This window comes from Trichosurus vulpecula, chromosome 2, assembly GCF_011100635.1.
Source record: "Trichosurus vulpecula isolate mTriVul1 chromosome 2, mTriVul1.pri, whole genome shotgun sequence".
NCBI classification, from domain to species: Eukaryota; Metazoa; Chordata; class Mammalia; order Diprotodontia; family Phalangeridae; genus Trichosurus; species Trichosurus vulpecula.
In genome coordinates this window covers 179414512-179633441 of record NC_050574.1, presented here as the reverse complement: position 1 = coordinate 179633441, position 218930 = coordinate 179414512, and the positions used below count along the sequence as shown (strand labels likewise).

The 218930-nt window shown below is 38.4% G+C and overlaps 1 protein-coding gene and 1 pseudogene across 1 annotated transcript; both read left to right on the top strand.

Annotated features, from left to right (window-relative positions):
* Positions 1-10039: 10039 nt before the first annotated feature.
* On the top strand, positions 10040-213973 carry CRYL1 (crystallin lambda 1). The gene is made up of 8 exons (XM_036746812.1): positions 10040-10266; positions 22604-22711; positions 59283-59409; positions 133346-133507; positions 159203-159397; positions 201089-201194; positions 212646-212752; positions 213269-213973. The coding sequence occupies exons 1-8, from the start codon at positions 10226-10228 to the stop codon at positions 213380-213382; spliced, it is 960 nt and encodes a 319-aa protein (XP_036602707.1). The 5' UTR covers positions 10040-10225; the 3' UTR covers positions 213383-213973.
* LOC118839965 lies at positions 155362-156945 on the top strand (annotated as a pseudogene).
* Positions 213974-218930: the final 4957 nt, after the last annotated feature.

The following is a 218930-nucleotide window of genomic DNA, read 5'->3' as shown; positions in this document are numbered from 1 at the left end:
AAACTTTTTTCACCTTTGAATTTTGTGACCTGTTTTGCTGCTTGCAACAGAAATTGGTGACAGCACACTGATGGTGTCAGATAAGATGTTCCCAGATTATCTGGGTTGGGGCAATAAACCAGAGGATTGAGTAATTCCCCAAAGTGTACCTGGGCCCTTATTGCCAGAGGAGAACTTTTAACACAAACAAAGGTGGCATTGTTGTTAAATATTGCATTGTGAAATTAGTAATCCACGCATATAGGATTTATAGGCTACATAAGACATATAGGGCATATTAACTGGAGTTAATTCGGTTGAAATGAAACAAAGATAACATATATGAAGAGAGACCGCATGGCATAGTGGATAAAGTATGGTCCTCAGAGTCAGGAAAGTTGGGTTCATGTCCCACCTCTGACACCTCTGGCTCTATAACCTGGGCAAATGTGGTCAGTCTCTCAGTCAACTCCCAGAGACCAAGTTGCACAAAAAATTCAGATCTTCATTGGTCAAAGAGGTTCCTCACTGGGAGCTTCCTATGCTCATGAAATCACAGGTCTGGCAAAAACAGGAACAGCAACAAAACAGGAACACACCATTTTTTCTGGGCATTTACTATGTATTTTATATTAGTGGTTCTCAAAGTATGGTCTTGGAGGTCATACTTGAAGGTGTCCTCCAGGTGGCCCAAGAGTTCATCTCTTTCAACATAAATGTTTATAATAATAGTCTACACTTTTACTTTTTGCATAAATTAAGACTGATTAACATGTGCTATAAGACTATTAAGTACTATACTATTAGTACTTTAAGTACTGAATAATAAGACTGATTAATAAGTACTATCTTTAGTAAGGATTAGCCTGATATAGAAGAAAATTCACAGAATCACAGAAGTGATCACTTAGAAAGGCCCTTAAGGAATATCTTGTCCAATCCCTGGCTCATTAGACTAAAAAGCAGAAATTCTTGGCTCTAAGATCATTTCCAACTTGTAAATCTATGTTTCTATGATGCTAATCGTCACCACCTACTTCCAAACAGATATGTGTTCTTAGGGAAGTCAGTTAATCTTTGTGAGCTTCACTTACCTCATTAGTAAAACGAGGAAGTTGGAATCTATGGTTTTTAAGGGCCCTTGTAGCTCTAACACACTCTGAATCTGATTGAAGACAGTTCTAGTTTATTGGGAAATTATTTCCTGGTCACCTGCCAACTCTGGAAAGTTAAGTGTTTGGGGTTAGCGTTCTGCCATTTTTCCTTTTTAAAGTGGTTTATTTTTATAAAAAAAATCAGAATCATCACAATTTGATTTTTTAACACCTAGTCTTTAAAAAAAAACAAACCCAGAGGATTGTATTGTTAAAAGATAAAGATAATCTTGTCTTCTTCTTGAAAATCTGTCTCTTTCAAGTTTTCCTTATAGCAAAACCACTACTTTGAAAAGACCCCATCACTGTTTTCTATAAAGCTTCGGCAGGATATAGCCAGGGTCATCCTAGGTCAACCTCTTATTTGAGTGGGTATTTATTCTGTTTGCCTGTTAGCAGGGGCAGGCTGCCTATTTGTTGATTTAGCTTTTCAGTCTCCTACTGATGGCTAAATCCTTGTGATCTTAGTCAAATTCAGGATCTCCAGCATACACACACACACACATCCTTCCCTCTTCCTCTCTCTCCCCTCTCCCACCTTAATCTCAAGCCATGGCCTAGTTTACAAACTCAGATCTATGTGTAGTCATGCCAGACTCTGGCATTCATAGACATTCTATAACTGATTCTGGCTTTCAAACCAAGTGGTGATTGGCAAGCTTTTTTGATTGGCTTCGGTTGCTGAACCATAACAAGAGTGCCTTCAAAGGCCTTAGTAATCATTGCTCCCTCTTTCTTGGCTAGAGCTACCCCTCACCTATTTCTCTCTCTTCAAATAATATTTTTCCCTAATTACATGTAAAAATTTTTTTAACATTCATTTTTTAAGATTTTGAGTTCCAAATTCTCTCTCTTTTTCCCTCCCTCCCTACCACCTTCCCTGAGATGGTAAGCAATTTGATATCGGTTATACATGTGCAATCATGTGAAACATATTTCCATATCAGTCATGTTATGAAAGAAAACACATGCCAAAAAACTCATGAAAAAACAAAGTGAAAAATACTATGATTCAAGTTGCATCCAGAATCCATCAGTTCTGTCTCTGGAGGTAGATGGCATTTTTCATCATGAGTCCTTTGGAATTGTCTTGGATCATTGTATTGCCGAGAATAGCTGAGTCATTTATAGTTGATCATTATACAAAATTGCTGTCACTATGTGCAGTGTTTTCTTGGTTCACTTTGCATTAGTTCATGTAAGTCTTTCCAGGTTTTTCTGAAATCATCCAGTAGAGCTACCTCTCTTGAGCTGAATCCTTCACAGTAAGAGACAATGTTATAAGGGGAGAGGGCCAGAGGCCCAAGCCGTCCTCTGAGGCCAGCATGTGGCTTGTGAATTTAGGCCTTAGTTCCTTGCTAGCTTCAGTGTTTTTCCTTTGTGAAGGAGATTAATATGGAGACTCTAAGCCTGAATTTTGAAAGGTCAGGAGAATAAGCCATCTGGGCATCCAAGAATTGACAGCTAGCCTAGAATCAATGCCTTTGGGATGGCAGTGATGCTATGTTTGGACATTGTGGTGGGATCCGTAATATCCTGACCCCCTTCCTCATATGAGTTAGGCTAGTTTTTCCTTAAGAGGTGTTGAAACTGTCCTTGAGACTTTTGGCTCAGAGGACTAAACACTCAGGTTGTCGTTATTCATGGCTGCCGGTGTACAAAATAGCCCGGGGGAGCAACAGGCACCATTTTTTATGTCTGACTGGGCAACCCAGGTCAGGGAGCTTTGTTTAATTGAATCAGTTTTAGGTGACTTTAATATGTCCATTGTTGAATATCCTTCTCGTACAATGGCTAAGTAAATCTCCATTTGTTAACTGTTGAATAATTTACAAATGTCTCATTTTGTCCAAATATAAATGGGACTGGCTTTAGTTAGTCTTAGTCCAGAACAGACATAAACTTGGTGGGACCAATGCTATGGAGAAACTGTGCTCATTCTTCCCAGAGATGGAGGTGGGATGAGGGAACTGGTACCCTCAAAGTATCAGGGGGAAAATGTTTATACTTTTGTTCTTGCTATTTCTTTGAAGTAAATATTCTTTTGTAAAAGCTAATAGTGTTAAATAGTTAACCAGCAGGGACCCCAATCTCACGACGCAATGATGAGGCAGGAGTCAAGAGTAGATACAACTCCGATTTATTGGGAGACATTATCCAGTTTTATAGGGTTTTGCACTACATGAGCAGAAGCAGGTGTTCAAAGGGTAAGGGGATGACAGCATGGGAAGATCAATATCGGGTGGGAAGAATCTGGATTGTTGCAAACTATGGTTTCTACAAGTGTATGGGAAAAATTAGGGCTGTAGCAAGATAGTTTCTATGGGAGTTTGGGAACAAAGGGGGATGCTGTCCTACAGTATCTATGGAGGCATGGGAAGGCTCGGGCATGTAGCAAGCTGGTATCAGAGCTGTATGAGCTATGTGAGGCACGGGGCAGGATGCCCTTGTAAAGTATCAAAGATGTTCTGGTAAGTAAAGTATCAAAGTATTGTTGTGTTAGGCACTGGTTCAAGAGCATTAAGTAATGGCCAGCTGGGTTCCTCCTTCTGGGCTTGTGAGTCCCTTGTGGATGGACTCTGCCTGCATGTGTAGGAAGACTACAGGGGGCTGTTAAAGGCGGAGGCCCTCCCTCTGGGCACCTGCTCCTACTAAGCCTATCTGGTTTTACCCAGGAAACAGGCCAAGTGCTAGGGTCCTGACAGCTCTGGGGTCGGCACCAACCCCTTACAAAATACAACTGAGGCACTAGTTACTGTCAGGTAACAGTGGAAGGAATACCCCTGGAATGGGGGCTTGAGCTGATGGTATTAAAGAAGTGATACCTCACCCTTCAGGAGTACCCCTAGGACTCTGAGGGAAAGATGTAGCAGCCTGGCTCTGAGATAGTGAGCCAAAGTGCACATGGCTTATTTTTTTGCCATTTAAATTTAACATGGCAGTTCCAATACCGGTCTGATTTTCTTTACCCTCTGAACTTTTTTCTGCTCTTTTCTGTTTTTTTAAAAAAATAATTCATTTACACACACTCCTCCTTCTTCTTTTCTTCCTTCCTTCCTTCTTTCCTATCACTACTTTCCAAAATCTATTTAAGCCTTTTTAAACAGTGGCAACAATTTTAAAATCATATACATTGTAACCAGCAACAAATCTAAGGTTTCTTCGACTGAAATGAATTTTTCACCTTAACCACATAACAGATGTAAACTCTGCCTCTGTACCTATTTCTCTAAGGGCAGCCATTTTAATTTATAAAAGGTTGCTATTCAGAATCACTTTCACTCTTTATGTGTAACCAAACTCTTAGAAACTATTTTAGTGTCACCTACTCTATTTTTTATCTACAATTTGTTTTGTATTACAACTTTCTTTGCTCCTTTCCTGATTTTTAAACCTCCTCCTTCCAAATCTATTTTCTAGGTTTTTGACCCAGCTTTTGTAGAAAACCCAACCTATAGATGGTTTCAGATAAAGTTGTATTCTGCATGATCAACTGAAAAAATTATCAACCCCCCCCAAAGAAAAATTGGGGAAAATATTGAGCTACTTTTCTTTGTATTAGCTTTGAGAACTTTCAGGAAAAAAACCTATGGAAATGAATGAATGAATGAATGAATGAATGAAAGAATATTTATTAAATGCTTACTCTACCCCTAGCACTAAGTGCTAAGTGCTAGTTACATTCTAATAGGGGACTTTGCATAGGAGAGAAGTGTCCAAGGAGGGCTCCAGAATGGGAGTAGAAGTGCCTACCAGGGACTCAAAGACTCCAGTGAAGAGGAATAGGATGAAGATGGACAGAGAGCAGTCAATTAATTATTCAGTAAACACTATGATCCCCATAGAAACACACATAATTAACATATCTGAACTAGAATGTACCCTACTTCCTTTGTGACTCAACTCAAGGCTTCCACATGAAGGCTTTCTTGATCCCCACAACTACTTGGGGCCTTCCCTCCTGCATCTATGTTATATTTATACAAAGGATGTGTATGTATTTGTGTGTATACTTGCTGTATTTTGCTCATGTAGGTTGTGTGTGTCCACCTGGATCTGTCTAGATATGGCTTGCAGGAAGGCAAGAGTAGATATCTCTAGAATCTCTTTCCCCTACCTTTCTTCAAGGGAGACTTTGGTTCCTGACAGGAGAGGAGGTAGGAGTTTGGGGTCAGAGGCTGACCATTCTGCTCTCCTCAGAGAATGAGGGTTCTGGGCTAGAATTATATTTGCACCCCCCCACCCCCCTGCCCCCACCAAAAAAAATTTTGTTAGTCTATAGGCATCCCCCAAGCTACATTTCCATAGCTTGACTCCCTTCTCACTAAATGCCAGTTATAGTGACTACTTATAGTGAATAGCAAATAAATTCATTTATTCAAGCTGATAACATACAGAAATGAGAGAAAGTATTCAGGTAACACTATATACAAGACAGTGCATACAGTGAATGATCCCTCCTGTTAGGAGAAAGATAGCTCAGCTTAAACCAAGAAATAGAAAGAGTCCCAGAACTCAACCAAGAGAAAATTCCCCTAAGTCTCTAGTGTAGTAAGCTGGGGATTGGGATATAATGAAGGTGTCAGTTCCTCTGCATGTTGGCTTCTTCCTACAGTTGTTCCCTTCCAAGGACCTGAAGACAGTCTGGAACCATGTGTCTTCTCTCTCAAAACTGAAAGTCAGAAGACCAGGATCTCTCTTCTCTCAAGCTTTTGCCAACTCTACTCCTCACCCAGGCATAGAATGTTAAGGAATTGATCTCCCCCAATGAGGAGAATTCCATGCAAATGAGCTATGAAGCTCAGGTTACATTTATTATATTTATTTTTTTTAAAAAAGGGAATATTGTCCTCTTTGATAGAAAGTCAGTTCCTTGAGAACAGGGACTTTCTTTTTGGCCTGGTATCTTCAGTGTCTTGTACTTAATAAATGATTGTTCATTGATGGATTTACAATGCCTTTCACATTGTATGCACTTTATACATATTTAATGAATCAAAAAAGAGTTGTGTAGTACTTACCTACTCAGTATGTCTCAGTGGGTAGAGCAGTATGGACTTGGATTCAGGAAGACCTGAGTCTGAATGCCTCCTTAGATGCTTATATAATCCGAGACTCAAAGTTCATTTGCATAAATCTCTCCTCCTCGGTAGAGACTGATTACTTATACTTACTACTATTAAGTGTGACCCTGGACAAGTCATTTGATCTTTTTCAGTATCAACATGCTGATCTCTAAAATGGAGATAATGACCTCAATTGCCTCAGAGTTATTGTGAGCATCAAATGAGATAATATGTGTAAAACACTTTGTAAACCATAAAGCACTATATGAATATTAGCTCTTATTACTGGGAGCTTAGGGAGGTGAGAACTAATAAACTAAGACTCACCCAAGGGGAAATTCCTCAAAGTCTCCAAAGTGGAGGAGTCTTCATAGAGGAGAAAGGACTTGAGCTGGACTTTGCAAGACTGAAAAGGGAAGAGGAAAGTAATCCAGGCTGTAGGTGTGAGAGAGATAGCATGAGTTTTGTAAAACCAAAGAAGTAGCAATGAGCTTGGTGAACCAGGTAGTGAAAAGACCTGTCTTGAAGGAAGTTGGCAGTAGAGAGGGATGGTGAAGTAGTGACTGAGTAGTGGTGAAGTAGGACTAGAGGCCTCTTTCTGGGCTCCATTACTATTGACCCTCCAGCCCAAGCACCAAGACAGAGTGACAGGAGAGTACAGGGTCTGCATCTATTTCAAAATGCCTGGGTTTAGTAGCCTCCTTCACCAAAGGATCTTCCTGATTTTCATTACTGTCAATCACCCCATTCATTCACTATTCTAATTAGTTGATTATCCTAATCAACTGGCATGTCCCCCGCAGTGGCTGGCAAACTCCCTACTTCTGACTTCCCTAATATTTGTAATTTATTTGCCATCTGTCAAGGCAAACATTTGAACTGATTACCTCAATTAAGTTTTTCAAGGTTTAGTGTTAGAGTCTATACTCATACTTCCTGAGCTAGGTCAGCTCCACTTCCCACTCCGGGTTCTAGGGAGTTTACTGAGTAGTTGGGGTGAATCCTTTCTAACCTAGCAGCTCAAGTCCCAAATCTAATGTGGTTCCACCTACTATTAACCAGCAGGGATTAGATTAGTGACTCAGTTTCATCTAACCAAATAAAATGAAATAGCTTTTACAAAGGAACATTTACTTGGAAGTTATAGCAAGAAAAGAAGTATAAATCATCCTTACCCACCCGGTTGTGGGGAGAAGCATCACCTGAGTTCCTGGGGAAAGTGGGCTCAGACTTAATATACTTTCTTCTTAGCATTTGCCCCACTAAATTCACTTCCAAATGCATCGTGAATGCTGGGTGTTAGATGAGTCAGTATCTCTGCTCCAGCTGGGTTAGGTCAAGTAAGGCTCAGGACATTGCTTCTCACTATCTGGCTTATGGCAAATCCCAGCATGAACTGCAGACCAGCTCCTAGACCTCTGGTGGCTTATCATTTTGGCCTTTCAAAGCTCATAAGGTTGTAGCTGTTTTCCAAACTGCTTCACCCCAAACCACTAACCAGTATCCTCTGCTGACCCCCGAGACCACTACCAATCACTGCCCTTCCAATACCTTATCTCCTTCCAGCAGCTCAAATCATGGAAAGGTATAGACTCAGACCTGATCCTTTTTCTGTAAAACCCTTTGGGCACTATGAGCTTCTTTCCCCAACTTCTACCCACTATTACTGCTATGGTTTCACCAGTTACTCTTCCTATGCTAGCCATAATCAACCAGTAGCCATTTGGGATAAAACTGTCCTCTGCCTCTACCTCAAGTTCTTTGTCACAATATCCTTCTGACTCATCCCACCCATATTCCAATCCAAAGTACCCACCCTTTCTACTGGAATTCTCATTTCATAGTGAACAAATTCTCCTTCATCCAGGACCTCATTCTTTCATACCCTTTCCATCTATTAGTCTTCAAAGGGACCTAGCTCACCTATGTTTGCATCCCTGGCTATCCTCATGTGTACTTAATCTCAAGTCGATCGCATCTTCAATCATCTACCTCTCTTTCAAATCTTAAACCTCTCCCTATTGCCTGGCTCTTTTTTTACTGCCTTCAAACTTGCTCAAATTTCCCCACCTTTAAAAACCCTTCACTAGACTGTACCGCCCCTTAAAGCTATCATCTTATATCTCTCCTTCCTTTCTTACCCAAACTCTGAAAATTATCTACATTCACTGTATATTTCTCCTTAAATCATTCCTCAACCTTTTGAGATCCTATTTTTGATCTCATTATTTAATCAAAATTGCCTTTTCCAAAGTTATCAGTGATCTCTTAAATGCCAAATCTTTTCTCAGCCCTAATCCTGTTTGACCTATCTGCTGATGACACTTTTGCCCAAACCTCTCTTCCTGGATTGTCTCTCCCTTCTGGGTTTTCATGACACCATCCTCTTTTGGTTCACCTTCTGCCTGTTTGACTATTTCCCTCCCAAAGGCACCATCCTTCCAGTACCTCAGGCTTATCATTTCAGAATTATACTTGATTCCTCACTCCTTTCTTCTGCCTAACGCCACACATGCCATTAGTTGCCAAATCTTGCTGTTTTTACCTTAACTACATCTCTTGTATCCAATCTCCCTTTTAATTCACAGAGCTACCACCTTAGTTAAAGTCCTTACTGTCTCTTGCCTACATTACTGCAAAATCCTCCTAATTGGTCTCTCTGCCTCATGTCTTTCATCACATCAGTTCATTCTACAGACTGCTACCAAAGTTATACTCCTTAAGTGCAGACACTACCATCTGACTTCACTACTCAAGCAAAGCCAGTGGCTTCCTATTGCCTCTAGAATAAAATACAAACCACTGTGTTTCATTTTAAGGTCTTATAAAACCTGGCTCCAATCTTTTCAGCCACATTGGGTCATACTCTGCAATCTAGTCTAAAATGGCTTTCTCTCAGTTTCTCACTTTGTTGTACAGAATTAATATTGTTATACAGTGGAAAAGGTTTCTACAAACTATCAGATTTAACACTTGGTAGTTGAGTCAATTTGGGCCAGTCACTGCACACTTCTGGGCCTGCAGCTTTTTCATTTCTGGCAAATTGAACTGTGAAAACCTAATGGTGCTGAAATATATGCTATTCTTTTTTCACGGAATGCTTCTTGTTTGCTGTTTGAGGCATGTTTTCAATATGTCACACTACATCATAGCAGTCACACTAGACAATTATTTTTTCCTTTTCTTTTAAATGAGTCAAGTCTTCACTTTGAAGAAATGGGCTTTAAAAATCACATGGCTCTTTCTATTTCTGTTCATACAACATTATGGAATTTCATGGAAACCTTTAGTCTCAAAGACTGATAAAACGGAATTTTCCCCCCTTTAAATTATGAAAAGGAAGCTAATGTGCTGGGGGAAATCCAACAATAAACACTACTTAGTTTAAGGTCTGTAACAGTTGCAATCCAAATGCTGTGAGGGTGTGTCTGAACAGAAAGACAGTGTCACTTTCCTTTTCGGCCGTTGAAATCATTTGTGAACAATCCATATGCAAAAAAAGACCAAGCTTTTTCTTGCAAATTAAAGCAACTTGGTTTTAAATTTTAACGTCGGAAAAAAAATAGTTCAAACAATCGATTGATCCTGTTACTTTCCGTTCTCATACAGTTCTTTAGACATGACTTCATTCAGTGTATTTATGAACTTCACCAGCCCCACCCGGCAATTCAGCCCTTCCTTCACCAAGGGGTTAAGTTATTTAGTTGTGTTGATTGGCGCGCCCGCCCGTAAGCTTTCGAGAGAAGGTCTCCCCAGCTGTAGTCACATTTCCCTAAGTGCTCGCTTCCCGCAGCCTATCGGAGGACTCCTTTTACCTCGCTTCAGGGTAGTCCTCACTAACTCTTGGGCTGGGGAAGGGAAGGAAGGAGCCAATGGGCGTGTGCGTTTCATTCCTTTCCGTGCCCTTTAAGAGCCCCTATCTCAGAGCCCAGCAGGCAGGTCTCCACCGCCTTCTCCTCCTGCAGCTCCCGCAGCTGGGTCTCCTCAGGCATCGGGCTCCCCGCTGTGACCCCGCCAGCGCAGGAGATGACTTCCACTCAGGATGGCAGTGTTGTGATTTTTGGCAGGTAAACCTTTCGGCATGCCCAGCTGGGGTTTGGCCGCAAGAGCCCGGCTAGCTGCCATTTGCGACCTTGGGGAGAAGAGAAGTTGGAAGTTGTAGTTGTTTGTACCTGAGCGTGGAGCCGCCCCCTCCATTCATCCCTCTATTTCCTCCCCCGACCCCCGCGGCGTGGCGTTTCTGGCAGCTGCTGCCGATTTTCCTGTTTTCTAATTATTTTTATTTTATTTTTAAAAAAAGCCCTCCATATGCAACACGATCTCCAGCTATTTCTTTGGAAGAAAGAGCACAGCCCTGTGCTTATTCCTGCTTTGTAATTAAGTTACTCAAAGCCCGTGGACTTCCTGGTGTGTGTGTGTGTGTGTGTGTGTGTGTTAGTATTCAGTTTCATATATGTTTTCTTAAAGCTAGGTGATGCATTTCAGTCATCTTTCTGGGAGGCTGGATGGGAGCCTTGAAACAGGAGCAGCACCTTTAGGTGAACTTAATTCAGTCTACTGGAAGCAGTCAGTCAACGAACACTTATTAAGCGCCCACTGTGTTTCAGGCACTTGGATACTCAGAGAAGCAAAAAGAGAGTCCCTGCTCATAAGGCGCTGCCCATATGATAGGGGATGCATTTGAACCACTATGTACACACAAGATATATGCCGAATTAACTGGGGATAGACTCAGAGGGAAGGCACGAAGATTAAGGAGGACTGGGAAAAGTTTCTTGCAGAAGGAAGCTCACCCTCTCCCAGCCCAATTATTCGTTTTGACTCTTTGACTTTGGGATCAATATGGGGAAACCGTCCTTAAGTGACAAAATTTTGAGTGGCAGAATGACAATTTTCCATTGGTTGACATTTTACCAATTTGAGACACATTACAAGCCTGTAACAATAGATTTTTTTCTGAAAATAAAATTTTTCTGTTTTTATTCAGAACATAACAGCCTTTCTTTTTTCTTTCTTTTTGCTCTTGTAGTAGTATGACATTCTAACTCAGCAATGGCTTTGGGCAGTTGACTTCACACAGTTGAGTCGTTTGACTTCTTGTCTCTGGAAAAACCAAGTTGAGAAAAGAGTTAACATGTATTTCTCTTATCATTTATTACTAATAGAATTGGTGATTTCTGTAAGTTTCCTGTTGACTGTCCAGGAAATGGTGAAGATTAACCTGACTTTGGCCAATTGTGCGTGACTTTGGCCTATTGTTGTGTGGTGAAGGAGTAAAATGTGACCGTGTAGATAGAAATGGTTATCTGGTAGGGATGAGTCCCATGCTTAGGGCCCTTTTGACACATTTGGAGGTCTGCTGTACAGCAAACACATTGATATATCATAGAAAATGGAATTGAAATTTAATTTTAAATCCCAAAGTGCTCCTAACCTAAATATGTCTAAATGAAGATTAAAAAAAAAAAACTTGTCTTGATAATATGTATTGAAATGCCATGTCTCCCACTCTTTAAATGTCTCCTTTAGTTTCTTCCTCAATGAAAACAAGCAAAAAATGGAGAAAGATGGAAATTGGGCTAGGGTACTTTATTAAGGGATTCCTGTGAGTCATACACCTGGATTTCAGGGTACTCAAATAGCCTTAAAAAATTTTTTTTTGAGGCAATCAGATTTGCCCAGGGTCACACAGCCAGTAAGTGTCTGAGGCCGTATTTGAACTTGCTCTATCCATAGCACCACATGGCTGCCCCCATTTTAATTTAATAAAAAGATTTGACTGTTGGCTTTCCCCATTTGCTGTCAGATACCAGACTCCCAGAAATGTTCTCTTTGCATATAAAATCCTTTTCTCTTTTTTTAAAAGGGCACTTCCCATAAGAATTTCTCAGCTATTTTTGTGAATACCACCAGGCCCAGCAACTTTAGAGAAATGCCCTCAATGGCAGTGGTACATGGGATTGGAGAGGAGGGAAAGGACTAGTAGGAATAGGGCTAGTGGGAAGGAAGCTAAAGAGGGGAAAATGACAGTTTCAAGGAATATTTGCTCCTATAGACTGAGCCTCTTGAGAGCCTGGACTTTTTTTTTTTTTTTTTTGCTTTCTGCCTGGCACTACCAGGCTACTTAAATGTTTGTCATCTTGACTAATAAATGTGAATGCATAGGAAGATTGAAGTACAGCTGTATACAACTCTATACAAAGGAACATGATTATGTAAGTTGAAAACAATGAGTAGTGTTTGCAAGTGGTCATTTAAGTCTTGTGAAAAATTTTATAGGATAGCTACATTTGACCCAGTAAATGTGTACCTGATTATACTTTGAACCCTATTCTAAAAAACTACTAAAGCCATAATCCTGGGTTCTTAAAAGTTATAGACTGACTTCACCAGTCTCAACTCATATTCTGCTTTTTGTAAGAGGCCTTTCCCCATCCCTATCCACTCCAGCTGCTGTTGCCTGTCCCTGAGATAACTCTCCTATCTCCTTTTTATATATCATACATATTTGTACATACCTAGTTATTTAGATGTCTCCTTTGAATGTAAGCTTCCTGGGCCAGTGACAACCCCAGCCCCCTTTTCTTTTCTTTGTATCCACAGTCCTTAGCAGTGTCTGGCAGGAAGTACTTAATAAATGCTTGTTGGACTATGAAGGCCATAGTGTCAGCCCAGAAGTAGCCTAGTTAACTCAGATGAGAGGGACCAAATCACTAGCTGATCAGTTTGATAACTTTTTTTTTTTTTTTTTGCCATATCAACTTGGGGTCATCTACTAATTGATGATCTGTGTGGATGGGAGTAGCAGTACTCACAAGATGAGATTGTAGATTACTAAAGTATATTGGATTGACCTACCTTTTTCTGTTATGCATGGGGGAGGAACTTAATGAGTATATTTTGGTTTTTGTTTAAAGTTTTGCTTAGATTTGCAGCCTTCTGAAAGAGAAGCTTGACTATTTATCTTTAAAAAAAAACCAAACCCAAATACAGGAACTTTCTGTTTTGGGCTTGTAATAATATTAGCATTTTCCAAGAAAATCTCAGTAGAATTAATTTTTCTTCTTAAGTGCTTATTTTTATTTTTAATCAGTCTAAAAGCATTTATCTGGCACTTACTGAGCATCATTTTGAAAACATCATTACACACCCAGCAAATTGGTAAAGGCCAAAAAAAGATGGGAACAGCCAGTGTTAGGATTATAGAAAGACAGGCACACTAGTGAAATGTTGGTGGAACTGTGAGTTAATCAAACTGTTTTTGGAAAAGCAGTTTGAAACTATGCTAGGAAAGTGACTAGAATGTCCATATCCTTTCATCTAGAGATCTCACTGCTTTGTAGATATTCTACCCCAAGGAAGCCAATGAAAGAAAAAGTAAGGCCTCATATATACCAAAATTGTTTTGTATCATTTTTTTTTCTAGTAACAAAGAACTAGAAACAAAGATGCTGGGGGAAATGACTAAACTAGTTGTATATGAATTGCCCAGGGTCACATAGCTAATAAGCATCTGAGGCTGGACTTGAGCTTCGGTCTCATTTTCCTTCAGAAAATGGCTAAACTAGTTATATATGAATGTAATGGAATTTGAAGATTTCAGAGACACACTAATTCAGAATGAAGTAAGCAGAGCCAGCAAAACAATATACACAGTGACTACAACAATAACAAATTGAAGCTGAATGTTTTGAAATTATGACCAAACTTGAGCTAAAGAAGAGATATGAGAAGGCACCTGCTTTTTTCCTTTTTTCCTTTTTTTTTTTCTTTTTTGCAGAGATGGGGGTGGCTTGACTGAAGAATATCAACATATAATTTCAGACTTGGTTGATGTGTTGGTCAATTTTACTGATCCTTTTAAAATTTGTTATAAGAGATGACTTTCTAGGTGAGGGAAGAGTGGGATTGTGTTAGGAAATGGAGGTGATATAAAAACAGAAGATATTAATACATTTTTAAAAGAGAATCACTGCATTACTCAGCATGCTAAAGTCTCTTGTTACAGGAATAGTTCTAGTGGTATCTAGGTGGTGCAGAGAGTAGAATGAATGTTGGACTTGGAGTCAGGAAGACCTGTTTTCAGTCCCTGCTTCGGACACTTAAAAGCAATGTGACTCTCAGCAAGTCACATAACCTTTTTCATACTCCATTTCCTAACTATAAAATGGGGATAATGATAGCACCTACAGCATAGGGTTGTCTCGAGGATCCCATGAGTAAAGCCCTTTACGAATCTAAAAGCGCACGTACGAATGCCAATTATTATCATTATTATTATTATTTATATTTTCTCAGCAGATGAAGATCAAGAGTTAGAAGTTGTTTTTAGTTAAATTTAAAAAAGGATATATGAGATACCAGGAACTCCTTGACCTAGAATAGCTTTATTCAAGTCTTAAATGGCCCGGTGGCTACAGACCTCTGCCTGAAGTCAGGAAGGCCTGAGCTTAAATCCAGCCTCAGGTACTTACTAGCTGTATGACCCTGGGCACATTACTTCACCTGTCTGCCTCAGTTTCTTTAACTATAAAATGTAGATAATAATAGCACCCATCTCCCATGGTTGTGTGAAGATCAAATGAGATGATATTTGTAAAGTGCTGACACAGTGCCTGGTACATAGTAGGTGCTATATAAATGCTAGCTATTATTAAGTGAATTTAGAGGCATTGATGATAAGTTGGAAAAACAAAACAAATATTCTTTTCATTTTGGAAAATGGAAATTCTGGATTCAGTCTTTTAGTAGTAGCATATGTTTTCCCTCTAGAAAGTTTTGGCTTTGTAGCAAACCACCATGAAGAATTATAAAGGAGGCAGCATGGCATTATAGAAAGATTACTGGGTAGGAGTTGGGAGATCCAAATTTTAGGCCTCATTCTTTCCCTAATGATAAAATTATCATTAATGATGAGCTGTGTGACCTCGGGCAAGTCACTTTACCTCCTTGGGCCTCAGTTTCCTCATCAGTAAAATGAGCAGCTTAGACAGGATGATCTTGAACATCTGTTTCTGCTTTAATGGTTTCCAGTTTAGATGGTATATCAGGCAGCTTCATCCTTCATCCCTTGGTATTTGATTTAAAATTGCTTATTCTGGTACCCAAAATAAGTTAATTATTTTATAAGGCTAACATATAATTTTGTTTCCTTGCTCATGATGTGTCTATCCAAAGGACACCTCATCTTGTCAATAGTACCAGTTCAATGTTATGCCCCTAATGAATTGTGTTATATTAAACCTCTCTATTCTACTGTGGTCATTGGCCTATTTAGGACCTCAATAAAAAAAAAATTTGAAATGTCCCTTTTACCTTTTATTAATTGCTACATAAATAGGCTCCTAGCAGAAAGGGTACTCCCCACCCCTTCCCTTTTTATGATCATGCTAAAGTGTTGGGACTAACTTGGATGTTATTTATACCCATTTACGGTATAGAATAAATGAAGAAGAAAATATAAGGAAGGAAATAAGCATTTATTAAGTGCCTATAATGTGCCAGACACTGTGCTAAGCACTTTTACAATTGTTATCTCATTTGATTCTCACAGCAACCCTGGAAGGTAGGTGTTACTATGATCCTCATTTTATAGATGTGGAAACTGAAGCAAACAAAATTTAAGTGACTTGCCCAGGGTCACACAGCTAGTAAGTGTCTGAGGCTGGAATTGGACTCAGTTCTGAGATTCCTGGCCCGGTGGTCTATCTACTGCACAGCTCAATATATTCAGTCAGCCAGCCGTTTAGCTATTTTGAAAAGTATTTGCCTCTGAAATTGCTATAGTGGTTTTTTTTTTTTTGCTTTCTATAGGCTACTTGAGGCAGTGCTACCTTCTGCAGCTGTGTTCTTCCCTAATTTTGTCACCTTTCCCTGACACTTTTAGTTCTTTTTTTTTTCTGCCTTGTATCAGATATGTCTTAGTTTTTACTGTAAAACAATTCTACTGTGTAGTAGAGCCTGACAGACTCAGTTCTTCCGTTGAGGTCATTTTCAGAAGCAGAGTGAGTTCTTTCCAAGGAGAGAATGAAGATGAGTTAATTTAACTTTTAGTGCTTGACTAAGTAACCCATTTGGATTGGAGACATGTAACAGTAATAAACTGGCCAATTGGAAGAATCAGACATCTAATTAAAAAAATATTTTTAAGGTCGAGGCCAGGCATACAGTAGGAATGTAGTTAATTGTAGAGTTAAGCCTATAGCAGAAGATAGAATTATGATTAAATAATAAAAATATTTTATTCTTCCTTCCTATTCCATGATGCCTGTGCTGATGCACACATACACAGAGGTATTCCAAAAGTCTTAGTGTAGTTTTAAGTTATTAAAGCTGCACTAAGACCTTGTAGGCAATTATAATTATTATTATGATGTCAGGGCTATCCAGGAATTTTGGTCCCCTCCATCAATAAAATCCTTTGCCTATTATTTTGCAGTTCATAAATAGACGTCCTGGGGGCAAGGCATTTGATATAGATTTTCAGGGATGGGGAGGAAGGAGATTATAGGTATAGGGAACAGCTTGAGAAAAGAAATCTCAGGGCATATTGTGGGGATAGGAAGCAATGTTTTTCTAGATGGTAGATCTGAGATAAGTCTAGCAAGGCAGGGGTGGTGCCAAACTGTGGAGGGCCTTGAATCCTGGGCAAAAGAGTTTTAATGTTACCTGGTAGGTAAGAGGGAGCCACTGAAGATTTTTTGAGCTGAGTGCTACCACTAGATTAATGGATCAGTAAGATTCATGTGGGAGTGGACTGCCTGTACTATTATAACAGCTTCTTAGTCTCTCTGATTCCAGTCTCTCTATTTATCTTCATCATAGCTGCCAAATTAATATTGTTAAAGCACAGGCCTATGTCATTGCCCTGCTCAAAAATCTGTAGTGACAGCTTTCTACCTCTAGTATAAACTATTGCGCAAACTTCCCAGCATATACAGTCTGGTCTACGGCTCCTTTTGCAGACTTCTTTCTGTGGTTCTCCTTCATTCATTCATTCATTCTTCCAGCTGAACTGGACCACTGGCTGTTTCCTGAATTCAGCATTCTGTCTCCACTTTTACATAGGCTGTTCCCTTATTCCTGGAATGCACTCCCTCCTAGAAATCCCTAACTTCATTCAAGGTTCAACACAGGTACCACTTCCCATGTAAAACCTTTCCTCATTTCTTCCCTCCCCTAGGTTGTTGGTTAGTACTCTATCCTTCCTGAAATAACTTTGTCTTTCTTGTTACTTGTACACATTGTGTCTCACTAATAGAATGTAAGAGACTTTAATTTTTGTCTGGTGTAATGTCTTGCACAGGGTAGGGTCTTCATTAGTGTTTGTTGCAAAATTGAATGGTGAAGGAACCCACTACCTTTTTGAGGCAAGCTAGGTTATTTTCAGACTACCCTAATCGAAAGGAAGTTTTTCCTTACATGGACCTAAAATTTGCCTGTCTTTGACTTCTGCAGATTGTTTCTTGTTCTGACCTCTGGGGCCAAGCTCCATTTTTATGCTTACCCAGCATTCTTCTGTTTTCTACTTTGGTCTCTTTGAGTTTCTTGCCCAGAAGAATGATATGCCTTGTGCAAATGATCAGTATTGGTTATTGTGCCAAGTATATCTCCTGTTGTAAATCAGTAAGCTGTTTATAAACCAATCTCTTAAGAAATTACTTATGAAATCAATTTCCCAGGGCCTGATCACATAATTGTGGGCAGATTGTGTTACTGATCCTGCGGATCAGACTCTGGACTTAGGACAACCCTAGCACTACCATTTGCCTCCTAAACAGCTTTGGCTGTTTGGCTAAATGCACCCCATGTCTAATTGCTGCCCAACATCCTGGTTGCTCTTGCATTTTGTTGTTTTTCCCTAGCAGTCAACCAGGTGCAAACTGAGGCTACAGTGTTGTTAGAGCTTTTCTGGTCAATCTACTTGTAACTGCCCCATTTTATTTCACTATTCAGTAACATTTTGGGGGGAAGTAGTGCACTTTTGACATATTGTGTTTTTCAAGGTACTGTCAGCTGACATATCCAGTTTGGTTTTGAGTGTTGGAAAGATTTTACATGTGTGAATAGTTAATACCCAAGGAGTATCTGTAAACCTTGGTATACCAGTGCAAGCCTGAAAAGCCCCATACTTATTTGAAAATTGTGCTAATTCAACAAATTATTTAAGGAATACTCCCAGAAATCCCCAAGTCACCATAAACAGCAAGTGTTGTATACTTTTTCATTAGCAATGCCTACCCTCTTCTTCCTACTTCAATCAGTGGGTAAACACTTATGAGCCACCTACTATGTGTCAGGAACTGTGCTAAGTGCTGAGAATACAAACAACCATCCCTGCCTTCAAGGAGCTGAATGGTTCTCAATAAGGCCTGTCCATCTCTTCATCTGAGCCCTTGATCCAGCCCAGCCTGACTCTTCCAGAACATTGCCCCAGCAGTTATTCCCTCTCAGGTATCTTCATTTCCTCCCTCAGAGCATTCTCTTCTGCTTATGAATATGTTATGTTTAGGTATCTTCAATGTAAAAAGAAAGAACAAACCCTTTTCTTAATGGTTTCATCCCATTCCCTCACCACTTGTCTCTCTATTTCCCCTTACTGACAAACTTTTACCCTCCTTTCACTCTGTCCTCACCCCTTTGCAATCTGGCTTCCACCTCCGCCACTCTACCACAATTACTGTCTCTGAGGTGATGACCAGTGACCTCATGATTGCTAAATTCATTGGCTGTTCTTTTAGTCCACGTTATCTTTGACTTCTAGCATCATGTGGTTCTTTGACTAGTACCATCTCCTTCTAGGTACTTTTCCATTGCCTTTAAAGATGCCTCATTTTTCTAGTTTTCGTGCTTCCTTTCACCCAGCGACAGCTCCTTTATTTATCTCCTTTTTTGGCTTTTCTTCCTCTTTCAATCCTCTTACGTAAGTGTTCACAAGGGTCTATGTTTGACTGTCTTCTCTTCTCTCTCCTTTGGTCTCCCTGCATCCAGACTCTTCCCTCTTGAATCCATCCCCCAGCTGCCAAGTTAATATTCCTAAATGAAGGCAGGTAAGTGGTATGATGGGTAGAGTGCTGGACCTGGATCAGGAAGACGTGAATTCAAATTCTACTTCAGATACTAGCTCTATGACTGTTGGCAAGTTTCTTAACCTGTCTGCCTCAGTTTCCTGAACTGTCAAATGAGTATAATAAAAACACTGATCCTGGGGTTGTTGTGAGGATCAAAGGAGTTAATATTTGTAAAGTATTTTGCAAACCTTAAAGCACTATGTAAAAGCTAGTTGTGGTATACTATTGTTATGATTATTACAGTATAGTGTAATATTAGTATACTGTGGTTGTTGTTGCTTATTATTATTACAGCATCACAGATCTGATCATGTTTCCAGATCAAGAACCCTCAGTGACTCCCTCTTACCTCTGTACTTTTAGCAATCGCTTAGTTATGTCCTATTCGTATGTGAAGGATACTGTTAGATGTTTAAATATACATTTAAAAACATGAAGCTTCAATTGCATCATATGAGTTATACCAATTGTGTCAGTATACTGTCAACTTTTGACTTTATACACAACCTTTCACAGCACCATTTGACCCTCTGTCTCAAAAACGGCCCTGACTGTATTTACAAAGCTCTTTAAGTAAGCATTGAATTGGCACACTAATTGGGAAGAAGATAGACATTTCCAGAATGTAGCTCTGTCCCAATTTTCAGTCTTTACCCTAGCACTCTTGTGTAGTTCACCATAAAGAGAAGTGCTTTTCTTTTGTTTCCCCTTTTTGTGTTCTGTTCTCCTTTTTGTACAATTGTATTAGGACCCAGGGTTTACTCTCCAAAGCAAATTGGTTAGAGTTCCATAATTAGTGTTCCTCTCATTTAGCTTGCGAGATAGCATGGACAGGTGGAAAAGAGGGTGTCTTCAGGGACAGAAAGACTGGAATTGGAGTTTCTGCCTCTAACACATACAAAATCTCTGCCCCCTGGGCAAATTACTTCCCTCTCAGTATTCCAGGGAAACATTGTAAAGCTATAAGTTACTAATAGTTGATATGCTTTGGTTTGGGGAGTTCCCTACAGTGATGAAGTCAAAAGTCTGGACCAAAAGAAGACAACTTTGTTGAAACTATGAATAGATATCCATGTTATGTTAAAGCAAAACAAAAACTCTTAAGCCCCTTGAGGAGAGAGATGGCTCCAGTTTTTGATACGTACAATACCTGGCACTTAAAATCAGACTTGTGGTTTCACCAGTATTCTTCCATAAGAGGAACTTTCTCTAATGTATATCTGCTTAGCAACTTCTAGTCTACTTTATGGGGGCACTGAGAGGGTTTGTCCTGGGTTAAACAGCCTTGGAACTTAGAGTCACAGCCAGGTTATCAGGACATTTTTCTGTCCAGTGCCCCTTGCCCCCTTTTGGGCTGGCACATAGTAGTAGGTAATAAATGCCTGCTGAATGAATAAATGAAGGAGGGAAACAAGTGTTTATTAAGCAGTTACCATTGACAGTCCGTGCCCTCCAGGAGCTTACATTCTAATGGGGGGAGATACCATTCAGCAGGGAGCCAAAAGTGGGGAGGGAGGAGATGAAGGTACCTGGTTCCAGGGCATGGTGTTGAAGTCTAGAAGGTCAGGAACTGGTATGGGAGGGGAAGGAAGACAGGCCATCCTGAGCCCCTCTGCAAAATGAAGGCTCAAGAGCAATTAACCAGTGGTTGACTGAGCAGTTGTGAACAGTGTTCTTTTAGTAATTTGGGAAGGGGTCCATTATGGTGATACACTAGTTTTGATTCCAGTTTAGCTCCAGAAAGGCAAACACTCAGGTAAATGGAGTCCATCTACAGTAGATGTGTTGCTAGAGGAGTCCCTTTTTTAGTGGCCTATGGAAACAGAAAGCTGAGGCAAAGTTTACCTAGTTAGTCACAGCCCCAGATCAACAAAGGAAGTGTGGAAAAGTGGAAGGAATGGGATTGAGAGAATTATTTAGGTGGCAGTGAAGAACAGAGGACAAAGTGCTATTGGAAAATAATGAAAAGACTGTAAATTACTACTTCCTTCCTAGATTGTTAGAGAAAATACTCAGTTTCCCTCTAGTGGCAGCCCTTCCAGCGTCCAGAATTAGAGTGGTGCCAGAGCAGAGAAATTTTGTTTCACCTCTGGTCCTGAAATGAGCCACAGAAAATTGAATCTGAATAAAAGTTTGGATTATATAACCAAAGTAGGCTGGGCATATTCCCTCTGAGATTACCTTCAATTTTCCCTGTATGTATCTTATGTGTACTTAGTTGTTTGAATTTTGCCTCCCTCATTAAAATGTGAGCTCCTTGAGGGCAAGAACTGTTTCTGTCATTCTTTGTATCCCCAGTACTTAACACAGTATCTGACACATAGTATGTTTTTAATAAATGATTATTCACTTATCTTTTGCGATTCTTGCCTGTATTGTCTCATAGATCCTTCTACATATAAGACATATACAGGGAAAATGGAAGGTAATCTCAGAGGGAGTAGGTAGGAGCTCAGAGAAGCAAAAGGTTTTTTTGCAGAAGGTAGAATTTGAGCTGAGTCTTAAATTCCTTTTATCAGGGTAGATCCTGTATCATTGAGATCAGATTGTTGAAGTAACGAATATTAAATCATTGTGGACAGAGAAACAGACAATGGAAATGGGTATTAGAAACCTACTAAGCCTTATTATTTGGCAGTTTTCTTTGTACTTTCAGTTTAAACTGTTTTTTCCTTTTTAAGAAAGGTTTTTTCTATTCTAATATGTAGATAAAAGTTGAGCACAGGCAAAAACAGGTCAACATTTAAATACTGGTAGGAGGGCAGTGGTTGCTTTGTTGCCAAGAGTTTTTTTTTTTTAGCTCAAAATCTGAGTATTGTGATTTTCAAATGATAGTTTTTGTGCTTTTCCGGGCAGAAAAAGGAAACCGATTAATTTTATCATGTTATGAGAATATGCCCAGCCTACTTTGGGCATATAATCCAAACTTTTATTCAAATCCAATTTTCTGTAGTTCATTTCAGGACCAGAAGTGAAACAAAATTTCTTTGCTTTGCACCACTCTAATTTTGGGTTCTGGAAGGGCTGCCACTAGAAGGCAACTCACTCTCTCTCTCTTTCTCTCCCTCCCTCTCTCCCCCCACCCCCCTCTCTCTCTCTGTGCGTGCGTGCGTGCATGCGTGTGTGTGTGTGTATGTGTGTGTGTGTGTGTGTGTGTATGTGTGTGACTTATTAGAAAAGGACAATTATTAAGAAATTTTATTTCAGATTTCAAATGCGAAGACAAAATCTATCTGTATTCTCCTGCTCTAATGTTGCTTTTCAGCATAAAATGGATAGTTCTTTCAGTTATTCAGATGACTCATGTTGGCTCTTAATTTTCCTTTCCTTCTAGTGGACTCATTGGCCGAAGCTGGGCTATGTTATTTGCCAGTGGAGGTTTCAAGGTGAAACTCTATGATATTGACCAGCAGCAAATAACCAATGCACTGGAAAACATCAGGTAAGCCAGCTTATACTTTCTAGTGTGACACTGAAGTTTCTATGATTTCTTTTTAAAGAGAGACATAGAACTAAAGACTACAAACAAACCTGGTTTGTCTCGACTGTGTACAGCCTTGAGACTATTACCCAGCAGGAGGATGACCTTACTCTTTCAGTTCCACAAATAGTTTCAGAATGCTTACTTTGAGAAGCAGCATCACTAATCAAAATAGTGCTGAACCATGGATTGCAGTGGTGGGAGTCGTCCATCTGGGATCCTGAGTCTCAGGATGCCAAGAGTGTTCACTCTGCATGCAGAGCATCCCTCTGGGTATGCTTCTTCCCCCATTATCTTGGGTTGAAGCTTTGGAGTTGGTACCAAGCATGGGATCAGTCGGGCCTAGGGAACTTAAACAGCACTTATTTACTATCCCTGGATTGAACTCCCTAAAAGCTATACATACTATCTATGCCCTCTGCATCCCCAGTGGTAGAAACTGATGCCACTGCCCTGTTCCACATCTGTCCTTGCTCATCTAGGCCAGTGGAGTACAGTGGCCCCAAACTGCTAGTTTTGTCTCCATCCTGTGTCTAGGTTTAAATCTTAGCTCTGCCATTTGCTATCTCTGTGACCTTGGTCAAGCTTCCTAATCTCTTTGGGCCTTTTATTTCCTCATTTGCAAAATTAGGGGTTGGATTGGGGCTAGAGATCTGAGGTCCTTTTCAGCTCTAAATCTATAAGATTATAAATCCAGATCTTCTTCCATATAAATTAATTTTTCTTTCACAATTTTTTCTCATTTTTTAACATTCATTTAAACATTTTTTTTGAGTTCTGAATTCTCTCCCTCCTGCCAGCCCCTCTCTCACCCATTGAGAAGGTGAGAAATGTAATATTAATTATATATGTGAAATCATGCAAAAGATATTTCCAAATCAGCTGTGTTGACAATAGCAAAGAACAATGTAGGGCTGAGACTGCAAAGGGAAATAAACTTAGTGCAGGCAAATCATACAGTTAAATTAAGCAGTATCCTCTGAAAATAAACAAAATAGTTTCAAAGCTCACAGTTAGAGGGGGAGGCCTTGGTATTTATTTTTAAAGACTTCTTTAAGCTCCAGTGTTTGCTGCTATTTTTATCTACAGTCATTCTGAGTAAAGCTATAGCTAAATGGAAAATTAGATTGTATTCACAAGGTGTTAATGTTTACATTTTAATATTTGCAGTCCCTCAGAGAAAGCAAATAGCCTATGCCAGAAACTGATTTCTTGACCAATAATGTTGTAGGTAGGTGGCAGTTGATAGAGGGCGAGCCTCAGACACTTACTAGCTGTGTGACCTTGTGCAAGTCACTTTACCCTGTTTGCCTTAGTTCCTCATATGTAAAATAAGCTAGAGAAGGAAATGGTAAACCATTCTAATATCTTTGTTAAGAATACCTTAAATGGGGTCATGAAGAATCAGACATGACTGAACAACAAGAACAATAAAGGGAAAAAATTATGCTTCATTCTGTACTCAGACTCCATCAGGTCTTTCACTGGAAGTGGATAACATATTTCATCCTAAGTTCTTCAGAATTATCTTGGATCATTGTGTTGATCAAAATAGCTAAGTCATTCACAGTTGATCATCACACAATATTGGTGTTACTATGTACAAAGTTCTCCTGGTCTGATCACTTCACTTTGCATGAGTATAAGTCTTCCCAGGTTTTTCTAAAGCAATCTTACTTGTCATTTCTTAAAGCACAGTAGTATTCCATCACAATCATATACCACAACTTGTTTAGCCATTCCTTAATTGATGGGCATCCTCACTATTTCCATTTCCCTCATCCATAAATCTCACATGTAAAATTTTCCATGCTTCCCAATTTGCTTGTGATATTACCCTTTATGTCTAGATCATGTACTCATTTTGACATTATCTTGGTATTCAGTGTGAGCTGTTGGTCTATACCTAGTTTCTGCCAAACTGCTTTCTAGTTTTCCCAACAATTTTTATCAGGTGGTGATTTCTTGTATCCAAATTTGGATCTTTGGGTTTATCAAACACTAGGTTACCATGTATATCATTAAGGCAGAATTCATGATTTCAAAGATAGCCATGAATATGCCTGAATGGTCCAGAATCACAGGATATAAGGAATTCTCTAAGTAGAAGGCAGAGGAGTTAAAGCATTTATTGAAACTGAAAAGTAGCAGACCCATGGACCAGTGTCCCCAATTCGATATCCTGGCAAGAATCTTCCAAAACTAGTATGCCTATCTCACAATAGTGACCAGGAGGCCACAGAAAAACATTATGGCAGCAAGCCAAGCCATACTGGTGCTTTCCCCCCACCCCCAATGCCAGGTCCCTCCAGCAAGAAGACCACCCACTGGCCTCAAGGCCCTGCTCAGCACTCTCCACGAGGGTCAGTCCTGCCTTTTTGTAGCACCTGCCACCGTCACCTCCGCTTCTGCCACAATCTCCAAGCTGTGTTCCAGCTAGCTGACTGCTTCCTCTCTCCTTCAGCTCTTAACTGCTCTCACCAACTGCCTCTTAGCCCTGCTCCAACTGTTCAGCAAGTTCCTCCCACCACGGGTTTCCATTGGCTCCAGTCCTAGCCACTCCCCCCAGGACCCTGAGAGCCCTGCCCCTGAAGCCCAATGAATGGGCAGGAAAGATCTCTCTATTACTGATTGCCTTTACACCATGTCCTTTAGTACTGTGTATTGTGTACCTAATCTATTGCACTTATCTATTCCTCCCTTCCTCCCCAGTTGGGGTTAACTGGTTTGCCCAAGGTCACACATCTAGTAAATGTCAAGTGTCTGAGGCCAAATTTGAACACAGGTTCTCCTGACTCCAGGACTGGTGCTCTATCCATGGTGTCACCTAGGGAAAAAATTTAGTAGGACTCCTTCTTTGCCTATTTTTTTCAAAAATTTATACAGTTTTAGAATTAATTGTTTTTTTTTAAAACGTTTGATAGAAATCACTTGTGAAACCATCTGGTCTTGGGGATTTTTTCTTAGGGTGTTCATTGATGACTTGTTCAATTTCTTTTTCTAAGATAGGGCAAATTGCTATTTCTAAACACAGGTCACAGCAGGTTACTCTTCTGCTCAAAAATCTTTAGTGGATTCCTTCTGATGTTAGGATCATGAGAGCTAGTATTTAGTTAAGCATTTGCAAAGGACTTTACAAGCATTTCATTTGATCCTCATGATAACCCTCAGAGGGAGGTGCTCTCACTATGACCATTTTATAGATGAGGAAATTGTGGCAGAAAGGTTAAGTAACATGCCCAGAATCAAACAGTAAGGGTTTGAGACAGAATTTGGATTTGGGTCTTCCTAATTCTGGATTTAGCACTTTATGCACTTTGCCACCTTGCTGCGTCTCTAAAATTGTTGTTCAGTCGTTTTTCAATCACGTTCAACTCTTCCTGACCCCATTTGGGGTCCTCTTGGCAAACATACTGGAGTGGTTTTCCACTTCCTTCTCCAGATCATTTTATAGATGAGGAAACTGAGGCAAATAGGGTTGAGAGACTTGCTAAGGGTCACATGGGTAATAAGTGTCGGAGGCTGGGTTTGAACTCAGATGTTCCTGACTCCGGGCCTGGTGTTCTATCTATTGCACCACCTAGCAGCCCTTATAAAATACAGCCACTGAATAAAATATAAACTCAGCCTGTCATTTAAGACCTTTGTATTTTGGCCCTTACCTTTCTTTCTAGACAACTCTTCTTTTTTTTTTTTTAAATTTCTTTATTTATTTTTAGTTTACCACACACGGTTCTACATAGTTTTGAGTTCCAGTTTTTCTCCCCTCCCTCCCCCCTCCCTCCCCAAGACAGCATGAAGTCCCATATAACTGTCATGTATAACTTCGCATTGAATTAATTTATGCTCTAGTCAGGTCGTGGAGAAGAATTTTGACTAATGGAATGAATCATGAGAAAGAAGAAACAGAACCAAAAAAAAAAAAAACCCAAAAACAAAAACAAAAGAGAAGCAGAAAAGGCGAGCATGTAGTGTGCCTCAGTCTGTATTCAAACTTCGCAGTTCTTTCTCTGAATGAAGATAGCATTCTCCATCGTGAGTCCCCTGGAGTTGTCCTTGCCCTTTATGTTGCTGAGAAAAGCGCAGTATGTCAGGGTTGGTCCTCACGGAATCCACATATCTGTGGCTGTGCACAACGTTCTCCTGGCTCTGCTCCGCTCACTCAGCATTATGTCGTGTAGGTTTTTCCAGGTTGTTATGTAGTCTGCATCATCCCCATTTCTTATGGCACAATAGTATTCCATCACCTTCATATACCACAGCTTGTTCAGCCATTCCCCAATTGATGGGCATCCCTTTGCTTTCCAATTCTTGGCTACCACAAAGAGAGCTGCTATAAATATTCTTGTACATATGGGTCCTTTTCCCGCTTGCGTGATTTCTTTGGGATACAACCCTAGAAGTGGTATTACTGGGTCAAAGGGTATGAACATTTCTATAGCCCTTTGGGCATAGTTCCACACCGCCCTCCAAAATGGCTGGATCAGCTCACAACTCCACCAGCAATGCAACAATGTTCCAATTTCCCCACATCCTTTCCAGCATTTATCATTCTCCTGATTTGTTATTTTAGCCAATCTGACAGGAGAGATGTGGTATCTAAGAGTTGTTTTGATTTGCATTTCTCTAATCAGCAGCGATCCAGAGCATTTTTCCATATGCCTGTAGATAGCTTTAATTTCTTCCTCTGAAAACTGCCTGTTCATATCCTTTGACCATTTCTCAATTGGGGAATGGCTTGTATTCCTATATATTTGGCTTAGCTCCCTGTATATTTTAGAGATGAGGCCTTTATCAGAGATACTAGTTGCAAAGATTTTCTCCCAATTTTCTGCTTCCCTCCTAATTCTTGTTGCATTGGCTTTTTTTGTACAAAAACATTTCAATTTGACATAATCAAAATTATACATTTTGCATTTTGTAATGCTCTCTATCTCTTGTTGGGTCATGAATTCTTTACTTTTCCACAAATCTGATAAGTAAACTATTCCTTGCTTTCCCAAATTACTTAGAGTATCAACTTTTACTCCTAAATCATGAACCCATTTTGACTTTATTTTGGTATATGGTGTAAGATATTGGTCTATGCCCAGTTTTTGCCCTACCATTTTCCAATTTTCCCAACAGTTTTTGTGAAATAGTGAATTATTAGCCCAGAAACTGGCTTCTTTGGGTTTATCAAAGAGTAGATTGCTAAACTTGTTGATTTCACCTGCTTGTGTACCTATCCTATTCCACTGATCCACACCCCTGTTTCTTAACCAGTACCAGGCAGTTTTGATGACTGCTGCTGTGTAGTACAGTTTAATATCTGGTGTGGCTAAACCACCATCTCTAGCATGTCTTTTCATTAACATCCTAGATACTCTAGACCTCTTGTTTTTCCAAATGAATTTTGTTATTATTTTGTCCAGCTCAGTAAAAAAATTTTTTGGTAGTTCGATTGGTATGGCACTGAATAGATAGATTAATTTAGGTAGAATTGTCATTTTTATTATATTAGCTCGGCCTAACCATGAGCAACTGATATTTCTCCATTTATTTAGATCTGATTTTATTCGCGTGAAAAGTGTTTCATAGTTATGTTCATATAGGCCCTGGGTTTGTCTTGGCAAATAGATTCCCAAATATTTTATAGTGCCTTCAGTAACTTTGAATGGAATTTCTCTTTCTATCTCTTGCTGTTGGGCTTTGTCAGTAATGTATAGGAATGCTGAGGATTTATGTGGGTTTATTTTATATCCTGCAACTTTGCTAAAGTTGTTTATTATTTCAAGTAGTTTTTTATTTGATTCTCCAGGATTCTCTAGATAAATCATCATATCATCTGCAAAAAGTGATAATTTAGTTTCTTCTTTTCCTATTCTAATTCCTTCAATTTCTTTTTCTTCTCTTATTGCTACAGCTAATGTTTCTAGTACCAAATTGAATAATAGGGGTGATAATGGACATCCTTGTTTCACCCCTGATCTTATTGGGAATGCATCTAGTTTATCCCCATTACATATAATGCTTGTTGATGGTTTTAGGTAGATGCTATTTATAATTTTGAGGAAGGTTCCCCTTATTCCTATGCTTTCTAGTGTTTTTAATAGGAATGGGTGTTGTACTTTGTCAAAGGCTTTTTCTGCGTCTATTGAGATGATCATATGGTTTCTGCTAGTTTTGTTGTTGATATGGTCAATTATGCTAATAGTTTTCCTAATATTGAACCAGCCTTGCATTCCTGGAATAAATCCTACCTGGTCATAGTGTATTATTCTCGTAATGAGTTGCTGCAATCTTTTTGCTAATATTTTATTTAAAATTTTTGCATCAATATTCATTAGAGAAATTGGTCTATAATTTTCTTTCTCTGTTTTAACTCTACCTGGTTTGGGTATTAGTACCATATTTGTGTCATAAAAAGAATTTGGTAGGACTCCTTCTTCACCTATTTTCCCAAATAGTCTACAAAGTATTGGAATTAGTTGTTCTTTAAATGTTTGATAGAATTCACATGTAAAACCATCTGGCCCTGGAGATTTTTTCCTAGGGAGTTCGTTGATGGCCTGCTCAATTTCTTTTTCTGATATGGGGTCATTAAGAAATTTCACTTCCTTCTCTGTTAGTCTGGGCAGTTTATGTTTTTGTAGATATTCCTCCATATCTCTAAGGTTGTCAAATTTATGGGCATACAGTTGGGCAAAATAATTCCTAATTATTGTTTTGATTTCCTCTTCATTAGAGGTGACCTCACCCTTTTCATTTTTTATACTGGTGATTCAACTCTTCTTTTTAAAAATTAAACTAATTTTTTTTCAATTAACAAGCCTTTATTTTTCTTCACCTGTCCCTTCTGCCCCACCTCCTCCATTGGAACAAATATTCACAGTGAAGCAAAAAATATTCCCACATTGACTGTGTCCAGAAGTATATGTCTCCTTCTCCATCTTGACAGACTACTCCTTCCCCATTTTCCCCCAGCTCATTCTGCATTCTAGCCAAACTGACCAAACTTGACATAGATGCTGACCATAGATGATGAATACATATCCTCAGTACAAATAGTGCCAGGATTTGTAGAGGTCAGAATGAGCTGCAACTGGTAAGGAAAAGCTAAGAACAGGAAAGTTTTCATTAAAAAAAAAAAAGCCATACTGAATGTGGAAAAGAAGAGCAGGATAGAACCAGTGCTTAAGGTGTATGAGATGTTAATAACTGATGACATGAGGCAGAGCCGCTCAGTTTTTCCTTTTGTTTCTGTTTTCTCTGCCAAGGAAAAATGGTCTTTGGGCTGTAAAGGAAAAGGGAAAACAAACAACTATGGCAAATCAGAAGTTAATTCCCATGATAAGAAAGGAGAGAATACTTAGTGGCTTTTGAATTAGGGCAGTGGACTCAGATAAAGTACATTTTAGGATATTCAAAGAGCAGTCAGATGCGATTACTGAGCTGTTGTCAGTGATCTTTGAAAAACTGGTGAAAGGGAGATGGAGGGATGGGGTCTGGACCTGTGATTTCATTAATGTGAGGAACTCCCTCCACCAAAACAGGCAAATTATCCGTTTCTTAATAGTCTTGGAGAACTGCCTGGGACTCTTGAGAGTTTAAGTGACTTGAATGTATCAGAAGAAGGATTTGAACTTGGGTTTTCCTGATTCCAGGCCTGGCCTATATAATACACTACCTCTCACCATGGGATTGGAGAAGAGTAAATGTCCTGATTATCAAAAGAAAGGGCAGAGAATGGAGTATAGAAATAGGCCCGTCTGCTTGACTTTAATTACTGGCAGAATTTTATATAAAGAAAGGGATGGTTGATAAATCTTTGGGGGGAAAAAAGCAAAAGCAGTGAGCCAGGATAGCTTTCTCAAGAACAAGTTATGTCAGACTAACCTAAGTGAACAGGATTACTAAACTAGTAGGTCACAGGAATGCTTAGCAAAGCAATTGACAGCTTGTTCTTTAAGAAAAAAGATCAATAGATGTGGAATAGATACTAGTACAGTTAAGTGGATTCAAAACTTGTTAAATGTCTGGATCTAAAGAGAAATCATTACTTAATCAACAGTTTAATGTCACCTTGGAAGGAAGTCTCTAGTGGAAGGCCCCAGGGAGCTATCCCTGTTTCTAGGCTAGTAACATTTTATCAGTGATTTGGTTAAAGGCAGATGACATCAGGCTGGGAGGTATGATCTAAAAATATCTTGAGAGGCTAGAGCATTGGTCTAAATCTAATATGATGAAATTTTAGTAGGGATGAATGTAAAGTCTTAGTACTTAGAATGTAAAGTACAAGATGGAGGTGATAAGATTAGACAGTAGTTAGTGTGAAAAAGGTCTAAGAGTTTTAGTAGAGTCTTAGCTCAGGGGGAGTCACCAGATTGGTCAGAAAGCCAAGAAAACTATTTCCCCCTTAGTCATCTCATTCAGGGCTAAGGTTGTGATTAGCTCACTTAACTTTGCCTTGGTCAAATCGGCATTCCACAAGCAAATACTCATTGTGTGGCCCTGGGTAAGTAAGTCACTCAGCTTTTAGTTCTAGATAGGCCCCAGTGTACTCATTTGTAAAATTACTCCTAATATCCTTTCCAGCTCCTAATCTATGATCCTGTAGTCTTTTGTAACTAAATGAGGTACATTGTATGCTCTATACAGGTGCTCTGTATGTAACTCCAACATATGCTGTTGTGTTTTGTATTTGTTATCTGTTTTTTATTGATGCTCTCTGTATGCATGTACATATATATGTATATTTAGTATTTATAGTAGTTATGCATGTTCTGTTATGCCAGGTTGGAATTTATGGTAAGTTATACATGTTCTCTTGCTGTATGTTTCTTCATGTGACCTATGTATTTGTTCACAGTACATTACACATTGTATGATGCTGTGTGCCATGTTGGTGTCATTTATTGTTAGCTATATGTACTCTTAATGTGCATGCCATGTATTAGTTTCTGTATCCATGTTGTACTTTATAGTTAGGATTTTAATTTATGACTATGTTATATGGTAAATTATGACTCTTATGTTGTGTTCACAGATACTCAAGTATATCCCACGTATTGCAGGGTACTGCAGATGTTTCACTGGGGGGAGGGGAGGATGTAACAGGTGTTCCATGTCTTGGATCACCCTCTGCCTATAGAACTGAGACAGGGAATTGGACATACTTCTGGGCTACTGGAAGCTTAAACTGAAGGGCTGAAAGTGAGAGTTGTCAGGTAGGGTGGCAGGAGTAAGGATTCTCCTTGCTGAGGGCTTGCCTTCCCGTTGCTCCAGTTAGCTAGGAGGGAACAGTTTGAAGTTCTCATCAGTGACAGTATGCTGAAGGGGAAAAGGGAAAACACCAAACTGCAGGAAGTTTTGTCTTGTTTAAACAAATCCATGTCCCACACTACCAATTGGGGCTGAGATCTGGTCCAGAGTTCATGGTCCATCTAATGCCAGGTCCTTTCTGACATGTGAGCTGCACTTAAGTTGATAACTGGAGTATGTTTTGTACCCTCCTTTGCCTTCTTGAAGGACAAATGACCCTGGGGGACAAAAACTAAACTCTGTCTTTCCTAGAATTCCTATTTCCCGTGTCCTATGTCACTGTCTGTAGTTCACCTGCATCTAAAACAAAAATTCTTAACCTTTTTTTGTGTCATGGACACCTTCTTAGAATAATGTTTTCAAAAACATAAAATGTAATATGTAAGATTACGAAGAAAGCCAATTATATTGCAATATAGTTATCAAAATATAAAAAAAAAAACAGGTTTATGGGCCCCAGATTAAGAACCCTTAGTCTAAAAGAAGCTTTGGATGTGATAATGCACAGTAGATGTTTCATTATGTATTATTTTATTGCTTTTGTGCAAAAAATAAAATATATTTTGAAGTTAAGCATTGCTGTCTGTTCCTGTGAGAAAGTGATTCAGTTTTGTAAAGGTCTTGTGACTCAGTGAAATCTAGCAAGTTCTGGAGGAGACAGGGTATTAACAATAGGTGGTGGTTGAGTACTAATTATTTTTTAATCCTCTAAAATTCTTTCATTAATAGGCATTATTTTTCATCACTCTTATTTCTCAATCTATTCCTCTTCCTCTACCTAGAGAGCTATCTTTTGTAACAAAGTAAAAAAGAAGAAAAAAAGAAATTAGCAAAATTAACCCATCAGTCAAGTGGCACAGTGCCGTAAGTGCTGTGTTCGGCTTCCTTAGCTCTCTGCGTTGAGAGCTAATTCTGATCCACTCATGTCTCCCCCTAGGCTGCTGTAATGCATGGCTAACAAGAGAGAGGCAGAGTTTGGGGATAGAAGTTCATTTTCTCTCTGAGAACCAGGAAGAGTTGGAAACTGCCACTTAGTGGGATAAAGTACATGACTAACTGCCAGGTGAGACTGAAAATTATTAGGCCCCTGATGCTTTCTGCTGAAGAGGATCAGGTTGGTAGCTAATAGGGCCACCTTGTGGTTAAGATTGCTTGTCCCAACAATAGTCCTCATTCCTAAAATTAGGGTAACTGAATTCCATTAGCCTCTGCCCCACATCAGGGTTTAGGTTCCCTTGTCTCCAACATGATCAGCCCCACTTTTGAGACTGGGGAAGAACAATTTCACCCATTTCCAGTTGCCTTTCTGGCTCCAGTTCTTCCTCCCTCATCCCTGTGGGTCCTAGCCATGCAAATTACCCTGAAGCTCAGACAAGTCCCAATGAAACACCAGAAGAGGGGAGATAGGTTAGTGGGTAGTGACAGACATATGAAAACAAAGAACATCAATAATGTACTTTTTAAAATGCGCAGAAGAAAACCCAAGAGAAGTGCAGAAGGGGACATGAACAGCGATTTTGTTACCATCTTGTTAAGCTTAACATATAGGTGGATAGGACTGGATAGAGAATGGACCTGTGATTTCACTGGTATAGTCAACTCCTTCTACAAGTTCATGTGGACACCTCTGCAAATGATAGTCTTAGAGTTGTCTAAAGCAGGGATGTCAAACTCAAATAGAAACAAGCCACAAATGAACGTTATTTGTTTTATTGTATTTTCATTTATTTTGATAACTATTTGCTCAATTACATTTTAATCTAGTTGAGGCTTCCCTTGGGGCCTAAAGCCTTGAGTGGTTAAGTGACTAGCCCAGTGATATACTGCCAGAATGTATCGGGGGTGAGGCTTGAACCCTGGTCTCTAAATCCACTATGTCATGCTACCTCTCGCATTAAATATATCTTTCTTTGAAAAAAACCCACAAAACTTCAACAGAAGTTCACAATTCCCTTAAAGTCCTAGCTAAAATCCCATCATTTATGGGAAGGCTTCCTCAGCCCCTCTTATTTTTACTGACTTTTCTTTGTCAATTACTTCCTATTTATCTTGTATATAACTTTCTGTGTATGTATTTGTGTTGCACGTTATCTCCCCCGTTGGACTGTAAGTTCGTTTAGGGCAGGGACTGCCTTTTGCCTCCTTTTGTATTTTTGGACCTTAGCACAGTGCCTCCTGGCACATAATAAAAGTTTATTGATGGATCGATTGATTACACAATCCTCTCCTATTTTTCTTTGTATTTTGAAATATTTATATTTGCTGATGATTATTAATTCCATAATTTTAAGAAGGGTGCTAGAAATGGTGGAGGGGGGAGGGAAAAACTGGCTTCTACAGAACCAGAGACTTCATATCTCCATTAAATCTTTTGAAGAAAAAAGCAAAAAAAAAATGGTTAAGTCCTACTTCTACTAAGCAATATAGGAAGTCAAAGTCAGTAGACATACTGTATAAAGTCTAAGGTTTCTTAGTTCTAGGAGAGTAAGGAAAGTCTAGCAGTATTTCTCTCTTCCTGAACTTTAAGGCTTGTGCTATAATCCAGGATCTGCCTCTTAATGCTTATTTATGATAGGAAACAAGTATCACCTGTGCTTAAAATCCATACTTCCCTTGGGAAGTTTGTACTACATGGTTTGTACTAATGGAACAAAGGGTCATATTTACAGATGAGCTGTTTCTGTTTATTCATTTTTCAGTTGTGTCTGACTCTTCATGACCCCATTTGGGGTTTTCTTGGCAAAAATACTGAAGTGGTTTACCATATTTCCTTCTCCAGTTCATTTGACAGAGGAGGAAACTGAGGCAAATAGGGTCAAGTTACTTGCTCAGTGTCACACGGCTTAGTAACTGTCCGAGGCCAGTTTGAACTCAGGAAGATCAGTCTTCCTGACTCTAAGTCCAGCACTCTATCCACTGTGCCACCTAGCTACCCCTCATGGTGACTTAGAAAACCACAAATTAACATTATCTATGTTGTATTGTATCATTTTGTATCATATAATCATTTTGTTAAACAATTCCCATTATCTTTCAATCTGGTTGGACTTTTGGGGAGAGTTTCCTCAGGACAGACACCTCTGGTGTGTAGCGGCCTAGGAGTGAGGAAGCTTTGAGTTCAAGTTCTTGCTTCTGATTCGCATTGGTTAACCTCTCTAAGACTATAAATTGAAGAGAATATTTATTGGTAAGAGAGTGTTTCTGCACCTGGTGCTACCTATCCCAATGAAATCATAGCTTCTGTACAAAAGAATAGTAAAACCCCCAAAAGCAAATAAATTGTTACAGCCAGATGGAGTTTAATTGTTGTGTAAGCCTCTTGTTCTCTAACAAAGGAGTTCTCTTTCATTATATGGTGGTTAGTTCCAGTATTAAGTATCTACCACTGAGTTTGCCTTCAAAATATGTTGTATGTAGTTTCTCAGATGCTACTATACACACAAAAAGTTCTTGTCAGAGACTCATCTCTTACACAGTGGTATTACAAAACAAGGATGTTTTAAAATCTAAGATGCAGAGCTGTTCTTGCAATGAAAAGATTTCATGTGTATTTTCTTCATTAGTTGTTGCTGCTCTGGTTTAATCATATCAAGATAGTGCTTTAAGGGGGAAAATAAAAGTGAAATCGATACATACGTAATTCTAATTTCAATTGACTAGTGAATTGTGAACAATTTTTTTTTCTAGTGGGAACCCATCTGGTTGCCATATTCCTGGATATTTTAATTTTTCCCTTCTTGGCATAGTTTCTGCTTTCTGGGCTTTGCAGCCTCTCCTGGGGGTATTGAATCACCCTCAGGCTGGTAGGCTGATCTGGGCAGGATTTTCCATGTCGGTCTTGGGTGCCCCTGCCTTACACTTCTGAATTACCCTATGCTGTCTCTACACTATCCTAAGTGGATCTGTACTCCTTGGTCATTCCTGTAATTGACCCCACCTTCTCAGGATAGATTCATCCTTATTCCATTAATATTCATTAGAATTTTTGGTCTATAGTTTTCTTTCTCTGCTTTATGTCTCTCCGCTTCAAACTTTAGGACCATATTTGTTTCATTGAAGGAGTTTGGTAGGTATATTAAATTTAGCAGAATTGCCCTGTTTGTGTCATTTCTAGGCATGTTAATTTGATAGTGGAGATGGGAAGCCTCAGAGCCATACTCTTAACAAAAGCCTAATCAATTTAGGTTCCCCAGCTTCTTTATGAGATTCCCTGCTCTCCCTCTCTCCCCTCTCCCAGGTAAATGAAGACTAGCAGCTGGTCTTCCCTAGGAGGTGGTGCCTTCTCTCCTAGGGTACAAAGGGATCATGTCTTGTTTTAGGGTCCAAAGAATAAAATAATGAGTTTTAAAAATAAATGATTTATCAAGCTTTATAAACTTAAACTTAACTGGTTTAAATTTTTGTTAGGGTTTTAAGTTATTTCACATCTAATTACATTTGATAAAGAAACTTCAATACATAAAATGCTTATAACAGTTACTTAATCGCTGGAAAATTTTATTGTCCATTTATCCCTTTACATTTTTTCTATCTAGTCATAATGAAATATGCAGCTTGTTGTAGAGGAGTGGCCTCTAAACTTTTTTCGTTACACACTTGTCAGTAAAAAAAAAAATGTGGTGTAGGCATCCCTCATATGTGTATATTATTTACATATAAATAATATGCATCTACTATTGTATTAGTGACTATATGCATTATAAAACTTAGGCAAAAATAGAAATTTAAATAAAGTGGAACAGTTGAAATACTTGATGTGAGAGTTTATAGGAAGCTGCTGCAGTTTATTAAATTGAGGAGTGATATGATCAGACCAGCAATTAGGAAAAATCACTTTGGCAGCTGATGTGGCCAGGATGGATTGGAGAAAGAAGAGACTTGAGGTAGAGAGACCAATTCAGAAGCTATTGCTATATAGTCCAGGTCCTGAATTAGGATGGTGGCTGTTAATAGAAGCAAGGAGACAAATGGGAGAGAAACTTTGTTGAGGTAGAAATAAAAAAGATTTGGTGACTGGTTAGATATGCAGTGTAAGAATGAGATATTGAAGATTTAATTACATGGAGGTTAGAACCTGGGTTACTAGAAGGATTTGGATACCCTTGATGACAATAGAGGAGTTGGGAAGAAGCGAGATTTTTTTGAAGGGAAAGATAATATAATAAGGCCTGTAATTCATATTGCACCTCATTCATTTTTGTTCATTTCTGTGGGACTTGCTCTGTCCCTCCCAAAATGAAAAAGGGAGAGGCACTTCCTTGGAGCCAGAGCCCACCCTCTGAGGGGTGCCTACTGCAATATGCTGGGGGTGGTGGAGAGTGATTTTTTTTTCCAGCGGTGCCTGTACAGTATGGTGTAGTGGATAGATGGCTGGCCTTAGAGTCAGGAAGACCTGGGTTCAAGTTCTGTCTCTTATACAAACTGGGCAAACAAACTTAAACCTTAAACAAACTCTGGGCAAGTCACTTAACCTCTCAGTGTTCCAGGCAGCAACCGATGCCTGTAAGTTGCAGAGAAGGTGCTGACCTGCCTTGGTAGAGGAAGTTGTTCACCTGGGAAGTCTCTCTACCAATGACACCTCAGGTTTAATCCTTATCCTTGATTTTACCCATGCAGCAAGCTCACATTCGAATAGGAGAGGTTTCAGCTGGAAGTTAGGTGGGGGGTGTCCCATCCTCCTTAAAGTTCAGCAGCAAAGCAGATGGTAATGCATTTTCTCTAATGTTATTTCCACTGATAAAATCCTGTGTGTTTCTGATGTTGAATTATTTGATGGGGGCAAGGACTTTGGTGGCAAGATGTTTCTTTTCTGGGTCTTCAGGAGCTGTGGCTGCTAAGGAGGCAGAGGCTAGGTCACATCTCCCTGGAAGGGCGCTAGGAAGGCGCTAGGTTGGAAGCAGGGCCAGAAGGCTGGGGATGGGAGGGTTATCTTTGTAGCAAAATAAAAGAAAAAGAAAATTTTATAACTGCATTCCAATGATTTACTACACGTTATCAATTATAAATAAGCATAAGTGCAAAAAGTATCACTGGGGATAGTTTGGGATGTTGGGGGCAGGGAGTGGGCCTGTGGTGGTCAGTCCCTAGTTCGTTAGGGAAAATTGAGAAGATTTTGTCTTTGGTGTTTTCTCCCCACTTTTGTTCAACTCCTAGTGATTCTTCTCCCCAGTACCTGAGAATTGCAATCTCCTGCTGCTGTCTGGCTGTCCAGAATCTCTGCCTGATCCCCACTCCTCTTCTTCAGTCTCTATTTGTCAGATTGTATAAGGGAGATAGATTCTCCACCCAGACCAACCTTGCAAAAACCAGAAGCCAGTACAGGCAATTTGGGACCTTGCTTCTAAAGTATGGAGGAGACAGAGCCGGTGGTAGAGCTCAAGACAGAAATCTGGGACTCTTTCTATTACAGAGGAGGCCTCCTCACTTCTGAAAGGATGCTAACTTATGGGAGTCATATGTTTTGATTTCAGAAAACTGCTGTCTGCTTGGGCAAAGACTTAGCCAGTGTTTATTCTGTGTTGTAGAGACATACTTCCCCCCAAAAAAGAAAAAAGCCTCTTTCCAATCCAGATTTGCATTTAGATGGTCTTGGCAAAGGAAAATATTATTGTATGAGCAGCTGATGATGTTTTTCTTCAAGACTTCAACGCTAAAAATTTTTCCTAAGTCCCCTGTCAATGTTTAGGCAATAAGGGGTGGGAAATGGATCTGTGGCAGAAGAGATGTGTTTAAGGAACAACTGGAGTATCATTTGGTGGTATTTGGCAATGGTTCCCTGGAGAATAGTTATGAATAGCTTGTTCAGGAAAAATCCTGAGGTAAATGAATACCCACTGAGAGGTGGAGCAGCCTCTTTTTACAGAGGGAAAAGGGCATGTTGTGCTTGCTTTTCACATACGCTCATATCTACTCCTCAGCCCACCCATGTGCTCGCTCAATTTTCACTTCTAGATGAACAAATTGGATACAAATTAAATCATACTTTTCAGAGTCTTACTTTTGAGCCAGGTAGGAATCTCCAGATCTGCCTTCCCAGTGCCCTGGACCAAATGTCATTCATCCTGATACCGAGTAATTACCAAAGTTACTAATAATTATCAAGATGATAAAATTCTAATTCTTTGGAATAAATGTCAAGAGAAGCCTAAGGTAATGCCAAATGATGGGTGTAAATGCTGCATTAGTCTGAATATAAGCCATCTGGAAAATGTGCTGCATCTCTAGAATGAGATCTTTTTGAAAGGAAAAAAAGAATATTCTTGGGTGCTTCAGAGAATATGTGGTCTTACAGAAATGAATACTTCCTGTGCCTATGTAGATTTCAGTCAGTTCACATTTTCATTTAAAATGCTGTACAATTTCTCAAATGTGATCCAGCTCTGTTTCTCTCTATTCAATCTGGGCCCAGCTCATTGTCCATATATAGTCCTTATTTAAAAACTTGTGTGTATAAATACATATGGGTCTCTCCTAATGTCCTAGCTTCATGGCCTGTCCTTCTAACTATATGCCACAATCTGGTCGATACATATTTTTCATTTGTTTGATTTTTTCCTGACCGGATTGAGAGACCGTAGCTCTCACTGAAGAGGTCCTATAGTGTTCTGGGGCTTCATGTAATAATTAGCATATTATTTATAATCAATATTTGGAGAACTTTGTTAACTGTAAGAAATCCCTGTTCTGTTTGAACTTTGTGCAAGTCCTCTGAATTTGGAGTCAGAGGATGTAGATTTGAATTTTTGTTATTTACTACCTGTGTGTCCTTGGGAATATTGCCTAATCCTTCTAGGCCTTGGTTTCCTCCTCTTTACGACTTACGAACCATAAACTTTCTTTGTCCACTAAAGTCCTACTTTGATATCTCACCACAGTGTGGAGATGATTGTACTATGATGAGATATCAGAATAGCCACTTCAGCAAGCATTAGAATAGATTATCTCCCTCAGCTCCACTCACTTTGGAATGAACTTTGGAAGAACACATTGTCCTTGATTTGCAATGGCTTGGTTGATGCGTTGTTGGGAAGAAGTGTAGAGGTTGCATTTATGTGTTTGTATTTGTCTCTGTGTCTGTGTGAAGGAGCTGTGTTAAGGCAAGAGGTATATAACTGCAGTCAAATCAGAAAATTTCAGAAATGAATCTAGGACTTCCTGATGAGGCTTATTTGTATGAGTCATGACACAGCAGAACCAGGAGAGTCAGGGTCCGTATGGACAGTCAGCTTTATTTAATGTCCTTCTGTGACTGCTTAACTGATTCTTCAGAGATTTCTCTGGAGTACTTAGAGTCAAAATGACTATTTAATTCCTATTATTTCTCTACAGAGAGGCAACTTGTCATGGTGGATAGAGTGCTGGCCTCAGAATGAGGAGGATCTGAGTTCAAATACCTCCTTTGACACATAACGACTGTGACCTTCAACAGGTCACTTTGTCCACACTTTCTGTGTGTTCTGCACAATTTTTTTTCCTACATTTTAAGTCTAACTTCACCTGCATTGGTAGAGGGAGTTTCCTCATCCATGTAATCACAGGCCCAGTCCTCAACTCCATTTCTATAAAAAGTGATTTTGGAAAGGAAAAATTTAGGAAGTCTTGCCTATATTTTTAAAAAACTAATTAAAGCTTTATTGATTCCTTGGTTTTTATATCACCGGATATTTTTCCTTACCCCTAAATCCACCCTCTTTTCGCCTTCTCTCCCCATGGACCTTTCCCTGTTAACAGTGAAAAACTCTTCAACATAGCCAACTCACACAGCACCGTGTTGGCAGCATCCAGCATTGTGTGGAACATTCTGTACCCATAGCCCTCCATGTCACCAAGGAAATGAGGGAAATTAGGTGCATTTCTTCAGAACTGTGGTTGTCATTCCAATTATTAAGTGATTGCCTTTGTTCTAGTATTCTTTGGATTTATACTATTGCCAATAATTGATTTTTGAAGTTCATTCAAGGAATAGTTATTGAATGTCAATGCTGAATGTGTAAAGTGATGTGAGACACTTGGAGAGGGAGCTTAAAGACATGCCTCAGATGAATTGTATCAGATGCACAGTCTATAAAGATCTTCATCACTGGCACTTCTTCCACTCTTCACTTGGTTCCTCTTCCCCACTCCCTATTCTGATATCTTGAATCCCTAGTTATCTGATGCTCATGAGAGTCTGATGAGACTCCACTCTTCCTCATTTCTGCAGCTTCCTTCCTTAGAGGCAGGATAGAGCATTGGTCTAGAATCAGGAAGACAGATTAGAGTTCAGATCTGGCCTCAGACACGTTTTAACTGTGTAACCCTTGGCAATCTGCCTCAGTTCCCTCAACTGTAAAACAGGGATAATAATAGTACTTGCCTCGCAGGATGTTCTGAGGATCAAATGAGATAAAATTTGTAAAGTGCTTAGTACAGTGCCTGGCACATAGTAGGTGCCTAATAAATGCTTATTCCCTTCCTTTTCTTTCCCTTCACTTTTTTCATTGGTCTGCCTTAAATCAGCAAAGCTGCTGCAAGAAATACACAGCATCTCCTTTCTTGATGGCTTGGAGGAGAAGAGCAGGTTCGTAGAAGCTTTCTTAAGATGAAAAAGGAAAAAAGATACAAGATACCTTTTTTTTTTCATGGTCTTATAGTTTGTATAGACAAGATAGGAGCATGTGAAATAGGTAATGATATAGGCTATATGTTTAAGTGATTTTCACAGTGTGGACAGATTACTGGGCCTGGAATCAGGAAGAAGTGACTTCAGATCTGGCTACAGACACTTTGTGACTCAGGGCAAGTCACTTAGCTTCTGCCTGCCTCAATTTCTGCAACTATAAAATGGGAGCACCTATTTTCCAGAGTTGTGGGGAAGATCAGATGAGATAACTGTAAAACACTTACCACAGTGCCTGACACACAGTAAACGCTGTGTCGATGTCAGCTGTTAGTGATGTTATCATTATTATTATTCATGGAGCAGGGAGATCAGTGTGGGCTGTAGCGGTGGGGGAAGTCTTGTAGAGAGAGGTTGGATTGGGCTTGGGCTTTGAAGGATGGGCAGGATTCCTGTAGACAGGGGAAAGTTATTCCAGGTGAATAGCCCTGCATGAGTTGAGCCTTGGTATCAGAAATGAAGCTGATCCATAGGACCATAAATTAAGTGGTAGAAGGGGCCTTCAAGGTCACCTAACAAAGTGAGGACCTGAAAAGGCCTTAGCCTAAAAGGGCCAGGGTCTCCCATTGCATCCTGGGTCATCTCCAATTGTCCTGATGAATATCTGGTCACTGGACCCACATGGCTCTGGAGGAGAAAGTGAGTTTGGGGACCTTGCACAGTACTCTCCCTCACTCAAATCAAAGTCAACTGCAAGTCATGTCATCATTTCCCTGATGTCATGGCCCTCTTCAAGAACGAAGAACAAACACACATACACAATACAAGTCCAATTGCCTCATTTTAAGAATGGAGAAATTGAGGTGCAAAGACGTTAAATGAGTTGCTCAAGGTCATGCAAGTAGTAAGTGGTAAAACTAGGATTTGAACCTGTGTCTTCTAACTCCAGCGGCATCTAGGTGGTGCAGTAGGATAGAGCACTGGGCCTGGAATCAGGAAAACTTGAGTTCAAATTCAGCCTCAGACACCTACTAGATGTGTTACCCTGGACAAATCACTTAGCCCTGTTTGCCTCAGTTTCCTCATCTGTAAAATGAGCTGGAGAAGGAAATGGCAAACCACTGGAGTATCTGTGCCAAGAAAACCCCAAATGGAGTCACAAAGAGTTGTACACGGCTGAAATGACTGAACAACAACTACTACCTTTCACTCTAAATCCATCACTCTTTTTAAGGTAATGAGCAAAGTAGACATTTATTTATTATTGATAATAAGCTATTGAAGATGTTGGAGGAGGAAGGAATTACTGTAGAGGTAATGTCCCTTCGAGGAGATGGTCTCTAGAGCATAGTATGCCTTCTACTTTTACTAACGGTATTGGTTTTCTGATGACCACAAAATCCTTTATAATTTGCTTTTTAGGGTTATTATGATTTCTTTTGGGCAGTGGGCCAAAGTTAAATGATAAGACTAGACCTAGGAGATATTTCTTTGTCTACTTTTTGAAGAGAAACTGGAAGAACAAAACATAAGAATGTATACTGGAGATAAAGATCATTTCTGTGGCAGTTAGAGGCCTTTATTAAATTACTCAGTGGTCAAAGTAAGAAACTGACTTTCCAACCTAGTCTCTAAAACCTCACAGGGTCCTTGTGAGGATCAAGCGAGATAATGTATGTAAAGTACTTTGCGAACCTAAGAGTGCTATACAAATGTTTATGTATGTACATATACTTTCATATATGTTTGTTTATATACATATATATTTGAGATGTAACCTGGCTTAGTAGATGGAATATAGAACTTGGAATAAGGAAGATGTCGGTTCAAATCCAGCTTCTCATATGGGCTAGCTGTCTGACCTTGGCTACATCACTTAATCTCTGAGTCTTTCATTTTCTATGAAAGGGGGACAATACCTTTAATATATTGCTCACAGGGTTCTTGTGAGGATCAAATGAATTGTCTACATAAAATGCTTTGAAAACCTCAAAGTGCTATGAGTAAGTTGTTATTAATATCCTCATACTTCTTTACTTCATCTACTAATTTTTTAAAAAATTAGGATCATTTGTATTATCAGGTACTTTTGTGTAACATTCGAAAGACATGTGTTTCATTCTATAATAGTGGTTTCAAACTCTTAAGTATGAAGATTCCTTTTAAATGTCAAACTTTGTTGATTCCTGTGTGATAGCCATAATATTTGCTAATTGAGAAAATAGATAACAAAAAAAATCACTGAATTCATTTATGCTTTTAAATGAATTTGTATTTTATTCGTCACATAAAGATCTACATGTATTTAATACTAATAATACATGTATGTGTAGGACATTATTTAGCCTTCAAAAATTATCTTTATCTTATCCTGAGTTGTTCGCGGAGCTAAATAATGATCAGAAGGATAATGCTTTGCATGTGGTGGGTTTGCAGTGGCTCTAGGGCTTCATAGAGATACATAGGCAATGGGTTAGGGAACCACTGATATAAAAAAAAACAAATAAATGAAACTGGGTTTGACCAGTTTATAAATGTCATCAATAAAAAAAAACCCCACCCCCCCAAAACCCACCACAACAGTATAATTACAGTAGTAACCATTTTGTATTTGCATCCTTTTGTTAGGATGACCTCTACTGGGCTATTAAGGTTCTGCAGTTGCATCCTAATTTATAAAAATTTTTCGATATTAAGTAGTTTAAAATTCTGTCTGGTGAGAGACATTTCTATAAGATGATTGATGACTTTTCAGAGGCAGCCTAATAATACAAAGCACATTACATGTATTATGTTACTCTATCCTCACACCAGGCCTTTGAGGCAGGTCCTACAATTATTACTATGTTCATTTTGTCGAAAAGGAAACGGAACCTTAGAGAGGTTGAGTGACTTACTCTTGGGAACAGAGCTATTTAGTATTAGAATCAGGATTCAAACCCATCTCTGTCCTTACTTTAAGGTCAGTGCACACTCCACAACACCATCCTGTCTCCATTAGAGACATAGCATGGTAAATAAACCTAAAGAAAATTGTGATAATTTGCTATCTTGTAGCTGGCAAATCTATATATAACAATGTTTTCACTGGCCATAGAGAGCTGCAAACTGTCTGTGAATTCTGCTATCTATGATATCTGTCATGGGAACTAGATTAAGAAAGTTTAGCACATATTTTGAAAGAGCAGAAGATGGAAGGTAGTATAAGCTTCATGTAGAATTGGAGGCTTGTGGAAGGGTGACTGAGGATTACTTCTGGGAGTAAAATGATTTTGTTATTTGCTGCACATCTCTAATTGGCAAAACAGGCTCACCAAAATAGGAGTTTCTGGAGGTTCCTGGCCTATGTTGGGTCAAAGCAGGGATGACTACAGCATAGCTGTGAAGGATTCCATGCAAAGTGAACGGGGCTACTATAACTGGAGTGGACAACAAAAAAATGATTGTAAATGATGATGCCTAACTTAAACAGGTGGATCGTCTTTGGTGAACAGCAGTCAGAAGTTGGACATAAAGGGTAGGGAGAGAAGGAAGAGTTTCAAAACATTCTAGGCCCTATAGAGAATGACCACAAACCAGAGTGTTTGAGTACTTGAGTGCTGACAGTATTGAAATCTCATTGATAATGTTTTTGTAGTAAAAATTGTACCTACGGAAAGGATCTTATTCTTCAAATTTGAATGAGAGCTATAGTAATAATTTCCATTTCATGGGTCCATAGATTCAGAGTTGGCAGGAGCTAGGGGACATCTAAGTACCTTATTTAGCTCTTTCATGAAGAGTTTAATGTGTTATGGTTACTTGGTGTAAACTAATTAGATGAGAAATTTTGATCTTCCCCATAAGAATTTATACTTGAATTATTTTTAAAACTTTTTTTTTAAATTGGGTTCAGATATTTTTTTAGAGTGAGAAATAAGCATTATAGAATAATTTTTATCATGATGATGGTGACTATTATTTAAAGAATTAGTTTTTATTTATAGGAAGTGTAAAGATTCTCTTTAATTTGACTCTTTCAAAATGACATCTAATGCCTGAAACAGCTTAGTCATTGATTTGTTAATAATTTTCCATTATTGCTAGAAATTAAACATGCTTTATTATTGCCTGTTTCAATACCTTCACCCTTAGGCTGAACAGCATATGGATATAGTATATTTATGGCATTCAACAATTTAAAAGATTATTGGTTATCAAAATTGTCTTTAAAGAAAAAAAAACACGCCAGTGAGAAATAGTCATTCAAAGGATAATTCTTCTGTTTGGAAAGAGGCAATTGAGGGGGTTTGTGCATCGTAGGTGAGTCATAAAGACAACAATTCTCGTTGAGTGGCATCTCTCTTATTTTGGCTTAAGTCAAACTGCTGGGAGAGAGGAGAGAAAGAAAGCAGTTCCCTCCAGTGCCAAGATGACAAAAAGTAGATTCATAGCTAAATGAATAATGTTCAGAAAGCAAATGAATGCCTTCTCATTGAAAAATGACAAACTAGTAATTAAAGCATGGAAGCTTTTCTGAAACTTGAAAAATTGGTGGCAATGTCTGAGAGAGATTTGAGCCCAGATATTTACTCAGATTCAGGAAGGATATTTTACACAAAGAAAAGATTCTAGGTGAATTACTTAACTTGAAATGAAGTTTAAGTTTATTGTTTGTCCTTTGTTCTTGAAGAGGACCATGGCATCAGGAAGGTGATGCCTTATGGAAAGCATAAGTAAGTAGCAATTGACAATTGAAATTATTGAGGAAGGTATACTAAAGTCAGGTAAGTGGTGCAGTGAATAGAGAACCAGGCCTGGAGTCAGGAAGACTTACCTTCCTGAATTCAAATGTGGTTTCAGACATTTACTAGCTGTGTGATCCTGGGCAAGTCAATTAACCCTGTTTGCCTCAGTTCCTCATCTTTAAAATGAGAAGGAAATGGCAAATCACTCCAGTATCTTTGTCAAGAAAACCTCAAATGGGATCATAAAGAGTCGGATATGATTGAACAACAACAAACTAATACTAATAACTTGTAGCTTTGCATTTCTTTAAATCTTGCTTCAAATTATATTTCTTAATTATGCATGTTTATTTTAGAAATTATTGATTGGTTGCTGCTGGATTGTAAACTGTTAGATTGTGAGATCCTTGAGGGTAGGGACCTTGATTCATTCATCTTTCCCACAGTTCCTTGCACAGAATAAATGCTCAATAAATATTTATTGAATTAAGAAATAGTTATCCAGTGCTTTTATTTCTAACACATTTGACTATATTTAGCATTTATTGCTAAAACTGCCACCCTCTTTCTTTTTTGAAAATTTTCTTCAGGACTAGTCATTTAAAAAAAAAAAGCTTCACCTTTGACTTCTCGGTAGTCTCTGACACTACTACCTTCTCCCTGAAAAACATCTCTTTCCTTGGCTTTTGTGAATTGGTGTTCCCTACTTTTGTGATCAACTGGCTTCCTCTATTCTGTCTGACTTCATTTCTTTTGTACTATCCTTCTTCCATAGAAGAAGGTTTTTTTTTTTTAAAGTTTCTTTATAACTTGTGGCCACTGGCTTAGGAGCCAGCATTTGTGAGAGCTCCCAGAAGGCTTCCAGTTGTGCTAATACTTTCCAGGGCTTCCAGTTGTGCTAATAGTTTCCTGGTTATGCAGACCCACAAAGGAGTTGTAGTTCTTTGAGCTGGAAAACTCTTGGAAAGATAGGAACTTCCTCCATTGTTTCTTGCCCTTCAAATCTAGCATTGTCTGCTACGTTGCTTTTCATTTGAAAAAAGAAGAAAGCAATACACGATGGGGGTACTTTTTTGCCATTGTTCCAATTTTCCAGGTAAGGATTCTCAGTCACAGAGAAGGAACTAATGGGCTGAGAGGCATACAGTGAGTCAATGGTGTCTAAGAAGTCTTTTGATATTTGATTCTGATGCATTACCAATAGATGGTATTATGTGTTAAAGAGCTGCTTTCAGATTTTGTTGCCTTATGGGAACTGGTTATGTGTCCAGTTGCACTGGTGACCTTGGCAATCCTCCCCAGGCTGTACTTCTACTTTCTGAGGTAGCGCTCAGACTAGCAGGGAGTTCAGGAGATGCTTAGTCACAATGGTCCTTTGGAAAATGTTCCAAAGGTACAATTGTCATGCTTTCACTGTCAAGGTCCACTACTGCAGTTTAGTCCAAGTTCATTTCCTTAAGCAGACTGTCATGCTTGGCTTGCATGGGCACGAACCTAATCAAGTTCACTTTGTAAGTAGTGAACCAGATAACCCATTATACTTTTTCCTTCTCTCACCCCCCTCCTCCCCTGCCCCGGCTTTTGCAGGAACAAAGTGCAGTGTTCAGCACCCTGAAGGTTACCAAGCTGTTGAACTTTGTTACAAGTTGTTACTGATTTGAGTTGCATTTCATTACTTAGACTATGTCTCCTTAAAAATTATTTATTTTTAACATTCATTTTTTTTAAAATTTGAAATTCCAAATTCTTTTCCTGTCATCCCTCCCCCACCTATTGTGAAGACAATAAATGTGATATCAATTATGCATGTGAATCATGTCAAAGATATTTCCATATTAGCCATGTTGTAAAAAAAAAAAAAGCAGGAAAAATAAAGTGAAAAAATTGTGCTTCAATCAGTATTCAGAGTACATCTATTTTTTATCTAGAGGTGGATAACATTTTTCATCATTAGTCCTTCAGAATTGTCTTGGATTATTTTCTTGGTGAGAGTAGCTAAGTCATTCACAGTACATCATTGTACAATATTGCTGTTACTTTGTAAAATGTTCTCTTGGTTCTGCTCGCTTTACTTTGTATGAATTCACTTTGTACGTCTTCCCAGGTTTTTCTGAAACCATTCTGCTCATTTCTTGTAGCACAATAGTATTACATCATAATCATATACCACAACTTGTTCAGCCATTCCCCAGTTGATAAGCATCCTCTAAATTTCCAGTTGTTGACTATCACCAAAAGACCTGCTCTCTCTCTCTCTCTCTCTCTCTCTCTCTCTCTCTCTCTCTCTCTCTCTCTCTCTCTCTATATATATATATATATATATATATATATATATATATATAGATATATGTCTGTATATCTATCTATCTATCTATATATATACACATACACATATTTACATATAGATCCTTTCCCCTTTTATTTGATCTTTTTGGGATACAGACCTAGTAATAGTATTGCTGAGTCAAAGGGTATGTACAGTTTTATAGGCCTTTGGGCAGGTTCCAAATTGTTGTTCAGAATGGTTGAATCGGTATACAACTCCTCCAACAGTTCATTAGTGTTGTAATTTTTTCCACATCTCCTCCAGTGTATGTGATTTTCTTTTTTTGTTACATTACCCAATCAGATAGGTGTGAGGTGATACAGCTGGAGTTGTTTTAACTTGCATTTCTTTCATCAATAGTGATTTAGAACACTTTTTCATATGACTATAGATAGTTTTGGTTTCTTCTTCTGAAAACTACCTGTTCATATTCTTTGACCATTTATCCATTAGGGAATAACTTGTATTCTTATAAATTTGACTCAGTTCTTTATATATTTGATAAATGAGGGCTTTATAGAGAAACTTGCTATAAAAATTTCCCCTCAGTTTCCTGCTTTCCTTCTAATCTTGGTTACATTGGTTTTATTTGTGCAAAACCTTTTAAATTTCATGTAATCAAAACTATCCACTTAACCTCCCATGATCCTCTGTATTCTCTTGTTTGGTCATAAATAATTCCCTAATCCACAGATCTGGCAGGCAAAATTTTCAATGTTCCGCTAATTTGCTTATATCACCTTTCACTTCTAAATTATATATCCATTTTGACCTTATCTTGCCATATAGTTTGAGATGCTGGTCTATACCTAGTTTCTGCCAAACTGCTTTCCAGTTTTCCCAGCAGTTTTTGTCAAATAGTGAGTTGTTGTCCCAAAGATTTTGGTCTTTGGATTTATCAAACACTAGGTTAGCATGGTCACTTACTACTGGGTATCATGTAAATGGTCTATTCCATCGATCTACCATTTCTATTTCTTAGCCAGTACCAAATCATTCTGATGCTTTGTCATTCTTTCATTGTAGTCATGTCCAGCTCTTTGTGACCCTACTTGGGGTTTTCTTGGAAAAGATAATGAAGTAATTTGCCATTTCCTTCTCTAGCTCATTTTGCAGATGAGGAAACAGGGACAAACAGAGTTGAGTGACTTGCCGAAGGTCACATAACTAGTAAGTGTCTGAGGCCAGATTTTAACTTAGGAAGATGAGTCTTCCCAGGCCCAGAACTCTATCCACTGGATCAATAGCTGTGTTTTGATGATTACCACTTTGTAAAACATTTTGAGATCTGGTATGGCGAGGCCACCTTCCTTCTCAATTTTTTTCCATTGATTCCCTTGATATTCTTGACCATTTGTTCTTCTAGATGAATTTTGTTATTATTTTTTCTAGCTCTGTAAAATAATTCCTTTGATAGTTTAATTGGTGTGGCACTGAATAAATAAATTAATTTAGGTAGAACTGTTATTTTAATTATACTGGCTTGGACTACCCATAAGTAATATTTCTCTAGTTGTTTAGATCTTTATTTGTTTGGAAAGTGTTTTGTAATCATGTTTATATAGTTCTTGGGTTTGTCTTGGCATGTAGATTCTCAAATATTTTCTATTGTCTGCAGTTATTTTAAATAGAATTTCTCTATCTCTTCCTGCTGGACTTTGTTGGTAATATAGAGAAATGATGATGTTTTATGTGGGTTTATTTTATATCCTGCAACTTTGCTAAAGTTGCTAATTTTTTTTTAGAGAATAAATTGTTCTTTAAATGTTTGATAGAATTCACTTATGAATCCATCTGGTCCTGGAGATTTTTTTCTTAGGGAGCTCATTAATGACTTGTTCCATTTCTTTTTCTAAGATAGAGTTATTTAAGTATTCTATTTCCTCTTCTGTTAATCTGGGCAATTGTTTCAACAATCTGGCTAGCAGCTGTTGTGGGGGTAAAAGACCAACACAAGCCCAACAACAAGAATGCTACCAGCACACTGCAAAAGCACAGGTTCTTTTGATCTGCTTTAGTAAGGAAAGCAATGTTAAGGGGTTGACAAGCTTATTTTAATTCAGCATACAAATATCACTCACTTAGTTCAGGGGAAAAAGCCAGCACCCTGAACTTCAGAGCAAAATACAAAGAAAGTACAAACATTGACAGACAGACCTTGTCTGATTCAAATCCCAATATGTAGTTACCAGAGTTTAACAAAGTCCCAACATCTGGGTTTACGAGCTGGAGGGCTCTTAGCTACAGCTGCCCGGAGTCTCCATGCCACCAAGAGTGAGAACCTTGCGCAAATGGCTCTGTCTTTTCTTCTTATAGCATTTCAGACGTCATCAGACGTCATCTGAATGACCAGAACTTAGGCTCCTATGATTGGCTCTTGAGTTAGCACCTCCCCTTAGTACCCTGGGAGCTTCACACCCACATAGGCTTAGCACCTAATAGGGATTTGGGCCTGGGGCTTAGCACCTAGTAAGACTCAATGAAATACACTGAATTACTCAAAGGAAACAAAAGCCAAACTCTTCAAGGGCACTTGGGTGAACTGAGTGCTAAGAGCCCGTTTTGCTTACCAACACAGCAATTTATATGTATTTTTAAAAATTTCACTTAGATTGTCAGATTTGTTGGCATATTTGTTGTTGGGCAAAACTGTTGTGTTTTTTTAGTCTTGTATGAGTCTTTGTGACCCCATGTCGGGCTTTGTTGGCAAAGATACTGGAGTGGTTTGCCATTTTCTTTTGCAGCTCATTTTACAGATGAGAAACTGAGGCAAACAGGATTAAGTAACTTGCCCAGGATCACACAGCTGCTAAGTTTTTGAGGTCAGATTTGAACTCAAGTCTTCCTTACTCCAGGGCTGACATGTTATGCATTGTACCACCTACCTGCTCCAGTTGTGCAAAATAATTCCTAATTATTGCTTTAATTGCATCTTCATTAGCGGTGAATCTACCCTTTTAATTTTTGATACTGGTAACTTGGGTTTCTTCTTTTTAAAACAGATCTATTTTATTTATTTTATTTTTTTCCTATAAAACCAACTCCTAATATTATTTATTAGTTCAATAGTTTTCTTACTTTTGGTTTTATTAATCTCTCCTTTGATTTTCAGGATTTCCAATTTGATGTTTAATTGGAGCTTAAAATTTTTTTTTAGTTTTTTTTTAGTTGCATGCCCAATTCATTGATGTTCTTTATTTTATTGATGTAAGTGTTTAGAGATATAAGTTTTTCCCTAAGTACTGTTTTGGATGCATCTCATAAGTTTTGGTAAGTTGTCTCATTGTTGTCATTCTCTTTAATGAAATTATTGATTTTTCTTTGACCCACTCATTCTTTATTATTTAGTTTATTATTTGTTACTTAGTTTCCAATGAATTTTTTTATTTTTTTTTTATTATTTTTTTATTTTTAGTTTACAACACTTGGCTCTACACAACTTTGAGTTCCAGTTTTTCTTCCCCCCCCCCCCGCCCCCCCCCCCCCCCGCCAAAGACAGCATGGAATCCCATATAACTTCCACGTATAACTTCACATTGAATCAATTTACACACTAGTCAAGTTATGGAGAAGAATTGTGATCAATGAAATGAATCGTGAGAAAGAAGAAACAGGACCAAAAAAAAAAAACCCCAACCCAAAAACAAAAACAAAAGAGAGAAAAAGAAAAAAAAAGGTGGGGGAAAAGGCTAACATGAAGTGTGCCTCAATCTGCATTCATACTTCATAGTTCTTTCTCTGGATGTAGATAGCATTCTCCATCGTGAGTCCTTTGGAGTTGTCTCTGTACCTTGTGTTGCTGAGAAGAGTGAAGTCCCTCAGGGTTGGTCCTCACAGAATCCATATATCTGTGTTTGTGTATAATGTTCTCCTGGCTCTGCTCCGCTCACTGAGCATTATGTCGTGTAGGTTTTTCCAGGTTGTTATGAAGTCCGTATCATCCCCATTTCTTATGGCACAATAGTATTCCATTACCTTCATTTACCACATCTTGTTCAGCCATTCCCCAATTGATGGGCATCCCTTTGATTTCCAATTCTTAGCTACCACAAAAAGAGCCGCTATAAATATTTTTGTACATATGGGTCCTTTTCCCGCTTGTGTGATCTCTTTGGGATACAACCCTAGAAGGATTTTTAATCTGTGTTTCCACGACCCTTTTGTTGAATGTAACTTTCGTTGCATTATGGTCTGAAAAGGATGCATTTAGTATTTCTGCTTTTCTGCATTTGTCTCTGAAGTCTTAATACATGTCAGTTTTTGTGAAAGTGGCATGTGCAGCTGAAAAAAAAGTTGTACTATTTCTATTTTCATTCAGTTTTCTCCTATCATATCTAACTTTTCTAAAATTCTCTTCGGCTCTTAAATTATTTCTCATTTATTTTATGGTTAGATTTATCTAGTTCTGAGAAGGGAAAGTTGAGGTGCCAAACTAGTCTAGTTTTACTGTCTATTTCTTCCTTTAACTCATTTAACTTTTCCTTTAAGAATTTGAATGCTATGCTGATTGCACTAGTAATAATGCTGAATGAATTAGTACTCATATTACTTCATTGTCTTATCTTTTAGCAAAATGTAATTTCTCTACTTATCTCTTTTTAGTTCTATTTTTGCTTTTACTCTGAGATTATGATTGCTACCACTGCTTTTTTTAAACTTCTGATAAAGCAGAATAGATTCTGCTCCAGGCCCCTTACCTTTACTCTTCGTATGTCTCTTGGCTTCAAGTGTGTTTCTAGCATTCTGGTTTTTAATCTATTCTGCTATGTGCTTCTATCTTATGGGTGAGTTCATCTTGTTGACAGTCACAGTTGTGATTACTAACTGTATGTTTCCCTTTATCCCATTTCCCCCCATCTGTTCTTCTCTTTCTCTTCTTTTACCCTGAGCCTCCTTAAAAGTGTTTTCTTATCTTCCTCCCCTCTTACTTCTCTTTAGAGTAAGACAGATTTCTATACTCAGCTGAGTGTGTATGTTATCCCCTCTTTGACCTAATTCTTTTGGATAATTATTGCCCTCAAGGGGCTTGTGTTTTATTGAGGAAGAGAACAAAAACAAAGACAAGTATATTCAAAATTCAAGGCAGTGTGGGGAGGGCATTAGTAGTCAGGGCATGTAGAAGGCAGTGCTTAAAAACAGAGGCTTTCAATGAAATTGCATAGTAAACATTTCCCCCATAAACCCAGGACACACTGCCCATGAATAGATACAGCATCAGTGGGAAGAGTGGTGCCTGCTTAAACACATGAGAAAGGGCAACTCACACCTCTGACATTTCACGGATTCCTTATGACTTCTGGTCATGTCATTGTACAGCTCCCGTTGGACTTGCTCCCTACTGCTCTCACATGGCTTGCATTCTCTGCCAGGAGTGCAGTGTCTGTTGGACTTTTGGTCCATGACTGGCATGTGAACATGACATAAAAGCTCTGTTGGGCACTGCTCCCTGCTGGTTTTACATAGTCACTGCCTGATAATGCTCCACTGATTCCTGCATAGCTGTACTAGGCATGATATCATGAAATTTCTCTCTATTTTGAGGATGTGGCTTCAGTTAGAGTCCTCAGCTGAGTTGATGCTTCATCCTTAGAAGACTGGGTTATACAAACTCTCCTCTTCTGTTTCTTCTCTGTACCACCTATGTCCCAACCACCTTTCCATGGGTATAATATGAGGCTCCATCCCAGATGCTTTTCCCTTCTCTTGCTATACTTTCTTTCTTAATGATCTTTTGTGGGTTCAGTTATCATCTCTATACCAATAACTCCCAGATCCCTATTCTGTCTCCTCAGCTCACATCCTACATCAACAACTTTTTGTTTGACATCCCCACCAGGATGTCCCATAGGCATCTCAAACTCAACATACCAATGAAATAACAGGTTCTGACCCCTCCAAAAATGTGTCAGGCACTTCTGACAGAGAGGTGATAGACTCAAGACATATTTTTTCAAACATGGACAATGTAGGAATTTGTTCTGTTCTTCAGGACAATGAATATTTGTGGCAAGTTTTGTTTTTCTTTTTATAGTAGGGAAGGAATATTCAGGAGATGCAACATTGATTCAGTTGAGGGGGCTGGCTTTTTGTACTTAGGCACCAGAAAACTTTATCAGCAATTCAAAGGATGTGTGCTGGACCAAGTAAGTTTCAAGGACAGTTTCAGTATCTTTTCCTCCAAAATAAGCTAGCTTACATGGAGTACAGCCATAGGAAACACTAGGACAGTTAACATGGCAGGGCCTTGGGAAATATTGCTGCTTCTGTTGCAGTCTAGGGGTACTGGGAACCCTGAAATTCAAGGGCAAAAGGTGTGGGTCTGCCTCAAAAGAATTTGTGAACTCAAGCCTTCTTTCAGTCAGAGACAAGGTTTATTAAAACACTGGTTGGGGTGAGCGAGATTTTAAGGATCTGTGCCTCTTTGAGCCAATTCTGATGAGAGTAAGGATCAAGCATTTCCTGCCACCCCCTTCCATTTCCCCCTCCACTGTAAAAGCTCTTCCTTTTATGCTTCATTTTTGTAAGATAATTTACCCTATTCTATCTCTTCCTACCAGTGCATCCCTCTTTCTCACCCCTTAATTTTTTTTTGAAATCATCCCATCATAGTCAACTCATGTCCCCTCTCTATATATATTCCTTCTAACTGCCTTAATAATGAGAAAGTTCTTAGGAGTTACAAGTATCATCTTCCCACATGGCAATATAAGCAGTTTAACCTTATTGAATCCTTTATGATTTCTTTCTTTTTTTATGCCTCTCTCTTGTATTTGAGAGTCAAATTTTCTATTCAGCTTTAGTCTTCTTATCAGGAATGCTTGAAAGTCCTCAATTTCATCATATATAAATATAATATATATATATATTTCCCTGCTGAAGGATTATCCTAGTTCCTTTGCTCTCCAGAATATCACATTCTAAGCCCTCTGGTCTTTTAATGTAGATATTGCTAAATGTTGTGATATTCTGACTGTGGCTCCATGATATTTGAATTGTTTCTTTTTGGCTGTTTGTAATATTTTCACCTTGACTTGGGAGCTCTGGAATTTGGCTATAGTATTCCTGAGAATGGGATGTCTTTCAGGAAGTAATCCGTGGATTCTTTCAAATTCTATTTTGCCTGCTTGTTGTAAGATATCAGGGCAATTTTCTTTGATAATTTCTTTAAATATGATGTCTCAACTCTTTTTTTGATTTTGACTTTCCTCGGTCTGTTTTCCGGGTCAGTTGTTTTCCAATGAGATATTTCACATTTTCTTCCATTTTTCATTCTTTTGATTTAAAAAAAATTGTTTCTTGATGTCTCATGGAGTTGTTTGCTTCCATTTGGCTAATTCTAATTTTTAAGGTATTAGTTTCTTCAGTGAGTACCTCTTTTTCCATTTGGTTGGTTCTACTTTTAAAGGTGGTTTTTCTTCAGTAAATTTTCGTACCTCTTTTACCATTTGACCAGTTCTGGTTTTTAAGGAGTTCTTCTTGTCAGCGGATTTTTGTGCCTCTTTTACCATTTGGCCAATTGTGTTTTTTAAGATGTTATTTTCTTCCTTATTTTGTGCCTCCTTTTCTAGGCTGTTGTTCTTTTTTTCATTCTTTTCTTGCATCACTCTCATTTCTTTTCCAATTTCCCCTCTACCTTTCTTTTTGAGCTTTTCCAGGAATTCTTTTTTTGAGCCTGTGGTCAACTCACATTTTGTTTTTGAGGCTTTGCATGTAGGTGTTTTACTTGTTTTTTTTTTTCCTGAGTTTGTGTCTTGATCTTCCCTGTCACCATAGTAACTTAATATGCTCAGGTTCTTTCTTTTTATTATTTGCTTATTTTCCCAGCTTGTTTCTTGACTTTTATCTTTAGGTTAAAGTTGGGCTGTGCTTCTTAGGTGGAGGGGGTATTGTCCCAAGCTTCAGGGCTTTTGTGTTACTGTTTTCAGAATTAGTTCTGGAGGTCTAAGGTTTTCGGTGTTTCCAAGGTAGTATGATCTGAGGAGAGGTTTGGTTACTGTTCTTTTGGCCTGTGCTCTGGTCTGTGACTGACCACAAGCACTCTTTTTTTTTTATTTTTTGCTCTAGAACTGTGATCAGAGTCCTCACTCCCTGAGGGCCACAATTCCTAGTGTGCTTGTGTTCCTCCTTGCTTGGAACTGCAACTGGGAACTGTGTATAGGCAATGGAACAGAGTCCTGCACCCAGTGCCAACCAAGGGTCCCCTGTAATCTCCTTCTCACCAGTTGTTGTTTCCCTTTACTGTCTGTGGGCTAAGATCTCTGAAAGCTGCTGTCCCTGATGCAGTGGCCCCAAATCCTGCTGCTGCCTTTCTGGGACATGGCTTGTGCTGGACTCTGCTTTACTCTCACAGATCTTTCATGCTGGTTTACTAAGTTGTCCTGGACTGGAAAATCGTTTCACCCCATCCTTTGGTTGATTTTGCTGCTCCAGAATTTGTTTTGAGGTGTTACTTAAAAATTGTTTGGAGAGGAACTTGGGAGAGCTCAGGTGAGTGCTTGCCTTTGTTCCACCATCTTGGCTCTGCCTTCTCCCTCAGGGCTCCATTCACAAACGCTGAAGCTTCTATGCCTTCTCCACAGTTGCTCCAGTGCTGCTGGGTGTCACTGGAGGAAATCTAATGATCTCTTAATTGACAGATCTAATGACCTTAATCTTCCTTCTTCTTGACTTCTCTGCAGCCTTGGATATTATTGGTCACCGTCTTCTTACTATTCTCTTCTTTCTAGGTTTTTTCATAGCACTAATATCTCCTCTTTCTCCTCCTGTCTTTCTGAATGCTCCTCAGTTTTCTTTGCTGGATTTTCATCCAAGTCCTACCCATTAACTGTGAGTGTCTTACAAGGTTCTGTCTTGGACCCTCTTCTCTTTTCTCGCTATACTATTTCACTTGGTTATGTCAGCAGCTGTCATGGATTCAGTTATCTTCTCTACGTGCCTCTCAGCTGGCCTCCAGCTTTTCATTGTTAGCTGCCTGTCGGACATCTTGAATTGAATGTCCCATAGGCATCTTAAACTCAACAAATCTGAACTGAACTCATGATCTTCCCCCCCGCCCCCCACCCCAAACACTGGCCTCCTTGATGTTTCTTGCACAAAATATTCCATTTCCTGACTCTACATTTTTACTGGCCATGCCTGGAATCTTCTCTATTTTCATCCCTGCTTCCTCATCTCTATCGTCTTCTGGCTTCCCTGGCTTTCTTCAAGTCTTAGCTAAAATCTCACCTTCTACAGGAAGCCTTTCCCTGTCCTTCTTAGTTCTAATGCCTCCTCTTTGTTGATCATCTCCAATTTATCCAATTTACTTTATGTTTTGAAGGTAGGTAGTTGTTTTCATGTTGTCTTCCTTATTAGTCTGTGAGCTCCTTGCGTGGAGGTACTGTTTTTTGCCTTTCTTTGCAGCCCCAGTGCTTAGCATAGTGTGTAGCCCATAGTGAACACTTAATTAATGTTTACGGGCTAAATGACTGCAAAATGAGACCATTTTTTGGTTCCTCTCCCCCTCTTTCTCTTCCTCTTTTCACTTCTTTCCCTCCTAGTACATATTTCTAGTTCATAGAAGTTTCTCTTTTTGTAGTATTTTGGACCCCAATGACCTCGTTAATTTTGATCTTAACCAGTTGTAATATAATTCTAGTTTCAATTCATAGGTAAGGCTATAACGGGCCAGGCCCTTTGGAAAATGTTTTCCCAAAGCAGGTATAATAAGCTTCCTGTTTCATTGGTCAGGCCATGTGTATGCTTGTTTTTGGTATTGATAAAACTGACTGAACCCGTTTCAGATTTCAGAAAGCCTGCTAGAGGTGCTACAACTCTGTTCTCAGTGGTAGGCTATATTAAGTTCTGTGCTCTGTGTTTTATTATTTGTATGGGATGAAGTTTGAGGCAGAAGTTATATCTGCTACCCTGTACATACTTAAGCTTGCCAGGCTTTTCCATCTGCCCTGTGACTGATGTGTTGTCTGCCCAATTAGAGGGTGAACTCCTTTAGGTCAGGGGTTATCAAATTTGTATTCTTAGCATTTAGCAAAGTACATGATACAAAGTGTGTGTGTATTTCCATTTTACTTTTTTGTTCAGTGTTTTCAAGGAGATCACAGGAGAATCTCAAAAGCTATGTATTCATGTTGGCCAAAGTACAAAAATGAAATTCACTGGATATTTTAAAATAAATGTATAGTTGTTATATGACAAAAAAAAAGAAGTTATATCCGAATGCTGGCCCTGACAGGCTTCCTGAAGAAGATGCTCATTTCCTGGGACTATTCCAAGGTAGAAAATTGTAAAAACAAACTAACTCTCAAGAATACATGAAAAAATAACCAAGCTTAAGTTTTCCCTCTCCCCATCCTGCATTTTGAAAACAAAAATCCGTTTTTCATAGGGAATTCATTACTTTCCTCCCCTGATTTGTTATTCCTTAAATAGTATAACCCTGTGATCTACATTATTTGTATATGTGCCATATGAATAAATGTTTCTCTGGAGCATCCTAGGCACACAGACTCTCAGTTTTTTGTTTCCATAACCCACTATTTCAAATACATTCTGTGATCTTTCTCTCTTTCTTTCTCCTAGAAAAGAGATGAAGGGCCTGGAGCAGTCTGGTACACTAAAAGGATCTTTAAGTGCCGATCAGCAGCTGGCTCTCATAAGTGGTTGCACCGACCTCAAGGTGGCAGTAGAGGGCGCCATGTACATTCAGGTGAGAGGAGCATCTGTGTGAATCACTTTGCCTAACTCGTGAGCAATAGTGATTCTGAAGTACCATGCATTTTGCCTGTGTTGGTTGGATGGGAGAGGCAAGAAGCAATCATTTGAAGGGTGTACTTGACTCAGATTCTTACAAAACTATGAAAAAGGAAATGCTCTTTTTATAATGCGTCTTAAACACCTTCTAACATCAACAAAATAAACATTGTGGTAATGATAGGGGATTAGGAGCATTTCTTTTTAAATAAATAATTATATATTCTCCAGATAGAAAGTGACAGTGTGATTTTCGTCTGTTTATTTTGTGCATCATCTTCCCACCATGGTAAGATTATATCTCTTTGCTAATTTATGCAGATGATTAAAGGTCTGAAAAGTCTATAATAATACCTTTTCATTTACTTAAGACTTTTAACTAGTCCACTAGAACACCAAGGCCCATTTCATATGTACTACTTTCTAGCCTTATTTTTCCTCTGCTGTACTTGTACGACGTGGAGTTTTTTTTTTAATTGACAGGCTTTATCCCAATTACATTTCATTTTGTTAGCTTCAACCTGATAGGATCAGACCATTGAGATATTTTTAGATACCAATTTTATTATTCATTGTATTTATGATCACTTCTAGTTTTGTGTTAGGCACAGATTTGATAAGTTTGTCATTCCCTAGTTATTGATAAAAGTGTTGAACAGAACAAATCTTTGGAGTACTCTTTGGAGACTTCCTTCCAGAATAACATTGTATCCATCATTCTTTACTTTTCTGGGTCTTTTTAGCTATCTCCAAAACCACTTAACTGTACTAGTGATCCAACCTGCATAATCTCATCTTGTTTATAAGCGATGGGGAGAGATTTTGTTAAATAAATGCCTTGCTGAAATCCTGACTTAACAGTGACTGTGACAGTTCTCTTATCAGGTTATTATCAGGCTTGTTTAAAAAAAAATTCACGCAGCCATTTATGATTCTTTTTAACCCATTTTGACTCATAATTATTGCCTCCCTTTGTTTCTAAGTGCTCATAAACTATCCTTTTAATAATTTCTACTAGAATTTTTTAAAAGTTTGTTGTCAAGTTTATTAGCCTATGTTTGATTTGAGATAGTCACTTTTTTCCTTTACTTAAACGTTGGGACATTTACCCATCTCCAATTCTCATGTTCTTCCTTGATTCTTCATAAATTTTTAGAAAAATCACTAAGAATGTGCCAGCAAACACTTGCATGTTATTTTGCTACCCTGTGATGTAGTTTGTCCAAGCCCTCATTTGGGGGCTGTGCGAGCTGTCACCATCTTCTCCCTTTTTACAGCCTTTATTTATTTATTTATTTATTTTTCTGGCCTGTATAGTCTGAAGATCATTCTCCTTGCAGAAAAGATAGAAGCCAGTTGGGGTTGGACACTCCTCTCCATTGTACGTTGTGATTTTCTTGTCAGTGCCAAATTGGAGTCATTTTTCTTTGATCTTTTAACCCCAATATAGCTCAAAAAGCTGCTTTCAGAAGAATATAAACCTGTGGAATTCCTAGGCACTGACTATAAAAGATAAATTGGCTTAAGAGGGATGGGAGGCTCCGAAGAACAAGATTTTGTGGATACTGGCATTGTTGGTTCCCATGAATAAGAAAAGGGTGAGGTATATAATAAGACTAATGTGGTTTATTAGTGAAATCAGACTTCAGAAAGACAAACTTTAAAAGACAGAGGGATAGAAGTGAAGAGAGCTAACCAAAGGTGAATATAAAGGAACGATAAGGTTCCATGAGAATGGTGTTGAAAAGGTTTGTTTTTGTCTATGTGGCTGGCCCCAGTTTAGCACAGCGTCTTGTACGTAGTAGGGCCTTAATACATATTTTTGAATTAATTGGAATTGAAGCCTAGTATGAGCTGAGATTTGTTATAAATGATTAATAATAACAATAATTTGCATTTCATATAGTGCTTTTAACATTTAAAAGTCTTTTCTTCACAGTAAACCTTTGAAATAGGTAGTATAAGCGTTATCTCCAATTTATAATTTTAAAAGATCAACTTGTAGACAAGTTCTTGCTGCATACTGGGCACTGACAGGCTTTTTTAGTTTCTAGTCTTGGTTTTGTCATATAGTAACCACAACAACAATAGTAATTCTTACAGTACTTTAAGGTTTGCAAAATGCTTTACAAATATTATCTGGTTTGATCCTTATGATCACCCTTGGAGGCAGGCGCTATCATTATTCCCATTTTATAGATGAGGAAACTAAGGCAGACAGAGGTTAAGTGATTTGCTCAGGGTCCCTCAGCTAGAAAGTAACTGGGGCCAAATTTGAAGTCTGGTCTTTCTTCCTCCAGGGTAACTCTCCATCTCCTGTGCCACCCAGCAGTTTGATCACTAGAAACTTCTATCAGCCTCTTTGAACTTCAGTTTTCCTCTTTTGTACTCCTATTGCCTACCTCAAGGCATTGTTTTGAGGAAAGTGCTTTTTAAATCTTACAAGCTCTATCTCAGGGTTCATAGACCTTATTTATAGCCACCCTTCACCTCCCTTTGGCAGTTTGGTGAAGCTTGTGGATCCTCTTCTCAGAATTATGTTTTTAAATGCATAAAATAAAAGATTGCAAAGGAAACCAATTATATTGAAATATATTTACTAAACTGTTTAAAAAAAAAAGATCTTGAACCCCAGGTTAAGAACCTTTGTTAACAGGAATGTGTTACTTATAGGATTATAGACTTCACATGGGAAAGGACCTTAGTAACCATTTAGTAGAAGTAATTACAAGTAACCTCCTCATGGACACTAGAAATCAGGGTGAGGCTTAAGGCACTGATGGTCTCTGGGAAGAATATAGACTAATAAATCATCTAGTGATACAAACTTAAATAAATGACATACCATAAACTCATACTGAGTGTGACCCCAACCTGTACAACCAAGTGCATTTGATAAAGTGACTTTATTTGGGGAGCATCCTGTGGTTGTGTTCACATCATAAGCTCTTTGGTACTTAGAATTGCATGATAACTATATGTGGCGGTAAACCACTGCAAGTAGCAGTCATGTAGTTATCTCTAGGGGCCTTTGAAGTTCATACTGTTCTGGATTCTTCATGATCATGGGTAGCATGGCATGGTAGTTTGGCTGTGTAGTTTTGTTTCTGATTTAATTTTTAATGATACCAGGGCCATCTTAAATTCTTTGACTCCAGCTCTTTGAAATTTCACCCATTGTTCTGGTATTGTATGAATTTACCTGGTCTGCTGAGCAGAATTAATCCACAGCCTCTTAGAGAATAACTTTCAAGAAAAGAATTATTCTTCTCTTGCTGCTGTAGAGAGGTTTGTGAGTTATTCTGATATCTACAGTCTATAAGCAAAATAAAGTGCTCATGACTGAGAAAAGATCACAAAGGCCCTGCTTTGAGCAGTGGCATAAGCTAGTATATATAGTATAGGCATGGTCATGTAAGTCTCTATGATGGGGATACTTGGACTGATTATGGTTACATGTGTTGACATACAGTAGGTACCAAAAAAAATCTGTCAAGTACCTCTATTCAGTCACCAAATAGTATTGGGAGAAAAAAGTCACTGTGCTAAGATGCTCTCTTTGTGCCTTTAACATCTTTGCTGTATTTATACATTTTTTGGTATCCCATAGGGGAAAAAATCCCCCACCAGTAAGCAAACCATAAATCTGAGCAAAAGAAAAGCTCTAGGTGTGCTGGGCTGATTGATTCTAGAGTAGATTTTAAAAGTAATGATAATAAATCTGGTACATTTTGCTGCTGATGCATGCATCCTGTGTGTCACACCTCCAAAAACCACATCTTTTCCTCCTGAGACATTTTTTAAACCAGGTATTTGCTAAATGACAATGCTGTGTTCTCAACGATCTAGGTCATCTTTGACTTTCTCTTTATGTTGAGAAGACATTGAATTAGCTGTTTATTCTAGGTCCCCTTTAATCCTGAGATTCTGTGATTCTATGACATTGGTTATCACTTACTCATCATACGTCAGGTAGTTAGTTAGTAAAAGGAGCGAATCCTGTGGATAAGGCAAAAAAATTTTTTTTGGTTGACAAAACAAAATTCATGATAGGTTTCATAATAACCCCTAGAATCTTTAGGGTCAAAGTCATAGAAATCTGAATTCATTCTCTCTTCTTAAAAATGAATCTTCCACCCAAATCCCAGAGGGCATTTGGGTCAGAAAGTTGCCCAATGCTTTGCTGAAATGTAGGAGCATGCAAGTTTGAAACTTGAAATTCCAGACCTCATTACAATATTTTAAACCAAGTCTTGCCTGTCAAGAAAATCTTTCATGTTAGTAAAAAAAAAAAACAAAGTCAATCCCAGAATGTCTGTCAAAAGAACTGATTTTTTAAAAAGAGCCTTATGGCTTGCTTTTAGCCATAATGCATGAAATAATTATTTGAGAATTAGGATTTTGGAGATGTCCAAAACTGCCAAAGGAGAGTGGGAAATGTCAGTGATATTGTGAAATTAGGTTAATCTTCCTTTCAGCAAATCATATCCTGAACTATTGAAAAGTTAAAAAGTCACCTAGACACATAGTTGTACTACTCGAAACTGAAATTTGCAATCCAAAGTTAAATTTTCATTAAAATTTATAAAATATTGCATTTTACATCTTTTGTCAATTCTATTTTTTCTTGCCAGTAATTAAGGGAATCCTTATGTTTTACAAATTAAGAAGGGATTTTTCCATGAAAGTAGATCCCCTGCTTTTGAAACCAATAAAATTGACTGTACTTTTCCTCTTAATTCATTGAGAATCCAAATATCGTTGTTATTGTTCTGTTACATTGACATGGAAGTATGTATAGTTAAAATTAGATTTTTGCTTTTCTAGTTATTTGATTATTTAAAAAGAAATCAGACTAGAATGAATTTAGTGAAAATAAAAAAAGAAATGAAGTATTTTGTATTCTAACGGTTGGGAAACAACTTTTAACTCTATTATTCTTTTACAATATACATTATATGTTGACTGTAGATTTAATCGTTAATCTTTGTGGGATAAAAATATAGTATTATCAAACTGAAATTATTTGTCTTTAGAGTGTGAAGTTTCCACAAAGTTAGAAACTATCTGAGCCCCTGAATTTAGGTTTAGTTTCTTAGTTTACTCCATTGTTAATGAAAGTTTTTAATTCCCTTCCAAAACTTAAAATTTAAAACCAAAACATGATCTACATTTAAGGCTCCTGAAACACAGTTGCTACCATTACTGTCTCTTGCTTTAGGTATACTCATTTTTATATGATTAAAAACTTTTGGAATTGACAAAGAGTATGTTGTTTTTATCTTATAGAGCCCCCAAACACTAGCCTTAAAGAATTTTGAGGTCTTAAAATGTTATGCTAGACAGAAATACTTATTTGATAAACAAGCTATGAAAGCTCAACTCAGGAGTGTTAAAATAAGGAGGAAAAAGAGAACCAAGATTTGAGACATAAAGCATGGAGTCAAAGAACCTAAAGGCATGGAGAAAAGAATGTATGGTGTAGGGGAGGGTGCATATATGTGTGTGTGTGTGGGTGGCGGGGCACTCGGACCCGTAGTATGGAAGCAGAAGGTGAAAGAACTGGAAAAATACTGAGGAGGTTAACAGAGGCATTCCTAATAACCCGATACCACACACATTTTCATCCTCTGATTATTTTTTCCTGTGGAATCATCTTTGATTTTAGTGTGGAGTCTGGGATCTCCTCTATTGCTATTAAGAAACCCAACATTGGACATGACATGAGACATAACTGCAGACATGTGATCCTTGCAAACTTACAGGAGGGAAAACAGGTTGTGTCTTGCTGCTCCAACTCATAACAGTGACAGGAAAGGTCACAAAAATGATTGGAAAAACAGGGTTTGCTTTGCAGTCACCTCTAAATGAATGCACAGTTTTCATGAAGCTAAGAAAATGCTGGTGTGAGCATCAGAACTACACTTGATGCAATTAGGAAAGAATGAAAAAAAGATAATGAATCTGCAGTGAAACAGAAGCAGTAGACTAAGTGCAGGGTTTTAGAAATTCTCCACTTAAAATCATCTGCTGACTTGCCATAGAATCGAGCAGTTGGAAGGGACCTTGGTGGTGATCTGGTCCAACCAGACGTTAACAGGAATACTTTCTACCACATATTTGGTCATTCAGTCTTTGTTTGAAAACCTCTTGTGAGGGGGAGCCTGTCCATTCCTGAGGCAGCCCATTGCATTTTTGGACAGCTCTAATTGTTCGAAAGGGCCGCTAGGTGGCACGGTGGATAGAGTGCTGGTCCTGGAATTGGGATCTTCCTGTGTTCAAATCTGGTCTCAGATGCGTACTGGCTGTGTGACCCTGGGCAAGTCACTTAACTCTGTTTGCCTCAGTTGCCTCATCTGTAAAATGAGCTAGGGAAGGAAATGGCAGACCACTCTAGTATCTTTGTCAAGAAAACCCCAAAGGGGGTCATGAAGAGTCAGACATGACTGAAACTATTGAAAAACAACAAAAATTGTTAGAAGTTTTTCCTTACATCGAACCCAAATATTCCTCTTTGCATCTTCCACCCCCCCTGGGTCTGAACAGAACGTGGAACAAATGGTAGCTGTGGAATCAGATGAAGCCGGGTTCAGATCCTGCTTCTGACACGTGTATGACCTTGAGAAAGTAGCTCAGCCTTCCTAGGCCTCAGTTCTTTAGCTGTAAAATGAGGGTGTTGGACTAACTGCCCTCAGAGACCCCTTCTGGCTTTACATCTATGTTATCTCTTCTATGTGACAGCCATTCAAATACTTGATGATGGCTTTAATTGAGACGAGACATTCATCATAAAGCGCTTGCTACTTTTAAAATTCACATAGTTCCGTAATGTGTTCTTTGGGCTAATGACATCTTACCAGACTTCCTTGAATTATTTTCTCTTGCCAAAAACCAAGTTCTCTGCAGTTATTTCATTATCAGTAATTTATTGAGCATCTTCTGTTTAATGCTGTGGGGAACATCAATATGAATATGGTATGGCTTCTTCCCTTAAGTGAGTTAGGTATATCTCAGTACCCTGAGATCAGATGAAAGGGCAAAAAAGGGCACAACATGCTTTGGGATTTCAGAAGAGGTAGAGAGTATTTTCAACTACGGCAGGCTTCATGGAGGATGGAGCTTCAAACTAGGCCCTGAGCAATGGGTAGGAATTGTATTGGCAGCTGTGGGGTGGAAGGCGCCTTCCATGTGAAGACAACGGTGTAAGGAAAGGCTTGGAGAGATCGTCAAGGTATGGTGACTAGTCTAGTTTGTTAGAGCATAGAGTGTGTAAGAAGAGTATAGAGAGCACCCCCGTTTCCTACTCCTCCCTCACTTTAGTCCTTTAACCCATATTTGGGGGAGGGGGAAGAGGCTCTTAGAAACTCTGACTTCTACAGTTTGGGAGAGCTTTGCCATATATAAATATATGTATGGATGGATAAATATACTTTTTTAAGCATGGGAAGGAGGACAAAAGGAACTATATTATAAAGTACCCAATATACAAAAGAATATGCACAATTCAATAAGGATGTAGTTAAATTAAATATTTTTTTTTGTCTTTTGCATAACTGTATGCTCTTATTTCATGATGTGCCTTACTCCCTGATTGTGTGGAAATAAAGAGAGATCTATTCAGTTCCACCAGCCATGTTTTCATTATACTGCTGGATTAAGTTGTTTTCCTGAGTCACTTTCTTGCCAATTGTTAGTAAACTATTGTAATGGTTTAGGATGGTGGCCATGAGGGTCAGTGTTAATTTTTTTTTCATTTAACATGTTTCCATTATGTAAGTTTACTGAAACCTTAATAAAATATTGGCTTCATCTAAAAAAAAAGAGTATTAGAGAGCAGTGAGAATGGAAAGGTAGGATCACATCCCTTACTATCACACTAAGAAGTTTGTATTTTTTTTGATAGGTGGATATGAGTACGGTGAGGGAACCCCAGAGTATTTTGGGGCAGCAGGTTAACTCAGTTGTGGAGTTTTGCTTTAATGAGATTAATAGCAGATGGACCAGAGGAGAAAAGATTGGGTAATATTGAGGAAAAGCTATTTTCTCCTCTAAATTATAGAGGGCACTATTTCTTGGCTTTCTAACACTGTAGGGACAGGTTGGATGGCAGCTAAACCTATTCTCTGAGCATGTAGCTGTCAGTAAGACCTTAGGAATCATTTTCCATGTTAATCCATTTTCTTGTGCTTCTAACTTCAAGAATGAGTGTGAAATTAGATGTGTGAGGGTGGTTTTATTGTTGTTCAGTTATTTAGTCATGTCTGACTCTTCATGACCGTGTGGACCATACTATCCATGGAGTTTTCTTGGCAAAGATACTTGGAGTGGTTTGCCATTTTCTTATCCAGTGGATTAAGGCACACAGAGGTTAAGTGTCATGTAGCTAGTAAGGGTCTGAGACCGAATTTGAATTCAAGTCTTCCTGACTCCAGGCCTAGCGCTCTATCCACTGCACCACCTAGTTGCCTCTGTCACAAAAGTTCATAGTTGAATAGGTCATAACAATGTTAATGTTAGAAGTTCTGACCCATAACTTAATGGCCAGATGTGCCTCTGCCTCTGTGGTTCTCCTCTTCTCACTGGAACTTTGACTCCTACTCCTGGGGTTCTAGGCTCCTATAGATGAGCTTTTATCTATCATATTTCTTTATATATGAGATTATTTCCTATATATGAGCCAGGAATCAGTCATAGTCCCCTTCTTAACACTAACTCCCACATATATGTTGTCTTTTATTAGAATGTAAACTCCTAAGGAGCAGAGACTGTCTTATCTCTGATATTTATATCTCTAATGCTCAACATAGTGCCTGGTTCATAGCAAGTATGCAATAAATGCTTTTTCATTCATTCATAGCTGATGCTACTCTATCCTTACCCACACATCTGGAAACTTTTATTCTTTTAGCAGCAGAATTACAAAGGGTATACAGTAAATGTTTATTCTTATTAGAAGTTTATCTTAGATGTCATCTTCCTATATGTTGCTAATTTGTGCTGTCCATTTCTGGTGAAAAGTAGGAATTTTATTTATTCTTTTGATTACTTCATGAGATACCTGGAATTGTACCATGTATGTATAACATTGTTTGATGATAAGGAAGGAAGAAGCAGTAAAAGATGTCTTTTGCTTGGTTGTCTTCTCCCTCCCCCACTTAATAGTATTTTTTTTTCCAATTACATGTAGGGATAGTTTTCAGCATTCATTTTTATAAGATTTTGATTTCAAAGTTTTTCTGCCTCCTCTCCCTACCTTTCTCTTTACCCTCCTCCCCAAGACAGCAAGCAATCTGATATAGGTTATACATGTACAATCATATTAAAGTCTGTTTCCACATTAGTCATGTCACGAAAAAAGAATCAGAACAAAAGGGAAAAATCACAAGAAAGAAAAAAGCAAAAGTGAAAATTGATCTGCATTCAGACTCCATAGTTCTTTCTCTGGAGGTGGACAGCATTTTCCTTGCTCGATTGCTGCTTTTCAAGCAGGGAAGTAGAATTCAAGAAAGAAAAAAATCTTGAGTAACTCTTGCCCCTGATGACTTCTCAGACCAGAAGAGGGCAGGCTCCTGTTGGAAGAAGAAAGAAAAGGAATTATGCGGCATGACATTAAGTAGAACTGTGTTGGAATTAGGTTCCTCATGATTCCTGGAGGGACAAGTGTTAGTTGTCCTGTGTGAGCAGGAGAGTCATTTAGTGTCTGGTCATTTTCTTTTGAAGTCCCTGAGGGGAAATCTAGGATAATTGACCTTAAGTTTCACCGAATAAAAACACTGTCGTCTTGGAAAACAATTTATGTAAAATGATGATACCATAAACAACTGGTTTGATTAAAACAACATACTGAGGGTTAGTTGACTTCCAACCTATCACACTTTCCACTACACCATACTCCAAGACCTGGGTTTGTAGCTCAACTCTGATACTAGCTATTTGATTGTGGGCAACAACTACTTAGCCTTTTTGAGCTGCACTTCTTCATCTGTAAACTGTGTCTAATAATACTTTCACTTTGTTAACTTAAATTGCTATGTAAACAAATTACTGTTACTCAGTGCTATGCAGAAACTTTGTCATGATTTTGGTGTTTCAATAGTTTATATTTGTTTTTGGGAAACTATACCATGCTTTCAAAAACCTGAGGCTTGTCCCTGAAACAAACAACTAAAACCCATATTTTTAATATCATATTCTTCCAGTGACTGAAAATCATGACATATTACCATCTTTCAAGAATCGAAATGTAGGTCACACAAAGGGCAGTGGAGAAGTATATAGGCAATTGCGACATGCACATGAGAAAAGTCTAAAAGAGATTGTAGCAGCTTAGGAAGCCAAGATGGCAGAGTTGTGAGAGCAGTGTGATGAGGATCTCCTTCCCAAAACAGATTTAGAACATTCACCAGATTGATCAGGGTGGGGAAATTCCAAGAAACAGTCATGGTGAGTCAGTCATTTTTCCATCTCAGGTTGGAATAAGGAGACAAATAAGATAGCTCTGCAGACATTAGAATTAGGGCCTAGTGTAGAGCATGCTGAATGAGCATACTAGTACCCAGGAAGAGGCTGTGAGCCAGGGCAGGGAGGACTCTTAAACCCATACTGGGGCAGTCCCAGACCCAGCAGGGTACTGTGATGGGGACATGTGTGAACTAGAAGCTTTATTGCCTACTACTCACTTCTGGGTCACAGATCCAGTGCAGACTGAGAAGGGGACCTGTGCCTCTCTTCTCCCCGTTTCCCCACAAGCTGTCCCAGGTGCAGTGCTAGGCAGTATACAGAGAGAGGAGCAAGTTCAGAAGCAGCAGTGTGGCTCAGACCCAAGGAGCAGGACAGGGCCATAGTTCCTGCCTCTAGAACAGTCTGAAGCCTGCAGAGTAATGAGCAAGGCAGAAATCCCAGACCAAAGGGGAGAATGCAGTTCTGTCACCGTGAACCGTCAGAGCTTCCCAGCTGGCTGACAGTGGCTGAGTTTAGCAAAGTCTACTGTTACTCGGACCCAAACCCAGATCAGGAACTTGCAGTGCTCAGGTGTGTGTGTGTAGCATAACAATCAGACTTTGCCCTGGATTAAATCACTTTGGGAGCACTGAAAGCTTGTAGGTCACAAGCCTGAGCTATACCTGAGCTCCTGGCATAACACAACCCTTGACACCAAGAAAGCAGCAACAGGACCGGCCTAGATCAGCCCTAGCATCAGGTCCAAAGTTGGGAAGTAGGCTGGAAGAATGAGCAAATGATAAAAAAAAAAAAAAAGAATCCCACCTTAATAAGCTACTATGGTGATAGGAACACTCAAGACCAAACCCAGAAAAAAAGAATGACTCTAATATATCTGCAAGGAAAACCTCACAAAGAGGAACATAGATTGAACTTAGATTGAACCAAAATTCTTTTTTTTATAATTTATTTTTTATTTTTAGTTTATAACACTCAGTTCCACAAGTTTTTGAGTTCCAAATTTTCTCCCCCTCCCTTTCCTCCCCTTTCCCCGCAAGACGGCATGTAATCCGATATTGGTTCTACATATACCTTTGTGTTAAATTTGTTTACACAACAGTCAAGTTGTAAAGAAGAATTATAACCAATGGAATGAATCATGAAAAAGAAGAAACAAAACCAAAAAAGAAGGGGAAAAAAAAGAGTAAATAGTTTGCCTCAATCTGCATTCAGACTTAGTAATTTTTCCTCTAGATGTGGATAGCTTTTTCCATCATGAGTCTTTTGGAGCTGTCTTTGAACCTTGTATTGCTAAGAAGAGTCAAGTCTATCAAAGTTAGTCATCATAGATACCATGTGTCTGTAATCATGTATAATGTTCTCCTGGTTCTGCTCCCCTCACTCAGCATCACATCATGTAAATTTTTTCAGGTTATTATGAAGTCTGTCTGCTCCTCATTTCTTATAGCATAATAGTATTCCATTACATTTTTTTTTTGGCATTACATTTATATACCACAACTTGTTTAGCCATTCTCCAATTGATGGGCATTGCCTTGATTTCCAATTCTTTGCCACCACAAAAAGAGCTGCTATAAATATTTTGTACTTGTGGGTCCCTTTCCCACTTGTGTGATCTCTTTGGGATACAGCCCTAGAAGCAGTATTGCTGGGTTAAAGGGTATGCACTTTTTAAATAGCCTTTTGAGCATAGTTCCAAATTGCTCTCCAGAATGGCTGGATCAGTTCACAACTCCATCAACAATTCAACCAGAATTCTTGAAAGAGGTGAAGCAAGAGTTTAAAAATGAATTAAAAAATATTTTTGCCAATGAAATGACACTGCTAGAGGAAAAAGTGGGAAAAGAAATGAGAGTTATGGAAAAAAGAATTGGAAAGGGAATTAATAGCTTGGAATAAGAGATATAAGCCTTACCAAAACAACAAATTCCCTAAAAATTAGAATAGCTCAAACAATAGCCAGTCACTCCATGAGATGTGGAGTTATTATATAAGGATAATTATTAAGAATTATAACAATTATTAAGACAAAGTAAGAAAAAACAAAAAATTTGAAGAAAATTTAAGGTATCTGATAGCAAAAACGACTGAACTGAAAAATAGATTGTGGAGAAAAAACTTAATCACCTGAATGCCATGACCAAAATAAGAGCCTGGACTTCATATTTCAAGCAATCTTAAAAGAAAACTGCCTACATCTCTTAGAACCAGAGGGCAAAGTCACCACCAGTAACCTCCTGAAAGAAACTTCAAAATGAAAACTCCCAGAACTATTATAGCAAAAATCCAGAGCTTCTAGGTCAAAGGAAAAATTCTCCAAGCAACAAGAAAGAAAGAATTCAAGTATTGAGGGGCCACAGTCAAGATCGCATATGATTTATCAATCACTGCTATGAAGGAGCAGAGAACGTGGAGTATTCCAGAAGATGTACGTTCCAAAGGATACGGATATATATGTGTGTGTGTGTGTATATATACATATATATATATACATATATATATACATATATATACATACACATATATAATATACACACATGTGTGTATATATTATATATGTATATAATATATACACACATATATACATATACACATATGTATATGTACATATATGTGTACACGTATATATGTGTGTGTGTGTATATATACGCCAAAAGCCAAGAATAATTTGGGGCAGTTAGGTGGCACAGTGAGTTGGGAAGACTCATCCTCTTGGGTTCAAATCAGGCCTTAGACACTTAGCTTTGTGACCATGGACAAGTCACCTAACCCTGTTTGCCTCCATTTCCTTATCTGTAAAATGATCTGGAGAAGGAATGGCAAACCATTCTAGTACCTTTCCTAAGAAAACCCCAAATGGGGTCATGAATGAAATGGCTGACAACAAAGAATAACTTACCCAGCAAAAGAGGATATAATCCTCCAGGGGAAAAATTGGATTTATAAAGGAATAGAGTAGTTCTCAATATTCCTGATAAAAAGACTAAAGCTATATAGAAACTTTGAAGTTCAAATACACGTGCTAAGAAAATCATAAAAAGGTTCAGTCAATAAACAATGATTAAGAACTAAACAAGGATAAACTACTTACATTCTAGTATGGGAAGATTATATGTCTTTTCTGAATCTTATCACTGTTAAAAGTCATAGAGGGCATCTAATTAGCCAGAAGGCCTGAGAATGATTTTTTTTTTTATTTTTTGATGATCTTAAAAGGACAACGAAAAGGGTGGGGAAGAGGAATACACTAGAAGGGAAGGGAAAAGAAAGTTGGAGAAAATTATCCCACATAATCAGAGTATTCAAGTAGACATCTACAAACAAAGAGGAGGGAATGGCTAACACTTGAACCTTACTCTCATCTGAACTGGTCAAAGGAGGGAAGGATACACACACATAAAAAGATGGGTAAAAAATACATTACATTAGGAAAATAGGAAGGACAAGGGAGAAAGGGAAATTGAAGGAAGGATAAATTGAGGGAGGAATTAGTCCTAAATAAAACAAACTCTAAGGCTACATGAAAATATTAGCTTTTTTTGATGTTAGCAAAGTATGGGAATTAGGGGGTACCCATAAATTGGGAAATGACTAAACAAGTTATGGTATATAAATGTGATAGAATGCTACTGTTCTATAAGGAATGATGGAGGGCAAAGTTTCAGAGAAATCTGGGAAGACATACATGAATTGATGTAGACTGAAGTGAGCAGAAGAACAATTTATACAAAAACAACAGTATCCAGGAGTGAAGAACCTGTGGCCTTGAGGCCAGAAGTTCCCCACCCCTGGTAGACAAAACAACTTTGAAAGAATTTTGAAGTATGATCACTGTAGTGACCAACCACAGTTCTAGAGGACTGATGATGAAATGCACTCTCTACCTCCTGCTAGAGAAGTGAAGCACTCAGAACACAGTAGGAGACATACATATTTTTTGGACATAGCCAATGTGAACATTTGTCTCGTTTGACTAACAAGGGTTCTGTTCTTCCTTCCTTCTCAATGGTGGGAAAGGGTTAGGGGGAGAGGAGAGTGTAGCAACAATGTGACTAGCAGCAGCTGTTGAGTTGTAAGACCTAACAAGACCAGCAACAAGAGCTGCCAGCGCAGGTTCTTTTGATCTGCTTTACTAAGAAAAGTAACTTTAAGGGGTTAGCAATTTCACTTTAATCATGCATACAAATATCATTCACTTAGTTCAGGGGAAAAAGCCAGCACCTTGAACTTCAGAGCAAATACAAACAAATTAAAAATAGAGACAATGTAAACAGACCAGCTCACAGGTCTTAGTTACAGGAGAAGAACCAATGGGTATGGGTTAGCAAAGCCAGGGCGGGGTGGGGTGGGGAGAGCAGTTACAAGGGCTTACCCAGAGTCTCAACACTCTTTCCATGAGTGAGCCCTCAAACAAAACATCTGGGTTTCTTCAAAGCCAGGGGCCTCTTAACAACAGCTACCCAGAGTCTCCACATCAACACTCTTCCAGTGAGTGAGAGCCCCAAAGGAAAAAACGCCAACCTTTGAATTTATATACACACTGTTCAGGGCCAAAAGGTATCACAACATACGACTCAAACCCACGTGACCTAAAAGTGTCACAAGCATGCGACTCAAACCCACATGGCCTAAAAGCTTCTGGCGTCACAAACATGTGACTCAAACCCATGTAAACTAGGCTTTCCCTGGAGGCAAGCAGGTCATCAAAGACTCCCAATTTAATCAAACAAACAAAGGCCAATCTGATCAAGGGCACTTGATTAAATAAGTGCTCCAAAAGAGAAAATAGTAAAAGAAAGTCCCACCTTAATTACTGGTACAGAGAGAAAAGAAGGTAGACTTTTGCTGGTTGAAAAATTGAAATATAATTAAAAAACAGAAACAGCAAAAAAAAGTATAGAGCTGGAAAAGGAGATGGGCCTGTTATTAGCAAGAGCACAAATTACAGTGCTAACCAGGAAATGTGAAGAGGAAGCTCCCCAGAACATCATGTGACTGTTTTTTACCTCTTTGTGAGGATTCATAAGAGAATATGGATAAGATCCACATGGATGAAAGAGACACGTGTTGTGATCTGTCACTGCCTTAGTGAGATTGCCTTCAATATAGCCCGACTGTATCTTGTATGTATGTAGTTGTCTGCATGTTGTCTCAGCCATTAGAATGTGGCAGGGACTGTTTATATCTTTCTTTGCATCCTCAGCACATAGTTTAGTGCCTTGTACATAGTAAGTGATTAATAAAAGTTGGTTGACTTGTTGAAAGAGCCATTGTGGTATGTAACACGTTTAAAGTCTAAGTGAAATTGGTGCCTAAAGCTCAAAAAGTAAGGTATCCCAAATGAACTTTTTTTTTTGTTCTTTTAAATCAGGCTAAATGGAATAGGTCAGCACCAGCTGTGTAAGTTGTTTGATGGTATTTTTCGAAAGACAGAATAAACCTATATCAGTTCTCTAGCAGGAAAATAGCAGTCCATTTCAAGTAGTCCCCATATCATACTAATTTATGCTTTGAAAACAGTGAAGGTTTCGACAATTACGATATTTGCCTCTGGTCATTTTTCCAAGAGGTGTTTCAGTTTGGCATTGGTGGGGGCAGTCAGTGTTTATTGAAGACTGTTTATACAGGAAAACCATACAGAGCAGACCATGAGCTCCTGCCTTCCAAGGGTGGTGTAAGGCCTGTGTGTCTGTGGGTGATTTGTATTAATAAAGGCTATATTATAGTAAAATTAATTTATATTAACATTATTTTATTATTAATAATACATTAATTTATATTAATAAAGGCCAAGGAACACCTGGGGATTATTCGGTGACCATCAAAGAGGGAGATACAGGAGCAGAGGATGTTGGAGAAAAGTACTGATTGTTTTCCTCTAGCTTTTCATGCTTTGTATTGTCTACTGAGTGCTCCAGACATCCCGGTCTTCTTACTTACTTGCTCTGTACAGCTTTGCTTGTGTGTTTATTTTAATTTGAAAACTGATACCAAAAGAATTGTTGCCCAGTATATCTGTGAACCACAGCAGAAAATCATAAAAGGTTTCTTTCAAGCTTCTGACTTTCACCTTTGAGGAGCTGGACTGAAGGAGATCTGGGCAGTATCACACAGGGGGTATCTTCCTGTCATTCAAAAGCCTTGGTCATTAGCAAGCATTGAATTGCACATTTGTGTTAGGGAATACATTTGGGATACTTGAGTAGCTGTTTTTGTTTCTTTGGCTGAGGAATCAGTCAGCTACTGACTGCACTTTCCCTCAGACTTAGAAGTATGTGTTTGTGTGTGGAGGAGGAGTTATGTAGAAAAGAACCTTGTACTTGGATATGTTAGCCTTAAAGAGGCATGGGTTTCTTGGAGCCTAATTGACGTAAGTCATGTAATTTCTGCAGCATGGCTTTGAGATTGTACCATTTGAGAGGGCCTCTTTTGGTGTGTATTTTAGGACTAATAAAGCTTTTTGTAAATCTTCCTTTAGTTAGCCTTTCCCAGTTGGATTCTGTGAGGTTGCTTAGAATTCCTAAGAAACCCTGTTCTTTTTGAGTTTAAATTTCCTCCCATGGACCTCATGTAGGCCATTGTTTTTCACCTTCCTAATGCATTTATCGTGTTCTATGGTTATCTGGATGGAATTCTATAGACTTAAACTCTATTGTATTCCCCAACATTGAGTATAGTGCTTTGTACATTGTAGAAACTTAATAAGATGTTTTTTTGAATCAAACTATTGAATTTGTTCATAGTAGCTGACATTTACATAGCACTTTAAAGGGTCCTACATATGTTATCTCATTTGGTCCTCACAACTGTGTGAACAACTGTATGGGCCATTATTTTCTCAATTTTACAGATGAGGAAACTGAGGCAAACAGAGAGTGAATAATTTACCCAGGTCACGCAGCTAATAAGTGTCTGAGGCGGGATTTGAACTCAGGTTTTCCTGATTCTAAGGCCAGTACTCTATCCATGATATCACTGATGGGCAGTGGGAGGGGGGGTGGAGGTGGGGGTGGGGGAACCTTCAGCCTCAAGGCCACATGTGGTCTTCTAGGTACTTGGGTGGAGTCCAAGTTTTACAGAACAAATCCTTTTATTAAGGGGATTTCTGTGAAGTTTGGATTCAGTCAAAGGGCCACATTTGAGGATCTGGAGGTCCACAAATGGCCTTGAGGCCCCAGGTTCCCCATCCCTGAATCTTGCTATGTTAGCTGGACATATGCAGTTTTTTAAAAAAAAAACAAAAAACCTTCCTAAAACCAGGATTGACTTAGGCCTGGTATATTGGTGGGCAGCTATAGTGACTCCCACCATAATTCTCACTGAGCTATGCATGAAACCAAATGATCACTCAACTATAGGAAGCCTTTCCTCAATTCTATTGCCTCTCCTCCTTAGATTATTTCCTATTCATTCTGTATAGAGCTTGTTTGTACATAAACATATTTGTTGTCTTCCTCTATAGATTGTAAGTTCCTTGAGGGCAGGAACTGTCTTTTGCCTCTTTTTGTATTCCCAGCACTTAGCACAGTGCTTTTGGCACATAGTAGGTGCTTAATAAATGTTTATTGATTGATAACTAGAACATAGTAGGAATGCAATAAATGCTTATTGATTTTTATTTATACATACATGACATATATATATCTATCATCTTCTATACCGGGTGATTCAAAAGTCTTAGTGCAGTTTTAATCTATCAAGGGTTTGAAAAATTCATCATTATATCCATCTTGGTGATGAGACTCTCAGAACTTAGGTGGATTTAGCTAACCTGTTAATGTTTAAAACAGCACTAAGTCATTTGGAACACTGTGTGTGTGTATCTGTGTCTGTCTGTCTGTCTGTGAAGTCTAAGAGTTGCCATTAATGTATATTTCTACTACAGTTTCACTGCCTGCACACCACTAAATTGTCCAGCTGGGCTATTGTCTTCTAACTCAAGTTTCTTCCAGCCCAAATGATCAATTTTGTGGAGAGTGGACACTGAAGATTTTCTGGAAGTATCCCCTAATGACAGCCACTAGACATGGTAGCTATGCCTATAGGTGTCTGCTTCGTGCACATTGTTAAATATAGGTTACCCACTAATCTCCATAAAATAAAGGCATTAAATTACACGGTCTTTGAGGTTTGTCTCACTCTGTATCCTGTAATCTTACTCCAGGGCCTCAGTGTGACATGGGAATGAATAGGAACATGCTAATTTAATTAAACTATAATCTCTGGCAGATACTACCAAAGTAGAAAATCTCTGAGTATGAGCTTGAGAGTGGAGTGTCATTTGCAAACCAGCCTAGTTAAGTTCAGCCAGGCTCAGCCCCAGAGTACTGGCTACCAGATGACATTATTTCTGGCCATAGTGACTCGTGAAGGCAGTCTACTAAGCACTACTAGAAAGGCTGTGTTCTGAGTCAGAGGGTGGAATATGTACATAGACAAAATCACAGTTCTTTTGAATCATAGTACTGAATTATAAATATAGGCCCAATAAATTTTTTGTGAATTGTATTTGTTTACAACACTCACTTATCTTTTTATATGTTCGGTCTTCAGTGTTGCTTAGGTAAAAGAAAAATGAAAGAATCATTACTTCCTATCCCTAATTCCTACCCTGGTAAACCATTGTGACTTGGGAGGGAGAGTCAAACATGCTGTGTTCTCTGAGGTTATCATCTATTAAAATCAGTGCTGATGTCTAGTTGTGCCTGTGATATGCAAATGAGGGAACTATAGGCCAGACTATTTTAAGCAAAACCTTTTTTTTTTTATTGGACCTGTGATTTCATTGGAACTCCCAGTGAGACAACTCCCTCTACCATTGCAGATCAGTGACTGCTCTGAAACTTACAGTTTTATAGAGTCAGCTGGCACAGTGGAAGGAGAGCCTGCCTCAGAGTCAGGAAGACTTTGGGTTTAAATACCACCTGTGATGCATACTGGCTGTGTAATAATCTTAGGCAATTCACTTGACCCCTCAGGGTTTTAGGCAGCTCTAAGCAGAAGCATGGGAATGAAAACTGCATTGTTCTTGCCCTGCAATTGGGCATCATAGCACCCATATGCATTTAAATGTGCTGTTCTCTTTGGGCAGTCATGTAACTGGTTGCCTGTGTAGTACCCAAGTCCATTTATCTGTAATTTTCCATTTGTTACTCAAATTATTTTGTAAATAAAATTCCAAGTAGGTAGAGGACCCACTGATTTATGGGGAAGGAAATAGAAACCAGGATCTTTCACTCAGTAGAGCTACAAGCATGGGGAAGGGAATTATTTTCTGAACATATCTAAAAAAGAAATGACCACATTTCCCTCTAGCTTGGTGGCATAACATCAAACTGTCATTTTGTGTAATTAGTGGGTACTTTCCTACAACCTTGGTCCTGAGAAAATGCCATAATGGGTGAGATTTATTTTTTTAGAAATAAAAGATAGATTTTATACTAAGTACTCAAGCTATGTGGAATGGCTCTCCTTAGGTACCTTAAGTGTTTGCTTCTAGGCATCACTTGTGGCAAGTAAATACATTAGGCCTTGTACAGAACTGATATAGTTTCACCCTCAGGGGGAACAGGTTTCTGGCTGCATAGCGTAGGTGCACAGTACATCTATACTTGAAATATAGTTGAAATTTGTGTTTTAGATCTTTCCTTTGTTAGTCTTTCTATCTAAATTTACTTCTCTCTCTGTCTCTCTCCTTTCCTCTTCCTCCCTCCCTCCCTGTCAGTCAGTCAGTCTGTCCGTCTGTCTGTCTGTCTACCTACATAATTAACTGATTTGGGTTTGGAATGCAAAACAATTCCTTTACAAAACAAACTGGTGTCTGTTGATGCTGAGTTGGAACTTGCTGTCAGGGCTGTGATAAAGATGGGGTGGGTGTGGTGTTCATTGGTCTAGCACCAGAAAAGAGGGTAGTCATATTGCCCCTCCTGCTTTAGCTTTCATCATCGGTTTCCTTTCGACTGTACATTGTGCCAGGCATAAGTTCATACTTAACAAATGGGAGGGAGGGGTATTCTGGAGGTATTTCTATTCTGGGAATATGGAAATAATGAAGAAAAGATCTAGTGTGTATGTCATAGAGAGGAAGCAATTAGGTCTGAGTATACTTTTCATTATGGCCCTGTTGCCTGACTTTCCATCAGCTGTCAGATGTACAAAGAGTTTGAATCTCAGCTTCCGCAAAGTTCTCCTCTGTGCCTCATCATAACCTGGAGGTGACTCTGGTTTTTCAGGAGTTATGTTAGCAGAGAGCACGCTCTGGTAGGTTCTATCATATTGGAGAGGCTGCGGTGGACCAGCTCTCCTTTCTGAGAACCAGCCCAGTTAAGTATGGAAAAACTTATCACAATAGTCTGGCTGGCCATGTAATAATGGATTCTTTGGTGTTGGTAACCCATGAAATAAAGGAAAAGGCAAATCACCCTCAGTCTAATATTGCTGTTTTGTGCTTCCAAAGTGATAGTGGCAGAATGGTGGGAAAGGGGAAAGGAAAAGAAGGTGCAAAGAATCACATAGTTTTTTTTTAAGGCTATTTACAGTCATTAACTAAGTTATTGGTACTCTGAAAGTGAGATTCTTGTCCAATGAATGGACATACCATTGACAGAATTAAATCAGCCTTCTAAAACTTTTGTTTTTATCTTTCATTTTACATTACCATTATTTACAATACTTTCTTCTCTTGTTTCCTCTTCTCTAGCCAGAGAATTATACCTTCTACCAAAGAATAAAAAAGAGGAAAAAAAAAAGTTTAGCAAGGCTAACTAACACATCAATCATGTTTGATAGTGGAGGCAGGATTCTGTACCTATACTTTCTAACCCCTTCAGAGTAGGTAGGGAGGTATGTTTTCTCCTTTCTTCTTTAGGGCCTTGCTTGGTTATTATCCTTACACAATGTTCAGTGTTATTTTGTTGTTGTTTTCTCCATTTACATTATTATAGTCATTGTGTATGTTGTTTTCCTGGTTCTGTTTATTTTGCTTTACATCAGTTCGTATAATTCTTCTCATGCTTCTCTGAATTCTTTATATTCATTGTTTCTTAGGGTAGAATTATATTTCATTACAGTAGTCCCCCCTTATTTGGGAGGAATAAGTTCCAAGGCCTCTGTTGGATTCCTGAAACCATGGATAATAAAGAAACCTATACAGACAGTTCTTGCTTTAACTTTTAACACCTGTGTCAAATTTACTGTATAATACTGTGCTCTCTCTCTGCTCCTGCCCCTCAGCTTGGCATTGCATGGCCTCCCACCCCACCACCAAAGATAAAACCCTAAAAAAAAACCCTCCAAGTGAAAGCTCTGTGATTGAAACAGAGAGACCAATACTGAAGCCCCTGTCAGATTGGGGCTTGGCTTGAGATCTTCAGCACTGAGGGAGGAGACCGTTGCCCCATTCTGCCCAATCACCCATGTGTCCAGGCCTCTCCTCCCCGGTATCTACTTTGTGTCTGTCTTCAGACCCCTCCCTACACCAGCCTGTGGCCCCCTTCTTGAATTCACAGTTGACTGTGGGTAACTGAAACTGTGGACAGTGAAACCGAGGAAAGGGGATGGGGGTACTACAGTATATTAAAGTATCAGTTTGTTTAGCCATCCCTCACCTGATTGGTATCTGCTTTGTTTCCAGTTCTTTGCTAGTGGCACTGGCCTATAGCCAAGAAATGCCATTTAACTCTGGGCATTTTCTGTGATTGTCCCTCCTGCATGGAATGCTTTCTCTTCTCATCTCTCCCAGCTTCCCTGGTTTCCTTCATGTTGTAGCTAAAATTTCACCTTCTAGAGGATACTTTTTCAGTGCTTCTCAATTCTAATGCAGAGGGAACTCTGTCATTTTATCTCCAATTTATTTTATATATATATAATATATATATGTATATGTGTGTGTGTGTGTGCGCGCGTGTGTGTGTGTATACATATGCATACGTACATATATATGTAATATAGATATGTATATACACATATACACACATATAGCTTGTTTGTACATTTGTTGTTGTCCAGTCATGTCTGAGTCTTTGTGATCCCATTTGGTATCTTGGCAAAGATGCTGGAGTGGGTTGCCATTTTCTTCTCCAGCTCATTTTGCAGATGAGGAAACAGGCAAACAGGGTTAAGTGACTTGCCCAGGGTCACACAGTTAGTAAATATCTAAGGCCAGATTCGAACTTAGAAAGATGAGTCTTTCCTGACTCTGGGTGGGCCACTTAGACTGTGAGCATCTGGAAAGCAGCCACTGTCTTTTGCCTTTATATCTCTAGTGCTTAGCATAATGCCTAACACTTAATAGGTGATTAATAAATGTTTATTGACTGATAGCTATTCCAAAAAGTACTGCTTTGAATATTTTGGTGTGTTTAGAACTTTTTTTTTTCTTTCTGACTTTGGCTTCTTTGGGGTCTCTACATAGCAGTGGGATCTTTGGGTTAAAGGTTATGGAAATTTTAGTCACTTTCTTAGTAAGTGAATTAAATCAATCTTCCTTCTCTCCAATATTTGAAACTAGAAGAGAAAAGAAAGTTGCATTTAAATGGAAGAATGACTCAGAGTCCTTCTTGGAAAAGCAAATGAAAACCTGTTTTGTTATATGTTCAAAGCCAAAAAGAAACATAATTTCATGGGACACTTGATCGCCTCAGTTCATAATAAACATTTGTAAAAAGATCATGAAAATGACTTCGTATGAGTAATTTATGTCAAATTGCTTGCCTTTTCAAGGGAGTGGGGAGGGAAAGAATTAGATCTCAAAATTTAAAAAACACATTAATTTTTTTACATGTGATTGAAAAAAATATAAAAAACATGAAAATAATTGTAGCTTCTATAGCAACATCTATTGTAGTAGAGGAAGAAATGTAATGTGAGACTTCTATGAAGAACTTGAAAGGCATGCCAAATTATATTAATGCAGCAATTCTCAAAAGTTTTTGGTCTCAGGACCCCTTTAAACACTTAAAACTTGTTGAAGACCTCTCAAAGAGCTTTTGTTTATGTGGGTTTTAGCTATCAATATTTGCCATAGTATAAATTTAAATGTCTTAGTATTAATATGAAAATAGTTTTAACCTTGTGGACCCCTCTGTCTTCCACAGAGGGGTCCACATTTTGAGATCCACTGTATTAATATATACTTTAGTACTTGGTAACGTCAATGCCAAAAATGTTGTAAAATGTGGAATAAGAAATGAGATAGGCCAAAGGTTTATACACTACAGAAAAACCTTAAGTCTATAAACCATAGTTATTTGTTCTGGAAAAAAGTTGAGAAGTGGTAGAAACATGATGAGTAACCAATGTCATCATGAAAAATGAAATTGATTATATTTCAACAAACAAGAGACAGCTAGTTGTTGACATAAGCATTATTTCTAAATCAGTTGTCTTATACAGTCAGACTACCGATTTCTTAGAGCAAAGATCAGAATTAATACAAAGCTAAAAGAAAAAATGAAATTGAGGAAAAAATATGGCATACTATTTTATTGATCTGTTTGAAAGAGATTTAGATGTTGAAAAAATGGGAACTAGATCAATGAACAGAAATCTTGTTATGTGACTGACCCACCTTTTCTTCTCCCATATCTTTCTGATGATATCCTTTATGCCTTTCTTCCTGTGCAGCTGTTTTTTGGTAATATGTTGCAGTTATTACTCATTGGGTAACCCACAATGTAAATCTTTGGAGCCCATGGTATTACAAAGCTTATAGCCATATAGCATCACCAGATAAATATTGATCTTAATCAGATAGACCTTTGTTTCAAGAAGAAGCTTGGATTCTCACTGTATAGTTTCCCAAAGGCAATTTAGCCTGTTCTCTTCCCTTATTCAGACCTATACCTTGTTCATTGTTCATCTGTGGTGTCTGTCCACCATATATCACCTGATGGGGGTAGCACTATAGGTTGTCAATCTGACAACAGCATGTCATTCTGGACAACAGACATTTTTTTCATTCTAAAACCTGACAATGGAAAACAAAAATCCAGGAAGAAGGTTGATTGATTTTAGCAAGGGAGATTTTGTAAGCCTGAGGTTTCATATTTCTCAGATACACCCTAATGAGACAATCTTATCCAAGGTAGGTTGGCTTTCAGGGGAACTTTGGAATAGTTAGGGAATGGCTTTAAGTAAGAAAGTTTTGTGGAAGGCTGTGAATCAGAAGAGTGAGAGCTTAGTGAACTGTGTTTTGCAACTAATTGAGTAGAATTAGAAAATGCATAGATGGCTATGAAAGTGGATGTGGAGAGGATTGGCATGTTGATGCTGTTAATATTCAATGTGATTCTTCATGGGACACTCACTGAATTCATATATGGGCCTTTAGCAGAAGAGAGGAACTAGGGAAAAAAAGGTTTACTGATGATTTTTCATTATTGACACTGCTCTTAGTGCTTCCTTCCCCTCAGCCCTCTCTTGTAACCAAGAAATGTAGTTAACCAAAACAAACCAGAACACTGGTCATATCTGACCATGGGATGCTTCATTCCACACCTCTTTGCTGCCAGCTTTTTGAAGTCAAGATTGTACATTGCATCGATTGGAGTTCTGTTGTCTTTTTCTTTATGTTATTGTTCATGGGAGTGTTCCCAAGTTAAAATGGAATAGGGAAGTATATTGGTGGAATGGATCCTGTCATATGTGAAGACAAAGAATACCATAGGGTGGTGAGCTTTTCTGTATTCCCAGTTCTCTTTTACCTGTTGTTTACAGTACCTGTGATTCTAGCATTCAATTCCACAAACATTTGTTGATTGCCTTCTGTGTATAGAGTTTAGTGCTTGGTGGAGGTGTGAGGGGATGTGTCAGAGTTTAGCGAAGATAGAGTCCATGACCTATTGGAGCTCCCAGTCAGGTAGGGGGATAAGACACACTCGAACTCTAATAAATTATTGTATATAATCAGTGCATCAGAGAGATGCAAAGTACTATGTGAGGTGGAGGGATAAACAAATAATTTAGTATAATAATTAAAAAACCTCCAGAAAACAGAAAATAACTCCCATTTTCTCTGTAACTTAAACAAATTGCTGCCCCTCCCTCAGACCTTCCTTTTCCTGTTTTTGTCACCCAGGCAGGATATCTTGAAGTAGTCTTTGATTTTTTTTTTTAATTCCCATTCACCTCCCACGCTCAGTCAGTTGCCAAGTCCTGTCAATTTTATCTCCAAAATCTCTCTCACATCCACCCCCTCCTTTCCACTCCCATTGGAACCACTCTAGTTCAAGCCCTCATCACCTTTCACCTAGAATATGGTAACAGCCTCTTCACTGGTCTTTCCTATTTATAGTCACTCAGGTTTGCAATGTGCCCCCTATCACATTGTTCAGCATATAATCTTATTTTTTTCTGATTGAATAGCTCCTTTGCTAAAAATCCTTCAGTGATTTCCACTGTCCACCATATAAGGTAGAACCTTCTTCCTTGATCTTGTTTTAGCTTACCTTTCCAAACTTACCTCATGCTACCCCCATTCACATACACTGTGTTTCAGTCACAATACCTGTGACTCCCTTGACTAAAACCCTCTTCCCTGCCCAACACTCTCCTATATGTGTTGAGTCCTTCCCAATAAAATGCAGACTCCTTAAGGGGAATGGCTCTCATTTTTGCCTTTGTACCTAGAGCAGTGTTTGGCATATAGTAGATGCTTAAGAAATATTTTTTCATTCGTATTCATCATTTACCATTCTTGTTTGGTATTCTGACTTCATTTCTCTGCTTACATCATCAAATGTGTCCGGAATGGATTCTCTTTCCTTCTTTTCCTGCTACATCCTGTCTCTGTTAGAAAATCACATGATTTCAGAATTGAAAGGGACCTCAGAGGCCATCTAGTACAGCCTATACCTAAAAATAATCCCTACTACTAAATATCCAAAAAGTCATCATCCAGTCTCTACTTGAAGACCTCTAGTGAAAAATAATAATAATAACAGCCAACATTTATACGGCACTTACCATGTGCACATTACCAGGCACAGTGCTAAGTGCTTTACAATCATTTGATTGTTACAATAGCCCTGAAATGTAGGTACTTTTATTATCCCTATTTTACAGATTAGGAAACTAAGGCAAGCAGAGGTTAAGTGGCCCAAAGTCACAGAATTAATAAGTGTCTGAGGCCATATTTGAATTTGGGTTTTCCTGGCTCCAGGCCCAGTGTACTATTCACTGTGCCATCTAGAACCCTCTAACTCTCTAGGCATCCCATTTCACTTTTTTGGTGTAGTTTTAATTATTTTCCTGATGTCAAGCCTAACTTTGTATCTTTGCAACTTCCATGTCTTACTCCTGGTTCTTCCCTCCAAGGCCAGATAGAAAAATTTAATCCATTATTCATGTGGACAGTCTTTTTGATACTTAAAACAGCTTTTACATCCTCCCTGAGCCTTTTGTTCTCTAGCCTAAACATCCCCAGTTCCTTTAACCAGTGTTCATATGTCGTGAACTCAAGGCCCTTTGACATTCTGACTGTTCTCCATTGGGACCTATCAATGGCTTTCCTAAACTGGTGCCCAGACTGAGGTGTGAGGGATGGAGTTCAGAGCAGCACAGAGTACAGTGAGACCATCACCTCCTTATCCTTGAAGGCTTTGCCTCTTACTACACCCAAGATCACATTAGCTTTGTTGGCTGCCATCTTTAATTCATACTGAGCTTGCTGTCCACTAAAAATTTCATATATGTTCTGGAAGAATTACTTTCTAACTGTGCCTTCTCCATCTTTTATTTGGGTTAAAAAAGTAGACTTTACAAGTGTAAGAACTTACATTTATCCCTGTTAAATTTTGTGTTATTGGATTCATGAGTATTCTAGCCTGTCATGATCTTTTTGGATGGATCCTGATGCTGTTATTGAGTGTGTTAACTATCCTGCTTAGCTTTGTATAGACCTCTGTTTAAGTCATTAATTAAAATGTTTAACAGTTTGGGCTCCAGTACAGATCTTTGGGCATTCCATTGATGACCTCCTTTCAGTGGTTCCTGATGAGGAGAAATTAACATTTACTATTTGAATCTGACCATTTAACTTGTTCTGAATCTTTCTAATTGTACTGTCAACTAGCTGGCCTCTGTCTTTTACAGGAGAAGAGGATAAAAGTTTATCAAAAACTCCATTAAGATGTTAAGTAAACACAATTGAAAGCATTGCTCTGATCAACCAGTTTAGTAATTAACACTTTCAAAAAGGAAGCAAGGTCGACCTGGTCATTGCTTCTTTTTCTGTATGTTTATTAGCCATTTTTGAAAATACTTCCTAGGACTCTGAGGTACCACCTTATGCCTATCAGATTGGCTTATATGGCAGAAAAGGGAAAATGGCAAATGCTGGAGGGGATGTAGAAAAATAGGTTCATTAATGAACTGTTGGTGGCATTGTGATCTGGTCCAACCATTTCTGGAGAACAATTTGAAACTATGGCCAAAGGGCTATAAAACTGTGCATAGCATTTGACTTAGCAATACCAGTACTAGGTCTGTATCCCAAAGAGATCAAAGAAAAAGGAAAAGGACCTAGATGTATAAAAAATATTTAAAATAGCTCTTTTAAGTGTCAAAGAATTGGAAATTGAAAGGATGCTCATCAATTGGTGAATGGCTGAAGAAGTTGTGATATGTGATTGTGATGGAATACTATTGTGGTCTAAGAAATGATGAGCAGAATGGTTTCAGAAAAAAAAAAACTTATATGAACTTATGTGAGGTGAAATATGCAGAACCAAAAGAACACTGTACACAGTAACAGCAATATTGTAAGGATGACCAGTTGTGAAAGACTTAGCTATTCAGATCAAAACAATGGAAAGGAGGGGGAGAAAATTTAAAACTTATGGCAGTGAATGCTGAAAACTAAAAATAAATAAATAAAAATCATTAAGAAAAACAAGCAAAGAAAAATGCTCTCCACCTCCAGAGAGAAAACTGATGAAGTCTCAGTGTAGATTGAAGCATAATTTTTTCACTTTCTTTTTTTCACCTTTTTTTGCAACATGGCTAATATGGAAATATGTTTTACATCACACGTATAGCTAATATCACATTGCTTGCCTTCTCAAAGGGTGGCAGAGGGGGTGAGAGGAAAAAAGAAAATTCAGAACTAAAACATTTTAAATATTAATGTTAAAAACACATAATAAATTTATTAAAAAATACATCCTAAGAATTCCCAAGGAAATGAAATGAGGCTCATTGGCCTGTAGTTTGAATTCTATTCTCATCTCTTTTTGGAAAATTGTGACATTTACTTCTCTCCAGTCCTACAGTACCTCTCATCTTCTCCATGATCTTTCAAATATCTGTGATTCAGTAATCCTACCTGCCTGTTCTTTCAGTATCCAGAAGAATTTCTGTGCCAGGTGACTTTGAGTTGATTGAGGACAGGTAAATACTATTATCTCTCCTTATTCATCTTTTGTTGGAGGCTTTCCTTTCCTTTAGGACCAAACTTTACTTCATTTTCTACCTTCTCTGATCTACATCTTCTCCCCGACCCTCCAACTTAAAAGTGATCCTTTCTTCAAATTTCTTGTGGCACTTTGAATATCTTTTGTACATCTCACATTTTGCCTTGTGGTGTATTAGTGTCAAGTTACCATTGCAGAGTTGGTAGATTGTTGGATTTGTATTCAGGAAGACTTGGGTTGCATGTGAAACATAATCATCTATGTTCCCTTAGTCAAAGTATCTTCCTTTAACTATTTATTCAGATATCTATGGCGGAGGGAATTCTCACCTCTAGAGTGAACCTACAAGGATTTAAAAATATTGGTATATTAATTTTAATCAGCCCTTTTTATATTGTTAGCTTCTTGAGAGCTGGAACTTAATAAATACTGGATTTATTGAATTTTCTCTTATGGACAAAATCAATCTAAAGGCCACCTGTGAGGAATCCCAAGGTTTTTTTTTGTTTTTTTTTTTACAAATGCCAATCCCTAGAAGAATTTTGTAGCATGTTTGGGTTCTGATTCTAAATCACTTTGATGAACAACTAATTTACTTAGCTTTCAGAAACCCTAACCAAGTTCACAAGGAAAGAGGGTGATAGGGTTGTAAATAGACTGGTTTTCTGAATCCCAGGACAATTCTTTACTAGTCCTAAACTATTTCTTTCTGTATACTTTTTTTTCTGACTCTAGGATAATTTCAAGGTGTTCTTAATGGGAATTTAGAATATATTAAGTCCAATATATCATCTGAATAGGAAATTTTAAAATGTGTTTTTTAAGGACTGCTGAAAAAAATTAACCTATTTGGTTTTTTAAAAACATCCTATTTCCATGTTTTATTTTCTTCTTTCTGAAAATGAAAGCAAATAAGTGAAATAAGTAACATTTTTGAGTTGCATAAAAATATCCTTATTGAAGGTAATCCTTTGGCAAAAAAAAAGACTTCTCAGGCTGTGATTTCGATCTCTTCCCTAACATCATTAGATAGAAGGAATTCTGTTACTTTGGACACGTTGATGACCTTCTTGGAGACAGAGACCTCAGATTTAATTTGTATAGCCTAACCTAGGATGGTCATGGGAAATACACACCCCAGCTCTTCCTGGGATCTTCCATGTCTAGAAGGTGCAGTTCACCTAAGTAACTTAGGTGACATGGGGAAGCTAAGTAACATGGGTACTCTCTATGTCCGTTGTTTTTTCACAAACTTTTTCATTCTTGGAGTTAGCTCCACACCATGCCCCTCTACTCTTAACTGATTCAGAGAGGTTTTTTGTGCAGTTTGTATCATTGCTCTATTTGGGGAGAAAATCTCCTTTGAGTTAGGATAGTGAGATCTTCAGAATCAGAAAAAGGCTAATGGTCTTGGAGTAATTAGTAACACTTGCCTTCCTGTCCCTTCAGGTCAACTGCTTTGCTTCTTTTTTTTTTTTTTTTGGTAACAAATATACTTCCAAAGATCTGTGATTTCTTTGCTATTTGTACTCAGGTCCTCCTGCAATGCATGTCTCAATCTTGATTTAGTAAAAATTATTCTTGAGTTGCTGCTGTCCCCAGAATAAGTTATCTGGTGCTTAACCTGCACATTTAGCTAGGCTGGTCCTTAGACGACAGATGTACAGTTCATTTCTGAACCTGCCTTGAAATCTTTCCAGCTTGGTAGGACTTGTGGGTGCTTGTACTAGTACTTCAGCACAAAGTCTTCAAGAACCAGGAATCACCTTCATCCTACAATGAAGCATTAGACTTCAGTGGAAGACCCAGAAATAAGAAACCAATAATCTTTACCAAATTTTCCTTTTTATTAGAGATAGACAAACTAAGAAGAGTTCATATTTCATTTCATTTTCTTTTCTTTTTATTCTGATTGACCACAGAGATTGATGAACTGCTGAACTTGGGGCTCAGCCTGAATTTCCCTTCCAAAGAAGTAGCATGCTATTCAGGCAGTAGCCACAGGCCCGAACAAAACCTAGTGTGTGAAACTTATGAGCTCTCCCAGAGAGCATGGCCAAGTGTGAAATAACTACCTAATTATTTTAAGTGTAGGCTATTAAACAATATAGATTGGTGTGTAATGGGTATTTTGCATCCCAGCTGATGACGGTCTGCCAAGGAAATTTTCACACAGGCAAGTTAATTAAAATATCACTCCATTCTTTAGTCCTGGCTGAGCTCCAGAATGTTCTTAAGAGCATTGCTTGAGCATGCTATAGTTTATTTTGATACTCTGTGCTTTCAGGTCATTAATTTTAGCCATGTAAAATGCTAAAGAGATATTCTGAGCATCTACAGACTTGAAGGCAGACTTTACATAACAGTTCTGCCAGGAGCTTCCAAGTCATGGCTATCTATCTGGTAAAAGGAGAACTGATATTTGGACCTTTAAAATATTTGCATAAAGATTTCTCTTCCTTGGTGGGCTTCCAGTTTCTAGTCTTCAAATGTGAAATAGATGATTAAAATGATTTTTCTAAATACTTATACTAGATGGCAATATATCACACTATCCCATATTTGCTTTTTTTAGCCCTCATAACTCAGGATTGCAGAGCACATTATCGTTTTGATCTGAAACCATTTAGTCAAGGATTTATGTTTACTTTTCTTAAATGAAGGCTAAAGATGCTATTCTGTTGTTCTACTTCTGGTTAAAGGGGAAAGACTCCACCTCGACCCCATCCTCAAGCTGTTTGCTGTCATATAATGACTGTTGGTAAGCTCTCTGTTTCCAAATAGTCTGTTATTGTTGTTGTTCAGTTGTGTCCAACTCTTTGTGACCCTGTGTGGAGTTCTCTTGGCAAAGATACTGGAGTGGTTTCCTATTTCCTTTTCCAGTGGATTAAGGCAAATATAAGTTAAGTGACTTGCCCAAGGTCACACAGCTAGTAAGTGTCTGAGGCTGGATTTGACCTCGCATCTTCCTGATTCCAAGCTCAGTGCTCTATCCACTGAGCTACCTAACTGCCTGTTATCATTTGTTCTTATTATACATCTATCATCAAATTTCTGGGCATCCATTTGAAAAGTTCTTTATCGAAGTATTTTCTAACCCCCTTGACTTACTCAGTATTAATGAATTTCCTTCTTACTTACTGGTCATAGATTTAGAGTGGGTACCTTTGAGCCCATCTATTCTAATGTGTTCATGTTACAAGTGAGAAAACCAAGGCCAAGAGGTTAAGTGATTTGTCTCATTTAACACAGGTGGTAAGTAGTAGAGGTAGAATGTGAACACTCGGCCTCTGAATCCAAATCCCGCACTTTCTCCTTGGCATCACCTTGCCTCTGATGTTAGACTCCACATAGACTGTGTCTCCAAAATATTGCTCCATATCCCTCAAATCTGGTAAACTCTTTTGCTCACAAGCAAATGAGCTCCTTGAGGATAGGGACTGGTTTTTAGTTTTGTCTTACATTCCCACCATCTCGCTCAGAGCCTCCTACATAGTAGATGTTTAATAAGTGCTTGTTGAATTGACTAAGGAAATTGAAATAAATAAATAAGGAAAGTTGAATTGAATAAGGAAATAAACATAGGACTTTTATTGAAGTAAATGTCAAAGAGGTGGAGATATTTTTTCCTTTAATATTGAATTAATGTTATATTTAATCTGAAGAATTAATAATATTTTCACACATCATCTCTGTGCTCATCGGTTTAGCGGATACATTGTTCAGTGTAAGTAGACAATATGTGATTTTGCTAAATACCATTTTAGGAAACATTGAATTGTACAAGAGATTATTTTGAGCTAATGTGCCTATAATGTACTTTCAAATAGTCACTAGCTCATTATACTTGGCCTCCTGCCTTCGTGTTCTTTTGCTCCACCCAGTCTTTATGAGTGTCTTTTATAGATCCTGCCATAGTTATGACCTGCCCACCACTGAAGGGTAGAATTGAATTTCCTTATGTAAGGTACTATTGCTTTAAGGTAATGATACCTTTCATATAGAACAGTTCTCAAAAGGGCAGAAAAAGTATTTTTGCATAAAGAGAAAAGAATTAAGAATCATATTTGATACCTAAAAAGCAGTAGGAAAAAAAGTTTGTTTTAATTAAAAAATTATACACACATTCACAGAAATCTTATTTTCAGGTGGGATTTGAGTATTTTTGGGGGACAGAAAATGAACTGTGGCATAAGTATAAAAGCTTAAATCATAGAGCATGTAGGATGATGCCTCATTTGTATGTTAGTAGTTTGATGGTTTGAAGGGGCAAAGAAGTAACTTTTATTTATTAAAACTTGCTGTTGTATGAGTATGAAGAAATACAGTTTTAAGAACCCAGATTGAGATGGAGGAACATTTTAAGAACTGAGAGCAACAGGGCATTATTGTTCTTCAGTTCGTTTGTATGTAATTATTTTAAGACCTAAGAAGGTAAAATTCAAAAAAAAAAAAGAAAAAAAATTACATAACTATTTAAAGACTGAGGGATGCTTAAATAAGGACTCTTAATTTTGCAGGAGAAAATTGATGAGTTGTTACATCATAAGTGAAAGGTGAGTCTGAAAATTGGGAGGCTCTGCCTTAAGCCATTAAATGGCATGTAAAGTTGAGGCTGAGATTGGAGTGGTCAAGAATCAGCTGGAGAGCAGGACTCAACAAGAGGCTTAAAAGAGGCTTCGTCCTAGCTAGTTGAAGAGGTGAGCACAGGAGCTCTAAGCTCTTAGCTACTAAGAAGGCTTTTGCTGCTAGTTTCTGACTGTGTGAACAAAGATTTAAGCCCTTTGGAAAGTAGTTTCAATTCTAGATATTGCAAGACCTCTCTAATTAGAGCCTAAGAAAGGTGAAGTGTTTCAAAAGGACCCATTGTTATGGTTCTCTTTGAGAATGTAGGACAAACAACAACAACCACCTCTGTAATTTTATGAGAGAAAAGCAGAGAGTGGAAGGATATGTTTTGCAGCTGCTTTAGTATATAAGAAAAGATACTGAGATACAGAGTCTTGTTGAGTAAATAGTTTGACTGTTCTGGTCTGGAGGGCCCAGAGATAGCAAGCCTCATAAACTTGGTAGTTCTCTGCTAACCAATTGAGTGGTGTAACGCTTTTCCAACACTCTCCTAAGGATGAGTTTAAGTTGAAAGTGTTTATAAATGTTTTGTTGGTTCAGTAATAAAAGAGAAGAGAAATTATCCAGCTAGAGAGCCATGAGAACCAGGAAATAAGCAGTTGTCAGAGAGGCAGTTTCATTATGTGCATATGTTCTGAAAGAACCAATACCTTCAAAACCTTCAGTCCAGAATTGTGGGTTTTCCACCCTTATGTACTTCCCTGCCAGGCTTGTATGTCCATTCTCTGCCAGAGGTCCTGAGTGCATTAGTGGGAGAGTATGATCCAGGTTTATGTGTAGGTTGTAGTGTTTTTATTATTTCCCATATTTGCTTTAATATATGTGTATTTGTGATGCTCTTATTTATTTTGCCTTATGCCAAGTAATGATTATGTTTATCATTGTTAGTAACTGGTTTATGTAAATAAATATTTTATGGGGGCTCAAGACTATAAGTGATGAGTAGGGGTATTATATTCCCTCTCACAATAGTGTTAACCCTTGAGAGAATTTGAGTGTAAGCAAGTGATGTTGGCCTTTCTTTGGTAACCTAGACCTCCAGTATGAGAGCAGGCTGGGTGAATAAGCAGAAGTCTACATCCTCTTAGGAGAGGCATGAAGTGCTATATAATGGGTAGCTACTCCATGCAGTCATTCATTTGGGTAGCAGAGACCTGGCATAGAAAGTAAGAGTGGGATAGGGAAGAAGAGTAGCTAACAGAGAGAGAGACAGAGAGAGAGAGAGAGAGAGAGAGAGAGAGAGAGAGAGAGAGAGAGAGAGAGAGAGAGATGAAATGTTGGTAGAAAGAAAGGTAGGAAGTTCTGGAAGGATTATAGTAGGTGTGGGAAAGTTGAAGTGGGTTGAATGAGTAGGCAGTGGGGTGATGATGAGTGGTGGTGAGTGGGGTGGCAGTAGGAGAGAAAAGGGAAAAGAGAAAGTTGTTAGGTGACTGAAACAAAAGGTAGTAAGATGTGTAGGAAAATGATGATTGAGTTAAAAAAACAACAGTTGCACACTAAACAAAAAGCTGAGTGGTTGAGAAACAAAGAGGAATTAAGGGATGAGACAGTAATTGCTTGATGAATTGCAAAAGAAGCAATGAGGTGAGGATGAGATCAGGTACATAAAATTCCTTTCACCAGAAATAATGCCAGTCAGACACAGCTGATCAACATAGTGATGACAGCACTCATCAGTTGTTGCTGATACCTGGGTGGGTGTTTTTTTTTTTTAAATTTGTTGATAGTATTCATAATTTGTAACTGCAAACATTTGCTTTATAAATCTGTGGTCAGTAATCGAATTGGTCCTTTATTGGCTCTGATTCTATGGCATGGTGGATAGGACATGTGACTTTCTGTAGACATCCCTAACTTAGCATGTTCAGAACAAACCTCATTCATTATCTTTCCCTCTAAATCTTTCTCTCTTCTAAACTTGCCTCTGGCTGTTGACAGTACCATCTAACTCAGTCACCCAGTCTCAAAAATTCAGGGTCATTCTTGACTCATTTCTCATACTCACTCCATTTATCCAAAATATGGCCACCCTGTGTTATTTTTGACTTTCACAACAGTTCTCATATATATATATATATATGTATATACATATATATATATATAAACACACATACATTTGCATGCACATACATATATATGTGTGTATATGTATATATATATCCTTCTCTCCACTTCACAGCCACCACTGGAGTGTGTAGGTTCTCATCGCTTAACACCTGGTCTACTGCAATAGTCCTTTGGTTGGTCTCCCTGCCTCAAGGCTCTCCTCACTCTGGTCCATTCTTCATTTAGCTGCTTTAGTGATTTTCTTAAGGTGAAAGTCTGACCATATGACCTTTTCATACCCAATAAACTTCAGTGACTTGCTATTACCTTCAGGACCAAATATAAAACACTGTCATTTAAAGCCCTGTATGTCCATCTTCCTAACTTTCTAAACTTATATTTTATTCCCTTCCCATTATTTTATTATCCAGAAGCACTTGCCTTCTTGCTCTTCTTCATACATGCCACTCTATCTCTTGACTCTATGCTTTTTCAGTGGCTGTCCTCCATGCCTAGAATGTTCTCCCTCCTCATTCCTTCAGAACTCATCCCAAATCCCATTTTCTGAAGGAGTCCTTTCCCCATCCTGTCCTGTTTTTCCTCTCTCCACCACCCCTTGCTAGTGCCTTCCTTCTGAGGTTACCTCCCCTCTATTCCATATATATCTTATATGTTCTTAATTGTTTGTATGTTGTCCTTCCCACTGGGGTGTGAACCCCTTTACGACAGGAGCCATGCTTTATTTTCCTTTGTATCTTCAACACTTAGTATGGTGCTTGGAACATAGTGAGCGCTTAATAAAAATTGCTTATTAACTGATTGACTTTGAGTCAGGGAGACCTAAGTTTGAATCTTGTCTCAGAAACTAGTTGTGTGGCTCTGGGCAAGTAATTAATAATCTCTATCAGCCTCAGTTTCCTTCTATGTAATTTATTTAATTGGACAATATCATCTGCAAAATGGGGACAATAATAGTATCTACCTCACAGGGTTTTTGTGAGAATCAAATGAGATAATATATGTTGAACACTATATAAATGCTAGCTATTATTATTAATAACAATATCTAGAATTTTTGTTCTCAACTACTAGCTATTATGCATGGGGATCTTTGTGGGCTTTTTTTCTCCTTGAATGTTGTTGTAGTATTTTTTTTAAGCATGTCTTCTTTGCTGTGCATCCAAGAACCAATGACATTTTGTTTTGGCCTGGGGTACTTGAATTCTTGGAGTTTTACATTCTACCCAGTCCAAGTAAAAACATGATTTAAAAGATGATCTTTGGGGGCAGCTAGGTGGCGCAGTGAGTAGAGCACCGGCCCTGGAGTCAGGAGGACCTGATTTCAAATCCGGCCTCGGACACTTGACACATGTACTAGCAGTGTGACCTTGGGCAAGTCACTTAACCCCAATTGCCCTGCCTTCCCCTGTCCAAAATAACCAAAACAAAAAAAAAGATGATCTTTAGTATTATGCCTAAAGACAAAACAAATTTAACTTTTCAGCCTTGAGAAAGAAACCAGGTCCAAAGACTAGTACCCTTTAGGCAAAATGTTTCATCTTCCATCCGCCTTAAGAACAATTGTATTAGTAGGTTGTAGGGAATGGTAAGAATGGCTAGTGAAAAGATAATGATTGATGCTAGGAACAGAAAAATTCATATGCATTAGATCTTCTTCTCTAAGATGGAACTAGTCATGTTATTCAAGGGACATAGAGTCAAAATAGAGAGAATCTTGTTCTAACCCTAAACTATGGAAAAATAAATTTTTAAAATTTAATTGCAAATAATTCTAACCTGAGTCTAGAGTCTCGGATCTATGTTCTAGTGATGTGCTATATCTGTATCTTATCTTTTTTTCCACATTCCTCCTTTTGCTAAGTACAATTTGTAGAGACAAGTAGAAATACAGGGTATATGTGTGTAGGAGGGGAATGAATGCCATTATCAACTTCATAACACGCAGAGGGACGTGCTAAGACATCGAAATATGGCAGAGGTGTAGAATATAGACTTTGTTAGATAGGCTGTGGCATGTGACTGAGTGTAGAGTATTCCTTAAATGTCAGCTTGTCCTCACATCCTGTTCGCGTGCATTCCATGCTGGCCTCCTAAGACTAGAGACTTGGAGTTAGAAGTAGTAAGACAACAGACTCGGGCACCTTATAGAATGAAGAAGAGGCAAAGATTCTATAGACACAGCTGGGTGGTAGTTAGTACTTCCATAAATCTTGTCCTCTTGACTCTCAGTAAATAGACAAGTTTTTATTGAGCTCCTACTGTAAACTCAATATGATTATCCCTTCCACATCCCAACTTTCCCTATTGTAGTTTCAATGTATTGTGGGTTGGAATAAGAAATTAAATGAGAATTTTTTGGGAGTTTTGAGGAAGGCACAGATGATACATGAAGGCCAGCAGATGACACAGAGTCTATGACCAAATACTTAACCCAAATTTTACAATAAGGTACTGTAGAAAAAAAAAATTTAAATTCTTCTCTAATATGAAGAGAGGGCCAAAATATTTTATGCAGATTTTCCAGATTGAGGGGGTACCTTGTCCCTAACCCCCACAATGTGGAAGTACAGTGGATAATTGTACTGTGCTGAGTGCTATGGTATAAAACATGGCTTCTGTAATGGTCCATTTCAATCTAAGCCAGAGAGACAGTACCTATTCCAAGGGAACTTGCCTATATGTAATTTATTCATCTTTAAGTAAAGGATATAGTGAGGATGTGTGTTGGTCTGTGGATATAGTTGCTTATGTTCCTTTCATTGGGATCCAAGGCAGGCCTTTGGAGGCCCTTCTAGGAGCTGGTCAATTATTCCAGGATTACAGAATGAACTGATGGTTTATGAATGCTTGATATTCAGGAGAATTTTTTTTTACAATGCAAATGCATCATTCTTGGGTAAGGGGACCTCAGGCACTTTTGAATATATTGATTCCACTAAAAATCTAGATAAGGGTGCACAAAGGAGTTGGTGGAATTCTTTTGCTGCTAATTGGTCACACTAATGGATGCATCTAAGTGTTTCTGTTCTCCCTCAATTAGGGGGAAAGAGCCTAGTCTAACCAGACATGTACACATATAAATATATACAAAATAAATACGAGGTAATTTTTTTTTTACTGGGGAGGCTTCCACTACTTGGGGAAGGTGGAAATCAGGAAAGGCACGATATAGGAGGTGTTATTTGAGCTGAACTTTGAAGGAGGCTAAGTATTCTGAGAGGTAGAGATGAGGTGGGAGTGCATTCCAGGCTTGAGGGACAACCTTTTCCAAAGCACAGCTGAAAGTGGAATGGACTACTGTGGGGTGCAGTGAGTTTCCTATTAGTGGAAGTCTTGGAGCAGAGTTTGGGGGAGCCTTTGTCAGTGTCATAGAGTCGATGCCTGTTCATTTGGGCTAGATGACCTCTGAAGTCCCTGCTGATAATGAGAATCTGTGATTCTGATCATGGAGGAGAAATGGGGCTTGTGGGATACTTCTGAAAGTAACCTGGCTAATAAAGGGAGTACATTAGGAACAGTGACATCAGGCTGGTTGCTTATAGTAGTGGTTTTGGCCCTCTGGATAGAGAATCGATCAGAGGCAACAGACTAGACTGCTGAGACTTCATTCTAGGCCTTGAGGTAGAAGGATTGAGGGGAAGGCAGGTCTGTCCTTTTTCTGATGGTCTCAGTTCTATACTTTCTCTTCTGAGTGGGCAGAAACTAGTCCAGAGCACTCTTCTCATATTCTCTTTGACTGTCTTCTCTTTTATCCCTACCCAGCTTTCATCTCTTACCTTTCTCTGGAGCCAGCAGATAGGTTAAAGGAAGTAGTCAGGGGTGGACTGTGTGGTTTCTTTCCCCCTCCCCCATCTGAACCTTTACTTTTCCTGAGAAAGAGCAAGGGGCAGGAAGAGAAGTACTTGTGGTCTGAATAATCCACAAAGTAGATTATCTGCCTTTGAATCATTGACAATTGGCTTTAGTTTGTAGAGATCCCTATAGTATTCACTATGGGAAAGTTTTTGGAAATCAGGAGGAAATGGTTTCTATAACTATTTTGTGGGTTTGTGTTTTTTAATTTATTTATTTTGTGATTGTTCTTTTTACACCATTGTCTCCCTTTTTCCTTCCTCCTTTTAATTTCATTATCTGTTAGGCCAGAACAGTTCCCATTAAAACAGCTCCAGATCTAAAGAAATTTCTATTACTTCTCCATGGAAGCCTCTATTAACCACTCCTGCTTTCCTCAAACTTTTCCCATAGTGAATATGAGTACAAAACCCCTTTTTCCTATCACACAACATCAGTTCTTCAAAGGCCAGCCACTCAGGACACACATACTACCAAGCCTGACGTTTCCTCTTTCTCTCCTTGATGCTGACAGGAATGAGGCCAGCACATCTTGCTGATAACCCTGCTTTTGATTATGCATTTGACAAGGTTTCTCTGTCTCAGAGGTTAGCCCTTTTTATTTAATTGTCCTTTTCTAATTGTTTTCTTCTCTCACTTCGTCACACTCATATCCTTCAGCTCACATCTTGACTCATGGCGCATTTGCACTTTTGTGGAGTTACTGAGCACTCTGGTGATCTTAAAAAAAGCATTAAGAATCCCAGCTCCGAAACCAGAAGAACAATTTACAGGATGGCCACAATAGAGGAAAAGAAAACAACTTTGAAAGATTTTAGAACCCTGATCCACACAGTTGCCAAGCATGATTTCAGAAAGCTGATGATAAAAGCATGTCTTATATTTTTTGGCAAGAAAGGTAATGGACTAAAGTTGCAGAAAGAGATATCTATTTTTAGACATACTGTGTTGATTTTTTTTTTGCCTGACTATTTATTTGTTTAAAATATGAGCTTCTATGGGTTGGAAGAAGGTGAATTCATGGGTAGTGATAGATGTGAAAATAAAAATAGAAACAAATTCAGGGCAGCTACATGGTTCAGTGGATAAATGCTGGGCCTGGAGTCAGGAAGACCTGAGTTCAAAATAGGTCTCAGATAGTTACTAGCTGTATGACCCTGGACAAGCCATTGAATCTCTGTTTGTCTAGAAGGAAGCTATGTGGTTCAGTGGATAGAATGTTGGGCCTGGAATCAGGAAAATCTGAATTCAAATTAGGCCTCAGACACTTACTACCTGTGTGATCCTGGGCAAATCACTCAACCTCTCTTTGCCTTAATCCACTGGAAGAGGAAATGGCAAACCACTCCAGTGTCTATCTGCCAAGAGACCTCCACAGACGGTATAGTCCATGGGATCATGAAGAGTCAGATGTAACTGAACAACCAAAAACAAGTTCAGAAAGAGACACAAACAGGGCAAAATTTGTTAACTACTTTTTAACATTTAAAAATCCCCGTTTGATAGCCTAATATGTAACAAATTTATAGTTTCTCATGTATTCCTCTTTTTATGTTGAAATATTTATGTTGGTAATTATTGAATTTATAATAAAAATAATTTTTAAAGCCAAAAACCCCAAAAACTCCTGCAAAAAGAATCCGTGCTTCTCCCGTCAGAGATAAGCACACGAAAACATTTTCAAACTAAAAAACCATTGGCTTTTGCTTTTGTTCTCTGTCCTTAATCTAACTGATGTCCCTGTCTGTACTTAGCTCACCTTAGAGCACATCTGGACCACTCTCTGCGTTATCATTGTGGATTGGCTGGTGTCAATGTGCTGCTTTTTGGCAGTTGGTGGGTGCTGCCTGGCGCCTGGAGGAACACTGGCATTCACCACATTGACATAGATCTGTGTCGGCCAGTTCCCATTATACCCTTTCCAGCAAAGGACAAAAGGCTTTTCTGAACCTCTTCCTCCTCCTTCCATCTATTTGACTCTTCTTTCCAGTCTGAGCTCAAGGTCCCTGGGATCGTCTGGGGCAGCTCCTGAATAAATTTCCCTAACCTCCATTTAACCTCAGTCTCTTGGTAACTTTCCATAGGTTACAAAGGCATTTCCTTGAGTTCAGTCAGAACCTGCAGATTCCATATAGCGTATGGCTTGACTCTTCAGAGGGCATGCTGTCTTGTGCCTCCTGCCCTACCCTTCTACACTGTCCTTTAATTTCTTTTGTCAAAACACCCACTTATTCCTACACCCTGGCTCCATCCTTGAGACACCCTGTTATTAGCCCTCCGGGGAGTCTCTTCCTTTATTTCATATACCCTAACCATTAGAGTGACAAGCTTAGGTGGCATTGAATTTATGCAATTATATCTCCTGAAATGACATCATTTGAATTTTTTCCCCCTTGCTGATTCATCTTTTTTATGGTGATAAAATTTATTTCCATAAACTTTTTGTAACTTATCCCAGAGCATTCTTATTCTCTACATTTTTACCAGATAAAGGCATGTGCCTGGAAGATATAACAGGAAGGCTTCTTCATAGGAAGCACATAAAGTTTTGAATTGGGAGGGATCATCTCTGTGATCTAATTCCCTCATTCGACAGATGAAGAAATTGAGGCCCAGAAAAGTTAAGTGAATTGCCCATGGTCACAAAGGTAGCAGAATCAGGATTTGAACCCAGGTCTTCCTGAACTCTAGGTCTAGTAAGTGCTCTTTCAATATGTACTGTTTGAGGATTTTCTATTGTAATTATAGTATGTCTGACAGTTTTTAAAGTCCAGCAGTATAAGTAAAGAGTACTGTAGTGACTTGTCAATTGAATTTCTTTACTTAGATGTTAACATGTTTGTAAACAGTAAGCCAGATAGCATGTCTTACAAATTCATGTTTCTTTTTGAGTTTTTAAAATAAATTTTTTTAATCTGAACCCACAGACTTGTTAATTCCATTCGTTGAACAATTAGGAAGCACTTAGTAGAAGCACTGCGCATGGTTCTGGGGACATGAAGATGAAGGACAGGCCCCCGCCTCCAAGGAGCTTCTTGTATAAAAAGAGGCATGTAACAAGTACACAAATAAGTATCACATGAGATCAAAAGTGAAAAGGAGAAAGATGGAAACAAAGAAAGTATGATGGCAAAATTGAATGAAGAATTCACTTTTAGCTGAGGGAAAAGGGACTCTTTTACAGTTGCCCCTGGAGGTGGATCTTGTTCAGTTATCTAGATTCAAGAACTAAGATTTCATTGTCAGAGAATCACAGAACCTCGTAGTGGGAGGGGACTTGATAGGTTATCTAGGCCAGTCTGTACCCAAACAACAGTTCTTTCCATGGTATCCTTGGCAAGTGGTTGTCTAGCCTCCTCTTAAAGTCACAGTTAACTCATAGCATCTCAAGGCTGCCCATTCTACTTTGGCGTGGCTCTAATGGTTAGGCGGTTTTCCCTTATATTCACCCAAAACCTATCTCTTTGTGACTTCATCTGTTTTTCCTAGTTTTTGTCTCTTAAAACAAGTTTAATTCCTGTTCTTCACAATAGTTCTTCAAACAGCTAACATATTCCCAATAAGCCTTTGCTTCCATATACTGAATATTCCAAATCTTATTTAATTGAATAGATTTAGTCACTGTCTTAGCTTGTCAAAAATCTTTTGGATCCTGATTCTATTCATCTTATGTATTTGCTATTTTTCCTTAATTTAATCAGTAGATTTGGTAAGCATACTTACTTTGCCCAAATTAAACAGTGAATAGCTAAGAGTTAAGAACAGATTACTGGGACACTTGGCTAACTTGATATTAGTTTTTTTAAAAAAAGTATTTTTATTTCATTAAATATTTCCCAATTACATATACAAATTTTTTAACATTCATTTTTCAAAATTTTGAGTTTTGAATTCTTTCCCTGCCCTCTGTGCCTTCCTTACCCCTTGAGAATGAAGCAATATGTTATTGATTATAGTGAGGTCTTGCAAAACATGTTATTGATTATAGTGAGAAGTCTTGCAAAATGTGTTGCAAAAGAAAACACACACACATACAAATAAGAAAAAGAAAGTTTAAAAGGTATGCTTCAATCTACATTCAGAATTTACCAATTGTGTCTCTGAAGGTGGAAGAGCATTTTTTTCATTGCAAGTCCTTCAGAATTATCTTGGATCATTGTATTGATCAGAGTAGCTAAATCTTTCACAGATGATCATCTTTACAATATTGATATTATTGTGTATGATGTTCTCCTGGTTCTGCTTACTTCACTTTGCATCAGTTCATGTAAGTCTCCCCAGGTTTTTTTGAAAACCATTCTGCTCATCATTTCTTATAGCACAATAGTATTCCATCACAATCATATAACACAACTTGTTCAGCCATTCCCTAGTTGATGAGCATCCCTTTAATTTCTGATTCTTTGCCATCACAAGAAGAACTGCTATAAATATTTTTGCCCATATAGGTCCTTTTCCCTTTTCATTGATCTCTTTGGGATGCAGACCTAGTAGTGGTAGTACTGGATCAAAGGATATGCATGATTTTATAGCCCTTTGAGCATAGTTCCGAATTGTTCTCCAGAATAGTTGGATCAGTTCCCAACCCTGTCCTTCTTTTTTCCCCATTCTCTGCAGCATTTGTCTTCCTTTTCTGTCATGTTAGCCAATATGAAAAGTGTGAGGTGGTACCCCATAGTTCTTTTAATTTGCATTTCTCTGATCAGTGATTTAGAACAAATTTTCATGTGACTGATAACTTTGATTTCTTCTGAAAGTTGCCTGTTCATGTCCTCTGAGCATTGATCAATTGGAGAATGGCAGATATTTTTATAAATTTGGCTCAATTCCTATGTATTTGATAAATGAGGCCTTTATCACAGACACTTGTAAAATTTTTTCTTCTGCTTCCTGCTTTCCTTTTAATTGTTGCTGCATTGGTTTTGTTTGTGTAAAACCTTTTTAATTTCGTGTAATCAAATTATCCATTTTACTTCCCATGATCCTATCTTTTGTTTGGTCATAAATTCTTCTCTTACCCAGAGATCTGACAAGTACATTTCCTCATATTCCCCGAATTTACTTATGTTATCACCCTTTATGTCTAAATCATTTATCCATTTTGACCTTATCTTAGTATACAGTGTGAAATGTTGGTCTATGCCTAGTTTCTGTCAAACTGTTTTCTAGTTTTCCTAGCAATTTATGTCACGTGGTGAATTCTTGTCCCCAAAGCTTGGATCTTTGGGTTTATCAAACACTAGATTACCATGGTCATTTATTACTGTGTATTGTGTACCAAAATATATTCCACTGATCAATCACTGTATTTCTTAGCCAATAACATATTGTTTGCATGATTGCCGCTTTGTAATATAGTTTGAAATCTGGTACTGCTAGACTGCTTTCCTTTCCTTTTTTCATTGATTCCCTTGATATTCTCGATCTTTTTTTTCCAGATGCAATGTGTTATTATTTTTTCTAGCTCTATAAAATAATTCTTTGGTAGGTTAATTGGTATGGCATTGAATAAATTAATTAAACTGAGGTAGAGTTGTTATTTTTATTATATTGGCTCAACCTACCCATGAGCAATTAACATTTCTCCAGTTGTTCAGATCTGACTTGATTTGTATGAAAAGTGTTTTGTACTTGTGTTCACATGGGTTTGTCGTGACAGGTAGACAGCTAACTATTTCATTTGTCTGCAGTTATTTTAGATAAAATTTCTCTTTCTATCTCTTCCCTGCTGGGTATTGTTGGTAGTATCAGAGGTGCTGATGATATGTGTGGGTTTATTTTATATTCTGTTACTTTGCTAACTTGGTTAATTGTTTCAACTAGTTTTTTAGTTCTCTGTGTATACGGTCATATCATCTGCAAAGAGTGGTAGTTTTAGTTTTTTCATTGCCTATTTTTACTTCTTTTTTTTTTTTGTCTTTTTGATATAGCTGACAGTCATTCTTTTCATACTTTTTGCATCTAATCATTCAGTCTGTTCTGAATCTGCATAACTTTACTATATAATTGGGCCCATATCTTTCTGTTGTACCTGCAAGGGTATCATACAGACACAATATGCATTTATTAAGGATTTACATTGTGCAGAGCAAGCACCATTTTAGATATTCACTAATACAAAGTTCAGATGTGACAGTTCTTGTGGTCAAAGATCTTATGTTCTAATAAAAGCATAAGATACTAATAAGGCTTTCATCAATAAAAGAAAGAATAAATTAATGAATTGAGCACGCACCTAAAACAACTAAAAAAGCAACAAAGCAAAACTCCTAATACCACCAAAATAGAAATTCTCAACAAACAAAGAGATGAACAAAATTGAAAGCAAAAAATTCCATTCAATTGAGAAATAAAAGTGGAACCAGATTAAGAAAAGGTGATAGTTAGCTAGTCTGGTTTTAAAAAAGAAAGAATGAAATTGTGAAACATGAAATTATTCATATCCAAAATGTAAAAAGGAGTAGTTACAACAAATGAAGAAATAAGGGAAACTATCAGAAATTATTTTGCCCAGTTGTGTGCCAACAAAATCGATAACTTAGATGACATAAATACTTACAAAAATATAAAATACCCAGATTAACAAAGGAAAAACGAACTATTTAAGTAACCCAATATCAGAAGAAAAAATTGACCAGCCATAAATGAACTCCCAAAGGGGACAAAAAATCCGCATAGGAGCAGATGGATTTACAAATTAATTCTATCAAAGAGTAATTAATTCCTGTATTATATAAATAGTTTGCAAAGACAGGAAAAGACCCCTCTAAAGAAATTCTTTCTATAGTACCAATATGATATTAATACTCAAACATGCGAGAGACAAATCAGAGACAGAATGGTAAACCAGTGTCCCTAATGATCATTGATGCAAAAATATTGAATTAAATATTGACAAACATGCTATAATAGCATATTAAAATATTACAATCATGTTAGATTTATACCAGGAAAGCAGAGTTGGTTCAATGTAAAGAAAAATAACAAATAAAAGCCACAACCAAATCAATAGATGCTGAAAAAGATTTTTATCAAAATCCAAAACCTATTTCTGTTAGAAACATTAGAAAGTACAGTAATATATTGACTTTTCCTTAACATGGTAATTAGTCTTTATTTGAAACCAAGACCAAACATATGTAATGGAGAAAGGATGGAAGGCTAATACAAAGATGCCTTTTATCACTACTATTATTTACTATAGTACTTCAAATGCTAGCTATAGCAGTAAGACAAGAAAAAGAAACTGAGGTAATAAACCTAGTCAGATAAGAAACAAAATGATTGCTTTTTGCAAATAATATGATGTTCTATGTAGAAAACTGTAAGGAGTGAGTAAGATACTAACATCGATAGCTATAAATATAATATTAGATAAATGCATTGGAGTTTTTGTTTTTGTTTTGATTTTTCAAACACTATGTAAGATCTGAGACAGAAGGTTCTTAACAACTCTGAGGATCAGGGAAGATTTTCTGAAAGAGAGAACATTTGAATTGGGCTTTGAGAGATGGATATGATTCAGTAGGCACACAAAGAGAGAATTTCAGTCGTAAGAGACAGCAATAAGATCATAGTGCTTATTCCAGGAGTGGAATTGTTCAATTTGGTTGGAGTGTAGAGGGTTTGGAGGGGAATAATATGGGCTAAGACTGAAATATAGTATAGTGCCAGGTTGAGAGACTTTGTCATTTGGCTTGTTGAAATCTAGATGTAACATTTTCCTGATCTGACAGTCCACTAATCCTTTCTGTAAAGGAAATGAAATTAACCAGTAATGACTTGTTTTTGATGAAGTCAGTGTGGTTCTTAGTGATCACCTTTTCGTCTCCTACATGGTCACAATCCATTCCCTTTGTATGTTATATAATTTCGTTAGGGATCAAAATGATACTCATTGGCTTATGGATGGAAAAATGGCTTTCCTCCTTTTGGAAGTAGCCTTCCTCCTTTTGCCTTTCTTGTTATGTGACACCTCTTCTATTCTCTGTAGTTTTTTTGGAGATCCCTAACAGCAGTCCAGCAGTTATTTCTATCAGTTCTTTCTCTGTCCTAGGATATAGTTAAACTAGGATTGTTTTTCCCCCCTACCTCTAGTTTAACTTATTTTGATCAAATCAAGAGATGTGCAACACATACAGTGTTGGGATCTAAACTAATATACGAATGATTACCAAACTTACTATGATTTGAAATAAATTTTTACATTCAGCAATTCAAAATCTGTTTTGTACATAATTTTTCATTCTTATTTATGTATCGATTACTAGTTGAAAATACCTGCTAAAATATTATTGCTAACTGTAGAATTAAAGACTTTAAAAAAACCCCAAACAACCCCTCTCACAACAAACTAATATGAATCTGGGCACTTCACACATATGCTTAGAAAAGTTATACTTTTCTTGAGATTTTGATAAAGCTCAGACTTGTCATCTTAAAACTTTGGTTTGCCAATTTTTTTTTACAAGCATCAAGAAGTTATATCCATGTGGCTGTTCATGCTAGATCACCATAATTTGTCTTAAGAATTCAGTCTTATAATTTCTTCATGTATCTTGGGTTTTACTTCCTTTTAACCTTATTTATTCCTTCCTTTAGAATTGCGAATAGAATTGAGTCCAAGGGTAATGGCTTTGTGAGGAGAAGGAGTGCCCCTTCCTTAGAGAGATGAGGAAAGGATGAGAGGATGGATAAGAATGGAGAGGGGTTTTGAGGTGTGGAGTAGGGGAAATGAGGGTACTCATGATGGATGGCCTTAACTTTTTCAGTAATATAAAAGTGAGAAATCTACTAAGAAAGAGATAGTAGGAGGAGGTATTAGGATCTTGAGAAAAAAAGGTTTGGAACACCCATAATGGGTAGTGGGATAGAATCAGTCAGGTAATATGTTTTGCTCTTGAGTAATGAGGGCCCAGTTAAGATGAGATAATATGGAATCGCATGGAATATAGTCAGTGTTGTGGTATGACTTACTCCAGGGGCATTCAGTAGCATGGAAATACATGTGGAGAAAGGGGATGGTGATTATACTATTGGGCTGAGCCATCGGCAGGGCAAAATAGTGGTAGGAAAAGGGGAAAAGGAAGTCAAAGATGTATGACAATGTATAGTCGAATTGCTTTCCTCTAAGGGAGAAGCATTGTTAAAGTAAAAAAGTGAGCAGAGGTACAGAGCAGAGCAAGGGGTGATAAACTGAGGGAATTAGGATGAAGAGAATGGAAATGGCAGTGATTAAGAAGAAAATATTTAGGAGCGAGGCTCAGGGAAAGATAGAAGGACAGGAGATTATGACCTCATTATATGGTATTGGCAGAAACATGAACATGATAACACTCTAAAGATCACTGGAAATTCCTTGCCCCCTATAATTGATGGAATACTTTTGGAAATTAAAATTTCATGTGTGAGTATTAATATAGTCTGGAACATTGGAAAATATCAGGCCTTTTTAGAGTGCTTGACCATTTTGTCATTGAGAATTATGAGTATTTGTATCCCTTTTAAACACCTTATCGCCCATTAGAGGTGGCTTTGACCTCATCCACCAGGATTAAGGAGAAAAAAGTCCCATTCTTTCGTGGAATAGTAGAAGAATTTTATTAAAAATACATAAGCTATCCATTAGAAGCAAATAGCTAATTAATTTGAATATTTTAATATAAATTTACATATTAATCATTTGAAATCAGAATATCTAGATATCTATCTTCCCCTCTATTCCCTTTTCTCTTCCTTTTCTTTTTCCTTGTTCCTTCTTGCTCAATGCCTCCAAGTCCCTCCTGAGTCAGGTTAGACTGGCCCATTTCTGAACTCCGCCTGGGTGTGCCCAGCCTCGACTGCAGTGTTTCCATAGTCATTTATTCACTCACTCATTCACTCAACTAAACTTGCCTCCTACTTCATGAAAAGATTAAGGTCATCAAAAGTGAATTTTCTCAACTCCACAGAAACCATTTTTAGCCAGTCTTCCCCTTTTTCTTCAGTCTCAGAGTATGAAATGACCCTCCTGTTTACCAGGGCTCATCCTTCTACCTGGGCCCTTGGATGTCCTTCCCTCCCATCTCATCTAGGACTGGACTCCATAAATGATCCCCTTTTTATCGTCAGTCCCTTCCTCTCCACAGCCTGCAAAAATGCCCATGCATCCTTTATTCTAAAATGCCTTCTGTTGACCTGGTCATCTTCTTAAGCTGTCATTCAGTTTCTCTAGGAGTACTTATCTGGCCATCTTTAAGTATTTCAAAGACTATTGTGTGGAAGAAGGTGTAGACTTATTAATCTTGGTCCTGGAAGACAGAATTAGAAGTACTAGGTGGAAGTTGCAAAGAGGGTAGATTAGATTCATTATAAGGAAAGATGTTCCAAAAATTATAGTTCTCCAAAAATTGAATGGGCTGCCTCCAATTTCTGTCTTACTGCTGGTTCTCAAGTCAAAGCTAGATGTCTAATTCTAGTTTAAATTTAGATTCCATTAGATAATGATAATGATAATCATGATAATTATAGTAATGAGCATCACGGCTTGCAAAGTGCTTTACATGTTATTGTTTGAGCCTCACAACAACTCTGTGAAGTAGTTATTATTATTCCCATTTTATAGAGGGGAAACTGAGGCTGAAAGATTAAGTGACTTATCCTGGGGTCACACAGCTAATAAGTTTCTGAGGCAGGATTTGAACTCTAGTCTTCCTGACTCCAAGTCCAGCACTCTATCTACTGAGTCACCTAGTTGACCTCTGACATTGAGATTTTAACACCAGACAGAAGTAAGCATCCTGTTGAACCTGGAATGAGAAGAACCTAGGTCATAGTCTAGACCCTACAGTAGTTACATATATCAGGACAAACCGTTTTGTTTTTAATGCCTTATTTTATTCCTTAGTTAAATGAGAATTTCTGTCTTATTATCAAGATGTTTTGAGGGTATCCTAGACAACATAAAAATCTACTATGGAAGTAAAAGAGTTCATTTAGGAATGCATTTTTCACTGACTATGGGCTTCATTATGCAATCTGTGGATGCTTTTTCATTTCCCCCTCCTAAAGTCCTCCACCCAAAGTGGCCTCTTCATACGTATTTTGTTGAAGTTTCTGCTGTTTATTCCTCTAGTTTCCTTTCCTTGTGATCAGTGTACCTTCCTCAGAGTGTGGGCAGGGAAAATAAAGGGAGCTGGTTTGTACTAATTAATGTAGTTACCTGTTATTAGTTTTGTGCGAGCTAGGCTTAGAGCTTGATGAACGGATTTGAGACCTGGTGCTATTATTTTCTAGTTATGACTTCTGGCAAATCACTTCAACTCTCTTTGAATCTCTATTTCTTCATCTTTAAAAGAATTGTAATAATGATGATGATGACGATAGCTAGCATTTTATATCACTTGCTATGTGTCAGGCACTGTGCTAAGTGTTTTACAGATATTATCTCCTTTGATCCTCACAACAGCTCTGCAAGGTAGGTGAGTTATTACATTTTACAATTGAGGAAACTGAAGCGAATTGAGGTTTGACTTGCCCAAGGCCACACAGCTAGTAAGTGTCTGGGGCTGGATTTGAATTCAGGTCTTCCTGGCTCCTGGTCCAGCCATCTAGTGGCCCAAATACAAATAATGCTTATGCCGTCTTGCCTATGTTATAAGATTAATAAACACTTTATAAACCTTAAAGTGATATAGAAATTTGAGTTGCCTCCATATAAATCAAGAAAAAGGATGCAAATTTGAAATAATTTGATTTTTTGTGTTACGTATGGACTTTAGGTATGCTATTCTTATATCTGGTTAATAGAAATATTCAAGAATTAGGTCTAATATTTTCTAAATTATTTAAAAGCATGGCACTTACGTTTGCTGTCATAAAGCACTTATGTTACCTTTTTTTGCTAATGTATCTAGAACCATAACTTTGACAGGGCGACTAGAACTTTTTCTCAGGGTTCTGAAATTTAGAGGACTCTGACAGCACTTGATTGCCTTTCTTCAGTATAGAAACAATTGAACTTAGCTCTTAGTTAATGAGATTAATGAAGAAAAATAGTAAGTTACTAGAAGGTGTATATTTCCTTTTTGCTATGACCTCATGCCATCGAGGAGGTAAGCTTCTCTAGGAGTTTATTCATGCTATTTCTTGTATTATCTTGGTATCTTTATCTCTTACAGTTTTGAGTATGTAGCAGCTTTTAAGTCAGTTAAAAAAATGAGCTGGCAAAACTAAAACCCTTTTGCTGCTGAGAATGGTAAGTGGATTAGAAGACATATCTTGCCTGAGTTGCGGAAAGGAGTACTATACTTCCTTTGTCATAACTTTACTTGCTCCAGGAGTAATTTTGTGTGAATGATTCCAGCACTAGAAGCTGTCACAACTTGCAACAATGAAATTTCACCTTGTTGCTAAATATTCCTGGCTCAGATGAGTATGTAAACATATGGATTAAAAAAAACTTCATTGTTTCATAGAGTGGGGTTTTGTTTTTGTTTTTTAGCTAAAGCTTGAATATAAGCTAATTTTGCCACAGTGCTTGAAAACAAATGACTGTTTTTTTAAAATTAGTATATGACAGATCCTGTTAAAATGTCTTATCACACTAGATGATCAGAGAAAGTTCTTAACACTGCCCTTGGACAAAGCAGTGGACAAAACGGGAAGATTCAACCACAAAGTTAGCTGTGCTCTAGAATGACCTCCTAGCACAAATGGTGAAAGTGCTGGCCTCAGGCTGCTAAAGGAAGCATTAGACAACATTGTCTAGAAACAAGTAGGATACAGTCTTTTCCATAACTAGCATTAACAGCTTTGTTTCAGTTCCCAGATACATAGTCTCCAATGAACACGGGAGCCAAGTTGATAAAGAGACACTGGGCCTGATTTCTTTTTTCCTTCCAAACTTATTTTTTGGGGGTGGGGAGGATGGTTCCACCAACCTGCTTTCTTTTGTGCTGTGGGCCTACTAATTTGCAGGCTGGTTGAAAGCATTCCATATTAGCAAGAAATCTCTGTTCTGTTTCCCCATCCTGTACTTGCCAGTACTTGAAGTGGAGATATCTGTCAGACCATTTGTCTCCTCCAAAATGGAGAAGCTACTAGAAATGATTACCCCTTGCTGAGTGAGAGGAGGAAGAAGTACTAGCAACTGGAGTAGTTTTCCCTACTCTTTTTTTTTAAACACTACTTAAAACAAATTATTGATCCTTTTTTTTTAGACAATGAACATTAGCCAACAACTATTCAAACAAATCTTTCACCAAGATTATTCCCTTCTAAACTGGGAAGCCTAATTGTGTGCTAGAGCAGTTGTGACTGATTGATATGCGTTACCTTCTGCTTTTATAATTTATGGATTGTTAACAATTAGGGTATGTTATTTTTTTAGCTTTAATCCTGTAGTACCGATGTTGTCTGTAGTCTTTGAACTAAGACTGACATCGTCATGGTTATTGTGTGTATCATCCTTTTGACTGCTTCCTTTACTCTGCGTCACTTTTTCCCCATGTTTTTCTGAACTGTTCATATTCATCATTCCTTGGAGTATAGTAACATTTACAGGATATTCAATTAGTCTCCAGTTATTGGACAGGTATTTTGCTTTTTTTCTTGATATTACAAATAAAGCTGCTGTGAATGTGTGTGTGTATGCATGCACACGTGTGTGTATGTGTGTGCATGCACACATATATGTTTTCTATTTCTTGGACGTATAAACCCATTTGTGGGATCTTGGAATTAAAGGGTATGAACAATTTGGTAACTTTTTTTGTGTAAGTACAAGTTGTTTTCCAGAATGGGTTTTTACTATGATTTCTTCATCAGTGTATTCTTCTCCTTTCTCTCCTGACTTAACTAGATTCCAGATCCCAGAAGTTTTCTTTTACCATACTGTCTTTACTACTGTAATTCTTGTATTGAGAACTTTACATGAAAATCAATATTTTCAGAGTTCACCATGGAATTCTTCTAGTTAGCCGCCTCCTCTATGACACTTAACACATGAGTATACTTTTAAAAATGTCATTTGTATATGGTTTTTCAAGAATACCTCTTTTGCATAAACAAGGTACACCTTCTTCAAGTGAGGTTTTGATTTATATGCAGTTTACTTTTGCAGTTCTGTAGGTATCTTTGCGCCTTTGTTTGTGCAGAGGTAATGTAGCCAGTCTCTGACCCAAGTTCTTAGAGAGCTGGGATCTTAGCTTGCTTTACATTTGTAAATGTAAATAGATGCCTCCTTATGTTAGTGGTAACAAAGAGTTCTATGGGATGTTATTTTACAATTCTAGGCCATTTTCAATAGTAGAACATCAGTTGCTGGTTTTATCCCTGTTGTAGTTATTGGGAACCCCTTTTGCGATGTGCTTTTTTTAAGGTCTTTGTTAGATGGGTTTTAACATGAAAGAGTTGGGAAGGCAGTCTGATTTAATGAAAAGAGAATTGGATTAGCAGTCAGAGAAGCTTGGATCAAACTTGGCCCTGCCACTTAACTTGTGGTACTATGAGCAAGCCACTTAACGTTTTTGGGCCTCAATCCCTCTTCTGTAAAATGGGAGGTAGGTGATGTCCCTGAAAGGGAGGACTTGGTGACTTCTAGCTTTGTCTATTATTCTATTACCCTCTGGTTAAAGGCAATCACTCTCTTGCTTGGGATTTTGACTTGCTTGATTTGAAAACAGTACTCCTCTATCAGGAATGGTTAACCTTGATGAGTGCAAGGGTGAATACCTGGTGACACAGGATTGTAACAGAATGTTACTGTGAATATGAAAAGTTCAGAGAAACAGGAAGTGATGCAGGGTAAAGGAAGTAGTCAAAAGAATGATATACAATAACCATGACAAAGTCAATCTCAATTTAAAGACCACTTATGGTGTGATATTGGTATAGAAGGACTGAAGTTAAAGAATGTACCCTAATTGTCTTTAATTTCTTTATTTGTTTTTAATTTTCAACATTCATTTCTATAAGATTTTGAGTTCTAAATTTTCTCTTCATCTCCCTGCTCCCCACTCCCCAAGACGGCATGCAATCTGATATGGGCTATATGTGTACAATCATATTAAATATATTTCCACATTAGTCATGTTGTAAAGAAGAGTTAGAACCGAAGGGGAAAACCACAAGAAAGAAGAAACAAAAAAAGAGAGAATAGTATGTTTCTATCTGCATTCAGAGACTCCATAATTCTTTCTCTGGATATGGATAGCATTTTCCATCATGAGTCTTTTGGAATTGTCTTAGACCCTTGCATTACTGAGAAGAGCTAAGTCTGTCAAAGTTGGTCATCACGTGATGTTGCTGTTACTGTGTACAATGTTCTCCTGGTTCTGCTCACTTCACTTTGCATGAGTTCACATAAGTCTTCCCAGGTTCTTCTGAAATCTGCCTGTTCATCATTTTTTATGGAACAATAGTATTCCATTACATTCATATACTACAACTCGTTTAGCCATTTCCTAGTTGATGGGCATCCCCTCAATTTCCAGTTCTTGGCCACCACAGAAAGAGCCCCTATAAATATTTTTGTACATGTTTTGATGATCTCTTTGGGATATAGCCCCAGAAGTGGTATTGCTGGATCAAAGGGTATGCACAGTTTTATAGCCCTTTGGGCATAGTTCCAAATTGTTCTCCAGAATGGTTGGATCAGTTCACAACTCCACCAACAATGTATTTGCTTTCCAATTTTCCCACATCTTCTCCAACATTTATCATTTTTCTGTTTCGTCATGTTATCCAATCTGATAGGTGTGATGTGGTACCTCAGAGTTGTTTTGATTTGTATTTCTCTAATCAATAGCGATTTAGAGCATTTTTTCATATGGCTATAGATAGCTTTAATTTATTCAGCTGAAAACTGCCTGTTCATATCTTTTGACCATTTATCAATTGAGGAATGACTTGTACTCTTGTAAATTTGGTTTAGTTCTTTATATATTGTAGGAATGAGGCCTTTATCAGAGACACTGGCTGTAAAAATTGTTTCCCAGCTTTCTGCTTCCCTTCTAATCTTGGTTGCATTGGCTTTGTTTTGTACCCTAACAGTTAATAATCCTTCACCTCTTTCATTGAATGCACAGATGCAGAATGGGGGCACCCATGGAGTGTTGAGGGGCCATCTAATTAACTGGACTAAAGAGCAGAAATAAGTCCTGGAGAACAGTAGTACAACAGGTATTACAACCAGATTGTCTTAAATATGGATCTTGACTCATAATCACTTCTGAGCACCTCTTTTAGGAAAGGCATAGACAGACTGGAACATGGCCAGAAGAATGCCACCAGGATTTGGGAGCCTGGAGACTGTGCTATGTGAGGCTCAGTTGAATGGACTAGGTATATAGATCCTGAAGAAGAGAAGATTGGGAGAGGGAGGGTGGAGGAAGGACATTATCCTCATCTGCAAGTATTTGAAGGGCTATCATAGGAAAAGAGTTTAGATTTGTTCTGTTTATCCCTAGAGCGGGGAGGTGGGGGGAAGGACTAGATGCAGTAGGTAGAAGTAGATTTAAGGTCAATGTAAAGAAAAATGTCCTAATGATCAGAGCTGTCCAAAAGTAAAATAACTGCTTTGGGAAGTCATGGATTTTTCATTACCAGAAATCTTATAGTAGAGTCTGGATGACCTACTGTCAAGGATATGATGAAATGGTCATGGGTTAGAGTTTTAGAGCTGGAAGGCACTTTAGACATCATTGAATCCAACCTCTTCATTTTACAGATGAGGAAACTGAGACCCAGAGAAGTTGGGTGACTTGCCTAGGGTCATACAGTTAATAAGCATCTGAGGCAGGATTTGAATATGAGTCATTATGACTTCAGGCCCAGCATTCTGTTCATTATATCATATTACTTCTCATATGTTGTTTAGATGAACCTTTAGGTCCTTTAGATTTTGATTTAGAAATGATTCTTAGCCCTGACAGAAATATGAGTGTGTTTCTTTCTTGGAAGCTCCTTCATGACTCATGGCTTCTGTGGACTTGCATCAAGCATGGTATTGCAATTTTGGTAATCTGAACACTGATGAAATATATGATTTAGTTTTGGTAGGGTGTGTGCTTTGTTGCTGGCATTAGCTTATTCTTTAAGACAAGTCTCCTGGTAGAGAAAAAAGCCTTTAATTTAGAGTGATAATCCTTGAAAACCTCTTCAAAGCCTCTAGGGAAGTAAGAATCATCTGGGGTGGTTAGGCTGAGAGAAATAGGTCAAGGGGCTACGCTGTCTTCTCAACATAACAAGTACTTGGGTGACCCAGTTTGAAGGGAGGCAGTGAGGCTGCTAATACCTCCGTGTCCATCACTTCTGATCTGATGAGAGTAGAATATAGTGGAACTATTATCCTCTGGAAATTCCGCTCTTCATAATGTAGCCTAAATCATATTAACTTTTTTGGTTGCTACACCGATACTGACCTCCATATTGAGCCTGCAATCCACTAAAAACCCCATATCTTTTTCAGAACAACCGTTATCTAACTGTACTGCCTACATCTTGTTCTTGTGAACTTAATTGTTCCTACCTAAGTGTAAGTCATTATAATTATCCTTACAACTGGTGGCACAATGGAGAGAACATGGGTCTTGATGTCAGGAAGATGAGAGTTCAAATCTGGTTTCAAGTACTTCCTAGCCATGTGACCCTGAGCAGATCACTGAGCCACTGTTTGCCTCAGTTTCCTCAGCTATAAAATGAGGCTAATAATAGCACCTTCCTCTCAGGGTTGGTGTGAGAATCAGAGGAGATATTTGTAAAGTACTTAGCACTGTGCCAGGCACATTGTGGGTGCTTGTTCCCATCACCCCCACCTCTCCCACACATTGAATTTCATTATATTAGATTCAGCTTACTACTATAGACTGTAAAGATCTTTTTGAATCCTTATTCTGTCATTTGATGTGTTAGCCACACCTCCCAGCTTTGTGTCATCTGCATAGTTCATGACCAATGCTCTCTATTTCTTTATCAAAGTTATTGTTTAACAATAATGAAAAGCACAGAGCCCAAGCACAGATCCCTGGGGTACTTCAGTAGAAACATCCTGCCACACTGATGTTGAACCATTAACAACTACTCTTACTGTCTTGCTGGCCTACCGGCTACTTCTGAATCCATATAATTTATTATTGTTTAATTTGCATCTCTTCATCTTCTCCATAAGAATAATATAAAATAATCCATCAATAGACTTATTAACCATTTTCTTTGAGCTAGGCACTGTGCTAAGATCTAGGGATACAAAAATAGGCAAAATATAGTCCCTGCCCTCGAAGAGCTTATAATTAAACAGGATACTTTATTAAAAGTTTTGCTAAAATTAAAAACTTTGTTAAAATCTAGGCAAACTTTCAACAGTATTTCCTTAAATATTGAGTTAATAATTCTGTGAAAAAAGGAAATAAAATTAGTCTTGCACAACTTGTACTTGCTGAGGCCATGATCACTTTTTATTATCACTGCTTTCCTTAGTAGATGCTCACCAATTGTGTCTTCTTTTTTTTTGTGGAGGGGTGAGGCAATGGGGGGAGGGTGTGGTAAAGTGACTTGCCCACAGCCACACACCTAGTGTCAAATGTCTGAGGCTGGATTTGAACTCAGGTCCTTTTGATTCCAGGGTCAGTGCTCTAACCATTGCGCCACCTAGGTGCCCCACCAATTGTGTCTTTAAGGATGTGTTCTAGAATTTTTCTAGGAACTAAAGTTAAACTCTGTTGTTTACAAACTGTTCTTTCCCCTTTTATTTTTAATCATTTCTCTAATCTTCTTGTGTCTCACTCATGGCTAGTCCATATTGTGCCAGTCCATATTCTTTCAAGTATTACTGATCATGGCTCAGCAATCACATTGACCCATTCTTTTATTACCAAAGGATATAGCTTATGTGACTCAGCTGACTTGAATTCATCAAGGGGCAATTAGCACAGTTTCTGGTATATATTAGGTACTAATAAATGTTTATTGACTGACCAAACTAAGTGCTTTTTAATTATGTCCCCATTTATCTTCTGTATCTGCTCTTTCTTAGTCTTGTTAGTGTAGAAATTTTATTCTCCTTGGTAGAAAAAAAAACAAGCAAAAAAAAGAATTGAGCATGTTTCTCTATTGTCATTTACTATAATCCCATCTTTTGCAAGTAAAGCTCCAATCCTTTGTTTAATCTTATTTTTTCCTTCAGTATCTTTAAAAAAATTTCTTCTTTATCATTTTTTAGTTGTTTTCTCCAGCCCCAGCTCATTCTGAGGTTTAAGATTCCTGACACTATATTTATTTTTTATTTAATTATTTTCAATAAATAAAACTCTCATTTTCTCTCCCTGCCACTTCCCTCTTCCATTATTAGGAAACAAACAACCCTTGTAGCAAATATGCATAGTCAAGCAAAACAAATTTCCACATTGACCATGTTAAAAAAACAGTCTCATTCTGCACCCTGAGTCCATCATCTCTCTGTCAGGAGGTGGGTAGTATACTTCATTAACAGATCCTCTGGAATCATGGTTCATTATTGCATTGATCAGAGTTGTGTTTCAAAGTGATTTATCTAATGTAGATAGCATAAAATACTAAGGATATACCTGCCAAGAAAAACCCAGGAGCTACGTCAACATAATTATAAAACACTTTTTATCAAAACTAGTCAGATTTAAATAATTGAAGAAATATTAACTGTTCATGGGCGGGCAGAGGCAACATAATAAAAATGATAATTCTACCTAAAATGGTCTATTTATTCAATGCCATCCCAATTATAATTACCAAAAAAATTTCATTGAACTAGAAAAATAATAACAAAATTCATTTGGAAGAGCAAAAGGTCAAGAATATCCAGTGAATTAATGAAAAAATGTAAAGGAAGGAGATTTAGCAGTACCAAAACTTAAACTATATTATAAGGCAGTAATTGTCAAAACTATCTGGTACTGGCTAAGAAATAGAAAGGTGCATCAATGGAAAAGAGTAGACATATAATACACAGTAGTAAAGGATTATAGTAACCTTGTTTGAGCTTTGGGAATAAGAACTCACTATTTGTTAAAATTTTTGGGAAAACTGGGAAGCAGTCTGGTAGAAATTGAATTTAGACCAATATCTTATGCCGTATACCAAAATAAAGTCAAAATGGATACATGAACTATATATAAAGGGAGATATCATAAAAAAATAGAATATGTAACATATTACCTATCAGACTTATGGACAAGAGAAGAATTTATGAATAAACAAGAGGTAAAGAGCATTGTGAGATGTAAAGTGGATAATTATGATTACGTTAAAATGCTTTCATACAAATAAAACTAATGTAGCCAAGATTAGAAGGAAAGAAGAAACTTTGGGGAAAATTTTGTAGACAATTTCTTGGATAAAGGTCTCATATTTCAAATATGTACAGAACTTTGTCAAGTTTATGAGTATGAATTATTTCTCAGTTGATAAATGGTCAAAGGATATGAACATTAGTTTTTGGATAAAAAAGCTCTATATTGTTCTTTAGTCACTTTTCAGTTGTATCTGAATCTTTGTGACCCCATTTGGGGTTTTCTTGTCAAAGATACTGGAGTAGTTTGCCATTTCCTCCTCTAGCTCATTTTATAGATGAGGAACTGAGGCCAACAGGGTTAAGTGACTTGCCCAGGGTCATACAGCAAGTAAGTGTTTGAGGCTGGATTTGAATTCCTGAAGATGAATTTTCTCTCTTCAGTCATATGAAAAAATGCTCTAAATTATTATTGATTAGAGAAATGCAAATTAAAACAACTTTGAGATGTTATCTCACACCTATCAAACTGGTTAAAATGATAGAAGGGGAAAATGACAAATGTTGGAGGGGATGTGGAAAAATTGGGACACAAATACATTGTTGGTGAAACTATGAATCATTTTAGAGAGCAATCTGGAATTATACAAAAAGAGTTATAAAACTCTGTATACCCTTTGACCCAGCAATCACTATTAGGTCTGTTTCCCAGGCTGATCAGGCTAAAAGGGAAAAAAAAAACCCTGCTATCTTCTAAAATATTTATAACAGCTCTCTTTGTGGAGGCAAAGAACTGGAAATTGAGGGGATGCTTATTAATTGGGTAGTGGCTGAACAAGTTGTGGTGTATGATTGTGAAGGAATATTACTGCACTGTAAGAAATGATGAGCTGGCTGATTTTAGAAAAACATGGAAAGACTTGCATGAAATAATGAAGAATGAAATGAGCAGAACCAAGAGAACATTGGGTGCAGTGACAGCAATATTGTTTGAAGAATAACTGTGAATGCCTATTATAAATACTCAGATCAACTACAAAAGATGTATGAAGGAAGATGCCATCCACCTCCAGAGAAAGAACTGATAAACAGAAGTATACATAGTATGTATGTATGTGTGTGTATATACATACACATGCATAAATCGCACACACATATTGTGTTTGTCCTTCGTTTTTGACTTCGATTTGAGTGAGGGAGGGCTGTGCAAGGTCACCAGCCTCACTTTCTCCTCCAGAACCATCTGGATCCAGTGACTAGATATTCATCAGGATGACTGGAGATGGCCCAGGATACAATGGGAGACTCTGGCCTTTTTAGGCTAAGGTCTTTTCAGGTACTCACTCAGAGTGAGGTAATGCCCATTCAGTGAATAGGCCTCTTTAAGATGTGAATCAAGGGAAGGCCCCTCTAATTGAGTAGAAGAAAAAAAATCAAGCTGGGAGGTGAAGACCCTCAGGGTTGTTGTTCCAAAAAGAAACAGTTACCATTGACATTCACTCTAAGCCAGGAGAGCCCAAAATACCTCCATTAAGTGGACTTTGGGCAAGGACCTATTGTGATCCAATCTATATATTTGTGTCAAATGGTGACTTTCTCTAGAGCAGGGTGTATATATTTATATATGTATATGTATGTGCTTGTGTATACACACATGCACACACACATACATACATATACATATATATATGAATGACCTTCTCTGGAGCAGGGTAAGGAAGAAGGGAGGGAGACAGTTCAGAACTTAAAATGTAAGAAAAAAAATTTTAAAAAGTGATTTATCTTCACAATGTTGTTTTTGTGTAAATTGTTCTCCTGGTTCTGCTCACTTTACACATGTCTTTTCAGGTTTCTCTGGAACTGTACTTTTTTGTCGTTTTGGGGTTTTTTTATGGCACAATAGTATTCTATTAATTTATAACCTATTATTTCTTTAGTCATTCTTCAATTGATAGGTACCCCCTTAGTTTCCAGTTCTTTGCCACCATAAAAACAGCTGATATAAGCATTTTTGTATATGCGGGTGATTTTCTTCTTCCTTCAATTCCTTTGGGGTATAGGTCTGGTAGTGTTAATCACTTGGTCAAAGACTATGCATAGTTCAGTAACTTTTTTTTTGTTCCAAATTGCTTTCTACAATTCCTAGGGTAATTTACAGCTCTAACAATATTAATGCTTGATGTTTTTTATAGGACCATGCCATGCCCTTATATTTATCCACTATTACCTGATCTTGCTTCCATCCTCTATATCAGGGATCTCGAGGCTGCAGGTTCCCCACCCCTGCCCTGTATCTTTCCTTTCGAAATCTTAGTTAATTGGCAAGTTCCCTATTTATCCACATTGGTCTCTTACAGTTTTTCCTCTTCATTGGAATTATTTCCCGTTATGTGTCTTCAGAATTTCATTCCTGAAAATCTTCCAACTCTCTTGAACGGACTTCTCTTGCATACTTCAATTAATCAATACCCAACATTCCTCTGAACCCTTGGAAGTATGCTTTTCCAAAATGTAGCATGCATATCATACTGTGCTGTGATTTTCTTTTTCATCTTCATCACAAACTCCAGAAGAAAGTGGTCACTTCCCCCTAGGGTTCCCATTATTTCCACCCCAGCAACCTGTTCCTTATAATTAGTGAGATTTAGATCAAAAATGTAATTTCCCTTGGTTAGTTCTTCCACCTTTTGAAGATGAAATTTATCACCAAGGCAAATCAGGAAGTTATTATCTGCTTTGCTTTTGGCAGAGAGAACTTTAGAAAATATCTGGATAATCTAAGCACCCCAACACCCCAGTATCATCCCTCTATGCTTGTGACCTTTCTTAAATTTCTGGTTTATTAATTTTTTTCTGTCCAAGTGGTCTGTAGTATATAGCAATGAAAAATCTCTTATGTTTCTCCCTCTATTGGCCTTTACCCAAATACTTCATGCTTCCCCCATCTCCTAGATTATTTTCTCACATGAGTATACTTTCTTAATATACTATGCTACACCACCCTGAACCCTCTTTTACCTATCCTGTATCTTTTGGATAAAATATACCCATCTAGTGCCACGGTCAAGTCATCAGTTTTATCACACCAACTCTCTGTAGTATCTCTAAGGTTATGTTTTCCACTTTTCATTAGAACATCTAATTCCTCTTACTTAGTTTTGTTACTTTGCTTCTTTTCTTGGATTTTGTCTCCTGTGAATCTCTCAGTTTCTTAACTGCTATTCTCAACTCCTTATCAGTAGCTACTACTACCTATGGTACCTGGCTTGGGGAAAATACAATTGGTACTCATTTTTCCCCCAACCTTTCTAATCTTGTTATGAGGAGACCTGGCAAATACATTCCTACCAACATTTCTTAGGTGTACTCCATTTCTGGCAAGGATTCCATCATCCCTATATGTTAAGTTGGGCTTCATGAGTCCAAATCTCGTTCTTAAACACCACCTTCTTAAGCTAGCTGTTCAATTCCCAGATTAATTTTTCTCTCCTGCATCTGTCTTCTTCACAGCAAGGAAAACTCAACCTATTACCCTTGTGGTGATAACAATTATTGGCAATATTTTTAAAGTTCTTTTTGGCACTATCATTTGTGCTCATGCAAATCACCAACAGAGAATAATTATCACCTTTTTTACTAAATATTAAGAAATTCTCTTTTATATCTTCAGTGCATGCTCTAGGAAGAAAACAGGTCTCTCTACTGTTGCTATCAAGTCAGTAAATAACTGCCTTAGTGATCCTGAGCAAGGAATCATAACTTTGATTCTCCTGACCTTACTAGACAATCTCTCACTTATTAACTTCTGTAGTTCTACTATGTAATTTTTTGGGGGGAAGGAAAAGCGGCTTCTTCCTCTTCAAAACGTGCAGATACCTCCTATTCAAGAAGAATCTTAATTCTGTTTTTCAACTTTAATCATGCAGTAGTCCTCTCCCATGCCAGAGGAAGTTAGATGGAGCATTTGGGTAGAGCACCGAGACTGGAGTAAAGAAGACCTGAATGGCTTTAGACACTTGCTAGCAGAGGATCTTGGATGAGTCACTTAACCTGACTGTTTCAGTTTCTTCAACTGCAAAATGAGGCTAATAATAACACCTACTTCCTAGGCTTGTTTTGAAGATCAGATGAGATAGTATTTGTCAAGTGCTTAGCACTTCGCTTGGCACAGAGTAGGCAGTACACAAATATTTTCCCCCTTCTTTATTCTCTTTGTAACATTCTTATTCTCCAATATCTGATAAGGGTCAAGATTCCCCTCTCCCAGCTCAGGTTCTTTTTCCACCCCCATTGTAGCCTCTTTTTGGTTTCCTTTAGGAACTTCATTGTCTGCAACATCTCAGAGTGTAGAGGGAGATATATTCTTTGGGGACAAATTTGGTGAAAATTAAGGAAAAGTTAAAGGAGAATAATCTCCAGGGCTAGATATTGGTTTCAGGTTGACCCTATTTTTTATACTAGTTGATATTTTCCAGCCTTTTTAAACTACTTGAGTGTTTACACATTAAACTCTAAACTCTAACTAAATTTTTTACAGGCAATCATCACTTCTTAATAATGTGACAACCTCGCCCAATTTCCTTTCCTTAGTCTTAACAACTCTGCATGCACATCCATCACCCCTTCTTTGCTCTTTCATTTTGCTTTGTATGCTAATTGTTACATTTTCCTTTTCTTACTAAACTTGTCTTGTCTTACCAACAGCCTTCTACTTTTCCTTCTTGAGTCTTCTTTTTCAGGTTCTACTCTCTACTTAATTCTCCTTGATCTTTTTGAAGCTGGATTTTTCTTGATTTTGAACTTCTTTCAACTTGAAACCAGTATCTAGAGTTGAAGATTATTCTAACTTTTCCTTAATTTCCACTAAATGACTCCCCAAATTGAACCTCTAGCTTCTTCACTAGTTCAAAACTCTTCATATCATTTACAGGTTTTCATTCTCTTTCTTTTTAAACTTCTTTTTTCTCTTCCACTTCTTCCACAGCCTTTTTCCATGGAAGCCAGAGGTTGAAAAAAATTTTACCAAAGCTTCCCTTGGGGTACCAGAAGTTTGCATATGCTTACAGTGCTCATATTCTTCCAGCAACCAGAAATAAGTGAGCTTATAACCTAGTTAGGGAGAATAAATTGGCAAATACAGGAAGCTTCTTTCCCTGAGTGGCTCAACCCCAGGAGCAGCTACGTCTCTGGTCTAGCCTGCTGCCTCCCTCTTTCCCTGTAATCCTGCTTTAATTCTTCTAAGTTGTGCTGGCATCTGTCTCCCTTCTTATGGGGGCCTTGTGCCTCAGGGTATCTTTCCCTCACCCCACTACTAGTTTATCCTCAAAAGTTGATATGAAGGCATGTTCATGAAGCTTGCGCTGGGCATCAGAATTGCTTGTCTTTGGTATTTGTGTGCCATCTTCATAAATATTGTCTCTGTCATAAACTCTCTCATGACGTTCAGTAAGCTGAAACTTCCAAAGTATAATCAAACTCTAAAATTTATAGTGTTTTTACCTTGGCCAGCAGTTGAAACACTTCATAATGCTACGGACTACACATTGGCAAATATCTCTTCCAAAGGCAGTACCATCAGCAAGACCAATCAGTTAATCAAATGAAAACCCCAAGGGACGGACTCTCTTAGAAGGCACACATTTGTCAGGTCAAGTGTGTTTTCTCTAAAATTTACAGAGATTATGTTTAAACCAGATTACCTGATTTTATTCCATTTTCTTTTCTATCTTGGGGAGTGTTGAAAGAAGGTAAAAATGTTTATGCAAAAAGACACCACTTATTTTATTTCCTCCAAGGATTCTTTGAAGCCTAAGGATGTTTTTGTTTTTTTTTATCACTTTATCCCAACTCAGGTATTGCCCTTCTTGTACTTGATATAAATCATCAGTACTGCTATCAAATTAGGACACCATTACCAAGAGATCACTGAGCCCCTTCGTTTCAAAGAACATTGTGATGGAGGGATCCCAATGGGAGCTTTAGTGTTCTGGGATGTTCTTGTTACAATCTCCTGATGACAGGTAGGCAGGCAACAGCATTTATTAAGGTCTAGGGATACAAATACAAGTTTCTTATATTCTAATGGGGGAATACAAATCTTAAAAGGGAGCTGAAAAGCTGGGCATGGGGGAAGGATGGAAGGAGATAGAGAGAAGGTACATGGGAGGTTGGAGAAGGGGGGATGATGTCAAAGTCCAGACAGTCAGAAGCACAATGAGAAGGAAATGAAGCAGGGCTGGCCAGGCTCATCCCCCAAATGGAGGCTTCAGAGGAAACTTACCAGTGGGAGATTCTGGCATGGCATAAGAATGTTTCAGGTTGAGAAGACCCCCAGGCTCTGAGAGAAATTGATGAATCATGGTGGTAAAGTCTGGAGAGAGTCAGAGTCACAACTGGGAGGGGACTCTTCTGGGGGTGGAGCAGCTGGCATTATAGAATCAACTGAATCTTAAAGCTAGAAGATGTCTTAGAGGTCGCTTAGTCCAATCTGTAACTCAATGGGATTTCCCTCTGTAGAGTCCCCCAATAATGGTCATCTGATTTCTGCTTGAAACCTTTTGGTCTCCCCTTGGGCTTAGCTGGGCTTTGGGTGGACTCAGAGTCCATGCTTGTCAACTGTGCACAGCTCTGGAGCTTTGGTTTGGGTAAATAATGAGTATCTGAGGCCAACAGGGAATTCTAAAAAGTGAATTAGGCAAAAAGAAAAAGAACCTATATGTTCTAAAATGTTTATGGCAGCTCTCTTTGTGGTGGCAAAGAATTGGATATTGTGGGGATGCCCATCAAATGGAGAATGGCTGAACAAGTTGTGGTATGTGATTGTGATGGAACACTACTCTGCTATAAGAAATGAGGAGCTCAATGATCTTAGAAAAACATGGAAAGACTTGCACAAAATAACGAAGAGTGAAATGGTCAGAACCAAGAGACACTGTATACAGTAACAGCAATATTGTTTTAAAAATGATTTTGAGTAAATAAGTTGTTTTGACTATTATAAATACCCAAATTAATTATAAAGGATATATGAGAAAAGACACTATCTGCATCCAGAGAAAGAACTGATAAATAGAAGTATATATAGAATAATTTTACATATCTATATCTATATCTATCTAGCTATCTATATGTATATATATTATATATATATGTGTGTGTGTGCATATATATATATGTGTGTGTGTGTGTGTGTGTATATATATATATATATATATATATATATATATATATGTATACCTATTTGTGTCTAATGGCAACCATCCCTAGGGTGGGGTAGGGGTAGGGGAGAGGGAAGAAAAAAAAGAAAAAAAGTTTACATGATAATTTTGTTGTATGTTTGAAAGGAATAGCAAGTTGTGTATAGTGGATTTAAAGTTTCATGTGCAATCACCTTTTGTTAAATTATGCTGTGTTATGGAAATGCTTGTTTTGTTCCATAAATTAACAATTAAAATTAAAAAAAAATTTTTAAAGTGAATTATTGATCCAGGTCAGTTCTGGTGACCTCTCAAATGAAGGCAGGATGGTAGCAATGGCCAAATGGAGATATAGGGCAGCGTTGGTATCTGAGAGGTGGTTCTACTTCTGCTTGCTGCCATTGTGGTTGTATTGCTTTTATGTGGATGCCGACCCTCCTCTGACTCTTTTCTTTTCTCCTCTTCCCATTCCTATGAACAGCTTGTGCACCTCCTGGCATTACCATAGGAATTGTTAGTGAAAGGATGTAAGTATCTAGCTGTGGGAAAATATATACCACCAGTGTGGAGTCACCTGCTGATGATGATTAAATATCCAGGAGAGGGGGATAATTGTAGGCAGGACTAACAGCCCACTAGCTCTCATGACTCTATGCTGGTTTAATGGCTTGACTTAGAAACAATTTGAGAGCATTGGAGCTATTTAGGATCGGCAGTTTAGTCCAGAGTTTGGATTTGTAACCATTGCCCATAGTAGTATCTGGTTTCTTTCCTTTACTGCTCTTTCTTTGTGAGTTCTCTGTGGGTTCTTTTCTTTGAACTGGAACCATTTGAAATGAGTAAGAGATGTACATTAGGGAGAATGGGGGTCTTTGGTAAGTTCACACTCACATTTTATGTCTGTAGTTTATAGGAATAGACTGGAAGAAAGACAGTTGGTTACTATAATTTCCAAATTTCCATGTGAAGATAGATTGTTTCCAAGTTTTGTAATTTGTATCTGGGATGCAGGATGGTTCAGAGGGGAGGGCACTTACTTGGGAGTAAGAAGACCGAGGTTCCAGTCCTTGCCCAATTAGCCATGAGACCTTGGACAAATCCCTTCTCTCTCTGAACATTTTCTTACCTGTAAAGTGACGGAATTTGGTTACAACACACACACACACACACACACACTCACACTCTGTCTTTACACAGTTGTGCAAGTTGCTGATTTCTGTAGATTCTCTGCTGCCACTTTTCCGTAACTTTTCATCTTATCTTCAAATAACTTATCATTAAATTTATACTTGGTACGTTGGTTTCTTGGTACATTGGTTTCTTAGTACACTGGTTTTCTAAATGGTTTTTCTGTTTAATTTCTTCCCTTCACATCATATTACCTACAAGTGCAACAATAAAACTAAAGAGAAATGGGGACCACTAATCTGTACAAAAGGATCCCTGTGGGTCACATATTGACTTAGCTTAAAAATGTAATATTATCTGTTTTATTGCATTTTTATTTATTTTGTTAAATGTTTCCCAATTATATTTGAACCTGGTCCAGGTGCTTGGACTGGAAGGCACATATTTGATGCCTTCGATCTTGTCCAATCTCTTTATTTTAGAGAGGAGAAAACTGAGCCCCTCAGAAGTGAGCCTCACATCACATGGGCAGGAAGCAGCATAGCTAAGATTTGAACTTGGCTTTTCTGAGTCCAGATCTGGTGTTCTTTCTATTCATACTGCAAGAGCAAACAAGAATAATCCCTATAATCTTTGCACATTATCTTCTGAAAATGACATGATTTTCAATACATAATACCCATATGCCAATTACTCTTTGAGTGACAGTTTTCTAGATTAGGCACAGTGACTACATATACTTTACGTATCAACTCTTCAGAGGTTTTGGAAAGGAAGATGAGTCCTTGGGTATGAAGTAATTTGTTCTTTATTTCCTTGACAAAATAGATTTATGGTTTCTTTTTGATTGTAGCCCTCCTGCCCCCTTTTAATCCATTCAAGTGTTTTCCAGAGCAAAACATTTGTTTCTTGGTAGAAGTTAGTACCTTCTTTGAAGAGGTTATGGGGCTGTTGGCTGTGTGCAGAGAGGAAGTAGAAACTAAATTGGGTGGATGTTTGAACTTGAAAAAAAATGTCTTTACCTAGAGTGCTGGACTTGGAGTTAGGAAGACCTGAGTTTGAATCCTGCCTCAGAAACGTACTAGCTGTGTGACCCTGGCCAAGTCACTCCACTTCTGTCTGCATCAGTCTTCTCATCTGTAAAATGGGGATGGTGATAATAGCAACTATTGCCCTGGTTCTTTTGAGGATCCAATGAGAAAACATATATAAAGGAAAGCCTTTAAGTGCTCTATCAATGCTAGCTATTCTTATTATCTATGATTAGTTAATCAAGTCTTACCATTGACCACAGGTTTGAAGTTGAAAATGTACCAACTGATATTGGAACAGCTTTTAAAAGGGTAGATTATTTCCATTTTCAAGTTAAAAAGGAAGAAAGCTCCTTTGTGATGACACCAGTGAATTCAACCCTTTTCTCTTCTTCATTGCTTTCTCCCTCCAAATTTGTCAGATAGGGAGTTTCTTTAGAAGTCTTAACTTTAAATATAAAGTACCTTCTGAGTACGTTGATGACATTTCTCATCTGAATGGTGCTGGATGTTGCAAGTTCCTATGATTCTATTTTATTGAGGAAAAAGTTTGCTTTTTTTTAAAAAAAAGAACCTGAATTGATAAAATATCACAACTGTTTAAAAACTGCAGGTGCACTCATAATATTCACAATGTAGAATTTATTTGCTTTGGAAAATGTAAATGAAGTAGTTGAATTTATCAAGGAGAAGTTTTAGAAGAAAATGCTTCCCTGGCTCCCCTTCTCCAAGGGGTTATTCTGGAAAGCTGACAAATTGGCACGTAACTGACTCTTCCAGTTAGATGCTCTTGAGGTTGGATTAAATTGAAAGTCAAGCTCGATACTTCCTGCAGATGCTGGAATCTTGGACAGGACCTTGCTTATTGTGGTCATGGCTTTTCACAGGAATATGGCAGCGAGATTTTCAAATGCCCAGGGTGGATTCTTACCTGGCTACAGTGCTCTTTTTAAAAGAGAGCACGGCCGTTGCACAGATTTGGGGCTGTTTTGGCCCCTCATTGTTTGATGTTCTTTTTTCTCAGGGCAGACCATAGCTGCAGAATTCTCTGTTCTGTAATCAGCAGCAAGTGATGAAGTTCCTGATTCTTAGTATTTCAGTCTTGCTTTCCCCGTTTCTGTTCTTTAGGGAGTCAGTATCCCTTGTCTGAGAAAGTGACTCCAAACTTGACATGGACAGAGGCATTATTGGCCTGGTCCAACAACTCGAATACAATTGGGCCACTATAAAAGAAACTTCAAGCAAATGTGCCATTTAAAAACCTTACATAATCATAGCAGGTTTGGGTTTCCTACTTTCAAGCTTTCTTACCTCTTTGATTATCATAGGATCTGAAGAAAGGCATTCAATTTCAGGGGGAGAATCTGCAGGGCGTACGACAATAAGGCTGTTCATTCATGGCTCCTCTTTTATTAGCTCCTGTAGTGTCTGCATCACTCCTAGGCTCTGGCTTTGCTAAAAGAATCTATTTAAACTCAACCCAACTCACAAACTTAACTGATCCAGGAATTACTCAATACAACTACTGTAGCTTTTTTTGATAAGGAGGTTTAATACAATGGGCTTTACAGTTCTTAAATGACTCCACTTTTTTTCTATCTTTGCAACGTGCTGCTTTTCTGACCTTTTGTTCTTAGTAAAATTCCCGCATAGTTTTGTGATATTTTTAAAAAGTATACACAAACACAATATCAACTCCCCACCCTGTGGAGTAAAAGTTGTAACTCCCGTAGTTCAAGTGGAAGTGGAATTTATACCTCCTGATGGATATTTACACAGCTGATTTAAGTGCACAGCAGAGCCTCTGGACAATATTAAATCTAAATAGAAACCTTCTTTTGGGTGGTATTGCTGATTGAATGAATAAGACGGTTGATACCTAATTTTCCAGTGCTATTTTATGAGTTCTGCTCATCTAATGAAAAAGTTTACCTAAGATTTCAGTGAATTAGTCAGGAAAAGTCTGAGAATCAATGTATGGGTGAGAATCATTGGGTGGGCAGGAGATAGATACAAAGAAGTGATTACTATGTGCCTCTACCTTCTCCATCCCCCCATCCATGAACTAGATTGAGTTCCCATGTGGCTTTTGGTGACTCAACTGCCTAGTCAGCAGAACCTTCTGATACAAAATTCTGAATATCAAATCCAGGAGGCTCTGGGCTTGTTTCTGTATCTTAGAGTGATAGTTCCCATCTTTTGAGTTGTAGACACCTTGTGGAGGAGGCAATGGCCTTACTTCAAGAGATATTTCTCATTAAATTACTTTGTATAATAAATAAACATCTGAAGATTGATATGTTGGTGTTTTTAAATATGTGTATAGTTTTGTTGAATTTATTAATAATAATAATAGTAATAGTGGTAGCTAGCATTTATATGGGGCAGCTAGGTGGCACAGTGGATAGAGTGCCAGAGCTGGAGTCAGGAAGACTCATCTGCCTGAGTTCAAATCTGACCTCAGACACTTTCTAGTTGTGTGACCCTGGACAAGTCACTTCACTCTGCCTAAGTTCCTCATCTGTAAAATGAGCTGGAGAAAGAAATGGCAAACCACTTTTCTTTGCCAAGAAAACACCAAATGGGGTCACAAAGAGTCAGACATGACTGAAACAACTGAACAAAGCATTTATATAGCATCTTAAACTTTGTAAAGCACTTTATACCTATTATCTCATTTGATCCTCATTACTAACCTGTGCTATTATTATCACAATTTTCAGATGAGGCTGAGACATCACACAATTTAAAAGGTGTATGAGGTAATATTTGAACCTGGGTCTTCATGATTAAGGAAATATAAATTTATTTAATAGCATTCTTACATGCGTGGTAGTTTTTTTTCTCATTCATTTTCTAAGTCAGTGGATACCAATAAGTATATTTACCATCACATCAAGGTCATCAAGATTTTTTGTTGTTGGAAAAGAGTACTCAAAAATATTTGGAACTGTAGTTTAGATTGTCCCTACAATCATCTCTGCCTCCTCAGTCTCTTCGCATCTACTGGTTCCTTCCATATTGCCTACAAAAACATCCATGTCTTCTCCATCCTTAAAACTCTGTAAGATTCAATATCCCATGTCTCTTCTTTCTCAGTAAAACTCCTAGAAAAAACTGTCTGGAATCATAGCCTATATGTCTCTTCTCACTGATTGACTTTTCAACCCTTTGCAGTCTGGTTTCAGAACTAATCACTTAACTGACACTGCTTTCTTCATAACTACTATGGCTCCCTTAGTTGACAAATCTACTGCCCTTTTTCCAATCCTCATGCCTCCTGAACTCTCTGCAGCCTTTGCCACTGTTAACTACCTTCTCCTCCTGGATACTCTCTCTTCACTGGGTTGACATGGTACTGTTCCCTCCTTCTGTGTTCCTGACCTCTGGATCATCATTGATATTATATTACCTACATATTGGTGTTCTCCAAGGCTCTACCCTGTACCTTCTTCTCTTCCCTGTCTGCCTTAGGTGACTTTATCAGCTCCCAAAGATTTAATTCTCACCTTTATACACATGGCACTCAGATCTATATATCTTGCCTTTCTCCTGAGCTCCAGGAATGCATTACCCTGTCTGTTGAACATTGCAAACTGGATATCCTGTAGACATCTCAAACTCAACAAATCTAAAACAGAACTCATTATGTCCCTCCTCCCACCCCTGAAATCTATCCCTTTTTAATGAACTTCCCTGTTACTTTCCGGAACACTACTATCCTCCCAGTTTCCCAGCTTTATTACCTTGGTAACCTCTATTCCTCACTTTCTGTCACCCCGCTTGTTTCCAAGGTACCAAATCTTTTTTATTTCTTCATATCATCTCTTGACTCTGTCCCCTTCTCTCACTCACATGGGCATTGTCCTCATTCAAATCCTCATCACCTCTCACTTAGAGTGACTGATACTTCCTAATTGGTCTCCCTTGTTCCTATCTCTCCCCACTCTAATCCAGCCTCAACACGAGTGCCAAAATTTTTTTTCCTAATGTCCGGATCTGTCCATGTCACTGTTCTTAGTACCTCTAGGTAGAAATACGAACTTCTATATTTTTCTCTTAAAGTTTTTCCCAACTTAGCTTTTCAGTCTTATTATACAGTCTTGCCTCCCTTCTGTCACTAGATGGTCCAGCCAGTGGGCTTTGTTAATGTACACCATCCATCTCCAGTGTTTGTACTAACTATCTTTCATGCCTGAAATGCTCTCTCTTCACCTCTGCCTCCGAGAATCTGAGAATGCCAGATTTCTGTTAATACTCGGCTCAAACACCTTCTACATGAGGCCTTTTCTGATTCACACCCTCCACCCCCCCCCGCACCCCCCTGCCCTGGCTTTTTCTGCTTCCCTACCAGTTATGTTTTGTCTATTGGATAAATACCTATAGGTGAATATGTACATGTCACCTAATACTAATAAAATTTAAGGTCCTCCAGGATAGGGGCTATTTCACTTTTGTGTTTGTATCTTTATTTTTTAAGCTATATATTTGTCATGTACCATTTAGAGAAGCATATAGAGTAAATTCTCTGGAAACTAAGTGATGTAAAATGCATTCTAATTCTACACTTACTATTTCCCTGGGAAAATCAGCTCTTTAGCTTGTTAAGGCCAGCAGACTGCCTTAAACAAAAAGAAGTAAATGCATAAGAACACTCTGTATGTTTGCAGCAATCTGCCTGCCTGAGGTGTGTAGCCTGTCTACACATCACACCTTCCAACTGGCTTGGCAGTCTTCTGGTGGAAGGTGCTGGTACCTTTTGTGGGTTTTGTATTATTTCCTTTTTGGAACAAATCCAACCATGAAATGATCCTGTGAATTTGCTCAAGTACTCATCATTAGTAGTAATTACAATTCTGTTTCCTCTTGTTTTCAGGAATGCACTCCAGAAAATCTTGAATTGAAGAAGAAGGTTTTTTCTCAATTAGATCTTATTGTTGATGATAAAGTTATCTTAAGCAGCTCCAGCTCCTGCCTTTTGCCTTCAAAGATGTTTATGGGTTTGAAGCATGTAAAACAATGCATTGTGGCTCATCCTGTGAGTACCTGAACATATGTTTTTATTTTTTTTTCATTATTTCTTCTGTGAACTTCCTTACCAATCTGCTAAGATTTTTCCAAGAACCACTTTTATATCCTATCATATTAAATAGGTGAGAGTACAATGTTTATATTTTAATGGGACTGATATGTAAGTGCTGTAAATTTGCCTATTTCCTAGGCCTAAATAATTATTCAGATCATTCCAAAACTGTTTTCAAGTTAATGTAATAATAATGCATCTGCAGGAATCGTTATTCCCAATTTTTCTTTTCTTTTTATTAAATTCCACAAAGAAATATTACGCCTAGGTAGCAAAAGGGGCAGCTAGGTGGTGCAGAGGATAGAGCACTGGGCTTAGAATCAGGAAGACTCATCACATACTTACTAGTTGTGTGACCCTGGGCAAGTCGCTTAACCCTGTTTTCTCCAATTCCTCATCTGTAAGACGAGCTAGAGAAGGACATGGCAGGACACTTCAGTATCTTTGCCAAGAAAACTCCTAAAAAAGGGTCATGAAGAGTCAGACACAACTGAAAATGACTAAATGTAGTAAAAGACTCTGTTTGGTGCTGGGGATATTAAGATGAAAAAATGACAGTCTTTTCTCTCAATTAGTTTGCATCCTATCAGAGGATGGGATATGAAATGTGCACAGGTAAACAAATAATATAGAGAGGACAGAGAAAAGATCTAGATATTGTTCTGTAGGAAATTTCAAGGAGGGAAAATACATTTAGCTAGGCAGATTGGACAAGAAATCACAGTTGGAAATAAAATGGGCCTTGGAGAATGGATAAGGTGTTTAGCTCAGGAAATAGTTGGAAGCAAGAACAAAGTAGTAGAAACAAATGTATATAGGTAGGATAGTGAAGAGACCAATCGTTCAATAGAGTAGAAGGTACAGAGTGGATGATGGTAGGATCATAGGGTTTAGAATTGAAAGGGAGCTTAGAGATCATATAATTTAACTCTCTCATTTTAAAGAGGAAGAAGCTAAGACCCACCCAGAGAGATGTGTTGATTTGCTCCAAATCACACAAATATGTATGTAGTTAGTAGCTCTTCAGACTCTGAATCCAATGCTCCTTTTATTACATACTGTTGAGTAGTGGGAATTAAGGTTGGGTAATTAGGTTTAGGTGAGATCATGGCAGTTTTTAATGTCAGAGAGAGGAGTTTGGGTGTGATACACTAGGCATTTGGGGCTTGCTGAAAGCTCTTAAGATATTATAAAAGCAGTATTTTAGGAAGATGAGCCTAGAAAGTGGTATACAGGCTGGATAAGGAGACTTGTAGCAGAGAAACCAGTTAAGTGAAGCTATCTGGGTGTAAAGTGATAAGTATCTGGATAATGGAATGAGAGGAAGGGGTAAATTTTAGAAAGATCTCTAAGGAAGAGTTGTTAGAAACTCATGCTGTATTAAAAACACTAGAAAGCACAGGAATAAATGGAGTCTTCCTTAAAATTATAAATATTATCTACCTAAAACCATCAGCAAGCTTTATATGTAATGGGGATAAGCTAGATGCATTCCCAATAAGATCCGGGGTGAAACAAGGATGTCCATTATCACCCCTGTTATTCAATTTAGTACTAGGAATGTTAGCTGTAGCATTAAGAGAAGAGGAAGAAATTGAAGGAATTAGAATAGGCAAAGAAGAAACTAAATTATCACTTTTTGCCAATGATATGATGATTTACTTAGAGAATTCTAGAGATTCAATAAAAAACTACTTGAAATAATAAACAACTTTAGCAAAGTTGCAGATATAAAATAAACCCACATAATATATTCCTGTATATTACTAACAAAGCCCAACAGCAAGAGATAGAAAGAGAAATTCCATTTAAAGTTACCGTAGACACTATAAAATATTTGGGAGTTATGAAACACTTCTCACACAAATTAAGTCAGATCTAAATAAATGGAAAAATATCAGTTGTTCATGGTTAGGCTGAGCTAATATAATAAAAATGACAATTTTACCTAAATTAATTTACTTATTCAGTGCCATGCCAATCAAACTATCAAAAAATTATTTTACAGAGCTGGATAAAATAGTAACAGAATTCATCTGGAAGAACAAAAAAGTCCAGAATATCAAAGGAATTAATGAAAAGAAATGCTAGGGAAGGTGGCTTAGCCATACCAGATATCAAGCTGTTCTGTAAAGCTGCAGTCCTCAAAACTACCTGGTACTGGCTAAGAAGCAGAGTAGTAGATCAGTGGAATAGGTTAGGTAGACAAGATGCAGAAGTCAATGATATAGCAATCTACTCTTTGATGAACCCAAAGAATCCATCTTCTGGGCTAAAAATTCACTATTCCATGAAAATTGGAAAATGGTATGGCAGAAAATGGACATAGACCAATATCTTACACTGTATACCAAAATAAAGTCAAAATGGGTTCATGATTTAGGAATAAAGACTGATACTATAAGCAATTTGGGAGAGCAGGGAATAGTTTACCTATCAGATTTATGGGAAAAGGGAAGAATTCATGACACAACAAGAGATAGAGAGCATTACAAAATGCAAAATGGATAATTTTGATTATGTTAAATTGAAAAGTTTTTGTATAAACAAAGCCAATGCAACAAAGATTAGGAGGGAAGCAGAAAATTAGGAGAAAGTCTTTACAACCAGTGTCTCTGATAAAGACCTCATCTCTAAAATATTCAGGGAACTGAGCCAAATTTATAGGAATAAAAGCCATTCCTCAATTGAGAAATGGTCAAAGAATATGAACAGGCAGTTTTCAGAGGAAGAAATTAAAGATAATCACTACTGGTTAGAGAAATGCAAATCAAAACAACTCTTAGGTACCACATCTTTCCTGTCAGATTGGCTAACCTGACCAAACAGGAAAATGATAAATGCTGGAGAGGATGTGGGAAAATTGGAACATTAATACATTGTTGGTGGAGTTGTAAACAGATCCTGCCATTTTTGGTGAGCAATTTGGACCTATGCCCAAAGGGCTATAAAAATGTACACACCCTTTGACCCAGCAATACCACTTCTAGGGCTATATCCCAAAGAGATCACACAAGTGGGAAAGGGGCCTATATGTACAAGCAGCTGTACAACAGTATGTACAACAGCAGCTCTTTTTGTGGTAGCAAAGAATTGGAAATCAAGGGGATGCCCATCAACTTGGGGAATGGCTGAACAAGTTGTGGTACATGAATGTAATGGAATACTATTGCGCTATAAGAAATGGGGAAGATACGGACTTCATAATAACCTAGAAAGACCTACATGATATGATGCTGAGTGAGAGGAACAGAACCAGGAGAACATTGTATACAACCACAGACATATTGATTCTGTGATGACTAATTTTGATAGGCTTGGCTCTCCTCAGCAATACGAGGCTCAAAGACAGCTCCAAAGGACTCATGATGAAAAAAGCTGACTACATCCAGAGAAAGAATTACAGAGTCTGAATACAGATTGAGGCAGACTATTTGCTCTCTTTTTTTTCTCTCCTTTTTTGATTTTGTTTCTTCTCTCTCATGATTCATTCCATTGGTCATAATTCTTCTTTGCAACTTGACTATTGTGTAAATAAGTTTAATGAGAAGGTTTATGTAGAATCTATATCTGACTGCATGCCGTTTTGGCGGGGAGGGGGTGGAGAGGGAAGGGAAGAAAATTTGAAACTCAAGAACATGTAGAACTAAGTATTGTAAACTAAAAATTAAAAATCTAATTAAAAAAAAAAGAGGTCACAACCTGCTCAGCACCACCTTGCCGGGCTGCACCAGAGGAGAGACCTGAACCCAGATCTTCCTGACTCCAAGCCTAACTCTCTAGCCACCACTGCACAAGTCCTCTTTAAGTCTGTGTGCACTACATTTCAATAATAACAACAATAATGAAAAGCTGACATTCATATGGTAGAAAAAAAAAGAAACTCATGTTGGTTCTACCATGTTGAAGAGGTTCAGGGTATGATGGCTACAGGCTCTTTGTGCTTTTTGAAGGTCAGTCTAACCAAATAGGTCAAGACTCATAATCAGTAGTAATCAGTAGTGATAAATTGTTTAGCTATAACAAACCAACAAAACTGCAAGTTGACCACCAGTTGTGTACTATTTCCTTCTACTTCTAGAGAGATGGAGGCAGAGTGGTGGAAAAATGTGAAAAATCACAGTTTTTAGACCATCTATAAACATTAACTGTCAGTACTTTAAATCTGAGACCTTTATCCAAAGACCAGTGACCAACAAGTAAGCCTGCCATTGAATTAACAGCATCATAATCAGCTTAAGCATTCTCACCACAAGTTAAACAAAAAGACAAAAGAAAGTTGTGGCTAAATGGCAGGATGGGTCATAGTTTCTTCAGGGAGAAATAAATGAAGGAGTTGGCAGAATTTTACTGTGCATACAAAGACAAAAAGAATTATGATATTTGATGTGCTCAGGATAAGCATTTGAAAAAAAAAAGACCACCATGAAATTGTTTGTAACCTATGTGTCAACATCTGTTTAAGAAGTAGAGAAATTCCATGAATAACTCAATAATAGTCTTCAAATTAAATCAATATATACTTTAATACTTTGTGACTTCTCTGCAAAGGTGGGCATAGGGGAAGACAATGAAAATTGTTGGAAAACATGATTTAGGTGAAATGTCAAAGGCTTGTTGACTACATAGAAAGCTCAAGCCTATGTATTGTGAATGCTTTCTTCAAGAAGAGAGTTGAGAGGTGCTGGAAATGGTAAACAACAAGTAAAATCACACAAAAAATTGAAACTGATTATTTTCTAAGGAAAAAAATCCTAGTTACTAATAGAGCCGTTTCTGAATCATCAGTCTATATACAGTCAAACCATCAACTTGTTAAAGATAAGAATGAGTGCCAAAGTAGAAATACGAATAAACGTGGAAAGGTATAACATGCAATAGGATCTATTTAAACAGCTGTGAATTCTGAAAGAAAGAAGAATGAATAAAAAACAGACTTTGAAACTGGTCATCATCATTTCCTAAGGAACTTTAACCAATATAATCAGTTACCACAATGAAGAGATAAGAGAGCTTTGAAAACTGCTTTAGCAAATGAACCCTTGATCTCTCTTTCAAGCAGAACAATATGGCAATTAAATACAACATTGGTTTATTATATAAACTCATTTCTGAAGTTTTACAGAAGAAGGTGATAGAAGGTTATGATCAGTACCGACTCATAAAAACATTAAGAAAAGTTGGGGAAAAGTAAGTTTACAAGAAGCGAGATGAGAGACCCAACTAAGCCAGGTTAGCCCAAATGTACTTAGGGATGTCACTGAAAAGAGGACAGCAGAAAGATAAAAAAAATGGAAAAGACTTTCCAAGACTTCTATAACAAACTCATTTTTTTCTGTCAATGACAACTTGTCTACTATATTTGGACACTGATATTACAATCCTTAACATGTTGCACAAGAAAGAAGAAATGTCATTAAAGAAAACAAAGATGAGGAAAGCATCAAGTTCACACCAAGTAAACACAGAGGAGGTCAGTGCTGACGATGATACAGTTTTGAGGGTCCTGAGAGATTGATTGTCAGGATGGCTGAAGGAAAACACCAGATACTTTGAAAAAAGCTTCTAAAACGCACCCCCCACACACAAAGCAACTGAAAAATAGTAGTAATCCATGATCTATATACCTATTTTCTTACCTCTACAAAATCTTTATGAAAATAATTTTCATGCACATATTAACATTTTTGAAACATCTTTGAGAGGGAACAAATAGGCTTTTGTAAAATATTTTACAGCAAACCACATCTTTGCTATCATAACTGAATGAAAGTTACAAAGAATGTTTAGGCTCTGCTGTGTTTATTGTTTGTTGACTATACAAAAAAAGCATTAGAGGAAAATATTGCCTTTAAGGCTTTTCTCCAACAAGATATCTCCCACTTTATTTAGCAGTCCTCTGATTATTAATATCAAGCAAGGGATAAAACCTATGTGTATTTGCCAAATGTGTTTGCCATGGTCCTTGAGGATGTTCATTGCAGAATTCAAATGAAAGAAGGATTCCCTATAGATAAGAGGTTCTTAACATTTTGTGTGTTACAGACCCCATTAACAGTTTGTTGAAGGCTATTGATCTCTTCTCAGAATAATGTTTTTAAATGCATAAAATAAAATGCATAGAATTACAAAAGGATTGCAATTATGTTGAAATGCATTTATCAAAATATTAATAAAACAAATTTGTGGACTTCAAATGAAGAACTCTTTCTATAGATGGTGGGTCCCTCCAAATGCTTCCAAATGACATTATTCTGATTTCATTAATCCCTGGAACATAGGTCAAAAAAGGTTAGCTTAACTATAGGAAAACTAAGGGGATGCAGAATGGCTATTATTTAGATTATAATATGCAGATTCAAAATAGGATGCTTCATCAGTCAGTACACAGATGCTGCAGATGGGCAATGAATTATATCTAAAGTTGAACAGGAGAGGAATAAGCTAGATTTGGGAAATTGTGCATTGTTTTAGATAATCCCAAGCTCTTTCCTGAAACAAAAACCTATATTTTTATTTTATTTTATATTTTTATTGATAGCTTTTGTTTTTACATAATCTTTACTCCTGAATATATCTACCTGTCATACCCAGCAAACCATCCCTCATAACAAAGACTAAAAACCAGAAAGTTTAGCAAAACTAACCACTTAATCAGCTAAGTCTGTGTAGTGCTTCATATCCATACTCCTCTAGCTCAGGAAAGAATGGGGGAAAGTGATTTTTTTTGTCTCTACTTCAGGGCCATGCTTGATCATTATGATTATCTGGTGTTCAGTGTTTTTTTGCATCAATTCATATAAATCTTACCAGACTTCTTTGAATTCTTCCTATTCATCATTTCTTATAGTGCAGGAACATTACATTATATTCCCATACCAAAATTTGTTTAGCCTTTCTCCAATCAATTGGCATTTATTTTGTTTCCAGGTTTTTGCTACCCCTGCCCCCCAAATACTACTATGAATATTTTGTTAAGATCCATCTTTTTAACACCAGTTTTATTCTGGTGATGCTGTATGACTATAAAATGGAATGCCACAGTTTTGAGGAATTGAAATTGCAGGCCATCCAAAGGGTACTGAGGAGGCATATAGGGTGGGTATGAGTGGGCTGCAGTATATCAACCAAGAATTGTACAGGAGAAATGGTGAAAAGGATATCATTAGAAAGATGATTTCCTGGAAAAGGAAGTAGACTGACCAAAGCAAGAATGAACAATGGACACAACTTCTGTGAACTTCCTTGTTTCCACACAATGTTAAGAGATCCAGAGTAAGGCCCAAAGTGATTGGGTGGCCCTACTGGAGAGGATTTATGAGCGGCTATGGATGAGAGTTGCATAGGATGAAAAGAAATGGATGAATTGTGATTTGTTCTGTCTGAGGGAATCTTGTCATTGATCCATGGAAATTTTGGTGACAGATCCATGGAAGTGTTGAAGGAAGTATGTGAGGGTTAACTCTGGCTTTCTTTGAGTTTGATTTGGAAAAGGAAACAATTCTATTTAGTCTTTTTCTACACGCGTAAATGTGCCAATGAACCTAGTGTCTGCATTCTCAAATAAAACATTTTGTGCCTATGCCTTAATTAGTACCAATATTCCAAAGTGAAATCTATTGTTTATAATTTGGTGGCTTTCTCAAATGTTTGAGATGTGACTATAAAGCAGAGAGATTGATTTTGTCCACACAAGGATAGCATCAACCCATAGTTCCATCTTTTAGTGTGATAACTTCCCAGGAGCATTCTAACTGTTCTTCCAAGGATATCCTGAAAGAATGTCTCAGGAACACATCTTTCCATTGGAATTCAGTGCTCTTGGAAGGTGGCCAAAATTGTTAGTATCCAAAGACATCTGGAACCACCCATCCAGCAATTAGATTGTTATCATTCACTGTGCTTCCATGCCTGATGTAAATTGATGACCTCACATCTGAAAACTTCCAGTTCCAAAAATTCTGTCAGCTTGTTTTCAAATTTGTGTGAGGTCACATGATTAATTAGAAGTGTTAGACATTTCTCAGACAGGTTAGTTTGTAAGCCTTCTACTTTATCATGTTTTCTCTTTTACCTTCTTCCTTCCTTCTCCCATTGAAATGAAGCTAAATTTCAGCGATGTGTATTAATGGTAGAGGGATAGCCAAAAGCATCAACTGAATCCATGGTTAATTCAGGATCTCACTTTAACAATTTCAATCTCTTTCCCAAATTTTTTTTAAAAAAGAATTTTTATCAATATATTTTTGTTTTTATATCATCTATATTTCCCATTGTATTCTTTCTTATCTGCCTCCCAGAAAACTATCCCTTAAAACAAAGAATAAAAAAAGGAGAAAAAAATACTTTGGCAAAACTAACCAACATATTGAAAAAAGTCTGACATATACAATATTCTACTCTTATAGTCTCCCACCTCTACAAAAAACTGAGCAGAAGTGCTTTTTCATATCTTAACTTTGGATCCTAATTTTTTTAAAAATCACGGTTATCAACTAACAAAAATGACTCCAACCTCCTTTTCCTATAGGTCTTCATAGATCTTGTCCTCAAGTAATTTACAGGCTCATGTAATCCAACCAAATTCAGTATTGTTTACATTTCTCCCATACTTAGATCCCTTCATTCTATTTTTTTTCCTACCTGGATTCCCCTTTGTAGTCTTCTCCCCTTTCCATCTCTAGATGTTGATACCCTGCCTGCCTTTGAAGACCCAGCTTAAATACGACCTTTTCCATTAATTTCATTGCTGTTTTTGTTTTCAGTTATGTCTTGCTCTTTGTGACCCCATTTGTGGTTTTCTTGGCAGAAATATTGGGAGTGGTTTACCATTTCCTTCTCCAGCTCATTTTACAGATGAGGAAACCGGGGCAAACAGGGTTAAGTGATTTGCCCATGGTCACACAACTAGTAAGTGTCTAAGGTCAGATGAGTCTTTCTGACTCTAGGTCCTGTACTCTATCCACTACATCACCTAGCTACACCACTATTAGATTATAAATCCCTTGAAAACAATGACTGTCTTATTTATCTTTGTAATAAGACAAGCACTCTAACAACTAACCTAGTTCAACCACACATAGAAGGCACTGAATATGTGTGAATGAATGAATAGATTTCTTCTCTTCCTTTTTCCATGTCTCTGGTAGAGCTGCTCCATGGTCAGGGAAATGACTAAAAGGCAAATCTCAAATAGGTAGAGAAGGAAAAGCCTAGGTAATCCAACCTAAACTGAACAAGCTGGCCCTGAATAATCAAGATTATTATACTCTTTTTGAGGAAGTACAGTAATTTGTGCCTGTTCGTTTTAGACCCAGATGGTAAAGCTCAGGCAAATCAGCTATTCCTTGTGCCAGACTTTAATCATCTATGATTTTATACAGAGACAAGGAAATAGATTTAAGTGAAAAGAAAAACCTCACAACCAAATGCAGAAAAGCAGAAATACTAAACGCATCCTTTTCAGATCATAACACAAAAAAACTTACATTCAGTAATGGACAATGGAAAGAGAGATTAAAAATTAATTGGAAATTAAATAATCTAATCCTAAAAAACAAGTGGTTCAAAGAACAAATCATAGAAACAATTGATAGTTTCATTAAAGAAAATGACAGCAGTGAGACCACATACCAAAATTTATGGCATGGAGTCAAAGCAGTACTTAGGGGAAATTTTATGTCTCTAATTACTTACATCAGTAAAATAGAGAAAAAGCAGAACAATGAATTGGGCATGTAATTAAAAAAACTAGAAAAAGAACAAATTAAAAATCCCAAATTAAAAACCAAATTGGAAATCCTGAAAATCAAAGGAGAATTTAATAAAATTGAAAGTAAGAAGACCATTGAACTAACAAATAAAACTAGAAGCTGACTTTATGAAAAAAAATACAATAAATAAACCATTGGTTAATTTGTTTAAAAAAAGGAAAGAAAACCAAATTACTAGTTTCAAAAATGAAAGGGGGTGAATTCACCACAAATGAAGAGGAAGTTAAGACAATTGTCAGGTGCTATTTTGCCCAATTATATGCCAATAAATTTGCCAATCTAAATGAAATTGGTGAATATCTACAAAAATATGTTACCCAGATTAATAGAAGAAGAAACAAAATACTTAAATAACCCAATATTAGAAAAAAGAAATTGAACAAGTCCAGGACCAGGTGGATTCACAAGGGAATTCCACCAAACATTTAAAGAACAGTTAGTCCCAATACTATGTAAATTGTTTGGAAAAATAGGCAGAGTCCTACCAAATTCCTCTTATGACACAAATATGGTGTGATACCCAAACCAGGAAGAGCCAAAACAGAGAAAGAAAATTATAGACCAATTTCCCTAATAAATGTTGATGCAAAAATTTTAAATAAAATACTAGTAAAGAGATTATAGTAACTTATCTGAAGACAGTACACTATGATGAGGTGAGATTTATACCAGGAATGCAGGGCTGGTTCAATATTAGGAAAACTGTCGGTATAATTGACCATATCAATAACAAAACCAATGGAAATCATATGATTATCTCAATAGATGCAGAAAAAGCCTTTGACAAAATACAGGATCCATTCCTGTTAAAAACATTAGAATAGGAATAAATGGAGCTTACCCTAAAACGATAAGTAATATTTATCCTAAACCAATACGATTGGGATGAACCTAGGATGCCCATTATCACCTCTATTATGTAATATTGTACTAGAAATGTTAGCTATAGCAATAAGAGAAGAAAAAGAAATTAAAGGACTTAGAATAGTCGGTGAGGAAACAAAACTATCATTTTTTGCAGATGATATGTTATAATTAGAAAATCTTAGAGAATGAGCTAAAAAGCTACTTGAAATTATTAACAACTTTAGCAAAGTTGCAGGATGTAAAATAAACCCACATAAATCATCACCATTTCTATATATTACCAGCAAAGGCCTACTGGCAAGAGATAGAAAGAGAAATTCCACATAAAATAATTGTAGACAATGTAAAATACTTGGGAGTCTCCATCTGGTACTGGCTGAGAAATAGAGTGGTGGATCAGAGGAAAAGATTAGGTACAAATTACATTGTAGTGAGTAACCATAGTAATCTAGTATATGATAAACCCAAAGATCCAAGCTTTTGGAAGAAAAACTCATTATTTGGTAAAAACTGCTGGGAAAACTGGAAAACAGTATGGTAGAAAGTAGCTATAGACCAACATCTCATTCTGTATACCAAGATAAGGTCAAAATGGGTACATGATTTATATCTAAAGGGTGATACCATAAGCAAATTAAGAGAGCATGGAATAGTTTGCCTGTCAGGTATATGGATAAAGGAAGAATTTAAGACCAAAGAAGATCTGGAGAGCATTACAAAATATAAAATAGATAATTTTGATTATATAAAATTAAAAAGTTTTTACACAAACAAAGCCAGTGCAACAATGGGAAATTTTTTTTTTTGCCACATGTCTCTCTGACAAAGGCCTTATTTCTCAAATATATAGAGAGATGAGTCAAATTTATAAAAAATAAAAGTCATTTCTCAATTGATAAATGGTCAAAGGATATGAACAAGCAGTTTTCATACAAAGAAATCAAAGTTATTTATAGTTATATGAAAAAAATGTTCCAAATCACCATCGATAGAGAAATGTAAATTAAAACAACTCTGAGGTGTCATCTCACACCTATCAGAGTGGCTAATATCACAAAAAAGCAAAATGTTGGATGTTGGAGGGAATGTGGGAAAACTTGGGACACTAATGCGCTGTTGGTGGAGTTGTGAACTGATCTAACCATTCTGAAGAGCAATTTGAAATGATACCCAAAGTGCTATATAACTGTGCATATCCTTTGATCTAGCAATACCACTACTAGGTCTGTATTCCAAAGATACCCAAAAATAGGCAAAAGGACCTATTTATATAAAAATATTTATAGCAGCTCTTTTTGTGGTGGCTAAGAATTGAAAATAAAAAAGATGCCCATCAATTGGGAAATGGCTAAACAAGCTGTGATATATGATTGTAATGGTATTTTGTATTATTGTATTATTATATGTATTATTGTGCTATAAGAAATGACAAGCAGGATGATTTTGGAAAAACCTGGAAAGACTAACACGAACTGATGCCTAAAGAATATTGTATACAGTAATAGCAATGTTGTTTGATGAAGAACTGTGAATGACTTAACTATTCTCAGCAATACAGTGATCTAAGACAATCCCAAAGGACTAATGATGAAGCATACTATCCATCTCCCGAGAAAGAACTGATATTGACTGAATATAGACTGAAGCATCCTATTTTTCACTTTCTTTCATTTTTTCCTTTTATTTGCATATTCTTGTACAAAATAACTAATAAGGAAATGTTTTACACAATTGCATATTCTTGTACAAAATAACTAATAAGGAAATGTTTTACATCTGATTGCTTACTGTCTAAGGGAGGGGGTAAGAGAGGGATGGATATGATTTGGAACTCAAAACTCTAAAAATGTTAAAAAAATTTTAAAGTGAAAAGAGATATTCTAAGCCATTAAAAGGTCTTAACAGAAATGAATGTTTAGCACATAAGACAGGGAAGTACTTCTAGTTTGTTAAGAAGATAGGGACTGATCGTTTTTCTAAAACCTACCACCACCACCACCACCCCCGCTTCCCTGCCTCCCCCCGCCCCCACCCCACAACTGAGCCAAAGATCTCAACATGAATCTTAATTATTGGGCACCTTTTTCCTAAAAGGTCCTATGTCTTTATTCCCACCACATCATTTTCTAAGAATGACTGAAATAAATCAAGTTGCATAGAGATTCAGAATCTAAAAAATGAACTGACATAGTTGGAGCATCAAAACACATTTGATCCAAAAACTCAGGAAAATGACAGGAACTATAAACACTGGTGATAGCTGTTAACCACAGAGTGGTCAACAGAATTTTGCTTACTCATTCTCAGCAATTTTCCAAACTATCCCCATCATCCCTGATTTCCTTTTTTCATTTTAGCTTATTTTATCACTATATTAGATCAGACAAAGATCTCCCAATCTAACACTCTTATTTTATGAATCCACAAACATTTACCAAGCGCTGGAAATACAAAGGAAGGCAAAAACACTCTCTTCTCTCAAAGAACTTATATTCTGATGGGGAAGATAGCAATTATTTATCAGAATATATATGAATATATTTATCAGAATATATTTATTTTATAAGAACAAACAAGATAAATGCAGAGTGCTTAGAAGGTAACCTTAGAGTAGCTGAGGGGATCATCTCATATTTGTGTAGGGTTTTAAGTATTGTAAAGTATTCATGTTATTTCTTTGATTTTGTGCAAGGGACCCCCATTTCTTGACTGCACATTTTCACAGGATGTCCCCTATACCTGGAATTCCCTCCCTCTTCACCTCTTCCTCCTGGCTCTCCTTAGTTCTCAGCTAAAATTCTGCCTTTAGCAAGAAGCTTCTCCTGAATCCCCTTAAAACTAGTGCCTTTCCTCTGAATTCATCTCCAGTTTATTCAGTATATATCTTGTTTATGCATAGTTCTTTGCATGTTGTCTCCCCCATTAGACTGTAAACTTTTTGAGGGCAGGGTGTATTTTTAGCTTTCTTCATATCCCCAGTTATGAGCACAGTGCATGGTACATAGTAAGTGCTTAATAAATGCTTGTTGACTTTACTTGACTCCCAGCAACCTGAAACTTGGTTGCCATCATTATCCCCATTTTACAGGAAGGTACTGAGGCTCGGAGAGGTTAAATAACTTGCCCAGGATCATACACTAACAAGTAAATGTCTGAGGTGGCATCTGACTACAGGTATCCTGACTTCAAATCCTATTCTCTATCCACTGGGCCAAACTGTCTCTTCTTCTTATAGATGGAATCTCAAAAAATAATTTTGTGAGGTGAAGATCACAGGTGTAGCATGTAGGAAGTGACATCTCCAGTGGTAAATTTTCTAAATTGAAGGACAGTAACTTATCTTACTGATTAAACCACTTAAAATCTACAGTCACTGTGAATGGACCTTTTTTTTTTTTAATGAAAAGGTACCCAGAGTTATTCCCACCAACATCATCATGCCTGAACTTGCTACTTTTGTGACTCACAGTTCCATCACCATGACTATGACACTGAAATCACTTGTGCCAGTGTTTTCGGGTAATATCAGTGCTTAGCTTATACACTTGATGTATATAGAGTTGTCTGTGTGTCTCTGCATATTCTTTTGGATAGCTTCATTCTCATTGTCTGTCGAAGATTGTAAATTGTTCAGGAATGTTTTAAAAAAGAAATCTTGCTCTCTACTTGTCTAGCTAAGTACCATGTGCACATCAATGCCTAATAAATGTTATTTAATGTTAGATTATTAATAAATTGCCAAAAAGATATTAAAGTCATCCATTCATATACAGATTTTTTTTGTTTTGAATTGTGTGTACATTTTAAGTGAGGCAGTGTTATGTAATGAGAGTAATCCTGGATCTGCACTAAGTACTGGATTTATAAGATTCTTGAGTCAGAAGGGACCTTGAGACTATCTAATCCCTTCATTTTTGCAGATGGAGAAACTGAGGCCCAGGGGTGGTGACCAAAGTAGCTTGATCAAGGTTATGCAAGTAGTAAATGCCAGATCCACCATCTGAATGAGGTCTTCTGACTCTAAATCCAGGACTTTTCCTCATTTTGCCACAATTTAAATTCTAGCTCTCCTACTTAGGACTTTTATGACCTTGGGCAAGTCAAGTCCGCTCTCTGGTGTCTTCATTTCTGAGGTCCCTTCCAGCTATCAATCCTATGCTTAAGTCTGTTTCTTCCCCAGGAAACAGGCTTTTAAAAAAATACCAACAAAACAACAACATAGTCCCAACTTCTTTAGGCATTTCCACCCCCTTTTGGGTGGATATTTACGTGTGAATGAATTGTAAATTGTTGAAGCTGTCTTCTGGGAAAAGGAGCAGTCTGCCTTTCCTCACTAGTTTTGCTTTATTGAATCTCAGCGGGGAGAAAATAAATGAACCCTGTGTATTTAGTGCCCAGCACGATGGAGGTGGTCACATGATCCCTAGGCTCCCTTTCAGCTCCTGCCCAGAAACTTTTCATAGAGATGAATGAAAGAACATTGCATTTGTATAGCCTCGTTCAACCTGAGACCTCAAAGAGCTCCATAGACGCTACAATTTGTCTCTTGTGCATCTAGTGCCCAACTGCAGCACACATACTCCTTTCAGGACAGGAGTCCAGAGACCATCTTGTTTGATCTTTATCTGTACTACTTACTTTCCTTATTTATTTAAAAAAAAATTCTTGAGTATAGGTTGGAAACAGATTTCCCAGGACTCTCTAATAGCATCTAACAGTAAAGGACCATGGTTCTTTGTCACTTCTGAGTTAAAGCATGTAACTTCTTCAGCCTGCTGAGTTAAATAATGCCATGTTTCAGAAATTGCATCCATTCTTTTACTTTCTTGTGAGCTCACGTGTTTTAATCATCTCCTTTCCTTCCTTACCGTCTCCTACTGTTAACTCTTCTTCTACTCTTGTGCACCAAGTTAAGTTGAAGGTATATACTCTCAGAGCAAAACAGGTCTCACTCTGGATCAGCACAGGGAGTGGCATTCTCGTCTAGGCACCCAGGTACTATGGGAAGATGGTGTTTCATTAACACTAGGGACAACAACTCTAAGATTTGTTTTCAGCATTTTTTCAGGGTGTGAATCTCTCGTAGCTTGAGGGAACACCAATCACAGAAAAGCACAAGGCTTACAGTGACCCTACAAAGAGTTTAGTGTGTGCCTGTTGTATTGTAGGGTGAGCATAACTACCTGGAGCAGACTTGGACAAATCTGCAAGTCTTCTGGTCAGAGGTTCCAAGGGGGCAAGCCTTCCATGGAATAGCACTTCTGAGTCTGAGCCTTTGAGTGTACAGGGCTCTGAAGTAACCTTCTGTTCAATATACAGTTTTAAAAATGTTAATGATATCTTTTGTTTTTATTTAACTTTAATTTATGATGTGGGTAGCTGGGTGGAATAGTGGATAGAGTACCAGGCCTGAAGTCAGGAAGACTCATCTTCCTTATTCCCTGGGCAAGTCACTTAACCTTGTTTGCCTCAGTTTCTTTATCTCTTAAATAAGCTGGAGAAGAAAATGGCAAACCACTCCAGTATCTTTGCCAAGAAAACCTCAAATAGAGTCACAAAGAGCTGGACACAACTGAACAACAACAGTCCCTCATCCTGGCCAAAAACTCTAGAAGAAAGTGTCTTCTTCTATCTCTTCTTTGGGACCAAACATATGTAATTTATTTTGTAACAAGATAAATGCAGCTCCAGTTACTTGAATTCCTTATCTCACAGATTGTGAGGAAAGTGCTTTATGAATTGTAAAGTGCTATTATTTTTTCCTCTGTAGATAGCTGTGGTTTTTGGTTGTTCTGGTGCCCACTTTGAGCATCTCATTTTCTCTGTACTCTCTCTTCCCAGTTTTGTTAACCCCTCAGAAGCTAATCTAATTCATTTTTTTTTTGAAAAAAAAATGAGAATTGGAAATTGCAATATTATTTTGTTTCTGCTAAAGATAAGATGATTTGCTTGTTTTGTGATGCTGCGGTATCAACATTAAAGAAATTAAATGCTCATCAGCATTATAACACTTATAAGGACCACAAATATTTTAAATTAGAGGGAGAGGCACAAAAGGTTGTATTGCAGAAATTAAAAGATGAAAAGCAAAAACAAAGACAGTTTTTTCAAGCAGGAATAAGACCCAGGAATAATGCCACTGAATCAATTTATAGAGTAGCTTATATACTTGGAGAAAAGGATAACCATTCAGTGATGTAGAAATTGTAAAAGAATGTATATTGAACTAATTTAATTCTTTAAAACAATATTTAGCTTGGGATTAACTCCACTGAGGTGACAAAATCACTGAGCCACATCACAATATTTGCATCTTAGACTAAGGTGGCAGCTAATATTCTTGTAGCTAAGTATTGTAATCCACACTCCTACACAAATTAGGAAATACTAAATTGTTATTAAAATAGCCTCCCTAGGGTTTTGTTTCTTGATGGTTATTTCATCATGGTTTGGGTGGGGGGGAATCTCTTAGTGTCTATAAGCAAATAGAATTCCAAGTTCTTCAGTAATTCTGTTACTCAGCCTAATTTTTAAATATTGCTTATCATCGAAGAATCTTTCATGTATGGCGACTATGTAACTTTATATAGAGAATCATAATAAAGGACTGGCAGGAACCTCAGAGCTCATTTAATCCAGCCCATGCCTAAGAAGGAAGACTGTCTACATCAAACCTGACAGTTTGTTATCCAGGCTGGCTCAAACACTTTCAGTTACAGGAAACTCATTACATCCTCCCAACTGGATTATTACAGTAACCTTCTAGGCAATTTCCCTGGCTCAGCTCTGTGTGCTCTGATCCATCCTCGACTCAGCTGCTAAGAGGAATTTTCTCAAGTTTCCATCCGACCATGTCACTCCCACTTCCTCCTGCCCAGTGTGCTCCAGTGGCCCTATTACTATAAAGGTCAAATTTAAATATCTCTGGCATTTACAGCTCCTTATAACCTAGCCCCTCCCAACCTTTTAGTCTCCTTACATCTTACTTCCCTCCATTCATTCTATGCTATAGATACATCAAACTGGACACTCTCCCTACCATCCTTGTGCCTTTTGTACTGGTGATTGACCCTCCATGCATGGAGTGCTCTGCCCCTTCACCTTATTTTTTAGTTTCCCTGGCTTCCTTCAAGAGTCAACTTGAAGCACTTATCTCTCCAGAAAGGTGTCCTTTCTGTGTTCCCTCAGCTCCTAGTTCCTTCTACTCTCAAATTAATCCTCTATCTATTCTGTAGATACCTTGTATCTACTTAATTATTTGTATGTTTTCTCCCTCATTAGCATATAAGTTCCTTTAGAGCAGGGACAATGTTTTTGACTTTCTTTATATCCCCAGCAATTAGCAAGGTGTCTGGAATGTGGTATGAGGCCGCTGGATGGCACAGTGGATAGAGCACTAGGCCTGGAGTCAGGAGGACCTGAGTTCAGATGTGGCCTCAGACATTTACTAGCCATGTGACCCTGGGCAAGTCACTTAACCCTCTTTGCCTCAGTTCCTCATCTGTAAAATGAGCTGGAGAAGGAAATGGCAAACCAGGGGTTTGCATGGAGAATTGGACACAATTGAAATGATTCAACGACTGGCACGTATTAAGTACTAAAGAAATTTTTGTTGACCGTGTGAAAATAAACAAGTTTGAAATGACTTAAGAACTCTGATTAATACAATGACTAACCACAGTGCTGAAGTGCACTATCCTCCTCTTTGTAGAGAGGTGATGGACTCAAGGTGCAGACCCAGCCAGTGGGGAAATTTGTTTTGATTGTCTTGCATATTTCTAACAAGGAGTTTGCTTTTCTTTTTCTTTTTTCTTATTCAGTGGGGGTGAGGAAAAAAATGCTTGTTAAATAAAAAATAGGGGCAGCTAGGTGGCGCAGTGAGTAGAGCCCAGGCCCTGGAGTCAGGAGGACCTGAGTTCAAAACCAGCCTCACACTTGACACATGTACTAGCTGTGTGACCTTGGGCAAGTCGCTTAACCCCAACTGCCTTGCCAAAAAAAAAACCCAAAATAAAAAATAAATTCAAAAATGCTTGTCCGCACTGACTGATTTCCCAAGGTAGCCCATTCCCCTTTTAGACAGGTGTAATTGTTAGGAACTTTTCCCCATCCATCCAGACTTAATCTGACTTTTTAATAATTTTAATTCATTACTCCTAATTTTGCTTTTTGGAACCAAATCAAGGAAATCTAAACCTCTGTTCTACTTGATAGACTTTCAGATACATAAAGACAGTTTCATGTATACCCGAGTCATCTTCCCTGTAAGCTAACCACCTTCAACTAATCCTCATATGAATGTTCTTCAGTCCTCTCACCTTGTGGGTCATCATCCTGTACAACTTGTAAATGTAGAAGATAATTTGTTGGTGATTTTGTCAGGGTTTCATTTGGCTATGGCTCCTTGTGGTTGAAAATTAGATCACTTTTTCACCTGCAAGTACTCTGACCAGAGCAGAGTATAGTGTGGCTTTCCTTTATTCTGGTTACCATGTTTCTATTTGTGAATGGCTTACAATCTCATCATCTATTATGGCCATCATGGCATCATATTCTTGACTCACACTAAGCTTTCAGTCCACTAATTTTTTTGTGTGTGTGGCCTTTCTACGTGAACCATCTGAGTACTCAGAAACCATCTGCCTAATAATAGGTTCTAAAATTTTGTCAAGGTATTCAATAATTTTGCCGCTTCCAGTTTATATTCTAGATACTTTAGGTTTATAACCTAGGAAATTACTTCATAAGCACCACTGTAAAGTTTATAACATTTTGAACAGCACATTGAATACTTGTGGTAACTTTTGCATATGTTATATAGTATTTGTTGTCTATTTTTATCTCTTCAGTGTGACATTGTCTTACCATCTCTTCTGAGTCAGCCTTCATTACTCTGGATCCTAAGCATTTTCACTGGTTGTCTCCCATGTCTGGAATTCTCTCTTTCCTCAGCTCCACCTCCTGGCTTCAGTGGCTTCCTTAGAATATCAGATAAAGTCCCACTTTCTGCATGAAGCCTTTCCTGATCCTCCTTAATTTTAAGGCATTCCTTCTGAGACTACCCTCAATCTTGCTTGTATATAGTGGTTTGCATGCTCTTTTCCCTATTAGACTGTGACCTCCTTGAAGGTAGGAACTGTCTTTTGCCTTTTTTATATCCTTAGTGCTTAGCACAGTGCCTGGTGCTTTATAAATGATCACTTGACTGAATAACTTTCAAGCTTCTCTGATAGTGGCTGTTTTATAGTGTTCTGTTTCTGAACTTGAGTTTTAAACTCGTCTCTGTAATCCTCTACTTTTAAGTCAATATTTCTCAAAGTAGATCTTTGGAGATTTTTTTAGGATAATCATACACAAGCAATTCTTGCCATTTCCCTTATTTACCAAAAGTCCTTTACAGGAGAACGATCTCTTAGGGACAGCTGCCTTGGTCCGATGAACCTAGAAATTTCTCTTCCTTCCCAGTGCTACTTGCTTAGAATTTTTTTTTCCTTTCTGTTTTCCCTTTCACTTTGTAGCTATCAGCTCTGCCCTTACTTTGGACTAACTTCCCATGCCACCTTTATCCCCTCAAACATACATTCAGATACCTCAGGTCCCCACTTCTCACAGTGCTAGTCCAGGACTGACTTTGTAATGACAGGACTGAAGGTAGCCAGGGTGAAAGGAGCAAGGAGGTAAAGAGGAAGAAATGGGTCTATTGCCCCATCCAAGACCACCCCCCCCCAATTTATGGTGATCAGGTTTGATACTACTGTTTACTATGGACCATACATAATAAATTAAGTTGACTATGAGGGGCTACCTGGAGGAGCTAACCACCATTCATAATATTGTTTCTGAAAATATTCCAAGTTCCATACAACTGATTTCAGACTTTGAGGAAAGAGCCCTTTAAGTTTGCACTCCTTCTTTGTTCTCTAATTGGATAGTCTCTAGATTTTTGTCTTCCCAGGGATTCCCAGTTATAAGACAGAAGCCTAGGTTCATCATTTTGGAGCGTTTTCACTGTATACTAACTCCTACTATAAACACGATAGACATGTCAGAGAGGTAGTATGGCCCTAGATGTGAAAGCATTACAGAAATTGTTGTTGTGCAATCATTGTTCAGTTGTGTCCAACTCTTTATGGCTCCTTTTAGAGTTTTCTTGGCATTTCCTTCTCCGGCTCATTTTACAGTTGAGGAAACTGAGGCAAACAGGCTTAAGTGACTTGCCCAGGGTCACACAGCTGCTAGTAAGTGTCTGAGGCCAAATGTGAACTCAGGAAGATGAGTCTTCCTGACTCTCAGTGTGTGCTCTATCCATTGCACATTCAAATCTTGCTTTTGTTAGTAGATTTGTGATCATGGGTACTTTCCTACCTTTCCAGTCTTCTTTACCTTACTCTATACCACATACTCTTTGATCCAGTGACACTGGCCTCCTTCCTATTTTAGGAACAAAACACTATTTCTAAGCTCCAGGTGTTTCCTCTTGCTTTTCCCCTTGCCTGAAATACTTTCCTTCCTCATGTGTGCCTACTGGCATTCTTTAAGTACCGATTAAAATCCTGTCTTCAACAGGAAACCTTTTCCAACCTCTTAAGTCTAGTGCCTTCCCTTTCTTAATTATTTCCTATTTGCCCCCTATATAGCTTGTCTGCACATGTTTGTTTGTCCGTTGTCTCCCCATTAGACCATAAGCTCCTTGAGAGCATGGGCTATCTTTTGCCTTTTTTTGTATCCTCAGCACTTAGCGCAATGCCTGGCATATAATAGGCACTTAACAAATGTTTGTTGATTAACTAAGTGATTGATTTCTTGCTCATTGATCTACCAGTTAATCAATGAAGCGTTTGTTAAGACCCTACTATGTCCCAATGAAGTCACAGGTCCACCCCTCCCCCACATCTTCTGTGTCAGTCATTGTGCTAGACATTAAAGATTACTCAGTTTGTGTATTTTTAAAAAAAATATAGAATGGAATTTCACTTTTTTTGGTAAATAGCTTGAACTAGAAGGAGGACTAAATGCATTATAAAAGCTCTAGGAGGTGAGCCATTTTTTGCAAACATTTTTAAATTGGGTGTTTCTTATTAGACGATTAATGGAAATTCCATGGCTCTACCTGGCTGTCCCACCAGCCCAGCCTACCTCCTCTCCCTTCCTCTCTGCCCTGTCCCCACCATGGCAGATTATCTCATCCATGGCAGCACTTGTTACATTCCAGAGGATGGGCTCATGGCAGAGCGACTCTTCAGCTTTAGGGACAGGTTCATGTCCAGTGACTTCCTCCTCCTCCTGGGCTACATAGACTTCACATCAGATCAAGTAGATCTAACTTCAGCACTTAACCAAAAAAGATAACCCTGAAGACCCCACTTACTTCCTCCCCAGTAGACTTAGTCACTGAGGCTGGGATGACCATTGCCATGGTGCTCGCAGGAGGTATTGGCTTTATCTGTCACAATTGCAGTTCAGAATTCTAGATCAATGAAGTGTGCAAAGTGAAGAAATATCAGTAGGGCTTCATCACTGACCTGTGGTCCTGAGCTCCAAAGATCGAGTCAGAGATATATTTGAGGCCAAGGCAAGGCATGGCTTCTATGGAATCCTAATCACAGACAGTAGCAAGATAGGCAGTCATCTAATGGGCATCTTCTTCTCCCAAGACATTGATTTTCTCAAGCAAGAGGAATATGACCATTTCCTGGGCAAGATCATGACCAGGTAGGAAGATCTAGTGGTAGTTCCTTCAAGAGTCACACTAAACGAAGCCAGTGAAGTCCTGCAGCAGAGCAAGAGAGGGAAGCTACCTGTTATGAATGAGGATGACTGGCTAGTAGCCGTCATTGCTCACACGAACCTGAAGAAGAATCAGGACTGCCCCTGGCAACCAAGGACACCAAGAAGCTGCTTTTATGAGAATGACACCCATGAGGATGACAAATATCAGCTTGACTTGGTGACCCAGGTTGGTGTTGATGTGGTCATACTGGACTATTCCCAAAGAAACTCCACTTTCCAGATTAGCATGATCAGTTACATCAAAGAGAAATACAACAATCTCCACATTGTCTATGACAATGTGGTGACAGCTGTACAGGCAAAAAACCTCATTGATGCTAGTGTGAAAGCCCTGCAGGTTAGTATGGGCAGCAGGTCCATCTTCATTACGCAGGAAGCACTGGCATGTGGGTGACCCCAGGCAACAGCTGTATGCAAGGTCTCAGAATATGTACAGTGCTCCAGTGTTCCCATCATTGCTGATGGTGGCTTCCAAAATGTGGGTCACATAGCCAAAGCCTTTACCCTTGGAGCTTGCATAGTGATGATGAACTTTCTGTTGGAGGCTATCACAGAAGCCCCAGGCTAATACTTCTCTGCTGGGATCTCACTAAAGAAATACCAGAAAATGGGCTCCCTTGATGCAATGGATAAGAACTTTGGCAGCCAGAACTCCTGTTTCAGTGAAGCAGACAAAATCAAATGACTCACGTGGTGTCTGGGGCCATGCAGGACAGAGGACTCTCCACAGATTTGTTCCCTACTTCATTGCTGCCATCCAGCACTACTGCCAAGATATTGGTGCCATTGGTAACTTAAGTCAGAGCTGTGAGTCAGAGGAGCTGAAATTTGAGAAGAGGACATCGTCTGCACAGGTGGAAGGTGGTCCATGGACTCCATGCATATGAGAAGCGACTTTTCTGGAAAGTGGCCTTGTTGGCTTTTACTGCCTCTTACTTCTCCCTCTTTAGAGTTTTTCATTAAAAAGCTGGATATAATGGGGAAAAAAAGAAAAGAAAAGGATCATAGTAACCAAGCTTGACTCAGGAGAAGATGTAAGGAAATGTACCTCACTCCATTTATTTGTAGGGTAGGGGACAGTGAATGTGAAACATCACATGTACTGTTAGACTCTGATTATATGGTGGTTAATTTTCGCCAAACCACATTTTTTCTCTTTATTTTTTATTCTTTGCTAAAAATGATAGCTTGTTTGGGGATGGGGGTGTTCAGAGTGAGGGAGGGAGGATGTATTTGGGAATGAGATGATATTAAAAAAGTGATAAATTTACAGTTTTGTGGAAAGAGTACTGGTATGAAAGTCAGAAGAACACTAGATTTGAAATCAGGGGATCTACCTACAAAGGCCAGATCAGCTATTTAGTAGCTTTTGTGATATTGAGTAGAACATCCGGCCTTGTTGATCCTCAGTTTCCTTATCCATAAAATGAAGGGGCCAGACCATAAACTCTAAGGTCTGTTCCAGCTATAGCTGCTGTGATCCTCTCAAGTCTTGGCTATGACTATGTGGCCTTGGATAAGCCCCTCTGAGCTTCAGGTTCCTCATGGGAAAATGGAGACAATTAATACCTGTTGTGCCTACCTCACAGGGTGGTTGTGAGGAGAATATTTTATAAACTGGAAAGCATTAAAAAATATGAATTATTATTAACTTCCTACTATCACAATGTTTAGGTCCAGTTCTATGAAAAAATTTCATTTTGAAGCTGCATAATTCTGTGAGGATTATTTAGAGCAGTTTTTCTAAGTAGAACCTCAAAATCTTAAGTTCTGAAGAGCTATCACAGAAAAATTCTGGAAGAGATGTGGGGAAGAGGTGACAGAAATAAGGAAAGAAGAGAGAGAGGGAGAAAAATTGTGAGTGTTTTCTACCACAAAGCCCCCTTTCCATTTTGGGCCTTCTCTGTATTTCAGAGGCCACATGACTACTGAGTAGTATTTTCTTCTTGGTCAAAGCTCTAGGATAGAGAGGTCTCTAATGGGTCTCTTTTGTGGGGCAGCAAGGTCTTACAGTACTTAGAGAGTTGGCCTTGGAGTCAAGAAGACCTGAATTCAAACGTAGCCTCGGACATTTACTAGCTGTATGATCCTGGGCAAGTCACTTAGCCTCTGTTTGCTTCAGTTGCTTCATCAGTAAAATGGGGGTGATAGTAATAGTGCCTATCTCCCAGGGTTGTTGTGAGGATTAAATGAGATAATATTTGTAAAGCACATAGCACAATGTCTGGCACATGATATATGCTATGTAAATGTTTATTCTCTTCTCTCCCCCACCCCCTTTTATGACATAAGTGGAGTTCACTTGTAGTTTGTGTGCAAATATTTAGGGGTAGAACATGATGTTAAAGGGTAAGAAAATGAAGGTAGAGGGATTAGGTAGAGAAATTAAAATGAGATAGCGCTAAGGTATAGTAGTAATATAAGCAGAAGATATTTATTGGTAAGTTTTTAGTGGGAGGAGAAAGACCAGAATAGCAGGAATCTGGAATTATTATGAAACAAAAGAAGTGGGAATGGAAGGAAACATACACTAAAAATCAGAAGCAAACCTACTAAGTTTGGCCAAGATATCAAAAGGGCCCACCAGTGAAAGGAATTGGGGAAGCACAACTCTAGAATCAAAAAACTGCCCATAGAATTAGATTGTTCCTCCTAAATTCATATTCAGAAGCCCATGTTATCTCCACCATGGCATGGTCTAGTGGAATTTGTGGTCAATGGATTTGTAATCAGAAGCTCTGGTTCTTCCACTTATCAGTAGAATGATTTTGGGTCTAGTTAAAATGAATCCTCCAAGCCTCAGTTTCCTTATCTTTTAAACGAGGCTAATAACATCTGGACTATGTACTTCATGGCATTACTTACCAGACTCCTAAAAGATAACACGAAAGTACTTTGTAACTTGAGTTTTATAAAAATGAAAACTATTAGGTTAGTTGTCAAGGCATTAAATTCTGTCCTTGGGATATTGTAACTTCTAAAGACATTTCATTCTTTATTAATTAATTTGTTTCTTAGATAGTTTGCCATTGGCTGCTAATACTAAAGAAGCCATTACTTTCTGAGTAGGAGGAATTCCTGCTGTTATTGAATTCATGTTGTTATTGAGGATTACAGAATTTTTCTTTTTGTGCTTTAAAAACAATAGCAAGAAAGCTGTATTCTGTTTCCATAGCACTTTTTCTGACTCTTCCTGTTTCTTTTTTTTCGTTATGTCAAGGTGAATCCACCATATTACGTCCCATTGGTTGAACTGGTGCCACATCCAGAGACAGATGCTTCAACAATGGAGAGAACATATGCTCTAATGAAGAAGATTGGGCAATCACCTGTCAAAATAAAGAAGGAGATTGACGGGTTTATTCTCAACCGACTCCAGTATGCCATCATCAGTGAAGCCTGGAGGCTTGTTGATGTATGTCTGCTTTTCCTAAACTTTTTAAAGGGTTTGACCAAATATAACAGAAATAGGTGGCTTTCTGTGAAAATGTCACACATCTACCTAGTTTGCCAGATAACAAGCAATGGGCTGGGGATGGTCATGAGGCGATACCATGACGTGGGAAATTATAAGCTTGAAACAGTGACCAGAAAAATCAAGAACAGGAAATATTTGAGCACTGAGAGCAGTTGTGTCCATATAATGCACTTGCTTGGAGCTAAGGGGAGAAAATTTGGATGATTGGAAAGTCAGAAATAGACCTATTATTTGTCAAGCTCACTATCATTTCCAGCTTCTTTCACAAGGCTGTCAGCTATCTTTTTTCTTGGGTTCAGTCAAAAGGTAATGAAAATAAAATTGAAGATAGAAAGCTACTTATGTTTCAGGAATTTCTCTCCAAAGTAAGTTGTTATTTGATATTAGGGTATAATGACAGGTTTTTACTCTTACTCTTTCATACCACTCTCTTGTAATTATCTGTTTGTGACACTAGATTTTCCCACCGCAAAAGTCCTGGCCGCAGAGCATTGTAACCTTTCAGGAGATATAGATAACTTATATTGCATCTGGAACTAACTCATTTCCTGAAAAAGAAACTCATTTATTTTTAGTCCTTCAGAAAAAAAAGCTGAATGAAGATTTGGCATCTTAAAGTTGTTAATATATGCTGTGTTTACCTCCCATGTTAGTGAACATTCTTCTCAGATTGTTTTTAATATTTTTCCGTTATGAATATCAAAGAAACATGAACTTGGCCATGATAACAAGTCATTCCTGACAGAGCTGTAACTAGCAGCTTTCGAAACTGATCCAAACTATATAAACACACTCTCTGTTCTTTTGGAGAGGTTATCAAAGACCCTGCAACATCTTGAGGCCACACATGGCTGGCACTAACAGGGGGTGGGATGCTGGGGAGGCACCCACTTCTGTTGCTACTATAGGAGGAGGAAGTTGGCATCTGGGAGCTTCCTGTTTAAACTGATTGTTAGAGAGGCATTGTGCATAGTGTATATAAAACCAGCCTTAGAGTCAGGAAGATGAGGGCTATTAACACAAACTATCTGTATGATCCTGGATAAATCAACTTAAGACTGTAAGTTTCAGAGCCAATGTGGATCTGTATTAACAGAGTTTCCTCACTAGAGAGCTTCCTGTATTGGTGAAATCACAGGTCTGGAACAAAAAAAAACCTTACTAAGTTGTTTTAATTACAGTTGGTCTTATGCTTTTGAAGGACTGAAAGTTCTGTTAGAACCCTTCTAAATTTCAGTGCCCTGGGTCACAACTATAGTAACTCTGCCATAGTATGGCTGTCATACTTGAGCTTAGAAGAATAAGCAAACCCACAGGCTTCCTCTTCTCCTTCTCCCTTTCCCTTCCCCTCTTTCCTTCCCTCTCTCCCTCCTCTTCCTCTCTTCCCATATGTGTGTGTGTGTGTATCCCACTTGGGACATAATATGGTGGACTTACTTAAACATGAGCAAAGTAGCTAATTTTAAAGACAGCTCCTGTTAGCCTTGTGGAAAAATTCCTGAACCGAGGGTATGTGGAGATGAGTTCTTTTTAGGTAATATTGCAGACTCACCATGCTATCCTGATTCAGCTACCCCCCTGTATAAAGTAAGACAATGACAATCTATTAATCTAGAGCCCTAGGAACATGGCAAACTGGGATAACATATAGGAACATAATATATCATATTATTTGGGAGAATTGCTGTTGTACTAGCATTGTCAACTGTCTCATAAACTTAGATTATCTTAGGGTTCAACAACAGTGTGTTGCTTTGTTTCTGAGCTCTTTATTCCATATTTGAGCCAGGAGCCAGTGAGTAGAAGTAGATGTAGACAAAGAATGTATGTGATGTTCTAATTCTTGTTTCTGGGGGGTTAAGTTATTATTATTATTATTATTATTATTTTTACAAGTCAGCTAATTGCTTACCATGAAGATCCTCCAGTTACTTGTCCCTACCCTTTGTCAACACCATTTCAATCTGGTAACTGTGTCATATAGAGTAAAGCAATGACTATCTAGAATTCTGGGCTTTCCTTTTCTGGGCCAGTAGTCCACTTTTAGGCATTCTGGTTGTTTCTGACACTACCAAACCATAGTTCACTATCCTATGTCAGTGTTCTCTGGAGCATTCAAAACCAAAACCAAAAAGTTCTCACTGAGAAAAAAACCCCACAGATATTTAGAATGTTTATCCTCATCTAGAATTAAATAATTTAATTAACTTTATTCCTCATCTAGAATTAAATAATTTAATTAACAAAATAAAGTTACAGCATACAAAAAAATTATGGCATTATTGTGGCTTAAATAACTAAGAAAATCAACCTCCCTTTTTTGGAGAAGGTTAATATGTGCAGCAACAGAACACACTGTGTTATTTTCTTTCCTCTCAACATTCAAAGTAAAAAGGAAAGTATCATATTTCACTCTTCTGATCACTACTTTTCTGTTTCCTTTTCTGCCTTTTCTTCCTCCTCCTATTCCCTTATTGTTGTAGGATACTATTCTCAACCTCCTCTCATTGTCTCATTCTATACTTCCTTCTTCCCTATGCCCAAGGCTTCAATAATTTCTAAAATGCTTAGTGCTGTTCACATAATAGTCACTTAATAAATGCATGTTCCCTCCCCTTTCTTCTCTTCCCTTCCCCTTCCCTGTGAAGATGACTCAGATCTTTATTTTGAACCTCATTCTCCCTCTTGAGTTCCAGATCAACATTTCAGTTTCCTGGATGTCCTGTTAACACCTCAAATCTAGTGTATCCCCAGTGAAACTCATCATTTCCTTCCCAGCAACTCTTTCCTCTTCTTCCTCCTCCTCATTTCCTTATCTCTGTCAATGACACCATCCTCCTAACCACAACACCTTGGGAGATGTCTCTTATTTCTCCCTGCATCTTCCCACTTGTATCCAGTCACTCTCTAAGATCCAATTTTCCTGGGCCTCAGTTTCTTCATCTGTAAAATGAAGGGGTTGGATTAGATGTCCTCTGAAGTTCCTTTTGTCTTTAGATCTGTGATTGCATGATCTTACATTATACCCCTTGAGTTTGTGCTCTTAGCATTCTCCACGGCATTACCCTAATGGTAGGTAGCTAGGTAGGCCCTCATTCCCTTTTGCCTAGTCTATTTCAATAGATTCCTCAATGTTTGTTGATAGATAAATTGATTAATTTATCTTTTTACTTCTAGTTGCCCTCCATTCTAATCTGTCCTTCATATTTCTACTACTTATTCCTACAGCAAGCATTTACTAAGTGCTTACTTTGTACTAAGCACTGTGTAAGGTATTGGGGCTATAAAGAGAAAAATGAAGCCACGTATGCCCTCAGGGAGCTTGCTTTAGACTGGGGGAAATAACATGTACACAGACAAGTCAGTAAAAATATATGCAAACTAAAGACAAGGAATTGTGTTCAAAGAAGGCAGTAACAAGCTGAGAGAATCAGGAAACCTCATAAGGGTGTTGAGCTGGACCTTAAAGGAAGCTGGAGATCTGAAAGGTAGAAATGAGGAAAGGGAGCTTTCTAGGCCTGAGGGAGAGACTGTGCAGAGCTGTGAAGGTGAGAGATAGATAATATTATATATGAGGAACAGTGAGTAGGACAGTTTGGATGGGATGTAGAGTGTGTAAGGAAGAGTAATGTGCAAATCAATCAGAAAAGGTAGATTGGAGACAGATCATGAAAGACTTTGAAGGCCAAATAGGGGAGTTTGTATGTTATTGATAAAGCTGCATTTAAAGGATGCAAAGTAGCCATCCCCCTATGATGTGAGATAGAAATTGCAGTATATCACTTTTTTAATCTTACATATAATTTTAATGCCAGAAAATCCCGCTCTCCTTGGCAAGCAGGTATTTGTTTTTAATATGTTTTCTCTGTTTCATGAACAAGCTTATATTCAGAGCTGGGAGGGAACCTAGATGCATATCATATAGTCCATTTTACAGATGAGGAAACTAAGACCCAGGCACTTTCCCAAAAGTTACTCAAGAGGAGTAAGGAGTAAGGAATAAAGCCAAGTTTTGATCCCAGATGTGCTGACTCTGTATTTTATTCAGTTCAAAATACATTTATTGCCTACAATGTTCCAGGCACTGTGTAGATCTAACACTTTCTCCCACACTACAATATGACAGTCAAGGCTCTGGTTCTCCATTGGTTATAGACACATAGTGGTGTAATTTTCCAACTTTCTCTAGGGCCTACAAATGTTTTGTCCTAGAAGTGAATGCTATATTGGTTTTCTTGAAGCATAACTCTGATCATATCAATAATTTCCTAAAAAATAACATCCAGATTCCTTAACCTGACATTTAAAACTCTCTGCAACTTGGCTCTGGCCCACTTTGCCAGCTTGATCTCTTACTGTTGCCCTTTGCAGGTTAAGTCCTTATTGGCTTTGGGCGTGAGCTTCACAAGTCATCTCGTGTATCTGAGCTTCATTGTCCTTATCCATGTAGTAAAGGGAGTGGATGGACTAAGTGATCCCTTCTTTAGATTATATTAGCTTTTAGGGACTTGTAGGATGGACTGGTCCAGGCTCTGGGATTTTCTGTCAAAGGGCAACCACCTCTACAGGTCCCTTCATCCGCTTTTCTCCTGACTGCCTCTTTCTGCGTCAGCCTGCCCAGATTTTGCCAAGGTAGAGTTTAAGGGAGCTGACAACTGATAACACTTGGCGCAGTGCCTAACACATAGTAACTGATTTATTGAATTGAACTGAGCTGATAGGATGTGTAGGATGAAGCAAAGAGAAAAGATAAAGATGACTCAAGTCTGGTTAACTGTGAGGTTGTTGATGACATCACTAACCTCATGATGTTGGTGCCATCAAACAGAAGCAAGTAAGTTAGAGGAAAAGCATGTTTTAAGGGGAAACTGAGGAATTTCCTTTTGGATATGTTGAATCTGAAGGCTTTACTAAGTAGACTTCCCTCGTGCCTTTTCTGCTGCTTGGAATACTCTTCCATCCCAATCTTCTCTCATTCAATTCCTCACTGTGCTTTAATTCCTTTAATTCATTTCCTTCCTATACTTATAACCCACGTGTCCTTCTCATCTACCCAGGTGGAAATGATCTCGTTTTTGTCTGAACCCTTGTAGCTCTTTATAGCTCTTACTACATATTCACATTTCAGCTTGTGTTTTAGTTTATACATCTTATCTCTCTTACTAGACTGTAAGCTCCAGCAGGGCAGGAACCATGTAATAAAATTCTTTATAACTCCTAAAGCACTAAACACAGTTTCTTGAATATAAAGACATTCTGCAATTTTTTTTGAACGCATGCATGCATTCTTATGTGTACAGAAGTAAAAGATACCAGATTGCCTTGGGAAAGGTACATGATCTGATAGGTAATCCTTTTACATTTCTTCTTTGACACTGTGGTATAACCCTTGTTTCTTTTTGGATGTTTCAAGCCAGACTGGACCATTGGTTCTTTTTTTTCTGACATTTCAGTGTGAAGGCCTGGTCGGGAATAAGACAGGAGTGGTTGTAGCAGTGATAACATATAATTGGTAGGTCTGCCTCTGCCTTGGAGGTGCTTTTGTAGTTGGCTCACCTTGCTCACCTTTGTTTGGTGAGTCATGTTTCACAGGTTCAAGACAATTCAACAAATGTTTATTAAGTATCCACTATGTGGAAGGTGCACTGTTCTAGGGGATACAAACCACAGGGAGGTTACAGTATAATTGAGGGATTCGACATATATACAAATAAGTATGATACAAAGTAGGCTATGATACAAGCAAAGGCATTGGGTAGGGGGTGGGGGAAGGTCTCACCAGTATGTTCTAGGAAGAATTGAGGGTGGAGAGCACTTTTACTTGGGAGCATCTGAAAATGCTTCATAGAGGAAACAACACCTGATCTCTGCAGAGAAATATTTTAATAGGCAGAAATGAGGAAGGAATTATTCCAGTATAGATCTGACTATGTCACTACCCCTCTCAAGAAATTTTAGTGCTTTCCAATTGCCTTTAAAATAAAACCCAAACGCTTCTGTCATTAAAGACCTTTGCAGGCTGTCTCCACCTTATCTTATCAGGCTGGTTACACATTCTTCCTCTTCATTCCAACCAAACTCAGCTAGTCCAGCTGCCCCTGATATTGCAAATAAGGAAAGTGAGTCTTAGGGAAGTGAGACCTTGTGGAAAAATGTGAACTTTTTGTACCATGTGGACTTTGCCAAAAAGCACCCTGGTTGATTAGCTAGGGACAGCAAATGTTTAGCTAGGGGGGAAAATAAGGGAGGAGGGATTTGATTCCTTTCTCCCATTGTTGATGTCACAGAAAGCAAAGAGTAGATAATAACTGGACAATGGCCTGTTCATTGAACATGATGTTTCATCTTTGCCTTTGCACAGGTTGTCCCCTATACATAGAAGATTCTTCCTTCTCTCCTTGGCCTCTTAGAACCCCATGAACCCTTTAAGACTCAGCTCTTGGGCAATTAGTAAGTGTCTACTATATGCCAAACATTGTGCTAGATGCTGCTATTACAGGGACAAAAAAGGCCTTGCCTTCAAGAATCTTCTGTTTGGTCAGAAAAACAATTTATATGTAGGTAGGCAAATTCAAAATATATGCAAAGTCATAGAGGGGTGTGGTACTATTACAGGGGTTCTTAACTTTTTTGTGTGCCACAAACCCCTTTCGTAGCCTGAAGCCTATATTCCTCTTCTCAGAATAATGTCTTTAAATGCATAAAATAAAATGCATAAGATTGTAAAGGAAACTATTTAAAAAATATATAGTCTGTAGACAGACTATGAGTATGTGCAGTCTATAGGTGGTCTCATAAATATAGTCATTTCAAAGTAATGATAAGCGTGATAGTTCAAGACATTTGCAACAGTCATACTGTTCTCTGAAAATATCTGTTATTTCTATTGGTGACAAAGTCACAGGTATTGCTAATGCTACTGTGGTTTGTTGCCTCCATTTGTAATGAAAGGAAATACTGGATTTAGGTTAGAGGTTCATGAAAATAAAGATGTAATTTTTTCCCCTCCAAGGTCATGGACCCCCTGAAAACTACTCACAGACTCTCTGGGAATCTTTGCATCCCAGGTTGAGAACCCCTGCATTAGTAACTGAGGGCATCAAGGTAGGTCTCATGTAGGAAGTAGTACCAGAGGAGTTGGTTTGAGAAAAGTGGGTATTCTGTATGAATCTTTTGAAGCGAAATGCATATTGTTTGCCTATTTGTGGTCCTTATCCATTTCAAATTGTTGTTAACAACATGGTTTAACAGAATACATCACTGTGGTTATCAGATGGCCACTTGAAAAACTCTGAAGTTCTCTGTGAGGAAACCCCAAGTACGTGCTTAGGCACCACAGTCCATAATAGGGCTGGGTGGATGACAAATTTCCAGCTCATCATTTGAGATTATTTACAATTCTATGTTCCGTAGAGGTGATTAGCACTGAGAATGCTGGTTGCTAGGCTAAGCACTTTTTCTTTGGTGTTTTACAACATTTGAAAGTGAGATCTTCTCAAGAGTGACCATTGCAGGTCTTTGGTCCCTCAGTTAAAATAATTTCAGACAGAACCACTCACATTTATTGGTGCTTGAGGGTGTTCAATGCTCTTTATCTCAAATGAATCTTTTAAGTGTAACATGTCGATGGTTTTCTGTAAAATCTGTGGAAAGTATATGGATAACATTTCCTTCAGACTACCCCTGTTTAATTAAAGATCTGCTGGTATGAATCAGGGGTTTTGCAAATTTCATTTACAAAGTGAAAAGTGATTCCTCACTTGCAGCATTAAAGATAATTTACAAAATAAATTTATGTTTTTACATACTCTGACTCAGGTAGGGTCAGCAAAAGTATAACTTTCACACAGCTTTTTTACGTTGTTTTATGAAATTGCCAAAGATACAAGCCCTTAGTGACTGCCACAACTGGGCATCAATTTTCTACTTGGTGCTAGGCACAAAGGAGAAATTCTGGGAAGAAATGAATTTTCTGCTCCCTGGACATGTAACTTATGCTCTCTCAGATGCAAAGGGGAGTAGAGAGTTCAGATTTGATCATTTTTAGGCCAGGAAAGTGAAAAGGTACTAGGTATGAGATCATGAATATTCATTCATACTGTCATGTTTCTCCAAAGAGCCAAACCATTTTCTCTGATTCTAGATTGGGTTCAGAATACAGGTGTTTATCATTTCTATGATATTTTAGCCATGCCACATGCCAACAAGACCAGGAATTCTGTGGGTAACTAGTGTTACTTACTCCTTTAACTGGACATCCATTTTCCCAAGCTGGGCTCGATTGCTGGGTAAGATAGTCCTGCCTACTGGGGCCTTATGCCAAGAAATTCGGAGCAGAGATTCTTAAGGCATTAGCACATCAAAGGAAATAGTATGATGACAAGTCATTTACCATTAAAAAAAATTGGGTTTGTATTTGTAGGAGAATTCTCTGACAGTGGAGTTATAGTAAGTAGGTGGTGATAGTTTAAATGAATCATAAGAAAGCAAATTAAAGTTGTCAACACATTTTCTACCCATCTCTATGCGTCAGTGATGGAGAAATTGAGAGACATTGCTTTCCTCCAATGTTTCCAGTCTTTGTGAAATGAGGTGATGTCAAAACTGAAGCCCATAATAAGTCTTTGGCCCTTTAACTTCAGAAACCAAAAAATTCTTGATCCCTTGATTTGGGAAGACTATGACCCATTTGACTCAGATTCTTGAATATTAGACGTCATCTCTGTGTTGGGAATAAGGTTCATCTTTTGCATAGATAAAACTGTTCCCCTTTCTCAAAATGCATACCCTGTTAGTCATCACAAACAAAACAAAAGAGCAAAATAGAACAGATAGAAGACTTTGATAGTGAGCTCATTCATAGATCTTTATCAAATGAGAAGAAAAATGTGTGGAAATAATGGTGCGTGAATTGAACATTTTGCCATCCACAGGCAATTGAGGGTTTAGCTCAGTCAGTAGAAACTTGAGACGAGCTAAAATGCCTATATGACCATCTGGTAAGATGAGGTGGTCTTGTTAAGGTTCAAATTCCCCCTACATGTTTCTTTTCCATGTCTTGTTCACAGATTCAGAATAAGAAGGGAACTTAGAGGTAATTTAATCTAATACCTTATATCTGTGTATATATTCTTGCCTACCTCTGTGTCTCTATATTATGTCTACCTTTCTCTGTGTCTGCATGTCTCTATAGGCCATATAGTTTGCTTTGAGGGAAAGTATTATCACATGTAACAAATATAAATCAGTTTCCCAATCCTGTTTTCATTAAATACTCAAATGGATCTGTGATTTCATTAATTTATGATTTCCTCCCAGTGTTTCAGTTTACAACTTTTCCCTACCTGCCCACTCTAATTCATATCCTCCCAATAATTTGAGGGTGAGGGGGCAATGCCAATCCAATTTGCTAGAGGCCTTCCTGATTTTCTCCTGATGTTGCCAGGGTATAGACAAAGCACTGGCTGTTCATTTGTCATTCCTTATTCTTGCCATGTGACCAGCCCATCTCATAGAATTTCTTGATGACATCATTTATTTCTGTTCTTCTTTGAAGTTTCTCCTTGGTTATACCTGTTCATACTCATTTTGCATCTTTCTATTGTTCTCTATGTGACACTCATTTTTAGTTTTTCAGAGGCAGTTGTATTGCATATTTTGGTACCATTTAGCAACACTGGTGGCATTATTAGTATTTAAAAGATGGGACTATGGTTTCATGGGAACTTTGGGCTTAGTAATTAGTTTTGCTTTAGTAATTAGCTTAGCTTTGCAGTTTCCCAAAAGCAATACAGCCCACTCTCCTTCTCTTGTCCCACTCAAAGCCCAACTTGTCCATCTGTATTGTCTATCCCAGTGGGACATACTATTTGAGAAGCTCTAAAGAGTGTCCATGCAAGTGCATGTGAAAACCTGGGCAGTAGAAAGTCTTCATATATTTGGTCTTTCCTGTATGACTGAATAACCAAATTCCTTAGAGTGACTGTAGATTTCTCAGGAGGCACAGCAATGTTCTGGTGCTGATGCACTCATCACTAAGCCATCCTGAAAACAGAAGCATATGGAAAATCACTTAATCCACAGAAGGTCCCTCTTCATCCTGGACTATGGGCTTGATCTGTTTCATCATAATGGCAAATGCCTTTGACCAGGGTGCAGCTCCCAGTTTTATACATCACCTGATGTTTATTATCAAAAGGTTGTTGGACTGGGTTATTTCTGTCATTAAATTTTGATGTCTTCCTGGGAGACAGCTTGTTATAAAAATTTCTATAGGGCAGTATTTTGTTCTACAAGATCATATGCTTTTTTGGGAATCATTAGGCAATGAGCACAGTGGGAATCTTATATTCCCTACAATTTTCAGTTAATTCTGAAAAGATAAAGATGTTGTCCATTGCGGAACCTCACTTGCTTCTTTCCATATCATGGAATTTCTGTATAGGTGAATCTCATAAAGGTTTTGTATAGATAGAAGAGTTGGCATATATATTGGAAGTTATTGATAAAGGCCAAGACTTTTTCCACCTCCTTGATATCTTTCCCCAAGCAAGACATAAGGACATAAAGTATTAGAAGAAGTCTACAAAGAACTCAATAAGACCTTCAAATCAAATCAATATGTACTCTGATATTTAGTGACTTGAATATAAAGATAAGAAAAGTTAAATTGAGAGGGTATAGGTTCCAAAAGATGGGAAGAGAGAGAGGCCAAAGATTTGTAAAATGCACAGGAACTTAATGCCTCTTAATCACAGACACTTTGTTGGAAAAAAGAACTAATAGGCTCTAGACTTGATGAGTACCAAATTATACCGTAAAGAATGAAATAGATTGTATTTTCCAGATAGGAAAAGACTTCTTATTGATGGAAGAGTTGTACCTGTCAGATTATTGACTTGTTAGAGCTAAAGTCAGAATTAGTTTTTTAAAAGTGTGGTGCATACAGTAATTGGAACAACCCTGAATTATTTAAAGAAGTAATTGAAAATAAAAAATGGGAAATGGATAACCAAATGCAGTTGACCCCAACTATATTGTTTCCAGAAGTTTAACCAATAAAAATTAACTGCTACAATAAGGACACCAAAGTAGCCCAAGAGAATGTCTTGGTCAGCAAATGTTGGATTTCATTGTGAAATGGAGAGAGATGGCAGCCAAAAGCAACACTGGGTAAAAATATATATTTATAAAATCTTAGGAAGAAAGATGACAGACACTAATAAAAATATTGTCTCATAAAACAAAGAGAAGCAGGGGAGGGTAGAACCAGTGTAAAAGAAAGGCTGGCAAGATGTTCAATTAAGCAAAATCATTCTAAATTAATCCAAGGATGAAAATGGAAGAACTGACTACAAACAGAAGAAAAATGGAAAAGATTTATCAAAATCATTTTACTAAACTACTTTTTCTGTCAAGGACAGTAGAACCACTATACTTGGAGCCTGATGTACTTCAATCAATAAGTGTTATACACTTTCTATAACAGAGGTTGAAATAACACTAAAGAAAACAAAAATGAAAACAAAAGATGGATTGAACTTGTGTGTATAAAGGAGATCTGTGCTGGAGGGGATAGAATTGTGAAGGCATTGAGGAGACAATATATAAGGTATCCAAAAGTTTTGTTAAAATTGACCAGAAATTAAATAATTTAAATTCATTTTCATTTTAAAAATGTTATATGATGTTATATGGGGTTGCTGGCAAGGCAGGAGTAGAATTTGTAATAATAGGGTGCTACAACACCATGAAGATTTGGGAATCACGCTTCTAAGTAGAAAGCTCCACCTTCAGATGATGTCTCCCCCCTCCATTAGACTAATCATTCTATATAATAACATTATATATCATTGTCTAACCACTAGATTTCCTAAGAAAGAATGCAGATGGGCAGATTTTCCTCTTAGTCATTGGGCATGTATGAACAAAGACTGATCTTTAAAGATAAACCATGGTTGTCTGCAGTAGAAAATAAGCTTCCTTATATGTCAGTTATATTTTAATGGAAAAAAGAGTGTGTTTGTGTTTGTGTGTGTGTGTGTGTGCATGCGCGCACGTGCGCACATGTGTAAGCACGAGAGAGAGAGAGAGAGAGAGAGAGAGAGAGAGAGAGGTGTGAGTCACTTTCTGTTACTTATATAAAAGCTACCAGTACAATGCTAAGTTACTTAGGTTATAGCTAAAGTTGGAGGTAGCCAATCTTTCTTAGGTTGGAGAGGTGTTACAAAGAGATGCTGGTGGGTTAAGAAATGGTATAAAACTGAATCTTCAGTCATGAAACTCTCTCCTACCTACTATGCACAGCACACAAGTGTTTATGGCCCCGTCACAGTGTCTCCTATGATATCTTTCTCTATATGCTTTTTATGATTCATTGCAAAGTGTCATACCTGGCAGCCTAAGTGGACTACCATATATGGAAACAGTTGCCTAGGCTAAAGACTAGATTGAGCTGGAGTCCTAAGAAATATAGAGAAATTTTTCTTCTCTCTGCTGTCAGAAAATATTTACTTATCAACACTTAGGGAAAGGCCAAGCTCCTTGATGCTGACAACATGCTTTAAGAAAAAAGATGTTTTCTCAGAGTCCAGCTATCCAGAATTTGTTATGGAAGAATAGATAACTGGGTAGCACACATAGGATCAATTAATAGCAATTTTTGAAATGGACTAAGCCCATGATATCTGATGCTTCCTTTCTTTCGAATTCCATATCTCACATTCTAATGTTAACCATATTAATATAGCTTAGGGAGAATCAAATATTATTAATCAGAGGTAGTTGGATAGAAATCATGTCAAAAGAGGTTGATATAAAATGCTAGAATTCAAATATTAGATAAGATTGGATCAAGGAAAAGGGAGATGGGAAGTCTGGATGTACTACCAAAGCTGCACCTGGACTAAAGACTAGACTGAAATGCAAATATTTTGAAATCACACCCTCAATTTAGGTTACTCCTAAGTCAATGAGTACACAAGTATTTATTAAGAGTTTAGAGTGTGCTCAACATTGGGAATACAAATATAAGCAAAAAGAAATGATCCCTAACCTCAAGGAACTTACATTCTAGTTGGGGAATGCAAAACATAATTGGGGGCTGAAAACCTGGTCAGTGGGATGGGGAAGGTACCCATGTGGAGGGATGGAGAAGTTGGGAGGGTGAAGAGTAGGGCAGGGAGGGGAGTGTAGGAGTGAGCATGGATCTGGCCTGGCACTTCCTCTAAAAATCAGACAGCTAGGCTGCAAGGGTGGAGGGATCTTCCAAGGTGAAAAGACTGCAGGGATGGAGGCATCTCGCAGGCTAAGATGGCTGTTGAGGAATGGAGAAGACCAGAGAGTTAGGAGGAGAAAAGAGTGAAGGAGTGATCATGGGGCTGGCCTGGGAAGTTCCTCAAAATGAAGACTCTATACAAGTGTGAGTTGCTACTATTAGTCACTCAACTCACTTTCCTCCCACCTCATTTATTCTTTCTCCCCCCTCCCTCCCACGATTTCCTCATTTGTAGGTCACTGATGGTAACTCTTGCTTCTTTTATTGAGCTCCACAGTGCTTCTGTCTACTATACAAAGTATCCAGTTGAGACTCAGTACCAGATGTTTTGGTAGGAATTTTCAGATCAGCTTTTCCATTCTGTGTAACATTTTGGTTAATTTTTACTTGTGGCAAAAGAGGATGCTTCTTTCTTCTGTTTTTAAATAATAAACTATGTGCATGTCAAAGTGCTTAGTACCTTGACCTGTCTTTCTATCAGTATGTAAACCCAGACATTTATTAGCTTCTCAATGACAAAATAAGCATATTACCTGCCAATGGTTTAGAAATCTATTATCAAGAAGAAACATAGGACCAAAATGAAGCTTTAGGAATAAGGGGGAAGAGAGAACATTTGTTTAAGTCATGCAAAGCAAATTAGGGGAATAACTTTATGCAGGTGACTCTGTAGTGACTTTGTAGCTTGAGGCATTTAAAGCTGGAAGAGATAAGGCATGAGAAAGCATGTCCAGGGCAGTCTTTTACAGGTAGTAGGAAGGTGAAGTTATCTCAGAGGTTTTCTGTCAGTAGGTAAATGTTTGAAATAACTTGGACCCCACCTCAGGCTGTAACTCACCTGGAATGCATCCAACAGGAAAATGCTAAAGCAGAAGAAGAGAGACAATGAGAGCATTGCCAGTATCCAGTCACATGACAGGAAGAGTCATGCAGGCTGTTAAAGCAAAGGTTCTTCATTTTTTTGTTTGTGTCAGGGACCCCTTGGGCAGTCTGGTGAAGCCTATGGATATCTTCTCAGAATATTTTAAAATAAAATATGTAGGATTATGAACGAAACCATTCATATTGAAGTATAGTTATCAAAATATTTAAAAAGCAAGTTCATAGATCTCCAGGTTAAGAAGACCTGCTTAAAAATTATATTAAAGAAACAAACACAATCCTTAATCCCCCCCCAGACAAGTATAGATGTAGATTAGTTAATTTTTCTTGAAAAGTATGAATGTAAAAGCCTTAAAAAACCTATGACCAAGACTCATAGTAATCATGGGTTGGTTTTGTGTATTCCTTCTCAAACCTACCCTGTGCCTCATTTCTTCTCTGGGAATATTGCCATTTGTGTTTTGTTGAGTCTTTTCTGCCAGTCCCCAGGATTCATTATAGCAGAAGAGACATAGGCAATTCCTGGCCACATATTCTTGGTCCTCTAGTGGGAAGTGCCTCCTCTTCTAGCCAAGATGTATATCTGAATGGAGATAGTCCCTTTCTCACACCCCACCCCACCCCACAAAACTAACCCTTAAAAATAGCACCAGAGTGAATAACGTTCAAGAAACTTTATTGACAACTTCTACCCCAAAACTGTGCAAAAACTTGAAAGCCCACAAGTAATAGGAAAACGGGCCTCATTCAGGCACACAAGATGGTAGTCTCCCATGGCACAAGAGATTAGCCAGAGCCATGGGTATGGGTAGCCTGCAAGGCTTTATATTGTAAGGCAACATAAGTGGAGGTTTCTCCTGAGAAACCCAACGCACAGTGTGGATTTCATTGAAGTAGGAGAGCACACACCTAGACTCTGAGGTTTTTAGTACTTTATCCTGAGATACCATAGAGACCCCTGAAGATGTATTTCTCTAGTTCTCTGAACTTCAGAATTTTAAGGGGAGCTTGGCAAGTGGAGTGGTAAGTAGGAGAATCCATGTGTTGTGGCTAGAGACCAAGCAAAGCCAAATCATCCTATCCCAAAAGCCAAAAAAAACAAAAAGGATAAAGACTAGTCCTGGAACAAAGTCCCAGCACAGGAACTAACGCTAAAGAAATGAGCAAACCAAAGAAGACACAGACCATTCTAAGGAATTATAATAGATACAAAGATTCCCCCAAATCTAACATAGAAGTGGGGAGTAACACCCTAACAACTGTAAGCAGAGACTAAAAGGGGAAAAATTGATTTTCCAAAGAACTACATATACATAGAAGAAGTGAAGCAATAGATAATAAACGAAACTAAAACTCTTGAGGAAAGAATTTGAAGGAGAATAAATAGCTTAGAACAGAAAATGATAAATCTTTCCCAAGTGACAGACTCCCTGAAAATTAGAGTAGACCAAACAGAAATCAATGACTCCATGAGATATCAAGAAATATTAGAAGAAAATCAAAAGATTGAAAAAAAAATAAAATGTAAAGGTAACAAAACAACTAATCGTGAAAAAAGGTCCAGGAGAAATAAGAAACCACAAGACTTCCCAAAAACCATAATTAAAAATAAAAAGCCTGAGCACTGTATTTCAAGACATCATAAATGAAAATATCCTAGATCTACTAGAACCAAAGAATGAAGACTCCATCAGTCACCTCCTGAAAGAAACCCATCAGGAAAAGTCTCATGACTACTGTAACCAAAATCCAGAGCTTTCACGTCAAAGGAAAAATATTGCAACCAGCCAGAAAGGAGCAGTTCAGGTATCAAGGAACTATAATTAGTATCACACAAAAACTGCAGCCTTTACTATAGATGAAAGAAGATCTTGGAATACAGTATCTCAAAGTTAAAAGATATAAGATTACAACGAAGAATAATTTACCTCTCAAAGCTGAATGTAATCCTACAGGAGATGAAACCTAGCCTTTAGTAGAAAAAATTACTTTCTTTAGGCAATGAGCACAATGGGAATCTTATATTCCCTACAATTTTCAGTTAATTCTGAAAAGATAAAGATGTTGTCCATTACTGAACCTCATTTGCTTCTTTCCATGTCATGAAAGATGCCCTTAATTTGTGTATAGGCGAATCTCATATAGATAGAAAAGTGGCATATATATGGGAAGTTCCTTATGAAAAGACCAGGGCCGACTTGGGACTTTGAAATACAGACAAAAGAGTCAAGAAAACTTAGAAATGTAAATTTGTTTGAATAATTGGAATAGGTTTTAATAAATATTATGCATTGCATTACTGAAGGGAATAACCACTTTGATAAGATCATTATCTATCAACATATCCATTGAAGTATTGAAGAAATGTATATATTAATGTCTTCAAAGGGTACTGAATAAGTTAAATAAAAACAAGAAAAACTTGTGGGGGGGGATTGTTTCAGTTCTAAGGTTTTTAAGAGAAGAAAGAAAAGTAAGGATGAAATGCCTATAACAATATACAAAGGAAGAAGAAGGAGATGGAATTTATTTTTCTCAATTTGGGTGCTTGAGAAGAAGAGTATTCAAACATGAAGGAAAAGGTTGGGGGAGCAGACATCAGGTGGGCCTCATTCTCAACTGAAATATACAAAAGAGGGTTAAACATATATAGATTATACACATACACAGAGTTTAGTATAAAAACATACCAAATTGAAAGGAAAATGGACAGGAATGTGGATGATGAGGGGAAAAGAGTTTACTGGAAGGATAACACCAGGGGGTTGTTTTGTGTGATTTGTATTATGTTCTCAAAGAAGACCATGACATCAGGAAGATGATGACATGACTTGCAATTGAATTGGATTTAAGTGAGAGAGGGCTGAGCAAAGTCACCAGTCTCACTTTCTTCTCCAGAGCCATCTGGGTCCAGTGGCCAGATATAGATTAGGACAACCTGAGATGGCCCAGGATGTAGAACAACCACAAGCAAAACAAACTTCCTGATCCTAAACGAGAGATTAAAAGAAAAAAATTGGAAACTATGGCACTGTCCTTCAATTTGTGGGGAATGGCTGAACAAATTGTGGTATATAAATATAATAAATATAAGAAATAATGAGAGACAATTTTAGAGAATCCTGGAAAGTATGAACTGATGCAGAGTAAAGTGAACAAAATCAGGAGAAAGTTTATTTGTTGACTATTATGTTGTTAACAAAAACAACTTCGAAAAGCTCAAGAACTCTGTTCAAAGCAATTACCAGCAATGCCTCCAGAGGACTTAGGCCGGGACATGTTATCTACTTCTTGAAGAAAACTTATGTGAAGAGAAACATACTTTTTTTGGTCATTGCTATGATGTGGATTTTTTTTGCTTGACTATATTTATCTTTTACAAGGTTTGGGATTTTTTTTAATTATTGAGAAAGAATAGGGAGGGTAATAATGATGACACAAAAAGTACAGAGGAAAACAGAAAGAAGCACAGAAATGCATGACAGTTTTGAAAATAATATGTTGATTTTCTTATATAAATGTACATATATATACACCCATGTATGTATGTATATTTTAAAAGCATGTGGTATGTTAAAGAAAATCATAGCTTCATGTATAATCTCCTTGTCCATATATGTTGAATATAAAAATGTGCATTTTTAAATTTTAAAAGGACTTTTCTCATAGCATATTGTACTGTGGTGTGATTTCCCTCTATTTCTCTGTTTACCTTTTTAGTTTCTTGGTTATTCTAGATGTGGAACAGTGTATAGAAATCACAAAGAAACCAATTTAGGCTTATTGTCAGGGAAAAACTTCCAGCAATTAGAGCTGTCCAAACATAAAATGTACTATGTTGGGAAATTGTGGGTTCCTTTTCACTGGAGGTTTTCAGGAAAATGCCAGGTGACCCCTTTTTGGCTATGTTGCAGAAGGGATTCTTGTTAGGTCATGGGTCAGATTAGAGGGCTCTTTATTAGAAGTTCCTTTTAACTCTAAGATTCTGTGTTTCTCGTTTAGCATAAGTGCTGTACAATTATTGCCTATATGTGATTCAGCCTGGCCTCTTCTTCTCATTCTGGGGCCAGTTCAGTGTGTGTCTCTAGCATTTGTCTTAAGATATACACGTTTCTTCAATACTTCAATGGATATGTTGATAGATAATGATCTTATCAAAGTGATTATTCCCTTCAGTAATGCAATGCATAATGCAGTCTGTTTGATGCCTTCTTAGTCATATGTAACTCTTATCCCCCGCATGCAATCCATTCAGTGTCCTAGACTTCATGACATTGTGAATACCAGAGGAGCACATGGAGTGTTTGTCAGATATTCTTCTCTCACTGCATGACTGGCCCACCAACTTTTCCAGTCATGCATTTTTCTAATGATATACTTTAAAGGTAACATTAATCAATCAATAAACATTAAGTGCATACTATGTGACAGGCTTAAGGACATGGGGCAGGTGTGTGGTGCCGTGGATGACCTGGAGTCAGGAAGATCTGAGTTCAAATACAGCCTCAGATACTTACTAGCTGGGCAAGTTACTTAATCACTATTTGCCTCAGTTCCTCATCTATAAAATGAGGATACACCAGAGAAGGAAATGGCAAATCACTCCAGTATCTTTGCCAAGAAAACCCCATGGACAAGTCCACAGGGTCACAGAGTCAGATACAACTGAACAACAATAATGTGCCAGGCACTATGCTAAGTTCTAGGGATACAAAAAGAGGCAAAAGACAGTCCCTGCCCTTAATGAGCTTACAATTGAATGAGGGAGACAGCATGAAAACAAACACATACAAAGCCACCTACAGACAGAATAAATAGGAAATAATTAATGGGAGGAAGGCACTGGAATTAAGAGGGGTTAGGGAAGGCTTCCAGTGAAAGATGAGATTTTAATTGGGACTAAAGGAAGCCAAGGAGGTCATTAATCAAAGCAGAGGAGAGAGAGTGTTCCAGGGATGGGGGACAGCAAGAGAAAATGCCCAGAGCTGAGAAGGAAGTATCTTGCTCATGGAACAGCCAGGAGGCCAGTGTCACTGTATCAAAAAATATACATTGGGAAGTAATGTGTAAGAAGACTAGAAAAGTAGGAGGGGGCTAGGTTGTAAAGGGTTCTTTATGCCAAATAGAGCATTTTGTATTTGATCCTGAAGGCAATAGGAAGCCACTAGAATTTATTGAGTAGGAAGGTCAAATATGGCACCTGTGCTTCTGGAAAATCACTTTAGTAGTTGAATGGAGAATGGATTGTAGTAGAGAGAAGCTTGAGGCAGGCCAGCCTACCAGTAGACCATTGTAATAATTTAGATATGAGGTGATGAAGGCCTGCACTAGAGTGATAGCAGTGTCAGAGGAGAGAAGGGGGCATATGTGAGAGATGTTGCAAAGGTGCCATAGGTTGGATAAGGGTGGGTGAGAGAGAGTGGGGAATCTAGAATGACTCTTAAGCTGTGAGCCTGAGGGACTGGGAAAATGGTGTTCATACCCTTTACGGCAGCTGCTGCTGCTGCTGCTACTGCTGTTGTTTTATTCATCGGTCTCACTCTCTTTTTCTGAGTCATTAAAGTCCAGTGGCTGGGTGAAAGTCAAGACTGCTGGTGATGGTCTGGGATGCAGTGGATGACCTCGTCTTCAATGTCTGACCAAGCTCCAAGTGCTCCGTAGTGCTTTCTTTGGCCGTGTTTGTGGCCGTTGGAACAAATGGTTCTCATCTTCCCATTCTGCCAGGGGAAGTCTTCATGTGCTTGGAGTAGGCGTCCCCGTAACTCACCAAGGGATTGAGGCATGTTGGTTACTCTCAACCCTGGTTTAGCCTGTTCGCTGAGACAGTTCACCGCAGTGTGGCTGCTGCCCATGCTGCAGCTTCTTGGAGCCATAGGTGAGAGTCGGAGGAATCAGGGGGACACCAAAGGTAGATAAGGAGCCCTCATAAGGGCTCAGCAAGCTCTCATATCACAGTCCTTCTTGAACATCCCATACACTCCCTCTGCAGTAATAGAGAAGGTCAGGGAGGTGAGGGTTTAAGATGAAAAAATGTCTGAAAGGCAATTGAAGATGTGAGAGTTTGGGGCCGACAGAGTGCTGGGTTTGGAATTGGGAAGACCAGGGTTTGAATCCCAGCAATACTTATAGTTTGACCTTGAACAAATTACTTAACTTTTCTCTTTCTCAGTTTCCTCACCTATAAATAAGGATAAGAATACTTGTATTGCCTAACTCAGAGAGCAGGTTTAGAAGCTGGTGGGGTGGTGTCATGAGGGAGAGGAATAGTAACCTGGCGCAGCCTGTGAGTGCTGTGCTCACAGAGTACAGGAGTGACAGAGAGACTCAGAGAGCTGAGCCGTACAGCTCTGCCAGAGGGTGAGTGGAGATGCTGTACCAATATTTGCATCAGATAAGCTTGAACATGTACTTGTAAAGCAGTGAAAGGGACTGCGATTATACTTTTGTGGCTAGGACTTCGCTGAGAAGTGTAGTGCCATGTAGGTGTAGTGCCATGAATTTGTAGGGACTTGACTGCACTCCTGGATAAAGAAATAGAGCTCTCTAGGAGTTTTGCTAAGGGCAAAACTAAGAACTATGTTACATGTTCTATTTGTGTTCACTATTGTGTTTAAATAAATCCATTTTATGTTAGTCTAAGTATTTCACTATTGCTGAGGGCCTTGAAAAAGAGCCAGATTCTTATGTTCCCAGACACTGCTTGGGGTCATGAACCATTAATACTGATATTAGAGAAAGGTGACCAAGAATGAACCTGGCCCACTGTGTCAGAAGTCAGAGTGTCTAGCACAAGAATTATTTTAGTAAGAATTTAGTCACTGTTACCAGTGATTATTGAGCCTCATTCTGTGTAATAACTACATATTTCGAAGGTCCAAAGCTTATAGAAGGGCTGGATCTATCAGAATAATGTGTGATTCAATCCTGGTCACTGAGTACACAATAAACTGTTCTCAGCATAGTTGAAGTAACTTTTATTTGTAGGGTAGCATCAAGAATCTAACATATGAATGCTTAGACTACTTTTAAAAAAATATAGACTATACTCTTTGACCCAATGATTCCACTACTAGGCTTACACCCCAAAGAGGTCAGTGACAAAAAGAAAGGCTCCATGTTCACTTAAATATATATAGCAGCCTTTTTATATTGGCACAGAACTTGAAGCAAAGTAAATGCCCGTGTTCCTAATAGCCATCAAAATGAATTCATTATTATTTCCCCAAACCCTCTTCTTTTTCACACTTTCCTATTTTGGTAGAAAGCACTGCTATCCTTCAAGTCTCCCAGGTTCATAACCTCTGTATTCTCCTCGCCTCTTTATTCTCCTCACCCCGCACATCCAGTCAGTTGTCCAATCTTCCCAGCATCTCTCACATCTAACTCCTCTCTGCACTCACATAGCTAACACCTTAGTTCAGGTCCTGATCACCTCTTGACTAAATTATTTCAACAGCCTCCTAATTGGTCTCCTTTCCTCAAGTCTTTGAAGTGTCTCCCCACCTCCAATCCATCCCACACACCGCTGCCAAAGTAGTTTTTATCAAGCAGCTATCTGACCACATGACTCCCCAATTCAATCAACTCTAGTTGCTTCCTGTTGCCTCTAGGGTCAAATATAAACTTCTCTGTGTAGCTTTTAAAGCCATACACAAGCTGGCCCCAACCTAGCTTTCTAGCCTTGTTAAACATTATTAAACATTGCAGTGTGCAATCCAGCCAAACTGGTCTTCTTCCTGTTCCTACACAACCATCCTTCCATCTCTGTGTCTTCACATTGGCTGTCCTCCATGACTGGAAAGCACTCTCTCGTAGAATTCCTCTCCTTCTTTAAGACTCAGCTCAAGCACTATCTTTCACATTCCCTAACTGCTTGAGCCCTCCCTCCAAAACTACCTTATATTTTAAACTACTCAGTATATATTTGTTTTTATTAGCTTTATACTTGTGCTCTGTATAGTTTTATATGTAGTTCTTAGGATCAAGGAAAGTCATGACCTTGATCTTGTTCTTTGGGGTAGATTTTGTTTCATTCTTTGTACATGTATCCTCAGTGCTGAGTGTATGCTTGGGATTGACTGATCATCTTTATTTACCTTTTTGTGTGAGGGGAGGAAAGGAGACTATTAAAATTTACAAAGTTCTTCTTTAAAGCAACTCGGTGATAAATGGTCTTGAGTACTGTTATTTCCATTACTGCTATGAAAACTGAAGAGCATAGAATTTAAGTGATTTGCCTGAGGTCACAGTGCTTTATTAAGACTAAAACTTGGGTCTCCTGACTACCAGCTTTGATCTGGAAGGATGGGGCGAGTGGAGGTGGGGCCCTGAAAGGGCAGGGGACACTGGCTCCTCTACTCTAGTCAGAAAAACAGTGGCTAGACCAAACTCTAGTTCTTTTTCCACAGATGAGTAAGGACCCTCTGCAATTTTCAAGCCTGAAATGCCCTGAAAGATCTTGCCATATGTTTACATGAATGATTCCCATTACAGATATTCCGCAGTTAGATGCATGGCTGAAAGAACAAATACTCACTGAGTTAATGCATTGAACCTTACTCCTACTGAAGTCTAGTAATATGTCAGTCATAAATGTAAACAATGACATCAGCCTCTTTCCTGTTTTCGAAGGGAATATTAGTGAAGAGAGCAATAAGTATGGGGTGTCTGAGGTAGGGAAGGGGCATAAAAAGGGAAGGCTGAGGAATAAGCAGAAAAACGTGGCATAGGATTGGTCCTATTTACAAGCAACTTGGGTGCAACTCAGGGTAACTGTGCCCAGGGGGATTTTTGTCAGAACCGGCATGTATGTAGTCTTAGCAGTGTACAGGTATGGTTTGTGAAGTATTTTTCCTTAAAAAATTCATTAATTGAAGTACAATTATACTGTTACTGCGGGGCAGAGAATTATACATTCCTTCACATAAAGATATACATTTAAAAAATCAGAGTGGTCATAGTATATGTCTGTAATCCCCTGCTGCTGGGACGCTGAGACTGGTGGATTACTTGAGCTCAGGAGTCTTGAGATGCAATAGGCTATTGCCATTTGGGTCTTCACAGTAAGTCTAACGCCAGTATGTTGAACCACCTCCCCACCTCACCACCTTTCCCCTTCCTCTCTCTGGGTGTGCGGTGGCTCCGAAGGAGGGGCAATCAAAGCTTCCGTGTCTACAAGTAGTGAGGTTGCAGCCCAGGCTAGAGAAGGAGACTCAATCTCAAAAAAAAGAAAGAAAAAAAGGAAAAAAATAGACATTTACTTTTTTTCATTATCTTTTAAAGTTTTTGTATTTATGGTACTAAAACATCTGATGAGAGAAATTCTGAAGTCACTGGATTTTAGTGTAAAAGACTTAACTTCTATATTCCAGGACTTCAGAGCTCTGGGACTCCCTGAGTGTGAGGACTTCTTGTACTTACAAAGAAAGTGAGGCTGGTGACCTTGAACAGCCCTACCTCACTCAGATCAAAGTCAACTGCAAGTCATGTCATCATTTCCCTGATGTCATGGTCCTCTTTGAGAACAAAGGACAAACACAACAACAACAACAACAACACGACAAAGATCTTAGATCTTCTAGGCCTTATTATTGTGGTTGGGTTTGTTTGTTTGGAGAGGGACTAGAACTAGATGATCACTAAGATCCTTGCCACCTCTAAGGTCTATGATTTTTTCCTACCATTTGATAATTCTTAGCCAGGAGTGTGAGTGGATATGTGATTTCATTGGTGTGGCCCCTCTAGTCATGAAAACTCCTCTCAGTGAAGATCTGGCAACTCCTCTGTAACTTGCAGTCTTAGAGAGTAGTTTGAGGTGCTGAGGTAACACATCCAACGTCCGAGTCAGTTGGGCTTTCCTGACCCCAGGACTTCCTGACTCCAGAGCTGGCCCACCATCCTCTGCTCTGTGCTGCCTCTTACTGTGAATTGCATCATCACTCTTTAGCCAAGCTGGAGGATGAATGAACCTCTCCAAACTTAGCTAGGCTTGTCCCCAGACAGCAGACGTGCAATCTGTGGCTGGGCTTATGCTCAAAGCCTTTCCTGCTTTGTGTGAGACCGGCCACAACTTGCTCTCTGCTCCCAAAGCCTTTGCTAACTTGAGGTCATCTCCACCCTGTGATGATGCAGCAGAGGAGAACGTTAGTGCATGTATGATTTATTGGAGAGAAAAGCCCCATCATGTTGTCCCATGAGGTTGCTTCTGGGACATTACCAGGCAGCCTAATTTAATAAACATCATCTGTTCAGAATTCTTCCCCTTCCTGTTCTCCCCTTCTTTTATCATCTCAGAGGCTTTGACCCACTCTGTTTGAAACCTGGGCTGGTTTGCCCCTCCTTTGGCAGTCTGGTTACCAGAGAGGGCTTACCACATTAGCACCACACTTGTCACCCAATGGCCTTGGGCTCTACTGTCCCTCAGTTTTCATGTCCCTTCAGGTCATAGTCACTCTCCTTTGCTGTCATCCCTCAAAGTGTTCTTGGAATGCTTTCCCAGAGTAGTTGTTTTGAGAGCCATTCCTTATCCTGTTGCATTAGTTAAGACATGGTATACAAATCAACTCTCTTGTTAACAAAATGCTTCTGTGCTGCTCTGTATGAATATTTGTGTTCCTCCCTACAAAGGCTTGTAGGCATTAGCAGCAGACAGAGTAGTCAAATGGGTCTAACCACAAGTGCCTGAGTAATAATATGACAGTGCACAGCAGCCTTTTGTATTTTCTTTTTTTTTCTTTTTTTTTTTAACCAAAGTTGTCTGCCTCACCTTGTACCTGGAAGGCAGTGGTGGGTGGGATAGAGTTGATGAAGGTTTTGCTCTAGGGCCAGCTTCATATTGCTGAGTATGAAAGATGCAGGTTAAGTGAACATATTGTAAAGGAAGGAAGTATATCCAGGACCTACTTAAAGTTTCCCATGGGAAAGGCCATATTTGCCTGATGCCTGGCTTTCACCGTAGGTGCTTTGAATTCTGCACCTATGCCATCCTCTTTGCAATGATGTCTCGCCAGTCAGATGTTCCAATTCAGGCACCCAGAATGTGTCTCTGTGATTATGAGATGCCCATTCTACTTCTTTGTTAATTATTTCATCAGCTTCTAAGTGTGATTTTTCCTGAGTAGAATATAAGCTTCTTGGGGGCAGAGAGTTTCAATTTTAACTTCATACTTCCCAGCACCCTCGTGCATGGAAGGCATCAGATAAATCCTGGACGAATTTTCTACGTATGGGCCCTCTTGAACATACTTCCTTCTTGGTGTGTAATTGGAGACTGGTTGGGAGTCCTCAGCTTCTTATTAGGTGAGGCTTCTTCATGGATTATAGTTTAAGAGAGGCAGAGAATCCACATGGAAGGTGCATTTGCCCCAGCAAAACACACATAAAATCCTGGAAAAATTGTGATTTAAAAATAGAATAATGTATGCTAAACTAAAAAAGGAAAGCATTTTTTTAAAGCCAGGAATTAGCCAGAAAAGGGATGGGAGAGAGAAATTAGGAAAAAATACTGAATGAAACATGAAAGAAAAATGAAAAAAAGATGATATAGCAAAAAGAGTATTAAACTGAGAGTCAGGAGATTTGGGTTCTAATCTTGACTCTGCAACCTTTCAGATGGATGTAACTTCTAGCAAATTTAACCTCAATGGGCCTCAATGTCCTAATCCATAAAATATGCAGGTTGGAGTAGATAATAAGATTTAGAGATGAAAGGAGCCTCATAAACCATTTAGTCCAACCCCTTCATTTAAGAGGTGATAAAACAGACCCAAAGAGATGGACTGATTTACTGAAATGGAGGCGATGACTCAATTTTAGGGTCAGGACTTGAACACAGGGTCTTTGATTCCCAATTCAGGGCTCTTTCTACTCTACCAAAATATGATATCTAAGGTTGCTCCCAGCTTTAAAATGCTATAATCTAATGAGAAGGGCAGCTAGGTGGCGCAGTGGATGGAGTGCCAGAACTGGAGTCAGGAAGACTCCTTTTCCCGAGTTCAAATGTGACCTAGCTGTGTGACCCTGGACAAGTCACCCCTGTTTCCCAAAGGTACCTCATCTGTAAAATGAGCTGGAGCAAGAAATGGCAAACCGCTACAGTGTCTTTGCCAAGAAAACCCTAAACAGGGTCACAAAGAGTTGGACATGACTGAAAAATTCAACAACGACGACAGCCTAATGAGAAGAGTGAGAGAGAATAGAAGAAAAAGACTATGGGGAGGATGAATAAGTTGAAAGTTGAGATAGGTAGATAGATGAGGTGGTGGGGAAGATGTTGTGATGAAATTCTTATGGTAAAAGGTGAACCGATTAACTTTAATGACTAACTTTTGGCTCCAGAGAACTTCCCTCCCATCAGAAAAGTCGAGGGGGACTACAGATGGGCAGCATAGTATATACCATCCACTAAGGTGGTTGTATTGATTGGTTTTGCTTAGCTGGTTTTCTTTCCTTCCCCTTTTTTTCCAAGGGAAGATTTGATAGGGAGGATGTTTAAGCGGGGGTGGGGGTGGGGAAATGATTGTGGTCTAAAAACAAATGGTACCAATAAAACTTAAAAAAATATTAACAGCACAGTAAAATATGTGAGGATGAAGTCCTTTTGTAAACCAAAAAACCTTATTTAGAGTGTATATAAGCTGATGAATGATTGAGAGTACAGAAGGAGATGATGGAAAGGTGGGTATCCTAAGAGAATGAATTTATTTATAAATAGGTAGGAGAGAGGAGGCAGGAGAAAATGTAGGTGAAAAATTTTAAGTAATTAGGATTATAATTGCCTTAGAGCATACTTTTCCCATTATGTAACTGCTTCATCTCTAGACTGAATGTATTTCCCCTTTTCTCCCCTTGCCTATTTTATCCATGGAAACCTTCATTTATCACTAATCATTTTCATGTGTGTTGATTTTCCAGCTACATTTTAAGTATGCAGTTATCCCTTCCACATCACGGGGGTTAGGGGTGCAGTGCCCTTATGATCTGAAAGATCCTGTAAAATTTTTTGGCCCTCCCTTTGTACCAGAGAAGTTTGAATTATTATGGCATTAAAAGATAAAATATGTTGATGTTATATAATACTATACATATATTTTACGCATTTCTGAATTTCTAAACCATTTCTGTATCTTTTGGCCTTCGAATGTCATCTGTAACTTCCACAAAATTTCCAAAAAATTCTCATTTAATTTCTTGTGTAGAGCTGCGGTATATCAAAACCATGATGGGGAAAGTCATAATGTGGAAAGGATCACTATATTCTCACTCACAAGCACTGTTAGAAGGTTTTGCTTAAATCAGGCGTTCTTAACCTGAGCATCCATGAACTTGTTTATTTAATATTTTGATCAATGTATTTTAATATAATTGCTTTCCTTTATAATTCTATGTATTTCATTTTGTCCATTCAAAAATATTATTCTGAGAAGGGTTCTGTCCATAAGCTTCACCTGAATGCCAAAGGGATACATGACACAAAAAATATTAAGAACCCCTGTCTTAAATATCTTTGAGGAATGTACCTTGTGTGTTAAGGGTTTTATTGGGTGTTTGTTGGGAAGTGTTATGTCAAGACAAAACATATCAATCAACAAACAAACATTAGATTGCAAGCTCCCCAAAGGCCAGACGTCATCACCTTTGAGGACCCAGATAGACAGTGTAAGTTCAGTACTTCAAGGATCTGTGATTTCACTGGTGTGGGTACTTCTGCACTGATAGAGATTACAACCTCTCTATTAAAGAATATTAATAAATTAATATTAGTTAATAATTAAGGAATATTTGATGGTTGCTGTGGCCAGAAAATTATCAAATTGTGGCCATACGGTGATGATTCTCCCCCAAACTTGTGAGACTACCCTTAGAAAACATATATACAGGCTGTGTTAAAAGCTTTAATAAGCTTGAAAGTTCCCTAAGACTTTTAGGACACCCTGTACAGTCCTTTGCTGAGCCCATCCTCAAAACCTCTGTGGTGTGGGAGAACCTGCCTGGACTGGCATAGCCTTTAAGAAGCCCGAGTCACTGCCCTACCACCCTGAGGCATCTGAGGAGGGTTTTACTGGAGCCGGGGCAGAAAGCTGCTGACTAATAGATTGATCATGCTCCAGGTGTTCCTTCTGAAGGTTCTCAAATTCCATCCACAAGGAAGTGGAAGCAGGGAATTGTGTTTAAAGGTACTTCTTCAGTAGATTCTTTATCTACTTTGCTTTGGCACAGCCCCGCTCCACCAACTTTCAGGGCATGGTGCAAGACATGTAGTCTTAAGCCTTAATACAGTATTTTTATTGTTGTGTTTTCTGTATGTTAAAAATTGCATAACTTAGTTGGGGTTTCTTTCTACTTATACCCTGACATTATTTTATTCCAAGAATGCAATGTAAAAAATTGAGGTAACAGTAATAGCAATGTTTTTATTATTGTTGTTATTAATAATAACAATAACAGTCAATTAACCAGACCACAGTAACACACCAGAGAGTTTGGAAAAGCCAGAAAGTCTGCAAAGTACTCACCAATGATTCTCCTAGGATTCTTTAGCCAGTTTAATCTTTTGAGCTGAAACAAGTGACATCCTCAGTTCCTTATCCAATTCTTGGTATTCTCGAGGCCAGCTATGTCATGTACTTGTTTGGTTGGAATTGAACTCATCAGCAAAATGGTATATATTTCACTCACCAAGGGATCCTTGAGAAGAGGGCCTGAATTTTATCCCTGGAACTCGAGATTACAACCTCTCTATTAAATAATGTTGATAAATTAATACTAATTAGTTAATAATTAAGGAATCTAGGACCTGTTGCTGTGTGATGTTGATCCAGTCACTAGGACTTCAGTTTTTTATCTGTAAAATGAGGGGCTTGGATCATGTGATCTCCCAGGTCCCTTTCAGTTCAAAATCTGTAGAAAATGTGAGTTGGAGTTCCAGCTTTGCTGCTACCTAAACATATGAGCCTAGGCAAGGCAGATGATCTCTAAGGTTATTCCTGGATCTGAAGCTATGATTTTATAGCATAGGACTGACTGGTATCCTCTACCATTCTAAGACTGAATAATTCATTTTACAACTGAAGTAGAAAAAGATGAAGGAAATGTGGCAATGAATCAAAGAATTTCTTTGCTCATAATCAGCTGGGTAATGGCCTTTCTGGCCTTGTTTAAGGCCTTATCATTGATAGCCTTGATTATGCCTATAAAAGTAAACTTGTCATGTCTTCACTGTGTATGTGGAATATTCCAGCATCCTTTAAAGTCAGAAAATATACATGAAGACAGTTATGTAGAGGAATTGCATTGGCATAGCCTCTATTTTTACATTCTTTCATGATCTGAAATGTAAAAATTAAAACTTTACAGCTGTCTGAAATGTTAGCTTAAAAACTGATTACAAGTTTCCCTTTGCCCAGCTTGGTTACACATCACAGTGTACATGGGCTTCTGGAATGTCAAAACAGGTACCATAAGTAGAGTGGTAAGAGGGCTAGGAATACCCACCTCCAACACACACACGCACACACATACATACATCAGCATTTTGAGAGGAAGGAGGGGAAAATGTATGCTGATTAACACTTTCCTGACTATTTTCAGAATAGTAAATTCCTTATTATCTAGGCTAAAAACTAATCTCTGGATTATCCAGGCTAATTTCCAGTCTCTAGATCATCTCAGCCAGTCAATAAATATTTTTTAAGCACCTATTATGTGTCAGGTACTGTGCTAAGTGGATAAAATATAAATAAAGACATCTCTTGCCCTCAAGGAGCTTACAGTCAAATGGGGCCACTTTTCTTCACCTCTCTGGACCCCTTTGCTTGGGCAGGCCTCTGTTAGGCCATCTCCATGCAGTTTTAAGGAAGGGAAAATGAGGCAAAAAACTTCTGGCAGTCTGACAATTTTGTTTGTCAGCTGCTCAAATGAACAATTTGATGGGAAGAACTGATGTTGGAATTAAATAATCTGGTTTAATTTGTCCATTTTTGCTTTTTTATTGTTTATTTTAATGCATAACAAAATGGGAGAGAGTACTACTGGATTTGGAGCCAAAGGACCTGGGTTTGAATTCTCTCTATTGCTAACTAGCTTTGGGCAAGTTACTTAGCTTTTCTGGAATTAAAATGAGAAGATTGAACTAGATTTCTTCCATGTCTAAATATTTTATCCAGTGCTCCTGAGTGTTTACTCTGTTTGGAAGGATCCCGAATTTATCAGAACTTTTGGAGAAAATTTTCTTACTTGATAGCCAAGTGGGTGAAAGGGGCAGCAGCCTTCCAGTTACCAGCTGGTTAGGGCTTTTTACCCTTGTTATTCATGAAAAGACAGTACATGGAATAGTCAATTGAGTTTCCCCCAAAATTTTGGAGAGATGGGGAGGAAGAGGAGAAACAGTAGAGGGAGCTCCAGCCTCCATTTCTGTGAGCACAGTGAGAGGAGATGGGAGATAGGCCCAACATGGGCCAGGCAGGGAGGAGCTTCTCCACCCGCTTGAGATCTTGGGAAATGGCACAGAGGACTCAATCAAAGTGGGCTGGGGTTTGAAGGGAAGGGCTCAAGCAGCCTTAAGTAAGATTGGTGATGCTTCCACACACATACACACACACACACACACCCTGGCTGAAAGGTGGTACCCTCTTAGGATACAATAGGCAGCCCTTTCAAGGAAAGCCTCAAGAATTTGCCTGGTAAATTGTAGTAAAACAAATGATCCTCTGCCTGTCTGAGCCTGTCGTTACACAGAGGTGTGTGTGGCACTGTTTGTAAATGTGCCCTGTAAGTGTAACTGCAGAGCTGAGCTTTCAACAGAAGAGCTGTTCATCTGCTTGTCTCAGTCATTTGCCAGTGGAGGTGGGTGCCGATGGGGCACACCAGCCCCAGGCTGGCGCTGCAGAAAGCTGCAGAGGATGGTGGCCCATAGCTGAGGGTGCAGTGGGCATTGTTGTAGGTGACCTGTTTCAGCTGGTTCCTGGGCAGGTCTTTCCTTCCTCACACAATGCTCCATTGGTGAAAGGAGGCACTAGTTTAGAAGATAAGAACCAGAGGTGAAGTGCAAACTTCTTACATAGTCCCTTTTATCCCTTGTAAATAATGATGGGGGGTAGAGGTGGGGAGGAGATAAGCAACTCCCCTACAGAGTCTGGCTTTGGCCTACCTTTTTGTGCTGTCCTTTAGGCACTCTACATTCCAGCCAAAATAGCCTACTTGCTATTTCCCTATAGACAAAATTTACGTGACATCCTATCTCCTATCTTCATGAATTTGCAGACTGTCTCCTCTCCCTTCCCACCCCCAAATACTTTTCCTCTTTACCATTGCTTCTTTGCATCCTGAGTTGCATCCAGGGTTTAGCTCAAGTCCATACCCTACATCAATGATATCCAGAGTGGGGGCCTGTATATACCAAGGGGTACATAGGATGATCAGTCAAGGTCTACAAAGAAAATAAGGCCTTGGGCTTCCTAACTCTGAGCACTGCCAATTTCTTGAAGAGGCTACTTTATAGGAAGCAGTGGCAACCAAAGGGCCTACTGGTTCCTATCCCCTTCCTACACCTCCCTCTAAAGGTTAGGGGAAGAAGCAACAGGCACCTATGCCAGTAGGACACTGGGGGGTGGCAGCACCAGACTGGGATCAGGACCAAGACCAACAAAAGCCTGTCTTGAGACTGGGTAGGGGCAGCGGGGCTGAGGAGTCTGGGGTTGGGGAAGCCATGGAGGCTAACATGGAGTACATGGGGCTACTACTAGGAGTGGTCAGGTCAGGGCACCTGGTCCAGTGGATTGGTGGAAGGTGACAATCAATCAGCAAGCATTTAGTTAATAATCACCTTCTATGTGCCAGGCACTAGGGATACAAAGATAAAATTGAAGCAGTCTCTGCCTACAAGAAGCTTACATTCTCTTGAAGGAGACAACATGTACGTATAGGTACATACAAATAGAGACAAAATGAATATAAGGTAATTTTGAGGGAAAGACTAGTACTGGGGGAGGAGGGATTCACTTAAAGCTTTATGAAGAAAGCTAGATCTTAGAAGAAACTATGGATTCTAAGAATGAGAAGAAAGTATGTTCCAGGAATTGGGGACAGTCAGTGAAAATTAGAGATTAGAGGTGGACTGCCATGTATGAGGGGTGGTAAGAAGGTCACTTTTGCTGTACCAAAGAGTATATGTGAAGAGGAGTTTTAAGGCTGTTTTAAATGTCTAACATAAGACAACTTTGGAGAAACCTTTGAAGAAGAGATAGGGGATATTATTCCAAAAGAGTATCTCTAACTAGGGTTGATGTCAACATATTGAGAAAGAGGCAAAAAATGAAGGTGGAAAAACATGGAGGGGAGCAGATGTCATTGTCTTGCTAAGGTATGCAGGTGCCTTCAGCAAAACAGTTTCATTTTCTGATGGAAAAGAGTGGGATGCTGAAGTTTCATATTCCAGATGGACCTTAGACCTTCACATGAACTGTGAGTCACTGGCTTGGGCCCTTCAGGAAATGCAATTGGGAGAGAAAGTGCTAGTTGGACCAGCATTGGGGAGTGAGCAAGGGAGTGTGTGTGGGCTGAGCCAAATTCCCAATTGGTGATGTTGAGAAGGGCAAGATTTTTGTTTAGAAGCATGCACAGTGCCACACAGTTGAAAAGGGAGGCAAGTACAAGACTGGACCTAATCTGAATGGACCCTTTGGCCTGAAAGACTGGTCAGTCTCCAAGGTTCTTTTACACAGATGCCAACGAAAACAAAAGCATCACCTGGGGAGAGAATACATGGATGGAATACTTGGAGAACTTAAGAAGTATATCCCTGGAACAAAAATGATCTTTGCAGGCATTAAGAAGTGGGGGGGGGGGCAGAGCCAAGATGTCAGCAGGAAAACAGGGACTCTCTTAGGCTCTCCCCCAAATCCCTCCAAATACCTGTAAAAATTGGCTCTGAACAAATTCTAGAGCTACAGAACTCATGAAATAACAGGTCTTCAGCCCAAGACGGCCTGGATGGTCACTGGGAAGGGTTACTCACACAGTGCTGGGAGCAGAGTGCTGAGGAGAGAGTGTGGAAGAGGGCCCTGAATCATTAAGCAGTTACCAGACTTCTCAACCCACAAACGCCAAAGACAACTTAGCAGGTCAGTGGGAAAACTTCTGGAACAGGGGAGAGAAGTGCTCACTTGGCCCTAGCCCTGAGGGGGGAGGGGGAGCGGGAGCGGGAGCAGGAGCAGGAGCAGGAGCAGGAGCAGGAGCAGGAGCGGCAGCGGCAGCGGCAGCGGCTGCAGCAGCAGGAAGCTCCTGTGGCTGCTTCCAGAGCTCCAGCTGCAGTTGCTTCTGGCCCCAGGGCCAGGTGGGAGGAATCAAACAGCAGATCAGAGCGGGAGTGCAGGGAACACTTTGCTGGCACAGAGGCAGCTTTCTCTTGCTTTGCACTGCTTGGATCTGGGTCGTGGTCCTGAATGGCAGTTCTTGGGGGAGGAGGAGCGCTGGTGTGGCAGAGCTTGCCATGCAGAAGTAGCTCTGAAAGCAGCAATGCATTGAAGATTGGGACAAAGCACTCGCCATTCTGAAGCCAGTCATACCCTGACAAAAACCTCAAGGGTCAAGTAGTTGGCTGAGAACATGGCCAGGGAGTGAAAGACTCAGACTATTGAATCTTTCTTTGGTGACAAAGAAGAGCAAAACATACAGCCAGAAGAAGTCGACAGAGTCAAAGAGCCCACATCAAAAGCCTCCAAAAAAATATGAATTGGTCTCAGGCCATGGAAGAACTCAAATAGGATTTGGAAAGGCAAGTAAGAGAAGTAGAAGAAAAATTGGGAAGAGAAATGAGAGTGATGTGAGAAAACCATGAAAAACAAGTCAATAACTTGCTAAAGGAGACACAAAAACATACTGAAGAAAATAACACCTTACAGAATAGACTAAGCCCAGATGTCAAAAGAGCTCCAAAAAGCCAATGAGGAGAAGAATGCCTTGAAAGGCAGAATTAGCCAAATGGAAAAGGAGGTCCAAAAGACCACTGAAGAAAATACTACCTTAAAAATTAAATTGGAGCAAGTGGAAGCTAGTGACTTTATGAGAAATCAAGATATTATCAAACAGAACCAAAGGAATGAAAAAATGGAAGACAATGTGAAATATCTCATTGGAAAAACCACTGACCTGGAAAATAGATCCAGGAGAAATAACTTAAAAATTATTGGACTACCTGAAAGCCATAATCAAAAAAAGAACCTAGACATCATCTTTCAAGAAATTATCAAGGAAAACTTCCCTGATATTCTAGAACCAGAGGGTAAAATAGAAATTGAAAGAACCCACAGACTGCTTCCTGAAAAAGATCCCAAAAAGAAAACTCCTAGGAATATTGTAGCCAAATTCCAGAGTTCCCAGGTCAAGGAGAAAATATTGCAAGCAGTCAAAAAGAAACAAATTGAGTATTGTGGAAACACAATTAGGATAACACAAGATCTAGCAGCTTCTACATTAAGGGATCGAAGGGCTTGGAATATGAAATTCCACACTCTCTCCTCAGCACTCTGCTCCCAGCACGGTGCGAGTAACCCTTCCCAGTGACCATCCAGGCCATCTTGGGAGCTAGGATTAAGACCAAGAATCACCTACCCAGCAAAACTGAGTGTCATGCTCCAAGGCAAAATATGGATTTTCAATAAAATAGAGGACTTACATTCTTGAAAAAGAAAAGACCAGAGCTGAATAGAAAATTTGACTTTTAAATACAAGAATCAAGAGAAGCATGAAAAGGCAAACAGGAAAGAGAAACCATAAGAGACTTACTAAAGTTGAACTGTTTTGTTTACATTCCTGCATGGATTTGTAACTCATGAAACCTTTCTAAGTATAAGGGTAGTTGAAGGGAATATACACATACATATACATATACATGTAAATTTACACACACACACACATTTTATATATATATATATATGTGTATATATATACATATACATATATATATATATATGTAGACAAAGGACACAGGGTGAGTTAAATACAAAGGGATGATATCTAAAAATAAATAAATACAATTAAGGGGTGAGAGAGAAATATATTGGGAGAAGGAGAAAGGGAGAGATAGAATGGGATAAATTATCTCACATAAAAGTGACAAGAAAAAGCAGTTCTATTGGAAGGGAAGAGGGGGCAGGTGAAAGGGAATGAATGAATCTTGCTCTCATCAGACTTGACTTAAGGAGGGAATAACATACACCACACTCAATTGGGTATCTTACCCCATAGGAAAGTAGGGGGGAAGGGGATAAGGGAGAGGGGATGATAGAAGGTAGGACAGATTGGGGGAGGAGGTAATCTAAAGCAAACACTTTTAAAAAGGGACAGGGTCAAGGGAGAAAATTGAATAAAGGGGGACAGGATAGGATGGAGGGAAATATAGTTAGTCTTTCACAACATGACTATTATGGAAGTGTTTTGCATAATGATGCATGTGTGGCCTATGCTGAATTGCTTGCCTTCTCAAGGAGGGTGGGTGGGGATGGAAGAAGGGAGAAAATTTGGAACTCAAAGTTCTAAAAACAAATGCTCAAAAAAGTTGTTTTTTTACATGCAACTGGGAAATAAGATATACCGGCAATGGGGCATAGAAATCTATCTTGCCCTTCAAGAAAGTAAGGGGGAAGGGGATAAGGGGCGGGGAGTGGGATGACAGAAGGGAGGGAAGACTGGGGAAAAGGGCAATCAGAATATATGTCATCTTGAGGTGGGGGGAGCGTAGAAATGGGGAGAAAATTTGTAACTCAATATTCTGGAAATCAATGTTGAAAACTAAATAATATCAAATAAAGAAATAGAAAGATAGATATACATATAGACATATATATCTATTAAATAAAAGAAGGCAGAAAGGGCAGACTTGATTGCATACCTTAAAAAGGCTACAGTGAGTAATAGTTGGCTGCTGCCTTATTTATTATAAAAAGGAGATGTCCTTCATGATAAGATTTCTTTTTTTAACATGTACCATAACTACCTTATTTAAATTGGTTTCATCAACCAGAGAATTTTGATCATGAATAGCTGTTTAGAAATTTTGATCAACAGTCCTAATAAAGGAATTATGTAGATTAGGTAAAAAAAGTGTTCTGACAATGCTCTAGCTAAATATGATTACTGAATTACTTCAGCCTGTAGCCTCTCTAGAGGTCCCATATTTGAATACAAAGAAAATGGAACATTCCCAGGAGCTGGGAATTTGTGATTTCTGATGCTGCCATTACAACCAGCTGTGGACTGTTTGCATAAAGACTTGGCTCTACTACTATATATAAGTGCTCTCATGAAAGAGGAAAATATCCCTCTAACAGCTCAGACATTTCAGGACCCCAAATCCAAGAAAGACAGGAAGGCGGCCACAAGAAAAATGTTCCTGCAAAGCTATGTTACTAAAGAAAGAAGTTTGGAATCTGAGAAACCACTAAGTATGTCCAAAAATATAAGAGGATTTTTGATGCCTGGCTGGACAGCATGATTTCCTAAAGAAAAAAGAGCTTGAAGAAATCTAGTTTCTTTGTTACTTATAGGTATGGATGAGTTTAAAGGGAGAGTTGCAGAACAAGGTGTAATCCCCCAGGAAGAGCTATTTATAAGCACATCCCAAATCAGTGTATCAGCATAGTGAACTAATGCACATCTGCTATATTTCAGATAAGTTCTAGCCTCCAGTTGTAATAGCCCCACTTTCTTAAGCAGGTGGAAGGTTGCTGTCCCCACCCTGTGCCACCCTGCCCCCCACTTGCCAATGGTAAGATTCAGGGCCTATCTAGCTTCTTGTGTTTCCTTACAGCAGCAGATCTGGTGCTGCTGATTAACAGGCTGTGAAAAGAGTAAGGTATTGTTGGTATTCCTCTATACATTTGTAAAATCTGTTATAAATGCTGATAAAGATGTTTTTAAATAAGAGAAATTAAGTTTTACTAATATTTAACGTATGGATTGACACCAATATTCTGACTTGTTCCATATGTCAGACAATAACGTCGTCACATGGGATGTGTGAAGTATCCTAAGGAAAGGGCAGTAATTCTGTGATGCAGAGAGGTTGAGAGTGGTACTATCATTTGTTCTTTTGCTTTCCTATTATCAACTGGCACAGGACCACCCAGCAGGGCATGCCCTCATCACAGAAGATGCTGTCCTCTTTGAGATGCATAAAAGAAACTCGAGATGCATAAATTTAGGGAATCCACCCCAAATGTTCCACCCCAAAATTTGGACTATTTGTGCCCAACCTATGGTAGAGCATTCCAAGCTCATGTTGGTGTGATCAGCCATAGTCTGACACACTGTCACTTGACTCTAACATAGTGTTGTTATTTTGGTCCTCTTCGAGAACTAAGGACAACCATCATCAAGATGTATTGTTATATCATAAAGTGTTAAACTAAATTCTCAAAATAATATTAATAATAATTAATTCCCCAAAATAATAGCGCCTATACAATAACATTGTTCTCACTAAAAATTATTACTGGTACTATCTTAGGAAAGCAAATTGTTCAATAAAATAAAAATGCTTTAAATATTTCATCTTTATCTCTTAATTTCTGTTTTTGCGTATGTTTTATAATATATAATTATATGTAAATACATAGTATGTGTGTATAGTATACATATAATTATAATGTAACATAATTATTAGTAGAGCAGTACATATGTAGAATTCCTAAAGAAGTAAATATATCTGCATTAGGGGTACATACTCAGAAAGTTTTTCTGTAGGGATATAGGATCAAAAACATTTGGAGACAACTGTCTTACACGAGACTTCTCCTGATCTTCCCAGTCATTAGGGCTCTCTCCCTTGGGAATGACTGTGTTTACTCTGTATTTTGGTTTTAATTACTAAATAAATCTATGTTGTTTTCTCCTACTGGCATGTAAGCTCCTTGAGGGCAAGGACAATTTTGTCTTGTCTTTGTATCCCATACACATAGCATAGCCCCTGGCACACAGCAGGTGCTTAATAAATACTTCTTGAACCATGAAGGCTTTTGTAGCCCAGAATAATTTAAATACCCACGTTGATTGTGTTCTCCAGTAGTAACAATTTATATCCTCTTTGCAAAATATTGCAGTCCCACCTTCACAAGTGAAGACTGGGAAAGGATCCTAAGCAGTGCTTTATCAAATGTTCGCTTCCATTAAAAGTTGAACCAGGGAGAGCTTGAAATGACATCCATGTGTATTTGTCTTGGTGGCTTCAATTTAATCCCATCCCCACTCCTGAGAGAATGGAGAATGCAAGGAGAACCCCTTTCAACTTCCCATCCAACTTTCCCCTTCTCATATCCCTCTTTTTCCTTCCCTCTTCCCCCTTCTTTTTTTCTGATTATTTATTTAATATTTTTAGTTTTCAGCATTGATTTTCACAAGAGTTTGAATTACAAATTTTCTCCCCATTTCTACCCTCCCTCCCACTCCAAGATGGCATATATTCTGATTGCCCCGTTCCCCAGTCAGCTCTCCCTTCTGTCATCCCACTTCCCCCCCCATCCTCTTTTCCTGTACTTTCTTGTAGGGCAAGATAGATTTCTATGCCCCATTGCCTGTATATCTTATTTCCTAGTTGCAAAAACTTTTTTTTTGAACATCTGCTTTTAAAACTTTGAGTTACAAATTCTCTCCCCTCTTCCCTCCCCACCCACCCTCCCTTGGAAGGCAAGCAATTCCACATAGGCCACATGCCTATCATTATGTAAAACCCTTCCACAATACTCATGTTGTGAAAGACTAACTATATTTTGCTTCTTCCCGTCCTGTCCCCTTTTATTCAATTTTCTCCCTTGACCCTGTCCCTTTTCGAAAGTGTTTGCTTTTGATTACCTCCTCCCCCTATCTGCCCTCCCTTCTATTGTCCCCCTTTTTTTATCTCCTTCCTCTTTCTTTCCTATGGGGTAAGATACCCAATTGAGTGTGTATGTTATTCCCTCCTCAGGCCAAATCCGATGAGACCAAAATTCACTCATTCCCCCTCACCTGCCCCCTCTTCCCTTCCTACAGAACTGCTTTTTCTTGCCACTTTTATGTCAGATAATTTACCCCATTCTATCTCTCTCTTTCTCTCTCAATATATTCCTCTCTCATCCCTTAATTCTCATGAATTACAAACATCATCTTTTCATGTAGGAATGTAAACAAAACAGTTCAACTTTAGTAAGTCCCTTATGATTTCTCTTTCTTGTTTACCTTTTCATGCTTCTCTTGATTTTTGTGTTTGAAAGTCAAATTTTCTATTCAGCTCTGGTCTTTTCACTGAGAAAGCTTGAAAGTCCTCTATTTTATTGAAAGTATAAATTTTGCCTTGGAGCATGACACTCAGTTTTTCTGGGTAGGTGATTCTTGGTTTTAATCCTAGTTCCATTGACCTCAAAATATCATGTTCCAAGCCCTTCGATCCCTTAATGTAGAAGCTGCTAGATCTTGTGTTATCCTGATTGTGTTTCCACAATACTCAATTTGTTTCTTTTTGACTGCTTGCAATATTTTCTCCTTGACCTGGGAACTCTGGAATTTGGCTACAATATTCCTAGGAGTTTTCTTTTTGGGATCTTTTTCAGGAAGCAATCTGTGGGTTCTTTCAATTTCTATTTTACCCTCTGGTTCTAGAATATCAGGGAAGTTTTCCTTGATAATTTCTTGAAAGATGATGTCTAGGTTCTTTTTTTGATTATGGCTTTCAGGTAGTCCAATAATTTTTAAGTTATTTCTCCTGGATCTGTTTTCCAGGTCAGTGGTTTTTCCAATGAGATATTTCACATTGTCTTCCATTTTTTCATTCCTTTGGTTCTGTTTGATAATATCTTGATTTCTCATAAAGTCACTAGCTTCCACTTGCTCCAATCTAATTTTTAAGGTAGTATTTTCTTCAGTGGTCTTTTGGACCTCCTTTTCCATTTTGCTAATTCTGCCTTTCAAGGCATTCTTCTCCTCATTGGCTTTTTGGAGTTCTTTTGCCATTTGAGTTAGTCTATTTTTTAAGGTGTTATTTTCTTCAGTATGTCTTTGGGTCTCATTTAGCCAGTCATTGACTTGTTTGTCATGGTTTCGTCACATCACTCTCATTTCTTTTCCCAATTTTTCCTCTACTCCTCTAACTTGCTTTTCCAAATCCTTTTTGAGCTCTTCCATGGCCTGAGACCAGTTCATGTTTTTCTTGGAGGCTTTTGATGTAGGCTCTTTGACTTTGTTGACTCTTCTGGCTATATGTTTTGCTCTTCTTTGTCACCAAAGAAAGATTTCAAAGTCTTGAGTCTGAATCTGAGTCTGTTTTCGCTGCCTGGCCATGTTCCCAGTCAACTTACTTGACTCTTGAGTTTTCTGTCGGGGTATGACTGCTTGTAGAGTATAGAGTACTTTGTCCCAAGCTTGAGGGGCTATGCCATTGTTTTCAGAGCTACACAGCAAGCTCTGCCACACCAGCACTCCTCCTCCCCCAAGAACCGCCAACCCAGACAAGACTCAGATCTAAGCTGGCTCTGCACTCCTGCTTGAATCCGCCACTTAATTCCTCTCACTAGGTGGGCCTGGGGCCAGAAGCAACTGCAGCTGTAGTTCTGTAGGTGCACCACCTCCACTGCCCTCTCCCCCCCGGGGGTGGTGGCGAAACCGCGAACTCCTTTCACTCTGTCCCAGTAGCTTTTCCCACTAACATTCTCTGTTGTCTTTGGTGTTTGTGGCTTGAGAAGTCTGGTAACTGCCACAGCTCACTGACTCAGGGCGCTGGGGCCTGTTCCGCCCAGCTCTCACTCTGGTTGGTCCACACGGCCCATGCTGGACTCTGCTCTGTTCCTCTCCCAGTTCCGTGCAATAGACCTTACCCAGAGACCATCCAGGCTCTCCTGGGCTGGAGCCCTGCTTCCCTCTGCTATTTTGTGGGTTCTGCAGTTCTAGAATTTGTTCAGAGCCATTTTTTATAGGTGTTTGGAGGGACCTGGGTGGGAGCTCACTCAAGTCCCTGCTTTCCAGCCACCATTTTGGCTCCATCCCCTTCTTCCCCCTTCGTAAAAGCTCCAGCTGGTAGATTCTGGGATTTAGAGCTTGAAGGAATCTAAGAGATCATTTAGTCCAAGCCCTTCATTTTCTAGATGAGGAAACCAAGCCCCAGAAATTAGAAGTGCTTTGCCCATGGTCATACTGGCTGCAAAGCCATGTTCGGAGTTGAACAAGTCTCACAAGGAATCTATTCCAAGTCTATACATGATTTCTGAAATATCTGTCCAGGCGTAATTCCCCCAACTGCTTCATGTATCTTTATTCCATTTTCTGTTGTGAAATCTGTATATCCCACTGATCAGAACAAATATAGTAGAAGCTTAATATAGATTGGCTGAATTGGAGGGTTATTTCTTGACATTCTGCTCCTTAAGACATCTTAATCACAGTGATATTGATAACCAAATTGCTCTGCTGTTCAGAGTACTGACTGATATTCCACCATTTTCTCCATTTAGGAAGGACTAGTATCTCCCACTGATCTTGATATTGTGATGTCAGATGGTCTCGGAATGCGATATGCCTTTATTGGACCGTTGGAAACAATGCATCTCAATGCAGAAGGTACTGTTTGATTTGAACTAGGACCAAACTGAGAATTTCTTGCTATATGAAATTTTTATATTTCAGTTGAATTTTTGTTGGGCAAAAAAAAAATCTCAACCAAGTAATTTTACTAGGTCTGACTTTATGAAAATAACATCAGCAAAAAAAAAAAAAACCCAACCCACAAAATAGTTGACATTTTGTTAACTAATCTTTTAGTTCTTTTGAATAGCTAAATTGTTTTATTGTCTCCAGCTTTTAAAAAAAAGTGCGATGATCATGGGAGAAATAAGTAAACATTCTTTGAAACCTTATCATTCTTGGTGTGACACCCTCCTCGGGGCTCCCTCACCCAGCTCTTACTGGCACCAGCAGGTTGAGTCGCAAGACCAGCGGCTTCTATTACTTTCAGGATTCAAAGAGCAACCTTATGAATGACTGTTTTGCCCAGTGCATGAGCCCCTACTGATTTGCTTCTTAACAACGAGCCAGTAAACTCACTTCTTTAACATAGGCGTTTGCAATGGCATAGCAAGAGTTGTAGTTCCAAAGCAGTTCCCTGAACACCAAGAGTACACTCTCCCAAAAGTACGCTTCAAAGTTCTAGAGTAGAAAAGGGGGCACAATCCTAAAATGAAGCACATTTGTGGGGTGCACAAGTGGTCAAGAACAACTCACAACTCTGGGAATTCAGGGCTTCCATGTCCCTGATGTCTCCAGAGGACCCTTATGATGTTTGCTGTGTCATGATGGACGAGGTCACTCTTCTACTCATATCTCTCTGCTGGACGTGTGGCTCAGCTGGGATTTGCTCCTTTTGCTGGGTAGGCAATCTGCTGCTCAGCTGGGTCAAGCAGGTCACCTGGAAGTTGTATGGGCTCCTCGCTAGGCTGGGTAACATAGCTGCTAGATTAGATAGGTGGGTTGTTCCGCCACGGGGCTGTTCTCAGCATAGCATCTCTGCTGGATGGGTCAATGAACCCGATGCCCTGGTCTTGCTCTTTGCTAGATAGCTGTCAGGTAGGGCATTGACCCTTAGCTTAGGATCAGCAGAAACCACTTCATTTTAACTCAAAGCCTCAAGTCCGAGGTTGTCATCCCCAGACAAGAGATGGTTGGATCAACCATTCATGGTTTAGAAGCTGAGTAACTGAGACAATAGAAATCAGGTTTATTTTTGTATAGAGGAAATATAATAGTATTCTAAAGTTAGACACTTGCTCTTAACAGATAAAGTTAAAGGCTTATTCTTTCTCAGGACTGCTGACATATTAGGTCTAATGATAGAAAGGTTAGTGTTGAGGTTACTCTTTTGAGTATGAGATGTTCTCATGAAGATCCTGGCTGTTCAACCTTGGGTTCTGAGACTGAGTTTCTACCTCTGTAAAATGAGGATAATCATATTTGTACTACCCATTTCACAGGGTTGTGGTGAGGAAAGTTTTGTGTAAGCTTTAAACCACTACATAAACAAATTGAGCTACTAATAGCATCATAACAATCTGGGGAATCAGGGTTAGGGGAATAGTGTCCTGAAATGTCATTTGCTTAAATGATAATTTTGGGTACTTTCACTTGTTTATATACCATATACACATAGATACTAGCAACTAGTGAACTTCACTTAATTATTTAGAGGTATAAGTAGAAATGCTGTGGCCTCACTGTACTTTCCTTTGTTCCCTCCCTCCCAAATCCACTGAACACCAGTTGTGTGTAAGGCCTTGTGCTAGATACTGAAAACAATCAAAGATATCCCAGGTACCCACAGAAATCAGCAGGGAAGAGGGCATCAAGGATGGCTTCACCTTTCAAACAAATAGTCACAGAGGCCAGTGAAACCAGAAACTTGAGAAGTCAGTAGTATGCAACAGACAGGATGGAGGCCCATAATAATTTTTTTTAAACGAGACATCTGATAAGACTATCTAGTTGGCTGCATATCATAGTGATATGGATTTCAACCTCAGTGCATTCCAAAAGGCCAGGGTTAGACATGAAGGCCTAGTTGTCCTTCACACAGAAATCAGGATCCATCAAGACTGGAGGTTAGAGTAGTTTTCTCTATTTGTTGTTGCATTTGGTGATGTTATTTTCGTAAAGGCAATGTGGGAAAATGTTTATCCAGACCTAATAAAATTACTTGGTTGAGATTTTCTTCCTGCCTCCCCACCCAAATTCAATGGAAATATAACCCCCCAGCATGTATGTGTTTCTTTTTGTACAGTGAGGCCACAGGATTTCTACTTATACCTCTAAATGGTTATATTAGCTCCATTCATTGTTAATTTCTATTTATTCATGGTATGGAGACATGTAAAAATATCAAAAGTTATTGTTTTTGCAAATGACACTTCAGGGCACCATTCCCCTAACCCTAATTCCTCAAACAGACTTACAGTACTTTAAAGCCTGAACAGAATTTTTCTCACAACAGTCCTGTGAAATGAGTAGTGCAAATATGATTCATTTTACAGAGAAATTTCCCTCCTTACACCAAGATTTGATTTTTATCATTAAGAACTACCCAATGGATAGATTTGGTTCATTTATATGAAAGTATCATTCATTTTACATAAAGATGCCAGTTGATTGAGCCTTGGACTTTCCTGAATTAGGAGGTTTTAGTTCATTTTCTGGCTGTATTAGTGACTGATACACCCCAGGCAGAGAAGGAAATGAAGGTTCAGATCCCAAGGCCAAACAGCCAGGGTCTTCATAGGAACATCACATATTAAGTGGAGTTATCTCAGCACAGACCTTTTTGTCATCAGATCTAATGTTAACACTCATGTCATAATTTGTTCAACCGTTTGATGAGGACCCTTTTAGTTTCTAGTTCTTTGCCACCGCAAAAAAGAGGGCCCTTTCTTCTTTCACTGATCTCTGGGATAGAAATAAAATAGTGTTATTACTGGGTCAAAAGACATGCACAGTTTAATAATTTGCTTTTCAGAATGGCTGGACCATTACAACTATACCAACAGTGCATTAATGTGCCTGTTTGCCCACATCCCTGGCAACACTTGTCTTTTTGTCTACTTTGCAACTTTGATGGATTTAAGGGAGAACCCTAGGGTTGTTTTAATTTCCTTTACTCTGATTAATTGATGATTTTGAGCATTCCTTTCATGTGACTAAATAGTTTTGGTTTCTTCCTTTGAGGGCAGCCTGTTCATATTCTTCAGTTATTTATCAATTGAGGAATGCCTCTTATAAATTTGACTTAATTTATTATAATTTCTTATCTCTGTATAGCTGAGACCACTTGATTTGTTGCATTTCATTTTCTTTTTTAAATCATAAAAACATTTTTTGGGGAAAATATCAAATGAATGTATGGGTCAGAATACTGTTCTGCTCTGGGTGAAATCTTACTCTGAGACTAACTAGAGCTAGGTGCCATTGTGCAATATCTAGAACTTATATCTGTTTGGTTTCTCCTCTTTTTTGAATTTTTTGTTCCAAAGACAAACAAAGAAAGCAGCATTAGCTTTGGAGTCAGGGAAAGTGCAGTCTTCTTAAAAGAAATCAGATTGGTAGCCAGGTTTCTGTAATTTATTATTTTTTTTCTGTTTATTTGGTCCTCAAATTTAGCAGTAGTTGGAAATCACCATATAAGTAATAAGACTTATCTGCTTATTCCTTATACTTTACTGGGAAATTTCCTTTCTCGCACATAGATTTAATGGTTATAATTAAGAATTACCCAATGGATGGCTTTGATTTATTTACTCGAAAGTATCATTGATTTTAGATAAAGAAGCCAGTTGATTGAGCCTTGGCCTTGCCTAAATTAGGTAGTCTTAGTTCATTTTTTGGCTTTGTTGTTGACTCATTCACCCCCAGACAATTGACCCCTTCTGCTAGACAATTGACTCTCAAAAAGAATTAGATCTTGTCACTTGGAGAACTGAACTCTGGAGCCCTTTGCTTTTGAATTTCATCAGCAAACTTCGTGAAAACTTGTCTCTTAAAACCAGAAAGGTTCCTTCAAGTTGGTGAGCATCAGCCTTGGGAAATCCATGTTGGTTTGGAATATCAAGTCCTTAATTTAGCATGGCAATACAACTATTCCTGTCCAGAGCCTTCACACCATGCACCTACAAATGCCATGGAAGCCCAGGTTCTCCTGGGATTTTTCAGTAAATCCTTATTTGCAATCTACGTGATTTTTCTTTGGACCTGTCATTTAACTGTATTTGCCTCAGTTTCCTAATCTGTAAATGAGCTGAAATTACTTAGTAACAACAACCCATACTTAACACTTACTAGCTATGTTTTATTATCTGCCTTCTAGGGAGGTACAAAAGAAAACACTTTGTAAAATATTTTTAAATATATTGTAAAGTATAATGTTTGTATAACTATTGGCTGTTGTTATTATTTTAACACAGAATATCAAATTTGAAAGGGATCTTGTTGACCGGTTGTTTTCAGTCATATACAACTCTTTGTGACCCCATTTGGGATTTTCTTGTCAAAGATCCTGGAGTGGTTAGCATTTCCTTCTCCAGCTCATTTTTCAGATGAGGAATCTGATGCAAACAGGGTTAAGTGACTTGCCCAGGGTCACAGCTAGTAAATGTCTGAGGCTAGATTTGAACTCAGGATGATGAGTCTTCCTAACTCCGCCCTTGACACTCTATCCACTGTGCCCCCTAGTTGTTCAAAAGGAACCTCAGAGAACATTTAATCCAACTCCTCTTTAAATAAGCATTCCCTTTACAACATCCCTCATAAGTAGTTACTGAACCTTCACTTGAAGACCCCTAGTGAGAAGGAACCCCTTACTTCCCAAGGCAGCCCATTCTGCTTTAGGACAGTTGTAATTGTTAGAATATTTTTATATTTAGCCGAAATCTACCTAACTGCACCCCACTGCATCTTCTACCCACTGTTCATCCTGCTGACACCAATCAGAGCAAATCAAATCCCTCTTTCACATGAAAGCCCTTTAGATTCTTCAAGGCAGCTGACAGCTATCATGTTGGTCAATCAGTCAACAAGTATTAAGCACCTACTATGTACCAGCCACTATGCCACGTTCTGAGTCTTCACCTCCTTAGGCTAAACACTCACACTTCCTTTAACTGATCCTCCATTGCTTGGGATGGAGGCTCCTCACCTTCCTCATTGCCCTCTAGCTAGCTCTATTATTTGTCAATTTCCTTCTTAAAAAGAGGCAGTTGAACTGACTGCAGCATTTCAAATGTGGTCTGATCCAGACAGAATACAGGAAGACCATTATTATCTCCCATGCCCTGGACTCTGAATCTTTTATTGTGATTTGAGAGCTCATTGCCTTTCTTGGTCATGGTGAAGAAGGTTTAGCTTACAACTCATATGTCTATGTATATATGTGTATATATGTATACATATATGTCCACACGCATATACATTTTCTTTATTATTATCAACCTGATAAGCATCAAGAAAAATGAACATTTCACTTTGTCTATAGAGAATTCAGAGAAGCATGGAAAGACTTAGGTGAATTAATGAAGAGTAAAGCGAGCAGACCCTGGAGAACATTAGACACAAGAAGTTCAATAATATAAATAGAAAGAACAACAACAAAATGGAACTGTACTCTGGAAACTTGGCCCTAAAGAGAAGAGAAAATCCATCTTCCTCCTTTCTGCAAAGAGTAGGGAGTAGGGTTTTGAAACATTGTATATTGTCAGATTTAGCTGATATATTTGTTGGTTTCTCTGAACTTTTCCCCTTTCTTTTCCTTTCTTTGTTCAAGGGACTGATCACTGGGTAAGGGAGCAGGAAGGGAGATAGCTGGGAATGAAGGTGAAATGAAAACAAAAGGTATTAATACTCATTAGAACAAAAATTAGCAATTCAGGGAAAGGTTTAGAGTCTTGAATGAATAGGCCTGGCAACTATCTTTTCACTTCTTACCCTGATGGATTTGGAGATATTGTGATTGGTCCAGAATGATAGAGATCAGAGGAGAATCTTCATGTCTATTGAATCTATCTTTTAAAAATTTTTTTAAATTACATTTCTTTTATTATAAACTCAACAAAGATCAACAAATGTGAACATTTAGGTATGCAGAGAAGAATATGAAAAGAGGATTGTACACAAAACTGAACTATTATATTAATTTTAGTGAATTTTAAATTTAAAGTGATAGTAATAAAATATTATTTGTTGTACTTTAATATAAATGGTAATAATAAATCATAAACATGGAACAGACTTTGGTAGAGGCAGTATGTAAAGAACCAGAAAGGTCCTGGGTTAGAATCCTAAATTTGCCATTAAACACCTAGGTGACTTTGAGCAAGTGACTCCTCATCATAGTTTCTTTGCCTGTAAAAATGAAGAGGGTTGGACTAAATAAGGACCTTTCCATGTCCAGTTCCTTGATCCAATAATACGTTGCACTTTCTTCATTCCAGACAACCAAGAAAATCTTTTGAAGGTGCAGTTTGTTATAATTCCTCCCTCAGTATTAGCTTAATTATCAGCACCTGTTGTTGTTTGGTCATGTCTGACTCTTCATGACCCCATTTGGGGTTTTCTTGGCAAAGATATTGGAGTGGTTTGACATTTCCTTCTGCAGCTCATTTTATAGATAAGGAAACTGAGGCAGACAGGGTTAAGTGACTTGCCCAGGATCATACAGCTAGTAAGTATCTGAGACCAGATTTGAACCCATAAAGATGAGCCTCACTGATTTCACGCCCAGTCTATTCTAGGGGAATCCCCAAAGATGCTAAACACTTATTAACATTTATGGAGGCTACAGAGAAGAGTGATATGTCACTAAAGAAAGTAGATGGGCTTTTTAGTAACTTATCAAAAAGCAGTGTCAAACTGCTCATTTCACAAAAGACAAAGTTATATGCCAAGGATTTCTTGAACCCACATTGTGGGAATTGTTCACATAGTGGAGAAAGATAGAAATTGAAGGAACATACAAGTTATGGTGTACAATAAGTAAAAGGTTTCACTGTTTTTAGTTCTACTTGAAGAAATGAGTTTTAAAAAAAAATTAAAAAGCACTTCAAATTAATTGTCCCATTTTTATCCCATTCAAAATATTTGTTAATACAAACCTCTGGGGAATTTAGATGTGCCATCCCTATGCCCTTTCCCCAAAGGACATCATCATGTTTAATAGTAGAACTAGAAGGACTCAGTTTGATTTTTTTTTTATTAAAGGGGCCATTCCTACTTCACTCTAAGTGAGAACCTGAAAAGATCTTAGCTTAAAATGGCCAGGGTCTCCCATTGCATCCTGGGCCATCTCCAGTCGTCCTGATGAATAATGTCAGGCCACTGGACCCAGATGGCTCTGGAGGAGAAAGTGAGGCTGGTGACTTTGCACAGCCCTCCCTCACTCAAATCAAAGTCAACTGCAAGTCATGTCATCATCTCCCTGATGTCATAGTCCTCTTTGAGAATGAAGGACAAACAACAACAACAATAACCTCTTTTTAATAAGATAAGCAAACTGAGGTTCATTTGGAGAAAGGGACATGACTTACTTTAGGTCACTAATAGCAGAGCGAGGTTTGAAACCAGGTCTCAGGTGACCCCAGATCCAGTGCTTGTGATGGAGCATTGATTTGGGGCAGGTGAGAAGGGGGTACAGGAATAGGCTCTAGCAGAATGATAACCTCTCCCTGAGGAAGGAGAAGCTCTTCTGCATTATCTCTTCTGGATGCTGGCTCAGCTTAGTATGTGTTTGCCTTCTAATTGTGTGACCATGTAAGCTAGCTCCAGTGAGCCTGTGCCTCTCTTCACAATTAATGTCTTTTGACACTTCCTGGTTCTTTTATTTTTGTTAAAGTTACAGGAATCAACCATAACCAGCTTGGATTTCCTGTACAAGTGCTTATTTGGCAAATGCTATCCCCTTACCTTTTACTCTTTAAAAAAATCATTAAACAAGGAAGGCTTCTTTTTCTGGAATAAACTAAAACCCATAGGTAACATCATTCAGCAAGTTTAAAGAGAGCTATTCAGCATATATCCTGGGGCATAAAGCAGGAATTCAAATCTGGCCTCAGACACTTACTAAATGTATGACATAGGGGAAGTCACTTAACTCTGTTTCCCTCAGTTTCCTCATCTGTAAAGCGAGCTGGAAAAGGAAATGGTGAACCACTCCAGTATCTTTGCTAAGAAAACTCCAAAGGGGGTAACAAAGAGTAGGACACGACTGAAAAACAGCTGAACAACAAAAGGAAGAAAAAAAGTTTCCAAGTTCCACTACTGTTGAGGTCACTTGTAAAGATAAACAGAATGGGAAAAAAAGTATCAGGACATTTAACCACTAGAAGAACTTGGGAAGAACTTGAAGAAGTTGGAATCAAGGTCTCTGGGTTTAAATCCAGGTTCTGCTATTCACTCCTTGTAGAATCTTAAGCAGTTCACTTAATCTGAGTCTCAGTTTCCTTATCTGTAAAATAATGAGGAGTAAAATTGTACTAAGAACCCTTCCAGTTCCAAATCCTATAGTTCTATTATATTTGGCTTTCCCATTAAAACAATATTTTCTAAATGGGGAAATGGATAATGTTTTATCATGAGGGAATATAAGAAAAAGGTACTGGAGACAAAGTGCAATGAAACAGTGAGTTTAGGATCAAGTCCTGTGATATGGAACAAGTATGAACTGAGTGTTGAAGAAAATGGTTTTGGTTTCTATTTTCTTTTTTTTCCTTTTTTTCATATTTTATTATTTAATATTTTAGTTTTCAATATTGATTTCCACAAGATTTTGAGTTACAAATTTTCTCTCCATTTCTACCTTCCCCCCACTCCAAGATGGCATATATTCTGATTGCCCCATTCCCCAGTTAGCCCTCCCTTCTGTCACCCCTCTCCCCCCCGCCAATCCCCTTTCCCCTTACCTTCTTGTAGGGCAAGATAGATTTCTATGCCCCATTCCCTATATATCTTATTTCCCAGTTGCATGCAAAAAACAACTTTTTTTGAGCATCTGCTTTTAAAACTTTGAGTTCCAAATTCTCTCCTCTCTTCCCTTCCCACCCATCCTTCCTAAGAAGGTAAGAAATTCAGCATAGGCCACACGTGTATCATTATGCAAAACACTTCCATAATAGTCATGTTGTGAAAGACCAACTATGTTTCCCTCCATCCTATCCTGTCCCCCTTTATTCAGTTTTCTCCCTTGACCCTGTCCCTTTTCAAAAGTGTTTGCTTTTGATTACCTTCTCCCCCTATCTGCCCTCCCTTCTATTATCCCCTCTTTTTTATCCCCTTCCCCCTACTTTCCTGTGAGGTAAGATACCCAATTGAGTGTGTATGTTATTCTCTCCTCAAGTCAAATCCAATGAGAGCAAGATTCACTCATTCCCTTCACCTGCCCCCTCTTCCCTTCCGGGTTTCTGTTTTCTTTAAGGAAAAAAAGTTGAGCTTCAGAGCCCAAGGAGTAATTCAGTTTAATTGTAAATGACTTATTCTAGTATTTTTGATGGGCGGGTGATCACTGGAATGAGGTGTTCTGGTATCCCAGTCTTCGCTTTTCCTCCTCTGTGGCCTCCTCATTGACTGATGAGTTAAAAACACACAGTGCTGAGTTTTTGTGGCTTTAGACACATTGGAAATGGGCCAAAGGTGGAGTAGCAGCAGCAAGAGGAAGAGGAGCAAGAATAACTCCATGCACAGAATGTTGTGTCAGGAATTAGGGACTTCAGTTTCTTTCTTTAAAGAAAAAAAAAAATGAAAGCCAGGATCTACCGCTGACTGGGTTGGGTTTCCAAGCAAACTCTCACCTGGCTCAACTTCACCTTCCTCCTTCCTCCTAGAAAGTGAGTAGAATAACATTTGTAGCTGCTTCCCAGGGAGGAATGGGCAGTGGAATGTGAGGGAGGAACTCATGAGGACAGACAGAGCGTGTCAGGGCAATAATGTTGTCCTCACAACGGGGAAGTAAAATGACTTTTATGGCATGTCAGGATTCTGAGTGATGATCTTAGCTTTGATGACACACACAAATTGGTAGAGTAGAAAGAATGATGGATTTAGAATGCCATTTGGGAGGGGCATAGGTTTGGATGTGTTACTGAATGAGCTTGGTTAAAAACACAGTATGAAATGAGGCAAATGGACTAGAAAAAGCCAGCTCTAATGTCTGTGATTGTTGTCCTATAATTCATATACACAAATACAAAAAGAAAAAAGAAAGAAGTGCAATCCCTGCCCTCAAGGAGCTTCCAATCTAATGGGGGAAGACAACACATAAAAGGAAGACCAAGGAGATGGGGAAGGTGATGAAGTGTGAGCACCAAAGTGAATTAGATCTTGCAGGATGGCGAGGCTTCCCAGAGGTTGGTAAAGAAGTCATAGTAGTGCAAAGCAGTGCAATCAGGTGGAAAATGAAGATCTGTTCTGAGTCCCCTGCTTAAATGGAATATTGGGGGTGGGGCAGTCCAGATCTGTGATTTCATCAGTGTGAGGAATTTCTAGTGTGAAAACTCCCTGTCTGCAACTTAGCCTTAGAGGGTTGCCTGGACACAGAAATATGCCCAGGCTCACAGCCTGTATGTGTTAAAGGCAAGACTTAAACCCAGGTCTTCATGGTCCCAAGGCCACTATGTCCACTATGGTGTGTTGCTTCTCATCGTAGAAATATCTTCTGTAATTCAAAAATCTTTACTGGGGAATCTCCATCTCTGAATTTTCCCATCCTCTTCCTGGGTCAGAGAGGGTTACATAGAATAACATTTCTTAACAATTGTGAACTTGACTATCAGAAGCTTTTGTACCAGTTGCTTTATATTCCCTTCTTTCTTCATTCCCTACTAGAGTTATTTTCTTTTTCAACACTACCACATTGGCTATCCAGTTGGATTTAGGGGGAAAAGAATTTTGACAAGGAAAGTGAGAGTTGTCTGTATACCTGGGAGACTTGGCAGGGACCAGGGCCAGTGAAGACACAATGGTTACCCTGCCAAAACATCTTCTTAGAGGAGAAAGAAGACTTTAAAAAGTGGTAGAGGGTTCCAGTGAAAGAGTGTCCTGTCTTCTTGCCTGGGGTTATTTCTTTCCTTGATTGAACTTGCACTAATAAAGCTTTTAGAAAACCTATTCAATGTAATCTCACCTTTCTTTTACCTTCCTTACACCTTACATTGTTTAAGGAGGCAGCCCCATGATCTACTTTAGGATTTCTGTGGCTGGTAGCTTTCTTCATGAGTTCATTACCGGTCATGATAAGATGTTGAACTTGAAGAGTCGCATAGTTCCCCATGTTCCACCCCCTCCTTTTCATGAGTTGAATTCATAAAAGAAAAGGAAAAAAAGAGCTTCACTTGGTAATCTAACTCATTCTAGCCCAGCCTGTGCTGAGCTTGATGAAGAGAGGCTTCAAAGTCAAGCCCATTAATTAAAAAAAAAAGTTTTCATGATTGGGCACCTTCACTCTTAAGGGATATTTATATTACTGATATACTGAACCCTGTCTCATCATTTCAGGCATGGTGAACTATTGTGAACGATATAGCGAAGGCATGAAGCGTGTCCTAAAAACTTTTGGGCCAATTCCAGATTTTTCTGGAGCAACTTTAGAGAAGGTTCATCAGGTACGTATTCTGGTGTGGAAATTCCCTCCACCAATTCAGATCAGCCCCTCATCTGCAACTTAGAGCTTTAGACATTTGAAGCACATTCACATCTTATCCTCCTGCTTTCCTTCTCCCATACCAGCTTTATATGGGATTCTGGTGTAATCTTTGCCTTCCTCACTGGCCCTAGAAGGCCCCTATGGCTCCTGATCAGGCTTTTTCAGGGATAATGAGCACACACACCTTATCAGAGGCACCAGTGCCCATGAGAGATCATTCAGGAGCTCAAAAGCAGCATCAGCAATGAACACCCATTTCATTTGGAAATTCACGATTGACTGGTCTCAGGATGAACTTGTTGAGGTAGCTTCCTCTCAGTAACTGGGAAGCTCCATGCTAAGATTAACACTCCCATCTCTTGTGCTGCCTGGAAAATGAGAAAATCGTGGCTGATGTGAAAGTGAGAAAAGAGAGTAGAGCCAGCATCTCCCTCTGAGGGCTGCTTCACCACATCTCCTTTTTCCTTTATCACAGGCTATGAGTGCCCGCATTCCTGCTGATCCAGCGCACCTGGGTGCCAGGAGGCAATGGCGGGATGAATGCCTCATGAAGCTTGCCAAGTTGAAAAGCCAAACACAGGCTGAGTGAAGCTTCTCATAATAACACTGTTGTCATGCCTCATGTGGCAAGCACTTTCTGGGATGTAATCATAGAAATGTCTAATCCGATTGCTTTAAACCAATGAAAACCCTCAGTCTCCTTTAGCACCAGAGAAGACTCCTCCCCATTTAGCACCAGAACTCACTCCTTGATTTGATGAACTTTGGCCAACACCGAGTGGGGCTAGCAGAGAAAGCACATTTGGTGCTGTCAGAGACATAGATCAGGACAGGTATATGTTTCCAGGAGCACTGAACAATCCAAGGTACCCTGAGGCTGTTTGTCCTGGCACTAGAGACAACAAGGAGTCTGATGAGGCAATCACCTGTGACTGCCTAAAACAAAAACAATCATTGATGAGATCCATAATCCTCTTGTTTTTATTGTCATTATGGATAGTAGCACTACACATGATTCCGTCTAGCTTCATGAGGCTTTGATTTATATTGAAAAGTTTTCATGTCAAATCATCTCTTCTTAAATATGCCATAAAATCATTTCTAAGCACTGCGTGTGACTATATATGCATTTACTTTGTAAGAGTTATTCTTAATAAAGTTTCTGATTTCCATAAAGTGATTCATCTTCTCAATAATCTTTCAGCCAATGACAATGCATAGTTCTGGTTCTCTGTTCATGGGTAATGGAAGCCTATACTCAGCATGAAGTCATCAGATGATCACCTATGCTAGTTAGAGATATTTTAATAGAAATGCCTTTATCTGGAGAGGGCAAGCAAGAACCAGCTGCAGAGTCAGGAAGAAGTGGATTCAAGTCGTGTCTCTGAAGTATATTGTCTGCATGACTGTGGACAAGTCTCTAAGGCTTTGAATTGCACAATGGTTGCCAATCTCTATAAGAAGAGGTAGTTTCCTCAATAGGAATTCCCTACAGTAATGAAATTAAAGGTTCATACCAAAAAAAGATGGGGAGGTGGGGGCTAATTTATCAGTTATTGTTGCCTCTTATGAGAAATAGTACAGTGCGTGGAATCAAGAGAGCAACTCTTGAGGCAGCTGGTGGTACAGTGGACTAGGTCTAAAGTCCAGAAGACCTGAGTTCAAATACAGCCTCAGACATTTTCTAATTGTGTGACCCTGGGCAAGTCACCTAACCTCTGTCTACCTTAGTTTCCTCAACTATAAAATGGGGATAATAACAGCACCTACCTCCCAGGGTTGTTGTGAGTATCAAATGAAATAATATTTGTAAAGTGCTTAGGATATTGCCTGGCGCATAGTAGGTGCTTAAATGCTTATTCCCTTCTCTTCCCCAACTCTGCCTGTATCCTGGGTCAGAGAAACAGTGTGAACTAGAAATAATAGTAGCAATAACTTGCATCTATATGGCACATGAAAATTTGTAAAATGCTTTATATATGTTGTCTTGCTTGAGCTTTGCAACTACCTTGTGAAGTGGTACTGTGGTGATCGTTATGACCCTTTTACAAATGAAGGAACCGAAATTGCATTAAGCTGTTCCTTTTACAACTAATATCAGGGCAGAGTTTGAACTCAGGTCTTGCAACTCCAACTCTCATACTTTATCCCATAGGATCATAAGACTTAGAGCCAGAAGTGTCATTAAAGTCCATCTTCCCATTTTATAGGTGAAGAAACTGAAGGCTAGAAATTTGCCCAAGGTCACACCAGGTAGTAAAATGGCAGAGCCGGGATCTGAATCCAGGTCCACCAATTCCAAATCCACCACACTTTCCGCTGTACCATGCCACCTCCAACGGTGAAATCCATTTTTGCTCTATCACTAACTCCCTGATGATATGGGGAATGTCCCCTAAATGCCGCCACTGTTCACTCTTCCCTTAAGTACCGTAACAACAATGTTGCTAGTGGCTGTTGTGGGGGTGAAAGGCCAAAAACAAGCACACAGAAGGGCTGGAGCACAGGTCCTTTGATCTGCTTTTCTAAGGAAAGCAACTCTCACTTTAATTAGACATACATATGTCATTTACTTAGTTCAGGGGGAAAAGTCAGCACCCTGAACGTCAGAGCAAATATAACAAAAATTACAAACAGAAAATAAAACAGATCAACAAACAGGCTTTTGTCCCATCACAGCAATACATGCATAGTTACCAGAGAGAAAAACACCACCATCTGGGTTTTCAAAGCCGGGGTTGGCTACCCAGAGTCTTGTCACCAACACTCATTCAGTGAGTGTGCCCCCAAAGGTGAAATGCTAACCTTCCAGCACATACACTCTGCTCAGGGCCTACTTAGCATTTAGGGTGTGGGAAACCTCTTCAATCACTAGCATTACTGTCATATAAGTTGTTTCCAATCAATGACTCCCTATTGCCTTGGGTGAGTGCTGAGAAACACTCCAAAACAAAGACAACAAAAAGCGTCTCACTTTGCTTGCCATTACATTTGAAAGGCAAGACTCAGAGGTTCTTGATTACCTCAGTGCTGAGAAGCAATCCAAGACAAAAGGATCCCATTTTACCTGCCCCATTCAAACAAAAGCAAGACTCATTAAAGGCACTTGATGGCCTTAGCATTCCAAAAGAGAAGACAAAAGAAAAAGTCCCACCTTAATTACCATAACAAGCAGTAGAGAAGGGAAACAGGGGCCAATAAACCCTACAGAGGGATCCCTGGGATCTGCATATTAACTTAGAAAACCATGTTAACATTATCTATGTTCCATTGTATTCTTACTTATTTTTTAAAGTATATTTCAATTACATTTTGATCTAATTCACACTCAGGATGTTGAAGGCCACAATACCATGCCTGTTTGACATCTCTGACTTGGAGGTGGGGAGGTTCCAGATATTCCTAAGAGATGTTATCAGGATACTTTTGTTCTAAGGCTAAACCCAAATGGGGCACTTATCCAAGGCCTCTTAATCTGGGGACCATGTACTTGTTTTTTTGTTTAAAAAATATTTTTTGATTACTGTATTTCATTGTGATTTGTCCCATTTGTAATTTGATGTGTTTAATTTTATGCACTTAAAACACCTGATTCTGAGATGGGGACCAGGTGTTTCACCAGCCTGTTAAAGAAGTCCATGGCACAAAAAAGGTTAAAAACCTCTGTTCTGGGCTTTTTGTTTACGTTCTTGGACCTCTCAGCTTGGCTTGTACTTGTGGGAACATTCCCATATAACTCGGGGTTTTGTTTTTTGTCTGTGTTGGTGTTTGTTTGTTTTGAGATCTGAAAACAGAAGCTCCCTGCTGAAATGCTTTGTTTTTCTTTCTCTAAAAAAGTCCATTTGGCTGTCATCTTCATATGGATTATAAATGAGAAAATTTTCTGTCCCCTGATAAGGAGATTTCAGGTGAGGTGTTGGTAGTGTTAGTACATGTTAGTATCTCCATTGATCTACACTATAAATCCTCATTAGTGAAATTCATAGCAATGAGAAAGAGGCTGATACATAACTGGAAAATAAATATATGTTTAAAAAAAAAGTCTATTGCCCTGTCTTGCAGCTAGACAGGAAGCCAGTCTAATTAGTCCATAGCTACGTATATCTTAATGGGTTGAAGATAAAGGTGGTTTATCAGTACACATTTCTTGGACAGACAGTGCAAAAAGCAATAAGTAGGTACCAGAGGTGAAGAGGAGGATGAGTTGGATTGGCTTTAACAACCATAAACTTAATGCTGAAACAAAAGTTCAACTTTTAAATATCCACATTCTTTCTGTATAATGGATGGCAGCCAGTCATGAAATACCAAAACCTCCAAAAAATTAAAGTTATGGGTCATCCAATGGGCAGCTCACGGGAGGTGCGAGTAGACTACCTTGCTGTTCAGTCAAGTCCAGCTTTTCGGGATTTTCTTGGCAAACGTATGGGAGTGATTTGCCATTTTCTTCTCCAGCTCATTTTACAGATGATGCAGACAGGATTAAATCACTTGCCCAGGGTCACACAGCTAGTGAGTGTCTGAGGCCAAATTTGATCTCAGAAGATGAGTCTTCCTGACCCCAGACCCAGCACTCTATCCACTGTGCCACCTAGCTGCCTTAATTGCAATAAGAATAAAACTAATAAATAAGACCAGCTAATATTTATATAGTACCTTAAAGTTTTCAGTTTTAAGTAAAGATATAAATCAATAAAGATATTTTAAATAAAGATTTTCTGTCACTTGAATCTCACCATGACCCCCATGAGACAAGAAATACTGTTATTGTTATCCCCATTTTACAGAATAGGAAACTGAAATAAAGAAAAGTTAAATGACTTGCCTAAAGGATCACACAGTAAATACTGGGCAGGAAATAAATTGATTAAAATGTCCAGCCTTTTGGCCCAGACAGTCCATTGGCCTTGGAGCTTTACACCCAAGGAAGCCACTGAGAAGAAAGTCCTCATACATACCAGATATTTTCAGTAGCACTTTTTCTGTTAGCAAAGAATTGAAAAAAAATTATTCATTTCTTGGGGAGTGGCTAAATAAATTGTACATGAATATAAAGCAATATTACTGAGCTATAAGAAATGACAATTATAATGAATATAGAGAAGTATAGAAAGTTCATGAATTAATGTAAAGGGAAGTGAGCAGAACCAAGAAAACAATACATACAATGACTGCAACAAAGCAAATGCAAAGAAAAACTGTCCCCCCCATCTCCCCAAAAAATCAACAGGGAACAAAGCAAAGTTATAAAAAACGAACAGGACTTGAAAAAAGATGAGAAGATACTCCCACCCCACCCTTTTGCAGAGGTGGTGTTGAGGTTTAGGGGTGCTAGGACTCCAAAATAGCAAGATGCAGGTCCTGCCTGAATGAATTCAACCCAAGCCTTTCAGTCAAAGACAAGGTTTATTAGAACACCATTCACGATGGTCATGATTCTAAAAATCCACCATACTGGCCAGACTCTTAAGAAATCTGAGCATTTGTGATGCTTGTGTTGACAAGAAGCCAGATTGAATCTGAGCCCCTTAATGGGGGCACGATGGATCTTATATACAAAAAGACTGTGGGAACAGAGAAAGGGTCTAGATGGAATTAAGAGAGTAGGGATCCAGGGTGGGGTCGGGTGCAGACAATGAAAGGGCAGTTAATTAACTGAGAAGGGCCCATTTGCCCTGGTGAATGCCAGGGACCTGGGCCGCATGCAAAAGTCCAGGGGCTTTTCTTTTTTGGGGTCCAGATCCCAAAGACATGGTCTTTTCATTTTGGGGGTTCAGATCCCATCCCCATCATTAGGAGGTCCACAAGTGTTGCATATTGTACATATTCTCAGACTTTTCAATGTATTGATCAGTTTTGTTGATTTGTTTTTCTTTTTTCCATCTTTAAAAAATACTATTATATGGACAGCTCTCTGGGAGAGGAAGGAGAAACAAAAACCTGACAATGAAAAAACAAAACAAAAAAATTGGTATAAACATGTTTAAAAAAATAGGGACAGGATTCAAACTCATCTTCTGAATTTCAAAAATACACTCATCTGTTATACCATACTGTGTCTTGAGGGTGCCATTTGAAAGGTGTATGACTGAAACAGAAGTAAGTGAAAGTGAAGAATAATTGATAGCCTGTGTATT

Excerpts from the sequence above, each read along its gene's own strand:
- CRYL1 (XM_036746812.1), top strand. The coding sequence starts at position 10,226 with ATGACTTCCACTCAGGATGGCAGTGTTGTGATTTTTGGCAG. Across the intron at positions 59,410-133,345 it reads AGGGCGCCATGTACATTCAG|GAATGCACTCCAGAAAATCT; the intron begins GTGAGAGGAGCA and ends TCTTGTTTTCAG. Across the intron at positions 133,508-159,202 it reads AATGCATTGTGGCTCATCCT|GTGAATCCACCATATTACGT; the intron begins GTGAGTACCTGA and ends CGTTATGTCAAG.